At 46.8% G+C, this 268238-nt stretch overlaps 1 protein-coding gene, 3 non-coding genes and 1 pseudogene across 4 annotated transcripts; 3 read left to right on the top strand and 2 right to left on the bottom strand.

The window, feature by feature from the left end:
• The first annotated feature begins 25409 nt into the window (after nt 1–25409).
• On the top strand, nt 25410–25516 carry LOC117053535. The gene has a single exon (XR_004427406.1). It is a non-coding gene; the product is annotated as a U6 spliceosomal RNA (small nuclear RNA).
• A 5072-nt stretch (nt 25517–30588) lies between these two features.
• On the bottom strand, nt 30589–31022 carry LOC117052957 (annotated as a pseudogene).
• A 62408-nt stretch (nt 31023–93430) lies between these two features.
• On the top strand, nt 93431–245439 carry SLC4A11 (solute carrier family 4 member 11). The gene is made up of 20 exons (XM_033161020.1): nt 93431–93660; nt 135438–135488; nt 148908–149060; nt 168202–168245; nt 171335–171566; nt 173416–173497; nt 195591–195714; nt 199185–199391; nt 203367–203451; nt 215796–215921; nt 218189–218302; nt 218844–218976; nt 220043–220116; nt 223346–223562; nt 224496–224602; nt 227171–227339; nt 232172–232345; nt 238098–238293; nt 243757–243926; nt 245171–245439. The coding sequence occupies exons 1-20, from the start codon at nt 93621–93623 to the stop codon at nt 245232–245234; spliced, it is 2562 nt and encodes an 853-aa protein (XP_033016911.1). The 5' UTR covers nt 93431–93620; the 3' UTR covers nt 245235–245439.
• TRNAK-CUU lies at nt 137126–137197 on the top strand. The gene has a single exon. It is a non-coding gene; the product is annotated as a tRNA-Lys (tRNA).
• TRNAR-UCG lies at nt 240466–240538 on the bottom strand. The gene has a single exon. It is a non-coding gene; the product is annotated as a tRNA-Arg (tRNA).
• Nucleotides 245440–268238: the final 22799 nt, after the last annotated feature.

Here is a 268238-nt window from a genome sequence, read left to right as displayed (position 1 = left end):
CCCAATTGGTCATGAGGTTGAGGCTGAGACAGGAGAAGATGATAGAATATATAGAATTAGCCAAAATGACGGGAAGATTAAGAAACGGCTCAAAACAAGAGGTTAAATTAAGAATGGAATGTCTTTAGAGAGCATATAAAACAGTACTGTGAAAATCTAAATGCTTTGACGGGTCCGGACTGAATCTTGCGGGACAATAAAGCTTTTTTTAAAAGAGCCAACCACTGCCTCTCAGTCTAAGCTACCTCACAGGGTTGTCGTATACCTGCAGGGTGGTTCACATATCACTTGCTTTTGTAAAAAATGCAATAGAGGAACGCTCAGCTTCTGATTTCTTTTTGATTCTTAAACCAAAGTTTAAAAGCTTCTTTAAAAAGAAGATGATGAAGCCAGCATAGGGATACAGAGCTGTGTTTTATATTAGCAAAACAGCAGACTCCTGTGGATCGGATCAAAGTTTTGATCTATCCCAGAATCCTGCAGCAACTAGAGGTTTCTGGGAAGGTTATGACGGCAAGGGCCCTTCCTCTTTGTTTGTCTGCAGCAATTGATACTCAGAAGTAGTACCTTCTGAATGCTACCTGTAAGGTAGTAAAAGGATTTTGGGAAATGATATATAATGAGGGGTTTTTTTTGGGGGGGGGGTTGTTTAAAATAACCTTTGCTTAAAAAAAAAAAACCTTGAAGCCTCCTTTTTAGGAATTCTAGGTGCTGAAATCCCAAGGGAGCAGAAAAGACTTTTTATGTATGCGACCACGGCTGCACGGATGTTACTGGCCCAGAGATGGGAAGAAGATGAAGTCCCTACCAGAGAAGAATGGCAGATGAAGTTGATGGGCTATACTGAAATGGCTAAAATGACCGGAAGAGTCAGAAATCAGGAAGACCAAAATTTTAATAAGGAATGGGGAAAATGTATAACTTATCTTAAAGACCATTGTAAAAATCGTTAGTAGGTTTGGAATATCACTGGTAGTTTAAGGGTGAATTCTGGACACAATGGAGATGTAAAAAATTTGGATCATCACAGAAGATGCGGGAGGAAATGATTAATAATTGGACCCACAAAGGGGAGGTATGGAACTCCAGGATATTCCTTGGGATCTCGTTTTTATGATTAATGTTTGCTGTAAAATTTTAATTTGAAAAACCAAATAAATAAATAATAAAAATAAAAATATATTCAGAAGCAGCAGACTGCTCCTGAACACACAAGTTCTGTTAGCTATGGAACTACACTATTTGTAAAGTGCAAACCATCTAACTTGGATGGGGAAAGATAGAAATATCATCTGCAGCAGATCCCTGACAGCCTCCAAGGATGCAACACATCCAGGCTGCTTGCCCAATTAACATAAACGGACCCTCCAATCCATTTCAGGGCATCCACATCTATAATTTTTTGTTTCTTCCTTCTGTTGCCTTCCTTGCTTTACTCATCCGGCTTCCCATCTGCCACCTACTGGTGGTTGCAGAGAAAACTCAAGTCCCGGTGAATGGATAGATCCATCTGGATTCTGCAGGGTCTTCTATACTTTGGGCATTCTTGCTGCAGAGAATTGTAGAGTTGGAAGAGACCACGAGAGTCATCTGGCCCAACCCCCTGCAATGCAGGAATCTTTTGCCCAACGTGGGGCTCGAACTCACAACCCTGAGATTAAGAGTCCCATGCTCTACCGCCTGAGCTATCCAACACTCCGTGGGAATCTGAGGCTTGAGCCACACTATGGATATTCTGTGTTTGTATTCTGCATTGTAGACTTGTGTAAGCTTTTCTCCCTATTCCATGGGGTTGCTAGTGGACAAAATCAAACCTTGATTGCAATCCAATGAATGTACATTGGCCAGGATTTGGTCCGGTGTGCGCTGATGTTGATGGGAACGGCAGAGGAACACGCACAAATTTCCACGCTGCAATCCTTTAACTCTTAGAATGCTCCCCTTTAGCTCATTTTTTAAAAGCTCTGGAGAAAGCATGTTGCAGACTATGCCTTTACCTGAGAGTACAAATCACTGGACGGGGGGTGGGGACGGAAACTCATCTGCCCCAGCTGCAACAAAACATGTCTCTCCTGCATTGGTCTCTACAGCCACAGCAGCGGTATGACATCACTCACAAAGGCACACTCCTCCATTGTCTCCCGAGACAACTTGGGAGGGTGAAAGGCTCAGCAAGTCATATAATTAATGCCACCGGTGTTGCTATGGTAACCCAATGCACCTGGTATCTTATCTCTGAACATCCAGATGTGGGGTGTGTGCTCCTCAAGACATGAGCCCAGGCATGGTGTAATTTAACCCATTTTTCACAGTACACCAACACCCCAGCTCTACCCTAGAGAACCACCCTACGTCAAAGTTCATATTGTGGGGCTACGTGGACCAACGGTCTGACTCAAAACAAGGTAGTTTTACCTGCTCACTGGCTTTTAACCTATTTCATACACCATTCACACGCCTCCCTGCAGCAGAGCTCTGGTAAACACACCCTCGGGAATACTGACGCACCATGGAGCTGTCAGCTACAGAGACGTCAAACTCAGTCCCAGGCCATGTGGTTCAGGCAAGGAGCACCTTGAGGCCAAATGGCACCCTGTGTGGCTCAGCTGCTACAACAGCACAGCTTCCAGCTTGCTTTACTTTCCCCAAGCTGAGCAGAATCTCACCCTGTGTCCTCATGCTCTCTTGCCTTCCAGCTAGGGTGTCTGTCCTCTCGCATTTGCTGTCCTCAGCCAACATGCGCTGTGCTCAGAAAAGAGTCTATCGTCAGGGATGAGAGGACAGTGACGGTGTCCCGGCTCCTGCCCAAGGCACACTGACAGAGGCTGTTACTTAGAAGGAAGAAAAAATATATTTCCTAGAATCACAAGAGGGACATCCAGTCCAACCCCCTGCAATGCAGGAATCCCAGCTAGATCATCCATGACAGATAGCCACCCAACCAACCTCTGCTTAAAAACCTCCAGTGGAGTCAACACCTTTCATGGGAGTCCATTTCACCGTTGAACAGCTCGTACCGTCAGAAAGTTCTTCCTGTTATTTAGTCAGAATCTCCTCCTTGTAACTTGAAGTTAGTTTGTGTCCTTCCCTGCAAAGCAGGAGAAAACAAGCTTGCTCCCTCTCCCATGTGACAGCCCTTAAGATATCTGAAGATGGCTATCCTATTTCCTCTCACTCTCCTCTTTTCCAGGCTAAACATACCCAGCTCCTTCAACTGTTCCTCATAAGGCTTGGTTTCCAGATCCTTGATCATCTTGGTCACCCTCCTCTGCACACACTGCAGCTTGTCAATATACTGCTTAAATTGTGGCTCTCAGAACTGAACACAGGACTCCGGGTATGGTCTGACCTAGGCAGAAAACAGCACGACTATTGTTTCCCTTGATCAGGACGCTGGACTTCTGTTGATGCAGCCTGGAATAGCATTTTTATTCAGAAGAGTAAGGGTGCAGTCTCAGCAGCAGAGACTGTGCTCAGGGTCACAGTGCAGGAAATCAGAAGCACCACAAGAAGTTCAGAACTCGATGAATGCCACAAGGATGTCCCAACAAGTTTGCACAACGTCCTGCCGAGCTTTCAAAGACAAGGAGTGGCACACACCCTCACGAGATGCTTTGCCCTGTGGGAATGTTGGGATTGCAAATGCACGGCAGGGCAGGTCTGCTCCCATCTGCAAAGGCAACTCCAAGCGAAAAGGCTGCCCCATCCTCCTGTTCAGCCGCTGCTGCCCCCTGTTCAGCCTCCCTTTTCGGTTGATCGCAGCCTTCCTTCCCCAGCTCTCACCAAAGGTCTTCTCTTCACAGGAAGATCAGAGAACTGACACCCCTGAGTATTAGTTACTGGGAACCACATGCTGTTGTGCTCATGTCTTGCTTGAGGGTCTTCCCAGAGCCATCTCGCCGACCCATGAGAGAAATTTGCACGTGACAGAGGTGTAAGATTATGCATGCTGAGGAGAAAGCAGAGAATTAGGTATTTCTCCTCTTCTTGCAATACCGCAGCTCAGCAACATCCAAGGAAGCTGAATGCTGGAAGATTCGGGACACACAAAAGGAAGTGCTTCTTTCACGCAGCACACAGTTAAAGCTGTCGAAATTGCTCCCACAGGTGGTAGAAATTGCCACCAACTTGGATGGGTTTAGACATGTTCATTATTTTTATTATTATTCATTGAATTGGTAGACCACCCTTCATCTGCAGATCTCAGGGTGGTTCACAGCATAAAAATGCAAAAGGAAAAACACAAAAATACATTCATGGAATACAAAATGTATTAAGTAGTGGGTGGACAAAGCAGACGACACAGTGATTCTCCAAGCAGCTTTCTTTATTCTCAGGCTGGAACAGAACTCCACTGAAGGGCTCAGCCAGCCTGCTTATATAGTACTCAGTAACATGCAACAGTAACAACTCTCTCTAGCTACCCAATCCATGAACGGCACTCTCAATCCTTCATTTGCATGTTGTGGAGCTGAGTGAGAACTGCAGCCATGGTGGGAAGAGTGAAACTATATACAGTACACAACACCCCTAGTGGCCTAGGGTGAGAACTTCAATACATAACAAAATGCAACAGATATTCCGTGGTTTCTTTTAGACAATCTATCCACTATTAGACTTTGTTCTACATCCACTGTTGGAGGGTCTAGGCCTCTGAAGACCAGCTGCAGAGGAGCCCAAGTGAAGAGAGTCGCTGTTACACTCAGGTCCAGTTTATATAACACCAGTCCTGAAAGACCTACATTGGCTCCCAGTACGTTTCCAAGCACAATTCAAAGTGTTGGTGCTGAACATTAAAGCCCTAAATGGCCTCCGTCCAGTATACTTGAAGGAGCGTCTCCACCCCCATTGTTCAGCCCAGACACTGAGGTCCAGATCCGAGGGCCTTCTGGCGGTTCCCTCGCTGCAAGAAGTGAGGTTACAGAGAACCAGGCAGAGGGCCTTCTCTGTAGTGGCACCCGCCCTGTGGAACGCCCTCCCATCAGATGTCAAGGAAATAAACAAGTATCTGACTTTTAGCAGACATCTGAAGGCGGCTCTGTTTAGGGAAGTTTTTAATGTATGAAGTTTTATTCTAGTTTCAGTCCTCTGTTGGGAGCCGCTCAGAGTGGCTGGGGAAACCCAGCCAGATGGGCGGGGTATAAATAATAATTTTATTACTACTACTACTACTACTACTACTACTACTACTACAGTCTTCGCATTGAGGTGTATCATTGGCCATGGTGAGAAAAGGCTTCTGGACTGGGTGGGCCATTGGCCTGTTACAAAAGTGCTCTTCTCATGTTCTTATGAACTAGACAGCCCTTGGATTGGTTGCGGCAAGGCTGTTCTCAAAGCCAGGTTGACTCAGTGTGGTGTAGTGGTTAAGAGCGCTAGACTCGTAATCTGGTGAACCGGGTTCGCGTATCCGTTCCTCCACATGCAGCCACATGCAGTGTGACTTGGGATAGTCACACTTCTCAGCCCCACTCACCTCACAGAGTGTTTGTTGTTGGGGAGGAAGGGAAAGGAGAATGTTAGCCGCTTGGAGACTCCTTTGGGTAGTGAAAAGTGGGATATCAAATCCAAACGCTCCTCCTCCTCCTTCTTCTGACACACCTCTGCCTCATTGCTGAGGCTCACATTCTCTAGAGCAGCAAGTGTCCTATGAGAATAGGCAGTTTCCATGGCAGGCCTATTGCCAGCTCTGGAAAGTCCTCAGCGGATTTGACTTAACCCAGTTTCTCATTAGGAAACTTGCCTAATTAAGACCAGGCCCCTTCCTAATAATCAACATGGGCTTTATGGAGGGGAGACGACTTCATAGCAATGTCTTTCTTGATACATAAGGTCCGTATAATTAAAACTATGGTTTCCCCCAGTAATGATGTATGGAAGTGAGAGCTGGACCCTAAAGAAGGCTGATCGCCGAAGAATTGATAGTTTTGAATTATGGGCCTGGAGGAGATCAAACCTATCCATTCTGAAAAAATCAGCCCTGAGTGCTCACTGGAAGGACAGATCCTGAAGCTGAGGCTCCAATCCTTTGGCCACCTCATGAGAAGAGAAGACTCCCTGGAAAAGACCCTGATGTTGGGAAAGATGGAGGGCACAAGGAGAAGGGGACGACAGAGGATGAGATGGTTGGACAGTGTTCTCGAAGCGACCAACATGAGTCTGACCAAACTGCGGGAAGCAGTGGAAGACAGGAGTGCCTGGCGTGCTCTGGTCCATGGGGTCACGAAAAGTCGGACACGACTAAACAACTAAACAACAACAACACCCAGAGAACTCTGCCCCTGTTAGGATATAGCAAATAGCTGGAGTCTACCTCTCCTCCTTGCAAAAAACAAAACAAAAACATCGCAGACAGATGTTTCCTTTTGCACATCTGCAATTCCCAACCAAATAATTTGCCTGTTTTTTACTCCCAAATTTGAACTGTGGTATGGGAGGAAAGAAAGTGTGACTAGTGAAGAGCTCTTCGAACAGAGCATGCGAGTCTTAATCTCAGGGTTGTGGGTTTGAGCCCCACATTGGGTGAAGGATTCCTGCATTGCAGGGGGTTGGACTAGATGACCGCCGTGCTCCCTTTCAATGGTACAATTTTATGATTCTAAGTGCTGCGAGAAAGGTTGCCGCCTTTGTGAACAAGCCTAACTTGGTAGGCAGAGTCTAGCTCAGGGTTCCCCAAACTTGGTCTCCAGCTGTTTTGTTTGTTTGTACTACAACTCCCATCATCCCTAGCTAGCAGGACCAGTGGTCAGGGATGATGGGAACTGTAGTCGAAAAACAACTAAACTCTGCCTACCAAGTTAGGCTCATTCCTTTTTCTACTCTCGCCTCTACTAGCTCAATAGATCCGGAAACTGCTGGCACCCTTGCCTCACCTCTCATTTCTGGAACAGGATACTCAGTTGCTAAGCTCGAAGCATCCCAGACCAATGTTTGCTCCTCTTGCACGATCTTGGCACTGATCTTGCAAAGCTGTCAGGCAGAAAGGAAAGGTCTTGTTGTAAGTGCCAGACTGTCAAGAGGCATAATCTTCTCTCTGCCTCCTCCTTCTAAGCAAACAGTCTTCACCCGGACCAAGCCCTTCCGCCTACTTAGCTACAAAACTCCAGCTATCATCTCCAAGCGATGACCATTAGCAATTTCTTAAGAGGCAGCAGGCCTTTCTCAGAGGCTGAACATCTCCTTGGCTCCAACCCACAGGGCCACGGAGAGGATATTTCTCCGTATGATTTCTGGAAAAGGCCACATGCGGTGGTCCAGAAATTCAACTGTGGCGACTCTCCTGCTGCGTGTCGTTGGTTGTGGGGTGGTTCTCAGAAATGCAGAGGATGCCACAGTGTTGAAGGAAAGATGGGCAGGTAAATTGTGTGTGTGTGTTTGTGTGTGTGTGTGTGTTGTGCATGGCGGAATTTGCAGCTTTATAGATCACACCTGCCTGCAGGATGTTTCAAAACGATTCCTCGCCTCTTATATGCTCATTCAAATGCGTCAATCTGCTAAAGTGGAAACCCAGCCAGATGGGTGGGGTACAAATAATAAATTGTTGTTGTTGTTGTTGTTACACATTTGTAAGAAATCAGTCTTTTAATCACTTTGGAACCCCCTGCCCATTGACTTCTGGCAGGCTTCTTCACTGTACTCTTTTTGGCAATATTTTTGCTAAAAAAAAATTTGTTTGGAGAAGCCCAGCCAGACATGTAGAATGCGGCTGTAAGTTTTCATCTGTTTTCAGTTCACTGCTGGTTTTATCAAGCCAAAGACCTTGAAGAAGACGGATGTTTTTTGACCCAGCAGGGCTCTCCTTTTGTTTCCAGTAGGTCTGATCAAGTCGTTCTTGAGCCGCAGAAAAGACTTCTGGATCAGTTTTGCTTACTGACCCTGAGCACCCAAGAGACCTGCATACCCTCCAACATTTCTCCAATGAAAATAGGGATGCCCTGTTCCATTATTATTATTATTATTATTATTATTATTATTATTATTATTATTAATTGTGTCCCTGAAGGACCAGGTGCTTAGCCTGTGAGTCATTTTAGACTCACAGCTGTCCATGGAGGCGCAGGTCAGTTCTGTGTCCAGGGCAGCTGTCTACCAGCTCCATCTGGTACGCAGGCTGAGACCCTACCTGCCCATGGACTATCTTGCCAGAGTGGTGCATGCTCTGGTTTTCTCCTGCTTGGATTACTGAAATGCGCTTACATGGGGCTACATTTGAAGGTGACCTGGAAACTACAACTAATCCAGAATGTGGCAGCTAGACTGGTGACTGGGAGCGGCCGCCGAGACCATATAACACCAGTCCTGAAAGATCTACATTGGTTCCCAGTATGTTTCCAAGCACCATTCAAAGTGTTGGTGCTGACCTTTAAAGCCCTAAATGGCCTCAGCCCAGTATAGCATCTCCACTCCCATCGTTCTGCCCAGACACTGAGGTCCAGCTCCGAAGGCCTTCTGGCAGTTCCCTCCCTGCGAGAAGTGAGGTTACAGGGAACCAGGCCTTCTTGGTAGTGGCGCCCGCCCTGTGGAACGCCCTCCCATCAGATGTCAAAGAGATAAACAACTATCCGACTTTTAGAAGACATCTGAAGGCAGCCCTGTTTAGGGTGGTTTTTAATGCTTTATTGCTTTATTATTAATAATAAAAATGTTCTCTTGGGAGCCGCCCAGAGTGGCTGGGGAAACCCAGCCAGATGGGTGGGGCATAAATAATAAATTTTATTCTTCTTCTTATTATTATTATTATTTATACCCTGCCCATCTACCTAGGTTGGCCCAGCCACTGTCGGCAGCTTCCAACGTATATAAAAACATAATAAAACAGTAAACATTCAAAAACCTCCCTATACAGAGTTGCCTTCAGATGGCTTGGGGGGTCAAACCCTTCAACATGTCTTGATAAAAATAGGAACATCCGGGACTGTCCCTGGAAAATAGGAACACTTGGAAGGTCCACTCCGGACCTGCTTTTGCAGGTGATAGAATTCTGCCCCCGGCACCATACCCGGCGACACAAGAGGCCAACTAATGAACAAGCAAAGTCAGTCCTTGTCTCCTGCCTGCGATCCCTCGACGCTTCTGACCTGTGCGCATTCGTTGGCATGGAATCAGCTCCGAGTTCTGCCTCTCATTAAATAAGAGAAACGTTTCATGCAACCCGTTAACGAAGTCGCAGCAAGGTCGGACAATGGCCGGCTTCTTCCTTTTCACGCCTCTCAGACACCCCCATTCCCCAGCTGCTCGCAGTTCGGAAGGCAGGCAAAATTAGCCTCTCTTGAGTTTCCATGGCAAGTAATAAACCATGTTATCTGGACATCGCCTTCTTTTTCGTTTCATACAAATCTTCAACGCTGGGGCAATGATGGCATGGCTTTGCTTTGGAGCCTTGGAAATGGATTCCGAAAGCAAGACTCAGCCGTTGCCACTAAGCAATTCATTAGCCTTCCTCTGAGGTATCTTTTATCTCCTTTGGCTGTTTCCAATCCTGTGCGCAGGCAGGAATAAAAATGAAAACCAGCCCCGAAAGATCCAAATTGATTTCAGGACACGTTGGGCTCAGGGCAGATAACACTGCCTGCCACGAGAATTTGGGGGCAGTTTTCTAGAGAAATGCTTTAGGGAGAAGCTGACTGTGTCAGGGAGTGTTGCTTTCTGCCCACAGATAAAGTTTCCGAAAAGACTGGGTGAATCATAGAGTTGGAAGGAACCCCCAAGACAACCCTCTGCAAATGCAGAAATCACAGCTAAAGAATCCCTGACAGGTGGCCATCCAACCTCTGCGTAAAAATCTCCAAGGAATGAGAGCCCAGCCCTCTACCTCCCAAGGAAGTCTGTTCCACGGTCAAACAGGAAGGTCTTGCTGATATTAAGTCGGAATCTCCTTTCTTGTAACTTGAATCCATTGGTTTGTTGGGTCCTGCCTCCAGAGCAGGAGAAAACAAGGCTGTTTGAGAGCTGAACTGGCTCTCTTGGAGGGTGGTGGACTCTCCTTCCTTGGAGGTTTTAAAGCACAGCTTGGATGGCCACCTGTTGTGGATGCTTTAGTTGAGATTCCTGCATTTCCAGGGGGGCTGGACTAGATGATCCTTGGGGATACCTTCCAACTCAATGATTCTATGGTCTTTAAAGCCCTAAATGGCCTCGGCCCAGTATACCTGAAGGAGCGTCTCCACCCCCCCCCCATCGTTCAGCCCGGACACTAAGGTCCAGCTCCGAGGGCCTTCTGGTGGTTTCCTCACTGTGAGAAGCAAAGTTACAGGGAACCAGGCAGAGGGCCTTCTCGGTAGTGGCGCCCGCCCTGTGGAACGCCCTCCCACCAGATGTCAAGGAAATAAACAACTTTTTAAGAAGACATCTGAAGGCAGCCCTATTTAGGGAAGTTTTTAATGTTTGATGTTATATTCTGTTTTTAATCTGTTGGGAGCCACCAGAGTGGCTGGGCAAACCCAGCCAGATGGGCAGGGTATAAATAATAAATTCTTCTTCTTCTTCTTCTTCTCCTCCTCCTCCTCCTTCTTCTCCTTTTGTGCATCTGAGGAAGTGGGCTGGAGTTCAGAAAAGCCTTGCCCAGTAATAGGTTTATTAGTCTTTAGAATGCCACGAGGCTCTCTTGTCTCTGTGTCATCCTTGGCCAACTCAGGACAGCTCCCTGGCACAGCAGGCTGGCTTTGAAGATGGCACTTGCATCTGGGATGTGTTCCTGGGCGAGTTACAAGCTCATGCTCTGCCGGCGGATGGCACGATGCCCGCTGTCTGTCTGGGATATTGCCGTCCATTTTTAATGAAGCCCCGAGTGGAGCCTGCTTCCTCTCGCTTTGATTTAATTCATTTCTCGAAAAGGGGGAGAGATTTACTCCAGTTACTCGATTCCTGCGATAATTAATTTCCATTCAAGTCAGAGTTAAAGTAATCGCACCCAGACAGCTGCCGGAGTCCGGTCGTGCTCACCAAAAAGGAGGCTTGCTCGTCGACACTCCTTGGCTTGGCCATTTGGATGCCTTCCCAATTTCTGAATGGAGGTTCTTTTAAGAGAGATGTTGACATCCTTTTTAGCCGGTTGCCGTGGAAACAGCATCAGCACCCGTGCTGTCATTCCCTCCCCACCGCCGCCACCTTTGCCACCCTCAAGGCTCTCAACCAAATTGTTTCCAGCAGCTCACAAACCAATGGCTGATTAGCTGAAGCCTTGCCAAAAAAGAAAACTTTGCAGGGTGCTGAAAGGAACAAATATATATTTTTTCAACAACAAGGAAATGGAATCTGTGTACCCTCACCCTTTGAAGCTTTCGATAAGGGCTGCTTCACGCACAGTAGATCCTGGGTTGGTTCTGAGAGGATCCCCTGAGAGATCCGTAGCTAGTCCAAGCTCTTGGTTGGGTGCACATGTGTAGGAAGCACATTTCAAAAAGGCCAGGCACAGGCAAGAACTTAGGAAGAGCACTGCAACATCAGCTCAACGGACCAACTATTCCAGCTTCAATGCACAGCATCTTCAGATAGGGCTGAGAGATGCTCCATTGGAAAGCCTGGAGAGACCAGGGCAGACAACACTGCACTAGATGAACCAATGGTCTGATTCAGTATAATAATAATTTTATTATTTATACCCTGCCCATCTGGCTGGGTTGCCCCCCGGCCACTCTAGGGGAGCTTCCAACACATATAATAATAATTTATTATTTATACCCCGCCCATCTGGCTGTGGGAATGTTCAGGGATGCAGGAGAGGATATATTGTTTGATTATATCCTTTCCAACTTGTGTTAACAAGTTCTACAATTTAGCAGAGTAACATTCCCCTTTTTAAACTTGCACAGCGGATGTGTTTGCTCAGGCTCGCTAAAGCCTCTAAAATACGTTTTGTTGGTAATTTCCCCTTCAGTCCCTCATAAAAAGATAGACACAACACAGTCTTCTGTAAAAGTATAAAGAGAGTTTACTCACACATTCTGTTCACAATTGGATCCCAGAAGGCAGACTTAAATTACAAAAGTAATATACACCTGGAATTTATCCCATAATGTTGCTTCTTCGATGAATGTGGTCAGAGAGAGAGAGAGAGAGATGGCTGACCTGTCCTGCTCTTTTGTTACCTGCACAGGTGAGGCCACGCCCACCTCTAGCCACATGCAGAGGAAGTCTGTCCCAGCCTAGGAGAAACAGGAAGTTCTGACTGGCTGGTCCAGACATCCCCTTTTATGTCCACTCTAGGGATGTTGTACTTGACTGCTCTTGTGTTTCACATCCCACAGATACTCATGCCATTGGGACAGACCCTTTCTGCGAAGACTCTGCGTTGGTCAGCTTGCACTGATCTACACACACAAAACAAATTCACGCACAGGCATCTATAGTTATATGCCTGCTTAGAAGCAAATCCCACAGAGTTCAATGGAACTTACTCCCAGGTAGGTGTGCGTGCAACCGGTACCTGAGACGCACAGCCCTTCCAGCGTTTGAGACTGGCCAACCTGGAGACGTTCTGAGAATGCATTTGAAGTAGATCCCGAGAGAGCTTCCATGTAACTCTATATGGAGATTAACTCTTATTGGATCTGGTTTCCTGTTGCTATTGCAAGTTTATACTTTCAGCCCTGTATCCTATTGCGTTCAGTCCAAAGACAAATCAAATTACAGCGAGTCAGGGCTGTCTCTCTCGAAAGAACAACAAACTCTTCCAAATTTAGGTATGGTTAATGGAAGCCTGTCTTGAGGGGAAAGAGAATTAAAGCAGGAGGGGGAGTGGGGGGGCACAAGGTTAATGAGCTCATTAAAAAGAGCCATGGAGCTTGAGACCTGCTCAGAAAACATGGGGGAGGGGCGAGAAAAAGATGAGTGGTTCTCAAATTCTACATGTTCTATTCCGGGTGGGTTTACATTTCATTCTCCGTGAGTGGCAAAAAAGTTGGGGTTAAATAATAATATGCAGGAATATGCAGTTGTCCCATACAGGAATCGAACCTGAAACCTTGGCATTATCAGCACCTCGCTCCAACCAATTGAGCTACCGTCATGTGAAACCATTATAGTAAGTCCCCCAAAGCTATTATGCCTCCCAGCTGTTCCATTCTGTTGCCCTCCAGATGTTGCTGAGCTCCAGCTGCCACCTCTCCGGCCATTTCCCTTGCTGGCTGGGGCTAACACCTGGAAGCCCCAAAAGGTTCACCGATACCAGCCGTAGTGTACCGTGTAGATCTCAGGAGCGAACATGGCTTCCTCCATCAAGCCCTGGGTTTGGGGGGGGAGCATGCAGGCAGTACGGAATAGAGTTCAGGGCAAACTCTCAGCTAAAGGAGGTGGAAAGAGGAGACTGTGGAGCTTCAGGAAAGAAACCTTGCAAAATGTTTTAGGGGGAGGAGAGGGCGGCTGCTTGACGGGTCGGCAGTTGCCGGCAGAGTAAATGGCGCGGCAGAAAGCAGGATGTGCAGATTAATCCATGCGGACACATCCTTGCTTGAACCCACGAGCGCCTCCGTGAATTTCTCTCTGGAGAGAAGCTTATCCTCAGCAGTAAGGTGAAAAGGGATTCGCCTTGCTCATTCCAGCGCATTATTTTATAGGATTTGTAGGCTTGAGAAAACTGGGAAGGGAGCATGGAGTCTGCATTAATGCACAGTTCTCCTTTCTTTGGTTTGCTTGTTGCAAGTCAAGGCTGGGGGTCTCTTTTTTTATCGTGTAATTTAGAAATTTCAGTCATTGCAACGACATAAGAAATACATATATGGGTCTAGATTTGTATTCTGTCTGTCTGTCTATCTATCTATCTGCAGGTGAAACTCAAAAAATTAGAATATCGTGGAAAGGTTCATTTCTTTCAGTAATTCAACTTAAAAAGTGAAACTAATGTACGAGATAGACTCATGACATGCAAAGCGAGATACGTCAAGCCTTTATTTGTTATAATTGTGATGATTATAGCGTACAGCTGATGAGAACCCCAGATTAACAATCTCAACTTTGGGGTTTTCATCAGCTGTGTGCCATAATCATCAAAATTATAACAAAAAAAGGCTTGACGTATCTCGCTTTGCATGTCATGGGTCTATTTCATATGTTAAACTCCAGTAGCTAATGAAGACAATTGCTTACCTAAATGAACTTTTCCACGATATTCTAATTTTTCGAGTTTCACCTGTATCATAGATGTAAATACCATTATTACCAATACTATAATGCAATAATTATATAATATTATTCATTTACCACATAGGAAAACTGCTGTACTCATCAATATTTATCTTGTATCTCTTTCTTCACATATTCGATTGAGGGATTCCATTTGTCTGATTCCTCCTCCCTCTTGTTTACCACCCCTCAGTCTTATTCATCCTGTAATTTTATACTTTACCGCTCCCGTTCAAATCTTTGCCAGCCATTCTTTCGCTGTTGATGCTGACCCATTTTCCCATTTTTGTGCAACTGACAGGCGAGCAGTGACTGTTATCTTCCCTGTTAGCTCCTAGTCCTGAGGCTTAACCCTTTCGCTCAAATAGCCCCATAAATGGGGGTCACGGAGAGTCGGACACAACTAAACAACAACAACAACAAAGGGCAAAGAAGAAGATGTGATCAGTGAGATGGTTCTAATCACTTTCTCTCCCAAATCCAGGCCTGTTTTTGGCCCTCAAAACCCTCTATCTAGCTGGGATAGCTTCGTTGGTATAGCACAAAATCTTAATTTCCTATGCCCTTTAAAATGGGGTTTGAGTTGGGTTGGGGGGTTATTGGGTTGTTCTTATTCTGACTATATATTTTGTGGTTTTATACTTTAATTGTGAACTGCCCTGAGACCTCCAGATATAGGGCGGTATGTAAATTCAATAAATAATATTAATAATAATCATCTTAGGGTTGTGGGTTTGAGCCCCACTTTGAGCAAAAGATTCCTGCACTGCAGGCGGTTGGACGACCCTCGTGGTCCCTTCCAACTCCACAAATTCCATGGTTCTATGAATCCCTGGATAGAGGTTAGATAGCAACAAAGACGAGCAACAAAGACGTTAGGTTGGCCTCAACTAGGGCCAGGGCCTTTCTCAATATTGGCCCCGACTTGGTGGAACAGCCTATCACGGGAGACCAGGGCCCTGCGGGATTTGGCATCTTTCCGCAGGGCCTGCAAGACGGAGCTGTTCCACCTGGCCTTTGGGTTGGTTTCTGTTTAATATTTATGCTTCATCTTTTATTGGTGGGTTATTTTGAAATTGAGACCTGCAGTTTTAATTGAATTTTAAATTTGTATTTTAATCTGTTATTTTAAATTGATTGTTTTTATGTTTTTTGTTGTGATTTTAATTGATGTTAGCCGCCCTGAGCCCGGTTCTCTGGCTGGGAAGGGCGGGGTATAAATAAAATTATTATTATTTATTATTATTATTATAGGTTTGTGTGTCTAGAAACTAACCTACTGTACAAAGGCAAAAATTACACTCTTTGATCGACCAGCTTTGGTCTCTGCCGATGTCCAACACTGTCACTGTCCAGAATTGAATGAGGCTCTTGAATGAGGCTCTGTACACCTGCAATGGGTGCAGGTGGCGCTGTGGGTTAAACCACAGAGCCTCGGGCTTGCTGATCAGAAGGTTGGCAGTTCGAATCCCCGCAACGGGTGAGCTCCCGTTGTTCGGTCCCAGCTCTTGTCAACCTAGCAGTTCAAAAGCACGTCAAAGTGCAAGTAGATAAATAGGTACCACTCCGGAGGGAAGGTAAACGGCGTTTCCGTGTGCTGCTCTGGTTTGCCAGAAGAGCTTAGTCATGCTGGCCACATGACCTGGAAGCTGTACGCTGGCTTCCTTGGCCAATAACGTGAGATGAGTGCCACAACCCCAGAGTCATCCGCGACTGGACCTAATGGTCAGGGGTCCCTTTACCTTTACCTTTACACCTGCAATGGGCACTGGGTTCAGTTAGATTACACTCAGGCCTCTTCTAACTCTACAATTCTATTATTTGAATGCTGACGCATTTAACTTTTTATGGCACATGTTTATAACCCGAAACAGAAGCTCTTGCAAATGCTCAAGGTGTTTACAGACCTGCATGTTGTACTGCCTGTCAAGATTCCTCCCTCTGGTACCAGTCCTCTTGAGTGTGCAAATCACTGTATCCTTTTGTTGCCAAGGCGACAGCAGCATCCTCTTTAGGAACCAGAAGCAGCCTTGCTCCCCTTGCTTTATCTTGTGGGTTCCTCCTGTGTGACTCTCGTTAATCTACTTCCATCTTCTGGGGATGTTACTAGTAATTTTTCATTGCTTCCTGCTCCAGGGAGGCTTCTGGCCATTCTTCTTACTCAGAAGTTTGCAAAATGTCCCATTTCAGGAAAAGAGGAATTAAACTCCTTCCATGTGTGGTTTTTGAAGTAATTATTTCAATCGTGTGGGTTTATTTCCCTTCTCTCTCTCTCTCTTCCTCTTTCCCTCCCCCAAAAGAAAAAGGAGAGAACCATTCATGGGGAACTCCCATTAAAATGAAAGCTGAAATCATTAGCTCTTTTTTTTTTTTTTTTTGAAATGCAAATAAAACTCAGTCCAGGAGAAAAATCTCCTGTGACCAGTTATGACTTCCTGTGACTCCTGTGACTTCCGTTTCAGTGTATCTTAAGAAGTGTGCATGCACACGAAAGCTCATACCAAGAACAAACTTAGTTGGTCTCTAAGGTGCTACTGCAAGGAATTTTTTCTTTTGTTTTGTTTTGACTATGGCAGACCAACACGGCTACCTACCTGTAACTGCAGTTATGGCTGGAGAGAATTGTACGGCAGATGGCCAATGATGAGGCCCAGCCGACTAATTCTATTTTTCTCCTCATTATCCTCCCTGCCACAGGGGGGCAACACTGAGGAAGCTCGCAGTCAATGCCACCCCTTGTCCTGGTTGCAATTCAAAAGGCAAGGAGGCAGGTGGGTTGCTGGCATAAGAAACTGATGGGGCATTGCCCTGTTTGCTCAAATGCACCAGCGCTCACTGCATGTTCCCTTGCACAGTTACGCAGAAGATGGAGCAAGCTTTTCTGCGGCGCCAGAGGGTTGGACTCTATCCAGTGGATTCAAATTACAAGAAAGGAGGCTGTGACTTAACCTCAGGAAGAACTTTCTGATCGTAAGAGCGGCTCGACGGTGGCACTGTCTCCCTTCGAAGGTGACGGACTCTCCATCCTTGGAGGTTTTCAAGCGGAGGTTGGATGGCCATCTGTCATGGATGCTTTAGCTGTGGTTCCTGAATTGCGGAAGGTTACAGCAGATGACCCTTGGCGTACCTTCCAACTCTGGGGTTCTATGATTCTACACTCCTACCCTAAAACTCATGATTTGGTTCCTACTATGCTATAAGAAAAACTGCTCCCTTTCCCTTATGGGGTATTCCGGAGCCTGTATAGAATCCTTAAGTGGGTTCCCTATCGGTAGGAGAAAACAGAGGCCAACCAGGGTATATTGAGAAGCAAAGCAGCTAGTAAGCCTGATCTTTGTTGAAGGAACTGTTGCAACAGGGTCCCCCCTCACCACACGCAGGAGGGAGGAGAGCCCTGAACAATGGTAGCCCAAGACCACCCCCAAAACATCATGCAGACATCACAGAAGGAGTCCAGTGCTGTCAAGTATCCCGTTTTCCCCGGGATTCTCCCTTATTTTAAGCAGTTTCCCACTGCTCTCCCTTATTTTTTATTTCCCTTAAATTTCCCGTTTTTAATGGAAGCAGCTCCTCCCCTGCTGGCCAGGGACTGGGTGGGAAGACCTCGCCTACTTGGAGAGAAAAGCCTCAGCCCTCAAAGCAAGTGGGAGCCGTTTCCCGTGCTTACAGGGGGGTGTATTCCTCCCCCTGCATCAGCCCCTATCCGTTGCTGCCGAGCCCCTCAGCCGGCCAGTAGGGTTAGCTGGCGGGCGGAGCCTGGCTGCCTTTGAGCAGCTGCTGCTTCCTGTCCTGTTTTGATGGGATCAGACAAGAAGATGATGGGGCTCCATTGCGCGGAGCATATGGCTGCCCTCCTCTTTACTGGCTGCCCTCCTCTATGCTCCGCTCCGAGCCTGAGCCCGCTGGGAGTTTACATTGCTGCTCCGCCCACTTTTGCTTCTGGCTCCGCCCACCACTGACATGTGACTGTTCCCGGGATAGGTGAGACTGCTGATCCCTTATTTTCAAATCCGAAACTTGACAGCTATGAGAAGGACGCGGTCTGCAGCAGAAATCCTGCCTCCAAGGTTACCTGATAATGGTCACTGATTGCATTACCTGGGCAGCCTGGCCCTTCTTTTGTGATGGTTAATACTTCAGTTCCTGAATCCAGGTCACAGGCTCACCCTATTCATACACAAATACGTCCTCAAGACAGGATTTGCAAGCAAAAAGACAATGGGAAGGCTTTGCTAATTTGCCTCCCCGACTGCAGAGGAATATTTGAGGTCATTGGGAGAGTCAAAATGGCCTCAAGATTGCTCTCCCATACTGTTTCAGACACATGGTTCATGTATTTAGATATGTGTGCATTTATGAACATTTATTCTATATTTGAGACCTTAAAATTCTTATAACATACTGCACCATACTTTCTTAGACATTTGATGTTAATAATACCCGGGCTTTCCATTGGCTTGGCTGCTTATCGTTTGCAGATTCTCTCCTCACAACTATATTCTTTTCACACAGATCTATATTCTTGTCTCCAACAAGACATAAGCCGATCCCTGTTGCAGGATCAGGCCAATGACCCATCTAGTCCAGCATCCTGTTCTCACAGATGCCTGGGGGAACCCTGCAAGCAAGACTTGAACGAAACAGCTCACCTGCTATTCCCTGCAACTTGAGGTAAAGAGTCACGAAAATAAATGGATTGTTGCCTCAAGTTAAGTCTCTTCCTGAAAACGTCCCACTTTTGCTGAAATGTTTACGCTGCTTGCCTTTTAGCAACTGAAGGACCCAAGATGGCTCACAGCACAAATGAAAGCAGAGACAACAGAAAACATGGAATAAATATAAGTGGGTTTTTTAAAACAGTTTAATCAGTAATTGTATCAGAAACAGCACTGAAAACACTTAAAAGCAGTTAAAAGCACCATAAATAAAATGAATCCCAATCAAGGATTGCTAAATAGAAGGCTGATTCCTCCCTGTTGACTTTCCTGGAATAGCAAAGACCTCCATCCAGTCGCCTGTCATCATCTGGAGCCAGAAGCCCTGGCAGGGTGTGTAGCAGGATCCAGTTGCCTCGAGAACAATCCCCACACCTGACAGGCAGGCCTGGAAAGCTGTGCAAACAAGCCGAGGGGAGGAACGGGAAAGCCTTTGTGAAGGACAAGTTGGGCAGAAAAAGGGAGGTTTGCATGGCTTCTAAAGCGCCAGCTCATTCACAAAGTGAATCGAAACTGCAACGTGTTTCTGCTCAGAATCTAAGAAGGTGCAAAGCCTAGGAACATGTCTGGGATCCAGGACTGGCTGCACCAACTCCTATCTCCGCAACGAAAGGTCAAAATAGGGTTTAACGTGGGTCCAGACCATAGAATCATAGAGTTGGAAGAGACCACAAGGGCCATTCAGTCCAACCCCCTGCCAAGCAGGAAACACCATCAAAGCATTCCTGACAGATGGCTGTCAAGCCTCCGCTTAAAGACCTCCAAAGAAGGAGACTCCACCACACTCCTTGGCAGCAAATTCCACTATCGAACAGTTCTTACTGTCAGGAAGTTCTTCCTAATGTTTAGGTGGAATCTTCTTTCTTATAGTTTGAATCCATTGCCCTGTGTCCGCTTCTCTGGAGCAGCAGAAAACAACCTTTCTCCCTCCTCTATATGACATCCTTTTATATATTTGAACATGGCTATCATATCACCCCTTAACCTTCTCTTCTCCAGGCTAAACATACCCAGCTCCCTAAGCCGTTCCTCATAAGGCATCGTTTCCAGGCCTTTGACCATTTTGGTTGCCCTCCTCTGGACACGTTCCAGCTTGTCAGTATCCTTCTTGAACTGTGGTGCCCAGAACTGGACACAGTATTCCAGGTGAGGTCTGGCCAGAGCGGAATACAGTGGTACTATTACTTCCCTTGATCTAGATGCTATACTCCTATTGATGCAGCCCAGAATTGCATTGGCTTTTTTAGCTGCTGCATCACACTGTTGACTCATGTCAAGTTTGTGGTCTACCAAGACTCCTAGATCCTTTTCACATGTACTGCTGGACCAGAGAGCTGTCAGGAGAAGACCTGGAATGACAACTTGGAGAGACTACCTAGACCAGAGCAAGCTGGGTGATGCTCCCTGGCCTACGTGAGGAGGAATTCTGGCCAGGTGTGCTGGGCGCACTGTCACCCATCCTGTATTTGTGCCTTTCATCCCCCCCAAGTGTAGTACTTTACATTTCTCCTTGTTAAAATTCATATTGTTTACCACTAGAAGGACTGTACCATTACAGGTAGGTAGCCATGTTGGTCTGCCGTAGTCAAAACAAAATAAAATAAAAAATTCCTTCCAGTAGCACCTTAGAGACCAACTAAGTTTGTTCTTGGTATGAGCTTTTGTGTGCATGCACACTTCTTCAGATATATGAGTGTGTGGGAATATGTTTTATAGGTGCCTTTGCACCTGTTTATTTATGTTTATTTATGTTTACTTTGTAATATCCTTCCGCCCTTGGAAGGAAGGGTAAAAAGGATCCGACAGGCAGCTCACTGCATGGATCCTTCCGCAGTTAAAAAAAGGCGCTCTAGTTTTAAATAAGGTAACGGTCATTAGTCTGCTTCCCGCCTAAACTTAGCACAGTAACAGGATTGTAATTGGTTGATATGCTTGTTATGACGTTGGTTGACCCTTCAATAAATAGCGGCCGCTCCCTGTTGTGGTGTGGAGAAAGCGCGAGGCAAGCCGAGTAAGATCATTGTTGTGTGGCAATCATAGAGAGAAAGAGAAACTGAAACCAACCACGCAGGGTAGCGGAAGGCTTCTTCACCGGACTGCAGTCTCCGTTGTATTTATTTCATTTTCGTTTTAAAACCTTTTATTTGGCCGTCTAGTTTTTGGCCATTGTTTAGTTTAGTTCTTCTTCTTCTCCGGAACCTTTTGGAACTCACAGACGCTCGCAGAGAACTTCCGAGGCAGCTAACAACTTTCTGAACTCACAAGCTAAACCTTCAGATCGTAGCCAGCGGACCCTTTTCACGGCGCGGTGGGAGCGGGACTTCAGCATTACCGGCCGTCCCATCCGTAGGCTACCCCCACATGAGTGTGCCCCAGGCTCTGAGATCTTCCGGGGAGGCTCTTCTCTGGGTCCTGCCACTCTCCCAGGCATCATTGATATGGACATGGGAGAGGGCCTTTCTAGTGGCTGCTCCCAGACTGGAACTCCCTCCCTAGAGAAGCCAGACTAATTCCCTCCTTGTCCTTCTGTCAGCAGTTGAAGACTTTCTTGTTCCAACAGGCTTCTGGCAACTGATTGTGTTTGTTTGTTTTTTAAAGGAGAGGGTTTTAAATAGTGCTGTGCTGTTTTTTATTATCTGCACTTTAATAGATCTGCTTTGATTCTATTAGAGTTGGATTTTTTTTTTTTAACAATTGCCTCTTACATGTTTCTAGCTTTTCGTTGTTTTGATTTGTGCAAGCTGCCTTGAGTCCCAGTTGAGAAAAGGGCAGGATCAATCAATCTTTCTAAGGGTTGTTGCTGAGCTTGGGACATGACACCAATGTATGGAGCAGCAGTCTTTGAACTTTTTTGGGGCCTGGGGGGGGGGGGGGCGGGGAGTACACCTGAAAATCTAAAGGATTTTCTTGGGCACCACCAAATGCCCATTTCACAGAAGAAAAGCTTGCGGCGCTCAGATCCCAATCTCCCAACAATAACAGGCAAAGCAGCTGTTTCCCACCCAGAACTAACAAAACACAGAGCGAAAAAAGCAGGCACCACCTTCTCGGAAACAGGCAAAGCACCTCTCCCAAACCCAACCTCATTCTGTGGTGGGCAAAGTGTTCAGAAAAATGACAAGAAAAGATCTGCAGGCTTGTGCAGGAAGAGATTTAGTTTTAGTGGAGATTTCTGCATTCCAGGGGGGTTGGACTAGATGACCCTTGGGGTCCCTTCCAACTCTACAATTCCACAATTCAATTAATAATAATAATAATAATAATAATAATAATAATAATAATAATACCCCGCACATCTGGCTGGGTTTCCCCATCCACTCTGGACGGCTCCCAGATGGGCTATGGAGTTTTCTCGCACAAGACGTAGTGATGGCCACCAGCCTGGATGGATTTAAAAGAGGATTGCAATAGCTCATGAAAGAGAGGGGTCACCTAATCCAATTCCTGCAGTGCAGGAATGTTCCACCCAACATGGGACTCGAACCCACAACCCTGAGATATTTTTTTTAATTGAAGATTTTCTTGGTTTACAAAGTATGTGTAATGTCTCTAATATTTTTCCATAAAACATTTTTACAGATCAATTTTAGTTGTTGAGATATTAGGGAGAGGGGGTGGGATGGGTGGGAGGGTGGGGTGGGGAGAGGATATTTCTATTTTCCTTAACATATGTAGGATTTGGTATCAGCGTCGCTTGTGTTGGTTCTCTGTTGTTTGCTTGTGTTTCTTTGAACCTCACCAAGATGCTGGAGAGGATGCACCTCTACGGGCACATACTTCCATATGTGGTGGGAGTGCCCCAAAATCCAAACATTCTGGACAACAACCATACACGAAATATGCAAAATAACCAAACAAGTGCTAGAACCCACCCCCGAACTGGCTCTACTAAACATCTTCCAAGACAATAATGCCCACTTACAACACAAGGAACTCATAATCCATCTACTCTTAGCAACCAGAAACATCATAACCAGACACTGGAAAGACCTGTCAGGAGTCAACATGGACCAATGGTACCAAGTAGTATGGGAAACAGCCCTACTAGAAAAATTAACCAGCAACCTAAAACTAGCATGGGGACAAACAGAAGAAGACACCTTCACCCCGTATGGTCCCCCTTCATCGCACACACAGCCCAACAAGACAATGACAAAGACAAAAATCTACCGACAGCATACAAATCAATATGGCTAACCTGATCCAAAACACCCACCCACCCCACTCACAAAGGAAAACAACCCTGAGATTAAGAGCCTCATGCTCTGCCGACTGAGCAATCAGGCACATTCCTTATCCCAACGCCATCAGTGCTGATCACCTTTCCAGGGAACAACAAGCTGTTTTATCTGCTGTCTGCTTCTTCTTCTTTTTTAAATTTTAAAATAGAGGTTTAGATCTTGATGATTACCTCTTATAATTCCACAATGCAGAGAGCTGGAGCCAGACTGAATCAAAGAATGGGGTGCGGGGAGGGGGAATATAAAGGCATTTAATTAAAGGGATGAAAGGTCTTTGCTCGCATATATAAATAATAACATGCTGCAAAGCCCAGAGCAGGTCGCTTTGCAGGATAATGGCAAGATTTGCAAAGACTTCCAGATATAATATTTAGAAGATAGACGACGTACCATGTTCTCTAGTCTGCTTTATTCTGCATCGATCATTGTTTAAGAAACGGCTCACACTGAACGGCCTTGGAACATCACCAAGGTCTTTGAATGTTCCAGTTTCACAGTCTTTTGTTGTACAATTGTCCGTCAAAAGGAGACAAGCATCATGTTTGATCTGAAGTACCATGATAAGTATTTTTCCTTCCTTCCTTCCTTTTATGTTTTACAAAGTCCCAATCTGTAAGGAATGTTGAATGTGCAGAAGGGAGAAGAAGAGGAGTTTGGATTTGATATCCCGCTTTTCACTACCCGAAGGAGTCTCAAAGCGGCTAACATTCTCCTTTCCCTTCCTCCCCCACAACAAACACTCTGTGGGGTGAGTGGGGCTGAGAGACTTCAAAAAAGTGTGACTAGCCCAAGTTCAGCCATCAGCTGCATGTGGAGGAGAGGATACGCGAACCCAGTTCACCAGATTACAAGTCTACCGCTCTTAACCACTCCACCAAACTGGCCCTCAAGAGGTTTACTCTCCAGCTGCATGCAGGTAGGTGCTGTCTGTGCTTTGTTCTTCACCAAACTCCCACCGGACTTTTTCTTATTCTTATTATAAACACATGTTTGTAGGCAGCCTTACCAAAATATCGACAGCAAGAATGAGGCGCGTTTTTATTAACGTTGATTCCAGCCAGAGAATTAAGCATACACTTATTAGGGAAGCGTAGGGAACAAACTGGGTTAAGCCAAAAGAAAGTCCTCCTTCATGCAGGGCATAGTTAAATTATGGAACTCCCTGCCACAGGAAGCAGCAATGGCCACCAATCTGGATGACTTTAAAAGAGGGTTAGACAAATTCATGGAGGAGGAGAGGGCTATCAAGAACCAGGAGCTTTTCTTTTGGGTATTATAGGGACAGAACTACCTAAAACATATGGAAACTGATTCATGTATGCTTCTACAGCAGCAAAAATGTTACTTGCCCAAAAATGGAAAGAAGCAGAAGTCCCAGTAAAGGAAGTATGGATACAAAAACTTATGGAATATGCAAAAATGGTGAAACTTCCCAGAAGAATAAGAAATCAAAATAACAAATGGAAATGGTTTATTGAATATTTACAGATAAATTATAAACAGGTAGAAACACTGGCAGGATTATTGTCACAACCTGCAGTTCTATAAGAGTATATATTTAAAGACGATGAATAAATGAGCAAATTAAGCCAACTTGGATATGCAGAAGGTATTAAAAACGAATTTAAGGAACCGCAGAAAGAGGGGGGGGGTGGAAGTCAAGTTTTGAAATGTCAAAATGATTGTGAAATTAGTGAAATGTATAAAATTTGTGAAATGTATAAACTTGAAAAGAATGAACGAACGGATGGATAAATGAATAAATAAATGGCTTCTAGCCAGGATGGCTTTGCTTTGTCTCCATAGTCAGAGGCAGCAATGACAGAAACCACAGGAGGGGAGAGTTGCTCTTGTGTTTTTGGTCATAAGTGTGGCCGCTGTGAAAACAAAATTCTGGACCAGTTGATCCACCCAAGGAAGGGTATGGCTTCGCAAGAGTCCCAAGAGTCCAGAAAAGACTGGAAGGTCAAATTTGGCTCTTAGAATCAAAGAGTTGGAAGGGACAATGAGGATCATTCTAATCTGACTCCCTTGCGATGCAGGAATCTTTTGCCCAATGTGGGTCTTGAACCCACGACCCTGAAATTGAGTCTTATGTTCAGGGCCAGATTTAGGTTTGACGAGGCCCTAAGCTACTGAAGCTCATGGGCCCCTTTATATGTCCAGCTGTCCTTTGTCAACAACAAATTGTCGCTGTTTTTTTGTGTTGAACATATGCTATATGGTAATTTATGGACCTAATAGGTATCTAAAGCCATTTGCACACAACAAAATATGTATTTTATCAAAGTAATTGTTGAACTGAAATATAATTAAGAAGAAGTATATTAATAGTGTGCTCGCTTCGGCAGCACATATACTAAAATTAGAATGATACAGAGAAGATTAGCATGGTCTCTGCGCAAGGATGACACGCAAATTCGTGAAGCGTTCCATATTTTTGGGATGCGGGTGGCGCTGTGGGTTAAACCACAGAGCCTAGGGCTTGCTAATCAGAAAGTCGGTGGTTCGAATCCCTGTGATGGGGTGAGCTCCCGTTGCTCGGTCCCAGCTCCTGCCCACCTAGCAGTTTGAAAGCATGTCAAAAGTGCAAGTAGATAAATAGGTAGCGCTCCAGCAGGAAGGTAAACAGCGTTTCTGTGTGCTGCTGTGGCTGTGTGCTGCTGGCCACATGACACGGAAGCTGTATGCCGGCTCCCTCGGCCAGTAACGAGAGATGAGCACCGCAACCCCCGAGTCGGACACGACTGGACCTAATGGTCAGGGGTCCCTTTATCTTTATATTAATAGTGAAATACAATGTTTTATGGGTTGTTTTTAAAAGTCTGGAACAGATGAATCTGTTTTGCATTACTTTCTATGGGAAAGCGTGCCTTGGTTTTGGAACGCTTTGGTTTTGGAACAGATTAAGTTTTGATTAAGTTTTGGTTTTGGAACGGATTAAGTTTGAGAACCAAGGTCCCACTGTATATAGAAATGAGCAAACCAGCGATATTTTAGGGAGCAGGCTAGCAGGCGGAGCCCATTACTTCCATCATAGGAGCCTACACAACACAAAACACTGTTGCTGTATGTAGGTTTTATTTTATTTGTTTTTTATCTTATATTTTGGAAATGTACTTCCAGTTTTTTCCCCTTTAAATTTTTTGGGGCCCCCAAGAGGGCGGGGCCCTAAGCTATAGCTTGTTTAGCTAAAAGGTTTGGCACCCTTTCTCATTCCTTTGCAAAGAAGCCAGCCATTGCTTGTTTTTGTAGGGAATTGCTCAGAAAAGGGACTTGCAATCGATGGAGGTTGCTCAGAGCATGGGCTTGATTGATCGGGACGACGATCGACCGACAGATGCTGACGCTGACCCAACAGTTTATTGGAAGTGTCACTTGACCTTGCAACCTGGACTGTGTGTTTACTGTCACAGGGGATATGCAGCAAGGGAAAAGGTTTGGGGAACAATTAATTTATTAAGGGTTGTTAATAAATCCTGTAAGCAGTCTTGCGTGGGCTGCTGTTCAGCATCAACTCTTAAAGGTTCCAGAAGCAAAAAATTCACAATATCGATTCCATTCCTCTCCTACCCAGCCCCAAAACAGTGATGGCATGTTTTCTTGGAACCAATTTCTGAATCTTTATTATTATTATTATTATTATTATTATTATTATTATTATTATTATTATTAAAATTGAGTCAAAAGAGGGTGGTTGCTTGCTACTACATGTCAACATTTATACCCTTAAGACCATTGGATTTTGAGATCAAAGTCGTGCAGGTGAGTCAAATCACTTAAATAACACAGGTGGGGTGCAGAGAAAAGGAATTAGGAATGGAAACTGAACAAAAGCAGTGTACAGTCAAACCTCGGTTCCCAAACGCCTCCGTTATCGTATGTTTCTGCTCCCGAACGCCGAAAACTCGGAAGTAAGTATTGCGGTTTTCGAATGCTTTTCAGAAGCCGAACGTCCGACACGGCTTCTTCTTGAGTGCAAGAAGCTCTTGCAACCAATCGGAAGCCACGCCTCGGTTGGCGAATGGGCTTCCGGAATGGATTACATTCGACAACGGAGGTTTGACTGTATAATTTTGGGAGGAATTGTAAACAGGGAAGCTTCGTCTTTCTTACTTGAGGCCTTGTATGTAGCAAGGAAACATTCAACCAAACACAGAGGAAAACTCCCTCAGAACTACTCAGCCAATCAAGGCAACGAGGCATAGAGATCATGCTACTCTTGCTGCTAAGCAACACTCCCCCCCCCACCTGGTTAGCTGACTTAGCAATAACAGAATTAACCCTCAAGTTACAAACTGAATGATCCTTGCTGTTGCACACCCAGCAACGCATGCATCCTGTCCTCTGTTTTGGTAGCATCATGCGCTGCGGGGCAGGGAAGGAAGCACGGAAAAACAAAAAGTTTGTTTAAACTTTCCAAGTTCATTTCTTTGTTAAACTGACATTGGAAACACAACGTAAAGCTTGCGCACACTTGCAATATGTTATGTAATGGGCACAAAAGCATCGCAGTTACGTGACTCGAGCCCATTCTTTCCGCTGCGGTCTGTGTGCTCTTTGAGTTACTGCGCAAGCAAGATCGAGTGTCTAGGTCAGCTCTATTGTTGCTCGCAAGACAATGCCTTGCCTGATCACAGTAGGGTTAGTCTCCTGTCCTCCAAGCTCCCTCCTCCAAAACCCAGCGCCGAGAGCCGCTTGTAAAAGTGCAATGCTCCGGAAAGAGCAGATTGAGGTTTGCAGCCAAGGCCAGCCAGTCAGAATTTCTGAAGGACGTGGCAGGTCCCACGAAGCAATCAAACGAGTGCAAATTTGGAAAGGCCTGCTATTTCCCACCTGCGAATGTGCTGGCATTTATTTGATGTGCCAAGGCATTCATCTGATAGGTGTGATTTCACAAAGAAGGAAGCAGAGACAAAGGCAGAGGGCAAGTCCTTGCCTGGGATATAACGTTACAGGTTTTGGATGAGGAACAAGAACAACATAGAAGGGGCAAAGTGATGCTGTTCCTGTGCGCATTTTGCAGCATGTTCTAAAGCAGAGCTTCTCAGCTCTCTGGTGTGGTGGGACGGCAGTTATTCCCACCCCAATGTTCCACAGAAAGGCACCATATCAGAGCCCTGAAGTGTCCCACCCAACATGGACTGTGGAGGAATCACGATGAATGGTCAGCTGGTGGTTTGTGAACCAATACCATTCGGTGGACCACCACTTTTGAGTAGCTGTTGGCACCTGTCTGTCTTGAGAGACAATGGGGTGCATCTCTAGGGATGAAGTCAAACCGCTGCGTTAGCGTTAGCCTGGGGCGCAAGCCTGGGCAGTGTGGATGGAGGTCCTGGGCTGCCCAGAAGACAATACCCTCCTCTCGGTCACACTGATGGGGTACAAAGGAAAGCAGAGCAAGACGTTTTGACACCAGCTGGGCTTCAGGAGTTGTCGGGATAACCAGTCGTCTGAGAGCCTGCTCCGGCTGGTTATGAAGGTTCGCTGGTTATGAGGGTTGAAGGTCGTGAGGAGTTTCGGGAGTTGCAGAAGGTCTGAAGAGGATAGGATAGGCAGCAAGAAGCAAAGCAAAAGGTGTGGCCGGAGAAGCAAAAAGAAGGCCAAATAAAACAGACTGCAGTCGGTGGTTTCAAGTGCACTCAATGCGAGCAAGCTCTCTGTCTCTCTGTCGCTCTGTCGCCGAGCTAGCAGGGGCTATTTATTGGCAAATTATACAGCGTCATAAAACAAGCATCAACCAATAATAATACAGCAATAACGAGTGTTTCCGGGCGGGAAACCAGCCTTGTGACCGTTACCAGGAGGCTTCCTGGCGCGCTTTTGGGGAGGCGCGGAGGGATCCAGGCTCCAATCTCCGGCCGGATCTTCTTTCCTTCTGCGCAGTAGCGCGGAAGGATTTGCAAAGCGGCGATCGCGCGGGAAAACCCAAAACGTATTCCCACAAGGAGTTGCCGGAAGGAGGCGTGCAAGGCACCATCCAACTGCCTCGGGGACTCCACTCCAGATTCGTGTAGCGTTTACTCCTCAGCCTTTTCTTCTGCTGAAGATGTCCTGCAAGGCAGGGAAGGCTTAGGGTGAGAGTTTTCCTTCACCTAGATGGGCTACCTCCCCAGGTTGATATTGTGGTGTACTGGTTAAGAGCGGTAGACTCATAATCTGGTGAACCGGGTTCACGTCTCCGCTCCTCCGCATGCAGCTGCTGGGTGACCTTGGGCTAGTCACACTTCTTTGAAGTCTCTCAGCCCCACTCACCTCACAGAGCGTTTGTTGTGGGGGAGGAAGGGAAAGGAGACTGTTAGCTGATTTGAGACTCCTTCAGGTAGTGATAAAGTGGGATATTGAATCCAAACTCTTCTTCTTCTTCTTCCCCATCTACCTCACTTCCCTCTTCCGGGTCGGCGGAGCACCGGAAACAGCTTGTGCGCATGCGCAAGTGTAATTTCCGGTGCACATCCAGGTCTGAGGAGGCCCGTGCACATGCGCACAAGCTATTTTTGGTGCTCCGCTGACCCGGAAGTAGGCAGCTGTGCCGCTAAGAGCGGGGGGGGGGGTTTGCCGTGGGCCGGATAATTGAGTCCCGCGAGCCATATATGGCCCATGGACCGTAGTTTGGAGACGTCTGGTCAAAACTATGGAACTTGCTTCTGCAGGGTCTTTGCTCTGCTTTCCTTTGGACCTCATCAGTGAAGCCTGGGTGGGTGGGTGGTCTTGTCATCTGGGCAGCCCAGGACCTCCATAGACACTGCCCAGGCTTGTGCCCCGAGGAGGTCTCTTAGGTGCAGCTAATGCAGCGAAAACAACATGGGAAGCGGCAGTTACGAGTTATCGGTCTCTGGTGCTGCGATTCTCCGGCGATTTGACTTCACCCACGGAGGCGCACTCCGTTGTCTCTCAAGCCAGAAGGATGCCAACAACTTACCTCACAACTATGGGAACTACTTTCACGGCCTGTTCATTTCAACCACTGGTTTTGCTGTGGATGCAGGCCTGAGCCCCACCACCCTTAAAAAAAAAAAAAAACAGCCGCATTGCTAGGTTTTTAGTAGCATCCTGCTGAACACACAAAGTTACCGCAGGCGAGCCTTTTCCTGATAAGGGGATAAAGGAGAGTGGGGAACTGGCCCCAGGAAGTGCGCATCTATCAGGCACAGGACCAGGCCTAGTAGGAAAGTTGGCAACCTTAGGCCTACATTATTTCCCGCTCGGTTTGCAAATTTGGGCACACTCACTCAGCACCGACCTTCTTCTTCTTCTTCTTCTTCTTCTTCTTCTTCTTCTTCTTCTTCTTCTTCTTCTTCTTCTTCTTCGTATAGCATTAGCCAACCACGGGTGCCTGCCCCAACAGGAGGAGGAAAAAGAAAAGGAGCATTTTAGGGATCCTTATCTGCATTCATGTCACCATCAACTGATTCTGCCCCAATCTGAATGATATTTGTAGAGACCACCACAATTTCATCTCTGCACTGTAATTTAATACTAAGACACTGTTAGGAGTGGAAAACAAAAAACCTTCAAACATCATAGCCAACCAGGCCACGTCTGCCTATGATTTCGCCCATGTAAAACCACATTAGCACATCAGTAGCTACGAAGCCGTTCCTCAGAGCTTCCTTGACAGTGAGCTGTTTGATGCGGCCAGATTGCATGCTCTTCAGCAATCCTTTCATGCCATCAATGGCCTTAGGAATTTCAGCAGGAGTTGGGGGAACCAATTCAACCTTTAGCATAGTACCAAAAAGTGGCTAGGCGAGGCTTTGAGTAAGGGATAGCAGCAGAGACAAGCTTGGGCCCTTGGGTGGGTGGTGGTGATGGCCGTCACCAGCTTCTGCGCAGCCTGCGCCATCCCGAGAGCGAGCGGCGGACGGAGAAGGACCGGAGAGGAATGAGGAGGAGGAGGAACAGCGGACAAGCAGGAGCCGCTCGAAAGAAGCCCCCTGAAGGTCACAGCCAGCAGCACCGGCCTTTTGAAGGTATTTCTCCGAATTCAGAACTGTGGCTGCACAGGTCAAGAGGCCTGCTCTACATCTTGCGGACTTGGGAGAGGGGAAAACCAGACTCTGCAATGGCTGGCTTCTTGCAAAAACTTCTGCATTAATTCTCAACCTCCCCTTCTTCTCTTCAAAGCAAAGGCATGCAAATAACTCTCTCACTATATATAAGGGTCTGGTGACTTCTATTTCAATGTATCTGAAGAAGTGTGCATGCAACTTAGTTGGTCTCTAAGGTGCTACTGGAAGGATTTTTTTTTTTGTTATGCAAATAACTGTTTGTGAAGACTTGGGAGTTGCAATCCTCTAGAACCCAGCCTGGGTGCATGCATTTAACCCGGAGACCAGCTCCCCTGAAGACCCACACACCCCTTTCCTCTTGCAACACAAGACCCCATCCTAGGATCATAGCTGTTTTCCTGTGTCTCTGCATATGTACTGTGTGTGTGTGTGTGTGTTATTCTCCCCTTCACACGTCATCGGCTGCAAGCTGAAATTGTGCGTGCACCGTTTCCCCAGAATGAAGTGCAGGACTTTGAAGGTGCCCCCACAAAAACCTATTTCTGTTGCATCATTTCCTGTCCCCAAGGCTTTTAAAGTGCGGAGGAGAAAAATCGGCCTGCTCTTGCCATTTCCACACTCTGCAAAAGAGTGCACTGCACTCTGGGCAAAATGAAGCCGGATCCAGAGAGGACCAGGAGCGAGAGCTACCTCTTGCCCATATTAGAAGGTAAGCATTTCTTTATTTTAGGCCTGCAAGCAGCGAAGAGCCACTGTTCAAACAGGTGTGGTAAAGAGATGCATGCATAAAAAGACTATTGTATGTTGAGAGCTCAGAGAGTTGTTGCAGCAGGCCTGGATAGACGGAGACACAAATGAGAGAAGCAGGCCCTTTGGGAAAAGTCTTCTCATTCCTCTAGATCAGCGGTTCTCAAACTTTTTATTTTTTGTTCCCACCGACCTTGGTTCTATAAATTCACCCCCAACCCTAAGGAGGAGAATAACACAACAGAATTCAGAACAGTAACGGTCAATTGCACGTTCTGTTCAAAACCCAGCCCAAACTCCTTCCTCTTTTAATTTTAATATTTTGAAATTTACAAACAATTGTCAAACGACCAAAACAGAAATAAATTTCCAAAACTTTCCACGGACGTCTTCTCTGTTAATCCAATTTGATTAAATCTCCATTACAGCCATAGTTCAACGTTAATCTACAAGTCCTACTATTCCAGTATTACTATTGATTTTAATTGTTTGCAATGATTTTTAAAGTAAATTATATATATTTCCCCATTCCTGATTAATATTTTGGTCTTCCTGGTTTCTAATTCTTCCGGTCATTTCAGCAAAATCCATCAGTTTAATCTGCCATTCTTCTCTGCTAGGGATTATATCTTCTTTCCATCTCTTGGGCTAGTAACATCCCAGCAGCATGCTTTCTGTTTTGGTGGTTTGACAATTGTTTGTAAATTTCAAAATCTGAAAATTTAATAACAACAACAACCAGCCAAAACTATTTAGTTTAATTAATTCAACAACAACAACAACAATTTTTTTATTCATACCCTGCCAATCATACTGGGTTTCCCCAGCCATTCTGGGCGATTCACACTTTGAAAAACAACCCCTAAAACAGCAATTTAACATGAATTTTACTATCTAACGAGACCATTGATCCACAAAATGAAAGCAATAATCAATGTACTGTACTATAAAAGGGGGTGGTGCTGTGGGTTAAACGACAGAGCCTAGGGCTTGCTGATCAGAAGGTCGGCGGTTCGAATCCCTGCAACAGGGTGAGCTCCTGTTGCTCAGTCCCAGCTCCTGCCAACCTAGCAGTTCGAAAATACATCCAAGTGCAAGTAGATAAATAGGTAACGCTCCAGCGGGAAGTTAAACGGCGTTTCCGTGCGCTGCCGGCTCCCTCAGCCAGTAAAGTGAGATGAGCGCCGCAACCCCAGAGTCGGACATGACTGGACCTAATGGTCAGGGGTCCCTTTACCTTTACCTTTTACTATAAAAGAAATAAAACAATATTGTAGATGATAATTTTTTAAAAAAAATTCCCCTTAGCTGCACTGTTGATAGTCATTGTTTGGATGGGGGGCTTTTGTCCATTTCCGCAGTCAATCAATCAATCAATCAATCAATCAGTCGATGAACTGGGTTTCACACAGTCACAAAACCAAATTAACCGAAAAATCCTCAAAAACAAAAACACAAAATAAATAGCAAAAGCACCAAACTTAATGCGTTCCAGAACTCCGTTGGGCTTCCAAAATGTTTGAAAACCAAGGTGCAGCTTCTGATTGGTGCAGGCACCCCGGAAACAATAGCCAACAGCCGCATCAGACGTCCGGCTTCCGAAAAATGTTCAAAAACACTTACTTCCGGGTTTTTGGCGTTTGAGAACCAAGGTACCACTGTATAAGAAAATGAATAGCTATTACCAATAATTGGCTATCTTGTGGATTGTGATGACTTAGATCAGAAAATACAAGCAAACATCTACAAAGGGAATAGTTCAGGAAGCGGCAAGAGCAGTAAAATTTAAGTATCCAGCGAGGAAGGTGTTGTGCTCTGCTTAATTTCCACTCGTGTCTGTTGTAGCCTCCAGCAGAAAGCCTGTAACTTTCTATACCACGAATATGTTCCTGTTTATTTATCTGTTTTGTGTCCCGCTTTCGTCATGCTTTATAGTGCAAGAGCGCCACTCCGGACGGCGATAATGCGGTAACATTCGGGAAGCATTGCAGAACAACCAGTAAAGCAGGATGTCGTGCCGACGGTCCAGTATGAATCCACAACAATTTTGTTCTTTTTCCGTGTTTGCCGCTACTGGGGGAAAAAAATGCCCAAAGGGGCATCATTTGCTATTGAAACTGAGAGTCCCTGCTTTGCGTTATGAGTTTGGGGAGAGGTAGGCTGTATGCTGAGGCCCTTCTAATTCCTGGAATAGTCAGGCTAGTTTCTTGGTGAGGTATTGGCTCTAAGTATGGGTCATTAAGGTAACAAAGGAAGTGGCTGTGTGCCAGATGACAGGCAGGTGAGTCTCCCTCCCTCAGCTGGCTGGTAGTTAGAAAGACAGTCCAGAGTTGGCAGTTTTGAGTTTAAGTGCGCTAGAAGCTAGAGGAACAAGCAGGCTGGAACCTGAGAGGGAGAGACATGCTTGATTTCTGCTCGATTGGGGTGTGAATGCCATGAACCCTTCCATTGAAGGCTCAGGTTGTAGATAGGTGTCTATACAATCGAGTCGTGCAAAAATCAGGAGTTTCTGCACCACATTTAACACATATCAAGTGTAATGGGCAGTTAGTGATTTTGCTGTTTTACGTTATTTGATTCATAGATTGCAGTTTTGTTACATCTTTGTTTTGTATTAATGAGACGTTCCCTTCTGCGGGGGCTTACGTACCAAAAAATGATGTATAAATAAGTCATAATGAGGACTGTCCTCCCTTAGAGGTTTCTAAGCAGAGGTTGGATGGCCATCTGTCATGGATGATCTAGCTGAGATTCCTGGGCTAGATTACCCTCACGGTCCCTTCCAACTCTACGATTCTGTGATTTTATAATGCGACAATTAAAGGGCAAATCCTGACCGTGAAAAACCACTCAGGGCCGGGCCAGTGAGCGGGTGTGGCCTTCCACCATGTAGAATGGACTGTTGGGTTGCATTCAGCCAGTTCCTCACTTAGTGCTTTGCAAACCACCTGAATGTCCCAAACAAACAAGCCCTGTAAGGTTGTTATTGTTGTTCAGTCGTTCAGTCGTGTCCGACTCTTCGTGACCCCGTGGACCAGAGCACGCCAGGCACGCCTATCCTTCACTGCCTCTCGCAGTTTGGCCAAACTCATGCCAGTCGCTTCGAGAACACTGTCCAACCATCTCATCCTCTGTCGTCCCCTTCTCCTTGTGCCCTCCATCTTTCCCAACATCAGGGTCTTTTCTAGGGAGTCTTCTCTTCTCATGAGGTGGCCAAAGTACTGGAGCCTCAACTTCAGGATCTGTCCTTCTAGTGAGCATTCAGGGCTGATTTCTTTAAGAATGGATAGTTTTGATTTTCTTGCAGTCCATGGGACTCTCAAGAGTCTCCTCCAGCACCATAATTCAAAAGCATCAATTCTTCGGCAATCAGCCTTCTTTAAGGTCCAGCTCTCACTTCCATACATTACTACTGGGAAAAGCCGCTTCTGGCAAACCAGAGCAGCACACGGGAACGCCCTTTACCTTCCCACCGTAGCGGGACCTATTTATCTACTTGCACTTTGACATGCATTCAAACTGCTAGGTTGGCAGGAGCAGGGACCGAGCAACGGGAGCTCATCCCGCCGCGGGGATTTGAACCGCCGACCTTCTGATCGGCAAGCCCTAGTCTCTGTGGTTTAGACCACAGTGCCACCCGCGCCCCTCCTGTAAGGTAAGTTAGGAGCATATTGCCAAACCTCAGATCCCATCCCGCGTATAATCCCGGAGGATACAGTTGGGAGTGGTTCACTGTCCCTTTGCTCACCATTGCTGGTGCAATTTAAAGCATTTTAACACCGCAGACTCTGGGGTGTCAAAATGCAGTTCTTGTGTAACGTTCCGTTCTGTCCGGGGAGCAAACGTTCCATCACTTCCCTTCCCTCCCCACTCCTCTTCTTTCTATAGCGTAGGAGACATCGGGAGAAAAATGGAGTTAGCGAGGATTCTCTGCCACCCGAGCTGGAATGATGGAAAGCGCGAAAGTAAACAAATTTGGAACAAAACCGTTCCAAAGTGCCACCGATGATTGAGAGCGAGTGTGGTTTAAAAACAGAGCTCGTTCGCTGAAGTGGGCAGGCTGTCGTGGCAAAATGCCACATCAAATCGGTCTGTTGGTTTAAAGCGCTAGAAAGTTTGTTATCGTTAAACACGAAACAGCAGAGAGTTTATGTTTTGTAAGTGGGGAATCTCAAGTGGGGAGGAGAGAAGCAGGGCTCTCCCCGACAGGTGACTCCCACAACCGGCATTCAAAGAGTTGTTGTTGTTTAGTTGTGTCCGACACTTCGCGACCCCCATGGACCAGACCCTCCAAACATCCCTATTTTCCAGGGACCGTCCCGGATTTACAGAAGTCATCCTGGTTTCTGATATGATGTGGGGTAGCTCAGTGGGTTAGAGCATGGTGCTGATAATGCCAAGGTTGCAGGTTCGATCCCCGTACGGCACAGCTGCATATTCCTGCACTGCAGGGGGGTCAGGCTAGATGATCCACAGGGTCTCTTCCAACTGTATTCCTCGCAACAGTGATCTGTGTGTTGTGAGTTGACGATTTGCATAGCTGGCCATATTGATGACTCCCCCCATCCCCTTAGCAGGCCAGTGCTAAAAGCTCTCCAGTACCTGGTAAAAGGATTTTTGTACGCCACCACGGCAGCAAGAGTACTCTATGCAAAGAAATGGAAAACACAACAAAGGAGGAATGAGTACTCAAGGGAGGAATGAGGCACTCAGAAATGGCGGAATTCATGGTTAGAATAATGAATCAAAAAGATGAAATATATGTGGAAGAATGGAGACCCTTTTCAGTCTAGATAGGACCACAATACAGCCAAATAAAATTTCAAATGGGTTTTGACTGATGAGCAATGGAAAGAAAATAGGAAAACATTGTAATGTAGGGTTTAGGACAGGGATCAGCAAACTTTTTCAGCAGGGGGCCAGTCCACTGTCCCTCAGACCTTGTGGGGGGCCAGACTATATTTTAGGGGGAAAATAAGGAACGAAATCCTATGCCCCACAAATAACCCAGAGATGCATTTTAAATAAAAGCACACATTCTGCTCATGTAAAAACACCAGGCAGGCCCCACAAATAACCCAGAGATGCATTTTAAATAAAAGCACACATTCTGCTCATGTAAAAACAGGCTGATTCCCAGACTGTCCGCGGGCTGGATTAAGAAGGCAATTGGGCCAGATCCGGCCCCCGGGCCTTGGTTTGCCTACCCATGGTTTGTGAATAGGTAAGGTTAGGAGGTTGGACTGGCAGCAGGCAGGAGAGAGAATGAGACCCTCGTGGAGGTAAGGATGAGAAGTCGCCAAGATAAATAGATTTTGATGTAAATTGTATGTTGTATGATCTGAATGTAAGTCAATGTTAAAAAATAAACACATTTTCAAAGAAAAGAAAAGACACTCCAGTAGTACAGGGGCTTTTCTGGGCATTGAGATATGACATTTGTAAAGGTAGCTCCACTGGAACACTGCTGAGTGTCAAACTGCTAACTTTTGGGAGATTTGCACCTGCAGTTTAACTACCGGTGGCTTTTCCCTTAATGTACTTTGAAAATACTTTTGATTAAAAGCCTGGCTCGAGAGAGAAGCAACTGTAAGGCCTGCCAAACCTTTGATCAACCCTGTTAATTTATCAAGCCCAGAAAGTGTGGGGCGGGGGTGGCGAGACACGGGACTTGCCATTTAAGCATTGCTAGCAACGCACAGCAGATTGTACTGCGTAAGGCGAAAACCGATAGCTGAACTCCCTCCAGCTTTTGTGACTCAAGGAGCTAATGGAATTATTTTCTTGGGTTGTCGATAAGATGCGACTGTGATGGATGGTGCATGCTGCCACCTCACTTATAGAGCGCCCCGTATTATCTCTGAGGGCCGTGCACACTGGATTACGTCGTTTTAATTCCCGATGAATTAATCATAGATAAATGTTCCCTTTTGGGTTTTATGCATTCAATAACAAGCTCAGACTAGGAGTATATGCAGAGCATAAATTTTCAGTACATGATAATGTGGGGTGTAATCCACTGGGAGCAGTCAAATACAACATCCCTTGTTTTCCTAGAGTGGACTTGCAAGGGGATGTTTGGTCCAGCCAGTCGAAACTTCCTGTTTCCTCCTGGGCTGGAGCATCCTTTGTTGCATGTGACTAGAGGTGGGCGTGACCTTACCTGTCCAGGTAACAAAAAGGACAAGTCACGCAGCACTCTCTCTCTCTTTGACTTCCTTCTTCGCTGGACCAGTTTTTTTAGCTAGGGACTACTATGCTAGCTTTCAGATAGCATAAGCACTGGAAATATACCCCCATATGGGGTAGATCCACATGTACGTATTTGTAACTAAGTCTGCCTTCAGGGATCCAGCTGTGAACTGATGTGAGTAAACTTCTTTTATTGACTTTAAGTACGATTGTTGTGTCTTTGTTCTTTTAAGAGGGATTCAAGGGAATTTACCAGGAACTATACAATTCAATCTGAGACAGACTGAATTGTATAATAGTGAGAGGCCTACACGAGCCTGCAACCAGCTATCTGCTGTGCATGAAAAGGGGAATGTAAACTCTGCTAAGTAAAGGAACTTGCTAGCACAAGTTAGGAAGGATATTAATAAACAATATATCCTCTCCTGCCACCCTGATCATTCCCACAGATAATTTGGTTCCCCCTCTTTATTAGGTTAAAGTGTAGAGCATGGGGGGACATCAGTTGCACACTGAGGATTGAATATTTGGTTGATGAATGGGCAAGTTGGAGCTGGGAAATTTGCACAAGGGTACGCCATTTGCCACATCCTCGTGCTAATTTGGGGAGAATGCCAGTATCCTTTTCCTGGATAGGAATGGGGCAATCTAAATGCAGGTGACTAGATTTGCAGCCTTCTGAGAGAATATGGGTCCCTGTGAGAATATGTGCATGGATCAAGCATTGTTCATAGGAATAGTGAAATGCACATTCTGGAAACTGCACAAGCTGCTCTGCTGTGAGTCAGGCCATTGGTCCACCTTGCCCAGTAGCATCTGCCCTGACTGGCAGCAGCTCTCCAGAGTGTCAGGAAGAGAGAAGTGTTCTTTTTTGGAGTGAAGGCTGATTTTCAGACAGCATGCCCTTGTTCTATTAGTGCAAGGATTTCTGCTTGAGCAATGGAATGTTTGTCCCCTCTCCTCCCGCCCCCATGTGCCCTCTGCCCAAATCTGCTGTGGAGGATTGGGGGAGCCCCAGAACAGATTTAGGGAGCAGGCGCACAGGGGGAGGAGAGGGGAAAACAGTTATGTTCCATAAGCAGAAATCCATATGCTGATGGAGTGTGCATGTATTTGTAAGCAGACCTTGCAACTTGGGTGAATTAGTCTGGAATAATCACTCATAGTTTCTGAAGTTCAAAGGCTTTATTCATGCAGGAACCATTTACAGTATGAGTTGAGATGAGAGAGAGAAAATAGCACATACATTGTCTGGAGAGAATAACAAACAAAATGTCATTTGGTGAGTTTGCATATCTGCACCCTGTTTCTAATTCACCTAAACAGCAGGTTCTGCTAACACCAGTCCTAACTCCGTGTTTTATATAGAAGCACACTTGGTATTTTCACCTATCCTGTAACCATCTTGGGAGGAGTGGTGCTTATTATTGATTAAAGTTGTAGTCTTGACAAATTACTTTCCCCAATGAATTGGAAACCATCAGTCAGGCACTTGCACTTGAGAAAGCTTCATCTTTAAGTCTTTAGTTATTATAAGACCACTTCCGAGTGATCTGTTTTCTTAAGCATTCATTCTGATTTGTTTATGACATTGCACCAAGCAAATGTTGTCCCAGAATTTCCAGTGCATTTCCCTGTGACTTTGCTTTGTGCAAAGAGTCCAGTGTTGGAGGGGAGAGAGGAGTGAGGTTGTTGCAGTAGAGTGCTTCCATTTAAACAGCTGGCATGGAACAGAAGAATCCCATCAAACAGAAGAGGCATCTAGTATTTGTGCTAGTTTGCCATCAACTTTATATAGAACTTGAAAGCCTCGTTATCACTCCATTCACTGTCCAGAGCAAGGAGGGTTCCTCAGTTACTTTGGCACTCTTGCAGGTGATGTCATTGCTCTGTATTATTTATTTATTTTAAGCCATGGACCCTTGTTCACCCTCCTTTACAGCATGGCTTGTACCGTTAACAAGACGTCTATACTGTATCACAATTACTGTTAATGGTGGTGTTAAGGGCTAAGATGGTTTTGTCACTTATCAGAAATAACAGCCAAAAATAATTGGGTGCTAATAGTCCTTTAACAGCTGCTTTAAATTAGCACCTCTCCTTTGCAGGTTGTAAGGTGTTTCTCCCCCCCCCTCCCTTTTTAAATGACACTTTTGATCATGCGTAAGTTTTATGAGGTGAAAATGACCCGCACCATAAACATTTCTCTTTTAATACATGCTTTTTCCGCCTAATGAAAAGCACTTATGAGTAAGCACTGTCGTGGGCGAGACCGAGATCTCAAGCTCTCACTGTTATGTCGGGGATCTTAAGAATTCATTATGTGAGCAGAAGGGGAGCGGTTTTGAGCTGAAAAAACCACAGACATGATAACTGTCCATCCCCCCCCCCCATGCATGCTACTATATAATGCTTTTAAACTGTGCGATGCAGCAGCAAAAAAAATCTAATGCTGTTCTAGGTTGCATCAACAGAAGTCTAGTGTCCAGATCAAGGGAAATAATAGTCCCACTCTATTCTGCCTTAGTGAGACCACACCTGGAATACTGTGTCCAATTCTGGGCACCACAATTTAAGAAGGATGTTGACAAGCTGGAAGATGTGCAAAGGAGGGCAACCAAGATGATCAAGGTTCTGGAAACCAAGCCTTATGAGGAGCGGCTGAAAAAGAGGAGACTGAGAGGAAATAATAATAATAATAATAATAATAATAATAATAATAATAATAATAATAATAATTTATACCCCGCCCTTCCCCGCCGAAGCGGGCTCAGGGCGGCTAACACCAATAAAATCACAACAAAAACATAAAACAATTAATTAAAATACAGATTAAAATACAATTTAAAATTTAATTTAGACTGCATCCTCATTTTTAAGTAGCCCACCAATCACACCAAATTATGAAACATCAGGGTTAAACTGAAACTAACCCAAAGGCCAGGTGGAGCAGCTCTGTCTTGCAGGCCCTGCGGAAAGATGCCAAATCCCGCAGGGCCCTGGTCTCTTGTGCCAGACCGTTCCACCAAGTCGGGGCCAGTACTGAGAAGGCCCTGGCCCTAGTTGAAGCCAACCTAGCATCCTTGTGGCCCGGGACCTCCAACAAATTATTATTTGAGGACCTTAAGGTCCTACCTGGGACATACCAGGAGAACCATCTTCTAATATCTAAAGTGCCGTCACAGGGAAGATGGAGCAAGCTTGTTTTTACCTGCTCTGGAGGGTAGGACTCGAACCAATGGCTTCAAGTTACGAGGAAGGAGATTCCAACTAAATATCAGGAGGAACTTCCTGACAGAAAGAGCTGTTCGTCAGTGGAACGGACTCCCTCTGGAGGTGGTGGACTTCATGGGGGGCTTTTAAGCAGAGGTTGGATGGCCATCTGTCATGGGCGGTGTCGGATTTACGTATAAGCTAAACAAGCTATAGCTTAGGGCCCCACTCTCTTGGGGGCCCCCAAAAAAAACCAAAGGAAAAGAAACTTGGGTGTACATTTCCAAAATATAAGATAAGTTCAACAATTACTTTGATAAAATACATATTTTGTTATGTGCAAATGGCTTTAGATACCTATTAGGTCCATAAATTACCATATAGCATATATTCAACACAAAAAAACAGTGACAATTTGTTGTTGACAAAGGACAGCTGGACATATAAAGGGCCCCATTACCTTCAGTAGCTGAGGGCCTCATCAGACCTAAATCCGGCCCTGGTCATGGATGTTTTAGCTGAGAGTCCTGCATTGCAGGGGGTTGGACTAGATGAACCCTGGGGTTCCCCTCCAACTCTACAATTCTACGATGGGAAAATCAGTGGTTAAGGTCTAACCCGCTTTGTGGATTCAAGCAGCAAAGAGATCGTTTAAAGCAGAGCTGACTCACCTGGACCCAGGGGAGGACTTTGTTAATATAGCGCCCTGAGCAAAGACAAAATTTCCCCCTCCCCAGATACTTCTTATAATTTTAACAATAATTCATTTTGCTCCAGTTGCTTTTTATGGATATTTTCATTAGTTACCTGTATAAATATATAGGTTATTGCTATTGTTGTATAAATATAGGTGGTTGTTGTTTTGCGCCCCCTCGATTTGGTGCCTTGTGTGGGGGAGAACTGCTCTCACTGCCCTAAATCTGGACTGTCTTCATCCCTGCGGCCACTTTTCATAACTAGCTTGTTAGTCTTCGTTGTAAGGAATATTCCCCGGGCAATTGCTATGTAAACCGATAGCATCTGCTGCCTCAGCGGGTGAGGGAGAATGAAAAACCACTTTCTCTTCTCCATTTAGTCGCTGTTCTTGTTCTGGTGTTTTTCATTTGCCGGCGTTTGTGAAGCGTGTCGCCATCCTAACGCACGTCGCAATAAAAGATGCGCCAGGCCGTACTAATTGCAAGTGCTGCGTAAAAACTAAGCGGGATTCGGGGCTGGGGGGGGGGTTCTGTTTAGGGGGAAAGGTGCGCAAGGGCAGAACGTGACAGAGGAGTGCAAAATTATTCGTGGCGTGGGGAAAGTGGATAGGAATAATAATGGAACTCAGGGGGAGACCCAGCGGAGCTGAATGTCGGAAAACTCTGGACAGTCAAAAGAAAGTACTTTTTCACACTGTTGGCATCCGTCTGTCTCGAGCGTCAATGGAGTTCACCTTCAGGGGTGAAGTCAAACAGCTGTGTTAGCAGCACTGAAGTGACTTCCCTGGGGTGCAAGCCTGGACAGTGTACATGGGGGGCCTGGGCTGCCCAGACACCAAGACTCCCCCCTTGACCTCACTGATGTGGTCCAAAGGATTCTATGATTCTATGGAGGTCTTTAAGCGGAGGCTTGACAGCCATCTGTCAGGAATGCTTTGATGGTGTTTCCTGCTTGGCAGGGGGTTGGACTGGATGGCCCTTGTGGTCTCTTCCAACTCAAGGATTCTAGGATTCTATGAAAGCAGAGCAATATTTTTGGCACCATCTTGGCTGCAGGAGTTGCCGGAAGGAGACATACAAGGTGCGACCCAACCGTCTTACGGACTTGTGTAGGATTTATTCCTTGGCACTTTCTTATCCCGAAGATATCCCGCATGGCAGAAGAGGTTTAGGGTCAGAGTTTTCTTTTGCCAATTTCCTCTCTTTTTTGGCTCCTGTCGTTGTTTAAAACCCAACCGGGACACCATTTGCCTAGCCCCGCAAAGCTGGAAGAGGTTTGTTGGTGAGCATTTGCGAACAGCGGACAGGCACGCGATGGGATTTCTCTTTTGTGTTCCTCGCCTCTTTTGCGAAACCTTTTGGCTTCCCTCAGAATTCCTACAGGTGCATTCCTGTGAGCAATGCCTTCCAAATTGGCTCCAGTTATCCCTTCAGGCGAAAAGCACCTCCTATTTTGAATCATTCTCCATCTCTTTCTCTCCACCCCCCCCCCCCCGCCAATAAAACAAATATCCCTCTGCCTTTAATCAGTGGCTGGAGGCAAGACTATATATCCAGACGACTCAAGGGGATTTATGCAGGACGTTGTTCCACTGGGACAAAATACAGCAGGCTCTTTTCTTTTGCCCTGCTATTGCCTGTGGTTCTGAAACCTTACCAGAGCAGGCCCAAGGCAGGAAAGAAAGAAAGAAAGAAAGAAAGAAAGAAAGAAAGAAAGAAAGAAAGACAATTTGTAAATTCCTTTTTTGCGTCCACATAACTACGCAACTAACAAAAGAGAATCACCACATCTTGGTCGTCACAAGCTCCTGCAAGAACGAAACTTTAACCGTATTGACACAGTTCAGTAGATCATTTCACAAGCACAATAGAGAGTGCAGAGGTGATCTTTCATTGTCTTCTGTTTTTTTTTTTTTTTACGTAGTCTTCAAACGGTTGGCAACTGTTGTAAAAGGAAAAGTGATTTGACTTCCCTTGAGCAGCTCTAATCTGATTAGTTAATTTTTCTGCTAACGCAGTTTTATTGTATTTTTAAAGTTTTGTTGGAAGCCGCCCAGAGTGGCTGGGGAAACACAGCCAGATGGGCGGGGTATAAATAATTAAAGAAAGAAAGAAAGAAAGAAAAATTGATATTGTTATTATCCAAACTCTTACGTCTCATGCGTCTGAAGTAAGACCCTTCGCCCTCCGCCAGGATCGAGCGATTTCTATCCTAGCAGCTACAAGTGAAAAGCTTAATAGGTCTTTATGCGTAATCCATCTTGGAGGTTTTTCTTCCCATAACCCGAGCAATGCTGGCATGGTAACATTTGTCCTGAAAACGAGGCTCATTTCTCCAAAAAAAACCATAGCTGAAAATTTGACTACAATGTCGGGGTTTGGGTGCTGGAGCTCCTCGTGCACGGCCTTGGACTGGTTATGCACGAGGTACCAGTTGCGGGGAAAGCGGCCAGCGTTCCGCGTGCTTTTGAGCACGGTCGCCGGCCAAGCCTCACAGTCTGAAGGATGATGAGTAAGCCAATTGAAGACTCTGATAGTGTGTGAGTTCCTAATTGCCTTCTTTAATGAAAAGTTGCCTCGTGAAATAAAATATATACCCTGACTCTGAATAGACGGACCAGTTTAAAGAAATAAAATTTTTACTTTACTCCCCCCTTTAACCCCAAAGGAAGACAGACACCGGTTGTATCTTTAGTGGCTTCGGCAGAACCCGCGTAGGCTCGTCCCCTAAGCTAAGTTCTCCTAAGCTTAAAGACCCTGCGCGCCCAATCTTCCGCGAGGCTAACTAAATAAACTAAAACCGAAATATCTTCCGCGGGCCTAACCCTAGGCTAACCTAAAAGAACCTAACTAAGGCTAAACCGAATAATCTTCCGCGATCTAACTCTAACTAAAGAAAAACCCATCCAACCCGTCCAGCCCGCTCCTAGCCCCTTAAACTAAACTTGACTTCAACTAAAACCCAACTAAAAGAACATAAACGAACTTCTCTCTCACCTAAGCGGGGTGCCTCTGCCTTTTATTAGGGAACAAACGTGACATCATCATTAGTACTTTAACCAATAAAATCACTGTTGCTGCCCTCCAAAAGGGCGGGAAGCAAGTTTAACGCTCATTAACAACTTTGAACATGACCGGATCTACAAAATAAAGGCGGATTAATCTTGTAAGTGAATCACACTATTCATTCATGCTTTCACTTTCACTTTTGCGCGCAATTATACCAAAAGTAGACCTTGAAAAACCCATAAAATAACCAATTAATTATGAATCCATGGCGGATCCGTGAAACGTATTCCGACATATCATCTTTCTTTTTTTGTTTTAAATTAAATTAATTTTGTTTTAGTTATATAAAAAAAGAAGGTTAGAGATATCATAAGCATTTATCTGACATAAACATTACCATTTGCTTCGATATAAACCTTGACATGAAAAGGCAAAGCGTCAACAGTGCTGACAGTGTCCACATCAAGACTGTGATATAAACACCAGCAACACTATCAACATCCACCCCTTTCATAGGAGGAAATACTTGTACAATAATGTAGCAATAAAGTCATGAAAATAACAAACCACTAGCCGAACATAAAAAATGATCGATCCGATACACTGTAAACCTTCTAGGCATATATAAATACTTCAATATGTAGTGTAACACAACAAATCACCTTATAAGCATGTATACTTTCGCGTGCAGCGTAAAACAACAAATTACTCCCCAAACACAAGAGAGGACCTGATGCAGGTCCAAAATTAAAAATAACGGATAACGACTGCCCAAACATAAGAGAGGTCCCGATCCGGGACCCAAAATTAAAGTATAACTAGAGCTGGGGCTACATAGCCTACCCAGACCCCTCCCCCATTTTTTTTAATTTTTATTTGGAAACTAAGGAAAATGGATAAGGAAACATAAAAGGGTTGTGGCTCTGAGGCTACAGAATCGAGGGAACTTTAGATTCTGGACTTACCACAGCGACCACAGGTAACGGGGAACTAGGGTCCGATTCCAGAGAGGGGATTTAAGGCACCTAAGTACAAGTGGTTTTTCGCCACAAGAGGGGATTTAAGCTACCTACATAAAGGTGTCCCAGCCAAGATGAGGATTTAAACCATCTACGCAAGGGTTTCCAGCGAAACGAGATGGGAATTAGACCAACTACATAACAGGAAACAAGGTGAAGGGAAAAGCTGGGAACCTGGTTTACTGCCAAAAGGTAGCATATAAAGGGGGATTTTTCAAAGAAAATAGGGGTACCAAGAGGGTAGGACACCACCAGACTTGACATATATATCTTGAACAAATCCGAGAATGACCAATACTTTGACCAAAGGAAATATTTTCAAATAAGGCATATAAGTGTTACCACATTTTGAACTACAACTTTTGCAAGCACAACGAGGAGATTTAGGATCATTGAAATAAAACATATATGCATGAATATGTCCATGACTAGAACTGCACAAAGACGATGCTTTGACCTTACATAAACATTTCCATATCATCAAAGTTGTGACGCTCTAAATGGAAACCATTTCAGAAAAGCTTTGCATATATAAACATCCATATCATTAATTATCAAGCTATAAGGAAAACACATGTAACATGCGAGGCGGATATTTCAAGAAGCATACAAAGGCAAATATGCAGTTTTTACAAGTACAATATAAAGTACAAGACAGGTTTAGAACTGCAAAATGGTGTTGGAGAGGAGGATGAAGACGATGAATGAGTTGCCGGTCGTCTTCTTCTCCGACTACACATGACCATGTAGAAGAAATAGTTCTGGAACTCAGGAAAAGTTCATGGAGCTCAGGAAAGTACTGAAACATTGAGCTCTGAAGAACCAACGATACCTGTAGAAGAAAGGAGGTTAAGCAAGCAAATCAAGGTGATCTGCTAGTGAATGCAGGTATGGGAATAACTGGAACAAATCTAGGCAGCCAGGAACCAAGGGGCTGCCCAGAGGCAAACAAAAGGCCTAGGCAGTAGGAGGGTAAGGCAAACTGCCCAGAACTCAACTGGTGCTGTTAGTTGAGCACTTTTGAAGAATTGCTGCATTTGACAGGAAGTTGAGAAGTTAGCGAATAGCTAACAACCAGAGTTAGACATCACGGCTTGTGATGAAAAGGGAGTATCGAATTTCACGCAAAGTTTGTCCAGCGTGTTTCTTGAGTGAAGAATGGAGTTGAGCACACAAACAGGTGTGGGAAATAGGGGTTCTTTCCGCAGAAGTAGGGACAGTCCTTCGCTGAGAGGATTAAGCAACAAGGGGTTGTCGTTGAAGATGCAGGCTGGCAAGTACCACGCAGGGTTACATGACTTGATCTTCAGGTGAAGAGTTCCTTGCGGAAGACAGTACTTCTGAGCACAAGGAGGAACCGCCTGAAGAGCCTGTAGTAGAGTTCTTGGTTGATGCAGGAAAAGATACTCCAGAAGAATACCTGGGGAGATGCGGAGCATATTTGCAATCAGGTAGAGAGCAACAGAAAGCAGGTGAAAAGGGTTTGCGGTTTTGGTTGGAAACAGGTATGCTGCAAGAAGTGATGGCAGCAATCTGTAGGCACGGTGAGTACCATTCAAAATCAGCCAACAGAATGCCCATGCAAAAGACAGCACGGAACATAGCAAGGAGCGTCCCACGGTTGACGATTGGATCACTGAGACAAAGGAAAGTTTCAACGGCGTGAGAGCGCTTGAAGATGCTGCTGAACAGAACTTGTAGACAGGAGAATTCACCTTACCAAGCAGTGAAACTTTCCAGGGGGACTTTGCAATAGGCTTTCTGCAAAGGACAGTTCTAAGACTATCAAGGGAACGCTCTAAGATCAATGACTGTGGAGCTTTATCCATGAGGTACTGACGGAGAGTAAAGGGTTGCATGCGATCCTGGTGTAGTAGCTCTTTGATTAGGGCCTCTGCTGCAGCGAGCTTTTCTGACGTCAGCGCCCATTGGTCGACCCATACAGGGGGTCCTTCCTTCCATGTGAGTGGAAGAGCATGTACTGGCGCTGATGCAAAGGCCCACATCAAAAATGCGTATGGACAACAGTTCTTGCTTTAGACAATAAGTCTCTACCCCAAAGGGTGATAGGCACATCCATGACAAGTGGACGGAGCTGCACCATGGAGCCTGAGTCTGACTGGAAGGTAATCGGATGCACGCTCTGGTGGGCGGGTTCGAAACCTCCGACTCCGAAGACTTCCTGGGTGACAGTCGTTGCCCACTGGTCAGGCCAATCTTTTCTGGCGATCACTGTAACATCTGCGCCTGTATCAAGAAGACCCTTGATCTTTCGTCCACCCATTTCTAAGACGAGATGAGGGCGTTCTTCTGTAATCTTGATTAGCGCCATTGCTGTCTGAGGAGGCAAAGAGTCTACAGGAGCTGTAGGCGTAGAAGTAAGCAAATAGAGTCTGGCAATTTCCAAACCTTTTGTTAGGACACAAGGAACAGTTGAAAATCCCGGAATCAGCAACTGCGATGAATCTGTGATTCGAACTAGGCCTGCAGTCAATGTGACTGTGGCAGGGAGGCGATCCATCCTAGGCAGGATAAGGCAAATTGAGGTGTCTGGGAATGGACCACGAATGGATGTTGGCAATTGCTGAGCAAACCATGGATTTGAAAAGTAACAGTCCTCTGTTAAGAAGAGTGGTATACCTGGGACAGAAGATTCTTCTTGTTCTTCGTTGGCAGTGTCTGAAGATATCTTTTTGGCTTCGGGTTTTTTGCACTGCTGAAGTTGGCAACTCTGAAGCTGCTTGGCGTTGAGTTGGCAAACTTGAGGTTCTTCCGTTGGTAAGAGTTGCTGATGCTGTTGAACCTGTTGGCATTCAGTCAGTTGTGCATCAAACTGGCAGGATGGAACTTCTTCTTTGACACGAGGCAGTAGAAGTTGTTGTTCCTGATAGTTGTTTGGTTGTGGCGGGCTGAGCTTAAAAGCTGGAGGTGACACAAAGGTGTGGACATTGTTAACTGGAGTGATGTTTAAGCTTCCACAAGAGGGAGCTGGCTCACTCACTTGCATTCTTTGGCCACATGGAAAGTGATCATCAGCTGGGTTGCAACTTGAACACTGCTGTTTCATCAAGGGCAAATGTCCTTCAATGACAGATTGACCTTGATTTGAAGATGAATAAAGCTCAGGTGCTGCGAGGTTGACCTCAGTAGGATGTTTTCTCAACGTTGAAGGCAATTCTGCGATCAGAGGCTTGACTGTGATTGCTTGCTGTGAAGCAGGGGTGACATCAGCTGGAACTGAAGGGCGGTCAGCAGAAGGTGAACTGAATGCTGTGTTCGCTACTGGAACCCTTTGAATAGGTAAGGCAGATGATGAAACCTCTGGAACCTGAATGCTTGATGAGGTCACATCTTTTCTCTGGACATCTGGAGAGTAGATATCTCTCTGGATCACTCTTTTTTCCTGATGACCTGGATAAGGAGTAGCGTTGTTCACCTTTCTGGGATGGTTGACCTTCATGATGTTCTTGAACTTGCACCCTATTGTTTTACCGGGGCCGGGGCGCGGCCCGCAGAACCGTTTCCCTGAACTGGAGATGAGGTAGGTGATGTGTTTTGTGGATTCAAACGACAATCATTCGCCCAATGAAATCCTTTCTGACAGATGGGACATCTCTCTGGCGGCTTGGCAGAAGGCCTTGGCGTTGTTGTGCACTGCGACCGGAAATGCCCATCGCCTCCACACCCATAGCACTTCTTGACTGGCGTAGAGCTGTCTTGACGTGGCATCTGTACCGCAGCTGCCAAGAGCTGTGCTTTGTAGGAGTGGGTACCGACATTCTGGCAGACGCGTAGCATCTCAGTCAATGTGGCATCTGGACGAGCTGCAACTGCTGTTAGGGCATTCTTGCAGTCATCATTGGCATTTTCAAAGGCAAGTTGTTTTGTCAGCATGTTTCTGGCATGACGATCTTCTATCTGGCGTTCCACTGCAACAATCAGGCGATCCACGAAGTCCCCATAAGGTTCTTTTGGACCTTGCCTAACTGCAGCGAATCCTGATACTGAGCTAGCATCTGTGCGATTGGGTAGTCTGCGCCAAGCTTTGACTACAATGTCTGCTATGGTGACAAGTGCAGCATCAGGTATGGCTAGCTGTTGATTGAGATTGGAGTAATGTCCTGATCCTGTGAGCATATCTTCTGTGGCAAGTGGCGTTGCACGTCTGGCTGCTACTTCTTTCCACTCTTGCAGGCACAGAAGAGCATCTGTAGGCGACAGGAAGGTGCGAAGAATCAACTTCCAATCAGATGGCAGAAGTCTACTAGTGGACAGTCCTTCAAGTAAACTTCTAGTATAAGGAGCTTGAAGTCCATTTTCGCGTATGGCTTTTCGCAGTTCACGTAGTGTTTCAAAAGGAATGGCTTGATATCTTGCAGGTTGTCCTCCATTAGCACGAATCACTGGAAAGATGTGCATTGGATCAGCACTAAAGTCTATTTGTCCCAAAGCTGCTTCCAAAGCTTGGGTTCTGCAGATGGGCTGCATTGCTGTTGGATCTGTAGGTGGCATCAGTGAGTTTAAATCTTCTTGATGCTTTCCAAATGATGAGCCACTAGATGGTGCTAAAGAGTCTTTGACATCTGGATGCCTTGAAGATGGCTGACTATGAAGACAAGATGGCTGACTTGAAGTTGGATGAAGACAAGATGGCTGACTTGAAGTTGGATGAAGACAAGATGGCTGACTTGAAGTTGGATGAAGACAAGATGGCTGACTTGAAGTTGGAGCATAAGGTTGTTGGCTCTGTACTGCAAGTCCTGGCATCTGGATCATCATTGTTTGGCTTTGCTCTTGTCTTGGAATCTGCATTGGCATTGGAGGTGCTGAAGGGTTGGTAAATTGCTGTTGTGCTGCTTGCATTGAAGCTTGGATTGCTGTTGATTGGAAATCAGCTTGCTGCAAAACTGGAGCTGCTGGCTTGAGCGCGGCCTGCAGGGCAGCAGGGTTTGCTGGCAAAAAGGCTGCTTGCTGCTGCTGCTGCTGGATCGCTGGCAAAAGCGCGGCTTGCGATGGAGGAAGCGGGACCGTTGCTTGGAGCGAGGTCCGCGGCTGCTGCTGACTTGAAATCGCTGGCTGGTAAAAGGCCTGCGATGACTGCTGAGCGACTGGCGGTGGGGCAGTCCGCGGCGGGGCTTGAAAGGCCGACGGCGTCTGCTGCACCGGCACAGGCGGCAATGAATCTGGCAATGACAAATTGGACAAGGGCGAGTGCGTGTACGACAACGGGGCCTGAACTGGCTGCTGCGAGGGGGCCGAAAATGGCACAACCGCAAGCGGCAGCACAGGGGCACTATTAAAAGCAGTATTTCCTAAATTCACTGTTCCATTAAGCAAAACATTTCTTGGAGCGATTTGTTGAAAGCAGTTTCTTACTTTGCTCCATACTAATTGTACAGGAATTCCGATTTTCGGGTTGGCCATAAATTCTAACCCGATCCTTTCCCATGAAGCTAAATCTTTCGTTCCTTCCTTAGGGACCCAGGGACAAATTTCCCCAATGGTTTTAACTAAAAGCTCTACTTCTGATTCAGAGACAGGGTGACCATTTCTTTTCAAAAGGTACAATAAATCTTCACAAAATTTTACTTGAGCAGTTGAGAGTGAGGAGCCCATTTTTTTTATTTTAAACACTTTTCAAAACTTTTCCTCCCCCACCCGTAGGCTTCTACTAGGGGACACCGGTTCTACCCGTAGGCTTTAACCGAAAAACCTGGCACCCGTAGGCTTTAGCCAGAAAACCTCCACCCCCACCCGTGGGCTTCTACTAGGGGCTACCGGCCCTACCCGTAGGCTTTGACCGAAAAACCTGGCACCCGTAGGCTTTAGCCAGAAAACCTTTCCCTCCCACCCGTAGGCTTTTTCGGGAGACACCGGCCCTACCCGTAGGCTTTGACCGAAAACCCTGGCACCCGTAGGCTTTTGCCAGACCCTGGCACCCGTAGGCTTTTGCCAGAACCCTTCCCACCCGTAGGCTTTAGGGAAGACCTTATCCTGCCCGTAGGCTTACACTAAACTCCTTGCCGCTCTACCCGGGGACCCCTTGGGGCAAAATACACGCGCGCAATTTCTATTTACAGTACTTTGGGCAAGCGGTGGATTCGCGCTACTGCAGCGAAATCCTGGATAAACCGGGCCGTTATACCTCACCTCTCAATGTCTGTTTCCGAGCCACTTCCGATATGTTGCCTTTAACCGGAGTCTTCGTGGAAGCGATTTTTGACTACGCTTTGCCTCACACGGGGCACCACTTGTCGGGGTTTGGGTGCTGGAGCTCCTCGTGCACGGCCTTGGACTGGTTATGCACGAGGTACCAGTTGCGGGGAAAGCGGCCAGCGTTCCGCGTGCTTTTGAGCACGGTCGCCGGCCAAGCCTCACAGTCTGAAGGATGATGAGTAAGCCAATTGAAGACTCTGATAGTGTGTGAGTTCCTAATTGCCTTCTTTAATGAAAAGTTGCCTCGTGAAATAAAATATATACCCTGACTCTGAATAGACGGACCAGTTTAAAGAAATAAAATTTTTACTTTACTCCCCCCTTTAACCCCAAAGGAAGACAGACACCGGTTGTATCTTTAGTGGCTTCGGCAGAACCCGCGTAGGCTCGTCCCCTAAGCTAAGTTCTCCTAAGCTTAAAGACCCTGCGCGCCCAATCTTCCGCGAGGCTAACTAAATAAACTAAAACCGAAATATCTTCCGCGGGCCTAACCCTAGGCTAACCTAAAAGAACCTAACTAAGGCTAAACCGAATAATCTTCCGCGATCTAACTCTAACTAAAGAAAAACCCATCCAACCCGTCCAGCCCGCTCCTAGCCCCTTAAACTAAACTTGACTTCAACTAAAACCCAACTAAAAGAACATAAACGAACTTCTCTCTCACCTAAGCGGGGTGCCTCTGCCTTTTATTAGGGAACAAACGTGACATCATCATTAGTACTTTAACCAATAAAATCACTGTTGCTGCCCTCCAAAAGGGCGGGAAGCAAGTTTAACGCTCATTAACAACTTTGAACATGACCGGATCTACAAAATAAAGGCGGATTAATCTTGTAAGTGAATCACACTATTCATTCATGCTTTCACTTTCACTTTTGCGCGCAATTATACCAAAAGTAGACCTTGAAAAACCCATAAAATAACCAATTAATTATGAATCCATGGCGGATCCGTGAAACGTATTCCGACACTACAACTCCACCGCGTACGGAAATGAGACATTTGATCCACACATACCCTCCAGCAGTTGAGATCTACATTATTACTCATGTGCAACAATCTTAAAGGCACACATGAAGAAGTTTAACGAGTTTTCCATCGTTTTAGCCAAAACCAATATTAAAGGTCCGTTTTTCCATAGAACGCTCTGTTGTTCATGAGTAATTTCAACTTCTGAGTCCGTCCCCCGATAACTGATCACCGTGTTCAGTGGGAAATGTTAAATGCCCATTTCTGGCATAGATTTATACATTACTGAAACTATACCTTTAGATGATGCTTTAGATGATGAGGAAATCAGCCCAAGGTGGTTTGTTGAGGCAAAGAACAAAATGGCGCCCTCGTCCATTCTGCGCCTACTGGACTGGTCACATTCGTACCATATTTAAAACACTACAATATCACTTTAAACCGTTATGGCTTCCCCCAAGGACTCCTGGGAACTGTGTGATTGTGTGACTGCAGTACATTGTCTATTGCTATGATTTTATGCATCAACGGTCTCGTTAGAGAGTAAACTTCATGTTCATTTGCTGTTTTAGGGGTTGTTTTTAAAAGTCTGGAACGGATGAATCCATTTTGCACGACTTTCTATGGGAAAGCGCGCCTTGGTTTTGGAACGCTTTGGTTTTGGAACGGACTTCCGGAAACGGATTAAGTTTGAGAGCCAAGGTATCACTGTATTCAACAGAAAATGTAATAATAATTATATCAAAAAAGAAAGAAATTAAACTGCAGCACGACAGAACCCAGGAGATGAATGCGGCGGCCTTCACCTCTGATATCTGAACTTGCCACCGTCCAGCTCCCCTTGCTGGTGGGACATGTTAAATGCCAGGAAAGCAATGGGCTTTTTCTTTTGGCTCTCCCTTGGGGAACGTGGCGCCTTGTGTCGCAATGCTTTGGCGCCTAATAGAGCTGTTTTTGTCTAAGAAGGCTTTCCCCGAGGTAAGTCCCCGTCATCAGTGTAACATTAATTGCACATTTGATGCTGTTGTTTAGTCGTATCCGACTCTTCGTGACCCCATGGACCAGAGCACGCCAGGCACGCTTGTCCAGGAGCGGGGCTGGGGGGCCTGCCACCTCGGGTACCACCCTGGGGGGGTGACACTTGGGGCAGGGCCCCCATCCCTGCGATTGGCTCCTCCCTTGGCCTGCCGCCGGCGCCTGCTTTCCTGCTTTCCCCATACAATTCTATGATTCCATGAATCTGTGATTCATTGCTGTGCCCACTTTTGCCCCTGGGCTCACCCAATACTTGCATGCGGCCCCCGCAAGGTGGCCCTCAGGCTGCGACGACGTTTCTGCTGCCCTGATCTAGATAGGAAGCGAAACAGCCAAGTGTCGTGCTGCCGCTTTGAAGACTCAGGGTTGCCGTGGGCCCAGCGGAACAGACTTTTCAATGGGATTTGCCTTCCCCCTCTTCCCCCTTCAGTCTCCTGTGCATCCTTAAAACCTGCAGGTTCTTTGGGGGCACACGTGTGTGTGGGATTTCGGGAAGAAATGGGGGAAATCCTGTTTTGTGAGTGGAACCCATGCCAAACTGGATGCGGCTTGTTGGATGCAATTTATTATGGCACCGACTTCCGTGGACAGGAGTCGATTTCGCCAGATGCTGACTGTTGACCGAGGTCGAAAGCAAACTCTTGGAACTGTGCCCAGGCCAAAAGCCAGCTAATCCAAGATCCAGGAAAAGGCGTCCGGGTGTGTCTGTAGGGGTTGGACAGGATTAATAGTGAGCACAACAATTGCTGTTTAGGGTTGTGCTGTGTCCAAACACATATCTAGAAAGGGCAGGTAGAGCGCTGAACCCGTGCTACTGAAAACATTGTTTTCCTTTTAAATTGCTTTTGTATTGGAGTGGTTAAATAATAGTGTACATTGTGAACCTGCTGAACAATGACTCTATTCAGCTCTTGCCTTCTCTCTCTCGTAAGGTAGCAGTGTTTATGTGAAATCAGCCCTCATGGCAAAGGGACAACTTTGGGGCTACGCTGCAGATTGAACGGAGAAAGTCAGGGTGCTATCTGTAGCGAAAGCACGTTTTGCCAGTGCTGGTGGGATTGTAACCCCCCCCCCCCCCGAAAAGTGGGAAGGGGTGTAGAGAGGGATGGATGCATTTGTCAACTTGGGTAACTCGTTTTTCCAATTTTAATTCCAGTTCTCCACATTTTCTCATCCAACTGTGGTTATTTATTTATCTTAAATTCACAGACATTTTAGTGCATGCTAATGTACGTTTCTCCAAATGTAATCACTTTTGCAAGCAATTTCCCTCAATATAATATGTTTCCCCCCCCCCCCGGTGTTATTTTGACTGCTATTTGAGAAATGCCTTAGTGCATCTGCAGCAGCACAACTGGATGCCTTCGTCTGCCCCAGCTGCAAGAAAACATGTCTCTCCCATATCAGTCTCTATGGTCACAGCAGGCTCTGCAACCATCCAACTCCTTGACCTCACTCTTATCGACATCTGGGGCAGGTGAAGGCGTCCGGATGTACCACTGCAGATGCACCATGGCGTTTCTTCTCTCTGTGTTCCTCCTAGCAGTCATTCTTCCTCTGGTCATTGTTGCGGTTACACGACTTGGCTGCCTGTCTCCAGACACTGCGGTCACCTGCAAGAATGCTCATTAAATAGCAATTTTGTTGTTTAGTCGTTTAGTCGTGTCCAGCTCTTCGTGACCCCATGGACCAGAGCACACCAGACACTCCTGTCTTCCACTGCCTCCCGCAGTTTGGTCAGACTCATGTTGGTAGCGTTGAGAACACTGTCCAACCATCTCATCCTCTGTCGTCCCCTTCTCCTTGTGCCCTCCATCTTTCCCAACATCAGGGTCTTTTCCAGGGAGTCTTCTCTTCTCATGAGGTGGCCAAAGTACTGGAGCCTCAACTTCAGGATCTGTCCTTCCAGTGAGCACTCAGGGCTGATTTCCTTCAGAATGGATAGGTTTTGGCACTCCGCCAAATTTTGTGGCACAGTTTTTCAATCAAATGCTGTATATATTAGAGGGTAGTGTGCTTTTAAATGTGTATGCTGTAGAAACCAACATGCAAAATGCATTGTATTGGGTATTGCTTAAATACATGCATGTCCGGTACAATTGCATTCTGAAATAAATACATGAGGAGAAATTTGCACTAAAATGCTGGCAATTTTTTATGAGTGCGTTAAGAAAAAGTTGCAAACCCGGTGAAGAAATGCAGAGAGCTGAACTAAACCGAAAAAACAGCAACAGAGACTGACAGATTCATTCATCCCTACTGATAGTTCCTTCTCTGCTCATTCTGCATAGCACACAGAATGTCAGCTTTTAAAAAATTGCTTATATAGAGGAAGAGGTTGGTTTTCCTTTCCTTTTTCCTTTTTTTAAAAAGAAAGAGTTCTTTTGTATTGCTTTTCCACTTAAGTTGCACCAATCCAAGATGTACAGCACATCATAGCTGTCAACTTTCCCCTTTTCTTGCGAGGAATCCTATTCGGAATAAGGGAATTTCCCTTTAAAAAAAGGGGGAAAGTTGACAGCTATGCAGCGCATAAATCTTGTCAAAGGAGGTTTCGTAATGTTGATCATAAGGAAGGACACCCTGTACGGGGCTCTCTGCTGGCTCTTTGCACTTTCATTGTTCTCGCAGGAGCGGGGGAATAATTTCTGACCACAGAAAGGAAATGAATGCCGCCGGGTTTGTGCCCTTTCTTGTTTTGATGAAAATGCACTGCCTTGCAGGGAGGCTTCCTTCTTTAACGATAGCCGAAGATGCCTTCGCAGTAGGCACAATTGGTGTGTTTTAATATACAGCAGTCTGGGGAGTGATTTTGGCATGCAAATGACAATAGCGCTGCACAGCTAGCAAAGCCGGGCAGGGAAAGAATCTCTTGTGCTGCTGGATTATTGGCCTGGTTTTTTTAAAATGGTGATGGCCCTTTTCATAAAAATATCATGATGCTATTAATTGAAGGGAAGGAATTAAGGTGGCACCTTGGTTCTCAAACTTAATTCGTTCCAGAAGTCCGTTCCAAAACCAAAGCGTTCTAAAACCAAGACACATTTTCCTATAGAAAGTAATGCAAAATGGATTAATCCGTTCCAGACTTTTAAAAAACAACCCCCAAAACAGCAATTTAACATGAATTTTACTATCTAGGGAGACCACTGATCCATAAAATGAAAGCAATAAACTGTACTGTAGTCACACAATCCATCAATCAGTAGCTGAACTGGGTTCCACACAGTCACAAAAAAAGAGAGCCACAAAAACAGAAATGCAAAATAAATAGCAAAAACAGACAGAGCTCAGCGTAACACTCAAAACAGAAGTGTGGCACTCAAATCGGAAGCATAACACTCAAAACGGAGCACGTTTGGCTTCTGAAAAAAGTTCGCAAACTGGAACACTTACTTCTGGGTTTGCAGTGTTTGGGTTCCAAGTTGTTTGTGTACCAAGACATTTGAGAACCAAGGTACAATTGTAAAGAATCGTAGAATTGTAAAGTTGGAAGGGACCATCCATGAGGGTTCTCTAGTCCAACCCCTTGCAGTGCAGGAATCTTTTGGCCAACATGGGAGCTTCAGCCCACAACCTTGAAATTAAGAGTCTTGTGCTCTACTGACTGAGCCATTCCAAGCTCCATACCTGGTATCTCCAGGTAGGACTGGGAGAGTCAAAAGCTTGAAACGATGGAGAGCTGCTCCCAGTCCATTTAGTGAGTTAGATGGACCAGTGGCCTGACTCCCTTAAAATAGCTGTGCTTCATTATCCCAGTGACAGGGAATGATGACATTCTGGTTGGCATCAGTCTATCTCAGGAGACAATGGAGGAGTGCACCTTTAGGGGTGAAGTCAAGCTGCTGGAACTTGCGGCGCCTGCTGTGGCTGTAGAGACCGATGTGGGAGAGAAGTGTTTTGTTGCAGCTGGGACAGAGGAAGGCATTGTGCTGCTGCAAATGCATCACAACGTTTCTTCTCTCTACGCTCCCTCCAGTGGTCATTAGGGAAGCGGGTGGCGCTGTGGTCTAAACCACTGAGCCTCTTGGGCTTGCCGATCAGAAGGTTGGTGGTTCAAATCCCCAGGATGGGGTGAGCTCCCGTTGCTCTGTCCCAGCTCCTGCCAACCTAGCAGTTTGAAAGCACTCCAGGGCAAGTAGATAAATAGGTACTGCTCCGGCGGGAAGGTAAACGGCGTTTCCGTGCGCTCTAGTTTCCGTCACGGTGTCCCTTTGCACCAGAAGCGGTTTAGTCATGCTGGCCACATGACATGGAAAGCTGTCTGCGGACAAACACCGGCTCCCTGGGCCTGAAAAGCGAGATTAGCTCTGTACCCCATAGTCGCCTTTGACTGGGCTTAACCGTCCAGGGGTCCTATACTAGTGGTCATTTCTCCTCTGGTCACTGCTATGTATACACAGTCTGACTTTGCAAATGATGCTGTGCCCATAACCTTGGTATGGACCTTCTCACCATTTGCTTATGGCTTTGGGTCCTGCCTATTATTATTATTATTATTATTATTAGTTATATACTGCTTACATGCAGAAATGGCTCTTGGGAATTTACAAATATGAAATCAACAGGATATTGGACTGCATGGGCCAGTCGCTTTTCTCGTGTTCTTACACATATTAATTCTCATTACCTTCCCGGAACCATGGGACAAATCTGATTTGGTGGGCACTATGACAACTATTCTCTACGCCCCCTCCCTCAACTCAAAATAATAATGCCACGCAATCTTTACTTCTGTCCTCTGTCTCCCAACATGCCACAACTGCAGCCACTTTCTAACTTCCTGGATTGCTTCCAATAAATATATCCCCCCCCCACAACAGTTCTGTTAGAAAAGAGCATTGTGAGCTTTGGGTGTTTCCAGAAGGAAACTGTAAGCACGCCTTGCACAATGCAACCAGGAATTACTTGGAATTTTAATCTGGGTAAGGAATGCATTCCTATTTCTGGCTGCGTCGCCTTTTGTTTTGTATTAGTGTTGCCAAGTCTTGTTTCACTGGCATGCAGGATGTTCCTCACCTGAAACTACCCAGGGCAGTCAAGATATCAGGCCATGATAGTTCTCGAGAACTGTAAGAGAGACAAATGCACACACATATTTTGTTACAGGAAGTCTTAGCCGTGTATGGCTAAGTCAACAGTGACGTGAGTCAACAGTGTGATGCAGCAGCTAAAAAAGCCAATGCAATTCTGGGCTGCATCAATAGGAGTATAGCATCTAGATCAAGGGAAGTAATAGTACCACTATATTCCGCTCTGGTCAGACCTCACCTGGAATACTGTGTCCAGGTCAAAGGCCTGGAAACTATGCCTTATGAGGAATGGCTTAGGGAGCTGGGTATGTTTAGCCTGGAGAAGAGAAGGTTAAGGGGTGATAGGATAGCCATGTTCAAATATATAAAAGGATGTCATATAGAGGAGGGAGAAAGGTTGTTTTCTGCTGCTCCAGAGAAGCGGACACGGGGCAATGGATTCAAACTACAAGAAAGAAGATTCCACCTAAACATTAGGAAGAACTTCCTGACAATTGGGATAGCTCTGTTGGTAGTGCAGGGCACTCTTGTCCTCAGGGTTGCAGGTTTGAGCCCCACATTGGGCAAAAATATTCTTGGGCTAGAAGCTAGATGATAATAATAATAATAATAATAATAATTTATTTATTTATACTCCGCCCATCTGGCTGGGTTTCCCCAGCCACTCTGGGCCGCTTTCAACTGAATATTAAAAACAACACAGCATCAAGCATTAAAAACTTCCCTAAAGTTTTTAGGCCAGTGTGGTGAGCCAGTGTGGTATGGTTAAGAGCGGTAGACTCATAATCTGGTGAACCGGGTTCGCGTCTCCGCTCCTCCACATGCAGCTGCTGGATGACCTTGGGCTAGTCACACTTCTCTGAAGTCTCTCATCCCCACTCACCTCACAGAGTGTTTGTTGTGGGGGAGGAAGGGAAAAGAGATTGTTAGCCGCTTTGAGACTCCTTCGGGTAGTGATAAAGCGGGATATCAATTCCAAACTCTTCTTCTTCTTCTAAACAGGGCTGCATTCAGTTGTCTTTTAAAAGTAAAGTAGTTGCTTATTGCCTTGACATCTGCTGGGAGGGTGTTCCACAGGGTGGGCGCCACTACCAAGAAGGCCCGCTGCCTGGAACCACCAGAAGGCCCTCGGCGCTGGATCTCAGTGTTCGGGCTAGATGATGGGGGTGGAGATGCTCTTTTAAGTATACAGGACCAAGGCTGTTTAGAGCTTTAAAGGTCAGCAGCAGATGGTCACCTGTCATGGATGCTTTCACTGATATTCTTCGTTGCAGGAGGTTGGACTAGATGATCCTTGGGGTCCCTTCCAACTCTACAATTCTGTGATTCTGATCTCCATCATTTCCCACGGACGCAGGCAAAAGCTGGAGGCAGGCAAGGCTGGCCAAATGTTTCTGGACCACGGACAGCTCCCAATGAGCAAGAAGCTCTGATGAAGGCTGGGAGTTGACTGAGACAGAGGCATAACACTCCAGATACCACCTCTTCTAGGCTGCAACTCTTTGTACAGAGCTTCTGCACAGGGGTCAGCAAACTTTTTCAGCAGGGGGCCGGTCCACTGTCCCTCAGACCATGTGGGGGGCTGGACTATATTTTGGGAAAAAAATATGAACGAATTCCTATGCCCCACAAATAAACCAGAGATACATTTTACATAAAAGCACACATTCTGCTCATGTAAAAACACACTGATTCCTGGACTGTCTGCGGGCCGGATTTAAAAGGCGATTGGGTTGCATTCGGCCCCCGGGCCTTAGTTTGGGGACCTCTGCCTTAAAGGGTCTACTCTTTGAACTGAAGACTCCTCCTTCGTTCCATCGCCTCCCTGCTTACACAGGGCAGATACCAGGAAATTTGGAGGGAAAAAAATCTGACCGATGGATGGCATGATCAGAGTATCCTTGGATTACGTTTGCCCAAGAATGCTACTCGCCGCAAAATGGAAAGAAAGCAGATGTCCCAGCAAAGGAAGGATGGACGAAGAGACTTACGGAATATGCAGAAATGGCAAAACTCACCGGAAGAATAAGAAAGAGAACAAACTTTATATATAAAAAAGAATAGAAATGGTTTATCGAATATTTACAGATAAATTGCAAACAGGTAAAAACATTGGCAGGATTATTGTAATAACCTGCAGTTTTGTAAGAGTTTATATTTAGATAATTAAATGAGCGGATTAAATGAATTTGGATATGCAGAAGATAATAAAAAAAAATAAGGAACCGCAGAAAGACTGGGAAGGAAGTCAAACTTTGAAACGTTAAAATGATTGTTAAATTAATGAAATGTATAAATTTGAAAAGTATAGATAAAAACTTTTTTTTAAAAGGCATTTGCCCATATTTCATAGAATTGCAGAGTTGGTAGGGACCCTGAGGGTCATCTAGTCCAACCCCCTGCAATGCAAGAATATCGGCGAAAGCATCCATGACAGGTGGCCATCCAACCTCTGCTTAAAATAACAAGATCTCATTAAATCTACACATCATTCCTTTGGAGTTCATAAAGATGACAAGTAGGAAGAGAACAGAGCGTTGGTGGATTTGTGTCTCCTACTTTTCTGGCTGTTAACTAAAGGATGAAAGACGGCGGCTGTTATTTTCGGGACTACAGAGAAGGAGAATGTAGACATTAACTAGTGATAAACGCCTCTGGCAAGAGAGAAATACCTCATTAAGGACTTCTTTTTTTAGGCGAGGGGTGAGAAATGGGCTTTATTGGTACATACCTTGGATCATTGCAAGCCTACAAAATTAATCCTTGTGGATATTTCGGCATATCAGGGCAAATAAATAAATGAATCACAAAATGGAGGGCAAGCTTTGGAAGAATCCACCCTCCTAGCGGTGCAGGACATTTTCAAAGCTAAACAGGGACCGGTCCGGTTTCAAATTGGATGGGGGACCACGCGTTTAGATTCCTACATGGCGAGGGATTAGACTGGATGACCCTCAGGGGTCCCTTCCAGTTCTGTGACGCTATGCCAGGGGTGGGTGAGGTCAGAGACAAAAGGGGGGTGGACCAAGGAATGCAATGCTTACCTTTGTATAGGAGGAGGCTGGTTTTGACTAACACACCTCTCTCCATCCTCCGCAGAGGCCAGCAAGAGACAGAGTTTGACACATCCCAGTCTGGGGAGGAAAGCATTCAAGGGGTGTGTAAAAAAAAAAAGGCCAGCGAAGGGTGTATCTGGGAAGTGGGGGGGCAGCCTGGGGGTGGTCCCAGGGCCAGAGAGAGAGAGAGACATGTTGGGGGGTCCACATTTGCCCTCCAGGCCGGAGGACCCAGTATGCTCTAGGCTTGGATACCTTTTGGAGTCATCTGAGGTTCTATAGGTTCTTGGGAGTTTTCAAAATGTTTTTGTCAACATTGTGACAGCAAATACAGCATGCTTAGGAGGAAAGAAAAAATCCCAGCAATTCACGATCTGCTTTGGAGAGCCAGAAGAAAGGGGAGAGATGATTTCCTCAATAAAATCTCTCTCTCTCTCTCTCTCTCTCTCTCTCTCTCTCTCTCTCTCTCTCTCGTGTCAGCAGCTCCACTTAATAAATCACTGTCTCTATTCACTTCGTTGTCCTTGCGCGCAGCGTCAAAGTGTATAATTTTTATTGCTTAGCAACTTCACACCCTCCCCGGCTACTGCCCCATTCAGCGAAGTGCTCTTTATTTTAATTGTAATTTGCATCAATTTGTTTCATGTGAAGGCAGGTCAATGATTTCTGCCCCCGGCCCCCGCTGCTGAGAGCTCTCTTGGCTTGGCGCCGTTTAATCTTCAGGCATTTAATTGATTTCACCTCTGTAATGCACGAATCTTCTGCCCAACGTGGGACTCAAACCGACAATCCGGAGATGAAGAAGTTTCATTCTTTACCTTGAAATGCAAACATTTTATTTACTTATTTGCTGAATTTGTATTCAGTGGTACCCTGAGTTACGTACTTAATTCGTTCCGGGTTACAGTACGTAACCCGAAAAGGACGTAACCTGAACAATTGGTCGAAAAATCCCGAAAAACCCCTCAAAACTGAAAAAAATGTTCTGCGCATACGCAAATCACGCACGCGTTGGGTTGCGCTTCCGGGTTAGTGGAGTTTGTAACCCGAAAAGGATGCAACCCGGAGCGTACGTAACCCGAGGTACGACTGTACCACGCTTCATCTGAAGATCAGATAAAAAGTACAAAATGAAAACACAAAATACAGAACGAAACGAAAGCAAAACAAACCTGTAACACCCCGACACATTTAAAAGGCCGTAGATGCCGAACGGCTGGTTGAAGAGAAATGCTTTTGCCTGGCGCCTAAAAGTATGCAGTGAAAAATGGCGTCTTCCTTTAGGCTATTTTTGTGGGGATCATGGCAAGGAGGGCGATTTTATTTTATTTAATACTCACTGCCTGTTGTGGTGCCAAGATTGTTGAGGGATCTTGGGTACCAGATACATTAAATTAGGAATGTGCGTATTAATTCCATTCCAGCAACTAGCCTCAAATCTACTTTGACCCCTAAACATGTGGGGTTATTTCCTACCGCCACTCCCCAGACATCAGTAGGGCACTAGCTTCCTTGCCCCAAGACTTCAGGATGGGGCGAGGCATGATGAGGAAGACTCAAGTAAATAGCATCAGTGCAGAGTAACAACATGCAGGTTTGCTAATGACTGTTGTCACATAAGCACTTGGCGATGCTATTCAAAAGACGCCCATTTTAATAAATGGGGGCAGCAAGTTTGTCGTTTGCAGTTCAGGGCGTTCTCTTCTGCTGGAAGGGAGCCACACCTTGTTTCGATGATCTCTGAGCACAGTCGTGCCAAGTTCTTGCAGAGCTGCCTTCAGGTATCGTGTTTCGAAGTGTGTTCTAGCGCATGTGCGTTTGGTGGTTATCTTGATGCGCTGAGTGTCTTCGAGGACTCGCTGCAAGAGCCGCAGCTGTGAAAGGATGCTGACAAGCTGGAAGGTGTGCAGAGGAGGGCAACCAAGATGATTAAGGTCTGGAAACCAAGCCCGATGAGGAACGGTTGAAGGAGCTGGGTATGTTTAGCCTGAAAAAGAGGAGACTGAGAGGAGATATGAGAGCCATCTTCAAATATATCAGGGGCTGTCACATGGAAGAGGGAACAAGCTTGTTTTCTCCTGTTCTGGAGGGTAGGACTCGAACCAATAGCTTCAAGGTACAAGGAAGGACTAAACAGCTCAGAACCGCAATACCTCAAGGACTGTCTCTTTCCATAGGAACCTACCTGGTCCCTGAGATCATCTGAGGCCCTCCTTCGTGTGTCTCCTCAAGAGGTCAGGAGGGTGGCAACACGAGAACAGGGCCTTCTTTGCAGTGGCTCTGTGGAATGCTCTCCCCAGGGAAGTTCGCCTGGCGCCTTCATTATACACCTTTAGGCGCCAGGCCTTTGGTTGATCTGTTTGACATCCTATACCCTTTCAAAATGTGGCTCTTTTCCAGGGGGGAGGTGTCATTGGGTTGTTGTTTTTATTCTGATTATATATGTTGTGATCTTTTCCGTGAACTGCCCTGAGACCTCTGGGTATAGGGCGATATATAAACTCAATAAATAATAATAATAAACATCAGGAAGTACTTTCTGATGGTAGGAGCTGTTGGACAGTGGAACGGACTCCCTTGGGAAATGGTGGACTCTCCTTTGTTGGAGGTTTCTAAGCAGAAGTTGGATGGCCATCTGTCATGGATGCTTTAACTGAGATTCCTGCATTGCAAGGGGTTGGACTAGATGACGCTTGGAGTCCTTTTTCCTTTAGTAAATCCTTATATGTAGCCCAATTTTGTTCCATGTTTTTCTTTTTTACTGTTATCGCTTCTAAAGGGGAAATCCACCAGGGTGTCTTAGGTTCCAGTAATTCCTTGTATTTTACCCATACTCTATATATTGGTTTCCTCATGATGTGATTAAGAAATCCCCTGTGGACTTTTCATATCCTAAATAAGCATGCCACCCATAGCGGTTGTTAATCCCTTCCAAATCCAACAGGTCTCTTATCTTGTAATGTTATCCACTCTTTCAACCAATTTAAGCAGACTGAGTCATAGTACAAATTTAGGTCAGGTTGGAGTCCTTTCCAGCTCTACGAGACTATGATTCTAGTATTCCATGAAATGTGTCTGTTTACCAGGAATGCATTTCATGAGCCTCAGCAGGGCAGACACAGCACACTGGTTTCATGCTAGTTGCAGTCACTGCTTTCAGTTGCCTTCTCTGAACAATCCCAAGCCTTGGTTTTGACCGGTGAAGCCCCTTAGTTCCAGCACCTCTCTGGTGGGTGCCATTGCCATTCCAAGAGAACAGGAGAGGTGTTCATGGCGAGTTCCAGCACTTCTTCTTCTTTAGATAATAATATCTATATTCTACCCTTCACCAGAAGATCACAAGGCGGTTTACAGTGTAAAACCACAAAAATGCATGGCACAACATCAACGAGAAAAACCAACAACCCCCAGTCCCGAAAGGGTCTTCTGCTGCCTGTGTCATGCTGCTCTTTCCATTTCTGAATTAGCATGAAATCAGTTCAGCGCTCAATAGCTGGCATTCATCTTCCATAGGAGAAAAGCATATCTGATCAAATATGTTGCTTTTAAAAACTATATATATGAAACAAGATATGCAGATAACATTAAGTTATAAAAAGGCTTTGGGCAACAGGGACCTTGCTTGGCCCATGAGAGCTTTGATGGAAAAATCCTGTGTGGACCAGTTTTGTCGTGGTGAGACTTAAATGAAACCACAGGGTTTTTAATTTTTATTTCTGGAAGTTTCAGGTTTAGGGCGAGCTTGCACATAAGTGGGATTGTTCTGCATACATGGGAGCTTTTGATTCAGGAATGTCAAGCAGTTCGGAGTGCATTTAAATAGTTGCTCACTTAAAGCAGGTGGGTAGCCGTGCTGGTCTGCCATAGTCGAAACAAAATAGAAAATTCTTTCCAGTAGCACCTTAGAGACCAACTGAGTTTGTTCTTGGTATGAGCTTTCGTGTGCATGCACACGAAAGCTCATACCAAGAACAAACTCAGTTGGTCTCTAAGGTGCTACTGGAAAGAATTTTCTATTTTGTTTCACTTAAAGCAGTTGATGATGCTCAAACTATCGCTGCCATCACTCACTCCTCGGAACCACAAGCACTCTGCGCCCTTGCCTCTTGCAGAACACGATCTGAATGTATTATGTAGTCCAAGGAGCCGTGTGATTTGCTGGCAGTCTTGTGCTGTTGTTTATTTATATTTATTCAGTTTATATATTGCCCTTTATCCAAAGATCCCAGGGTGGTGTACAACATTAAAAACACATCGCAGAACTTCAGTGATAAAAACGTAATAAAAACATAATAAAAGGCATACTGAGAGACAGCATAATAATAATAATAATAATAATAATAATAATAATAATCTATATCTATATCTATATCTATATCTATAAACGTTCCCATTGTGTGCACGGCGGACACCGATGTTCTCCGTAACCGCTGGACCAAAGCGCATCAAATTAGGACAAAGTGTAACTTGACCATCAAGGAAGGATTTGGCATCATAAAAATTAAAAAAAAGAAACCACACCTGTCATGCCTAAAATATAGAATAAAGGCAAAAAAATGGCGCGCCTATTATACCTCACCAGTAAAAGGAATGAAGACTCCAACAGCATCCAATAGAAAGGCGGATCGCCCGTCGACATCATCAAACCTGGCCAGAGCAACAATGCCTGTGCCCTCACCTAAAATGGCCGCCGCAGCTTTGCATGCGCCGAGGAGAAAAAAAACACAGAGCAGGAGGCATGCCTGAGAGGTCGCACTGAGTAAGACTGGCTCTGAGGGGATTGTGTTGCTGGGGTGCGTGATTTGGGGACTGGGTAATTTTGGGACTGGGGTGGGGGAGAATACTCTTTAAGGTTGCCAGTGCCCTCACCAAAAATGGCTGCCGCAGCTTCGCATGTAAAATGCATCTCTGGGTTATTTGTGGGGCATAGGAATTAGTTCACCCCCCCAAAAAAAAATATAGTCCGGCCTACCACATGGTCTGTGTGACAGTGGACCAGCCCACGGCTGAAAAAGGTTGCTGACCCCTGCTCTAAATGGACAGGGAAGAATGAAAACAGGAGCTTCCAGAATACTCTCGGGGTCAGGAAAATTTTAAAAAGCAAAAAAAAAACAAAAAAAAAAAAAAAACCACAGCAACGTGTGGCCGGGCCAGCTAGTAGTAGTAGTAGTAATAATAATAATAATAATAATAATAATAATAATAATAATAATAATAATAGCAGCCATCATAGTAACAGTCCATTTCTGCACACTTTCAAAGGTCGTAGATTATTTAATAGTCCTGGGCAAAGAGGAATGTTTTTGCCTGGGACCTAAGGGCGTGTAATGATGGTGCCAGGCGAGTCTCTCTGGGAAGAGCGTTCCACAACCGGGGGGCCACCACAGAAAAGGCCCAGCTCTTTAAAGAAGTTGTAGACCAGCCCTGTTCGTAGTAGAAGCCGTGGTAGAAGCTGACAAAGCGGTGTAGGACAGAGCTGAAGCTCGTACTGTGGTGTGTGTGTGTGTGTGTGTGTGTGTGTGTGAGAGAGAGAGCGAGAGAGAGCGCGAGAGAGAGCGAGAGAGAGAGAGAGACTAATGTGGCTCTCTAGATGTTGCTGGACTCCAACTCCCATCACCCCTAACTTGCATGGGCTAGTAGCCAAGGATGATGGGAGTTGTAGTCCAGCCACGTGGGGAGGCTCAGAGGTGAGCCACCCCTGCAATAAAGGACGAAGGAGGCGAAATCGGGGTCTCAATCCAAGTTTGCTGGATCAGGCCTGTGGCCCGTGTAGTCCAGCATCCTGTTCTCACAGTGGTTGACTAAGATGCCTGTGAGAAGACAGCAAGCAGGATCCGAGCACGAGACAAATACTCTCCCTTCCTGTGGTCCCCAGCAACTGGTGTGTTTGGAAACATTGCTTCCTCCAGCTGTGGAGGCAGAGCGATAGCCGTCATGGCAAGCATCTTCTCGGTGGATTGTGGCCTGTGCCATTGAGTGGAAAGGGAGAGAGAGAGGGGGGGGTGCCTGTCTGGTTCTTTCGCATTGTGCCCTCAAGTATCGGGTGCCGGGTGTGAGCAAAGCATAGAAACGGCACAATATTCATTCCCATTCGGGTTGGCTGGCAACAGTTACGTTACAAAAGCTTATTTCGTTTAAAAACAATTGGTACCAGATCTTAAGTCATAAATGCCATCGGTGTGCAGCACCAGAGCAGGACTTCAACATTGTTGTTTATGAAGGCAATGCATGCGTAGCTCTGATGCACATTCTTCACATGAAATACGTCGTGTGGAATGAGATTAATCGAGAGCCTACTGTGCTGTTCTTTCAACTTGAGTTGGGGAAGCAAAACCTTCTGATTCTCTCCCCCCCTTAAAAAAAAAAGCTTTCCGACAACCCCCCCCCCCCCGGTTCAGTGTTGTTTGAGGCTGGCCTGTACCAAGTGTTCCCCTGTGTTCTGCATGCTGCTTCCGACCTGTCAGCAGCTGTTATGGCTGTGACAGAGAGATAAAGGGCGATGTTCTGAAGTATGAAGGTTCCTCAAAACCACATCCCAGGCTCTCGCAATTCTTGTTTTCAACGCTCAGAAGTAGAATTCAGCAGAGCTCGCGCACGGCTCTGAGTTGCACATGAGCGGCAGATCTGCTTTGCGGGCATCGGCTGAGGATGTGGACGGTTCTTGGGTGCTCAGTCCATCTTTCGGCATGGAAGATGGCTTTGCAAGTTAGTCTGACTCTCGCTGTTCGGGGCACACTCTCTCGCCGCCAGTTGCAACCGTCATGCGCCGTGGGTCCCAGCGCTCCGTGACACGATGTTCGTGACAATATCGGGTAAAGTGAAATCCCTCCCATTTTTCAGTATTTGTGTGTGAGTGTGTGTGTGTGTGAGAGAGAAGTGATTTGAACGAAAAAATAGTGACATGCTTTTCGTTCTGAAAAAACACACGAAACCAATGTTTGTGTGTGTTTCAGTAACTGTGTGAACTGGGGCATGCATGCCTCTGTTTCCCCCTCTGGTTGTGGTATTCAACAACAGAGTGCTCTTGTGTTGTGGCTTCCAGTTGCAATTAAGGCTGTTTTCAAGCTTCCTTTTTGCTGCTGCTGAATATGCGCCGTGCCTCTGCACTTTATGTTTAAGAGCAGGAAATCTTGGACTGGGAGCATTTTATTATCCCTCCGGTGCATTTGAGCGTTTTAAAAATAACTACCCTCCTTATCTAGCAAAGGATGCCTCCGGCAATTGCAGGAATGCATTCCCTCGATTTGAGTCATAGCGAAATAGCAGGGAGGGGAAGAGAAAGGAGATGCTGACAAGGAGACCCTGGATGGCAAAGCCTTAAATTCAGCTCTTGCACAGCAGAACTGGCCAATATGGCTTTGGATAAGATGTACGTTTTTCTCCTCCGGTGAGAGCTGCTTTCTGAGCCTCTTCTGGATCCTCTGCTGATGTATTCTGCCTTGAACGAAGGAAGCTTTATATAACCCACTAGAGGTGGGGCACTTTCATTGCTCCTTTCATTCTTTGCACCCCGGAAAGCAGAAGTTCTGTGCTGCAGCAGCCCATGTTTGCGACCCTCCTGCTGCCGTTTCCCCAAATCATGTAGCAAACCTGGAAGCCCGGGTTATTACAGGTGCGTACATTTCCTTGAGAGCATCTGGTCCGAGGAGGAACTCTCTTTTCAATCATCTGCTTCACCTGTTCCCACCAAAAGCCGAAGCACACCATTTCCGAACTGAACGTTACTTGGATCTAAAACACACACACACCTCAAAACTTTGGGGAAATGTCTAAATTCTAGATTTAGTGAAATCTGCTATGACAGGATGTAGTGATGGTTAACAACAACAACAACAACAACAACAACAACAACAACAACAACAACAACTTATTATTTATACCCTGCCCATCTGGCTAGGTTTCCCCAGCCACTCTGGGTGGCTTCCAACAAAAGATTTAAAATACATTAAAACATCAGTCATTAAAAACTTCCCTAAACACTTTAAAAGCAGATTTGACAAATTCATGGGGCATCTGGATGTCCCTGGCTACTCGCTGTGATGTTTGTGTTCTCCCTCCGTCGTCAGAAACTGTGCTTTCGAGCCAGTTGCTGCGAATGCTGAGTAAGGAATGATGCAGGATTCCTGCAGGCACCTGGTTGGCCACTGTGAGAACAGGATGCTGGACTAGATGGGCCATTGGCCTGATCCAGCAGTCTCTTCATGCGTTCTAAAATTTCAGAGGACTGCTCCATTCGAAATTGGGGGACTGTCTCCTCTCCTCTCTTCCTCCCCTCACTGGTTGGTACTAGGAAGTAAATTGTCGTGCATTGCCACAATTCAGATCAGAAATGGAAGCGAAACCGACCCAAGATATTTCCCTGCTCAGGCCCCGTTGAAATGAATAGGAGCTGGACTATGAATGTGGCTTGTGCAAAGTCACTTGGCAGCTGAATCAACGGGGCAGGGTGGTTGGGGGGCATGTGCCCGGCTTAGAATCATAGAATTGTGGAGTTGTAAGGGGCCACGAGGGTCATCTAGTTCAGCCCCCTGGAATGCAGGAATCTTTTCGCCCAGCGTGGGGCTCGAACCCATGGCCCTGAGGTTAAGAGTCTTATGCTCAGCCAACTGAGCTATCCTGCTGGATCTGTTTTGCTTTCTAGCAGAGCCCTGAGATCCAGATACCAAGTCAGGTGCAGATACTGGGAAGTAAAGAATTCTGAGCCCAGGAATTTGGTTCAAAACTGATCTGAGCTTGCAGTCCTTCAGCACAAAACACCCACATCTGGTGAACCCCTGCCACCCAGCTTCCTCGACCTCAGCGGTAAACATTTTATTTTATTCCATTTTGCATTTGAGAGATGGGGAATCGTTTTGTCACTCCCGTTGTTAAACAACTGGGAGGCAGAAATCCTTGCAGATCTACTTCAAATCGCACAGAGATCTCTCTAGCACCTGCCCACCCCTGTGTGAACAGTGCACCCTTTCGTTATTATGTTGTATCATTTGTTTGTTTCTTGCATTCATATCCCACCTTTTCCTCCCAAGGAGCTCAAGGTGGCCTTCATGGTTCTTCCCTTCCTCATTTAATCTCCACAACAACCCTGTGAGGCAGGCTAGGCTGAGAGGCAGCGACTGGCCCAGCATCACCCATTGAGCTTCAAAGGCCAAGTCAGGATTCGAACCCTTGTCTCCCGGGTCCTAGTCTTACACTATAACCACTGCGACGCACTGGGGATTGTCCAAAAAGGGCTATTAGTAATTATTTTGGCCCTGTTTTGTGGATCAGATCCCCAAAGATAACATATCTTTGGGCCAGTTCCTATTTCTAATGCCCTGAAAAGACTTGGTTTATCTTTTACAAATATAAGAATGCAGAATCTGGATGGATGCAGATGCAGGAACATCAGTCTCTGCTTCTGTTTTCTTCTTCGGTCTGAACTCCGCTGCCTGAGGAATCCAAAGTTCAAGCTTGCAAAGCTTTTAGTCGGCTATGTAAGCAATTTATTTTTATCTTGCATCTGAAATATAAGGGCCTTTTGATTTTGTTAGCTTGGTTCGTAATACCGAAAGCAGAAAGGTAATTTGTCACTTCTAAAGAGGAACGAATGGTATTATGACTAGGGATAGAATAGGAATTAGCAAATCTAAATAATCCATGTGTCCTGAAGCGATATGTGAACCAAAATGCAACTATTCTTCAAAATCTGCACTTCTGTAACCATAAAAAAATGTGCATATTATGGGAATGTGTGCTTAAGAACGCATATATTAGTGAGAAAAACATAGGAAGATGCATTGTATTAGGGGAAATCACTTGCAAAATCTGCACGTTGGGCAAAATTGCAAAGAAAAATATGTGTGTTAGGATAAATGGTTGCTAAAGCACTGAGGAATCTCTGGGAGGGTTTTAAATAAAACATTCAGAAACCGATGTGGAAATGTGGCGAACGGAACCTATGCCTGAAAAATGAGAAACAAAAATGGACACTATAAACATTTGTGAATGAGGGTACGTTTCTGAGAAAGTGGACTCCGGTCAACAGAAACGTTTGCTGTAATTTCTTGTGCCTTTTAAGATGCTGCAAGATTCTTGACTGGTTTGGCAGCTGTAGACCAGCAAAGCTGCCTTTCTGGAAATTGGGGGAGAGCTAAGTTCCCTTCTGGGGCGAGATGCAGTTGCACTGCTAGATAAGGAATATGCAGACAGCCTTGACGCTGGTAATCTTTGCTACATCATGTTGTGCGGAGGCCTGATTATCGTCTTCCAAAGGAACTACTCTATTCCAAACTTAAAAATGGAAAGCGTAATGCTGGTGGTCAGCAAAAGAGGTTTAAAGACTCTCTCAAGGCAAATCTTTAAGAATGCAGCATAAACACCGACAATTGGGAAACACTGGCCTGCGAGCGCTCCAATTGGAGAACAGCCTTTACCAAAGGTGTCATGGGCTTTGAAGATGCTCGAACTCGGGATGCAAGGGAGAAACGTGCTAAGAGGAAGACACGCTTGGCAAACCCTCACCGTGATCAACTCCCGCCCGAAAACCTATGTCCCCACTGTAGAAGGACAAGTGCAGCCCCGTCTTATCCATAGGGGTTACTGGCGCGGCGCTAGGGCGCCGGCCTCCCCAGGGGTGCCCCTGCAGAAGAAGAAGAAGAAGAGTTTGGATTTGATATCCCGCTTTTCACTACCCGAAGGAGTCTCAAAACGGCTAACATTCTCCTTTCCCTTCCTCCCCCACAACAAACACTCTGTGAGGTGAGTGGGGCTGAGAGACTTCAGAGAAGTGTGACTAGCCCAAGGTCACCCAGCAGCTGCATGTGGAGGAGTGGAGACACGAACCCGGTTCCCCAGATTACGAGTCTACCACTCTTAACCACTACACCACACTGGCTCTCAAGGGGGCACACGGTATGCCGGCGGGCTCTCTCACTGCGAGCCCGCCGGCATACCGTGTGCCCCCTCCCCAACCCGCCCCTACCCCACGGGCAGGCGAACGGGTGCTCGCGCGCCATCGGAGCAGCCGCTGCCACCCATGCTGCTCCTGGGCGGGCTGTGAGCCGGCCGCCCTTGCCTCCCATCCCGCACGGGGAGCCCCAGCTGTAGCGCTGGAAGGGCGCGCAGAGCCCCGCGCCGCTCCAGCTCCACGCCCCTCATCCCCCGCTCGCCCCCCCTCCTCAGGGGCGGCCAGACCGGGAGGGAGGTGGCCCCAGAGGCGGAGAGGCGGCACGAGTGGATCCAGAATTGGCCTCCACAGTCACTTACGGACTCCCTTGTTCATGGAAGACAATCTTACTCAGCTACAAGTGATCGCCAAAGATGAAGAAAGGCAGACAGCATATGCAAGACCATTGAACCCCACATGGTATCTGAAACCCTCTTGTGGTCAAAGCTCTCCAATAGAAACAGGCATGCGGAGTAGTTGCGATGGAACTGGAGGCATCTTTGCCTGCCTGCCATGCCAGAAAGCTCTGTGTGCTCGGAGTCCCTCTTAACAGACGGTAGTGGCTGCCAGGGCACATGGCGTAATAAAATTTGGCTGGAGACGTGATGTTCTGCTGGGCTAATGACCTGTGAAAGTATGGAAGAGGAGCTCTGGTGGTTGTTAAGTGCTGCAACAGAGAAGGAAACCAAGGATGGGTACGGAAGGCAAGGCTGGAGCCGAGAGATTCTTGTTTCTGCTGACTGACTCCGCAGATCCCGTTCTGCAGCATTCCCCCGACAGTTGAATGGGACCCGTCCCGTGCGGTTCCAGCACCCGGGAGGTGGCTCCAGCCCTGGGGGTGTGCCGTGGGGTCAGGGCGTGTGGAAAGGGCTTCCTGATAAACCGGGGCCTTCGGCATCGGAGACAAGTCCGCAATTCAGCCATGTGGGGAAATAGCTGTGGGGGCTCCAACGCGGAGTGTCTGCTCTGAGATGTTCCAAGAACAGCTTGTTCAGGCCTTTAGTCTCTCCAAGGGGGACTGGAGGCAGCAGGAAAAGGCAAACAAAACTTATCGAAGGGGCTGGACAGGTGGCAAAGTTTGGGGCTTTTTTTAAATTTAGAGAGAAGGCAAGTAAGCGGGTTTCTGATAGAGGCGTGTGATGTGGAGAAACTAGATGTATTGGCTATATTTCTGTATTTATCTCTGTTTTGCTTTTTAAAAATTATGGGTTTGTTTTGTTTGTGCACTTCTTAAAGGTAAAAGTAAAGGGACCCCTGACTATTAGGTCCAGTCGCGGATGACTCTGGGGTTGCGGTGCTCATCTCGCGTTACTGGCCGAGGGAGCCGGTGTACAGCTTCCAGGTCATGTGGCCAGCATGACTAAACCACTTCTGGCGAACCAGAGCAGCGCACGGAAATGCCGTTTACCTTCCCGCTAGAGCGGTACCTATTTATCTACTTGCACTTTGACTTGCTTTCGAACTGCTAGGCCTAGGTGGGCAGGAGCTGGGACTGAACAACGGGAGCTCACCCTGTCACGGGGATTCAAACCGCCAACCTTTTGATCAGCAAGCCCTAGGCTCTGTGGTTTAACCCACAGCGCCATCCGCATCCCACTTGTGCAACACTTAGAAATTACTAGAATATTAAGCCGTCCAGAAATACTTTTAAATCAAAGAAACTCTTACCTTTAAAGCCAAAATAAAAATTGGGGGAAGCTTAAAACATCAATTTTTCTAAGACAAGGTGAAAATCCAGTCTATTCCTAAGGAAACAAAAAATCCCATATCCTAATTCTTCAGGCAACCCATTAGGTTTGGATTTTACTGCCTTTTGAACTCATTGGAGTTACTCAAAATGTAACAGGGCAGACAGAAGGACGACACGCACATATTGTATAGAACACAGGCAACACTTGACACTTAACACTTGGTATTTTCTCCAATCATTAAGAAGATATTGGCAGAACGAGACCATTGCAGCAGCAGAAGTCAGTTTGTTAAAAAGCACCTTACGAAAAGAAAGTTTTGCACCTCCTCCAAAATGGGAAGAGAGAGAGCTTCCTTGTGAAGACACTCCTGTAGCTGTGGAAAGCCTTTCCTTGAAGAAGAAGAAGAGTTTGGATTTGATATCCCGCTTTATCACTACCCGAAGGAGTCTCAAAGCGGCTCACATTCTCCTTTCCCTTCCTCCCCCACAACAAACACCCTGTGAGGTGAGTGGGGCTGAGAGACTTCAGAGAAGTGTGACTAGCCCAAGGTCACCCAGCAGCTGCATGTAGAGGAGCGGAGACGCGAACCCGGTTCCTCAGATTACGAGTCTACCGCTCTTAACCACTACACCACACTGGCTCCTTGGTACCCGATAACAGAATAATCAATACAGGAAGAGAGTGCCTTAAAGCATGGACAGAGTGCCTTCTCCCCACACACAGATTGACCACAGCAGGGGGTCCATTGCCCACCAGCTCACCCATTAATCCTAGCTTACCCACTCTTGAACTCGCTCCAGCCTTTCGTTACTTTACTGGCTGCGTACAAACCATGCCTTTAATGCACATTTTTATAACATAAATTCCCCCAAAGAATCCTGCGAGCTGTACTTCATGCTTCATAAAGCTACAATTCCCAACACCCTGAACAAACTACGGTTCCCAGGATCCTTGGGGCCATTTTCTGGCCTGACTCTTCCTTCCTGGTGCTGACTAAAGCTTCATGTGCCCACCATGCATTCAAAGCACCTGCCCCCCTAGAATCTGGGGAAGTGTAGCTTGCCACGCGCAGAGCTACAGTTCCTTAACAGACGACAGCTCCCGGGTTTCTTTGGGTGAAGTCGCATACTTTAAATGCTCGGCGTATATGAAGCCTACATGTGCGCAGGATGAGTCACAGGCCGGGGTGAGGTGGAAGACTCAGAAGTGCCTGCCAAGCTCATGGGCTCGTGTGTCACCTCTTTGTCCTCCTGGCACAAGCGATCTCGTCATTCGCAGTTCCACGCAGAAACACAGTGCTCTGCGAGTGACTCAAGCGGTTGAAACGCCCTGGGATTTCTTGTCTGTGGAGTTGGGAGTGGGGCTGCTCTGAATTGTAATGTGTTCTCCTGCAAAGTGTTGGAGAATGCTGTTGGAAACTGAAATGGGAGTGGACGTTGCCTCGGTTTTTACGTTCGTCTTGAGGTCAGGAATGGAAATCACGCAAGCAGATATTTTCACTGGTTTTTTTTCAGTCCACGATCCTTACATCAATAATTACACTGTGCCGTGTGCCGACGTTTCCATTCCACTGAAATGCATTGACATCAATTGCAATTATTGAAATCGTTTCGGCCAGAACAGATAGCAAGACGAATAACGTATGTTTTCGCAGAAGTCGAACCGCAGCACGGTGGAAAGAGCGTCGATTGCAAATTAAAAAGGACGGGGCAGAAACTGCTGCCTCCTTGCATCCCAGTTCCTGGATGCGTTAGGAACTTAAGGGCTGTTTGGCAGACAGCGGAGCTGACGCGGCAAATCCATCTGCTGCAAAATTCTAAGTCATATTTTTTGGTGTGTCTTCTTTAGCCAAGCATACGAAGGGAAGCTGAAACACCCTCAAAATTTCTCAAGGGGTTTTGCATATTCCTAGCTGAGAAGCGGTTTTCGACGCCACAAATTGTCATGCATTTGCATTGTGCAAAGCGCAGAGAGCACGCCACAAGGCGGTCATGGTACATGCACCCAGCACCGTGTGACACTTGCCAGTGTGTGTACAGGGCATGGTAGATGTTCCCCGTAATTGCTAAGCGTGACAACTCTCTGTGACAGCTGTTTTCTAATTGTGCTTCTCATGCACAGGAGTTGAGGCGGCTGTGTAAGATGGAAAACCATGTCCGCTTATTCGTTCCATATCCATAATGCAATCAATTATGCAAATGATACTCTGTTGTTGTTGTTGTTTATATCCCGTTTCTCCCCAGACTGGGACTCAAAGTGGCTTACACAAATTAGAACCACATTGATGAAATAGGAAACGCTTTTTAAAAAAGAAGAAGTTAAAAAGTAATTCAACCTGTTTGATTATGTCCTCACTCCCTTTGCATTGCATTTCCTCTGCATTGAAATGAATGCCGTGGAATGACTTATTGACGACATAATTTACATAGCTCAATTTGTAAATTATGTAACTTGCGTAATTTGGACACAGTGGATGGCGAGACAAATAATGTACGTTTTGGTGGAATACCAGCTGCAGTGGAATGGAAACAGTGCGGCCTGAGACTTATACAGGGTGGAATGGAAAATGACACTTTCTTACATCCCAAAGGTGTATTATTATTATTATTATTATTATTATTAATAATAATAATAATAATAACTTTATTTATATACCACCTTTCTTTCCAAGGAGCTCAAAGCAGTGTACACTGTTCTCTCCTCATTATATGTTCACAACAACCCTGTGAGGTAGGCTAGGCTGAGAGGCAGCGGCTGGCCCCCAAGGTCCCCCCAGTTAGCTTCATCGGGCTGAGTGGGGATTCGAACCCTGCTCTCCCAGGTCCTATTCCGACCCTCTTAACTGCGGCGTTGCAGATTGTGTTCCATTCACTGTTTGTATTGGGAGGGTTCTCCTCGTGGGAAAACAGAGCTCGTAAATACTGACAGATTTTATTCTCTCCTTTTCTCTTAAGTTCGAGATGTGTGAAAGAAGTTCAAGATGTTCTGGCTTTTGTCTGGGAGGGATACCCTCTTGCTGTGAAAAAGGGCTTGCGTCCCACATTAGCTCTTTTAGGGAAGGAGCGTGCAGCCAGCGTTTACTCACAACAATAAAACAAAACAGCCACTCTCGGCTCTGAATCCATTTTGGCACAAAAGCACCATTAAGGACATTTTTTTGGCATGTGTATGCAGCCGGCTGGCTCAGAAACTGCAATTCTGGCTGCCTTTTGGGAAGGCAGATCTAGCCAATAAATTCCAGAATTAGCAGTAAACAGCCCCATTTCCTAGGAAACTCTGGCATGAGGTCAGAGGGGAAATCCCTGCTTGTTCGGCCCCAGCAGATCCTCCACAGTTGTGCTGGACCATGTGTGGAAGGCTCCATGTTGAACATTGGAAAAGATGGAGAGCAGGGGACCCTTTCCTGCAGGAATGGGCAAGAGCCACATCGTTCGGAGTCGCTAATGATGGGGGGGAGGGTCTTAATTTTGCATATTTACAAATGGGTTCTGAACTGGTGGTGACGGACCAGGAATAAGACCTTGGAGATATCTTGAGGAACATGTCAACCCACTGGGAGCAGCTCTGAACAAGGCAAGTTCGGTGCTAGGGATCATTATAAAAGGAACTGCAAATAAAGGTGCCAGAATCCTAATGTAGTGATACAAATCTGTAGTGCAACCACATTTGGAATACTGTCTGCAGTTCTGGTCACCTCACCTGTGCTGGAAACCACAGGAGGGGAGAGGGCTCTTGTGCTCGGATCCTGGTTGCAGGCTTCCCATAATGGGCATCTGGTTGTTGTTGTTGTTGTTGTTTTTTAAAAAAAGGTAAAGGACCCCATGATGGTTAAGTCCTGTCAAAGGCGACTATGGGGTTGCAGCACTCATATCGCTTTCAAGCCAAGGGAGCTGGTGTTTGTCCACAGACAGCTTTCTGGGTCATGTGGCCAGCAGGACTAAACCGCTTCTGGTGCAATGGAGCACCGTGACGGAAACCAGAGCGCACAGAAACGCCGTTTACCTTCCCGCCGCAGCAGTACCTATTTATCTACTTGCACTGCCATGCTTTCAAACTGCTAGGTTGGCAGGAGCTGGGGCAGAGCAACAGGAGCTCACTCTGTTGTGGGGATTTGAACCGCTGACCTTCTGATCGGCAAGCCCAAGAAGCACAGCGCCACCTGCCTCTGGTTAACCACTGGGAGAACAGGGTGCTAGATGAGATGGGCCCCTTTTGGCCTGATCCATAACGCTTGCTGATGACATCATGAAAGATGGGCCTTTCATTGGGCGATAATTATTATGGACCAAGTAGAACCTCCACCATTAAAGGGAGTGTATCTCTTTGTTGATGGTTGCGGGGGACAAACACATCGACCGTCGCCTTCATGCCCAGCTTGGAAATTTCCTAGGTGACCTTCTGATGCTGCCGAACCCCAACTCCCATCAGTGACCACCAGCATGGCCCATGGTCAGCGAGGATGGAAGTTGTAGTACAACAACATCTAGAGAGCACTGTGTTGGCAGACCTACTTTTGGAGGCAGAATTGTAGAATTGGTAGGGAGTAAAACACTGCTGAAGGAATCCCAAAGGTCCTCTAATCCGCCCTGTTGTTGATGCAAGGTGAACGATGTTCATCTGATCCAGCAGAGTTGGTTAGCATCCATGTCTTTCTCGAGACAATGGAGGAGTGTGCCTTCGGGGTGAAGTCAAACTGCTGGAACTTACAGCACCTGCTGTGGCTGTAGAGACTGATGCAGGAGAGACATGTTTTGTTGCAGTTGGGGCAGATGAAGGCTTCCGGTTGTGCTGCTGCAGATGCACCAGGGCGTTTATTCTCTCTGCTCTCCTCCCAGTGGTCATTCCTCCTCTGCTCACTGCTATGGCTGCATGACTTGACTGTCTGCCTCCAGGCACTGCGGTTGTCTGCTCGTCCGCCACATGACGCGGTTGATGTTGCCAGCCTTCATGTCACATTTGCAGACTTCTTTTTGGCACACAGTTGGTCTGCCAATGGGCCTTGTGCCTAAGATCAGCTGTCTGTGTCATGGGCCAGGAGTCGGCTTCACCTGTTGAGCAACAGCCTGAAGGAGCAGAAGGCGAAGCCACCCCGCCTGCTGCTGATCAGCCTTCTTGCTCCTGGTGAGAACCAGCTGGCTCTGGCTTTCTTAAGCAGGGTTTCCAGCCTCAGTCAGTTGCTGCAAACAACATTTGTCGTTCCTGACCAGACCTTGCTGTTTCTTGCTTCTCGTGGCCTTGGACCCTCGGCTTTCTTGACCCTGGGATCACCTGACTACGTGAACTGTGATACTCCTGACCTTAGGACTGGACTCGAGCTTGTCTATGGACTCTGCTTCCAGACCAGTACCCCCTGAGACTCGGCTGGTTGGCTGCCTTCTCCCTCCAGTGAGCTCTGCTGTGGCTGGAAGCACAGGGCTACGACACTCTGTAGGGCACTTGGGGATTCCTGCCATCTTCCATTCTGCAGATATGGCCAAGCCAACGTAGACGTCGCTGAGACAAGAGTGTGAACATGCTGGGAACGTAGTCTTGGGAGAGCACATCTTCGCTGGGGACTCTGTCCTGCCATGTGATTCCCAGAACCTTCCTGACACAGCGCAGGCGGAAGACGTTGAGGCATCGCTTCTGGCGGTTGCAAGTTGCCCACGGCTTACTTCCATAAAGCGGCAAACCTGGTAGACCTTCATCTTAGTATGGGACGTCAGCGTCACATTCTCCCATACCCTTTTGGGGATCCAGCAAATCGGTTACTACCGTACTTTTCTGTGTACAAACTGAGTATGAGCAATTGTCAATGACTGTCAGTCTTGGTAGTGATTTTCGTCATGCCCCCCCCAAAAAAGCTCAACAACTCTGGGCCATCTCTCCCCCACTCACTGTTCTTAAATTTGAGTCCCCCCAAATAGCATTAGTCTTGTACACGGGGGCGTGTTATACAGGTGAAACTCGAAAAATGAGAATATTGTGGAAAGGTTCATTTCTTTCAGTAATTCAACTTAAGAGGTGAAACTACCGTATATACCCGAGTATAAGGCGACCCAAATATAAGCCGAGGCACCTAATTTCCCTACAAAAACCTGGGAAAGCTTATTGACTCAAGTATAAGCCGGTTCACCTTTGCCGCTGTGGTAGAGGAGGAGGAACGAGCAGCCCGAAAGCAGCCCTTTAGGCTGCTCCTTCCTCTTCCTCCTTTGCTGCTGTGGAGCTCACCCCGTCGCAGGGTTTCGAACCGCCATTCTTCTGATCAGCAAGCCCTAGGACTCTGTGGTTTAACCCACAGCGCAATGTTCCCTTGTGTTATACAGAGGAGGCTGGGACCGCCTGCCTCACTTGAGTATAAGCCGAGGGCAGCTTTTTCAGCACAAAAAATGTGCTGAAAAACTAGGCTTATACTCAAGTATATACGGTAATATATGAGATAGACTCGTGACATGCAAAGCGAGATACGTCAAGCCTTTATTTGTTATAATTGTGATGTTTATGGCGTACAGCTGATGAGAACCCCAAATTAACAATCTCAACTTTGGGGTTCTCATCAGCTGTGCGCCATAATCATCACAATTACAGCAAACAAAGGCTTGACCAATCTCGCTTTGCGTGTCATGAGTCTATCTCGTATATCAAACTCCAGTAGCTAATGAAAACAATTGCTTACATGAATGGACTTTTCCACGATATTCTCATTTTTCGAGTTTCACCTGTACATGGAAAAATACTGTATAATCCTTCTGCTCCTCAGCCAGAGCTAATTGACTCGTGTGACTTGCTTGCTCATTCATTCTCCCTGTATTTTGTCGCTCTCTCGATTGTGCAACCACCAGGAGCTGTCCAGGGCAGCACTTCTGCAGGGGAGAAAAAGACAGGGCTGCTTGCTTGCTGGAGCAGCTGCTGTAACCTTAATTGCCTGCGTTCTGTCACCTACCTGAGGCTGCTAGCTAGGAAAGCCATAGGAAAGGAGCTTTGCTTTCCAAAGCAACTGCTTTTGGTCTTGCTGTTCTGGGCCTGACTCTACCTTTTTCTGCTGAAGTGTCAGAGACCCGGGAGACAGGCAGGAATACCTGCCCCCTGCCCCCTTGCCCTGTCTTTCTATACGGTATATTCTCCAAAACGTACAATAGATAGTCTGCTGCAATGTGGCATTGCCACGCAGACGCCTGGAAACGGATTCTAAGTTTTTGCACCGGTGAATTTGCTCCCGTGAGCCAGTGGTTGCAATCGCAAATCAGACCCAAGTCAGACCAAAAACAAAATGAATTTGAAAGATTTGCTTAAATCACAGCACAGGAATAATGGAGATAAACACACCCAGCGATATCTGAAATACAAGGAGAGAAAATAATGCGTGAATGAAACAGAAGAGAGCGATTTGTAAAGGGAAAGCATTGTTAGACTAGCAAATAAAATTGTTGGGTTTTAAAAAAATAAAAAAATGTTATTATGCCCTGATTCAAGACCTCCAGAAAAACCCCTTCCATCAGTTCCAACTAGTTAAAGGTTTACTAAACTGCTTTACCACAGTTTAACCTGAAGATTAAGGTGCGGAGTTGGATTATAGCCTGTGTGGACGAATGAGGAAAGTTGAGAAAGATGAAATGGTTGAACAGGATCCCAAATGGCACAAATTGGAAATTAGTTCAGGAAAAAATAGAGGAGAAGTGTTTAAAGTTGAAAAAAGTGAAGCCTAAGGCTCACAAAGGAATAAACAGAAATGAAAATGAAAATGAATTTAGGGGAAGCAAAAACCCTGCAAATATCGCATCTATTTCAGAACTGTTCATCCTGGCTCAGGAAAAATGCCCAAGGTCAGCTTCTGGAACTGAGTGAGTTTCTTATATTCTGAGTCACTTTTCTCTCTCGCCCCATTCCCCCCACTAAAATTCACTTCTGTATTGGCAAATGACGCATCTAGGGCAGCCCCCTCCTAGAACCAGGTGTTTTGCTTTATATGATTTTAAATCATTTTCGGGGAGTGACATATTCCCAAGCTTTATCTGGGCGAAGGAGTCTCCCCAAGGCCGCTCTGAGCTGCTAATGAGCCTTCTATCTTCACCCGGGGTGCGTGATCTCAGCTTGACTAAAGCCTCGCCAAGCTTTTCTGCTTCCAGGCAGATGGAGAGACATTTGTGCCTTTGAAGGAGGCAGCTCTGCCTGCTTAAAACCGTGAACCACAGCACTCTGGAGCAATGTTCCTACTTAGTTCCTGGCGATTCTCTTCTACCCTGCAAGCGGACACGTCTCCGAAAAAGAGCGGAGTAACAGGATCATGGGATTGGGAAACAGCGGTCTATTGGAGATGCCATCAGGCAACTCTGTGTGCAGATTGGCTCAGAGGTTGATCATCTACTGTGCTTGCAGAAGGTATTGGGTTCAATCCCAGGCATCTCCAGGTGGGCCTGGGAAAAGGCTTTCTGGGTGAAACCCTGGAGAGGGCTTCTGTCAGTCAGAGTAGGTGGTATTGGGCTAGATGGGCCCAATGGTTTCACTCCCTATAAGGCAGTTTCTTATCCTGATTTCTGGGCCTGCCTTTCCGTCTTGCTTCTAGACTGGAGAGAGACGAACAGCCTAATTTGAGCTCAACAGACAACAGCCCAGGGAAGAGCAGCCACATCAACCTCGATGCACCCTAATTTTGCCTGCTTGCTCGTTTCATTTATTCGTAGAAAACTGTACTGCTTAATATAATAAAGTCTCTCCAAGCACTTTTATGTTAAAGTGCTTTTTTAAAAATAAAATAAAAATAAAATAAAATACAGCAAACGTTTCCTGAAAACTAGATCAAAACAAAGCAAAACTGCGTGTCGCCCGTAAAACTGAGCCCTGTACATACCGGAACAACTGCCTCACGTAATGTGCGCGAGAAATGTCAGCCTTTATGTCCCCGTCTAATTTAATTCCGTGGGATCAGTGTTGGGTTTCCTTCGCGTTGTTTACCCTGAGGCTTTGAGCTCTGTGTGAGCTGGCGGTCGGGCCGGCCATTCTCCTCTCCCAGGCTCCCAACGCTTGTTGACATTTGTCTAATGCTCTTTTTCGATGAAAAGGTATGTTTGGTGTGGCATGAGAAGAACCTGGCCGCTGGACCAGACCAAAAGCCTGTCTGGTCCAGCGTTGGATTCTCACAGGGGCCGACCAGAGGCTGATGGGGGAAGCCTGCAAGGGGCACAGGGACAGGACAAGAGCACTCTTCCCACTGTGGTTTCCCAGCAACTGGCATTCGGAGGCACGCAGTCTCTGATCCCGGAGACGGCATGCAGTTAACGTGATCGGTAGCCATTGTCTGAGATGGTTGCCATCGCTACCTCTGCTGGGAGCAAATTCCGTAGTTCAACTATGCTCCATACTTCCTTTATTCTTTCCCCAGGTCTCCCATCATTCAGCTGTAAGGAATGACCCCGTTGGATCTTAATAGCATGGCAGAAAAGCTCTCCGTAATATCCAGGCATAGTTTTATGTATGAAGCCCCCTGCCCTGGCCACATCCTTCTGCCCAGGCTGCAACCCTCAAGGTCCTTGTTCCTCACTTCACACTTCCCTCCTGGCAGGAATGCATTCTTCAGCTGGAATGTGCCCTTCTGTCAGATAGAGATTGTCTCCAAACCATCCCGTTCTCACCATTTTATTATTCTGGGAATTGTGATGATATCTCTTGCTTGCCTGGAAGGAGATAAGTGCTTGTGTGCGTCGGGGTAAAACCTTTGTGTGCAGGATGGAATATAGCCTGCAGCCACGGTTCCCAGGTTTCTCCCTACCCCCTGCCCTGGGCCGCTTGAAAATTGCTGACGGCCTTGGCGGAACACTTAATTATTCTTTTATTTTTCCCTGCCTGTCGCGCAGCAAGTGCAATGCGCTGTGCTGGATGCTGCATGGTTTAAAATCGCACCTTAATGGCTTCTTTCGTTTCTTATGTATTGCATTTTATCCATAGGATTCAAGTGGCAATGCAATGTAAGGTGCAAGATAAAAATGCAGTTAGCAATCGGTAGGGATATTTAACGCGATGGAGATGGTGCCGCCTCCCCGTCTTCAACCACAAATGCGTAGATTTTCCATGCAGCACCTGAATGAAGTTTGCGGACCACGTGGGGACCCCCTGTCTCATGTACAAGCCACATCCATTGAGCCTCCCACTTCCAGCGCCCCACCTACCCCCACCAAGCGCACACTAAGGCTGCAAGCTTTAATTAACTGCTAGATTAATCACCGAGAATTGCTCCCTCTATGTGTGTTTTTAATTGCAGAGTGAACCTTGCCTCGCCATTGATAGGCAGAGTTGGGATTGTTAAGCAGTTACCCCTTTCAATCTGCATAAACTCTTTATATGTTTATATATTATTTTGCATATATATTTTCCAAACACCACATAACATCTCTTCCTGTCATATACAATGTTTTGGCTATAAGCCTAGGACTTCCATCAACTCCGTCTTGTGATTTTCAATCTTCATCACTTACTCCTGCATTTCATTATATTCACTATTACTTTTAATAGTCCATAACTAATCATCCTTATCATATGTTTTCCCTGCGATATTTCCTACAGTCCTCCTTACAAAACTTCTTGCAGTCCTACTAGCTGTTTACAGTTGGTTTTCAAATAGTCCACGTTTTTCCTCCAATCTTCTAAGAACCCCTGATCCCGCCGGTCTCGAATTCTCCCTGTCATCTTATCCAATTCTGTGTAGTCCATTAATTTCATCTGCCACTCCTCTTTTGTTGGTAATTCTTCTTCCTTCCATTTCTGTGCCAATAGTACTCTTGCAGCCATTGTCACATATAAAAACAAGTTATTATCTTGTCTATTCATATCCTCGCCAATCAGTTGTTCAATAGCCAGTTCTAACTGTAGCTTCTTGTCCCACATAGAGATTTCTCAGGAGACGGATGAGGTGATCCGGCACTCCCATTTCTTTAAGAACTTGCCATAGTTTGATGTGGTCAAGACAGTCAAATGCTTTTGCGTAGTCAATGAAGCAGAAGTAGATGTTTTTATGGAACTCTCTAGCTTTCTCCATAATCCAGCGCATGTTTGCAATTTGGTCTCTGGTTCCTCTGCCCCTTCGAAATCCAGCTTGCACTTCTGGGAGTTCTCGGTCCACATACTGCTTAAGCCTGCCTTGTAGAATTTTAAGCATAACCTTGCTCGCGTGTAAAATGAGCGCAGTTGTGCGGTAGTTGGAGCATTCTTTGGCACTGCCCTTCTTTGGGATTGGGATGTAGACTGATCTTCTCCAGTCCTCTGGCCACTGCTGCGTTTTCCAAACTTGCTGGCATATTGAGTGTAGCACCTTAACAGCATCATCCTTTAAAATTTTAAATAATTCAGCTGGAATATCATCACTTCCACTGGCCTTGTTATTAGCAGTGCTTTCTATGGCCCATTTGACATTTATACATTTTAGCTGATTTCACTGGTGTGATATACCATCTGTACATCATTTTGCATCACATTTTCTTTTAAGGCATTGCATGCTGTAAATTTTATTCCTTCTTTCCATGGTTTCTCCCAATCTTTTAGCTGTATATTATACCCAAAATCTTTCAGATGCCATTCCAACAGCAATTTATACATTTTAGACAATACTTTACAATTATTATTTAATATTTCCATTTCAAATTTTGATTTATTATAACCAAATCCATTTCCCTTTAAATCCTCTTTAAACATTTCATTAATTTGGCGATAGTGCAACCAATCCTTCACATATTCTTTTACCTCTTCATAAGGTTTCATAAGGTGGAAAAAGAAAAAGGGAAATTGGAAAATGCAATCTGCATAAACTCATTTTATTTCCCTTATGCTAACATAGTTGGGAGGGCGGGAAAGCAAATTAAAGATGTGCGGTTTTGGGCAGGCATCCTTGTTCCCTAAACCACCTGCCAGTTTTGCATTTCAGGGTGAGAGATGCGAACGACTTCCTTCTAGCAGTCCAAAACCAGAGGCAACTGAGTCTGACAATGATCAGACGAAAACTGGAGCCAACACAATCTCTTAAATCTAGATCTCCTACTATACTTGTTGGCTTTGCCCCCCCCCCCTTTCCATTTGCTGATGCTGCTTTGTTGTGTTACTAATTATAGGAAATTATATTCTAGGTTCCTCAACATGACAAAGCACACTTATCAGGAAGTAAAACCCTTCTGAACTCAGTGTGACCTCGTTCCGGGTAGATGGGTTGAAGACCGGGTTGCAGATTATCTCCTGGTCGAAAAGCAACAACTCCCTTCCTCCAGCCTTCTTACAAAGGCGTCTTCAAAAGATTAGGATAGTTCTTCTTTACTTAATCTATTTCCCCCATCCCACCCACCTCTCTCCCCCCTTTCTTCCTAATGTCTCTACAAACGAAACTGATGTGTAAAAATGCCGCATGGAAAAATACAAGAGGGACATTGCATATACCTTTGTAAAACAAGAAAATCCTTAATAATAATAATAGGATACAAAATCAAATCACTTAACTAGTAAATGGTTGACTAAAATCCGCAAGTGCTCAGGTTTAGTTTAGTACTGCCTTTGTATGGCTTTTGATGTTATAATTTGATGTGTTTTTTTATTGCTTGTATCAGTTGCAATAACTCTTGTTGTTGTGGAAAGAAAGAAAAATCAGGTCATAAAAAGTGTTGGAAGGGACCCTGAGGATCATCTAGGCCAAGGTTTCCCAGACTTGGCTCTCCAGCTGTTTTTGGACTACAACTCCCATCATCCCCAGCTAGCAGGACCAGTGGTCAGGGATGATGGGAATGGTAGTCCAAAAACAGCTGGAGACCCAAGTTTGGGAAACCCTGAATTCTAGTGAGGAACGGCTTAGGGAGCTGGGTATGTTTAGCCTGGAGAAGAGAAGGTTAAGGGGTGATATGATAGCCACGTTCAAATATATAAAAGGATGTCATATAGAGGAGGGAGAAAGGTTGTTTTCTGCTGCTCCAGAGAAGCGGACACGGAGCAATGGATTCAAACTACAAGAAAGAAGATTCCACCTAAACATTAGGAAGAACTTCCTGACAGTAAGAGCTGTTCGACAGTGGAATTTGCTGCCAAGGAGTGTGGTGGAGTCTCCTTCTTTGGAGGTCTTTAAGCGGAGGCTTGACAGCCATCTGTCGGGAATGCTTTGATGGTGTTTCCTGCTTGGCAGAGGGTTGGACTGGATGGCCCTTGTGGTCTCTTCCAACTCTAGGATTCTATGATTCTAGTCCAACCCCCTGCAATTCAGGAATATGCAGCTGCCCCATACAGGAATCGAACCTGCAACCTTGGCATTATCAGCACCTTGCTCTAACCAGCTGAGCTATTGCTCACCACATCTTTGTCCTTTGTGTATAAAGAAAGAAGAGAAGCTAATGATAAAGGGAAATTTTTAACCGTTATACTGTGGGATCCTTCCCAGAGTTGCAGCGATAGCCTTATCTCCCTCCTGGAATTGGCCTAATCCTCTTCTAAAGCTATCCAAATCGGTGTCTGTCAGTGGATATTGGTTAGGAAGCATGGGTTCTATGCTTTGTTGTTGTTCAGTCGTTCAGTCGTGTCCGACTCTTCGTGACCCCATGGACCAGAGCACGCCAGGCACGCCTATCCTCCACTGCCTCTCGCAGTTTGGCCAAACTCATGTTAGTAGCTTCAAGAACACTGTCCAACCATCTCATCCTCTGTCGTCCCCTTCTCCTTGTGCCCTCCATCTTTCCCAACATCAGGGTCTTTTCTAGGGAGTCTTCTCTTCTCATGAGGTGGCCAAAGTACTGGAGCCTCAACTTCAGGATCTGTCCTTCTAGTGAGCACTCAGGGCTGATTTCTTTGAGAATGGATAGATTTGATCTTCTTGCAGTCCATGGGACTCTCAAGAGTCTCCTCCAGCACCATAATTCAAAAGCATCAATTCTTCGGCGATCAGCCTTCTTGATGGTCCAGCTCTCACTTCCGTACATTACTACTGGGAAAACCATAGCTTTAACTATACGTATAACTATATACGTATAGAACTATACGGTTCTATGCTAGCTCACCATATTGGACGCAACATCCCTCTGAATGCCAATTGCTGCGCATCCCAGGTGGACTGTGTGTACCTTCTCCCATGTCCTGCTTGCAGGCTTCCATCCCATAGTCATCTGGTTGGCCGTGACGGGAAACGGGAGAGTGGGCTAGAATGACCCAGCTGCACCCTTTTAATATTTTTATGTTAAATCTTCACAGCAAATAAAAAAGAACAACAGAAACCTAACACATCACAAACTATCCATTATCCAGGTCATTCCCCGCCGGTATTTAAAATAAAATTTAGATGCTATAGCCAGAGCCTTGTTGCGGTTAATAAGTAGAAATTATATCTGTTGCTGATCTGACCCATGTCCGGGGCCCTTATCTAGCCAGGGAAGAAATGCACTTCTATGTTCTGAGAAAACTTGGAGAACAAAAGGAAGGTTGTGTGGGGTGTTATCTTAAGTGGTTCTCAGCCCCTAGGTGAGGCAAAAGGTATTTCGCAGGTGCAAGCACTTCCCAACACAGGGATGGGATGAGAAATTTGCAGGCATGGGACTTCCTTCGGGGCTCTCGCAGAAGCGCTGCTCGGGGTCCCTGTGTCGCAATGGCTAACCTCTGATCTTGCCAAACCCGCTAGGGGAGAGACTGCAATCTGCATGTTAAGGGTGTGTGTGGGACAGGGAGTTGCTCCAGGCCCTCGGAGAAGAATGCGGCGGAGGGGCCGTTGGCACGTCGCCAAGGATGCTCTCTGGCTATGTGAGCAGAAACAGGCCTCTGCACAAAGCCGGAAAGGGGCAGAGGTCCATAAATTATTATTATTATTATTTTAAAAAATCGATGCTTCCATGCACAAATAGTTTGCAACACAGGTGTTTTGTGGCACACTGTCACATTTGGCATCCTTCTGTTTTGGGAGAAAATGGAGGAGTGTGCCTTTGGGGGTGAGGTCAAGCTGTTGGCAGGCTGCAGCAGAGACCGGTGCAGGAGAAACATGTTTCGTTGCAGCTGGGGCAAAGGAAGGCGTCTGGTTGTGCTGCTGCAGATGCACCAGGGTGTTTCTTCTCCCAGCAGTCATTCCTCCTCTGGTCCTAGAAATGGGCCGTATAAATGGCAAAACGAGAAGCGCCCTAGCTCAAGAGGAGCACATCTCTTTGCATGCAGAAGCTCCTGGGTCCAACCCTTGGGTTAGGAACATCTCCAGCCTCATGCCCTGGAGAGCCGCTGCCGGCCAGTGTAGCCAATACTGTGCTAGATGGAATAGCGGTCTGACTTTTAGATAGATAGATAGATAGATAGATAGATAGATTTATTTATTGTCATTGTCCGTATATACACAGTATACACAACAACGAAAAATAAGGCAGCGTCCTGTCTAAGGGATCAGAGAGAGAAAAGCCTTCGATGTTTACAGGTCCTGGTGGCTGCATACCGCTTTGAGTTTCCTAGTACTGCCTGCAGGTGTTGAGGATTGGACCTGGGACCTTTTGATTTATGCCAGATTAGCTCAGTTGGTTAGAGCACGGTGCCGTTAACGCCAAGGTCGTGGGTTCAATAGCCATACAGACCGCCATACAGACCACCTGCATATTCTTCCTACATGATCTTCAAGGTTCCTTTCAAACCTGCCTGTCAGTTTCCCACGGGCACCCGGTTGGCCACTGTGAGAACAGGATGCTGGAGCTTTGATCCTGCAAGGGGCTTCTGATATTCTTTAGACAGTACATCTCTTCTTTTCACGGTCCCACTGTTGGTTTGTGTCTTGCTTTTATACTTGGCTCTGCCCCGCCAAATACATTGGTCAGTTTGTGCCACCTCTCAGGTGCCCTTTTTTCTCACACTGCTGGACCTGGTGCTCAGTTCCCCAACACAGATGCCAACCTCCCCCCCCCCCTCAACCCATTGAAGAGCTGCTGCTGCTGCACTTGGGTCCATCCTGTGGACATCCCATAACGCGCGCCTGGTTGGCCGCCATGAGAAGATGCTGGACTAGATGTGCCGCCGACCTTATCCTGCATGATTCTTAGAATCATAGAATCTTAAGAGTTGGAAGGGACCACCAGAGTCATCTAGACCAACCTCCTGCAAAGGCAGGAACCTTTCGCCCAATGTGGGGCTGGAACCCGCAACCCTGAAATTACGAGTCTAATCATGCTCTGCTGACTGAGCTATCCAGCTAAGACTTCACATACCTACTGTAATCCACAAAAGCTTTTACAGCAATATATTTTGATAGTCCTTATAAAGTACCACAAGACTTGTTTGGGCTGCAGTCACTGGACTCTGTCTGCAGTGATGGCTGCTGCCCATTGGGACTGGAAAGGTGGGGGGAAGGACCACAGCAGGCGGAGCGAGCGTGAATGAGAGGCGGAGCCAGAGCTCAATGAGAGGCGGAGCCAGCTAATGCTAGTTAATACCCCTATGCCCCTGCTCTTTGGCAAGGGGCCACCACTCTTCCACTCACACAAGGCAATTCCATTTCCAGAGGGAAATAAGGAACCCAAGAGTCCTCCCAGGCTGAACCAGTTCTTCAAAGGCAACACGGAGGAGGTTGATTCCAGCCGGCAGCGCCACCCCCTGGACTGGTTGTAAGTAAGTACCAAAGCAGGCAGGGACTGGCAGGTGGGCTGAGGTTTGTTGGGCAACTGGTTGCCCTGATAACTTTACAAGGACCCTACTGGTTGCAGTGGTGAACCTCTGATCTCTGCAAACTGAATGTGCATTTTGGGAAGCTATGCCACATACTTGGGAAGGTCAAAAGCTGCTTTAAAAAAAATCACCCCAATTCCTTCCTTCCTTCCTTCCTTCCATCTTTCCTTCCTTTCTGTCTGTTGCAGAGTTTTTCTTTTAAGAGCAGTTGAGAGTCTGAACTGGAGAGGGTTTTGAAAGAGTCTCCAGGTCTGTTCTCCTCCTAGGAAATTCTTTCCAGTAGCACCTTAGAGACCAACTGAGTTTGTTCTTGGTATGAGCTTTCGTGTGCATGCACACTTCTTCAGCTTTTGTGTGCATGCACACTTCTACATGCACACGAAACTCATACCAAGAACAAACTCAGTTGGTCTCTAAGGTGCTACTGGAAAGAATTTTCTATTTTGTTTCAACTATGGCAGACCAACACGGCTACCCACCTGTAACTCCTCTTAGGAGGCAGCTTGGGATCTGTTGGGTGCTGCGCTTTGTTGCAAAGAGAGTACTGGGTGGGTTGGATTTTGGTATCTATCTATGTATCTGTCCGTCTATCTGTCTATTTATCTCTCTCTCTCATTTCATTTGCATCCCACCCTTGCTCCTAGTGAAGCCCAGGGTGGTAAACAGAGTAAGGTGGTAGCTCATAAAACTCTTAACTTTGGGGTCATGAATTCCAACCCCACAGATCCCTGAATTGCAGGGGGTTGGACTAGATGACTGTCGTGGAACCTTCCAACTCTACAATTCTATGAATTCCCAGCATCCAGCAAGGCCAACCAGGGATAAGAGGGTGAGAGCTGTGATCTGCAAGCATTTGGAGGGCCCTGGGGTCCCCTTTCCCTCTATAAGGCAGCTAAGCTCCTGTTGGTGGAGTACAGCTCATCTCCCTCCCTCCTAATAATGCTGAAATCCAAAAACATCCAACGGAAGCTGAATGTTGTGTGACACAAGGAAGTGCTTTCCCACCCATTGCATAGTTGAATTATGGAACTCACACCTGCTTTCTTGGCGTTTTTGTAAAAAAATAGCTCAACAACAACTTTGGGGTTTGTAAAAAAAAAAAAAAGCCCAACAACTTCGGGGTGTCCTGGCAACCCTGAAACTGCTTCGAGGTTTCCACACTTAAGCGGCATAAACGATAGCTAAATAATAAGGGAAAATAAGCGTGCTCCAGAGAGATCCGAATTCCAAAGGGAAGCTGAAACAGGCGAGATATGCAGGGGTCCTTCCTCCTTATCCGTGCAAAACGAATTATTAATTTAATTTGTGTACCACCCGTAGGCATAGGAGCCAACTCCTAGGGGCCGGGCTCCTTTCTTTCCCCCCTAAAATATTTGAGGGAGTGGGTCCCCCCAAAGTTGATAGGCATTACCATTCAAGTGGTGTTTGCGCGTGATCTTGTGATCGATTATGTTGGGTGGGGCTTACATGGGTGTAGCCAGGATTTATGATGGGGAGGCAGGCTTTATGGTAGGGGGAGCAGAACCTCAGTTACTTAAGTATTTTTTATTGATTTCTATTGATTTGGGGGGCATCTGCCTCCACTGCCCCCCCTTGGCTACGCCCATGGCCCCCTCCCCAACATTTTATTCGTCGGAACTCTGCCCAAGGCGACTCTAGATCCCCCTCCTCACGCCGGGGCGCAGCCTTCCTGCGCGAAGAGGCGCTGGGTTCTCCTCGAGGGCTGCTGCGCGCAATTGCGCTTCCTTTTGGAAAGCGCCCCTAGGGGGCCCAAACGCGCGCCAGGGTGCGGGCGCAGCGGAAGGTCGCCGAGGCCTCTCCTCCCTCCTCCTCCCACGCCTCCTGGGGGAGCCTCGCCGCGGGAAGCGCGCTAGGACCGGCGCGGGAGGGAGGGAGGTGTGTCACTCGGCGTGGCTGCCGCTGCCGCTTCTGCTGCGCCTTCGCCGCCGCCTCCTCCTGCTCCTCCTCGGCCGTCCCTTCCCCTTTCCACCCGCTTTCAACCCGGGCCGATGCGCGGGCGCTTTCAGTTCGGGTTGCTCTGCTCCTTCCGACGGCGGCGAGGCGGCAGGCGTGGCGCGCCTCGGCGATGGTGTGAAGCGCAGCCCCGAAGCAGCGGCGGCGATGGCAACGGCGAGGCGCGTCTTCCACCTCCAGCCATGCGGTGAGCGCCTGCTTTTGCCGGGGCGGGCGGAGGCAGGAAGGAGCTCGGGCAGCCGCAGCAGCCGGCGAAGGTGCCCCTCGCCCAGCGGGGTCACGGGCCAGCTGTTGCAGCTCGCTTGCAAGTTGCAGCTCCTCCCCGGAGCGCCTTTTGCAACTGCGCGCTCCGTCCTGTTTCTGGGGACAAACACTCCCAGCGCTTCCTAAAAAAAGAGGGCTGACTGTTCTCTCTTTCTCTCCCCCCCCCCCCCGCTTCCGCAACTTTGGGAAGACTTCATCACCCCCTGAAAAGCCCCCAAAACCGTCTCCCAGAGCACGACAGCAAGCCGTTTGGCTTTTGCACGGCTTGCTTCCGTGCTCTGCAAAGTTTTGCAAACGAGCGAAAGAGGCGAGCTCGCTTTGCGCACGCAGAAGGGGAAGAAAAAGGGAAGCGGCCCTTTTTTGACAGGAGGATGGAGGGGAATTTAAACAAAAGGGAGGGCAGGTCTCGCTGCGCGTAAACAACTCCCGAGCAAGAAGGCAGATCCTGTACTGGCCCGTGTCAAGGTGTTTTTTTGCGGCTGGGGGAAGGGGCGCATACAAAAATTAAAGGGTTTGGAGAAGTCGGGTGGGGGGCGCTTCTTGGCCAGCCGCAAGTCCCCAAAGATCTGCGGAGTGCGCAGCGAGCTCTCCTTTTTGCTCCTAGCTTAAGGGAACAAGAGGTTTGAAGCCTTTGTCAAATACTGGGTTTTAAAGCTATTGTTAGTAAAAAGGGTGTGCTGTTTTGGCAACATCCAGCGGTATTTTCTGTACTTGAGTTTTTTAAAGACAAAACAAAACAAAACAAAACAAAACATAATGGGCTTCAATTGCTGCAATTGCTCTTGTTGAAATAAGGTAGTTGATGGTCTTCGAGTTATTTGCAAGTGAAAGAGAGGCAGTGGATGTTGTGCAATTCAGTTTGTTTTTGGTTTTTAAAGCGGTTATCAGCACTTCCTTGAGTCTTTTGTTTTGTTTTTTTGAGGTTGCTGGGTTTCCCCCCCTCCCTCCCCGCTCGCCTCCCTTTCCTTAGAAGCAAAGTGACTCCGGGTGGGGGGGGGGGACTTCTCCAGCGTTAGACCATTGGAGTGAACGGGTCGATTCTTATCCCTACTTCTGCAGGATGCACAAATCCCATTCATTCCCTTTTCTGGCTTTCTGGTTGCTTTGCTCCTCAGCAAAAGGAGCTGTAGGTGGCAGAGCAGTTCAGCTCATTGGGGACTCACAAATCTTGACCGCTGCAAGCATTTCCTGTAAGGTGTCCAGTCCGGGGATGTGTGTTGCTGACCAATATATGGGTTGCAAAAGGTTCCATTGATTCTGGGAGGCCCTTTCCAAAAAATGCACCTGTTCTCTTTTTATAGCTATATTCTTTGCCTCTTGTTACTAGAATTACCTGTCCTGGGGTAGTCACAATATCAGAACCCTAAGTGGACTTCTGAGGTTATCCTGCTAAGTATTGGACAAGTGATTGTGTTGATGATGGTCAACACTAATTATCAAATAGCCTTTGATGTTTGCAGCTTCTCGTGCTTCATGTGAAACTATCAGCTTCTCCAGATTGTTGTATTCTGCAGCTGCTAAACCAGATGAGTCTCAAAGCCTTGCTGAGCTGGGGATTTCCCCTGCATGTGAAGACAGGCTCCGTTGGTGTGAGTGGATGAGAACAGTAGTGGGTCCAGTGGTCAGGAAGGCGGTTTTTGCACTTGCTGTAGAGGGAAGTGAGGGGCAGGTGGGGCTCGTACACCTGGGAAGGAAGCCCATCTAGGAGAAGGAAAGCTGTGGTCCTAAACCTCCACTGTCTTGTGGGATAGCTTCCGGAGAAGAAAAGACTAAGGCAGAGCTTTCCAAACTTTTCATGTTGGTGACACACTTTTTAGACATGCATCATTTTGCGACACAGTGGGGAGCGTCCGTGTGACACACCTACACAGTGCCGCTGGTGCACTAATGTGCCGTGAGACAGTTTGGAATGCTCTGGGCTAAGAAGTACAGAGGTACTTTGCTTCTTGAATGGCTTAGTTGTTGAACAAATCAGTAAGTGTTCCGGTTTGCGAATGTGTTTTGGAAGCCAAACGTCCGGCGTGGCTTCCACTTGAGTGTAGGAAGCTCCCGCAGCCAATTGGAAGCCGCTCCTTGGTTTTCGAACAGTTTTGGGAGTGAACAGGCTCCCAGAACATATTAAGTTCGAGAACCAAGGTACCACTGTAAACCCGACACAAATCCAGAGTGGGGTCCCTAAGACAGTTGGATGGCACCTTGTACTCCTCCTTCTGGCAACTCCTGCAGGTAAGTTGGTGCATCTTGCTCTTCTTTCCTTTGAACCACAGCAGTGATGCCGAGAGGGGGGTCTTGTCACCTGGGCAGCCCAGGACCTCCATACACACTGCCCAGGCTTGCGCCCCCCCTGGGGGTGGTCACTTTGAAAGCTGCAAACACAGTAGTTTGACTTCACCCCCAGAAGCACACTCCATTGTCACTCGAGACAGAAGTTTGCCAACAAAATTCTTCAACATGTCCTTGTTGCAATAACATCCATACCATATATCTAAAGCCCTATTGTACTATTGCAACAGTCATCTCTTCCCCCAAAGAATCCTGGGAACTGTGCTGATAGTTGTTAGGCAGGCCCTATTTCCCAGAGTTCCCTGGGAAGGAAGGACCGATTGTTAAATGACTCTGAGAATTGCAGCTCAAGCATCTGAGGCCCTTCTTTGTGTTTTTTCTCCGTGTGAGGCCCGGAGGGCAGCAAAATGAGAAGGGGCCTTTTCTGCATTGGCTCCCGGCTTGTGGGAAGCTCTCTCCAGGGAGGCTCGCCTGGCACCTGCATTCCATATCTTTAGGAGCCAAGCAAAACCATTCTTCTTCTGCTAGTCTTTAACAATCTATGGCTTTTAAAACTGTATGTGTATGTGTGTGGGTTGTTGGTATTATGGTATGTATTTTTGTGTTTTTATATTGTAAGTCACCCTGTGATCTTCAGATGAAGAACAGTACTGTATTTGTTGTTGTTGTTGTTGAATTGTTCAGTCGTGTCCGACTCTTCGTGACCCCATGGACCAGAGCATGCCAGGCACCCCTATCCTCCACTGCCTCCCGCAGTTTGGCCAAACTCATGCCAGTCGCTTCGAGAACACTGTCCAACCATCTCATCCTCTGTCGTCCCCTTCTCCTTGTGCCCTCCATCTTTCCCAACATCAGGGTCTTTTCTAGGGAGTCTTCTCTTCTCATGAGGTGGCCAAAGTACTGGAGCCTCAATTTCAGGATCTGTCCTTCCAGGGAGCACTCAGGGCTGATTTCTTTAAGGATGGATAAGTTTGATCTTTTTGCAGTCCATGGGACTCTCAAGGGTCTCCTCCAGCACCATAATTCAAAAGCATCAATTCTTCGGTGATCAGTCTTCTTTATGGTCCAGCCATAAAGAAGACCATGGCTCTCTTCAAAACCAATGAATAATATTTCGTCAAACGGAATGGCAGGTGGAAGCTGAGAAAGACCTAGAGTGCTCTCTTGGGTTTCTCCCTTGGTTTCTGATAAAAATGGTTTGGCTATGAAGCTGGGGTTTTAAACGAGAGCTCGGATTTGTGTTTGCACAATAAACTGTGGTTTCTTACTTTCCGTAATTAACCACGAACGAGCAGCCTGCTGGTGGTGTACGATGCTCAGTCCCCCTGGCTTTGCTCTTCTCCTAGAGAGACCAAGAGGAACAAATGCTGAAACCACAGTGGGACCAGCAGCAAGCCACGGTTTATGGGACTCCCTGGGCGTTGTGGCCTGTTGGGGAGCAGCAAACCACTACCAAGTATTTAACCATAACTGGAAGCCAAGGTTAGTTGTGGATTATGGGTTTGTTCTTCCTGCTTGCATTAGAGGAGAAGGAATGCAAGAGTCCTTGGGCAGTGTCAGTTCTCTGCTTTTTCACAGTAAACCATGACAAGCCAGAAACCATCACTTTCCGTAATGCCTGATTGCAGCCTTTATTTTGCAACGTCTGTGAGAGGTGCCTATCCTAGAAAAGTGAGAGCTGGCAAACTTGGTGCAGTACCTCCAAGCTGCAGAGCAGCTTTGCGCGGTTTGTTCGGCTGTCTGTACCTGCACTCGAGAGGAGTTTTAACTGTTGAGCACTTATCCCCGTCTGCCCCGCCAATCCTGTAGTCTCTGCGGGAGTGTTTTGGTCTCTTGAAGGCCAAGCAAATTGCCTAGATCCGTGGTACAAAATGAGTAAATCTCATACCTGTCCACGCTTCAGGGAATATCTTTTCTAACATGCACAGGACGTACTGTTCTGTGCTGATGGAGAGCTGTAAATATCCAGTTTTACATGAGCAGTCATCACTTCTTAAAGTGAAGCGTCTTGCTTGTAGGCGTTACTGCAAAATCACAGCGCGTAGGATACATTAAGCAGCTCATATGGATGGAGTTTGGTTGGCAGTGGGGCTGTAAGGCCTTGACCTTTCTCTTCTCCTTCCTCCATCCTTGTAGCACTTTCAATTATGTACAGGAATGATAATTTGGGGAAGGGCCATAGCTCAGTCAAAGAACCTTAGAGTTGGAAGGGACCCTGAGGGTCATCTAGGCCAACCCCCTGCAATGCAGGAATCTCAACACGCAGTTGGTCCCCCCCATCCAATTTGAAAGCATGCCGGACCCTGAATAGCTTTGCAAATGTGGCAGCAGACTATCCTGAGCTTAGATATTCCAATTGTCAGACTCAGGCCTCATCTGCGTTGAACATTTAAAGCAGTATCATATCACTTTAAGTAGTACTGGCTTCCCCCCAGAGAATCCTGGGAAGCGTAGTTTGTTAAGGGCGTGGAGAGTTTTTAGGAAACCCATTTCCCCCTCGCAGAGCCACACTTCCCAGAGTTCTCAGGGAAGAGGGATTGATTGTCAAACCACATTGGGGATTGTAGTTTGGGAGGGGAATAGGGGCCTCCTAACATGGCTCAGCACCCTGAAAAAACTACAGTTCCCAGGATTTTTTTTAGGGGGGAGGAGCCATGACTGTTTAAAGTGGGGGTGAGAGTGCTTTCGATGTATATTGCAGTATAAGGAAGTTTCGTATGTTCCTTTGTTGTTGTTGAGTCGTTCAGTCGTGTCCGACTCTTCGTGACCCCATGGACCAGAACACGCCAGGCACCCCTATCTTTCCCTGCTTCCCGCACTTTAACTATACGGACCTTTGTCAGCAGATGACGTCTTTGCTTTTTAAGATGCTGTCTAGGTTTGTCATTGCTTTTCTCCCAAGAAGCAGGCGTCTTCTAATTTCGTGACTGCTGTCACCATCTGCAGTGATCATGGAGCCCAAGAAAGTGAAATCTCTCACTGCCTCCATTTCTTCCCCTTCTATTTGCCAGGAGGTGATGGGACCAGTGGCCATGATCTTAAGTATTTTTGATGTTGAGCTTCAGACCATATTTTGCACTCTCCTCTTTCACACTCATTAAAAGGTTCTTTAATTCCTCCTCACTTTCTGCCATCAAGGTTGTGTCATCAGCATATCTGAGGTTGTTGATATTTTTTCCGGCAATCTTAATTCCGGTTTGGGATTCATCCAGCCCAGCCTTTCTGCATATAAGTTAAATAAGCAGGTATGTTCCTTAGTGGATGATTATTCATCTTTTGCAAAACATGTCTGAAGGTTCTGTTCTGCTTTTATCTCGGCCTTTTCCTTCAGAATAAACCTGCCTGGAATATGATTCTTGTTGCAGATTGTCACTTACTTATAAGGAAGGGATGCATTTGTCCACACAAACCTACCTGTAGGGGAGTCTGGTAAATCTTTGCTCCGGCATATCTGCCCCCCACTCACGACAAGATTGGGCAGGAGAATGTTGCCACCTGCCATATCACCTCTGGGGTTTTTTTTTTGAGTGCTTTCGTTTGTGGCAATCATATTTGTGGCTTGGTAGTTGTCAGTAATTTAAAAATGCAATGCCTTGGACTTCTAGGGCGGCCAGATTAATTGGGTAAGTGGGCCTTTAAGATGCCATTAGAGTTTATCTCCTGTTCTGAAGCCATCTATGGCTTTGCAAGGCGTAGAAATGACAGAAATAGAGTCCAGGCAAACTGCTTGATGTACAATCTTATGCAAGGTTCTCAACTGACACTTTGTTTGAGGACAGTTTGCATAATGAACTGTTGGGTAACATGCCCGACCCCATCGCATGCCAGTAAACACATTATCTGACTTGTGTTTTGATTTTGTGTCTCTCCCCAGCCCGCCCGCCCTCAAATACAGCACAAGATCCTTGCATACTTTTGCATATTGCAGAACTGTCTCATTCTTGTCACTTGCAAAAATGATGTGTGAGGCTGTTCCTTAACATCCATATGCCTGGAGGGCAAAGGATCTGCAGCTTCAGATGTTTCTGTGCCACAGGGACAGATCTATACTTGCCTGCTTTCTTTCCCCCTGGTTTCCTTTCCTTTCAAAACGGCAAAACAAAAGTTGCAAATGCTTGAAATCTCCCTGTTGGGCCGTCCAGTTAAGTCCAATAACTTCAAGTAGAGTTGGCACTGGCTATAATATACGGCAAATGGCAATTTTCAAAACGAGCGTCTCTGTTATCCAAGGAACACCTTTTTTTAAAAAAAGAGGGCAATTTCCTTGTAAGGGATTCTGTTGCAGAGGGGGAAAACAACAACAGCCCGGGTCCTTGTCTTGCTATTGTCGTAAATAACACATCATTCCAGAGAAGTTTTCCGCCCTTCAATTAGATGGATCACAAAGGCGTGGCCCAAACATAGTTTGGCTGCTTATTACACAAGCTGGGGGGATGAACGTCTGGTTAGCTAACTTGACCTTTTTCAGAGCTTCAGTTTTCCGTCTGTGAAATGGGAACAACCGGCTCCCAAATACAAGTTGCAAGAGAGCGGTGGGTCTTCTGTTAGCTGGAGATTCGTTTTTATTTGATTTTCCAGTACAAAATTATAAAACATTCAAATACATATCCACATACAGAGATTTTATTAATTTTTATTCATTTTCCATTCTATAATATTTAAACACATCATCATTATCCATTTTACTTCTTTAGCTCTTAAGAGCCTGTCGGCACCCCTCCTTTCCGCCTCATGGTTTTCAAAGTTAACCTTTATCTCATAGCATTTATACGTTTTCCAATTTACATTACACTTTAAAATGTCACGTTTTTAAATAAATATAAAAAGGGAAGAGCAGTTGTCATTACAAGTCTTTTTACAACCCTGCTAGTGTGGTTAACTGCTAGCAATAGTCCTCCAGATATTGTGTACATTTGCTCCAATCTTTTCGGAATGCTTGGTCACGCTGGTTTCGGATTATTCCCGTCAGCTTCGCCAAATCCGCAAAGTCCATCATCTTCGTCTGCCACTCTTCTTTCGTTGGGACTTCTTGTTGCTTCCATTTTTGGGCTAAAACAATTCTTGCTGCAGTTGTTGCATACATAAACAGTTTTTTAAAAAAATCTCCCTTTGGTATCTCTTTCCCCATTATACCCAGTAAAAATGCTCCTGGTTTTTTAACAAAAGTATTTTTATACGTTTTCTTTAACTCAGATTCCTCTGACGTAAGACTAAAATTGATTGCATTGACATGGGTTTATCTGTATAGCTTCATGTTAGTGCTGGCTATGTTTTATTCTAAAGTTCCTTTAGATGTTTTAATTCCGTATGGATAAATGTATCTTTTCTGACTGACGGTCGAATAAGAAGAAGAAGAAGAAGAAGAGTTTGGATTTGATATCCCGCTTTTCACTACCCGAAGGAGTCTCAAAGCGGCTAACATTCTCCTTTCCCTTCCTCCCTCACAACAAACACTCTGTGAGGTGAGTGGGGCTGAGAGACTTCAGAGAAGTGTGACCAGCCCAAGGTCACCCAGCAGCTGCATGTGGAGGAGCGGAGACACGAACCCGGTTCACCAGATTACGAGTCTACCGCTCTTAACCACTACTCCTCCGAATCTCGGGACTTCCCCCCAGAGACCCATTTTAAACATTTTAAACTGCATCTTCTTCCAAACTCTTAACTATTATATCAATCCGTATTTTCCATGGTAATTGTTACACTACAAATGAAATCAAAATCCTGGCAATGTTTCCATCTGCTTACGGTGGTCTCTTAAATAACTTAGAAATTTCCCCCATCCTTTTGTAAAGTTTTTGTCCTCTTGGTTCCTGAGTTTTCCGCTCAGCTTGGCCACCAGCCATAGCCCATCAGCTTGGCTTGCCATTCCTCTCTGGTAGGAAGCCCCTTGCAGATATTTTGGACTCCCAGCCAGCGTGGCTGTTGTGCCTGAGGCTTCTGGGAACTGTAGCCCAAAACATTTAGGCAGGAGGGAAAGGCAATGTTCTTTGTCAAGGTGGGCAATGCGCGGCATGTTGTGGCATCATTCCCTCGTTGGCTGTTCCTGCTGCGCTTGGAACAGGACGGTCTGGATTTCTGCCTGCAGCTAAGTGCCGTCCAGGATGGAACCATTTGCTTTTCTTTGGGAGGGTGTGGGAGCATCTGAGAAGTAGAAGAAGAGTTTGGATTTGATATCCCGCTTTATCAGTACCCGAAGGAGTCTCAAAGCGGCTAACAATCTCCTTTCCCTTCCTCCCCCTCAACACAGGCTCTGTGAGGTGAGTGGGGCTGAGAGTTTTCAGAGAAGTGTGACTAGCCCAAGGTCACCCAGCAGCTGCATGTGGAGGAGCGGAGACACGAACCTGGTTCACCAGATTACGAGTCTACCGCTCTTAACCACTACACCACTCTGGCTCTTGTGCCGATTGCCTCAAGATTTCGTTGCGGGCACCATGTAAACAAACAGACGCGCTCACGTGAGCGCCGTGCTGCAGTGCAGGGAGAATGAGTTGCCAGAACAAGGATGCTCAGGAGCTGTGAGGCACTAGCTGGGATATTGCAAAATAAGGAATGTTGTCCAACTGGGCACGGGCTGCCCCAAAGTGGACCGCGAGGCCCACGAGTGAATTGTGGGGGCCCTGTGTGCGAGTTGCCAAGCCGGAAGTGGCACCCCCTGGTGTCTTAGGCTCCTCACCTGTTGAGGGTGCTTTGAGAAGACATGTTGCAAGTGCCGGAGGAAAGGGGTTTTCTCTTCCAGATCATGGGTTTGAACTGCAAAGCGACATGCTTATATCAGTCGCCGCCCTGTTAAAAAATGGCCGGAAGTTTGTTGCTTCTGGGAGACACTCCTAAGAATCTTCTTAAACTTGTCCTCCCTCCCCGATGTTTCTGTGCTGCAGCTTCTAGTGTCCCTGAAACTTTGGCCGATGGGAGTTGGCATCTTAACGACATCTGGAGAGCCATGTGTTTTCTACCCCAGCTCTAGAACATCTTCAGGGCATTATTGCTTCAGCTGACTTTCAGTGGGCAGGATATTTGGTGCGAAAAGGGGGGGCAGGGTATGTGGGTTTAAAACATACATTACTGTAGCGGGGTTCTATGTGGCATGCTTTCGGAAAATAACAGTGCAAAGCTTTTAATAAACAGATGGAAGGAGCCTACAAAAGAGAGGTGTCGTAATTTAAGTAGAAGCTCCAGAACTGGTAAGCAACAAGGCTTGTGCTTTTAGAAGCTGATGTGTCTATAAAGGGAGAGATTGAAATTTAAAGGGTGGTTTCAGCAGGGTGTCTTGGCTCCCGAAGACATCCCGCAAGGCTCAGGTGTTACTCAAAGTTGGCCCATTGAAATTAATGCGCCTAGCCCAATTATGGTCATTGAATATGGTCTACTCTGAGTAAAAGCTAGTTGACTACCACCCATGGTTCTCAAGGACCCATGGTTGGTCCTGCAGAAATTCCAGCTCACATACAGAAAGTGGAGAAGTTATCAAAAGACCTAAGAGAATAAGTTTTAAAGATTGAAATCGTATTGCATTTGCTTATTTCCTATAATACAGAAATTTAATATTCCTATAATATTTCAATACGAAGCTTTGAAACCCTGCGTCACAGTTTGCAGCAAACCATGGTTTCCTGTTTTGTCTAAACCCAGTCAGCCAAAACTTGCCTCCAAACTGTGGACGGCATCATCTGGCTAAACAATTCTGCTAGTGTGAAGACTTAGAGCTGTGGAATTTCCCTATCCTATACGCCTTCTTGCCCCATAAATTTGTTTGGGCCCCTCCCTCCAAATCCCTTTGGAGGGGATTTAGAGGAGGGAGACATAGGGAAAGGAGAGGGCAGAAATGCTAGTGGAATCAGCTTTGTTTTTCAGTCTTGGATTGCTAGATTCGGGATGGAATGGCAAACTTTTTTGTCGCATACTAAGGTTATGCCAAATCCCTGTGTCTAATTGGAGGAAGGCATGCAGAACCTCAGCTTGTGTCTGCTTGTTCTCCCCCACGTTATGTCTTAACAGCCTCTCCATATGTTGAGAAGACACGGCGTCATGGTGTTCCTACGCAATCGGCTTTCTTGTCTAAAGCACTCCGTTTGCGACAGAAATGTGTAGCTTTGGGGATTCTTTCACAAAACAATTTCAGGATGTTTCATTTTCAAGTCCATGCCTTGGTGCATTTTCCCACTGCGTCCCCAGTGTGATCTGCCCAAGCCAGTCCCTTCGCCCTTTCTGCAGAAGAATTTCCAAAATCACCTGCTTAAGGTCATGCTAAGCTAGGGATATGGGACGTGGGTGGCGCTGTGGTCCAAACCACAGAGCCTAGAGCTTGCTGATCGAAAGGTCGGTGGTTCAAATCCCCGCGACAGGGTGATCTCCCGTTGCTCAGTCCCAGCTCCTGCCCACCTAGCAGTTCGAAAGCACGTCAAAGTGCAAGTAGATAAATAGGTACTGCTCTGGCGGGAAGGTAAACGGCATTTACGTGCGCTGCTCTGGTTCGCCAGAAGCGGCTTAGTCACGCTGGCCACATGACCCGGAAGCTGTACGCCGGCTCCCTTGGCTAATAAAGCGAGATGAGCACCGCAACCACAGAGTCGTCCGCGACCAGGGTCAGCGCGTTCATTAAGGCGAACTAGGCAATTGCCTAGGGTGCCAAAATGGAGGGGGCGCTGGCCAGGCTTGGGCGGGGGGCGGGGACGGGACGGGCTAGCATCAGCTTCTCCGCTGTAGTGGAAAGGTGCTGCTTGCCTCTCCACCACCCCCACCTCCCGCTAAAGCAGGCTTTGGCGGGGGGCGGGCGAGCAGCAGCTTCTCTGCTACAGCGGAGAAACTGCTGCTTGCCTCTCCACCACCCCCACCTCCCGCTAAAGCAGGCTTTGGGCGGGGGCGGCGGGGGCACCAGAAGGTGGTCTGCCTAGGGCGCAAGAAACCCTAGCACCGGTCCTGTCCACGACTGAACCTAATGGTCAGGAGTCCCTTTATCTTTAAGCTAGGGGTGGGGAACCTGCCGCTCTCCAGATGTTGTTGTATTCCATCTCCCACCGGCCCCCGTCTGGCATAGCCAGTGGTCAGGGATGATGGGAGTTGGGGTCCGACAATATCCCGAGCACAATGGGGGAGTGGGTTTAGGCAGTGGATCTTGCCTTACCTCCCTCACCCTCTCCAGGTTGGGTTTCACAAATGGGCCTGGTGTCAACGATGTCGTGAGCCCACGCTCTGTGCTTTGCAAGCCCGAGCAATCGGCTAATAAGGTGCCTGCAAACCTCCTACTTGCTTTACCTGCTCCACACCTGATGTCGCATTTAAAATGTAGTATGGCTGGTGGACTTGGCTTGACCAGATAGGGGGACATGAGAGGCCTAATTTGGCTCTCAGACCAGAGGTTCCCCACCGCCAATCTAAGGCCGTCCAACATGTCCTCAGCGCTGCACAACACGAAAGAAATTAAGTCCCTGCCGAAATCAGGTATCATCCTTGAGCTGTCACTCATACTGTGTCACAGGAGCCTGCCGGCAGTAAGTCACACTGATCACAGTTGCAGTTAACTCTTTATTAGCAAAAACACAAGCTTCTCAGACTTGGCTGAGTGTCAGGCTTAATGAGCACAGTAAGTTATCTTGGGTAGGTCTTGCCCGCATGAAGCAATTGCTGAGAATGAAGGTCCCGACCATAGCTGTCAACTTTTCCCTTTTTTAAAAGGGAAATTCCCTTATTCCCTTATTCCGTATAGGATTCCTCGCAAGAAAAGGGAAAAGTTGACAGCTATGGTTCCGACATCCCCACAGCCATCTACACCCCCTCCTCTCCAGGGCTTTCCCCAAGCAATCTGAGACTATGGCTGTGTGAAAGTAACTACTCCACCCTCTTCATGCCTCTTCTGGTTCTGGGAAACCAGGAGGGAGGGGAGCTTGTTGCAGCAGGAAGGGGAGACACCTGTGACTCTGCGCCAGCCTGACTCACCTCTGCTTCTTGGCCTGTCTCGTCCCTTCCTCCTGCTTCACCTTCTGCCTCCGATTCTGGTCTTCTCTCTTCTACAGACTCTCCCAGCTCACGAAGATCCAACACCTCCTCTTCCCAGCCATCTCCTTTTGACCACTCCTCATCCCACCACCATCCGGGGCTCTCAGCCTTCTTCCCTTGGGGGTTCCCTAGCTGGTTCCTCCTGCCCTTCTTCTGCATCCAACCAGTCCATGAAGTGCTGTGGCTGGGAGCTCTGACCATTGAAGGCTTTGAACAGCAACTGAAGCCAGAATCTGTGCAAAGCAGCAGAGAGACATTTTTAATTTGTGTCATTGCTGTGCCATGCTGCTCTGGTGGAGAGCATTGGTTGTGTGTTTGTGTGTTTGTTTGTGTAGAGTTTTCCGCATGCAGGAGCGATTTAGCTCTTACATCCAGAATCCTTTCAAAACTAGATAGAGGGAAGAAGGTGAAAGTAAGCAGCCCCCCCCCCAAACGCATCACCTCAGCATTTCAGAAGCCATTCTCTGGAAATGCTGGAGATCTTACTCCCATTGCACAGAGCAATGTGAGCACACTGTCAGCAAACACATCGTCCAAGTTGTTCCTGGAAGAGGCTGGAGCGTTGCTGCTGCTGCTACTTGAATATTGAAACCGACCTTATCGATTCCTGGCACGGGAAGACGGGATTTGGCCTTTTCCTGCTCGGCTTTTGCTGTTTTGCATATCCTCCTCGCTTTCCAACGTGGCTTAGAGAAACGGCACATGCAGCTGCTGGTGGCAAAGCACAGAGGAGCATCATTCATGCTGGCCGCTTGTTCCCGTTGCAACTTAGCGTTGCTATGGGAGGAAAACAGGGCAGTGCATGTATTTGTGGCCCCCAACTGCTTTCTGCAGAATGCGTTTATTCCCTTGGACTTCTGTCCAGCCCTGGCATGTATATTCTAGAACGGGGGTGGCCAACTCCTAAGAGACTGCGATCTACTCACAGAGTTAAAAACTAAAAACTGGCAGTGATCGACCCCCTTTTTGGGGTTCGGGTCAAAGTTGTTGAGCTTTTTTTAGGAAGAAGGAAGGCCCATTATTTTTTTTGGGGGGGGTTTGAGTTTTTTCAGGGAGGAGGTAAAATGTTGAGAGCCAGTGTGGTGTAGTAGCTCCACAGGCCCTGCCAGCACATGCTCAGCAGTTCGGTATGATGAGGATTGTTGTCCGAAGGAGCTGGAGGGCACCAGGATGGTGAAGGATGGCTAGTAGCAGAAGGCGTTTACTCCTACAAACTCCTGCTGTCCAAAAGCCAATTGAAATGTGACTTTGCTGTTGGACTCTTGATGACAAGCAAATAAAAGTGGAGATGCAGCTGAGAGTAATTGGGAAGACACATAGAGTTAGGGTGAAAGCAAAGATGAAGAGGAAAGATAGCTGTATAGGGAGCTACTCCTCTGAGTTCTCCAGAACTCTTCCTCACCCTAAGCAAATAAGATTTCTTGGTACCGTATTCATCTGCATTGCTCCCAACCTGAAGATGGAGGGTGGGAAGGGGTACCCCTGAGCGTCATCTAGTCCAACCCCCTGCAATGCATTTCAGGGGGTAAGACTATATGGCTCTTGTTGTTGTTGTGTTGTTGTTGTTGTTCAGTCGTTTAGTCTTGTCCGACTCTTCGTGACCCCATGGACCAGAGCACGCCAGACACTTCTGTCTTCCACTGCCTCCCGCAGTTTGGTCAGACTCACGTTGGTAGCTTCAAGAACACTGTCCAACCATCTCATCCTCTGTCATCCCCTTCTCCTTGTGCCCTCCATCTTTCCCAACATCAGGGTCTTTTCTAGGGAGTCTTCCCTTCTCATGAGGTGGCCAAAGTACTGGAGCCTCAGCTTCAGGATCTGTCCTTCCAGTGAGCACTCAGGGCTGATTTCTTTAAGGATGGATAGGTTTGATCTTTTTGCAGTCCATGGGACCCTCAAGAGTCTCCTCCAGCACCATCATTCAAAAGCATCAATTCTTTGGCGATCAGTCTTCTTTATGGTCCAGCCATAAAGAAGACCATGGCTCTTGTAGGCCCTTTCAACTCTATAATTCTATGATTCTGCGATTCAAAGCAATTCCCATGTTGGCATCCACTGCAGGGGAAATTAAGGAATCATCTTCCAGATGAACCATAACCCCCAAATTCCCAGTTTCCTTCCTTCCCGTTTCCAGCAAAATGTGCAGGCACCATTCTTTTCTTTTGGTGTGTGTGTGTGAAATGAATCTTGCTTCCCTCTTTACAGTGTTGCGTGTCGCTCCTGCCTCCGGAGGAATTCCTCCCATAGCTTCCTAGTAAGCACCACATTTGATTGGCTTCGGAAATGCTTCCGTTTCAGGTGCCTCCATCTCTCGAACGTGAGAACTCTGCTGGATCTGGGCAAGGAAGGTCCATCAGGACGGACTTCCAGCTCCCACTAGTCTCAGCCTGCAACATCAATAGTTGTGGGGTCACCCAGCAACTTCCAAAGGACTACAGATGCCCCCTCTCAGGTCTAGTCTAACACCCTGCTTCACACAGCGCCCACCCAGATGTTCCCAGATGTTCCTTCAAGCAGGCCATGCGGACATCCCGTCCTCCCCGGTTGCCTATTCCCCAGCAAGTGACACCTACAGATACCCTGCCACTGAATCTGGAGTTTCCATTTAGCTATTGGAATAGCTGCTGGCAAAACTTCCTAGTCTAGTTCAACAGGGTCTGAAAGTGAAGGATTGAGGACTAACACTGTCAAATCTGGACACCCCACACCCCCACCTTGTAGAGAAGCGGTTCCCAAAATTGGCCGCTACTGCCCCCTGGGGGGGATTACCGGTGTGTGTGTGTGTGCGCTAAGAGGTGGTAGGGGGCCGCTGGAAGTGTAAAGTGACTCTGACTTTGAAAAGCTGGTGTCCCTGGACCAATTTTGTTTAATTAATTAAACATGCTTTAATTGGGTTTTGAATAAATGTGCAATTCTTCGCCACTGTTTGGAATTTCATGGCATTATTACGGGGCACTGGAGATGGGGTTATGGGTGTCTCCGCGGACGTTGATTTAAGTGGGGTTGCTTATCTTCTGCTTGTGCCTGTAAGTATAAAAATATCAGCCTCTTTCACCCCGACCCAAAATTGCCAGCTTGTCTACACCCTACCTCTGCTGGGCTGAGTGATGGAGAGAGGCTGATGGTTTTGCCTAAGGCCGGGGCATAATTAAGCTCCCAAGTTCGGATTTCTTGTAAATTTCTTGCGGAAGGAGCAATGGAATGCGGCGGGTTACTTTTTCAACCTGAAGTTCCAGTTTCGGAAGTGTTTGCGCGGTTATGCATCCAGTTTGGGAAAACAGAAAAGCCCATAAATAAACCAATCAGGGTTAGAGACGACTTGTTAATCCTTCTGCACCTAATAGCCAGCCTTGGGAAAAGTGCTCAGGACTGCCTAGTAATTATAGTGTTGCCTTTTTCAAGGTTTACATCCTCCCCCCCCCCCAAAAGAAAACATCGAATAGCTATCCATCTATATGGGAAAGGAGTATAGAGTTTAAGTAAACACAGAACCCTCTGGTGGGGGAAGATGGCGGCGCAAGCACTTGCAGCGGCTCGGCACTCCAAAGACCGGTATTCAGTGATTAGTGTTTTACTTTTTTAATAAATCTTATCTGGTAGTCTAGTAAGGAATGCTACGCCATGGGGAAGTAAGCTGGAATTCCTCTCTGGTTTATGCTTCTAATGCAGATATGTGAGATACACACGCATATAGACATATATGACCTATTTAGTCTGGTAATGGGGGGTTCATGTCTCTTCCACACCCCCATTATGCCCTGCTTTACTTTTTTCTGGAATAACATTAAAACCACCACTGACTCCTTCCGATCAGTGATTTTCTTTGGGACTTAATTCCCTATTATTCAGCTTTTGGGTCCCAAGACTCCACTCTCCAGTATAGAGTTCCTTGAGCATGTGCAAAGTGCCTTGCCACCTCTGTAAACTAGGCGCAGTCGTATCTTGGTTTTGGAACATCTTAGTTCCCGAACGTTTTGGCTCCCGAACGCCGCAAACCCAGAAGTGACTGTTCCGGTTTGCAAACTATTTTTGGAAGCCGAACGTCCGACAGGGCTTCCACGGCTTCTGGCTGGCTGCAGGAAGCTGCGCTTTGGTTTTCGAATGTTTTGGAAGTCAAACGGACTTTTGGAATGGATTCTGTTTGACTCCCAAGGTATGACTGTACAACCCTGCTGCGTAAATCGGCGATAAAGGGGAAAGAGGTTGTTGGGCATAGGAACTAAAGGAGCTGCCTTTTAACCAAGCCATAGAATTATTGAATTGGACAGGACCCTGAGAATCATTTAGTCCAACCCCCTGCAATGCAGGAATATGCAGCTGTCCCATACGGGGATCGAACCTGCAACCTTGCCATTATCAGCACCATACGCTAACCTGCTGAGCTGCCCTGTGAGTCACACTCTTGGTCCATCGAGCTCAGGATTATGAACAACAGCTGGCAGCAGCTCTTTGGGGTTTTAGACAGTAGCCTTTCGCAGTCCTGTCTGGAGGTACTGGGAGTTGTTTTCATTTTTTATTTTTAATTAAATTTGCATACCGCCCTTCATCCATAGATCTCAGGGCTGTGTACAACATAAATTTCAAGCTGATCCTAGGACCATCTGCAGGCAAAGCAGATCTACTACTGAGACACAATTATTATTATTATTATTATTATTATTATTATTATTATTATTATTATATAAAACCATAGAATTATAGAGTTGAAAAAGACCACGGGGGTCATCTAGTCCAACCCCCTGCCATTCAGGAATCTTTTGCCCAACATGGGGCTCAAACCCACAACCCTGAGATTAATAATCTAATGATTTACCAATTTATTACAACTGCTGTTATATTTGTGGCCTCTCCTTCCATGGAGTTTTTTTAAGCAGAGGCTGGATGGCCATCTGTCATGGATGCTCTAGTTTAGGTTCCTACATTGCAGAGGGTTGGACTAGATGACCCTGGGGGGTCCCCCTTCCAACTCTACAATTCTACGATCCTATGATTCATTTCTATTCTACAATCTCCCAGACCGGGAGTCCAAGCGGTTTACACAAATTAAAACAACGCGGTTAAAAGGCAGAAGGCTGAAAACGTATTTTAAATAGTACTTAAACTGTAATAGGACTAAAGCAATAGAAAAACAGATCTATTAAAGCAGTGCAGCACTATTTAAAATGCCGTTCCTTAAAATAAAAAAAGAAAACAGACCCCCAAACCTGTCTGGAATAAAACAGTCTCTACCTGCCAGCAAAAGGAGAGCAAGGATGAAGCCAATCTAGCTGCCCTAGGAAGGAAGTTCCAAAGTCTGGGAGCAACCACTAAGAAGGCCCCGTAAATGCCTTATACCAGGGCATCTCATTGTCCTGTCCAGCTCATTATTGACTGCACAGACTGGCAGCCACACTCCTGGGTTTCAGGTAGGGACCATTCTCAGCCACACCTGGAGAATCTGATAGCAGGACAGAACCTGGGACCTTTCCCACAAAAAAAGCAGGTACTCTCCCACCGTGGCCGCATTCAAAGCACTTTTATACCACTCTAACAATTGTGGGGGGTCCTGGAGGCTGTAGTTTGTGGAGGATCCTGAGAATCGCAGCTCTGTGAGAGGTCAGCACCCTACGCAAACTACAGCTCCCAGGATCCTTTGCAAGGCGGGGAACGAAAACCGTGGCTGTTAAAGCGACGCAGGAGTGCTTTAAATGCACAGAGTGGGCGTGACCCGAGTTGCTGCGTGGTTGTGTGAACCGAGGCAGGCTGCAGCCCCAGCTCCTTCCTCCTCCGCTGCTGGACCCGTTTTTGCAACCTTCCCCTTTGCTTTACTGCCTCCCGGTGGCTCATAGCTTCCCCCTCGGATCTGAGAGAGGCCGTGCCTTGCACACAAGGAGGTTTCGCGCTGCTGACCTCTTCTGCGCTATCCTCTCTTCCCCAGGCGCGGATTATAAACGTGGCCAGGCAGAACTGCTTTCTGCCCTTGAGCCGCATCCTTGCCCACCCCCCCTCCTCTCTTCACCCCCTTCCTTATACTGCTGCCGCCCTCTCCCCTTCCAGCATTTTGCAAGGCTTTTTAAAGGAAAAAAAAAACAAAGCCAGCTTTGCCGGGTATCCAACATAAAAGCGCAGGCTGAAATGTGCAGGGTCGCTTTAATTGTTCAGTTCTCTCCTCCCCCCCCCACCCCCTTTCTTCCTATAGACCAGGCAGAGGCTGAAAAATGTTGAGATCCAGCAAAGTGCAGAGGCAGGCAGTACCGTATAGGGAAGGAGGGAAGGGTCCAGGTTCCTGGACTGACCTGCTGTGCCACGGAATGCAAATTTGCGAGGAATTAGCTTCGCGAATCCTCCCGGCACCTTTCCGCTTTGGCAGCTGTTTTCTAAAGACCTCTGTAGACGAGGCATCACCATTCCCTCCCTCTCTCTCTCTCTCAACTGGATTTGAGGCTTGCCTTTCTGCAATCTGACGGGTCCGTTCTCTTTTTCCCACCCATCTGCTGCTCTCCAATTGGAATCGAGTTGTGGGGGGGGGGGGAGGAGGAGGAGGAGGAGGAGGAGAGATGCCCAGGTTTGATTGATATTGATATTGAAGCCACGGCTGGGACCACGAGCTACTCCCTTGCCTGGCCACCTGGGTGCAAACTGTCACCAGAGGAACAAGTGTTGCTCGCTGGAGCCTTTAAGGGGGAAGGAGATCGGCAAAGGGGGAAGGAGACCAGTCCTGCCTTTTGACTCTGCAGCATCTCCCCTTAAAGTTGCAGCCTAGGTAAGTTCTCTCTCTCTGATCTCTCTGTGAATAAACACACCATCTCCTGCCTCCGATTTGGGCGCCGCTGTTGCCGGGCGTTGCGTCCCCTTCAACAGGTGATTCCGCGAACTCTTAATCCGGCAGCTTTTTAAATATTTAATTGCAGAGAGTAAGGCGATACTTTTGTTGTTTTCCTTACGAGCCGTTCTGCCTTAATAATGAGACATCTGGGTCGATTCCTATCCGGACGCTGAACGAAAAGGAAATGTATCAGGGTTATTAAAACAAGGTTGCTTGTGTTTGCTGCCTAGGGAAATAAACCAAGGTGTGTGTGTGTGTGTGTGTTCTCAACTAATACATCCTAACAAGCACAGATTTTTGCACACTATTGATCCTGTCCAGGGTGCCGTGTAAAATAAAGGGAGGAGGGTGGAACCCATCACCATCTATCATGGCATGAACTGATCGGCCAACTGTATGTAAAGTGCCAGTCCAATGCTGAAATATTTGCTCCCGGTGGCTTTACAGCTGTAATTAATCTGCAGAGGGTATGTATGAGATGAATGAAAATTCAAAACCGGCTAGCCATTTGGGGTCTCCCTCTCCTCCCCGGAAAGGTACGACTTGTGTTTTGATGGGCAAGGATGGGTGCCCTTACCTGAAGAATCTGCCTTACCTGCATTTCCAGCATAGACATTCAGAGTTCTTTCTCGAGATCCGTGGCATGGGAGTTTATCTGTTTGTTCATAGGTGTGTGTGTGTGTGTGTGTGTGTGTGTGTGTGTGTTCACGTTTATCTGACCCGATGGATTGATGGATAGATTTTGGGTTTCACCCTGGCTGCCACTCCCCACTTCCCTGGTGGCGTTAAAAGTTCCTGTAGTACCGAGATCTTCCTCCTCACGCTTCTGTCTGTACACAGCTTGCCGATATTAGGAGACACCTTCTCTGGAAATAATGTCCATCCCTCTCCCAGTTTTACGAAGTACAGTGGGAAGACTCTGGTTGTCTAGTCTCTGATGCTCTCTGCTTATTTAGCTCATGCACGGCATCACGGTCAGATTGATTCTTTCCCAAATCCCTGCTAATACACCTTCGTTTTGTGGCTTAATAGTTTCCGCTGAGTTGAAATGGCAAGAAGTTTGGGTAAAGGTGTCTTCTCCTTGTTGTTATTTATCTCGCTTTCTGTATTATTACTTTCTTCTGCCTCACACACATCTGGGGACATGAATTTCTTATCTCAAATGGTCTTGCAACACCACCCTCTTCTTGTTCTTTTTTTGGTCCAAAATTCAGTATGTTTTGGATTGGTTGGTGTTCCCTTGGCTATTACAGATGAAGATCAACATCTGCCTTGAATTCTGTCGTTACTTTAGTTTTAAGTGACAGACAACCTGTTGCTGCAGGCACAGCTGTACCCTATCTTGGAATCAAGTGTGGAGGGATTTTGGTTTTTTTTTCAACCTGTTGTGGCAGGTCCTTGTGCTTTTATTCATTTATTGGGTGGGCGGTGGGAATTCTACACATTTCTTCATCAGACCTGGCTCCAGGGAAATGAAAAGTGCCCCTTCAACAGGGTGGCTTGTAGGACGGCTATACTGTGAATAATCTGTATCGTCACGTTACCCCTGAGTGGTCCTGAGGGGTTTGGATAACACAATTTCTGCTGTTGCTCACCGTTTAAATGTAGCGTGTTAAATTAGTTACCCCCTTAGGACCTGAATGATCTCAGATTGCTAATGCACATCTTAACAGTTTCCAGTAGCTTATGTGCAGACGAAGATCCTACCAGATTGTGGCCCGTGCAAAATTTACGTAGCACTTAAAAATCTGCAAGCTGCTGTACCCTCCGTATTTAATCCTAGTCGGCGCATGTTGTTATTCCCATTTCATGGACAGGGTACTGTGAGGCTGAGACGACCCAGCCGAGGAGCCTCTACCACCCAGATTCTTCCTCCTGAGGATTTTATCCCCCGGGCTTCCACAGCCTAGCCTTTGAGTCAACAGAAGACATGGGATTAGTTTGCCCATCTCTCTGATTTTATGACAATTGCATAGGATGCCTGTCTAGGATCGCAGTGTGAACACCGCGGTAGCGAAAGGTGTGCAGAGGTTGTGTGGCGCAGATGACCCCTTTTCTTTTTAAAATTAACCCTGTTTGGAAGCCTGAAGGCTAGAGCCCTTAAAAAACAACAACAGCAGAACACACAGAGCTGAGATACCTAAGAATCTCAGGTGATCCTTCAAGGACAATGCAGTATCAACTTGCCAGGTACTTTTAAAAGCTTGGCGTTTGAATTTTTATGTAGCAGAGCCTGTGGCTCCGGGGATGTCGCTGGACTCTTTATTATTGAATATGACTTTATTCGATACAAGTCATTCCATTTTAAAGTTTTTGTATTGGATCTGATTATTATAAGGCATATGTTCTTCGTTGTATATTTTGTAGCGGTATATCGCCTTAGGCGTAGCGAGAAAGGCCGTATACAAATGAAAAGTGAAACCAAACGAAGCGCTTCATTCCCACGAACTCCACTGGTCAGGGATGATGGGAACTGCATATTCAGGGTGGCAGAGACACCCTCCCTGATAGGAATATTATACTTCAGATCAGAATGCATTGCAGGGATTCAGCCCGTCTTGCAATCTGTCCTCCACAAATGCCTACCAGTGTGGTGTAGCGGTTAAGAGCGGTAGACTCGTAATCTGGGGAACCGGGTTGGCTTCCCCGCTCCTCCACATGCAGCTGCTGGGTGACCTTGGGCTAGTCACACTTCTTTGAAGTCTCTCAGCCCCACTTACCTCACAGAGTGTTTGTTGTGGGGGAGGAAGGGGAAGGAGAATGTTAGCCCCTTTGAGACTCCTTTGGGTAGTGATAAAGCGGGATATCAAATCCAAACTCTTCTACCAGGTGATTTTTGCTGCCTTGTTCCCCGTCAGAAACCATGGACCTGCTTTTCTGAGTTTCCATTAGTAGACTTGATACCCGGTAAAATTCCCTTTAAAAGCGGAGGAAAGGAGGCCAGTGCGTTCCCACGGTCTTGACACTCGCCTGTCCTGTTAGTTTTGTCCCTGTCCCTTCCCGATCAAACTCGCAATTGTGAAAACTCACTATTGTCCGCTGCCAAAAGAGAGAGAGAGAGAGAGAGAGAGAGGAGCAGTTGGCATGGTGGCCTTTCTCTGTGTCCCTGTAGTTCCTTCCTCCAGAGTTGTTGTCATTGGGGGTCGGCCTTTGCTTCTCGGTGACACCTGTAAGGGAAAGCCAGCCAAGATAGGGAGGATGAGAGAGGAGAGAGCGAAATGAAAATTTTAAAAACAAGCGTAGCTGCTTCCTGGTTGCTTTCGACAGCTGCCGAGTCCGCTCAGTGGCGGGGAGATGTCGTCGTCCCCTTTGGACTTTTCTCAGGGAGGGAGGCAGGCTTGCACGGCCATCCCTTGGGTGGGCTCAACGGAGCCAGTGTGCGGACACCTTTGCCTGGGCTCGCTTGGTTGTTGTTGTTGTGGCGCCTGTCACTAGCATGGCTGGAGCCAAGCAGCAGCTCCTACGAAGCCGGTTTCAGCAGCAACCTTGGATAGGGTTGCAAGGCAATCGGAAGGAGCTGCTGCTTCCACTCCAGACACACGGGGTGTGTGTGTGGCGGTGGGTGGATGTTTTTGCCTACGAAGCACTCAGCCGCTGGAGAATCCTCTCCCGTCTCTGCATTATACCTGTTTCTGTGCTCTCTGCCTTTAAAAATTTGTTCTGCAGGTGCTGTGTTCTGCGCACAGCCTCCCGGTATATGCATATGTGTGTGTGTGTGTGTGTGTGTGTGTGAGAGAGAGAGAGAGAGAGAGAGATCCTTCCTATGCTCCTGTTAACAGAGGGGAAACTGAGGCTGAGATGGGGCATTGCTCAAGGTGTGTGGCAGGATGGCTTGAACCCGAGCCCAAAGCTGTGTTTCGGCAGGCCAGGCCAATTGTGTGCGGTTGTTGTTGTTGTTGTTGTTGTTGTTGTTGTTGTTATTTTGAGTGGCTTGATAGTTTTGCAGCTTTGTTTTTTTAAAACTTTATTTAATTTCGTGCCTTACATAGTCAAAGAATTACATAAAAAGTTACATAAACAAGACATACATCATGCATCGTATTTACCTTCACTTCACTTCCCTTTCCCCCCTCCCTCACTGATTTCCCTCCCCCCCTGCTGTTGCTTCTCAACCTTCCCATTACAGCAATTATATCGTTCCTCGTTCTGTCTGCATGCCCCTATATCTGTTTTATTTCTTCTTTATCCCATTTATTTGCGTCTTTACATTTCTGCCAAGAGATCGGCTTTTTTGATATGCAATTTGATATAATCCTTAAATGACTTCCAGTTTCTCTCTCTCTCCATTTCACTTATCCCTTTTAATTCCTCATATTTTGATGCCGAATTATAATATGTCAACATTTTTAGTTGCCGATCCTCTTTATTCGTTACTCTTTGTGATTTCCAATTTTTTGCTATTAGTAGCCTTGCTGAAACTGTAGCATACATGATTATAGTTCTGTCTTTTACCTGGATATCCCTGCCCACCATACCTAAGAGGAATGTCTCCGCATTTTTCTTGAAAGGATACTTAATAATTTTCTTCAGTTCTTTATATATCATCTCCCAGAACACTTGGATTTGCAGCTTTGTGAGGGAGATCTCTCGTCTGGCTCAGTACTGTCTGCACTGAGACTGGCAGCTGCTCTTCAGAATTTCAAATGGGGGGTTTCTCCCAGCCTTGCCTGGGGGTTGAACCAGAGACCTTTCCTACCAAATGCCCTGCCCATGACCTATGGCCCTTTGTTCAGAGCCAAATGCTCTCCTGCCTAAACTGAGCCTAGAAGCGCTGATGTTCCTCTTTCTGGCTCACCCCTAGAAGTGTAACAAAACCGATTTTGCCTCACATCATGTGCAGAGTGTTCCCCCCTCTTTACTGAACAACTGCAGCTTTGATCAGGTTGGTATTCCCTGTCACAGAATGTGTTTTTTTTTTTTAATTGCAGTCAGTGTAAAAGAAAGGGGGGGATAATAAGGCTGCTGTTCCCTCCTCCTCTCAAACCTTCTTGCAATGAATTGATCTCTAGTATATATTTCCTTCTCCAGAAGTTGCCTTAAAGGTAAAGGGACCCCTGACTATTAGGTCCAGTCGTGTCCGACTCTGGGGTTGCAGAGCTCATCTCGCGTTACTGGCCGAGGGAGCCTGCGTACAGCTTCCGGGTCATGTGGCTAGCAGGACAAAGCCGCTTCTGGCGAACCAGAGCAGCGCACGGAAACACCGTTTACCTTCCTGCCAGAGCGGTTGTTGTTCAGTCGTTCAGTCGTGTCCGACTCTTCGTGACCCCATGGACCAGAGCACGCCAGGCACGCCTATCCTTCACTGCCTCCTGCAGTTTGGCCAAACTCATGCCAGTCGCTTCGAGAAGACTGTCCAACCATCTCATCCTTTGTCGTCCCCTCCTCCTTGTGCCCTCCATCTTTCCCAACATCAGGGTCTTTTCTAGGGAGTCTTCTCTTCTCATGAGGTGGCCAAAGTACTGGAGCCTCAACTTCAGGATCTGTCCTTCTAGTGAGCACTCAGGGCTGATTTCTTTGAGAATGGATAGGTTTGATCTTCTTGCAGTCCATGGGACTCTCAAGAGTCTCCTCCAGCACCATAATTCAAAAGCATCAATTCTTCGGCGATCAGCCTTCTTTATGGTCCAGCTCTCACTTCCGTACCTTACTACTGGGAAAACCATAGCTTTAACTATACGGACCTTTGTCGGCAAAGTGATGTCTCTGCTTTTTAAGCTGCTGTCTAGGTTTGTCATTGCTTTTCTCCCAAGAAGCAGGCGTCTTCTAATTTCGTGACTGCTGTCACCATCTGCAGTGATCATGGAACCCAAGAAAGTGAAATCTCTCACTGCCTCCATTTCTTCCCCTTCTATTTGCCAGGAGGTGATGGGACCAGTGGCCATGATCTTAGTTTTTTTGATGTTGAGCTTCGGAGTGGTACCTATTTATCTACTTGCACTTTGACGTGCTTTCGAACTGCTGGGTGGGCAGGAGCTGGGACCGAGCAACGGGAACTCACCCCGTTGCGGGGATTCGAACCGCCGACCTTCGGATCAGCAAGCCCTAGGCTCTGTGGTTTAACCCACAGCGCCACCCGCGTCCCTAGAAGTTGCCTTATTAATTAATTAAAAGGATCTATAACCCACCCTTTACCCGAAGGCCCCAGGATAAGAATGGGTGCAGCCTGAACCAAAATCCAGCAATCATATTATATATTCCACATTTGAATTCTATTCCACACGTGATGCCACATTTGAACATATGTCTTAGAATCAACAATCTTGTTTGGACATATGGGCCGCCTCCGCGAATATCTGTGTTTAAATCAGGATTCGTAGACCGTTCTTACTGTAAACGGGAGAGCGCATTTCTTTCTGTTACATTTGCAATAAAAATAAGGGTTAAAGATAATGTTAAAAGAGTGTAAAAGCAAAAGACAGACTTCCAGTTGAAATCATGGAAACATAGAATTTGTGGAGTTGGAAGGGACCCCGAGGGACATCTAGTCCAACCCTCTGATTTTATTCTATTTCTGTGCCGCTTTTTATTCAGATAAATCCCAAAGCAGCTTACAGACAAAAGATAAAAATAACATAATGGAAATCTTCAGTCGGTAGAGCATGAGGCTCTCAGGGTCGTGGGTTCGAGGCCCACATTGGGCAAAAGAATCTTGCATTGCAGGGGGTTGGACTAGATGACCCCCGAGGTCCCTTCCATCTCTACAGATCTTTGATTCCTTTCGTGTGCTCGATGCTGTTTGGGTGCCATTTGAGCCCCGTCCTTTCTTGCCATCATCCAGAAGGAGGCAACTCACCTGGAATCACTCCTTCCTTCCATTTCCAACTGGACTCAAGTCTAAGATGGTTCCAATTTCCACTTTCTGCAGCCTGTTCCTCTTTGCACCAGACAGCCGTGGGCCACCTGTTCCCTCTCACTTTTCAAAACGGCATTTTCTTCTTCCACGAACACCTGGGCCTTTACATTTCCGCTTGCCCTTTTCACGCACAGACTTTGTCACTCCGTCCCGGCGCTTTTATTTAAACTCGCGGCAATTGGCTTTTCTGCCGAGTCTTCGCCAACAGGCGTGCAGGAGCTATTTTCTGCTCTTCCCGTTGGCTCTCCGGCTCTCGTGGGCTCCATTTGCAGACGCACACAGCAGCTGCTACAGCCGGGATCCTGCCGGGCTGCGAGCCTCCTCTGTGGCAAAGGGGAAACATAAAGCAAATGGAACGCTGCTTTCTAATGGGTCCAGCTGGCGGCTTTTGAACTGCGCGCTCTTCCTTAGGGATGCTTGCACGCAGTTTCGAAAGCGAGATGGAGATTGCTTGGCTGCATCTGTAAAACCATATCCAGTAGCAGAGGATATCTAACTTAAGTTTCAGGTGCCTTGTGGTCCTCCGTTCATTTTTTGTTTCACACACTGCACTGCCCATTTCCCATTACAGTGGTACCTCTGGTTAAGTACTTAGGTAATTCGTTCTGGAGGTCCGTTCTTCACCTGAAACTGTTCTTAACCTGAAGCACCACTTTAGCTAATGGGGCCTCCCGCTGCCGCTGCGCCGCCAGAGCACGATTTCTGTTCTTATCCTGAAGCAAAGTTCTTAACCTGAAGTGTTATTTCTGGGTTGGCGGAGTATGTAACCTGAAGCATATGCAACCTGAAGCCTATGTAACCCGAGGTACCACTGTATTAGAGAAACGTGGAGGGGTGATTTTCTTTGGAATTCAGTTGGTGAATCTGAACCATACCAGAATATTCTGCATCATCATTGAAGTTGAATCCTGACAAGACAGAAGTACTGTTTTGGGGAGACAGGGGGCGGGTATGGGGGACTCCCTGGTCCTGAACGGGGTAACTGTGCCCCTGAAGGACCAGGTGTGCAGCCTGGGAGTCATTTTGGACTCACAGCTGTCCATGGAGGCGCAGGTTAATTCTGTGTCCAGGGTGGCTGTCTACCAGCTCCATCTGGTACGCAGGCTGAGACCCTACCTGCCCGCAGACTGTCTCGCCAGAGTGGTGCATGCTCTGGTTATCTTCCGCTTGGACTACTGCAATGCACTCTACGTGGGGCTACCTTTGAAGGTGAACCGGAAACTACAACTAATCCAGAATGCGGCAGCTAGACTGGTGACTGGGAGCGGCCGCCGAGATCACATAACACCGGTCTTGAAAGACCTACATTGGCTCCCAGTACATTTCCGAGCGCAATTCAAAGTGTTGGTGCTGACCTTGAAAGCCCTAAACGGCCTCGGTCCAGTATACCTGAAGGAGCGTCTCCACCCCCATTGTTCTGCCCGGACACTGAGGTCCAGCTCCGAGGGCCTTCTGGCGGTTCCCTCGCTGCGAGAAGCGAGGTTACAGAGAACCAGGCAGAGCCTTCTCGGTGGTGGCGCCCTCCCTGTGGAATGCCCTCCCATCAGATGTCAAGGAAATAAACAACTACCTGACTTTTAGAAGACCTCTGAAGGCAGCCCTGTTTAGGAAAGTTTTTAATATTTGATGTTTTATCGTGTTTTTAATATTATGTTGGGAGCCGCCCAGAGTGGGCAGGATATATATAATAAATTTGTTGTTGTTGTTGTTGTTGTTGTTACATCTGCTGCCATCTGTCTGGAGTGATGGCTGAAGTTGACCTCTTGCTGGTGGCGCCAGCAGGGAAACCATGGGATTCCGTGGTTTGTAGCAGTTCGTTCTTGAGGCTTCAGTTTCCTGCAATATGCAAAACAAAAACAAAATAAAAAATTCTTTCCAGTAGCACCTTAGAGACCAACTAAGTTTGTTCTTGGTATGAGCTTTCGTGTGCATGCACACTTCTTCAGATACACGAAAGCTCATATAAACAACAAACTTAGTTGGTCTCTAAGGTGCTACTGGAAAGAATTTTTTATTTTGTTTTGGCTATGGCAGACCAACACGGCTGCAGTTACAGGTGGGTAGCCGTGTTGGTTTGCCATAGTAAAATAATAATAATAATAATAATAATAATAATAATAATAATAATAATATCTTAGTGACTTTTGCCAGCCTCGAGGTGCCTATTTATTTCATTTATCTATTTTGACACCGTATATTCCGCTCAACACGGAAGTGAGACTAGGACTTTGGGTTTGCATTTGTATTGAACCATTTCCGGCGTATTGAACCACTTCCGGCGAGGTCGCTGCCGCGGGCGGTCGTGGGTCGTCTCGGCTCCGTCTTGGTCCGAGACGAACCAGTCCAGCCCGGGGGTTGGAGCCCCGCTACCGCTAAGCGGGGCTCCGGTGAGGCGCGGGAAGAGCGTCCCGCGCCTCGGGCTCCCCGGCAGGCCCGCTAAGCTCTGCGCCCTTCCCTCGCTCCCCCTGTAAAGGGGGAGTGGGGGTGAAGGGAATGCGAGCTGGGCCATTAGGGGAAATGCCCCAACCGGGCGGAGAAGCGGCATGCACTGGACGCGACGAGCGACAACGTTCTCCCTGCAGAAGTTAAAAGGATTTGAAGCCCGGCGATTGTGAGTACTTAATTGCACTAATTTGTGGACTTAACAACTTAATGACCCGGGAGATTATAGGCAAAGGAAGCCTGCCTCTTTCACTTCGGAGATAAGAAAATAACGCTTCACTGATAGACTGTTGCTACAATGATGGATACAAAGTTTTGACTTTTTGCTAAGTGAGACAATTGAGATTTCCCTTCGGGGAAGGAGGATGGAAAATATCTCCCTTTAAAATTGTGGTTCTTACGCCCCGGTTTCGGGAAAAATGGCGATGAAACTTTGAGATGGAGAGGAAAATTACTGGTATTAAGATGGAGGAACACTGAAATAGAAACTGAAATTCGATACCTATGCCCGTCTCCACCATGTTGGGTTTTGTCTTTGAACTTGTTTTGAACTCTGGACTAACAGAGGAGGAAAAGATCATTTTCCTGAATCTGGAACTACTTAATGAGAAATTGAGGGTCTTGAGTGTGGGCATGAAAAAAGATGTGTTGCCTACGGAGGAGACCTTCCAGGTGTTGGACTCTATTGAAGAAAGCCTTGGCAAAGAGCTGAAGGGGATGATAGACGAACTGTCTGAGATGGCATGGCGGCTTCGACAAGAACCGTCCCTTGGGGGTGGCAGACCCGGGACGGGGAAAATTGCTATATCCAACCCCCGAGGTGAGAGCTCGGGAGTGAGGGACCAAAAATTTAGATACCTACAGATGGAAGAAGAATACAATATTAAATTGGAGAAGCTGGAAGAAGATCGATTGTGTACCCGGATGCTCGAGGCAAGGATTGCTATGGACTTTGTTTGGATCTATGGACTTTTGAGAAAAAAGGACACTCTGAGAGGTGGTTCCAGTGCAAGGCGGAGAAAGATAGTGGACAGAGGGGGGATAGGGTGAAATGTATTAAGGGTAAAATATAATTGACTGGTTATGGAACTGAAATCAGGGGGGTTAAGATATTAAGATCTTTTTGTTTTAAGAAGCAAGGGGATATTTGGAATTTTTTTTTGTTATTAGCAGCAGTTTAATGGGAAAAAGAAGTTAGTTTTGATAAGATATAAGACTAAGATTTTAAGAATGTATTGTTATTAACTACTATGAAGTTCACAATTTGATATGATTTTGCTCAAGAGAAGAGGTAAGATATAATCGTAAATGGAAGATAAGAAGAAGTGAGATATAACCGTAATGTGAAAACAAGATTTTAAGAGATTTGTTTAGATTTTTGCTTTATAGAATTTAATTTTTTTTTTGAGAGATGAAGTTATTAAAATAGTTTTTTGTATTTGGAACCGAAGGAGAAAAGGCAGGGGAAGTCACCGTAAAAGATTCGAAATAAGAATTTTTTTTTTTTTTATGAATTTGGATAAGGAAAAGAATCTTGTTATGTATATGTTTGTGTTAGTATTTGTTTTATATTAATGTGGGTGGGTGATGGCTTAGGTTGATGTGGGTGTGGGATTCTTTGTTATGAAAAATACCAATAAATTCTTTATAAAAAAAAAATGTATTGAACCATTAGTTGGCTATTTTTAGGTGAGAATTAAGTTGGGCATTTGTTGTTCCCCTGCAACAGTTCCCGGGTGATGTTCGCAATTGGTTTTTCCCCCCTGGAATATTGTGGAATTTGTTAGGATGCTTTCACGTTCCTCTTCTGCATATTTGGGCCCACTGCGAAAATACACATATGTATTTGGATTGTAAACGTAAAGGCTAAATGTTAGGAAATGAACTTGCATTCATTTGCTGCCTGTTTATTCAAGTCCAGTAGTGTCCTGCCCCTACAGCTTCCCTCTACTTCTATATTTGTGTCCTTCTCCTACCGTGTTCAAAATTTGTTTCCTACCCCCCCGTGCAGTTGGCATTTCCGCAGGCAGAGATCCCTCCAGTGTGACAGGGCTCAGCAACCTTTTTCAGCAGGGGGCCGGTCCACTGTCCCTCAGACCTTGGGGGGGGGGGCGGCGGACTATATTTTGGAGGAAAAAAACATGAACAAATTCCTATGCCCCACAAATAACCCAGAGATGCATTTTAAATAAAAGCACACATTCTACTCGTGTAAAAACACACTGATTTCTGGACCGTCCACGGGCCGCATTTAGAAGGTGATTTGGCCGGATTTGGCCCCCGGGCCTTAGATTGCCTACCCATGCTCCAGTCCGTCCCTCATTGGGCAGGATTGCTGAAGCATTTCTTCCAAATCCTTTTCATTTCCTCTGTGCCCACAGAGCGTAGCAGTATTCAAATCTTTCCTTCCTCTTTGCATATTAGATTGTTCTCTTTCTCTCTCTCTCTCTTTGCAGCTTTCTCTCTTCATAAAATTCCTCTTCTCTTCTCCCTGGAGGGAATTTGGGCACTTTCTGGTCTCTGCTTCTGGGACACGTTAGCTTATTGCTAGGCCCTGGCCTCCACATGCCCCCCTTGCCAATCCCCTTCCACCTGAACTCCTGTTTGACCCTTCCTAACTTGGTGCTAACCACTGAGCCTTGCCGATCAGAAGGTCGGAAGGTTCGAATCCCCGCTATGGGGTGAGCTCCCATTCCTCGGTCCCTGCTCCTGCCAACCTAGCAGTTCGAAAGCATGTCAAGTGCAAGTAGATAAATAGGTACCGCTCCAGTGGGAAGGTAAACAGCGTTTCTGTGCGCTGTTCTGGTTCGCCAGAAGCGGCTTAATCATGCTGGCCACATGACCCGGAAGCTGTCTGCGGACAAACGCTGGCTCCCTCGGCCTATAGAGCGAGATGAGTGCGCAACCCCAGAGTTGTCCGTAACTGGACCTAATGGTTAGGGGTTGTTGTTGTTCAGCCGTTCAGTTGTGTCCGACTCTTCGTGACCCCATGGACCAGAACACGCCAGGCACCCTTATCTTTCACTGCCTCCCATAGTTTGGCCAAACTCATGCTACTTGCTTTGAGAACACTGTCCAACCATCTCATCTTCTGTCGTCCCCTTCTCAGGGTCTTTTCCAGGGAGTCTTCTCATGAGGTGGCCAAAGTATTGGAGCCTCAACTTCAGGGTCTGCCCTTCCAGTGAACACTCAGGGCTGATTTCTTTAAGGATGGATAGGTTTGAACTTTTTGTAGTCCATGGGACTCTCAGGGGTTTCCTCCAGCACCAGTATTCAAAAGCATCAATTCTTCGGCGATCAGCCTTCTTTATGGTCCAGTTCTCACTTCCATACATTACTACTGGGAAAACCATAGCTTTAACTATACGGACCTTTTTCGGCAAGGTGATGTCTCTGCTTTTTAAGATGCTGTCTAGGTTTGTCAGGGGTACTTTTACCTTTTTAACTTGGCTACAGCCCTCTCTTCTTTGAGTTTTGTATTATCCTTTGAAGCTGTGTACACCTGGGTACCAAAGGCCATTTGAGTCCTCACTATTACTGTGACAAAGCAATGAGGTCTCTTGCTTGGTTAAACTGGAACGGTTCTTTGCAGAAGGATCATAAAGAACTGGAAAGTACCTAGGCAGTCATAGGACTCATAGAATTGTAGAGTTGGAAGGGCCCCCCAAGGATCATCCATTCCAGCCCGCTGCAATGCAGGAATCTCAGCTAAAGCATCCATGACAGTTGGCCGTCCAACCTCTGCTTAAAAACCTCCAAGGAAGGAGCACATAACCTCCTGAGGGAGGCTCTTCCATTAGCTCTTACTGCCAGAAAGTTCTTCCTGATGTGTATTTGGAATCTCCTTTCTTGTAACTTGAATCCGTTGTTTTGGGTCCTACTCCCTGGAGCAGGAGAAAACAAGCTTGCTCCATCTTCCATGTGACAGCCCTTGAGATATTTGAAGATGTCTCTCATATCTCCTCCCCGTCTCCTCTTTTCCGGCTAAATATGCCCAATTCCTTTAACTCAGGCACGTCCAACAGATAGATCATGATCTACCGGTAAATCACTGGACTGTGTGTTAGATCACTGGTAGATCACCCTCTCCCTCCCCCCCAGAGAAACTCAACCACTTTGGCAGTGGCGGAGGAAGCCTCTTCGGTACCCGGGGCGGCGATCGGAGGCATCCCTGGGGGCAGGGCGTTAATGTGACGTCACGACACACCGTCACTGCGGCTCCGCCCCGGCCGCGGGGAGAAAAGCCGTTTAACAAAAAAGAAAAGCAAAGGCAAGCACCCTTGTGATATCCCTCCTCCTCGCTGGCCACCCCAGCCGCGGGGAGAAAAGCCGTTTAACAAAAAAGCAAAGCAAAGGCAAGCACCCTTGTGATATCCTTCCTCCTCGCTGGCCGCCCCAGCCGCGGGGATTAAAGCCGTTTAACAAAAAAGCAAAGCAAAGGCAAGCACCCTTGTGACATCCCTCCTCCTCGCTGGCCGCCCCAGCCGCGGGGAGAAAAGCCGTTTTAACAAAAAAGAAAAGCAAAGGCAAGCAGCCTGCTTGCCTTGCCTTTTCTTTTCTTTAAAGGGCTTTTCTCCCCGCGGCCAGGCGGAGCTGCCCGCAGGGGCGAGGAGGGCCAGCGAGGATGGGGGGGTGTAACCCTTGTGACATCTCTCCTCCTCGCTGGCCGCCCTGGCTGCGGGGAGAAAAGCCCTTTATTTTTATTTTTTTAAAGGAAAGCAGGCGCCGGCGGCTAGCTAAGCCAACCAGCCACTGCGCCCCGCCGCCAATCGCTGGGGGTGGTGCCCCCCACCCCAAGTGGCACCCCCACCCCTGGGCGCTGCTCAGGGCGGCCCACCCCCCGCCCCCCCTCGCTACACCCCTGAACCTTGGCTCACCTTAAAAAAGCATAACATCTATGCCAGTTTCCTCCTCCCTAAAAAAAGCTCAACAATTTTGACCTGAACCTGAATCGCAGTCTCTCGTGAGTTGGACACCCCGGCTTTAGCTGTTCCTCAAGTCTTGGTTTCCAGATCCTTGACATTCCAGCTTGTCAACATCCTTCTTAAACGGTGGTGCCCAGAACAGGACCCAGATGTGGTCTTAACTAGCTCAACCCCAGCTCATTGCAGGAGCTGCAGTATGGGATGCCCGGCCTTTCCTTCCATTGCCTGGGATGCTGTCATGGTTGCCTTGTGTGCCTGCAGCCAAAAGGTTGTGTAGGTCCCAGCGGCGGAGGAAGCCTTTTGGTGCCCGGGGCGGCAGCGCGGAGGCACCCCCCTGGGGGCAGGTGCGTCATGACGTCACGACGTCAGGCGGCTGCTGCGACTGGGTGAGCTGCCGAGCACGGACAGGGCAGCCCCATGAGCCGCCGCTCGGTTGGCGGCTCGTTCGGTCACCGCGGGAGCAGCAGCCCCAGCCCCGGATGGACTGGGCATGCCCGGAAACCCGGGCATGCGCAGTTCATTCGGCCCGGCGCTGCTGCTCCCGTGGCAACCGAGCGAGCGGCAGGTTGTGGGGCTGCCCCGCCCGTCCGTAAAGCAGTACAGGCGGGTGCCGGGCGGCGGGGCTCGTTTTGGGGAGGGGCCGCTGAGTGTCAATCCCCCTCCCCTGGAACCCGGGGCGCCCCGCCCCCTACGCCCCGCCCTTCCTACACTACTGGTAGGACTTAGAAAACAGAAACGGAACAAATGGAGAAATGAGAAGCACACATGCAGAGAGAGGCACACACGACCAGAAACAATCTGATGCTGGCATACTCTTTAAAAAACAACAACACACCAGCACATCTATATCCAAAAACAGCAAGCAGGAGCTGGGTTTCTCTTTTTTGTTTGAGATTGGCGCGAGTCCAGTTACCCAGGTGCCCGGCAAGTTTTGTAACTGATGTGGGTCCACTTGTGACCACGTGGAGATTTCTGGATGTCATGTTGGTGACTGACTCTCCAGCTTTCTTAAGCAGGTGAGCAGAATACCTTTTAATATCCCACCGTCTCCTGCCCGCTCAGTTAACCACGGCAACAACCCTGTGAGGCAGGTTAAGAGACTGTGACTGACTCCAAGGTCACCCTTCATGGCTGAGTGGGGATTTGAACCCTGATCTCCCAGGTCCTAATCTGACACCCTAACCCCACTGGCTTCATACTGCCTGAGGAAGCCTCCCCAGTGTGCTTAAGGATAGGGCCGGCCGTCTGCCTTAATGTCCTTGGAAGAACGACAGGCTGGAAGCGTGATGAATCATAACAAGAAAGAGGGAAATTAAAACCCTCGTTGCTCCTGCGGGATGGAGAGAGGATTCCCCTCTGCTGGTTCCCCTGCTATTTTTTAAAAAAACGGAGGCGGCTTCTTTCAGCAAAGCAATCCCTTAAGTGCCTGCAGAGAGTGTTTCTGGCAGGGGGTCTACTGTAGCCGGTGCCTGGCTGGGTTGAGAAATGAGGGGGCTCGGAGGCTGAGCTGCGAAACCTCCCTTTCACCCTTCACCCTTGCCTGTGAAATCAGCGTATTGAAAAATAACACAACTTTTGAGCTGTCTGCCCCCCAAATGGCAACGATACCTTCCGTTTTGGCGACTGTAACCCTGGCTTATATAGTGAGTGAGTTTCTAACCCTGCCTGTAGGGTGGTCCTACTAAAGGACCAAAACCGATTGGGGCCGTTTTCGGCTGGAGGAGCCAGCAGCCTAGATTCGACCTAGATGCAACCCCCCCCCATGACTGCCTCCGAAATCTCATTTTGAGACGCAGGGCTTGGCAAGATCAATAAACGAGCCACATTAGGGGGTTAAGCAACCAATTGCAGAAATTTAGACCTATCCTGCTTCTTGACCCCTGGGGTTGCTGTTGGATTGTCGAAGGCAGGCACCAAGCTGGATCCCTTTTCAGAGACGGCTCCGCCGTGGATGTTTTTGCCCTCTGTCCATGGGGGGTAGGAGGGAGGGAGGGAGACTGACAGGCAGACACCCCCAGGTCTTCCTGACTAGGTGCTGTTGTTCCGCTTCCTCTTCGTTTTCATGGGCGGGTGTTTTTCCTCCTTAGCTGTGGCTCTGAGTGATGCCGCACAATATGAGGGAGGCCTGACCTACTTAGCGAGCTTGTACAGCATTTCTTATTTCTCATTAGCGAGGCTTCTCCTTCCCTGTTTCTGTCAATCTCTTCAGCCGCAAAAGAAGCAAAACTGGGTTAGGGCTTGAAGTTTGACAAAGGTGTGTTGGCAACCGAGATGTGTTTGGCGCTGGGAAGGAGGGGGCAGCTTCCTGATACATTTTTTTCCAGCAGAAACCAGAACAGAATTAATGATCATTCACACGAGCTTAGCTTCTCTGCTGAGGAAATACAGTGGTGTCTTGACCCAAGCAAAGTTGTTGGCATTTTCCCATTCTTAAGATCTGTGACAAAGTTTATGAGTAGTTCATAAAGTGAGTAGTTCAAAGGGTTGGTGCTGACCTTTAAAGCCCTAAATCAGGGGTAGGCAACCTAAGGCCCATGGGCCACAAGAGGCCCACGGGGGTCATTTAACCGGCCCATGAGCTGCCCCTGGACTGAACCGCCTGCTCAGTGAGTCCCTGCGCGCTGCGCTAAACCAGTGCGGTGTGGGGACTTGCTTCCGCGCCGGTGGAGATCGCGTCTGTGCGGGCGCCAGAAATCGCATGCGTGCACGCAATCTGGCCCACAGAGGGATCTCCACTGGAGTGAACCGGCCCAGGCGAGGTAAACCTTGCTGACTCCTGCCCTAAATGGCCTTAGTCCAGTATACCTGAAGGAGCGTCTACACACTCATCATTCAGCCTGGACACTGAGGTCCAGCTCCGAGGGCCTTCTGGCGGTTCCCTCATTGTGAGAAGCAAAGTTACAGGGAACCAGGCAGAGGGCCTTCTCAGTAGTGGCACCCTTCCCGTGGAACACCCTCCCATCAGATGTCAAGGAAGTAAACAACTACCGTATTTTCCGCCGTATAAGACGACTGGGCGTATAAGACAACCTCCAACTTTTCAAGTTAAAATAAAGAGTTTGAGATATACTCGACTGCAGATTCTCCACCTGGCATATAAGACGACCCCCGACTTTTGAGAAGATTTTCCTGGATTAAAAAGTAGTCTTATACGCCAGAATATACAGTATCTGACTTGTAGAAGACATCTGAAGGCAGCCCTGTACAGGGAAAATTTTAATGCTTGATGTGTTGTTCAATGTTAGAAACTAGCCAAGCGCCGGGTGCATTTTGCTACTGGCGTGGGTCAGTTGCGACTACGTGGAGATTTCTGGGAGCCAGGTTGGCCACCAGGGTTTAAAAACCTCTGCCTTAGGTCCACAGTTAATCCCATTTCCACTGTGTGTGTTTCTCCTTCTTGCATACTGGGACAAGTTGTAAGAGCCACTCAGTCAAGCAATGTAGCTGAGATCGTATAATCCTAGCGTTGCAATGGACTCCCAAGAACCGCGTAGTCCAACCCCCCCGGCGAATAGACATTCTGTTGTGGCGACTGCGACCCCAGGTTCAAGGTGCCATTTGGCTTCTATATGTGAGTTTCTAACACTGGTTTTATTGTGTTTTTAATGTTTTGTGGGGAGCCACCCAGAGTGTCTGGGGCAACCCAGTCAGATGGGTGGCATATAAATAATCAGGGGACGGGGGTGGCACTGTGCTCTTAAACCACTGAGCCTCTTGGGCTTGCCGATCAGAAGGTCAGTGGTTCGAATCCTCGCGATGGAGTGAGCTCTGTCCCAGCTTCTGCCAACCTCGCATTTCAAAAGCATACCAGTGCAAGTACCCCTGGGATGGGAAAGTAAACGGCATTTGCGTGCGCTCTGGTTTCTGTCACGGTGTTACATTGCGCCACAAGCGGTTTAGTACCCCATAGCCGCCTTTGACTGGACTTAATGGTCAGGGGTCCCTTTACCCTTTACCTTTATGATCAGTGAAAGGAACTGTGAGTCACAGTGCATAAAATACCACAGGGCGTGGAAATCCATGTAAAAGGGTCAAATTGACAAAGACACACAACTTATAAAACTATTCCCCCTGCTAAACTCCACCTTCCCACCCTCCTGGTGGTACGATATAACCGGCCAAATGATCAAACCTATCCATTCTGAAGGAAATCAGCCCTGGGTGCTCACTGGAAGGACAGATCCTAAAGCTGAGGCTCCAATACTTTGGCCACCTCATGAGAAGAGACTCCCTGGGAAAGACCCTGATGCTGGGAAAGATGGAGGGCACAAGGAGAAGGGGACGACAGAAGACGAGATGGTTGGACAGTGTTCTTGAAGTGACCAACATGAGTCTGACCAAACTGCGGGAGGCAGTGGAAGACAGGAGTGCCTGGCGCGCTCTGGTCCATGGGGTCACGAAGAGTCGGACATGACTAAACAACTAAACAACAACAATAAAAAGACATGATGGGTAGAAGCAGCAGCATGGAACTGGGGAGGCATTGCCTTCAGGTTGCCCCCAAGTTAGAAATGCCTCTGTGAAGTATTCAGGGAATGCAAGGTTGTCTTTTTAAGTTGGGGGTATAGCAGAGCTCAGGAGACTGGAATTTGCAGGTTTGGTTATGTTTTTAATATCAAGGAAGCTGGCTGGCAAGACACTGAGCCCCATTTTCTGAGGAATTTAATAACGGAATGTTGTTGGATGCAAATGTTCAAATGTGAACAGGAGGGGGGGAAATCTATGAAATGAAAAGAGGAGAAAAAGAAAGAGAGGCAATATCCCTTCTTGTCTCTCAGCTGCATTTGACCCCTTCAACTTGATGAGGCCGGAGTTTCAAGACGTTCCTTTGTAGCATCCCTTATTAAGGAATGTTTTTGCAGTTCCAGGAGGGCACGGGTAATATTCCCTGTGTCAGAACGGCTCAACACAGAAGCACTGCAGAACATGCACGCACATGAGCTAATAATGTTCTGACCATTATTATTATTATTATTATTTAAAAAAAAAACATTGATCTGACAAGCTTGCCCCTGTGTCTTGTTCTGTTTTCTTGTGCTTCCCCCAGATTCCGTTATTTGCACATCAATATGTCTTGAGTGTCTCGGGGACATTTCTGAAAACGCTGCTGTTTAAAGGCGCAGGGCTAGCCCCGCAAATTGCTCTGTTCTTCTAGATCCTGTATCTCTTTATCGAACATTTCGTGCATGGGGTCCCCTTCTTATTGAATGCTTCATGCATGGGGTCCACAGGATTTTACCATGCGCCGCAATCGACAGCGCCGTAAGGAAAACGCCTAGAGACACGTTGATCACTTCATACGGAGACGCTACATTTGAAAAACATAGAACCACTTGATATTTTACTAACTAACACAAATTCACACATTAACTGATGAAGGCGTTCATTCCGAAACAGGGCTCTGTCCTGGGTTCTTTCTTTGAATCGACTCTCGACTCTGGCTCCACGACTTTTTGAATACTTTTTGGATACGGACTTATAAATCATTTGTTGTTGAGTCAAACTTCTTTATGTTCTACATTGTAACGAATTTTTGTATGTGACTTTAAAGCTGTTTTTCTGTTAGAATTTACAAGCCTGTAACTCTTACCAGAATATGTACCTTTATTTGATTGCAACTCATGAGTAGGATTTATTCCTAGTATTGAAATTTCTGGCCAGAGTTCTTGGTGTGTGTGTGTTTTTTGGGTCCATTGCGGCCGCATTCTGTGACAAGAAGAAAGGACTGCGTCTAGACGCAGGAGGAGGAGCGTCAACACCTGCATGCTCAGTTCCGCAAAGCAGATACTTGTTCGAATTCCGAGCCCTGGGGCCTAATGGCTTCCAACTTTGATAACAGGCTGTGCGCACTTGCAATGTTAAACCAGACCTCTCCAAAGTGGTGCTGTCCAGGTAATAATATGATAGTATTATTTGTCCCCTGCCAACTGAATGGGTTGCCCCAGCTACTCTGCGGGGCTTCCAACAGATAAAAAAAATAGTCATGGCTGTCTTCTAAAACATGGGATGCGGGTGGCACTGTGGTCTAAACCACTGAGCCTAGGACTTGTCGATCAGAAGGTCGGCGGTTCGAATCCCTGCGGCGGGGTGAGCTCCCGTTGCTCTGTCCCAGCTCCTGCCAACCTAGCAGTTTGAAAGCACACCAGTGCAAGTAGATAAATAGGTACTGTTGCGGCGGGAAGGTAAACCGCCTTTCCGTGCGCTCCGGTTTCCGTCGCGGTGTTCCGTTGTGCCAGAAGCGGTTTAGTCCTGCTGGCCACATGACCCAGAAAGCTGTCTGTGGACAAATGCTGGCTCCCTTGGCCACTGGCGGAGGGGTGGGGGGAGCGCACCGCCCCTGGAACCATTGGGGAAGGGGGTATCAAAGTGGCTGCCCCCAGACACGCACCCCGCACCGGGGGCTGCGCCCCTGCGGGCGGCACACCATGCTCCTAGGACGCATTCCATGCCCCTGCATGCAGCGCGCCACGCCCCCGGGAAGCGCGCCAGCCATGCCCCTGCCTGATCTGGAGCATGCAGCTTCGCCACTGCCCTTGGCTTGAAAGTGAGATGAGCACCACAACCCCATAGTCGCCTCTGACTGGACTTAACTGCCCAGAGGTCCTTTACCTTTAAAAAAACTTGTATGTAGAACTTCTATCTCGTTTCCATCTGGCAGAGGGCTTCGCATAGGGCGGGCACCACTACCAAGAAGGCCCTCTGCCTGGTTTGCTAGACTACAACTCCCACTATCCCGGAGTCCCTCAGCGTCTGGAGGGTCACGGGCTCCCCATCCCTGCCTTAAGAGGCGAGGGTTCGGTTTTTTATATACGAGCACCTGGTGGAAAGTGAGGGATGTGGTGCCTGTAAACAAAGGCAGAGATGAGCCTCTGGGCGACCCTGGGATTATGTAACGGTGAGAGAGAGTAGCCTCTTTGCTGCCTCCTGGCAAACCTTGTGTGCCGTTTCACATTGCATTAGCCTCTTGTGTGATCTGCCCCGAAGATTTGTGCCCTTCCTCTTCCCCGGTGCCTGCTCTCTTTCCGAATCTCATTGTGCTTGTCCGCCACCCCTGTCGTGGCGAGATTCCCAGCAGCCCATTTGGCCTGGAAATGAAGACGAAAGTTCAGGACGGATCCAGATAGGATTGCTTCAACTTGCACATGGAACGTTTTAAGAGTTGCCATTTCGGCAAAAACACGTCGTCTTTATTCTAGTCTTACTTTTTCACGAAGCGCGTAGTCAAAGGAAGGCTGCTTTATAGCATGTATTTAGGCACCAGGCAAAACTTTATACTGTCTGTGGGCTTTTAGAAGTGGGTGAGATGTTTTTAATGCATTTCTTTTCCCTCTTGGGTTTAATGTATCTCTGTGGGAGGTTTTGCCTGTCTGGTCGGTTGGCTGTAAGTCGCTTTGTGTTGCCCTGGGAGAGATAAAGTGAATACTGTGGTATCTCGGTTCTCAAACGCCTTGGAACTCAAACAACTTGGAACGCAAACACTGCAAACCCGGAAGTAGCTGTTCCGGTTTGTGAACTTTTTTTGGAGGCCGGACATGCACTATTTTGAGTGTTACGCTTCAGATTTGAGTGCCACACTTCCGTTTTGAGTGTTAACGCTGAGCTCTGTCTGTTTTTGCTATTTATTTTGCGTTTTTCTTTTTGCGGCTCTCTCTCTTTTTGTTTTTGTTACAGGTGGGTAGCCATGTTGGTCTGCCATAGTCAAAACAAAATCAAAAATTCTTTCCAGTAGCACCTTAGAGACCAACTGAGTTTGTTCCTGGTATGAGCTTTTGTGTGCATGCACACTTCAGTGTATCTGAAGAAGTGTGCATGCACACGAAAGCTCATACCAGGAACAAACTCAGTTGGTCTCTAAGGTGCTACTGGAAAGAATTTTTGATTTTTGATTTGTTTTTGTGACTTGTGCGGAAGAACCCAGTTCAGCTACTGATGGATTGATTGATTGTGTGACTGCAGTACATTGTTTATTGCTTTCATTTTATGAATCAGTGGTCTCATTAGATAGTAGAATTCATGTTAAATTGCTGTTTTAGGGGTTGTTTTTAAAAGTCTGGAACAGATTAATCCATTTTGCATTGCTATGTATGGAAAAGTGCGCCTTGGTTTTGCAATGCTTTGGTTTTGGAATGGACTTCCGGAACGGATTAGGTTTGAGAACCAAGGTAGCTCTGTATTAATAAATAATAATAATAATAATAATGAATACTAATAAATAAAGGCTAATGGAAACAAGCGATTGCAAATATGCCTACGTTTTCATGTGATAAATCCATGTAACGGAGACATTCCGGAAGAAAAGTGAAGCATGCCGAAGAGTAAATGTCCATTCGCTTAAAAAGAAACCCATGAATTGTCTGAGCTGCCATCTTAATTCGTATTTCTCTCATTTCCCCTCTTAGAAAGTCCACCGGCAGCGATGTCCAGGAACGGCTACTTCTTCGAAGAAACAGGCAAGTAGAATCCTACCTTACGAGTAGCAAACTCATCTTCTGCTAATGTACCCCAAATGGCATGATGCAGCCCAGGGGGCGGGCAGGGGGGTATGGCTCCCCTGGCACCATGAAGAGCAACACTCTGCGCTGCAACACCTTGTTGCAGAGCCCACATGTTTGTTTGCATTTGATCTCTTTGCTTCTCTGTTCTCCCTTCAAAGCAGCAGTTCCCAAATGTTTCCTGGAGGAAGGAGGCTTGCTTCCTTCATCCAGAACTTAGCAATCAGAAATCTTATCATTTCTTGTGGCGTCCTACGGGGAGTTAATCTTGTCCTATTCACCATTTATATGAAAGCACCGGGGGACTTTCTCAGGCTGTGATGCATAACTCTCATCTCTCCGTGCCATCTGAATCGGGAGAAGGCAACTCAGGGGTTTGACCATTGCCTGGAGGTGGCAATGAGATGGATTGGGGCCAGTAAATAGAAACTGGCATGATGGAGGGTGCTCTGTGTTACGAGCTCTTGGGTCCAGGAAGCAAGTAGATTTCCTTTTCTGGGGAATGTGGCCCTCCGCCTGGAGGGATCATAGAATTGTAGAGTTGGAAGGGACACCCAAAAGCCATCTAGGCCAGGGGTCAGCAAATGTTTTCAGCAGGGGGCCGGCCGACTGTCTTTCAGACCTTGTGGGGGGTCGGACTACAGTGGTCCCTCGACTTACGAAATACTCGACATCCGAATTTTTTGACTTACGAACGAAAAAAGTGGCCGCATGCCAACTAATTTTCCGACATCCGAATGGAAATCCGTTGGCATTTTAGATGCGGTTTATTCGACTTACGAATTTTAGATGCGGTTTCCTCGACTTATGAATTTTTCTTTTTAAAACTGCTTCAATGCATTCCTATGGGGAAATCGCTTTTTCGACTTACGAACTTTTCGACCTACGAATGTGCTTTCGGAACGGATTAAATTCGTAAGTCGAGGGACCACTGTAGATTTTTTGGGGGGGGGAATGATGCAAGAGCCCCACGAGCCCCAGTGGCTGCTTACCTGTGTCTTGTGAGTGGCAGGGGCTGGTGGCGGCGGGACGATGAGCAGCGTGTGAAAGGGCTCTGGAGAGGGGCTGCTTAAAATGGCGGCTGTTCAAGCGCTGCTGCTGCTGGCACCAAGAAAGCCCAGCCCCCTTCCTCCTCTAGGCAGGGCGGGGAGAAGCCAGGAGGAGGGAGGGAGGAGGCGCTGGCGCCGCCACCGTATGAGGGAGAGGGAAAGAACGTGTGCACTGGCGATCCACGTGGCGATTCCCGGACCGTCTGCGGGCCAGATCCAGAAGGCAATTGGGCCTGATCCGGCCCGCGGCCCTTAGTTTGCTTACGCATGATCTAGTCCAACCCCCTGCAATGCAGGGATCTCAGCTCAAGAATCCCTGGCAGATGGCCACCCAACCTCTGCTTAAAAACTTCCAAGGAAGGAGAGTCCACAACCTTGCGAGGTCGTCCATTCCACTGCCAGACAGCTCAAGAAAGTTACCGCTACTTTGAGTCTCCTTTCTTGTCAAATGACTCCATTGGTTCGGGTCCTCCCCTGTGGAGCAGGAGAAAACATGGTTGCTCCATCTTCCGATATCTGAAGATGGCTATGCTGTTTCTGTCTCCTGTGGGTTAGCTCAGTTGGTGGAGCACGAGACTCTTAATCTCGGGGTCGTGGGTTCGATCCCCACATTGCACATTCCAACTCTACAATTCTACGATTCCTCTTCTCCAGCTCTCAACTGTCCTTCGTAAGGCTTGGTTTCATCATCTTGGTCACCCTCCTCTGCAAGTAACATGGCTTAATGGTCCTGAGCGATTTGCAACCCTCCCTGGTTACATGGGTAGCAGAGGAGTTGCCTTGCTTAGTGAACTCTCTGTCTTGGCGAACTCCAGGGATTGACTCATTGGTTTTGCTGGCAATCCGGAGCTGCAGTCTTGCTCCAGGGCACTGAGGTCCCCAGACATCTCCGGTTGTTGTCTCTGCTTCCTCTGTCTCTCCCCCCCCCCAGCCTTTTTGAATTGCGTCCCCCCCCCCATTACTTTTGTCATTGCGTTTGGTATGTCTGCCTTGTTTATAACTCTACAAATTCTTTGCCTGACTGTGGAATTAACCCAAATGCTTTACTGAAGCAAATCCATTCAAGATGGGATTATTTCCTTGCTGTTTTGCCTGTCTGCCTGTTTTACCAAATGAACACACACAAACAGGCAGGCTCTCCTTTCTAGGGCAGATGCATATTGCTCTCTGCATGCATGATTATTTAACCAGAGGGGATGCGGAGCAGAACTGTGGCATTGCAAGCATTGCTGTGAAAAAGGTAAAGGCACCCCTGACGATTAGGTCCAGTCGCGGACGACTCTGGGGTTGTGGCGTTCATCTTGCTTTATTGGCCGAGGGAGCCGGCGTACAGCTTCCGGGTCATGTGAACTGCATGACTAAGCCGCTTCTGGCGAAACCAGAGCAGCGCATGGAAACGCCGTTTACCTTCCCGCCAGAGTGGTACCTATTTATCTACTTGCACTTGACGTGTTTTCGAACTGCTAGGTGGGCAGGAGCAGGGACCGAGCAACAGGAGCTCACCCCGTCACGGGGATTCGAACCGCCGACCTTCTGATCGACAAGCCCTAGGCTCTGTGGTTTGGACCACAGCACCACCCGCGTCCCATATCCCTAGCTTACCATGACCTTAAGACTAATGGTGATTTTGGAAATTCTTCTGCAGAAAGGGCGAAAGGACTGGCTTGAGCAACGGGAGCTCACCCCGTCGCGGGGATTTGAACTGCCAGCCTTCTGATTGGCAAGCTGTAGGCTCTGTGGTTTAGGCCACAGCGCCACTCGTGTCCCAATGGCATTGCAAGCATTGCTGTAGGATGGCGCAAAGGACAAGGGTCCGAGGAAACCGAAAAGAGCAGAAAGCAATGCGTGCCCACAGTTTTGCCGTTTCGCCTGTCCCACCCACTGCCGTTTGCCGTCTCACCTGTAGTTAAGGCTTCATGCCATCGCGGCATCTCAAAACCCCACAGAATGCTTTTCATTCCTTCCCACTTGCAGCCAAAGACTTAAGGAAACCAGATGGAGAAGGCTACAGTTTATAGTGTATTCTGGGGTCTCTGGTAGGGCCAGCAGGAAAAGTCTGAGACTCTCTGGCTTGTTTATATTGGGGGTGGTGAAGAGGGGGGGGGGTGTAAAGGAATGTTGATACTGGGAATACTTCGCGGAAAGTCTTGCCAATTCTGTCTGATTTGTATTTAAAGCATCTGGGGGGGCCCTCCCCACCCGCTGCCAAACTGACAAGTTTAGAAAAGGGAAAGGGTGAACGGGGGGGGGGGGAGGCGCTGGCTAGAAAATGCTGAGGATGAAGCCTTCTGATTTTGTGTGCAAATTCGCTCTTTCGTATGAGAGCGAGATTATAGATTAAAGCAGCGCTCCAGGACTGTAGGGAATAGTGCCGGGGGCTCGCTTTGTGACAAATCTCGAGTGATCTGTGCGACTTAAAAGTTTCTGCGGTTCTTCAAGCTGTGTGACCCACAAACAATTATTTTCAGGATTATAGAAGAGAGAGAGAGAGCATTGATGCAGTTCAGGCGTTTCAAGCGGCTTTTCCAGAACATAATTTTCTTTTTAAAAAATTATTTGGTTTTTCAAATTAAATTTTTACAGAGATGTATCACACATAAATCATAAAAACAAGATTCCAAGGAATACCCTGGAGTTCCATCCTCCCCTTTGTGGGTCTAATTATTAAATCACTTCTTCCCGCATCTTTTACGATGATCCAAATCTTTACATCTCCAAAATTCCACCTTAAACTACAAGTGATATTCCAACCCTGCTAATGATTATAACTGTTTACAATGCTCTTTAAGATAAGTCATACATTTCCCCCATTCCTTATTAAAATTTTGGACTTCCTGATTTCTGCCTCTTGCGGTCATTTTAGCAATTTCAGCATAGTCCATCAACTTCATCTGCCATTTTTCTCTGGTAGGGACTTCATCTTCTTCCCATCTCTGGACCAGTAACATCCGTGCAGCTGTGGTCACATACATAAATATTGGTGAAACATGAATTTCAACATATAGAATCATAGAAGTTGAAAGGGACCACAATGGTCATCTAGTCCAATCCCCCTGCAGTGCAGGAATCTTCTGCCCAACGTGGGGCTCGAACCCATAACCCTGAGCAGTGCTGTTTTTCTAGAGAAAGAGGTGCCAGAGCTCACCATGAACGACTCCTATAATGGCAACGTTGCGTATCTGAGAGATGCCAGAATTGAGTTCCAGTGAGTTCCGGCTGGAAAAAAAGCCCCGACCCTGAGATTTAAGAGACTCCTGCTCTCTTGAGCTGTCCCAGCTCACAAGGTTACTGCGTAGGACCTAGGCTGCAACTCCTTGTCTTGAACTGAATGATAAATACTTAAAATGGCAAGGATAGCAATTTTATTAATGAGAAGAGATGGTAGAATTATTATAATATTTATTTATAGCCTGCCTCCCCCCCCCCCCGCCACCCTCGACCAGGGATTTAAGGCGGCTAAAATAGAAACAGCTAAAAACATAAGTGAGGGAAGAGCAATCATTAAAACACAATTAAACATATCTATCTATCTATCTATCTATCTATCTATCTATCTATCGTCCTGGTGCTGGTGTTTCAGAAGGAAACCAAATTGAGCTCCGAAATCAAAAGTTAAAACGAGGTGCAAGTTGCGGGCGCAGGCATTGAGTTTGTTGGCTTTTAAATTCATATTGAAGGCTCTTTACTTATTGGGCGGAATTAGGAGAAGGGCCCGGGCGTCGAATAGACACAGTTTGGACTTTGGCAAATGTGGGGCTGGGCAGCTGTTTCTCAACTGAAGGCTGCCAGTGTCTCTCTCGGGGGTCTGCATGCCAGAGATAAGAAGGGCCATAGCCAACTTTTCTCGCAGGAAACTTTCAGGATTTGCACGTGTTGGCTTTTCCCAGGTGCAAAAATAAATCTTACCTGTGCACAGCAGAGTATTGTCTGTACCGCCTCCTCTCCATCCTTCATCCAGGCAAGCAAGAGTTTGCCAGAGTGCAAGGACCCTTTTTCCAGCCAATAGCGAGGAGGGTGTAACTGGGGAGGCATGTGGCTTGGGGAGAGTCCTGAGGGTCACATCCAGCCCCCAGGAGGCCTGAGGACTTTCTGTCTTTTTAAAAAATAATAATTAAATTTTATGATTTACCATTTAGAATATTCATTTAAACATCCTTAAAATATCAACGACTTCCCTTCTTCTCCTTCCATGCTTCATTTTGTACAGTTTTCCCCCCATATATTCAGTAAACATTTTCCATTCTTCTCTAAACGTATGTTCTTCTTGTTCTCTTACATTAAGAAGAAGAGTTTGGATTTGATATCCCGCTTTTCACTACCCGAAGGAGTCTCAAAGCGGCTAACATTCTCCTTTCCCTTCCTCCCCCACAACAAACACTCTGTGAGGTGAGTGGGGCTGAGAGACTTCAGAGAAGTGTGACTAGCCCAGCAGCTGCATGTGGAGGAGCGGAGACACGAACCCGGTTCCCCAGATTACAAGTCTACCACTCTTAACCACTACACCACACTGGCTCTTAAGTCCACAAGCTTCCGTCAGTTTAAGTTACCATTCTTCTTTTGTTGGGACCGCGCTCATTCGCCATTTTGGGGCTAACAAAACACGGCCCGCAGTGTTTTTTTTTTGACATCTGGGAATTTCCATCTGAATTATCCCCAAAGGAAAGGACTCTGGGTTGTTGGTTTTTTGTTGTTGTTGGTTTTTTGGAAAACTACTTTTAAACACTTTTTTCAATTCGTTATGGATCATTTCCCAATACTCTTTTACCTTTTTACAGATCCACTACATATGAAAGAACGTTCCCTCCATCTCTTTGCATCTCCAGCACTTGTCTGATTCAGTCTTATACAACTTAGCAAGCCTACTACTCCGAGTCTTCTCTCTCTCTTTCCCCCCTTCATTTTATTGCACACATGTGATTTGTTTGTATGGTGGTGCAGAAAGAGGGTGCTTCAACCCTTTCTCTCTTACCCTAACAGCGCTCTGAATCCGTGCTTATCTAGAACCTGCAGAGTTGGTGCAGCAGCGGGGTAGAGTTCAGTGGGAAAGCAGTTGCCGCAAGTCGGATTAGGCATGTCTCTTCCTGCCTCCCCCTTCCTCCTCCTCCTCCTCCTCCTTCTGTGGTGTAGTGGTTAAGAGCAGTAGACTCGCAATTTGGTGAACCGGGTTCGCGTCTCCGCTCCTCCACATGCAGCTGCTGAGTGACCTTGGGCTAGTCACACTTCTCTGAAGTCTCTCAGCCCCACTCACCTCACAGAGTGTTTGTTGTGGGGGAGGAAGGGAAAGGAGAACGTGAGCCGCTTTGAGACTCTTTCAGGTAGTGATAAAGCGGGATATCAAATCCAAACTCTTCTTCTTCTTCTTCTTCTTCTTCTTCTTCTTCTTCTTCTTCTTCTTCTTCGATCACTTGTAGCCAAGTAACGTTGTCTTCCATAAACACGGTTTTAACAGTGGGTTCGTAAGCAACTCTGGAGGCCAATTCTGGATCCACACGTCCTTCCACAGTGGGGGCATAGGTTTCCGGACGGAGTTGATCATGGTGAGGGTTTGCACCATTTGCCGATCGCCGTGGGACTTTTGGGGTTTGGGTTTAGGGTGGGTTTTTGGAAGACACTTGTGCGTGAATTTGTTTTATGTGTGTAGATCAGTGCATGCTGACCAACACACAGTCTTCACAGTAAGAGTCTATTCCGATGGCATGAGTATCACGACGACTAGTAGATTCTCATCTGCTGCAGCCTTCACAGCCGTTGTAATGTACCACTTGTTATCCTCCTGCTCTGCCATTGAGAACTTTCTCAATCATTCTTTGTCTAGCTCCTTCCCTTTGACCTCACCGCCTTGGGTGCATAGCTGTCAATCCTCCCTGCTGTTCCCCACTGCTATAATAAGGGAATTTCCTGCAAAAAAGGGGAAAGGTTGACAGCTATGCTTGGGTGACACTGCTGGGAGCATGAGATTCCCAACGGCTTTGCTCACAAGGGTCATAGGAACGTGCAAGCCCACTCGCTACGACAAGGTGATGATCCCTTGCAGCGCACTCTCCTCTCCCAAGGTGTTTTGCAGGATTCTGAAACGAAAGAACCTCCCCGAATTCCAAGGGATTTCGATGCATTCTTCTGCCTCCCTTCTGCGCCTTGTAGATTCTTGCAGAAAGGTAGGAAATGTCAGTCACCGGCCTTTGGGCGGTGGCCAGTGTTGATAAGCGCAGAATTCTTTTTTGCAGCCGAAGCAAGCACAATCTGATTGATGGTAAAACCTAATAGAAATGGGTAAGTTACAGGTGGGTAGCCGTGCTGGTCTGCCATAGTCGAAACAAAATAGAAAATTCTTTCCAGTAGCACCTTAGAGACCAACTGAGTTTGTTCTTGGTATGAGCTTTCGTGTGCATGCACACTTCTTCAGATACACTGAAACAGAAGTCACCAGATCCTTAAATATAGTGAGGGAGTGGGGAGGGGTATTACTCAGAAGGGTGGTGGGAATGGGTGATCAGCTGGTAGGTGTGGAAAACCTGTTGACGACTCTTAACGGCTGCAATTAGTCTTGCAGGGAAAGGCAAGGGGTGAGATGGCTAAAGATAGCTTTGTTAAGTATAATGAGATAAGAATCCAATGTCTTTGTTCAGACCAGGTTTCTCCATGGTTCTAAGTTTGGTGATTAGAAATGGGTAAAGCAGAGAACCGAGACACTGAGCACCCCTGAAGTCTAAGATGGTGCTTTAAAAAAAGGGAGACAGTAAGACTCGTTCCGCTTAGCAGTTTTAGCACATGGTGGTCCGTTGCTCAAAAGAAAATTTGCACAGAATCATTGTGTTGTTGTTTTTTTGTTTTACGAACAGCTCAGAAGCAATCTTGGTTCTCAAGTGGCAGTGTTTAATAATAGGTGAAATCTGGCTCAGATGTCCGCCTACAGTAGACTTTCGGGTATCTCTTGCCAATAGTCCCACAAATCTTGTTGAATGCACTCTCGTAGCACTGATGCAGACCTGCTCTCTTGCCCTTGAAGCTCAAAGAAAAAATTATGTATGATTTTGTTTTTCTTTGTCAGCTCCTTTGAGACACACGTGAAAAGCAGGGTGTGATTTTTTAAAAATAAATAAAAGCGTCTGCAAAAACCATTTATGACACCTACCCTGTGCTGCTTGTTGGTTAATCGAAAAATAATCCCTCTGTCTAAGTTCAACTGTTGTTGTTTAGTCATGTCCGACTCTTTGTGACCCCATGGACCAGAGCACGCCAGGCACTCCTGTCTTCCACTGCCTCCTGCAGTTTCGTCAGACTCATGTTGGTAGCTTCGAGAACACTGTCCAACCATCTCGTCCTCTGTCATCTTTTCCAGGGAGTCTTCTCTTCTCATGAGGTGGCCAAAGTATTGGAGCCTCAGCTTCAGGATCTGTCCTTCCAGTGAGCACTCAGGGCTGATTTCTTTGAGAATGGATAGGTTTGATCTTCTTGCAGTCCATGGGACTCTCAAGAGTCTCCTACAGCACCATAATTCAAAAGCATCAATTCTTCGGCGATCAGCCTTCTTGATGGTCCAGCTCTCACTTCCGTACATTACTACTGGGAAAACCATAGCTTTAACTATACGGACCTTTGTCGGCAAGGTGGTGTCTCTGCTTTTTAAGATACTGTCTAGGTTTGTCATTGCTTTTCTCCCAAGAAGCAGGCGTCTGTTGAGCTTCAGACCATATTTTGCACTCCTCTTTCACCCTCATTAAAAGGTTCTTTAATTCCTCCTCACTTTCTGCCATCAAGGTTGTGTCATCAGCGTATCTGAGGTTGTTGATATTTCTTCTGGCAATCTTAACCCTGGTTTGGGATTCTTCCAGTCCAGCCTTTTGCATGATGAATTTGGCATATAAGTTAAATAAGCTCAACTGTTATTAGATTGGAATTTCATAGCAGTGATTGACTGGTTTCTGTCTGTTCCCCCCAATCTCTTTAAAACACGTGGGCAACCTGATGTCTTTGGCCTAATTCCAAAAACCCCCTAATTTCAAAATCTCTTTGCAAACAATTCAGTTCAGATCTCTGGCAAGAATCAAGTTATACCTGCCTGCTATGCACAGAGAGAAAGGCAACGGGGTGGCTGAAAGAGAAAAGGGGTGTCTCCACCTATTTTCTTTTCTGGTGCCCCACCCACAATCCGCATGCAGCCCCCTAACGGATTACTTATGGAATCATAGAATTGTAGACTTGGAAGAGACCCTGAGGATCATCTAGTCCACCCCCTGCAAGACAGGAAAACGATGCTGCCCCGTACAGGGGCCGAACCTGCAACCTTGGCGTTACCAGCACCACTCTCTAACCAACTGAGCCAGAGGTTTTCAACCTTTTTGGGTCCACTGCTCCCTTGACCAACTGCATTCTTTCTGCGGCTCCCCTGTGGGGCTCAGGAGCCCAGTTAGGTCACCCCTTGCCTGTGGAGCTGGCAGGCTCTCATGTTTTTTGAAACCCGTCCTTGTGGAGTCGTCCCTCAGCCTCCTCTCCCCTCTTCTTGAGAGTCCTCTGGGAAGCCGCTGCTGCCACCCCGGTCTCTGAGCTGCACCCCCTGCCCCAAGGAGAGGTGCCCCCTCACACTGCCCCACAGGGGCCTGGGAAGCACCCCATGGCCAGCCCCAGAGTCACCATTCGCCTGCGGAGCTTGTAGCCAGGGCTGCTGCAACAAACACTTTTGCAAGCCTTTGGGAGGCAGAGACGTGAGAGGGCATCAGAGGAGGCAGGGAAGGAAAGAGGGACAGAGGACAGTATTGCCTGCAGCACCCCTGACCATAATTCAAGGCACCCCAGGGTACCACGGCACACTGGTTGAAAACCACTGAACTGAGCTATCCAGGAGGTAAAGGTAAAGGGACCCCTGACCATTAGGTCCAGTCGCGGATGACTCTGGGGTTGCGGCGCTCATCTCGCATTAATAGCCGAGGGAGCCGACGTACAGCTTCCGGGTCATGTGACCAGCATAACTAAGCCGCTTCTGGTGAACCAGAGCAGCGCACGGAAACGGTGTTTACTTTCCCGCCGGAGCGGTACCTATTTATCTACTTGCACTTTGACGTGCTTTCAAACTGCTAGGTGGGCAGGAGCAGGGACCAAGCAACGGGAACTCATCCTGTCGCGGGGATTCGAACCGCCAACCTTCTGATCAGCAAGCCCTAGGCTCTTTGGTTTAACCCACAGCGCCACCTGCGTCCCTGAGCTATCCAGGAACACAGCCCTTAATAGCAAAAAGGTTGCCTTCCCTAGTTTTAAAAAAAGGTGTCACCTTTTGATGCTGTGCACTGCCTTGCTATTTCATGCTACGGCGGCATAAAAATATTTCTCTAAATAAATCACATTTTTCTGATATTACCTTTTGCACCCCACCTTTCCTCCAAGGAGGTCAGCTACACGGTGGTAGTTCATGTGTTTCCACCCATGTTTTGCCCTCCAACAACCAAAGAACAAACAGATCCTCACATTGTTTAAAAACTAGGTGACGCTTGAATCATTAGCTCTCTTTCCCCAGGAGTGATTGTTTATGAAAAAGCCCGCAAACCTCCTATTATCAGAGCAATTGCATGTTGCAAATCTGCTTGGGCTGCTAATCATTTAGAGCCAGTTCACTGCGGCATGTCTACATCAAGCCAATAATTTGTGCTTGCAAGAGGTTAAAGAAAGCGAGCAAAAGAGAAACGCTTCTAATTAATTTAATGTGGCTGGTGCGATGCTTCACCCCCAGTTTCGTTTTTGCAATCAAAGCCCTGTGTGTCCGTATCTCAAAAATTCCTGGTAGTTCTCATTCCGGGTGGTTTGGGATGCTGTGGCACTGTGCGTGCTCTTAAGAAGAGCTGCCTGTTTTGCATTAGACCAAATACCCATCTCCTCCAATCGCCAGTGAGATGCACATATACGAGTGAAGTTTCCCCCCCTCACCTGCCTTTCAAAGCCATCTCAGCTGGAGGCTCTCTCCATCTCCTTTTTGCAGCAGCAAATTCCGTTTGCTGAACATGCATGATGTAATAGGAGCGAGTGGGAAATGTTGAAACGAAACCTTTCTGGCGACCGGCGCTGAGCAGCCAAGTTGTCTAAGGACGTGTTCAGAATCCAGCCTGGAGATGGCAGCCTTAAAAGGATGCTTGCTCTCTTGGTGTGGCATGGATTGTCGGAACGCACAGAAACCAGATTTCCTCGAGGGTTGATGAATTTTAACAGGGAAAAATGTAAAGTACTACACTTGGGCAAAAAACCGAAAGGCACAAATACAGGATGGGTGACACCTGGATTGAGAGCAGTACATGTGAAAAGGATCTAGGAGTCTTGGTAGACCATAAACTTGACATGGAGTCAACAGTGTGATGCAGCAGCTAAAAAAGCCAATGCAATTGTGGGCTGCATCAATAGGAGTATAGCGTCTAGATCAAGGGAAGTAATAGTACCACTGTATTCCGCTCTGGTCAGACCTCACCTGGAATACTGTGTCCAGTTCTGGGCACCACAGTTCAAGAAGGATACTGACAAGCTGGAACGTGTCCAGAAGAGGGCAACCAAAATGGTCAAAGGCCTGAAAACGATGCCTTATGAGGAACGGCTTAGGGAGCTGGGTATGTTTAGCCTGGAGAAGAGAAGGTTAAGGGGTGACATGATAGCCATGTTCAAATATATAAAAGGATGTCATGTAGAGGAGGGAGAAAGGTTGTTTTCTGCTGCTCCAGAGAAGCGGACACGGGGCAATGGATTCAAACTACAAGAAAGAAGATTCCACCTAAACATTAGGAAGAATTTCCTGACAGTAAGAGCTGTCCGACAGTGGGATTTGCTGCCAAGGAGTGTGGTGGAGTCTCCTTCTTTGGAGGTCTTTAAGCGGAGGCTTGACAGCCATCTGTCAGGAATGCTTTGATGGTGTTTCCTGCTTGGCAGGGGGTTGGACTGGATGGCCCTTGGGGTCTCTTCCAACTCTAGGATTCTAGGATTCCTGCTTAAACGTAGTAGCTAGGCTTCGGGGAGGAAGACAGGTCTGAGTCTGTGCAGTGGAAGGCGGCGAGGGAAATGTAAGCTGCTGCCCTGGGTTCCAAGATGGAAGAAAAGTGATGTGCATATGGAAATACAGTGGTACCTTGGTTCTTGAACGGCTTAGTTAACAGACAAATTGGTTCCCAAACGACAAAAACCCGGAAGTAAGTGTTCCGATTTGTGTGTGTTTTTTGGAAGCTGAATGTCCGACGCGGTTTCCGCTTGAGTGTAGGAAGCTCCTGCAGCCAATCGGAAGCCACGCCTTGGTTTCAAACGGTTTCGGGAGTCGAACGTACTTCCGGAACGGATTAAGTCCGAGAACCAAGGTTCCACTGTAAATAAATGATTTGTGTGAAGGAAGTTCCAGGTTCAGTTCAGCTCAGAAGGATGAAGGTAGCAGGTGATGTGGAAGATGCTAGAAGACTTGGAGAGGCACTGGCAGAGTGCTCTCAAGGCTGGGCTGGACACCCAGATAGCCTGACCTAGAATCATAGAGTAGGCAGGGACCCTGAGGATCATCTAGTCCACCCCCTTGCAATGCAGGAATAGGCAGCTGTCTCTTACAGGGATCGAACCTGCAACCTTGGCATTGTCAGCAGCATGCTTTAACCAACTGAGCTTGCTATAACTGTCCTGTATTCCGTTGATCTCTTGTGCAAGGGCAAGGGCTGTAGCAAAATGGTAGGGCATCTGCTCTGCATGCAGAAGGCCCCTGGTTCAATCCCTGCCATTTCCAGGTACGGCTGGGGGAAAGACTAGAAACCCCAGAGAGCTGCTGCCAGCCAGTGTAGGCAGTTCTGAGCTAGAAGGACCCACGGCCTGATTCTGTATAGGGCACCTTCCAATGCTCCAACTCCCTTTATAGTGTGCAATTTATTGCATCTTCCTCTTGGACTTAAAAGCCTGGAACAAGATTTCATTAAAATGTGGAGGTTCCTCTGCTTTCTCTCTTCTTTAAGTTTCTAACCCTCTTGACTTCAAGGAGCAATTGCAAAAGGCAAGCTTCGGTCAGCCTTTAAGTTGCACGAAGCCGATTTATTGCAAAGTAAAGGCAGGTGGGAACGAGCCAGGACAGAATTCTCATTCGAGCCCCGAATGCACCTCTCCTCCCAGCTCTGGTACCTTTTTCTTATTTCTCCCTCCTAAGTCTGAAATTCCTTTGACCCGCTCAGAGAATATGCTTGGAACGTGCCTGGTGGGAAGAACATGGTCGCGCTGAGAGCAAAAATGGCTGCTTTGTTCTGCCTTTGCAAAAACTCCTTGATAAGACTTTGCTTTGATTCCCTGAGATGTGTGGCGGAGAGTGATCAATAAAACAGACCCTCTCTTGTTGCAGGCTACCTTAAGTGTGATACGGACGATGGCTGTGAGAACAAAGAAGAAGTCGGGGGCGAAGAACTTTTTGACACCGTAAATTCCTCGATCGTCTCCGGGGACAGCATCAGGTTCTTTGTGAATGTCAACTTGGATGTACAGCAGAATGTTACAGGTAAGGATGCCGCCTGCTTCTTACCTGAGACCATCTTGGCGTCTCTCTCTCATAAATTCCCATCTGGTTGTAATAATTGTTTTCCATGGCCTGGTTTTCACATCACCTTTTAAATTGCACCTAACCTGAATGATGGCTTAAAGGTGGATACCATTGTGTTGGTGATGGGGAGAAAATCATCCTTCCTTCACTCCTTCTCTGGTCCTGCTGCTACTGGCAACTACAGGTGAAACTCGAAAAATTAGAATATCATGGAAAAGTCCATTTATGTAAGCAATTGTTTTCATTAGCTACTGGAGTTTAATATGTGAGATAGACTCATGACATGCAAAGCGAGATATGTCAAGCCTTTGTTTGTTATAATTGTGATGATTATGGCGTATAGCTGATGAAAACCCCAAAGCTGAAATTGTTAATTTGGGGTTCTCATCAGCTGTACGGCATAATCATCACAATTATAACAAATAAAGGCTTGACATATCTCGCTTTGCATGTCATGAGTCTATCTCATATATTAGTTTCACCTTTTAAGTTGAATTACTGAAAGAAACGAACCTTTCCACGATATTCTAATTTTTCGAGTTTCACCTGTAAACCATGGTTTGATTGTACCTCTTCTCCCCGTGCACCAGCAGGCTGTGTGTTCACCCTTAAACCATAGTTCAGCTAAACCATGGTTTACAGTGTTGTGCGAACGAGAATGGGGCCGTTTCTCATTTTGCACAAGGCGGTCGTCTTGGCACATGTTAGATAGAGGACTCGATTGTGTGATGGCGCATGAGTGTTCAAAATGGGAAGACCCTTCGGCGTGTGTTTATTGAACTCAAAACAGGAATTGGCCTCACTTCTTTAGGTGTGACCATGTGACCAATACAAGTTGCACCAGGACTGGGTGGACTGGCCTAAGCAGAGGGAGAGACGGGGTAAAAAGGTTGCCCTTAACTAAAATATCCTTTTCCTGGCATGCTTGGAAAATACTTCCATCTTCCCGGAGAGAGATTTGTAAAAAGCTGGGAAAGCCCCTAAAGTGTTAAGACTTAACAGAACAACCTGCTCCCACAAAAAACACCTAAGGCTACAGGTGGGTGTCCGTGGCATCCTGTTGGAGTCAATTTTGAAGACACAGGCTACTTTCTATTTGCAGAAGAATTGGAAGGTTTTTTAAAATTTGAAACTCTGTTTGCGTGCGCGTTTGTGTCATGTTTCTATATGCAGCGAGGCTTATATTGGTACAGTTGATCGCATCAGGAGGAGAACAAAGCACAGGCACAACAGAGGCGCAAAGAGTCGTCTGCAACATTTTTACAACACATAATTTCCTCCATAACGTCCCGCTTGTCTTCGCCTCCATCTGCGCTGTTTGCTGACTGTGTTAGCACAACAGCAGGTGCCTGAGCTTCTGGGAAATCTCGTTCCATGCCAGGGGTTGTCAAACATTTTTGGGCCTACGGATACATTTCCAGATGGGAGAAACTGTTGAGAGAATTGCACACACACAAACACACACACTTGCAGCCAAGCACACACCACAACCTCTTCAGTTGCCTGCAACAGAATGCTGCCTTCAAGCTTAATTTCGGCAAGAGGAAAGGCAGGACAAGGGGACCCTGTGGGCACCAGGGAAGGCGTCTGCAGATGTGCCCTTGGGCACCCCATTGGTAACCCCCTGTAAAGCCCATTTGAACCCCTGCTGCCAGTCAGCTAGATGGCCCAATGGCCTGGTTCAGTATAAAGCACTTCCTTTGTTCTTAAAATTGAAAGAAAAGGCTGTAGCTGTCAAGAGCAGGTCAGCAAAGAATCACACTGCATCAGTGAAGTTAACTGTTTACTCACGGAAACAAGGTTGACGCAGGAGGTCAGGCCTAGTGAGCTCAGCAACTCGAATTGGTAGATCTTGCCCCCGTTGTGGAGACTGAAGATCCCACAGTTCCCTAAGTCTCCTCCCTTCCCGGGTCCTTCCCAAGCAATCTGAGATTATGCCGCCATGCCTGAATTTGCTCCTCCCGCTTCATACCTCTTCTGGTTCTGGGAGACCATTGGGGAGGGGAGCTGGTTGCAGCAGGAGTGGGAGACTCCCTGGATTCTTCAGCCTCATCTCTGACTCTTGCCCCCTCCCCCCCCCACTCTCCAACCTTTGCTTTCGCCTCTGATTCTGGACTGCTCCCTGCCACAGACTCTCCCAGCTCACGAAACCCTGCTGCCTCTTCTGACACCCCTTCCTCCCATTCTGCTCCCTCTTCTCCCTCCGACCACACGTTGTCGACCCACCACTAATCCCCTGGCTCTGAGCTTTCTTCCCCTGGCAATTCCCAGCGGATGCCTCCCTCCCACTCCTCTGCATTCAGCCAGTTCATGACAGTAGCTCAGCTGGAAAACTGCTGCCAGTCAGTGTAAGCCACACTGAGTTAAATGGACCAGTGCTCTGATTTGGCATAAAGCAATTTCGTATGTTTCTGTGACCCTGTGTAGCACACCTCTCTCTCTCTCTCTCTCTCTCTCTCTCTCTCTCTTTCTCCCTTTCTCCCTTTCTCTCTCTCTGGCTAGGCTGCCCTTCTCCGTCTAGGGAGAAATCACCTCTTTGACTCATCTGCATTAGCTTCTGCTAGGTTTCTCTCCCACAAACTGCCATGTATTCCTTTCCACCCTTCTCCTTGCGACACGAGGCGCTTTCTTCTCTCTGCACCTTGAGATACGCCGACGCTGACAGTACAATAAGCCCGACGGCCCCGACGGGTTGGGTGGGGAGGTGGATGAAGGGCGAGGCGAGGCGAAATTAGGGGCAGCTAAATTTAGCACCTTCCCGCCGGGGTGTGCATGGAGGAATGCCAGAATGTCGGCTTGCTCATTGTGCCCCCGCTGCGTCCGTGTCTTGCTATTCTGTTTACGCGATCGATTGTGCCATTATTCGCCTCTCTGCTATTTGAAAAATCCTGCCCTTGTGAATTAGCATTGTTTGACTGCAGAGGAAAAAAACCCCTCGCCGGAATGAATAGAGGATGCCGGGCCCTTGCTCTTAGCCTTCCCCGGCTGGTCTAAGGCCGTTTCCCCTGCTGCTTTCGGAAGCTCCAAGTTACGTGACTCGCATCGCCTGCTAAACCCAAACATGCACCGTATAATGCTTGGCCCGCAGCTGTGAGGCGTCTGTCCTGCAGTGCAGAGAAGAGTCCGGCTGCCGGGTCAGGCCAAAGGCCCATCCAATCCAGCGGCCGGCCAAATGCCGTGATGGGAAGACTCTGAGCAGGAGCGGAGAACTGCCTGGAACGGCCTGCCTCTTAACATTGAGCAGGAACCTTTGCTATGCTGTTTTACGACTTCTAAGAACGTCGCTCCATGCTGGGAAGGCTACCCAGACACATCGTTTAGTTATATATACACTCGTTGTTGTTTTTTTAAAAAAATTTCTACTGATTTCTACCTGTGCATCATAGATGATTGCCTAGACGCAGATGGCGCTGTGGGTTAAACCACAGAGCCTAGGGCTTGCTGATCAGAAGGTCAGCGGTTCAAATCCCCGCGACGGGGTGAGCTCCTGTTGCTCGGTCCCAGCTCCTGCCCACCTAGCAGTTCGAAAGCACGTCAAAGTGCAAGTAGATAAATAGGTACCGCTCCGGCGGGAAGGTAAACGGCGTTACCGTGCACTGCTCTGGCTCGCCAGCAGCGGCTTTGTCAAGCTGGCCACATGATCTGGAAGCTGTGTGCCGGCTCCCTCGGCCAGTAATGTGAGATGAGTGCCGCAACTCCAGAGTTGGACATATCATTGTTTAAACACCATTTGAATGGCAATGCCCATCAATTTGGGGGAGGCTTGGCCCCCACCAATATTTTATTGGGGCTGAAAGGACCTCAGTCCCTACGAGTTGGCTCATATGCTCTAAAATAACATGCCAGCTTTCCTGTTACTCTTCTTCCTAAACTCTGGTGGGCTCTTAGGGCTGCTGGTAAGGGCCATTCCATATTTTGTCTTGGTCTTGTGGATCCAGGGATCTTAGTGGACCCCAAGCTTAGCACAAGTCAACGAAAGCAAAAGCAATAAAAGCTAATGCTATTCTAGACTGCATCAACAGGGTCAAAGGAAGTACCTCTCTATTCTTTCTTGGTCAGACCACACCACTATTGTTTCCAGTTCTGGGTACCACCATTTAAGAAGGATGTGGACAAGCTGGGAGATGTACAGAGGAGGCAAACCAAGATGATCAAGGGCCTGGAAACCGAGCCTGATGAGGAATGGTTGAGGGAATTGGGTATGGGTGGTGCTGTGGGTTAAACCACAGAGCCTAGGGCTTGCTGATCAGAAGGTCAGCGGTTCAAATCCCCGCGACGGGGTGAGCTCCTGTTGCTCGGTCCCAGCTCCTGCCCACCTAGCAGTTCGAAAGCATGTCAAAAGTGCAAGTAGATAAATAGGTAACACTCTGGTGGGAAGGTAAACGGTGTTTCCATGCGCTGCTCTGGTTCGCCAGAAGCGGCTTAGTCATGCTGGCCACATGACCCAGAAGCTGTACACCGGCTTCCTCGGCCAATAAAGTGAGATGAGCGCTGCAACCCCAGAGTCGGTCATGACTGGACCTAATGGTCAGGGGTCCCTTTACCTTTACTTTAACCAGGAAAAGAGGAGACCAAGAGGAGATATGATAGGCATCTCAAGCGTTGTCACTTGAGAGAGGGAACAAACTTTTTTTCTCCCACTCTGGAGGGTAGAACTCGAACCGAAGGCTTCAAGTTACAAGAAAGGAGATTTTGACTAAACATCAGCAAGAACTTCCTGGTGGTAAGAAGCTGTTCGAGAGTCGAACGGACTGTCTTGCTCCCTGGACCAAAGACTTGGTTTGGGCTTCATTATTTGATGGAAGGGAGAAATTCCTATTTGAAGTTTTGGTATCGCTTTGAGAGCAGTTTCTTGGAAACGGTTTGCACGGAGGCACTGCACGTCTCAGAGACTCGCTTCGAACAACAAAGTGTTAAATAAAATTTGAAGCCCTCCGCTCTCTATGACTCATGCAACCTCAGTCTTCAGAAGGCTGTTAAAATATAAATTTCTCTGGGCGTTAGTGCTTCCTAGAAATTGCGCGACACGCTTAGTTTCTAAAGTATCTCTTCCAAATCATTATGCACTGTAGAAGAGCAATTTAAAAATGCAATGCATTCGAATTTAATCTAAGCACACAGGCTGTTCAAATATTATTGTTATTGCCCATTAGACTGCTGCTGCCACATTCTGAAATTAATGATTAATTGAACTCCACAGCTGCACACAAATGTGCCCCAGTTTCCTGCAAAAACTGGCAATTTTGGTTGAGGTAGGAAGGTTGAGGCCTGTTAAGGGTCGTTGGCTGATTTCTCCCTTGGCTATATTGGTCCATCGATGTCCCAGCCAATCAGGGAACATGTCAAAGTACTACACAGCCAATCAGATTTGATCCGCAAGATGATGCAACTAACAGCAATGGAGGGCAATTGCAATAATTAAACGTTTTCACTAGGAGTGCTGAAACATTGCCAGAGACAGACATTCTTTTTTTGGCGTGATTGACACCGTTTGTCAAAACGAAACGAAACACCTTGCTCTGCCAATCTTTAAATGTTAAATTTCAATCTCTGTTCAGGTGGCATGCCTAGTCTTTGCTCAGTGCTTAGTTCTCGTGTCTGAGAGGTGGTTTTGGTTATATTGCAGCAACCTGGCACCTAGCTACCCTCAGGCTGAATATTTTTAAATAACGAAATAAATGAAAACATAAGAAGGGTCCCCATCTGGGCCAGTATAGATGCGTCATCTGGGAATGCCAACAGCAGGATTCGAACACAAGAGCCCTCTCCCATCCTGTGGTTTCCAGCAACTGATATTCATAAGCATCACGAGCCATCAGAGCTAGTAGCCATTGATAGGCCGCCTCCTCCTCCTCCCCCCCAAACTGGGAGGGGAATAATAAATTATGATTATCATAATTATTATTATTTGTACCCTGCCCATCTGGCTGGGTTTCCGCAGCCACTCTGGGCGGCTTCCAACAAAGATTAAAATACATTAAAATGTCACACATTAAAAACTTCCCTAAACAGGGCTGCCGTCAGATGTTTTCTAAATGCCAGGTAGTTGTTTATCTCTTTGACACCTGACGGGAGGGTGCCACCACCAAGAAGGCCCTCTTCCTGGTTCCCTGTAACCTCACTTCTCGCAGTGAGGGAACCATCAGAAGGCTGTCAGAGGTGGACCTCAGTGTCTGGGCTGAACGCTCCTTCAGGTATACTGGGAACTCCTTTTCCATCTACCACTGCCTCTTCTTCAGTTGACAGAGACCATGCTTGTATATTCCTTTTTCCCTTTTTTACTATTTATATTTTATTGAGATTATTATATTATTTAAAAAATATTTTTTTATTAATTTTCCATTTAAACATTGATAATCACATCATTATTATCCTCATTACTTCTTTGGCTCTTTAGAGCCTATTGACTTCCTTCCCTCCCACCTAATGGCTTTCAAAAGTAATCTTTGTATCACAGCATTTTATATATTTTCCAGTTCTAATGTAACTCATTGCAAGATACCTCAAAATTTAAATAAATATAGAAAGGCAAGAAATTTCTCATTACAAGCCTTTGGGTAACCCTGCTAGTGTTGTTACTTGCTTACAATGATCTTTCAAAAAAAAAAATCCTCCCAGTAGCACCTTAGAGACCAACTACTGTATATTCTGGCGTATAAGACTACTTTTTAATCTTAAATCTTCTCAAAAGTTGGGGGTCGTCTTATATGCCGGGTGGAGAATCTGTGGTAGAGTATATCTCAAACTCTATATTTTAACTGGAAAAGTTGGGGGTCGTCTTATACGCCCATTCGTCTTATACGCCGGAATATACGGTAAGTTTGTTCTTGGTATGAGTTTGTTCTTGGTATCTGAAGAAGTGTGCATGCACACCAAGGCCCGCCAATGAGGTTCGTAGTTGGCCCGGGATCTGAACCCGGGTCTCCCAGGTCCTGGTCAAACACTCGTAACCACAATTAGCATTTGTAGTTGAGGCTGGAAACCGACTGACAGAAAATGCAGCAAGGCCCGAATTCAGGTTATATGCTTGGGCCCGTCTGGTGCCACTCAGCAACCCGGCTGCCGAATTTTGCACCAGCCAAAGTTTCCGCAACTGTCTCGAAATGCAGCCCCAAGCGTCGTGCAGTGCAGTAGTCTAACCTAGATTGCTAAAACGGCGTCAATACAGGAAGCCCAGCGTTGCCAACCCCATACCCTCCAACATTTCTCCAATTAAAATAGGTGTGAAGTGGGACATTCTGGGGTCAAATCACATGGCTTCTGTAAATCCAAGGCTGTCCCTGGAAAACAGGAGCACTTGGAGGATCTGCAACACTCCCTTTGGTCTGTGACCTTTCTGGCTTCGCTACTGGTCTTGAACATGACGGCAATTATTGCAAAGGCAGAATTTCTGGTGGTTTAAGGGGGGGGTGTAGCTTGCTGTGGCTGCACTCATTTCCTCTTCCAACCCCCTAAGCCACCGACTAGATGGACAGCTGACCTGATGATCCCCCTGCCCCATTGATAGGTCAGTCCGCTCTCGTAAATGGCATTCAACTCCTCTTTTAATAGACCACCGGGAACAGACATTTTATACCCTTTAAAACTATGCTCTGAGCTCTCTGGGAGTTCTTAACTCTTAACAGGCTCATCTGAGCCATGCGATCGAAATCAACAACCCCTTACTGTTCATATTGCTATTTATTAGGTTTAGAAAACATCCCCGGAGCCTCAAGGCGTTTGGATGCATGTACATGATGGAAGTGTAATAAATCTCATACTTGTGCTGTCATAGGCTTGCTTTTAAAACTGCCAATGTGCTAAACTTCAGCATAATTTCTCCTGGAGGAGGGAAAAAAGGACAGGGCTTGCAAAATTTATTGAAGGTAGTCAGATTGGAAGTCTGTCTTGTAGAATTCAGGGCTGTGCTATGTTTTTAAATGGTTCCCCCTATCCCACCTCAAAATCATAGAATCACAGAATTGGAAGGGACCCTGAAGATCGTCTAGTAGTCCAATCCCCTGCAATGCGGTTGTCCAAGACGGGGATCGAACCAGCTACCTTGGCGTGGTCAGCGCCACGCTCTCGACAACTGAGCTATCCAGGCTGACATTGGGGCATTTTGTATACAGTGGCACCTTGGTTCTCACACTTAATCCGTTCCAGAATTCTGTTCCAAAACCAAGGCACACTTTCCTATAGAAGGTAATGCAAAACGTATTAATCCGTTCCAGACACTTAAAAAACAACAACCCTTAAAACAGCAATTTAACATGAATTTTACTCTCTAACGAGACCATTGATCCATAAAATGAAAGCAATAAACAATGTACTGCAGTCACACAATCCATCAGGAGCTGAACTGGGTTCCACACAGTCACAAAAACAAAACAAAAAAGAGCCACAAAAACGCAAAATAAATAGCAAAAACAGATAGACCTCAGCCTAACACTCAAAACGGAAGTGTGGCACTCAAAATGGAGCGCGTTTGGTTTCCGAAATAAAGTTCGCAAACCGGAACACTTACTTCCAGGTTTGCAGTGTTTGGGTTCCAAGTTGTTTGAGTACCAAGGTGTTTGAGAACCAAGGTACCACTGTATTGGAAAAGAACTGTGCCAGTGTGGTGTAGTGGTTAAGAGCGATGGACTCGTAATCTGGGGAACCGGGTTTGCGTCTCCGCTCCTCCACATGCAGCTGCTGGGTGACCTTGGGCTAGTCACACTTCTTTGAAGTCTCTCAGCCCCACTCACCTCACAGAGTGTTTGTTGTGGGGGAGGAAGGGAAAGGAGAATGTTAGCCGCTTTGAGACTCCTTCGGGTAGTGATAAAGCGGGATATCAAATCCAAACTCTTCTCTTCTTCTGTACCCTACACATGGCAGGTCTTGGTGTGTGTGGGGGGGTAAGGATAAAAGCATTCAGAAATATGACCTGAGTCTGCCTCTCAGGTTTCTGGGACCACTTCCATGTCTTCAGAGCAAAGGCGTATTCGTAGAGCCACGTTAAATTTTATGTGCCCATGAAGTTACTAGTCCTTAGGAAGGTATCTGTCGAGTCTGCAGGTTTGTGATAGCTTCATTGGTGGAAGGAAGTAGCTCTGTGTATAGTAACTACTACAACATTCCAGCAGAATGGAAAATACGGGGAATTAGATCTGAGCATTGCGTGGCAATCTCCCTCCCCTCCCCGTGGAAGTAATGACACAGACACATTATGCTGGGAAGCGGGACAAAGAGGGCGAGTTTCCCGCCCGCCGCTAGTTTAAAGGGACTAAGACACGCCCCCTCAGGCCGACCGGATTGGTCGGCCTGGGGGAGGCGCTGGAATAATCTACCAATCGCGCAGGGGCTGGATTCAGCCCCTACGCGCGTGATCGGGTCGTGACGGCCGCAAATCCACCTCCTGTTGATGCGGAAGTCCTGTTGATGCGGAATCTGAATATCTTACAAAGATTGGAGTCCTTGCAAAACCTATTGGCAAGAAAAATCTTGGGCCTCCCTAATGGGACAATGGCGGCTCAACTGAGAATGGAACTGGGCCTATCATTCATCATAGCAAGAGCCCACATCAGGATAATTACCTTCTACAAATCGCATGCTGAAACTCCAAATTCTCTATTAGGCAAACAAGCCTTCTTAGCCTTCACCAGCAGCAGCACCTGGTCAAGAGGCATGGAGTCCATCTGTCATCGCTATTCCCTTCCAAACTTCGCAGCCCTATCCTCATGGGACAAGGACAAAATTCGCGACTGGATTCTTGCTAGGGACGCTGCCCTTGATCAAGAACTATCTAATGCGGCCAGACTCTCCACGTGGTTCCCTCGTGTGAAGGCAGTTAGATCTCTGGCCCACTATCTGAGTGATCTGCTGGATCCTACGCTGAGAAGGGCCTTTACACTGGCTCGATTTCATGCCATTCCCACAGCATTCCTACAGGGTGTATTTTCCAATACCCCTCTGGATCTTCGACTCTGCCCATGCAACAAGGGAAAGATAGAGGACTTTATTCACTTCTTCCTCTACTGCCCACTATATGCCTCAATAAGATCCAGGCTTCTCTCTCTAATCCCTCCGACTATCGCCAGGGACGATGACCGCATGAAATATCTACTTGCGGATGCCAACCCCTTGGTTTCACGTGGAGTGGCCATCTACGTATTACAGGCCCTGAAACTCAGGACCACCTTTTTGGCCAACTTCCCTTAGCCTTAGTCTTATGTATATTCCCAACATGGAGACTGTCGTCACGCCTGCTAGTGCTTTTTATTTTTATTTTATCTGTTTTAACCTGCTCGATTTTACTTCCAATTGTTTTAACTGTTGTATTCTCTGCATAATCGTGTCAGGCTACTGCCTGGTCTTTTACTATGTGCTATGGCCATAGGGCTAATGCAATAAATAAATTGAAATTGATGCAGAAGTGGCCTTGTTGCTCAAAGGTAGGAGAATTAACGCAGCTATTTAGAATCATTGAATTGTAGAGTTCGAAAGGACGCCAAGGGTCATCTAGTCCAACCCCCTGCAATGCAGGAATCTCAGCTGAAGCATCCAGGACAGATGGCCACCCAACCCTTGGAGCTTAAGCCTCTGAAGATAAAGGGTTGATTCACACATTGTGTCTTTCACATACAGGGTGTTTGCTGTGGATAATTCCTGTGCCCTGGACTTGCAAGTGTTTTTCATTGTCCTAGACAACCAGTGCCAGGAGGAAAACACAAGTTATTTGGTGGTGACCCCATTGCTCGTTCCACAGCACAATTTGATTGATTGATTGATTGATTGATTAATTGATTGATTGTATTTCTGCCCCACTGTTCAAAGGAATCCCAAAGCAGCTTACAAGCAATAAATAACAATAGCAAAATCGGGCACCACAAGTACAGCCCAAATCATATAAAGTAATAATAATCATATAAAATAATAATGAATCATATAAAATAATAATGAATCATATAAAATAATTGACAAATAATCAGTAAAACATTTATGAGTAATAATAATAATAATAATAATAATAATAATAATAATAATAATTTTATTATTTATACCCCACCCATCTGGCTAGGTTTCCCCAGCCACTTTGGGCGGCTTTCAACAAAAGATTAAAAATCCATTAAAACGCCAGTCATTAAAAACTTCCCTAAACAGGGCTGCCTTCAGATGTCTTCTAAACACTATCAACAAAGCGGCAACTAAAACAATGAACTAAGCATCGCAGTTGCAGCAAAATCCCTATTATACGATTATCGGATCAATATGGGCGTTTCTAGTCTGTAAAATAACATCAGCATTAACCAAATAGCCACTAGAAATATTTGTGTGCGTGCCCAGACACAGGGACACCTGAAATGTCCTCGCCTCGGCCACCTGCAGCTCATTGTACATCTCCTTTAGCAAAATGACAACCAGGGTCTGAGAGGCTTTCTGTGGGGAAACTGAAAGGCGAGCCCATTTCTGCTCCCAGACTCAAGATTGCGGAGTTAAATATTGGACGGTGCCAGCTGGGGAGGAGTGTAGCTCCATTAAAGAACACCTGCTGCGCGTGCAGAAGGTCACGGGTTCAAATCTCGACATCTCCAGGAAAGGCTGGGAGGGAGCCCTATCTGGAATCCTGGAGAGCTGCTGCCAGTCAGTGTAGGCAATACTGAGCAAAATGGGACCAAGGACAAGTCATTATTTAAAAAAAAAATCCCCGTCGGTGCTCATCCTTTCGCTAGCTGGATTATTTCCTAATGGCAAATGCTTCTCCGTGCATCTGTGGCGGAGGTCAAAAACAAGAAAGGAAAGCTTCTGGCAGTGGTTTTCTGTCTCTCTCTCTCTCTCTCTTCCCCCTTTTCCTAAATCATTATTGCTATTTTTTTGGTGGTAGCAATTTGGTGAAGAGCCAGTTGGAAGGCAGGATGTGGCTTTGTTTAGCTGTAATAATGGGGCAGCCTTTACACATTTTTTGCACACAAACACCAACTCTTAAAAAGGCTTGTCCCACCCTCGACACAATAGACCGTTCCGAGATACTGAATCGACAGTTTCCTGAAAAGCTCTCCAGACGCAAGGCAGGCACACCCGGGGGCAAACCACCGGGAAACTTAACCGGCAAGCGAGAGCTTCCGAAACACTGGGGGGGGGGGCGCGAGGGCAGGAGGTGGGTCCCTCTGCTAAGATAATTTTTTTTTTCCTTGAAAGGAGGGGTTGCGTGGGTGGATATAAGAAGGAGCCCACTCTGGCGGCGCCATGGAATTCCAGAGAGAGAGAGCCATCCAGAGACAAGTGGTCTGGGACTGCGCGGGTATCATTCTGCATACAATAGTTGCATTTCCTCACATTAATAGCAAAGCCCTTTTCATGTCGCCAGGCACAATGCCGGCCCCACGAGCTCCATCTGATAAATCCTATTTTAGAAACCCTGATGTCAGGGTGGGATGCCGGCCACTTCAGCGCTTCCTACTCCCGAGAATGGAAAATGGATGCACCGATTGTGTTCCCCGATAGGCTAGGCCTCTTGGCCTGTGCTTCCTGGTTGACAAGGGCAGTTTGAGAAGGGGGGAAAAGAATTTAAATGTTTCTTAGGAACTTTGCACGCCCGGCTTAAAGCCTTTGGGAACGCACGTGCGCAATTCTCGCGAGCGGTTTTGAGGGTTTTGTTTCAGATGGGCCAGGATAAACCCCGATTGAGCAAGGGGAAAGTCAAAATGGTCTGTCTTCCGTAGAGTTTGCGGAAGAGGCTGCTGTGTATATGGGGAGGCCAGGCACTGCCCGGGTATAGAGATTCCTTCCAGTGCTCAAATAAGGCAAGCTCTGGTCTCAGGGTGCCCGTGTGTCCTACTTTGCAGAGGACAGTCCTCTCTTTGAATGGCTGCCAGGGGGACAGTCCTCTGCCGGAAGCCATCCCCTCCTGCAATATCTGCCCAGGACAAGTCTGGCTTTAACTGACCATGATGGAAATTGCTCATCTATTGCAAGCATCTTGGCACCAGACTGGGCAGGGATGCGGGGAACCTGGGTACCGTATTCCTTTTCTGTGGTGAGAGAGATGGGTTGCATTTCTTTTTAAATTGCAATTACAGCGGTACCTTGGTTCTCAAACGCCTTGGTACTCAAACAACTTGGAAGTAAGTTTGCGAACTCTTTTCGGAAGCCGGACGTGCTCCGTTTTGAGTGCTAACGCTTCCGATTTGAGTGCCAGGCTTCCGTTTTGAGTGTTGCGCTGAGGTCTGTCTGTTTTTGCTGTTTCGCTGGAAATCACAGGATCTGGGAAATCAGCCCAGAGTGCTCACTAGAAGGACAGATCCTAAAGTTGAGGCTCCAGTACTTTGGCCACCTCATGAGAAGAGAAGACTCCCTGGGAAAGACCCTGATGTTGGGAAAGATGGAGGGCACAAGGAGAAGGGGACGACAGAGGATGAGATGGTTGGACAGTGTTCTTGAAGCAACTGGCATGAGTTTGGCCAAACTGCGGGAGACAGTGGAGGATAGGGGTGCCTGGCGTGCTCTGGTCCATGGGGTCACAAAGAGTCGGACACGACTGAATGACTGAACAACAACAACAACAAGCTTCAGAGGACGAGATGGTTGGACAGTGTTCTCGAAGCGACTAGCATGCGTTTGGCCAAACTGCGGGAGGCAGTGGAGGATAGGCGTGCCTGGCGTGCTCTGGTCCATGGGGTCACAAAGAGTCGGACACAACTGAACGACTGAACAACAACAACAACAACAACAAACAGGATCTGGGAGTGCTCTTGTGCTTGCCAGTCTCCCACAGGCATCTGGTTGACCACGGCGAGAACAAGATCCTGGACTAGATGGTCCCTAGGCCTGATCCGGCAGGCCCTCCTTGCGTTTTCTAGCACTGCCTGGCAGGTCCACCCCAAACAGTCTTAAGTTTAATTGCCCCTGAGCCTCGCATACACTTCAAAATACAGGTGCTCGGTGCACATTGGAGCATGGGATGTTTTTCACTTCCCCGTCTGACGGAATGAGCAAGTTATTGTGGGGTGCGATGAAACCTGCGGCTTCCAGGGGCTTGGAAATCTCAGCCACGCCTGCTCTGCCGCTGGGTGAGAAGTGAAATAGCCGCAGCTCAGGGGATGCAACGGGTTCCTTCGGTGAGAAAGCGAAAGGGGCTGCTATTTTTGAGAACTGTGCGATGGCGACACAGCCGTCCCTTCGGCACGCACGCAAAGGAAAGAGCTCAGCCAGGCTCAGCGAGGGACCCAAAAGGGCGATGGAAACCTTATTGGATTTTCACACCTCCTTCAACATAACATGGGCTTCCAGACACCTGCTTATAAGCTCTCCGGGGTTTGGCAGAGGTTGTGATTTCTTGGGATCCCGTTGGTTTCTCTCCCTTGCCACGTGAAGCCACATGTTGCCGACATCTGCAGCACCACCCCAGGTTTCGGTCGCATCCCTGAAATTAAGAAAATACATATATTAAGGAATAATAACGAAGTGGTCTTAAACGCTCAAAAAAGACAAAAGAGAAAAACTCAACGCAGGCCAGTTTTTTGTTTTCCCTCAGATTTAGGTGTGAGCTATTTTCCTATTTTTAAGTGTGATTCCAATTAGGTATTTGTGTTTTCTTCCTGCAAATAGGAACAGATGACTAATCCTGACCTAGGAGAGAGAGATCCTGGGTAGAAATCTCTTAACAGCTCGCTCGGCTCCAGTAATGAGAGCTGCTTTTGAAGTATTAAAACAGGCGAAGGAAAAAAAGTGACGGCGTCAGTTGTATAATGTCAGCAGAGCTAAGCAGCTCTTTGCTGCCTCTCAAGTGTTTTAGAGTACCGTATATCTTGCACCCCTTAAATCACCTGGTGCCCTCCAGGTATTTTGGACCAGAGCTCCCTCTCATCATCCTGGCTATCGGCTGTGTATGTTGACTGATTGGATTTGGAGTCCAGAACAGCTGGAGGGCACCATGTTGGGGAAGCCGGCTTTAGCAATCTTCAGCACAGCCCTGTAAGTCGGGGCAGGCTGCATTAGGAATACAGTGATACCTTGGGTTGCGGACACGATCCGTTCCGGGGTGTCGTTCGCACCCCGAAAAGTCTGCAACCCGAGCGGCGGTATTGCGCATGTGCGGACGCGCGACATCATGCTTCTGCGCATGCGTGAACTGCGCAGACCACTTCCGGATTTGCCGTGTTCGTAACCTGCGCTGTTCGCAACCCGCAGCAACACGAGGTACGACTATATGTGTTTAGGTTCCCCGGGACATTTGCTGTTTCGCCTTGGTGGGGAAGAAGGTGTTTGTGATGCAGAGGCTGTGATAAGAGGACAGCTCAAACAGCCTTTCTCCATTCTCATTCATGCTGACCTATGCAGTTGTCCCGTGTGTGATGATCATCCCCAGTTCTGGCATTGAAACATCCCAGCCAGGAAGAGGTCTTCGCAATCTGGGACCTTCCTGGCAGCCTGGTCTAGTTCCTCGTAGAACTGGTCCTTGGTTTGTACATCAGAGCACATACTGGGTGCATAGATGCTCAAGATGTTGACCAGACCAGAGCTGGTTGCGAGGTGGAGGGAAAGCAACCATTCTAAGCCCTTGGTTGGTGGTTCTTTCGCAGGCAGAAGGAAGCTCCTCACTGCGCAGCCTACATTGTGCATGACTCTGCTGTGCCTTCACAGTTGGAGACATCAGTGTTCCTGAATACCAGTTGCTGGAAGCCACAGGAGGGGAGAGGCCTCTTTTGAGAGCCAGCATGGTGTAGTGGTTAAGAGCGGTGGACTCGTAATCTGGTGAACCGGGTTCGTGTCTCCTCTCCTCCACATGCAGCTGCTGTGTGACCTTGGGCTAGTCACACTTCTCTGAAATCTCTCAGCCCCACTCACCTCACAGAGTGTTTGTTGTGGGGGAGGAAGGGAAAGGAGAAGGTTAGCCGCTTTGAGACTCCTTCGGGTACTGATAAAGCGGGATATCAAATCCAAACTCCTCTTCTTCTTTGTGCACAGATTCTGCTTTTGGGGTTTCCTGATGAGGCATCTGGTTGGCCACTGTGAGAACAGGATGCTGGACTAGATGGGCCATTGGCCGGAGGATGACAATAACAATAACAATAACAACAACAATAATAATAATAATAATAATTTATTCATTCATTCATTCCCCACACATCTGGCTGGGTTTCCCCAGCAACTCTGGGTGGCTCCCAACAGAATACTAAAACAGAATAAAACATAAAACATTAAAAACTTCCCTAAACAGGGCTGCCTTCAGATGTCTTCTAAAAGTCTGGTAGTTGTTTTTCTTTGACATCTGGTGGGAGGGCGTTCCACAGGGCGGGCGCCACTACCGAGAAGGCTCTCTGCCTGCTTCCCTGTATCTTGACTTCTCGCAGTGAGGGAACCGCCAGAAGGCCCTCAGCACTGGACCTCAGTGACCGGGCAGAACGATGGGGGTGGAGATGCTCCTTCAGGTATACTGGGATGATGCCGTTTAGGGCTTTAAAGGTCAGCACCGACACTTTGAATTGTGCTTGGAAACGTACTGGGAGCCACTGCAGGTCTTTCAGGACTGGTGTTATGTGGTTTTGGCGGCCACAGCAGGACTCTTCCTCCATTCTTATGGCATAGGCAAGAAGTCTGACCACCTGACTCTGCATAAGGCATCTTTCCAATGTTCCCCATTCATCTCACCCTAATTTTAAATCTTCTCCTCCCAGCTTGCCCATTGATGAATTAAAGAAGCAAGTCTTTTTAACCATCTGAAACTTGGGTCGCAAAGGCATTTGTACCCCCCACCACCGCCCAAGTCCTTCATAAATTTCATGCCCAAGTCAGCATATAATTACACTAATGGCGTGGGCATTCTGCCACTCAGGTTTTGGGAAGGCAGATTCTGATTCGTCAGCAAAGCCATGCTAGATTCCTCTTGCATTGCATCTAATTATTTGCATATTTTTATTGGATTTCTCCGCATCAGTTTTTTTTTATAAAGACAATAGGGATTGGGGAATGTATGTTCTTTTCTGAAGGAAGACGAGACAAGAATGTGGTTAGCAGTTCTGCTCCTGTCAGCATATTTGATTCAATATTTCTTCGGCAAGTGGCAGGCATTTTTGCTGCAAGGCTGATGAATAGCCGGTTGCAATCCCTAGGAATTTAATGCACGTCACGAGAGGCTGGTGGGGTTTTTTAAGAAACTGTATTTATGAAACAATAAGAAACGCATGAGGTCGGTCAGGGGCATCTGTATTGAGCCGGAATGGCTGGCATGCTATCGTTCTTAAAACGGGGGCAAAACGTATTATTACCACTTCACACGGGGAAGCTGTGAATTCCTGTCCGTCTTCATAGATCATAGAAACGTAGAGTTGGAAGAGGTCTCCAAGGGTCATCCAGCCCAGCTCCCTGCAATCTGCTATATTAGTAGTTCTGCAATGCTTCCTCATAGAGTTACTGCATCATGCAGAGCCTATAGTGCAAAAGTATATATAGTCAGGAATGGGTGGGGATTGAAACCCTGAAACTTGTGCTATAAGGAGTTGAAGGATTTCAGCAGCGAGTAAGAGGCATGTCCTGATTGGAAACAAATCATTGTGTCTGCCCCAAAACCTTCGCAGGTGGAGTGTTGTTGTTTAGGGAAGCTTTTAATGTGTGATATTTTAATGTATTTTGATTTTTGTTGGAAGCCGCCCAGAGTGGCGGGGAAATCCAGCCAGATGGGCGGGGTATTAATAATAATAATAATAATAATAATAATAATAATAATAATAATAATAATAATAGGAATTTATATACCGCCCTATACCCAGAGATCTCAGGGTGGTTCACAGAAAAGATCATAATACAGAAAATCAAAATAAAAACAATAACCCAATAACACAGAGAGACCCCCCAAAAGAGCCACATTTTAAACGGGTTGTTGTTGTTGTTGTTGTTGTTGTTGTTGTTGAGTCGTTCAGTCATTTCCGACTCTTCGTGACCCCATGGACCAGAGCACGCCAGGCACGCCTATCCTTCACTGCCTCTCGCAGTTTGGCCAAACTCATTTTAGTAGCTTTAAGAACACTGTCCAACCATCTCCTCCTCTGCCGTCCCCTTCTCCTTGTGCCCTCCATCTTTTCCAACATCAGGGTCTTTTCTAGGGAGTCTTCTCTTCTCATGAGGTGTCCAAAGTACTGGAGCCTCAACTTCAGGATCTGTCCTTCTAGTGAGCACTCAGGGCTGATTTCTTTAAGAATGGATAGGTTTGATCTTCTTGCAGTCCATGGGACTCTCAAGAGTCTCCTCCAGCACCATAATTCAAAAGCATCAATTCTTCGGCGATCAGCCTTCTTTATGGTCCACCCTCCTGCACACCCATAACTCCGCCGCTGCTGAGGGTCCTGCAATACAGGAATCTCAACGAAAGCATCCAGAACAATTGGCCACCCAACCTCTGCTTAAAAACCTCCGAGGAAGGAGAATCCACCACCTGCCGAGGGAGTCCGTTCCACGGTCAAACTGCTGTTACGGTCAGAAAGTTCTTCCTGATGTTTAGTCGGGATCTCCTTTCTTGTAACGCGAAGCCACTGGTTCGAGTTCTGCCCTCCAGAGCAAGAGAAAAACAAGCTTGTTCCATCTTCCAGGATATGTTTGAAGATGGTTTTCAGTCTCCTCTTTTCCGGGCTAAACATCCCCAGCTCCTGTGATCATTCGGCTTGGTTTCTAGCCCCTTGGTCATCTCGGTCGCCCTCCTCTGCACACGTTCCAGCTTGTCAATATCCTCCTCAAATTGTGGTGCCCAGAACTGGTCACAGTATTCCAGGTGTGCTCCAACCCAGTGGTGGTGGAGGTCCTGATCAGCTCTCCACCAAGCTGTTATTAACCATGGGATGCAAGGTTTCATATTCCTGGTTAGCAGCGGGTTGGAGTAAACCAGATTTGGGGGCGCAGCGCAGTGGGGAAAATGTTAGAGCCTCCTGCCCCATAGCTCAACCCAAACGGAAGCTGCTTCCACAGAAAGAAAATTGCACCAAGAGCTCTCAAACGCCATAACGAGTAGTCTGGCCCAATAACTGGCCTTTCTGAGATGAAATGGGATGAACATTTAAATACGAAAACATGGGTCACAAAGCTGGGGTTTTTCCCTAGGTGTGTTGCGAACCTGCAATTGCAACTTTTTCCTTTTCTTTTCCAGCAGAAAGCGAAGGTGCTGGGTGCGTTTTATTACACACATCAAGAAAAGTAGGTACAATTGTGTTTATTTATTGTTGTCTTTTAAGAATAGCTTGCCTTTAACACACTCTCAGTGCAGAAAGTTGCTTAGCCTTTGTCCAGCCATTCCCTTTTCCGTAGAGTAGAAGAAATGTGTGTTTCTTGCTGTCTCTAAAAATCCCTAAAGTTTGATGTTCTTCTGAAATAATAATGATTTTCACTCTCCTTAGTGCAGTACTTCTCCTGTTGATGATGCTGGTGATGGTAATAATAATAATAGTAATAATAATAATAATAATAATAATACAATTTTATTATTTATATGTCACCTGCCTGACAAGGTATTCCTGCCTTACAAGAGGCCCCCAGACCCAGGGGTCAATTGTGGGCTCTTCCAGTTGCCTTTCCCCCCTTGCCATCAAGATTCTCCCCTCCCCAGGTTTGCTTTGCATCTTTCTTGAGAGTTTCTGCCCGCCTGGAATATGCCTTTGAACTCTGGCAACGCACCTGAGAAAGATAAGAGAGGGGGTGTGCGTGGGTGTGCAGAAAATAGCCTACTGCACAAAGGTGGCATTTGCTCCACCCACTTTCCCCTCTGGCCCCACCCACCGCTGGCATGCGGCCTCTGAGAAGTTGCCCAGAAACAAATGTGGCCCCTGAGCTCAAAAACATTCACTGCCTCTGCCTTTCCGGAGAGCATATTTGTGCAGAAGGTTCTCAGTTCCAGCTTGGAAAGGCTTCAGCTCCCATCAGCCACAGCCAGCATGCCCAGTGAGCAGGAATGATGGGAGTTGTAGTCTCACGGCATCCTGAAGACCACAGGCTCCCCATTTCTTTAGGTAGGCAACATTGAGGTGGAGGAGCCCAATGGTCTGTGCCAGAACAAAGCACCCTCTTCCGCTTCCAGCACAACCACGCTTCCTGACATGTGAATTATAACTCGATTGCCCCCACCAGAGGCCCCCCCCCCGTGCCCCATCCTGGCTGGCTTAGGCAGGTTTATGCCAGTATTTATTTACGACTTGGTATAGCTATAGTAACATTTGCCCCCTGCCAACGAACGGTGCGGCGATGACTGCATAATTACCGCAAAGGAAAGTTAGATTTCCTGTTTCACAAATGCCGGTGCCAGCTCCACAGCCTGGCAAATTAAAGCAGGCTTCCTAAAGCTTTAATCTTTTTCTGCCGACATTCTTCCGCTGCAGCCCACTCCCTCGAAGGGGGCGATGCCTTTGATGTATATTCCTGCCTGTTAACCTATCCCAGGCTCTTCCTTCCGCACTCGGCGGCTGCGGCAGCTTATGCGCAAGGAACGCACGAAATCCCATAAGGCGCTTATCTGCTTGCTGGGCGGAGAGGAAGGCACCTCCGAAACCCAGAAGGTGTTGCTCTTTGTGCCCGAGGCGGGAAGCTGGCCGGGCAAACTGTCGGCAGCGCTGGCGGGGGATTCCTGCTCCATCCTAGGTAGTGGGCATCCAGAATGGAAGGGGGAGACCAGGTTGCTTTTCGGAGTCTGCCCTCTTTGTCGCCTTGCGCCTCTGCTGGGAGACGGAACTTTGTCCGCTCACATTAAGAAGTTGGTGAACTGAGGCCGAAGGAGAGTGACTTGCGCAGAAGCTCTTGAGTCTCGTTTAAAATAAAAATACAAATCCACTTCCTCCTATCTGGGTTGAGATGCTCAAGACCACAGCCTGGCTGCATATTCCTTGAATGAAACTAGCATGCACCTGACTGTTTCAAAGTGATATTTGCATAAATCAGGCACGTCCAACAGGTAGATCGTGATCTACCGGTAGATCACTGGAGGTCTGTGGTAGATCACTGGTAGATCACCGGCTCCCCCCCAAAGAAGCTCAACAACTTTGGCTCCCCTAAAAAAGCTCAACATTTTTGCCCTGCACCCCCCCAAAACGTGGCTTTCCTCCTCTCGAAAAGAAGCTCAACAACTTCGACCTGAACCCCAAAAAAACAGGGCTCAACTACCTTGACTTGAATCCCCCAAAAGAGGGTAGATCACTGCCAGTTTTAAACTCTGTGAGTAGATCGCAGTCTCTTGGGAGTTGGCCACCCCTGGCATAAATCATTGGCAAGAAGCAAGGATATGCAAGTTATAAAATTATTTTTTAAAAAGAATATCCTCTTCTCTCTTTCCCAGCTGCTTTTGCCATGGTCTGGGGAAGGCTGCTAGGGCATTAGGCAAGAAGGGAAAAGCTCTTGCCTGATAAACTAGCAGAAAGTCTCTCTTACCTTGGATAAGGAAACCACATTTTTTCCTGAGCTTCTGCTTGTTACCCTGCGGGCAGACCTTTGGGAAAAACCACTTCCGCATTGAACGGAGGTGGATTTGCGGGCGTCACGACCCGACCACGCGAGTAGGGGGTGAGCTCAGCCCCTGCGCGATTGGCAAAATTCCCCCCCCCACGCCTCCCGCAGGCCGACCAATCCGGTCGGCTTGGGGGCATGTCTTAGTCCCTTTAAGATAGAGACGGGCGGGAAACTCGCCCTCTTTGTCCCGCTTCCCAGCCGCGTAGGTTCACCCGCCCGCCCACCCCTTTTTAGATTTAGCTTCGACCTTGCTATGGACTTCGGTTGGTCGCCTTGGTTGGCTGGGGGGCCTGGTAGGACTTTTCCCCACTTGGACTAGCCAAAGGGTTTTTGTCACCTACCTCGTTGCAATCGTCACAACTCTTGGTTTGGCGGTTAGGCATTGGGAAATTTCCATATGAAGTGAGGAGGGGAGGAAGCGTCATCAACTGCCCCTCAACTGAAGGGTATTCCGGTAAAGGGTTCTGGGGGGCGTGGCCCTGTCCGAAGCCCGGGGAGCTGAGGGCCTAAGGCACGCCCCTAACGGTGATCACAGGGGGAGTGCCAGCCGATGTACATCACTGGGGTTCCTTACTGGTGGTTAACCCTTCCCTGACTCCCAGCACACGGGTTGGGGTCAGATATAGCTGATAGGGTCCAATGCCTGAGCCAATACCGCTCAACATCCGTAACCAATAAAGTTGTGGCCTTTACGCCCATTAAAATTTACATGATATTTCTGTGTCATTATTTCCACGGGGAGGGGAGGGACATTGCCACGCAAGGGTTTCTAAGGCGCCACCTTTTCGTTGCAGTACCTAAAGTTAAAGAATTTCGAGGAAGAAGTCCGAGCTCACCGCGACCTCGACGGGTTCCTGGCCAGAGCCAGCATCATCCTGGACGAGACGGCAACCTCCCTGGACGACGTCCTGCGGGAGATGCTGAAACACTTTGCGGAGGACTCTGACAACGCGGAGCCCAGCTGCAACTTTGAAAAAATCATGAGCACTTTATTCACCGATTCGGGGGCCCCCAGAGAAGGGAATGGTGAGATACCTGCTAGTTCTTCCTATTTGCTTGAGCTGGAGAGGTTGAGCCACTCTGGGCAGCTTCCAAAAAAATATTAAATACAAGAAGAAGAAGAAGAGTTTGGATTTGATATCCCGCTTTTCACTACCCAAAGGAGTCTCAAAGCGACTAACATACAATAGTCCTTCAGATATTAAAAGGTTCCCTAAACAGGGCTGCCTTCAGAGGTCTTCTAAAAGTCGGATAGTTGTTTATTTCCTTGACATCTGATGGGAGGGCGTTCCACAAGGCGGGTGCCGCCACCGAGAATACCCTCTGCCTGGTTCCCTGTAGCTTTGCTTCTCGCAGTGAGGGAACCAGCAGAAGGCCCTCGGAGATGGACCTCAGGGTCCGGGCAGAACGATGGGGGTGGAGACACTCCTTCAGGTATACCACACCGAGGCCGTTTAGGGCTTTCAAGGCCGGCACCAACACTTTGAATTGTGCTCGGAAACGTACTGGGAGCCAATGCAGGTCTTTCAAGACCAGTCTTACATGGTCTCGGCGGCCTCTCCCAGTCACCAGTTATTGTACGTTTCAAACAATGACCTGCATGACTCCTTACCTGTAAAATAATGTACCTACCATTATTGCATAAGCACCTGGTGACTTTCTGTGGTTTTGTGTCATTGTTGTCGTTGTTTTAAAGCTACCGCGTATATGAAAACAGTTGAAAAAATCGCATGTGCATGATAGTATACAGGTGAAACTCGAAAAATTAGAATATAATGGAAAAGTCCATTTTTGTAAGCAATTGTTTTCATTAGCTACTGGAGTTTAATATATGAGATAGACTCATGACATGCGAAGCGAGATATGTCAAGCCTTTGTTTGTTGTAATTGTGATGATTATGGCGCACAGCTGATGAAAACCCCAAAGTTGAAATTGTTAATTTGGGGTTCTCATCAGCTGTACACCATAATCATCACAATTACAACAAATAAAGGCTTGACATATCTCGCTTTGCACGTCATGAGTAGAAGAAGAAGAAGAGAAGAGTTTGGATTTGATATCCCGCTTTTCACTACCTGAAGGAGTCTCAAAGCGGCTAACATTCTCCTTTGCCTTCCTTCCCCACAACAAACACACTGTGAGGTGAGTGGGGCTGAGAGACTTCAGAGAAGTGTGACTAGCCCAAGGTCACCCAGCAGCTGCATGTGGAGGAGCGGAGACACGAACCCGGGTCACCAGATTACGAGTCTGCCGCTCTATCTCATATATTAGTTTCACCTTTTAAGTTGAATTACTGAAAGAAATGAACCTTTCCACGATATTCTAATTTTTCGAGTTTCACCTGTACATAATATATTGCAGATGGAACCTCTCTGATACGTAGCGGGATGGTATATACACACTCATTTGTCACTAAGTTAGCCTCCAGCATTTCCCCCCTGCTTTTGTCTCCCATAACACCGTTTGTGTCTTCGGTTCAAGCCATGCTTGGCCGGAACGTTTCGTTTCCCAATTAAGCACGAAGTTGCAAAATGGAACGAGCATGGACAATAACCCGATCCTACCCTCTCGGAAAAACCTACCAAGCCACATTAGCCATTGTTCCTCTTTCCTTTTCAACTCGAGAGAAGGTGAAACTTCACACTTCAAAGCTGAAATGGGTTTTTCAAGGATGGTGTTTCATTGAGATCTCTTTTTTTTTTAAATGCTTCTTATCTTTTTATACCAAGACCATTGAGCAGCTGAGAGCAACCGGGCCTGTTAAAAAGCTCAGACAATAGTTTGCGGCTGAATGAAGATGTAATTCCATATATGATAGTCCTTGAATATAATTCGAAATGTATTTAATTTCCTCTCCCCCCCCTTTTTCCGCAGTTCACCTCTTGTCAGATACAATTCAGGGCGTCACAGCGACAGTCACTGGGGTACAGTATCAACAATCATGGCTTTGTATCATGTAAGTACAGTACGTTTCTGTTGAAACTTGTCAGAGCATCTCTGTCCAAACTGTTTTGCGGGCGCTATATATTTTTTTGCTCTTATCGCAAGGCTCCATCTTCTTTATCTCCTCCCTGCGCACAAGTTTCCCGAGGGAAAGCGCTATAGCTCAGCCTCGAAGCATCTGCTTTTGCACACAGAAGCCCCCAAACTGAATCCTCGGCTTCTCTAGGTAGGAATGTCTCCAGCCTCATACCCTGGAGAGCTGCTGCCGGCTAGCGTAGACAGAACTGAACTAAATGGGCCACTTGTCTGACTTGGTATACAACAGCTTCCTGTCATCGATCTACAGCGAAATTATATGCTGGGGGGAGGTGTTTGTTTGCCCCAGAACATCGGTATCACCTTAACTTACTGCGTTCCATCATACCTCTCCTCCCTTTCGACTGTTGTCCATAGACTGGCCTTCACCAAAGCGAGGTTCAACGTTTTTCCCTCCAACGTCCTGAGACATAGATTCTCAAAGGGCCAAGCCTCCGCCATGTGCGAATGTGATAAGGAGACACTGGAGTCTCTCCAGCACATTATGTTCGCTTGCCCCTTGTTCAACGTGCCACGGGCAAATTTGTTGGGATCGATCATACAGAAACTAGAGGGCACCCCACCAGAATTCCACCTCGCCCAAATCTTGCAGGATAAGGATACTCATACGACCCTGAAAGTGGCAAGGTTCCTGGTCGCTGTCCTTACCCAAAAGCGACGCCAAGGAGCACTACAAGCTAGCTAAGGCTTAGTATGCCATTCTATTTTATTGTATTTTATTGTTACTGTGGTGTTTTAGCGGCTGTTGTTCCCACTTGCACAAGTTGTTATCTATGTGTTTTTTACGTGTATGGGCCTATGGCCGGAAATAAAATTCTATTCTATTCTATTCAGCTTCCTGTGTCTAGGGGGTTGGGGTTAGTTTAGAACAGGCCACCCCTACAGATCGATTCAAATCCAGTGTTTTTGCAAGCAGAATTGTGGCGAAAAGGACTACTCCACTAGGAAATCTTGTCGTAGAATCATGGAAGTTGGAAGGGGCCCTGAGTGTCATCTAGTCCAACCCCCTGAAATGCAGGAATTTCAGCTAAAGCATCCATGGCAGATGACCATCCAACCTCTGCTTAAAAACCTCCAAGGAAGCAGAGTCCGTCACCCTCCATCCTACAGTTAAACAGCTCTTACTGTCAGAAAATTATTCCTGGTGGTTAGTAGGAATCTCCTTTCTTGTAACTTGAAGCCGTTGGATCGAGTCCTGCCCTCCAGAGCAGGAGAAAACGAGTTTACTTTCAACCCATCCTTCCCCACAGAATCTCACGAACGTCTCTTTGCTTTATAATACTAATACTAATACTAATAATTTATTATTTCCACCCCGCCCATCTGGCTGGGTTTCCCCAGCCACTCTGGGCTGTTTTCAACAGAACATTAAAAACAGAAAATTCTTTCCAGTAGCACCTTAGAGACCAACTGAGTTTGTTCTTGGTATGAGCTTTCGTGTGCATGCACTCTGAAGAAGTGTGCATGCACATGAAAGCTCATACCAAGAACAAACTCAGTTGGTCTCTAAGGTGCTACTGGAAATAATTTTCTATTTTGTTTCGACTATGGCAGACCAACACGGCTACCCACCTGTAATTAAAAACAGAATAAAACTTCAGACAATAAAACTTCCCTAAACAGGGCTGCCTTCAGATGCCTTCTAAAAGTCAGGTAGTTGTTTATTTCCTTGACATCTGATGGGAGGGCGTTACACAGGGTGGGCGCCACCACCGGAGAAGGCCCTCTGCCTGGTTCCCTGTAACTTGAGTTTTCGCAGTGAGGGAACCGCCAGAAGGCCCTTGGCGCTGGACCTCGGTGTCCCGGCTGAACGATGGGAGTGGAGATGCTCCTTCAGGTATACTGGGCCATTCTTTATCTCCCATAACTTAACACCATGCCCCCCAACTGCTGGGATAACCCCTCTGTAGAAATTGAGCCATTGGGGGCTGGTTTGTTTGGAGAAATGGGACACTGCCCGCCAACCTGCCCTTCTCACTTAAATCCAATCCAGGGGGTCGCACTTGCTATCAGATTCCTTCTCCTTAAGCCTCAGAATTCACAGAACCATGAACTGCGGAGATGAAAGGAACCATGAGGGTCATCTGGTCCAACCACCTGCAGTGCAGGAATCTTTTTGCCCAACGTGGGACTCGAACCCATGACCCTGAGATTAAGAGTCTCCTGCTCTACCAACGGAGCTGGTTAGTTGGCTGTTCCTGTCTTCCAACCTACCAGTCCCAAAAGGCGCCACCGACTGCCGGCTTTACTCTCCCTCTTACACCTGGGGAGGTTGTGCCACCCCACCGTATAATTATAAAAGAGAGTAAACTGGGACAAAAGCCTGGAACATTTCTGCCTGATAAGGTGTGTTGGAAAAGGGCCATAACTTGGCAGAAGAGCACCTGCATTCGATATCCCAACGTCTCTAGACAAGGCTGAGAAATGATCCTTTCCGAAACCCTGGAGAGTTATTGCCCATCTGCACAGAACAGGAACCCTCAAACCTCACAGTTAAAGCAAACCTTTTAAAAATTAAAACAAAATAAAATAAAAAATTCCTTCCAGTAGCACCTTAGAGACCAAATAAGTTTGTTCTTGGTATGAGCTTTTGTGTTCAGATACCTGAAGAAGTGTGCATGCACACAAAAGCTCATACCAAGAACAAACTTAGTTCGTCTCTAAGGTGCTACTAGAGGAATTTTTTATTTTATTTTGTTTTGACTATGGCAGACCAACACGGCTACCTACCTGTAACTTTTAAAAATTGCTAGGGGTCTTGGCAGACCACGTGCCAAACTTTTGTCTTGTTTTCTTTTATCAAAACCAGTTCCGTTCAATGGAAATTGTGGGCCCTCAGCCAACCGGCTAAGAAATGCCCACTTCTTTTCCTTTAAAAGGGGTGTTATTTGGGGAAAATAATTAGCAAGCTGTGCCCGCTCCGTTGCAGACATCATTGGCCTTGCCAACCTTCTTTGTAAATCTGGCACTAATTTTATCAGCTTTGGTTATTATGATCAGGGGTTGAGTCCATGGTCAAGTCAGTCAGTCAACTGTCTTGACTTTTTCCGCAACTGAGGAGTGCTCACAAACAACCCTTTGAAAACCTCTGTTCCGAATGTTGCTGTACTAGGTGGACCAATGGCTGGCCTTTGTAGAAGGGAGCGTCTTGTGTTTGCAAGACCATCTGATTGGGAGAATTTCCTTGCAAACCGGGTATGAGGTTCCTTTAACCAGGGTAGCCTTAATGCAAAAAAATTAAATAAATAGTCCCTTCCTGATGGTTAAGCAAGAAACCAAAACAAAACCAGAACCCACACAGGAACACAATTCTTAATTTTCCATTCATTGATTTTTGGCAGCTAAAAGTTGTTCACGTTTTGGTGACTGGGAAAGGAAATGAGGCACATTTAACTGTAAATGTATAATTTGTGTGTTTGTGTGATGTTGTGACTTTTGTACCAATGGTCCTTGGTGAAGGTTTAATGCTGGAGGAATTAATTATTCCCCGAGCACCTTTTAAATTTGCTTTGTGCATCCTTTCCTTGTGGTTGAAATGACATAGGCTTTGTAAATATATGTCTTTTTTAAAGCACGTTCGAGTTAATAAAAACTCTGACCTTTCAAGCTCTCGCAGACATAGGTGTTTTTTTCCCCCTTGGAGAAAAAGAAAAGTCATTAAAAAAATAATTTGGTTGGTGTTTGGCTGGTTGATCCCCCTGAATGCTCTATTGTGAGGACAAAGAGTGTGTCTAGGTCAATTTGTTTCTAATAGAATCTGAGCTCGCTTGCCTTTTCCAGGAAAGATGGGCCGGGCTGAGATTCTCAGGGTTTTGAGTCGGAGAAGAGCAGCAGAATGGATGTTCTTATTTGATAGAATTATTATTAAGCGAATTTACAGCCCACCCTTCATTGCAAGAGGTCCCAGGGCAAGGGACAGCACTCACATTACGTGAAACAATCCATCATAAACTAGAAAATTTAGAATGAAGAATCAGAGCCGTTTATAAACTACAGAGCGGGCTACTCTCTGTCAATCAACAAATGCACTCGAACACTGCAAACACCTTGTTGTTGTTGTTGTTCAGTCGTTCAGTCGTGTCCGACTCTTTGTGACCCCATGGACCAGAGCACGCCAGGCACGCCTATCCTTCACTGCCTCTCGCAGTTTGGCCAAACTCATGTTAGTAGCTTCGAGAACACTGTCCAACCATCTCATCCTCTGCTGTCCCCTTCTCCTTGTGCCCTCCATCTTTCCCAACATCAGGGTCTTTTCTAGGGAGTCTTCTCTTCTCATGAGGTGGCCAAAGTACTGGAGCCTCAACTTCAGGATCTGTCCTTCCAGTGAGCACTCAGGGCTGATTTCTTTAAGGATGGATAAGTCTGATATTTTTGCAGTCCATGGGACTCTCAAGAGTCTCCTCCAGCACCACAATTCAAAAGCATCAAGTCTTCGGCGATCAGCCTTCTGTACAGACCAGAATTCCCCAACCAGCTTTGTACAGTGGTACCTCAGTTGTCAAACGTAATCCATTCCAGAAGACCGTTAGACTTCTGAAATGTTCGACAACCGAGATGCAAAGGGCGGACGGCAAATTCAATGGAGAAAAAAGAAAAACACGCAATAGAAGCCGTTCGACTTCTGAGGCGCGTTCGGAAACGGAAGCAATTCCAGGTTTTTGGCGTTCGGAAACCAAAACGTACGGCTTCCGAGACACTCAAAAACTGAGGTACCACTGTAGATGTTTTGGACTACAACTCCCATGATTCCCAGTGTGCTGACTGGGGATTATAGGAGTTGTAGTCCAGCAACAGCTGGGGACCCAAGTTTTTGAAACGCTGCTCTTGATGTTGGGCATGGTGGCCTTGAATCATAGAATCAGGATTCCCCTCACAGGAATTGAACCTGCAACCTTGGCATTATCAGCACCATGCTCTAACCAGCTGGGTTATCCAGCTGGCTTTAAATTTCAAGTCTGGATTACTGCAACACACCCTATGTAGGGATATATGTAGCTGCTGCAGAACAAAACATCTAAATTGTTGACTGGGTTATCCCAATTTCTCTACTGAAGGCATTGCAGTAGAGTTTTGTCAGTGTGGTTTAAGATGGTCACAAAACAGAAAAATTAATTGGGTTTTTAGACAGAGTGATATTTTATTAGTTGTCGTCTGCAGATTTGTGTCTTAAGAATGTTATAAGATTCAGCTTCATTAGTTTCTCATTATGAGCTTTGCAAAATCTGGCATTTTCTTTGGCGCTGAACATTATCAGTGTGATGTGTACAATGCACTATTGAATTAGAGAAAGAAGAATGTTTTTAAGATGAATATGAAGGAGGGGGGAGAGAGACCAGGACATGTGTTATCGGTAAACACTCTGACGTGATGTGTGAAATCTCTGCTTTGAGGATGGAGACCCAAGGTCTCTCTTTGGGTAAACGCATGATGAGACCCTTCCCATGTGTTAATAGAGGTTGTCTTCAACCAGGCACTATGAATCACAGGTGAGCAGGTACATTTTGCCTGAAAAACAGCAACCCCAAACACCCACACACCTCTCCTAAAATGTTCCAACCAGTGCGGCTGTTTACCCACAATTCTTATCTCTCAGACATCTAATTATGTTTATGTCAAGTCTTTGGAAGGGAAGATTCCCACGCTAGGAATAAGCATTAAAAAAAATTCAGCCCTGAAAGTCTTGGCTGGGTAGGAAAACATGAACGCCTGACGACGACATTACAACAATGTTATACGGCAGGCCTGGGGAACCTTAGGTCCTAAGGCCAGATGTGGCCCCCCAGATCTATTTGTCTGGCCCTCAGGACTCTCTCCAAACTTCACCCCGTTCCCAGCAACACCCCCAACTTGCTCAGTTTGGCACCCTCCTTAAGTATTTTTTGCTTAGCTGAAATGTCTCCTCCAGTTCTGATAATGCATCTCGCTTCCTTGGATGGAGGATTGAGTGGGTTGCGTAGCAACTAGCCTACTGCACAAAGGGGAGATCTGCATTTGTTTTTCGGCCCACTGCTACCTCTGGCCACCACTGGAACATGGCCCCCAGCAGAAGGTCGAAAAGGTCCCCCCATCCCTTCTACAAGGCAACCGTCCTCATATAAAGTTCTCTCTCTCCCGGGAGGCGTTTGCTGGTGAGATTCACAATGCACCTCTTTGCGTTCCTGCTCTCTTGCCATATTTTGATGTGGGAGAGTTTCTTAGGGAGCAAAGGTTCTGGTTAATTAAACGCATGTGGCAAGCTGCCGTCAATTCCGATGTTCCCTTCTTCGGAAGGCAGGCAGCCGCGAGGAGTGAGTAACACAGAGCATCTGAGTCATGCATCCTTCCGTGGCAGCCTTCGTCAACCTAGTGCCCTCTAGACATTTTGGACTACAACTCCCAAAATGTTGGTAGTCCGACACATCTGGAGGGCACTGGGTTGAGGAAGGCTGCCCTATAGTAACCAGGGCCCAAGAAACTGGTTTATATCCAAATGTTTCTGCTAGTATGGTTAGTTTTCTACACACACACACACACACACACACACACACACAGAGAGAGAGAGAGAGAGAGAGAGAGCTTTTGTATAACTTATATTAATCAGAGTAACCACATGTACTTTTGCTGGACAGCGGCGGATACATTAATTGTAGTGATGACTCTTAAGAAACTATTTCCCTCATATCCTTCCCCCACTGTCCATGTTTTAGAAAAGCTTTAAATAGCACAGTGAGTTTTGTTTTGTTTTGTTTTGTTTTGGACAATGTGTTATTGCGCCTTTATATATGTGTATATTTATATATTTTAGAAACATTATAAATACAGGGTATAAGCAGCAAAGATGTTAAGGCACTTGCGGTTTGTCAAATGAAACAAAAACTCGCTTCTATTTTTAAGACCTTGCGGCCGGAAGTGTCTCGAATGTGTTGCGTCCCAACCGTGGGCATTCAGACAAACGCATCACCCCTTGTTGCTCTTCTGCGGGCGATACTTCGGACTCTGATCTGCTCTGTTTGAAAACGCGTTTTGTTATCGCCTCTGCTGTCGACAAAGGGCAGCTTGAGACCGAAAGAGGCCAACACAGTGCCTAGTGAGAGGGTGGTATTAATTGATTAGGTAAAGGTAAAGGTACCCCTGACCGTTAGATCCAGTCGCGGACGACTCTGGGGTTGCGCGCTCATCTTGCTCTGTAGGCCGAGGGAGCCGCCGTTTGTCCGCAGACAGCTTCCGGGTCATGCGGCCAGCATGACAAACCACTTCTGGCGAACCAGAGCAGCGCACAGAAACGCCATTTACCTTCCTGCCGGAGCGGTACATATTTATCTACTTGCACTTTGATGTGCTTTTGAACTGCTAGGTGGGCAGGAGCTGGGACCGAACAATGGGAGCTCACCCTGTCGCAGGGATTTGAACTGCTGACATTCTGATTGGCAAGCCCTAGGCTCAGTGGTTTAGACCACAGCGCCACCTGCGTTAATTGATTAGAACATGCAAATGAGCAGAGGATGTCTTCTCTTGTGGCGTGAAAAATCAGAGCCACCCAAAAGGGAATCCATTAAAGTCTGACCCTCGCACCAGCAGCAGCTGAAGCACACAGACGCAAAATAAACTTTGCCCCAAAGCTTTTCGTCCTAAGCCCATCTTCTGTGAAATGCTGCAGCTGGCACAGATTTCTTCGGAGAACAGTCTTGATAGTATCTGCAAAAGCTGTATTGCCAATATAGATGACTTCAGCTTAGCGCTCTCTCTCTCTCTCTCTCTCTCTCTCTCTCTCTCTCTCTCTCTCTCTCTCTCTCTTTATCTCTCTCTCTCTGTGGTATTGCCCTCCGCTTGAAATGTACAGTCGATGTTCTTTCAGAATATTCCCCTGAATTATGGCATAAAGATGCACTATGTGGGAAATTGTCCAAGAAATCGCAGTTTAATTTTTCGCTGTGAAGTGGCACATCCTGCGTATATTGAGCATTCGTCCTGAGATTTCTTTGCTTCGGAGATTGGAAGACGTCGTTGGTTTCCTTGTTTGCAGGGAGGTTGGATGGAATTGTGTTACCACGCACTTTCCTCGTGACCCTCGTTATTGCAAAAAGTCCAACAATTTTGGGAAGTGGGTTTCAGCACGGGCAGAAACCACCTTCTTGACTGTTGGACCCATGATTGGTCTCACCTGCTCAATCTGCCAGAGCCTGTCTTCCCACATTCCAATATATTTAATATGTGTTTCTCTTGATTATGGCCCACTTGGATTATTTAAAGCGGTATCTTGCCATTTTAAATAGTCATGGCTTTCCCCAAAGATTCCTGGGTTGTGTAATTTGTTAAGAGTGCTGAGAGTTGTTAGGATATACCTGTTTCCCCCTCCCCCCCCAAGCTGCAATTCCTGGTGTTCCCTGGGAAGAGAGGACTGTTAAGCCAGTCTGAGCATAACCGCATCTGCAGGGGCATTTCCCCATCCACCTTCAGGTGTCACAATTTGATGGGTGTGATATTTTCTGCCTCCATGCATGGAGGAATTTCCATCTCCGGTACTCGGAGACTTATTGAGCTTAGAGGGCGGCAGTTGTCATCTTGACAGCTCCTGGGAACTTGTCTGCAGAGATCGTTGGGGCTCCACACGAACCTGCTTGCTCAGAGTGTTAGGGGGCTATTGAGTGTGTGCATGGAAATAGGCAAAAATCAGCTCTGTGTCCTTCAATCAACCGAGACCTTCCACTTTCTTGGGTTCCATGATCGCTGCAGATGGTGACAGCAGTCACGAATTTAGAAGACGCCTGCTTCTTGGGAGAAAAGCAATGACAAACCTAGACAGCATCTTAAAAAGCAGACACATCACCTTGCCGACAAAGGTCCATATAGTTAAAGCTATGGTTTTCCCAGTAGTAATGTACGGAAATGAGAGCTGGATCATAAAGAAGGCTGATCGCCGAAGAATTGATGCTTTTGAATTATGGTGCTGGAGGAGACTCTTGAGAGTCCCATGGACTGCAAGAAGATCAAACTTATCCATCCTTAAAGAAATCAGCCCCGAGTGCTCACTAGAAGGACAGATCCTGAAGTTGAGGCTCCAATACTTTGGCCACCTCATGAGAAGAGAAGACTCCCTGGAAAAGACCCTGATGCTGGGAAAGATGGAGGGCACAAGGAGAAGGGGGCGACAGAGGATAAGATGGTTGGACAGTGTTCTCGAAGCTACTAACATGAGTTTGGCCAAACTGCAGGAGGCAGTGAAGGATAGGCCTGCTCTGGTCCATGGGGGTCACTCACGAAGAGTCGGACACGACTGAACGACTGAACAACAACAAACATGAGCTTCCTTTTGGCTATAACTTACAGAATCCTAGAATTGTAGGGTTGGAAGAGGCACCCAAAGGTCAACTAGTCATTGCAGAAATCACAGCTAAAGCATCCCTGACAGATGGCCATTCAACCTCTGTTTGCAAACCTCCCAGTGAAGGTCCACCACTTCTGAGGTTGCCTGTTCCTCTGTCAAACAGCTCTTCCCATCAGAAAGAATCTCCTTTCCTGTGATTTGAATCCATTGGTTCAGGTCCTCCCATCTGGAGCAGCGGAAAACAAGATTGCTGCATCTTCACATAGGACAGCCCTCCAGGTATTTGAAGATGGCAATCCTATCACCTTTCAGTCTTCTCCTGGCTAAACATTCCCAGGTCCTTCAACTGTTTGTCCCCTTGAGCTTTTAATTTGTCTCCGGTATTTGTACCAAATCACAAATCTGAGCAAGAAGGGATAGCAGCTTTATAAGCAACAAGCAGGGTGGCTGTAACTCGGTGTTTCTCAAAGTTAGGTCCCCAGCTATGGTTGGACTACAACTCCCATCATCCCTGACCACCGGTCCTGCTGGCTATGGATGATGGGAGTTGTAGTCCAACAACAGGTGGAGACCCAAGTTTGAGAAACACTGTTGTAACTCCTTTGGGAGTGGTCAGCTGGATTCTCCTCGCTTTTTTTTGTATGTTTGTTTAGGGTTGCACTGTTCATGATTCCTCACAGGTGCTGGCTGGGGCTGATGGGAGTTGTAGTCTTGAGCACCTGGGTGGGACCAGGTTGGGGGCGGCTGGCTTATGCAGAGTGGAGAGCTGCAATATCCACTGCTGCTTGCTGGAGACCAGATTTGCAAAGCTGAGGTTCTGAGAACCTTAGCACCCCACATAGAGCTTGTGGCTGAGTAACCCACTCAGTTGATTTCTTGCTTTCTGCAGCAGACAGACAACAGCGAAGGCTTCTGTTTGTGCAATCGCAGCCCACGCTTTGCCCTGTAATAGGCGACAGTCCAGAATGCGCTCGTCTGCTTTATTATTATTATTATTCAGAAAACCCTGCCCAAAGCCAACTGGTGCGATGAACAGAGCTGCTTCCTTCTGTCACAGCTATTAGGCATTTGAAGGGCAGCGAAATCTTCCTCCTAATTCAATAAAGCCACATAGCTGCTGAGCGGGGAGGCAAAAATAGCCTTCGACCGAAACGTGGGCATTGGATTATTCCTCTAATCTGCAAACGAAGCCGTCCTCGCGGGAATCCGAAATGATCAGCGACACACAAACAGGCAACAGGTTTCCCCTTTTCCGAACAAGTATCGGAATCGTCCGAGCTCAGCGGCCTCAGCAGGTTTGCGGAGCAGGAAGATCTGAAGCTGGCAAGTGGCCACCCGGTTCCCTTAATGCGAACAATTCGTCTTCATATGACACATTTTCCCTCCCCCGAGCTTTGAGATGTGCCGAGGAGCGCTGAATTATTTCTGCAAGTGATTTAAAAGTAATTTTCTCCCTAGACTTGAGGCCACATTTCTTCTGGGGCTTGAATTACTGTGGCGAATCCAGGTCATTATCATGCAGTATTTTAAAAAGGAACATGCATTTTACATCTAAGGTGCCTAAAGTGCCACAATTAATTAGAAGTTGTGCCCTGGAATTACGCAGCCGAGTGTTATTGATTTTCTTTTAGTTTTTTACACCCACCCTTAAAGTTTTTTTTTTTAAACAGTAGCTTATTTTCTGATTTTTAACTTTTATTTTTATGAATTTATATTTTATTTTATTTTTATGTTGCAAATCGCCCTGAGATGTACGGATGAAGGGCAGTATACAGATCTAATGGCGCAGCAGCAGGAACAACAACAAATAATTTGCTGAGGTCGCTGGATATCTTCCTTTTTCTCTTCTCATCTCTGTCCTGCCCTGCCAAACTAAGCATGCAGAACTTTGTTCTGAGGCAGTGATAGAGAGCCTGTGGTCTTCCAGATGTTTTTGGACTACAAATCCCAGCATCCCTGACCATTAGTCACGCTGACTCTGACAGACGGGAGTCCACTTCCACTTCTCTGCCTTTTGGCCACTCCCAGGCCAAATGTTGCTGAACCCCGTGCAGTTTGCTCAGGGTATCGATTCTCACTCTTTGCGTGCCTAGGAACCGCCTTGGCCTCCAGAACAGGACTGCATAAGAAGACTTCTGCTGAAGCAGAACAAGAATCCCTTTAGTTCAATTCCGTTTAAAACAGTAGCCAATAAAGTGCTTCCAGGAGGGCAGGGCAGGAAGACTACAGCCCTCTCACATCGCATGCCCTCAGCATTTCGTATTCGCAGCTATACTGCCTTTGCATCTGGAGGATCTACTTAGCTTTTGTTGATGGCCTTGCCCTCTGTGGCTCTTTCTGCTCCCCTTTCTGAGCCATCTAAAGTCCTGGTCCTCACCACATCTTGTGGCAGCGAGTTCTGTAAAATAATCCTGCACTGAGTCCAATATTTTATCACGGCACGTTCCATAATTCCATACCCCGCAACTGTCCCGTTTCGAGCGGGGACGACCCGGATCCCAGCTTCTGTTTGGACCCCAGAATGTCCCGTTTAAGACTGCCACCCTCGTGCGAGTCAGCAGGGTCGTGCCAGAGCATGCCGACGAGCGCCAGAGCGTCCTCTCGGATCGCTTTGGCGCGACCGTCAAAGGTTCGTGCAAAAACACCTCACCGTTGGCACAATCTTTTCACGGTCACCTTCCAGGAAGGCACTTTGGCCGCAGTGGCAGAGGAGAAGGTAGGCGAAGATTGGGGGGGTGAGTCATTGGGGAGGCGGGCAAGGTGTGGGAACGTTTATATAACAGAGTTGCAGAGTTGAACGTTCCTTATTTAAACCTGCACAGCGGCAAACGGCTTGCTGACTCCTTTGAGTATTTCGTCCTTTCTTGATTGTCAGTCCCTTTATCCCCCCAAAAATATACACATGAATCCGATGAATAACCAAAGTAAAGTAATTTACTGACAGATTCATTCATGTACATATTTAGGCTACAAAACAAAAGATATAAACTATATAAACTCTTATTAGTCTCTTAACACATCTTTAAGCAGCAGCAACCTAACCGACCAGCAGACCAAAACTAACGGACACAAAGTTGGTCCCCCCTTAGAATGTTGGACTTGACTGACACCATCCCACACAAGGGAGCGGTTGTGCTGGTCCCGAATTGCCCTCCCAAAATGTTGGGAGGGTATGTAATTATGCAGCAGCATCACATAAATGCAGACAATCATTCCCGGGTCCGTCCGTCGTCCCGTCCCCCCCCGGTCACTGACTCTGGACTAAGCAAACCGGGCCTCGCTTGGATCAGGTCCAACGCAATATGGTTTCAGTCTGTGGTTGTTGTTTTCTACTCTCGGCATGAGGAAGTTGTTTTTTTGTGGTTCAGGTATGTGTTGTTCCCTTTGTTTCCATGTGTTCGGATGACATTTTGGCAGGACAATGAATGACGCCACTGCGTCATTGTTGGGGATTGTTGTCTCTTGTAAAAGCCCACTAGGAAATCTGCACACTCTTGAGAATCCTGTTTGGGGCTTTTGGCTCTAGCAGTAGCTGTGGATACTTTTATTTTCAGATGTTGTTTCCCTGTTCTTGCCCATGATATTTTTTTTAAGCACCTGCATCCCTTTGTCCCGATCCGCTGAGCCTCCTAGCCCAGCCCTTCCAGCGATATCCTGGCTAGCTTGGTCATCTGAAAAAGAACCATGAGAATTGGAGACTATTGGAGGGCCCCAGGTTCCTCACCTGTGCCTTAGAGGCTATATTTTAATGGTAGGCGAGCCACTGTTCTGTTTGGTAATGCCTGCCTCTTGGGGAGGGTCTGCTCTGCAGTTTGCCTCAGGCCACTTTGGGCCTTCAGATTTGCTGAGGAAATACTGTGTGGACTCGTCTTACACAACCTCAAGACGAAGGTAGGTAGGTAGGTTTATTTCGGCCATGTGGCCCATATCACATCATAAAACACATTCATCATAATACACACAGAGTAAAACAGTTTAACAAACTTAAACAATACAGTACGAAAACAATTTTAAAACAACCCATTTGCACCCTTCCATCTAAATCACACTGAGATCTGAGTAGTCCAACTGAACTAGTTTTTTTAAAATTAAAATAAAAATCTGTTAAAAATTAATTTATCAGCTATTTTATCGCCCCAATAATAGGTCTTAATTATTTTCTGCATTGTCATAAATCGGAAGAGAACCATTCCTCTTCTTTGTAAATAGCACATTAGTCAAAAACCTAGCAACCATATGGGTTCTATTTGGTTCCTCATCATTTAATAAGTAGATTAATTTAGCATCCTGAGTTCCATCTTGGGTTTTCTTCAAAAGTGGAACCAAAAATTTGGACCGAGCTGCCGAATGAATTGGACAGCAAAAAAATATATGCTGTAAGGATTCTGTGGAACCAGTATTACAGTCGCAAAGGAGGGAGATTTGACCATTGGAAAGTCTATTGCTCAAAACATTGGATGGGAAAACATTAAATCTGGCTTTTAAGAAGGCATACCTATACCTCACAACAGAGAGATTGGTTAAGTAGTGTGGTAGTTTCTTTGGTGGTAATAGGCCTAAGTTAGATGGTGAGCAAGTTCCGTGACTTGTCAGAGAGGTAAGCTGAAAATCAGTCTCCTCTAACTTTTGAGAAAAAGCTCTTTTGGCTGAGACTAAGTCCAGTTCCAGGAGATCGGATGGGGATAACCCAATGTCCACGAGTTTATTATGGATAGCTTTCAACCAAGGACTAGAGAAGCCATCTCTCCAAAGACATTGGATCAGGTGGAGATTAGGAAGTCTATGCCACAATGATAGCCAGTAGCTTAAAATACGTTTCCATAAAATGGTTCCTAGTGATGGTACATTTAATTCTAGTCGTATAGCTGAATTGCTTACGCATCTGGGTAATTTTAACAACCTTCTCAAAAACTGATTTTGGATTGTCTCCAGAAGGGTTAGGTTAACAAAGGGTCCCCATAGAGGAATCGCGTACAAGCAGGATTTAGACAGCACCAATCTACTACTGATCATGCGGTGGTTCTATATCATTTAATCCGTAAGTACTCTTCCCCAAATAGAGGCCAACTTTGTGCGGCCTTTATTGACCTGAAGGCTGCTTTTGATAGCATCCCTAGAGAACTACTATGGGAAAAACTGGCCAGATGGGGAATTGATAGAAGGCTTTTGTGGCTAATAACTCAACTGCATAACGGGTCAGCTGCCAGGGTTAGACTTACCCCTGCTGGCGACCTATCAAACTCTGTTCCTATTAACAGGGGAGTGCGTCAGGGATGCATACTTGCTCCTTTTCTTTTTAACCTTTTTATCTGTGATATGAGAATTCCCCTGATAGAATCTCAAGAAAATATTCATGCCCCTCATCTTGCTCAATATCGTTGCCCCCTTTTACTGTATGCCGATGATGCGGTGATTTTATCCTTTTCAAGAATTGGTTTAAGGAGAGCTCTAAAGATTTTTGGTCTATATTGTAAGTCTAATTCCCTTACAATAAACCATGTTAAATCTAAAGTTCTAATTTTCTCAAATAGCCGAAGAACATATAATTGGAAAATAGATGGGATAACCATTGAGCAGGTTTTTAAATTTCAGTATTTGGGTGTTTATTTACAGTATAATATGGGCTGGAAAACACATGTTACTTATACAACCTCAAGACGAATTTGTCAAAGTGACCTCCCCGGGGCGCAAGACCGGGAAGTTTGTCTGGACGTCCTGGGCTGCGCAAACAACAAGATGCTTGGTGGTCCAAGGAAAGGAAAGCAAGACGTTTGGCACCAGCTGGGCTGCAGGAGTTACCGAAAAGAGGTGGACAAGGCCGTGGGATTGCTACGGATAGTAGGAAAGGATATACTGAATAAGTATTCTCCTTCCTTCACTCACGCAAATTCCTCTCAATATAGCTGGAAGCTCGTTTGCAGATTCATTTGAATATATTAGTTAAGATTATTTCCTGGTGTCCCCTTTAATCCATTGTTCCTCAACCTTGGGTCCCCAGATGTTTTTTGCCTACAACTCCCATCATCCATAGCTAGCAGGACCAGTGGTCATGGATGATGGGAGTTGTAGGCCAAAAACATCTGGGGACCCAAGGTTGGGGAACACTGCTTTAATCCCTCTCAAAAGAATAAAAGACACCAGAGTCTTTCTGTGTAAAGTAACAAAAAAGTTTGCTCACATTTCAGTTTATGATTTGATCCCTGAAAGGCAGGCTTTACTTGGTAGTTACATCAAGAAACAGTGTGAGTTTGTCTCATAGGGAGACTCAACTCATGTGCTGCTGGCTGAGAGCCAGCAGACAGCAAAATTACATTACCGTGTTTCTCATAAAATAAGACGGGCCTATAAAATAAGCCATGGGAGGATTTTCAAGCGTTCATAAAATATAAGACATACCCCGAAAATAAGCCGTAGTGCTGGGCAGTTCTGGAGGGCGCCAAGGAATAGGAAGAGGTCTGTCGTGTTGGCGCCCAGAACCGGATGTTGCTGCTGCTTCAGCCCCGAGCCAGCGGGATCCAGCAGCTGCAGCCGCCACAGCGCGCGCTGTGTGAAGCCCCGTGCCAGCGGGATCCAACAGAAGCTGCAGCGCGCGCAGCGTGGAGTCCCGAGCCAGCGGGATCCAGCCGCAGCGCGCGCCGCGTGGAGCCCCGAGCTAGCGGGATCCAGTCGCAGCGCGCGCTCTGTGAAGCCCCGTGCCAGCGGGATATAGCAGAAGCTGCAGCGTGCGCAGCGTGGAGTCCTGAGCCAGCGGGATCCAGCCGCAGCGCGCGCCGTGTGGAGCCCCGAGCTAGCGGGATCCAGTCGCAGCGCGCGCCGTGTGGAGCCCCGAGCCAGCGGGATATACCGTAGCAGAAGCTGCAGCGCGCGCAGCGTGGAGCCCCGAGCCTGCGGGATCCAGCAGTGCTCTGTACGGTAGCAATTTGAATCCTCCTCCTCCTGCCGCGGCTCAGGGCGATCCGCGCGGCGCTGCTGGGCACTTTGTCAGCACTTCAGCAACAGCCAGTTCCGGGGGCCGAGCCACGGCAGGAAGAGGAGGAGGCTTGCCAGGTCAGCGCCCAGCTGCGCCGCGCCCCGAGCATCCGGGAGCCAGCAGGAGGAGGAGGCGGTGGCCTGCCGGGTCGGCGCCCAGCAGGGCCACGCGCCCTGAGCCAGCTGAACCCAGCAGCAGCAATGCTGGCCACGGCAGGAGAAGGCAGGCGCCCAGAACCATATAGTACTTAATAAAAAAAATAAGACACCCCCGAAAATAAGCCATAGGCTTATTTTCTTGAGTAAAATAAATATAAGACGGTGTCTTATTTTATGAGAAACACGGTAATAGAACAAAATGGCTGCAGGAGAGCAGCATGGCAGCAAGGGATAGGACAACAACAACAGTAGTATCAAGACAGCAAGAATCAAGACTGATTAAGAGACTGAGAACATGACTGTGTGATTTGGCTCTTATATGGTGTCAGCCAGAGTCACGCCCATCTCCCAGGTCACACGCAGGGGGAGGAAGCTCCAGACCAGTGGAACAGGAAGTTACAATGACTGGGTGTCCCCCTGCTTGTGCCCACGATAGGGAAATAAGGAATGTTGCATTTGACTGCACCAATGGATTCCATCCCACAAAGGCATCATCCAACTGTCTCAGGGACTCTACTCCAGATTTATGTAGGGTTTCCTCCTTAGCCCTTTCCTCTCCCGGAGATATCCTGCAAGGCAGCATAGCTTTAGGGTGAGAGTTTTCCTTCTCCTAGCTGGGCTACCTTCCCAGGTGTACAAGACCCATCAGCCCCTCACTTCCTTCTACATCCTTCTTGACCATTGGACCCACTTGGTCTTTTCCGCTCCATCTGCCGGAGCCTGTCTTTACATGCAAGGGCTCCCTCACTGAGGGTTTCAGACCCATTGGCTACCCTCACGACAGGTTTCCAGGAGCCACAGATGAGAGCTGAGTGCACAGTGGGGACCAAAGGTGGACAGACTACCCCAGAAGGAGCATGACGTGTCCCCCACCAGATGTACTACCCCTGCCCTGACACCCCAAACACCCCCAACATGAGTGCACAGGGAAAAGGACATGTGAAGGGGCCCCTCATTGAGTCAAACATAAAGCAAGTGAGGTATGCTTAAACACAATCATAAAACTCGTTCAAAAATCTTTCATTTTTATTCCCTCCGCCTCTCCCAAGCTTCCAGAATTTTAACGTTTACGGGTTAAAAAGGGTTGCTCACTGAACACACAGAACAAAATGCCAAATTGCAAATAGTACATTAGCTCCTCACCTCTCGGTTCACTCGCCGGCTCTGCTGATGAATATGTATGAGAGTAAAATGATCTGCGAAGCTAGATGACTTAACACCCAAAGAGTCCTAGAAACTGAACAGCCTATTTATCTGGAGCATTCCGTTGCAATAAATACGAATTTGCACAAGAGGGTGTGAGTGCAATTAACTGTAAGCACATTGACGACTCCAGGGAATTGAAATTAGCTTCTTGGAGCAAATCATATTCAGGTTCTGTTTGTTTAGCTCAATGGAGGGATGTCATAGAAGGTTTTCCACCTGCGCTGACGCATCGATGTCTCCAAGCTTTCAAATGAGTTTATACAAGCCATTTTATGTAGTACTTATTTGTCACCTAGCGTGGAGCTGTAGCCAATCCCAGTTCTTGCTCTTTCTTTCACTAGCACATAAATTGCATTTTTGCACGTGTGATCTCGCTCTGACTGACAAATCATCCTAGACAAATCGGCTGGTTCTGCAGGAAGGCGCAGAGAATGCTTTGCATTATCGTGGGGAAGCAGTTTGTCAATGCACTTCAGCCAACCAGGGAACGCAGAGCAAGATCTCGGAAATTGCAAGGATGAATGGGCAACAGGAGGCGGAAGGCCTTCATGGTAGAACCAGCAACTTGAATTGAGCTCAGAAATGAACAGGTGACCTATGCAGGTCAACTAGGAGCAAAGTGGTTTGACCTTTTCACAGGAATGGGAGAGAAATACCATTCCATTCCCTTGTAAGGGCGAACCCACCTAATTTGTGCTTCCTGAAATAATGAACCCGAAACACAGGCATCCTTCGGAAATTGCACGTTGCTGAATTTTCCAGTGCTCTTCTCCAGCCGAATAGTGTGCATGAAAATGCACTGCATTAGGAGGGGAAATTCCATTTAAAAAAACAACAACCCAGGAGAAATTCACATGCTGGTGAATTTTCACTCTTTAAAAAAAAAAGATCACAAACTGATGCGGAAAACTGAACTTAAGAGAGAGCCAGTGCGGTGTAGTGGTTAAGAGCGGTAGACTCGTAATCTGGGGAACCAGGTTCGCGTCTCCGCTCCTCCACATGCAGCTGCTGGGTGACCTTGGCCTAGTCACACTTCTCTGAAGTCTCTCAGCCCCACTCACCTCACAGAGTGTTTGTTGTGGGGGAGGAAGGGAAAGGAGAATGTTAGCCGCTTTGAGACTCCTTCGGGTAGTGATAAAGCAGGATATCAAATCCAAACTCTTCTTCTTCTTCTTAAAGTTGGAAAAATGAGAAACTGGGAGAAACATTGGGCAGATCCCCTCTCTGCTCATCCCATCATAGGCAATAGGTTGATGGCAACATTGTGTACAAGTTTAGAACACAGGACAAGCCTGCTGGCTCAAGCCAATGAAACATCTGAAGGCAGCCCTGTTTAGGGACGTTTTAAATGTTTAATGTTGTATTGTGTTCTTAATATTTGATTGGGAGCTGCCCAGAGTGGCTGGGGAAACCCAGCCAGATGGGCAGGGTATAAATATTATATTATATTATATTATATTATATTATATTATATTATATTATATTATATTATATTATATTATATCTGGTCCAGCATCCTATTCTCACAGTGAGACCACTCAGAAATGACACTTGGAAACCTGAAAGAAGGACCCCTGAGCCCGGGAGAACTCTCTCTTCCTGAAGTTGAGGTTTTCGGTTGCTTTTCATTATTGGAAAGCACTTTCCCAATTTTTGTGATTCAGTTTAACCCATAAACGATCCTCATAGCCCCAGAACGTCTGGTTTTATCAATAATAATTAAAGCGTTGGAGAAGAGTCTTGCACCTTTCTCCCTGCAAGAAAGAGGCCCCAGGACATCACATCCTAACCTTGTTGGCACCGTTCTGCATGGGAAGCCCCCTTCCCATGTGTATTTTTTGTTGGCGAGGAGGTATCCAGACTAGGAGAGGCTTGGCATTTCTCTTGGGAGGCCGGGTCATTTAGAAAGTCCGGTTCAGAAAGAAAGAAGGCTGCAGAGACAGGCCGTGCGAGAGAAATGGAATATCTTGCATGCCTGAGAAACTCTATAACCGTCCTCAGCAACATAATGGAAATGAGCTTGCCTTTGTTACGGTTCGCGGGCGGCTTCAATTTGCATAACTTAACTATCAAGGTGTCGATCAGAAAGGGGCCTCCTTCAGCATTCGGAAACTCCCATATGGATTCACTTACGTGCTAACTAATGGCACCTGGGTGGAAGGAATTAATTCAGCCCTGGCAGGCTCTTGTCCGAGACCCAGGGAATCTCGCTCTGAGCAATTCTACTCAGGATGTTTATGGAGGTGTTGATAAAGAAAAATGTGTGCGGGGAAAAGGAAGAGCAGGTTTGGGTCCAGATCTTGGTGAGGCCCCATCCAACTCCTTTAATCAGCGGCCATTCTTTGAAATGCATCACATTTGAGGAAAGGCTGCATGTGTTTTCAGACTGAGGGTGGGGGGCAGGCGAGGGGAGTTGGCTTTTGAGAGATGTTGTATCCGCCCAGAGTGGCTGGGGACGCTCGGCCGGATGGGTGGGATTCTGTCTTGGGCCCAGTCTTATTCAACATCTTCATCAATGACTTGGATGATGGGCTTGAGGGCATCCTGATCAAGTTTGCAGATGACACCAAATTGGGAGGGGTGGCTAATACCCCAGAGGACAGGATCACACTTCAAAATGACCTTAACAGACTAGAGAACTGGGCCAAAGCAAACAAGATGAATTTTAACAGGGAGAAATGCAAAGTACTACACTTGGGCAAAAAAAAATGAAAGGCACAAATACAGGATGGGTGACACCTGGCTTGAGAGCAGTACATGTGAAAAGGATCTAGGAGTCTTGGTAGACCATAAACTTGACATGAGTCAACAGTGTGATGCAGCAGCTAAAAAAGCCAATGCAATTCTGGGCTGCATCAATAGGTGTATAGCGTCTAGATCAAGGGAAGTAATAGTACCACTGTATTCTGCTCTGGTCAGACCTCACCTGGAATACTGTGTCCAGTTCTGGGCACCAAAGTTCAAGAAGGATACTGACAAGCTGGAACGTGTCCAGAGGAGGGCAACCAAAATGGTCAAAGGCCTGGAAACGATGCCTTATGAGGAACGGCTTAGGGAGCTGGGTATGTTTAGCCTGGAGAATAGAAGGTTAAGGGGTGATGTGATAGCCGTGTTCAACTATATAAAAGGATGTCATATAGAGGAGGGTGAAAGGTTGTTTTCTGCTGCTCCAGAGAAGCGGACACGGGGCAATGGATTCAAACTACAAGAAAGAAGATTCCACCTAAACGTTAGGAAGAACTTCTTGACAGTAAGAGCTGTTGGACAGTGGGATTTGCTACCAAGGAGTGTGGTGGAGTCTCCTTCTTTGGAGGTCTTTAAGCAGAGGCTTGACAGCCACCTGTTAGGAATGCTTTGATGGTGTTTCCTGCTTGGCAGGGGGTTGGACTGGATGGCCCTTGTGGTCTCTTCCAACTCTAGGATTCTATGATTCTATTCTAAGTAATATATTATTATTATTATTATTATTATTATTATTATTATTATTATTATTATTATTATCATCATCATCATCATCATCATTACTCTGGACCTTACGAAGAAGGGATGGGGGGGGGGGTCCACGAAATGGTCTTACGCCTTAGTTGCTCAGTTTATTTTCATGGATAGAACAGGCATATATATTTGTTTGCTTGCTTATTAAATGGATAGATGGGCACCTGGCACTTAATGCATCGTTGCTACCCGAGCATTATTTCGCTCAAATGACAAAATCCGTCATTTAAAACCTTGCAGAAATCTTTAAAAAGAACAAAAAACTTGAAAAGGTGGGGAACCTTGGGCCTGTCAGATGTTGCTGAACTATAACTCCCTTGGAAAGTTCAGGAAATCAAATAGAAAGGTTGCAAGGACTCAGGCCAGGACGGCAATAAACAGTGGTTTCCTCTATTTGTTGTTTGAAGTATGAAACAAATTCCAGTTGCAATGATTTTTAACTCCAGGACACACTCGGTACACTTTGACAATAAAACTAAGGAACGACAGCTGATGACGAATAAACGAAACAGGGCCTTGTTCTGGAGTTAAAAATCATTGCAACTGGAATTTGTTTCATACTTTAAACAACAAAAACCTTTCTATTTGATTTCCTGAAGTATAACTCCCAGCATCCCTAACAAGCCAGGGATGATGGGAGCTGCAGTTCAGCCGCATCCAAAGGGCCATTGGATTTAACACATCATCCTCATCGGCATCTGCACATCTTTTGTGCCTCAAAGTTACTAGTCCACATGCGTTCCTCCATTGGGCGTCTGTGATAGCAGAGTCCTACTGCCCTTCCTTTTAAGAACCTGGTTTCCTTCTTTGAAGGCAACGGGTCTGCCGCCCTCTGCATTGCTTCGACTACTGATAATATTCCTATCTTGTTTGGCAGTTGCACTATAAAATCCCTTCAGCGTCGCCATGTTTGCATCAGCCGCCTCGAAAGGCCTCAGAACTGGGGGGAGAACTCCTGCGAAGTGCGATTCGTCATTCTGGTCCTTGCTCCTCCGAAAATGGTAGGGTTGAGCTCCTCCTCCATTTTATTTTTGGAATCCTGCTAAAACAGAAGGCTGGAAATCGTTTTTCTTTAAATCAGGGTTTTTAAAAAATATATCCTGTGCCTTTCCCCTTATCCTTTGATATACCATTATAATAGAATATAAGAATATGTATGGTATTTTTTATGTAAAAAAAAAAAGCTGCAAGCAACTTGGGATCTGAACATCAAAATCCCACAAACGAAAGAGAATTGTGTCTACTAGTTATATCACAAACATGGACAAGTCATAAGTGACCAAACTTAGATACTCATTGGGAGGGAAATCAAATCAACCTAAATATAACTAAACTGAACATGTTTCCACCTAATAATAATAATAATAATAATAATATATTATTTATACCCTGCCCATGTGGCTGGTTTCCCCCAGCCACTCTGGGACGCTTCCAACGAAAGAATAAAAATACATATAAATACCGTATTTTCTGGCATATAAGATGACTGAGCGTATAAGACGACCACCGACTTTTCCAGTTAAAATATAGAGTTTGAGATATACTCGACCGCAGATTCTCCAAACGGCGTATAAGACGACCCCTGACTTTTGAGAAGATTTTCCTGGATTAAAAAGTAGTCTTATACGCCAGAATATACAGTACATTATTATGGTTGAAACACGTTTGGCATAGTTATTTGGGCCAATCTGACTATTTCAAATGAGCATTCATGATATAAAGTTGCTTTATGTACTTAGCTCATGCTATCCTATTTTGTGGAATTTTGATATTCAGATGCCAATTTAGGCTTTTATGCCTGTTTGTGTCGGGACGTATTTTCTTTTTGATGGGCTGGGTTTGTGCATAATACGTATCTGTTTTCCCAAAACAGCAACAGGGAACTTCCCATATGTTGCTAGACTACAATTCCCATCATCCCTGGCTGTCGGCCATGCTAGCTGTGGCTGGTGGCAGTTGGAGTCCAAAAACATCTGCAGGGCCCCAGGCTTCTCATCCTTCTTCTAAAAAGTCCAAGACCAACACGAACCATTCCATAAACCCATTGAAGTGGGATTTTGTTAAAATAACCCCTAAATACGGAATACAGTGCAATGCAACAGAGTACAGCGTAGGAGCTAAGTAGTTTGGGATCAAGTTCTCTTTCTTCCATGTAAACTTGCATTTTCATTGAGATCATGGGATCAGGTCTTCCTGGCTCTTTTACAGCCTTTTCTGTAGTGGCCTCCTGCCTTGGCATTGGCTCCCTACTCCCACCCCAACATAAGACAACCACCAATCTTGACTGGTTTTGGATTAAAGACCCACCTATATTTGGGATGTGGGTGGTGCTGTGGGTTAAACCACAGAGCCTAGGGCTTGCCGATCAGAAGGTTGGCGGTTCGAATCCCCGCGGCGGGGTGAGCTCCCGTTGTTCGGTCCCAGCTCCTGCCCACCTAGCAGTTCGAAAGTACATCATGGTGCAAGTAGATTAATAGGTACCACTCCAGCGGGAAGGTAAACGGCGTTTCCATGCGCTGCTCTGGTTTGCCATGACCCGGAAGCTGTACGCCGGCTCCCTTGGCCAGTAACGCGAGATGAGCGCCATAACCCCAGAGTCGTCCGCGACTGGACCTAATGGTCAGGGGTCCCTTTACCTTTACCTTTATATTTGCCCAAATGTTTGCTGGTGGCTGATAACTAGTTTTCGGTACAGTGGTACCTCGGTTTACAAACTTAATCCGTTCCGGAATAATAATAATAATAATAATAATAATAATAATAATAATAATAATAATAAGAAGAAGAAGAAGAAGAAGAAGAAGAAGAAGAAGAAGTTATTATTTATACCCCGCCCATCTGGCTGAGTTTCCCCAGCCACTCTGGGCAGCTTCCAACAGAATGCTAAAATACAATAATCTATTAAACATGAAAAGCTTCCCTAAACATGGCTGCTTTCAGATGTCTCCTAAAAGTCTGGTAGTTGGTTTTCTCTTAAGTCCGTTCTTAAACCGAATCCGTTCTTAAACCGAGGCGCGTTTTCTCTAACAAGGCCTCCCGCCACCGGTGCCCTTCCACCATTCGGATTCCATTCTTAGACTGAGGTAAAGTTTGCAAACCGGGACACTACTTCCAATTTTTTTTGGGAGTTTGTAAAGCCAATAGTTCATAAACAGAGCTGTTCTTAAACCGAGGTACCACTGTATTGGTTTTAGCAGCTGTCTGTTTTGTGGTTCTAATGTGCTTTTAAGTCAACTGGATTCTATTATCTACAAACCGACATGGAATTTTATGCCACCCTTCGTCAAGGAAAGACATGTGCTAAATTAATGAAATAGTAAAGCAGTACTCCTGATTTCCAGCTAGATGTGAGGACCACACATTAGATGGTGCCAGACGAATTTGTGGAAGAGAAATCTTGTCAACTGCCGCCCCTCATTATGGATATGTGGAACCTACAGGTTCAGGGGGAGTCTGGAGTAGATGGGGCATTGGTCTGATTTATCAGAGAAAATTACTTCTCCCAGACCTGATTCTGTCTACTGTGCCCTTAAAGGCTGTGGGTATATAGTGTAACAATCGGTGTGTCTCAACCTCTTGCAAACTTCTCTTGGTTTGACTGCAGCTGGGTTTTCCCAGTATTTGATGTCCGATGTTCCCGAAGATTGATTCTGCGAACCGCCCTGAGTTTTTATGATGAAGTGAATAATAATAGTGTTTCATTAAGGTCAGGTTTTCGCAGATTGTGCTTAAGCAACACATCCAAAATTAGCTGAGGTATAACATAAAACTCACCATACATGGTGGACTTGTAAAGAGGTAAAGGCTTTCTGGGAAATGATATGTAATGAGTTAAAGAAAATGTTTAAAAACACTTTTGTTTAAAAACCAGAAGCCTTTTTACTGGGTATAGTGGGTGAAGAGATACCAAGAAAAGATAAAAAGACTGTTCATTGACACAACAACAGCGGCAAGAACCCTTTTAGCCCCAAAATGGAAGCAACAAAAAGTGCCAGTGAAAAAAGAATGGCAGATGAAGATGGTGGACTTTGCGGAACTGGCAAAGCTGACAGGGAAAATCTGAAACCAGCACGACCGAGTATTCCAAAAAGACTGGAGTAGATTTATACAATATTTGAAAGAGCATTGAAAGCAATTAACAACACTAGTTGGGTTATCTGAAGACTTGTGATGTGAATTTTTTACCTTTCTATATTTATTTAAACTTTGAGTTATTTTGTGACGAGTCTTACTGGAATTGGAAAATATATAAAATGCTGTGATATAAAGGTTAACTTTGAAAGCCAAGAGGTGGGAGGGAAGGAAGTCAATAGGCTCTAAAGAGGTAAAGTGGATAATAATGATGTGATTATGTTTAAATGGAAAATCAATAAAAATTAATTTTTTAAAAAAGGTATAACATAAAACTCAAGCTGTGGTGTAGGTAACCCAAACCACTCATGGATGCCTTGTTCCTCCCCCCCCCCCTCAGAAAAGTACCAAAACTGCAACTGAAGTGGGCCGGACGTTTGCCACAATGTTCTCAGATATAACCTTCCGGCAGAAGCTTCTAGAAACGAAAACGGAGGAAGAGTTCAAGGAGGCTTTGGTTCACCAACGTCATCTGCTGACTGTCGTGAACCAGAGGCCATCGGCAATGGCTGACGGGCACATGGTACACAACCACAAGCCCCTCAAGGTACGTGTGACGAAGGTCCACTGTTCCAGGTGGACCTTATAAAGCCAAATCATCTTGAGATGAATACCAGATGCTCGTCCGAGGAGACCAAAGTTGCTTAAATCCTGACAGGGAGTTGGGCATCCCCTCAGAGTCACAGTCCAGGTCTCTCATCCTGGGTCGACAGAGCTCATCCAGCCCTCAAAGTCCCATAGGTCCATCATATGAAGAGAAGTCCCACCAGAAAAAGTTCAGGACTTCTCTGCTGAGTGAAAAGTAAGTTAAGCACAGAGGTGGGCATGATAGAGGTATATAGAATTATACACAGTTGTGGGGTTGGGCCAAGCAAAAGCTACGGTTAGGCAAAGAATCATAGACACCGAGAGACTACAGGACTGCTCAAGGTGCCTCGACTATAAAATTGGAGAAATCGAGATATATATAGCCACACCGGCAGCATATCTCTTCTTTCTCATATCCAAAAACGCAAGAAGGGCTTTTACACTCGCCAGAAGCTCGGCTCTGCCCTTGCCGGTCCTGGAAGGATCCTACAAGAAAGTCCCATATTCTCAGAGACTTTGTGCCTGTTCATTGGGGGAAATAGGAAGCCCAGAGCACTTATTTTTTAGATATCCCTTCTATGAAGAGGCACGTAGTGAGACCATTGATCCCCTGCTGGTGAGGCTCGTTGACCTCCCGGAAAAGCAAAAATACGACCTTTTCCTGTTAGGTAAAGATCAGAAGACGACCCGGATGGTCGCCAGATTCTGTGTACAGATCTGTAGGAGCAGACCACCCCCCGATTCAAACTAGTTCATTAAGAAAATCCCCAAACTCGGTCCCATGCGCGATTCTGGGTCATTTCCCTGCGGTAGCTTATCTTAAAGTTTTTAAGTGTCTATACGCTTATCGCATTTATAAATTTTAATTTAACCGCTGTACAATGTTTCAAATGTTTGTTTTCCTTCCGGGATTGTACCCCCAAGTGTGTTTTATAAGCTGGTCTCCGACCGTAATAAATTATCTATCTATCTTATGCACAGTTGGTCAAAAGAAGTATAACCACCCCCTTGCTAAATTGGTCACAACACTCTGAGCGGCTTCCAACAAAAATCAAATACATTAAAATATCACACATTAAAAGCTTCCCTAAACAGGGCTGCCTTCAGATATCCTCTAAATATCTGGTAGTTGTCTATCTCATTGACCTCTAATGGGAGGGTGTTCCACAGGTCGGGCGCCACTACCAAGAAGGCCCTCTGCCTGGTTCCCTGTAGCTTTGCTTCTCACAGTGAGGGAACCGACAGAAGGCCCTCGGCGTTGGATCTCAGTGTCCGGGCTGAATGATGGGGGTGGAGACGCTCCTTCAGGTATACAGGACCGAGGCCATTTAGGGCTTTCAAGGTCAGCACCAACACTTTGAATTGTGCTCAGAAACGTACTGGAAAAGTAAGAGGAAGAAAGAAAGAATCTTAAAAATAGCCCTATTAAACTCTGCTCAAATCATTCTGCACTTTAAACCCACCCTCTCCCTGCCACCAGCCCTGTTGACAATTGTGTTTCAAAACAAAGGAGCAAAAATGAATTTTCTGCCTGGAGGGAGAAGAGGGGCAGAGGTTAGAAATCCCTGATGCTGCAACGGGTTGTCTAGCAAGCAGAGAGACGTGGTGGGGATGAGGCAGGGAGAGGCTGGAAGGGACAGACAGGGGGCCAAGCAGCGAGGGGGCAGGCGAGGGTCACTGAAGACTGGCAGCAAATGCCACAGCATATTCCCAGTACCCTTGCTGGGTTTTTGGTTTTGGAAGCTGGTGTTGACAGATGCACTTTGCATGGCCTTTTGTTTCCAAGTTGCCGCGTACAGACCCAGGAAAAGGCTATCTTCTGACCACTAGGAGTGGGAAAGAAATGCAATCCTGTTCCCATTTAAAGACGAATTTTCCCCATTCGCACTTGCCCATACGATATGTGCACCTAAACACAGCTGTCCTTCAAAATCTGCACTCCTCCGAATTTTACGTTGCAGTTCTGGGGACTGTAATTTACTCCTCAGTTCCCAGCAACCTTAAAAAACTACAGTTCCCAAGATTCTTTTTTTAGGGGGGGGGAGGAGCTGTGTGTTTTAAAGATGTGACCTCAAGCATGGTTTTTTGTATTGGAAACGGTGAAATTAAGAAAAGGAAACAGACAAATCCGGTGTCATTTGGTACTGTTTTATGGAACCTGCAAAGAAATTAATTTTATGACTCCTCAAATGCATGGGTAATTGCGGCTAACCTTGGTTAGTTAAATTATTTCCCATATTGTTACCAGATCCACGTTTATTTATTTGTACTACAGTGCAGTCCCATCAAACATGGGGGTTCTGTTCCAGAGGCCCAACGCATACAGTCGTTCCTCGGATCCCAAACGCCTTCGTACTCGGACGTTTTGGCTCCCAAACGCCGCAAACCCGGAAGTGAGTGTTCCGGTTTGTGAACATTCTTTGGAATCCAAATATCCGACGGGGCTTCCGATTGGCTGCAGGAGCTTCCTGGAGCCAATCAGAAGCCGCGCTTTGGCTTCCGAACGTTTTGGAAGTCGAACGGAGTTCCGGAACGGATTCTGTTCGACTGCCAAGATACAACTGTATATGCAAAACCTTATATAGTGAACATTTATCTGACTGCTGGTTGGGAAGAGGGGGGGGAGCCCTGCATAAAGGCCCTCCCCGTATCTCGGCTGCCTCCTCTCCTCCCAGTTTCAAGAGAGTGTAGCAGATTGCTTTCCATCCTCTCCAGGGTTGTGGTGGCAGGGAGGAGAGAGTGTGGGGTGGCAACCCAGCCCCATTGGCTGTGATAACCAGTGGGAGACATAATGAAGCCGTTTGACAAATATGGCACACACAATAGAAGCCAAGTTCCCTTTTCTTGCCCCTTTGGGCAGTGCTGAGACGGGATAGCTGCTTTGCCAATCCACGTGCATTCAGAGGCGTAGGAAAGGTCAGGTGGTACCCGGTGCGGAAAATTTCTTGTCACCCCTCCCCGCATTGATTTTTTTTTTTTTGCCTGCAAAAATAGTTTTATGTTATTTCATATTTTCTTACAAAGGAATGTGGATTATGGGCCTCTGATAACAAGGAGGCAACTGTGGACAGATACTTAAACCTACAGGATGGGTTGTGTTTTGGCTCCAGTGAATTGCAATTTCAGCCTTCACGACATATGAAAACGGCCAAGTAAACAGTTATTTTCGTGGAGGAGGGTCAAGATATTAACTGACATGCATGAAATTTCAGATATAGCTATATAATCCCTAGTGCAGTAAGATAAGAAGAGAAGGTTATGGGGTGATATGATAGCCATGTTCAAATATATAAAAGGATGTCATATAGAGGAGGGAGAAAGGTTGTTTTCTGCTGCTCCAGAGAAGCGGACACGGGGCAATGGGGCAATGGCAAACGGGGCAATGGATTCAAACTACAAGACAGTGAGAGCTGTTCGGCAGTGGAATTTGCTGCCAAGGAGTGTGGTGGAGTCTCCTTCTTTGGAGGTCTTTAAGCGGAGGCTTGACAGCCATCTGTCAGGAATGCTTTGATGGTGTTTCCTGCTTGGCAGGGGGTTGGACTGGATGGCCCTTGGGGTCTCTTCCAACTGTAGGATTCTAAGACCTTTGGAGCAGGCATTTTTTTAAAAAAGATTTTTATGAACCGCCCTAGTAGGGCAGTAATCGTTCCTTTTTGACACCCCCTCCATGATGGAACACGGGGCGGACCACCCCCGCCTCCCTTCCTACGCCCCTGCGTGCATTGCCTCGTTTGCACTTTGGGGGGTTGGACTAGATGACCCTCGGGGGCCCCTTCTACCTCTACGATTCTGTGATTTAGCAGCTCCTCTGGGTAGCCTTTAAAGGAAAGCCGTTGGTTTTAAAGGTCTCGTGGCAGGAGGCTCGAGCCTCCCTCTCCTCTCTCAACAATAGATGAGCATTTGAACTGACATAACATTTCCTTCCTTTCCCCAGCTCCACGAGTTCTTCAACGTTGGCAAGGGAATTTTTGATGACATCGCACGAAGGTTTCCAGTGTATGCTCTGGACTTTACTGACGGTAGGTGAACCATTGTTTATGACAATGCTGGCCTGACTGGGGTCCTTATAGCACCATGTCCTGTTTACAGAGCACACTTTTCTTTTGTGGGGGGCAGGGAGATATTGCATCTGAAAGACAATCGCACATTGGACCAGGAAGGATCCCGACTCTTGGGTTTATAGATTATTCCCGATGTCTTCAGCCAAGGCTGGTGCTTTAGATAAATTCCTTGATCCAGTAAGGCTAATCCACATGTAGAAACACATTTTCATTCATAAGCAAGGAAAATCCACCAGAACTAGGGTTCTCATCCTTGTTTTGGCAAAATCGTATTGCTGGCGCTTTTTAAATGACTGCCTGAGATTTCTGTAAGCTGAATGACGAGTAAAGTCTCCATAGAGTAGAGATTGGCAATTCTGTCGATTTCATTTTCTCATTAAGTTTGGTTTTCCTTGGAGTTTTTCTTTTTAAAGTCATTAAAAAAAAACCAGCGTTTTAGCGCATATTTTACCCATTACAGTATACAGTACACAATTTTTACGCTATTTTGTCTAATCGCATTTTTGCAAAGCATTCCCCCCCCCTAAAGATTGCATTTTTTTAGTGTTGTTTTTGTTGCTTCAAGGGAAAAAAAATGATATGAAAAGGATAATACCCTGAATGCTAAGATCCAAGGTTGGGGCATTTACGCTTTTGCGAGAAGACCCCAGCAGAGATTTAAAGTCACAAAATATGCAGCAGAACAAATTTGGAAATATAGGCTGTTAGACCCTTAAGATACACCTTTTCAAGTGCGTTCCAAAGTTTCCTTTGGAAAAAGACCACACATTTGGTAAGTTTAAAATGGTTTACTTACAAACTCTCCAAAGGTCATATTCATGTGTCTTTCCATGCAGCATTCAGAAAAAGTTGCACAGGCAGTAAAACTTAGCTTAGTTACAAAGTGGTGAGAGTTTCTAAATTGTTGGTATATGAACTTGAGAGTGGCTTGTGAGAGCTGGCCAAGCTGGCTGGAGCTGGTGGGGGGGGGGGTTGAGCAATATTGGGAGAGGCCCAGATTCCTAGCACCTAAGGGAGATGGAACGATGGTCTGACTCTGTATAAAGGCAGTTTTGTATGAGAGGCTTCACATTTGCGGCCTGTACCCTTCCATGTACCACCCATCCCCTTCCCTGATTGCCTGAGAGTCCTGCGGGGCTGCTGTTTTCTACCTAAATAGCTCTGTGGGAATTGCAGAGAAAAGCAATCGTTGCATGCTCTGGACCAGGGGTCTGCAACCTTTAAGACAAAAAGAGCCACTTGGACCCGTTTCCGAAGGGGGAAAAAAAACTGGGAGCCGCAAAACCATTGCGAGATTTAAAACAAATATAACACTGCAGAGGAAAAACCCTTATTATTATTATTATTATTATTATTATCATTATTATTATTATTATTATTAGCCAATGCAAAGAATAGAAAAGGAAGTATTATATTTATTATTATTAGGACGACGTTAAATATTATTTTGTGCACATTTAAAGCAGCAGGGAGCCTGCAAGTACTATCTGGCTTCAGGGCAAAGCCTTGTTTAAGCTGCCTGGAAAGGCTGACAATCTTTTGATCTCTCCTCTCAAACCAGCTGAGCTGGGGATCTCTGGGCGTTGCTTCTACCCCCCCCCAAAAGCGCACGATCTCTTCTCTCTCCTCAAACCAGCTGAGCTGGGGATCTCTGGGCCATGCTTCTACCCCCCCAAAAGCGCACGATCTCTTCTCTCCCCTCAAACCAGCTGAGCTGGGGATCTCTGGGCGATGCTTCTACCCCCCCCCCAAAAAAAGCGCACGATCTCTTCCCTACCCTCCCCCCCCCAAAGCACACCATTTCCGCGCTCTAGGCAGCCGCCCCGGAGCCGCGGCAGAGCTGTCAAAGAGCCGCATGCGGCTCCGGAGCCGCAGGTTGCTGACCCCCCGCTATTGCTTGTGTGTGTGTGTGTGTGTGTGTGTGTGTGTATCAGTGACGTGATTCCCCATAAATTTGGGTACGATTCCTAGGCAGAAGCAATTACTGGCCTTGTCTGACTATCGACAATTTCATCTGCAGTTCTCCATTTATCACGTGAAGGAGCCTGTTCTAGAAATGCCAAGAGCTGATCCTGGCATAAATGCCTGCAATACTTTCTCTCTTTTCCTTTTATTTATTGCACGCGCATCCCTCTCTTTTGGGGGGAAGCTCAGAGCAGATTACGCGGGGCTCCAGGCAGTCTCCCGCCTCCTCGCTGTGACTAAGCTGAGGCTCGCTGAGCTCCGATAACAGCCATGCAACAGCCGTAGGTGAGTTTTGAAACAGCTTTGCAGGGTTGGTGAAGCCCACCCTCTGGCCTACTGCCTGCGGTCATCCATGCAGCCGGTACTGCAGCTGTTCACATGGGGCTAACTGTGCCCCAGTCGAAACCTCCATGTTCCTTATACAGTACATGATCATGTTTAAATAATAATAATAATAATAATAATAATAATAATAATAATAATAATAGGGCAGCTGTATGTAAACAAAGAGTGACAATACAGGGGGACAGCGCCAGGGGGAGGAAAGCAGGCAGGCATTTTGCAGGATTATAGGAGGCAGTTCCTTGGCAAAGGATGTTTGCCGATCAGCGTTTTCAGCGGGGAACTCTGCCTTGCACCCGGTTGCTGCAGGACTTGCTGTCGCCGCCGACCAGCTGATTGGCAGCGACAGCAAGCCCTCCCTTGCCAATTGGGAGCACGCTTTAACATTTCTGGCTGTTGCTTGGGAGGCATATTTTTCCCTGCCCCATGCCTGACGTCCCCGCCCCCCAATTAGTGCGCAGTCAACTTGTGTGTGACCGTGTTTGCGTGCATGCCGGCAAATAAATTAATTAATGGAAGCATACCAGGAAATGGCGGGAGAAAGGTAGAGAGTCCTTGTGGCTCGTGAGAAGACACACACACACCCCGAGCCTGAAGAGGACATCAGTGAGGGCAGAGAAGGGACTAGGGGCTCGGCGGGGCTTTGTTTAGGCTGCTCAGCCTCTCCGCCTAACAGCCGGCTTGCGTGGTAGCGCAACAGCTGGAGTTTTCCAGCACCTCCTTTAGCCTCCTGCCAGCCCCAGAGCTTCGACTCTCGATGTTTTGGTCTGGATTGGAGAGAGAGCGTGAGAGCAGGGGGGAATAGGCATTTAGAGGCTTTTTAGAGGATGCCCCCCCCCACTTTGCGCGATTTCACTTATGAGTGTGGGGGCCCAGAATGTAACCTGCGCGTTAGTGGGAGGAGGCCTGTATAAGATGGGGTGTTGGGCACATGGGCATGGTTGGGGGAAACAGGCCCATGGGTCAAATTGGGCCCCATGTTGGGCTTAATCAGGCCCATGGGCCAGAAGCTCCCCACCTTTGCTGGATAGTTCTGGTTGGCCTGATGTGGCCCACAGGCTTCCCATGGTGCGGTCATGCTAGCTGTTGACTTTGGGCCTGTAGAGAACTTTAGCCACAAAGAGGCTGTTAATTCCTTGAATATCCATGTGGGTTAGCACTAAGCTGCGGTTTCTCGACTGAGAGTGTATATTTGGGGCTTCAGTGACACACACCTGCCCTATGAAATCCAAGTTCTTGGGAATACTGTTTGAAGGTGTGTAGCTCCTCTGTGGCACATCTCTTCCCGGGTCTGCCACCATGGGCTCAATTCCACAGTCAAGCCCCTCTTGGCAACTGCTTTTTCTGCATTCTTGTTGCTACACAGAGGAGTAAAGGGAAAGAAAATGCCAGGGACCACAGTAAGCAAGGTGGCCTTCTGGGTCCCCCCTCTATCATGTTAGCATCCTGCAGCCAGGATAGCTCAGTTGGTAGAGCATGAGACTCTTGATCTCAGCGTCATGGGTTTGAGCCCCACGTTGGGCGAAAGATTCCTGCATTGCAGGGGGTTGGACTAGATGACCCTGGTGGTCCCTTCCAACTCTACAATTCTATTATATTTGCTGTGAAGTGGGAATTTCGCTTGCCCTTGGGACATACTTTGGGATGGGTGGGAAATTCGGTTAGCATTTTAATGTGAACCTCCCTCATCCTCGCTTTTCAAAACAGTACGCGAAAGGGAACACGGCTGTCCCTCAAAATTTGCACTTCTCCAAATTTTCCAGCTCTCTAACCAAACATGGTTTACAAAAACGTGCATATTAGGGTGACGTGTGGATAAAAACGCATGGCACTGGCGAAAATAACATATGGAAATGCATTGCATCAGGGAAGTCGCTTGCAGGGCTGTACACCAGGAGGAATTTGCTTTAAAATGCTGGTGCACAAATATGGAGAACTGAACATGAGATTGGAAAAATTAGAAACAGGGGGAAATGAAATTGAGAGATTTTCCCTGCCCCTAGAAAAGCTGCACGGCACAATATCTCGATATGCCGCGAACTGAAATGAAAGAGCGCAGCCTGCTTTTAAGTGTACATGTTCGATAGCAAAACATTGAATTGCTACAGAAAGTAGTTTTGGGCTGCTGACAAGCCTCGCCTTACGCTGTGAGGTTGAACCTGTTGTTCTTTTTATTACAGTAGGTCAGGCACACCATTCTTTGCCTGGGTCCATGCAAATGCAGCTTATTAAAAACTGCATTATGCTGCAGCCTGAGCATTTTGGCAGTGATGCTGCCTTCATGCAAGTGAGATCAGCAAACCATGAAAGGGTTGGTTTAGCTTAGCATTGGCATCCGAACCCCCTCTAGCCAACCGCGGTTACCAAGCCAAGAGCAAAACTGTGGTTTAAAGCTGTCTAGCAATCATGGTTTGTTGTTAAGGCGAAACAAACCAAAACTCCAGGTTTGAGAACCACACTAAGCAAACTCGTAGAATTGTAGGCTTGGAAAGGACCCCTGCAATGCGTGGCTTCTGCAGATTGACCAATCGTGCTGCAGGTAGCTCTGCCTACCCACAACATAAATTCTGGCTACGTCCATGTTCAGGCCTGCCTTAAACCACGAGCCAGGGTTTCTTGACCAACATTTGCTTCCATTCCACTCCATAACACATCCAAATTCTCTCCCCTCACCAAAGCATCTAAGTAACCCTATGCCATATGTGCGGAAATTTCCCAGGAATGTCCACCGGAAATGGTGTCTGGGCGGAATTTCCGAAAATTGGTAAAATGTCCATTGTTTTTTTGGGTGAATTCCCTATTTTTATTTTTTTTAAACAGTTCAAAAATGTTTTTTTAGGGGTGGAGATTTTGCAAAAGAAAGAAAAAAAGCAGGCAAGCAGTTTTGCCCCCCAAAAAGCTCAACAACTTTTTGAAATATGGCAACTCTAAGTAACAAAAAAAGTGTAAATAAAGACTTTCTGAGGTCTGAAGCTCAGGCACGCAGCTGCAGTTATCTGGATGCAATTTTGCCCTTCTTTTCCTTTCGCTGCTCATCTTCCCCAACTCTAAATATTACTATTTCTGAGTTTCGAACTGTAGAAATAATAGGCACTTTCAGTTTTACCGCTCTAGGCTTTTTGTGGCTTTGTTAATCTCTTGAGTGGCTTCCTGTACAATGGCGGGCATCGCAGACTCTGAACACAGCAAGCATGTACTTCATTTGCCGTGCTAACTCGGCATCGCCTTTGCAGCCACAAATGTAACTTCTTGTTTTTTGTTTCACTCCTATTGCGTCGTGCCTACTCCCCTTGGACAACTTTGTAATTCTGCAAACTGGAATAAATATGCTTCATTTACATGCTTTTAAATATAGTTGTACCTTGGAAGTCGAACGGAATCCGTTCCAGAATTCCATTCGGCTTCCAAAACATTCGAAAACCAAATCACGGCTTCTGATTGGCTGCAGGAAGTTCCTGCGGCCAATCAGAAGCCGCGGAAGCCCCGTCGGATTTTCGGGTTCCAAAAGAACGTTCACAATCACTTTGTGGTTTGTGGCATTTGGGAGCCAAAACTTCCAAGTTCCAGGGTGTTCGGGATCCAAGGTTTGTCTGCACACACACACATTCAGACTTCCTCAACCTCGGCCCTCCAGATGTTTTTTGGCCTACAACTCCCATGATCCCTAGCTAGAAGGACCAGTGGTCAGGGATGGTGGGAATTGTAGTCTCAAAACATCTGGAGGGCTGAGGTTGGGGAAGCCTCTATCAAACCATAGCCAAAATTACCATATTCAACGCAGCTACCCTATATTTTTTGTATCTGATTTTTGTTGGAAGCCGCCCAGAGTGGCTGGGGAAATCCAGCCAGATGGGCGGGGTACAAATAATAAATATTATTATTATTATTATTATTATTATTATTATTATTATTATTATTTTCTATAAACAACATCTAATGGATCAATGTTACATTACATCTTACTTTTTCAGCAGTGAAAACTCCCTCGACAACACTAATTAATTTTTTGCTTCATTTAACTAATGGAGACCATGGACTTTCAAACTGTTTGTGCCTTTGTGTGCCTTCCCTTTATCTTATTCCGTAATTTAAAGACTTCCTTTGCCATACCATATTTTGTGACGCCACTCTCATTCCATGGGCGCTTCTGATCCATTTAGCAGCTAACAGCATTTTTACAGCTCTTAATAGATTTCCTTAAGAGTAAAATCAGATGTTTTGGACCGACACCGTTGTGCAGATATTGTAGCAGAACTTGTAATGGATTTAAAGGTATGGTATAATGAACCACATCTTCTGATAAATTTAACATTTTCTCCCAATAAGTTCTAATTTCATCACAACTCCACCAAACATGTAGTTAACTTTATTTCTTCTGCCTTTCCAACAATGAGCACTAAGGCTGCATACCTTTTAATCTGATTGGAGAATTTAAATTATGGGGATTTCCCCCCCCCAGCCCCCTCCAGGTACTAAGGAAGATGAAATTCCCTCAAAGATTCAGGAATGATTTATTTAGAGGCCAGAAGGATGGAGCAGAGAACAAAATCACCCATCTGATTTTGCAGATACCTGCCCAGATTTTTATTTATTCCTTTGCAGATTAAATATCCCACTAGTCATGTACAGCTTTCAACTCTTGTAAAATTCCTAAAAGTGAGAGCCGGTAGCTCAAACATGAGAAATGTGTGTGTTGTAAAAGTGTCGTAAGTCCACTGTGGTATCTGAAGAAACAAGCCAGATATACGTTCTAATCAAGTTTAACATAACAGCTTATAAAGTTTCCCAAGTAAGAATTCTCTTCATTTTCCCTGCAAGGCTAGTCTCAGATTAGCCTCTCTGGGAAATTGTAAAGAAGTCTCTACTCCACGTTCCCCAACCTTTCTGCCAGTAGAAATGGGGCTTTTGAGCCGAGCTCTTACTCTAGATCAGGGTTTGCCCAGTTGGGTCTCCGGCTGTTATTGGACCACAACTCCCATCAGCCCTAGCTAGAAGAAGCAGTTGTCGGGGGATGATGGGAATTGTAGTCCAAAAACAGCTGGACAACCAATTTTGGGCAACCCTGTGCTGTATCTCATGTTGTCGTCCCAAGAGAGGTGCCCCTACAAAGTATGCAGGACCCCGGGAAAAGATCCAATGCTTTGAGTCACTACCATTTTGCTTCATGGCCAAAAGGACTAAAAAAAAAATGTGCAGTGTGCACAGCAAGAGAATTCTGATGCTTGCTTTTAGAAATGGGAAAATCACTCAGCGCAATGTGCCCCCAGCCGCGCATATCGTTATATTTCTTTGTTTGGAGTGTGCAGTTTCCCAAGAAGGTCTGATTAAGGTCTTCCCAGATAGCATGCGCCTACTCCGGGGGATGTGTAGTTGGCATTTAATTCCTTGTGGGATGTAGAGGAGGCTGCACGGTGAGCTGGGTATGTTTTCGCCTGGAGGAGAGACGATTAAGGGGGAACCCGATTGAATTCTTCAAATACCCGAGGAGCTGTCAGGCAGAAGGCAGAGCACACTTGCTTCCCTGCTGCTCCTGTGTACGTGACTAGAACTAATGGGTGGAGATTGCAAGGAGGACGGTCTTGGTTAAGCCTTAAGAGAAAAGAGCTGTCGGACAATAGAACAACCTGCCTCTGGAAGTGGAACCTTTTCAGCAGAGCAGCAGTGCCAGCTTTGCCCCGTGACCATGGGTGCCCAGGGCCATGGGTGCCATGCAGCATGCATGGCCCTAGTGCCGAAATTTGTGGGTGCCCAGCCACTTCATGGAGAATTTTGTGGGTGCTCCGGCACCCAGGGCCCGAGGGAGCCAGCACCTATGAAGCAGAGGGTGGATGGCCACCTGTCAAGGATGTTATTGTTGCATCCTGCACTCATTTAGTAGAAGATTGGACCAGAAGCTCTTCAGGCTCCCTTGCAACACCATGATTATTCCCCGACGAGTGGGTGCTGCTGGGGTTGCCATGTGGCCTCTTTTTCTTGGACACATCCTCTTTTTTCATAGGTATGTAGAATGAGAGTCGCCATTCATAGTTAAAAATAAAGGCAAAGGTAAAGGGACCCCTGACCGTTAAGTCCAGTCGCGGACGACTCTGGGATTGCAGCACTCATCTTGCTCTATAGGCCGAGGGAGCCGGCGTACAGCTTCTGGGTCATGATGCCAGCATGACTAAGCCGCTTCTGGCGAACCAGAGCAGTGCACAGAAACGCTACCTTCCCGCCAGAGCGGTACCTATTTATCTACTTGCACTGTGTGCTTTCGAGCTGCTAGGTTGACAGGAGCAGGGACAGAGCAACGGGAGCTCACCCCATCGTGGGGATTCAAACCGCCAACCTTCTGATCGCCAAGCCCTAGGCTCTGTGGTTTAACTCAAAGTTAAAAGTAGAAGTCGTCAAATGTGCCGTCTTTTTTGCTCTTCAAAATATGCATCTCCCTTTGCCCAACCTCGCTGGCATTCTCTCTCTTCATTCTGGCCACAGTTGTCTAGCAGTTCTTCGGCTGTTTCTCTCTCTGTTTTTAACAAGGTGGGATGAGAACAGGGTTCTTGGTCTCCTGCTACTTTCTTACAGTGTGAATGAGTCCCTTGGGGCTAGAGTTTTAGAGCAGATTGTGTGGAGCCCATTGCGGCCAAAGTCATTTCCCTAAGTGAGGGCGAACCATGTTTGTGGTCAGCAAACCCTTGCACTTCAGAGTGGTGAGATCACCGGGAGCGGAGACTTGCAGTGGTGGATGCTGCCGTCTCTTCCCTGCCAAAGGCTAGCCTTGAATTTGTCACTTTCTGCCTTGTTTTCTTCACACGGGTGTCGTGTCACCTAATTAGAGTTTTGTGTTTTTGCAGTTCTGCAAGGAGCGCGATTGGCAAGGGCTGCAAAACAGTGAGCATCCGTCTGCACAGATCTTTCCTCTTTCCATTATATTGCAGCTGTTCAACATGCGTATTTGGGGACGGGCGGGCGATCCATTTCGGTTTGCTTTTAAAGGCGAAACTTCACAATTCTCACTCGCAAGAACCAGGATGCCGCCATTTATCGAAATTCGCACTTCTCTGAATTTTCCAAGGCGGTTCTCCAACCGAGCGATGCATACAGAAATGCATACATTGGGATAAAGTTTGCGTTTAAAAAACACACACGTGCTGATGAATTTTCATGGGGACTTTTTTAAAAAAGGCAAATAGATATGGAAACGTGGAGAACTGAACTTTAAATAAGAAACGGAGAGAAACCAAAACTAACAGATTTGCTCTTTCTCGTTTGTGGGAGCTGCATTTAGAGATGGAGCGCTTGCCTGGTAGTCATAGGTGGCAATAATAATAATAATAATAATAATAATAATAATAATTTATTATTTATACCCCACCCAACAAAATATTAAAAACACAATGAAACATCAAACATTAAAAGCTTCCCTAAACAGGGCTGCCTTCAGATGTTTTCTAAAAGTCTGGTAGTTGTTGTTCTCTTTGACATCTGGTGGGAGGGTGTTCCACAGGGCGGGTGCCACCACCGAGAAGGCCCTGCAGGTGTGAGCAGAACTAGTGGAGGGGAGTCGGGGTGCTCCATCTCTGTGTGGAACGCAGCAATAGAAACCAGAGAGTCTGGAAGAGGAGGAAAGCCCCATACCTAGTACAGAAGAGCGGTGAGCTGCTACAAGAGGCATGGCGCTCCCCACCCCATCCGCTGCCAGCCCACAGCAGGCTAGTTGGAAAAGTGATTCTCTACAGGCTAGTAACTTCTCTGCACCTACTTGCAAGGCTGGACAAATAGTCTGGCTCAGCATACGGCTATGTTCCATGAATTCATAAATATTTTTTAAAAAAAATTTCCGAAGGCAACATTTACCTCCCCCGGGGATAATGCTTGTTTGTCAGTGTGTTCAAGCTGGAAGCTCCAGTCTCAAGGGCTCACACAAACACATCTATTGAGCATAGTCTAAAATAACACCCAGACACTCGGTATGTAAAGAATACGATGCCGTGTGCATTCAGCTGTGTGCAAATACAGATTGCCAAATTTGTGGTGAAAACTGAACGCTTTGATTAAAAGTGTGTGTGTGTGTGTGTGTGTGTCCCCTCTTCCCAGGAGCAAACGTGTCTCCTCCTCTCTGTAAGTTATAATAGCCAGGAGGAATAGAAGCTATCGAGCCACTGGAATCCCCTGGGTGTTCTGTTTATTTTCTCAAATTTAGCTTCCTCGCCTGGGAGTAAATCTTATCTTCAGCAAGGAGTGTGTGTGTGTGTGTGTGTGTGCATTGCAGAGCCTTATTCAGCTGTTTCGCAGGCAGTCTTTGGCCAAGTGAGAGGAAATCCTTCATTCTGACCCTCTGCCCTTTGTTATATTCAGGAAAAGCAGGCAGATTCTGGTTCAGCTGCTGCTAGTTATTTCCCTGCTAGTTTCAGTCCTCACCTTATACATGAGTGTACAAGCCAGGGTTTCATTTATCCGCAGGAATCAGTCGCCCACCAGCCTCCCCAAAGGAGCCTCTGTGATGTTTTAGCACGGGTCTATGTTTGATTTCCCTTTGTCTGTTTTGGAGGATTTTAAAAATAAAATAATTGACTCGCGTCCAGGGAAGTAAATGCCAGCACTTGAAGCAAGCCAGAAAAGCTGCTTTTGAGGTGCCGTTTTGCTGCGTGTTTTTCCTTTTCGACATTTCATCATACATTCTGCTAAGACTCCTACAGTGCTATGTAAATCCCTGGAGGCTGGCTGCCAGGGCGACGGGGTGTGCAGGATTTGGTTTGCATCGGGTTTCCCCCTAAGGGCTTCTTGGTCTCTTCCTGCCACCCCATGCCACGTTATAATTGGAAACATTTGCTAAAGATTTTGCAGTGGGTGCAAACCCAACATGCAAAAGAGGGTGGCTGTGCAGTGATGGATTTTGCTTTGAGCCAGGAATTTAACATGACCTGGTATAAAGTGAAACAGTGGTTTTTTTGGGGGGGGGCAGAATTACCCAGTTAGAGGCAAGGAGACGGGGTGGGGGGGTGCTCGAAAGGTGCAAATGACTTCCGGACTTTGAAAAGCTGTTTCATCAGTTTCTTTGAACAAATTGAACCAACTAGTTTTAACTGGATTTTGAATAAGTGTGCAATGAATTGTTACCGATTTGAATTTTAATGCATTACTATCTTCGTGCAAACCACTATTCTGAATACAGTGGTACCTTGGTTGTCGAACTTAATCCATTCCGGGAGTCCATTTGATTCCTGAAACGGTTCGAAAACCAAGGCGCGACTTCTGATTGGCTGCAGGATGTTCGGCTTCCAAAAAACGTGTGCAAACTGGAACACTCATGGGTTTGCGGCGTTTGGGAGCCAAAACGTCTGAGTACCAAGGTGTTCAGGATCCAAGGTACGACTGTGTTGCACGAATAATGCTTTTTATAGGGTAAAGACTACAGTGGTACCTCAACTTACGAATTACTCGACATACGAATTTTTCAACTTACGAATGGACATCCGTTGGCGGTTTTAGTTGCGGTTTACTCGACTTACGAATTTTTCTGAATTTTTCGTTTCCAATGCATTCCTATGGGGAAATCGCTTTTTTCGACTTACAGATTTTTCGACCTACGAATGTGCATTCGGAACGGATTAAATTCGTAAGTCGAGGTACCACTGTAATGCTTTTTTATAGGGTAGGGGGCACCAGGGATGCATTTATGGAACTAAGGGGCAGTGGCCCCGAAAATGTTTGGGAACCACTGCTAGTGAAGCATAGCAGCAGATTCACTCAGGGAAGTCTCCAAACCAGCAGTGGCTGGTCCAGCAGGGCAAATGGTCCCAGCCAAACCCCACTTACAAGGGATGACTCTTGCTGTCAGTGCCCTCCTTATTAGAATCATAAGAGTTGGAAGAGACCGCAAGGATCGTCCAGTCCTTTCCCCTGCAGTGTGGGTCTGCCCTTTTGGTTACAGCTTTGGCGCTGAGCGCGCTTCGATCCATGCTGAGTCCCTCACCCCACCCTTTCCTCACTTTGCTCTTTGGGGTTTGTTTTAGGCATCATTGGCAACAACAAAGCCATAGGCAAATACATCACCACCATGATCTTTCTGTACTTCGCCTGCCTCCTGCCTTCCATCGCTTTTGGCTCCCTCAATGACGAAAACACGGACGGGGTCATTGGTGAGTCTTCCCTCCTTCCTAACCCTAACTTTCCCTCCATCTGGTACGCCGGCTGAGACCCTCCCTGCCCGCAGACTGTCTCGCCAGAGTGGTGCATGCTCTAGTTATCTCTCGCTTGGAGTACTGCAATGCGCTCTACGTGGGGCTACCTTTGAAGGTGACCCAGAAACTGCAACTAATCCAGAACGTGGCAGCTAGACTGGTGACTGGGAGCAGCCACAAGGACCACATAACCCCGGTTCTGAGAGATCTACATTGGCTCCCAGTACGTTTCTGAGCACAATTCACTCGGTCCTGTATACCTGAAGGAGTGTCTCCACCCCCATTGTTCAGCCCGGACACTGAGGTCCAGCTCCGAGGGCCTTCTGGCAGTTCCATCATTGTGAGAAGTGAGGTTACAGGGAACTAGGCAGAGGGCCTTCTCGGTGGTGGCGCCCGCCCTGTGGAACGCCCTTCCATCAGAGTTCAAGGAAATAAGCAGCTATCCTATTTTTAAAAGACATCTGAAGGCAGCCCTGTTTAGGGGAGTTTTAAATATTTAATGCTGTATTGTTTTTAACACTTGGTTGGGAGCTGCCCAGAGTGGCTGGGGAAACTCAGCCAGATGGGTGGGGTACAAATAAATAAATTATTATTAGTAGTAGTAGTAGTAGTAGTAGTAGTAGTAGTAGTATTCCTGCCCCATCCCTCACTCGCCCCCCTTGGAAGCTCCGGTTCTCACCCTTGGGGGAAGATCTGTTCTGTGTGATCACAACCGAATAAACCACTGTTGTCTAAACAAAAGAAGCCCTTTCAAAGATGATTTTTATTCTCTCCCCAAAATAAGCTTACTGCTTAGATTAGACTAGTAGTTCACACACACACTAGGCCTGGGTGATGTATCGGTATATCGGCCAGAACTAGTTTGAGGGCCAGTAGAGTGCATGGTGCCTTCACCCAGTAGTATATCAGAAGTAAAGCCCATTGGCTTGCTCTAATGAAAAACACAAATGGAGCAAATTTGCAGGTTCGCTATAGCTTTGCATAACGCATGTTTCATTTCAGCATTTATAGTCTGCTTTTCCCGTTCACGGTGGCTTGCAAAAACTGAAAGCAAATGCATGATAATAAATCATTATTATTATTATTATTATTATTGGAAAATACTCAGCGCAATCGAAAAAGGACTAAAAGTCAACAGTGCCTTAAAAGAGCTCACTGGAGTAAAACTGCCTTGACTGCTTGTCTGAAAGCAAGCCGTGTTTATTAATGTTATTTATTCTGGCTTTGCTAATCAGAAGGAGGGGTATCAAAGACTTTCCCCCAACCCCTGGGAATTAGACCCAGACCCAGCCCTGCCGGTTCCTGAGATTTCCATGCTCATTGTTTGCATGTGCCAAAATTTTTATTGATTTTTAACATAACACAAACAAAAACACTACACAAAAACTACATACAAAAAAGAGAAACAATAAAAAACAACATGACCAAACAAAAAACAAAAATACCTATTTAAACCTATCTAATCTTCTATATAACATTGTAGGTTGACTTCCTCTCGTCCTCTCTGGCTGCTTTCCTTGTAAATCATCTTCAGTAATTTCCTTACCTTTTTATATTCTAACTTAAAACTCTAATCAACTTATCTTATTTTAATTACCTTATCATTACTTCCTCTATTACTAAATCTAATCTAACTTCTATATCTGTAGCCTACCTATTTCTACCTGTCTGCATTTAAATACTTATTTTAGCATATTTTTTCAAATATACTTTAAATTTAGTCCAATCTTTCTCCATCTGGTTTCGGAGTTTCCCGGTCAGTTCAGTGAGCTCCATATAGTCCAAGCATGTGGTTCTTCACTGTCAAATGGACTGTAAGCTTTCTTGAAAGCTGAAAATCTGATGTTGGTGCTTAACACTGCATCCAGTTCCACCGTTCTTTGTTGGGATTCTTTTTTTAAAGATATATGCAGCGCAGGCACCGAGGCTGCAGTGCGAAGGAGAAGACTGTTACAAGGAGGAGGAGGGACTTTGTAACTGTTTTGCTTTCACACCAAAAAAGATGCAGGCATCCCCGCAACTCCAGCCCAAACCCTGCGTCCGGTGTGACAGTCCACGCTCCCACAGCTCCGCTCCTAGCTAATGCTTGGAGCATGTCCGTTGCACCAGTGTGCATAGTGCATTGTGCTCTTTGCACCACCAGTGGTGCCGTCATTTAACGCAAGCTTGTTTCGACAGCCACCTGGTTCTTGCAAATTCACCCTTCTCTCCCCCTAACTTTTCAGATGTGCAGAAAACCATCGTTGGCCAGTGCATTGGTGGCCTGCTCTATGCGCTGTTCTCAGGCCAGCCGCTTGTGGTGCTGTTGACGACAGCTCCTTTAGCGCTCTACATCAACGGTGAGTTTGTCGCGCCAGCTGCTTGCGTTGCTTCTGAAGGCAGCCCCGTTTAGGGAAGTTTTTAATGTTTGATGTTTTAGCGTGTTTTTTAATATTCTCTTGGGAGCTAGAGTGGCTAGAGAAGCCCAGCCAGCAGATGGGTGGAGAATAAAAGATATTATTATTATTATTATTATTATTATTATTATTATTATTATTGCATTTTTACAATATGTATAAACAAATCAAGCCCCTTGTGGCACTACAGTTCTGCAGCATGATTTAATAACTATATTTGTGCACATACCTTCTTTGTGCAACTTCATGCGTTGTTGCATGCAATTGTTTATGTGCTGGTTACTTTAGGCGGAGAATTTTACGTGTATGTAATAATAATAATTATTGACTATATACTACCCATTTTCCAAGGATCACAGAGTGGTTTACAATATAAAAACACAGAAACCTAATTCATGCACGCGGCTGGTTGTTACATTTGGATAGCTCAGGCTGCCGTTGGTACATTTCTGTCTTTGTGTGATGATGCTCTTTTCGCTTTCAGTGATCAAAGGGATCTGCACTGACTACAACTTGGAATTCCGCGCTTTCTACGCCTGGGTGGGACTCTGGAACAGTTTCTTCCTCATGCTCTACTCCCTTTTCAATTTCAGTCTTGTAATGAAGCTCTTTAAAAGGTAACTCCTCACATTATCTCCACCACTTTGGTAGGCGAGAAATTGCCACCATAGGATCATAGACTTGGAAGGGACCCTGAGGATTATCTAATCCAGAGCTTTCCAAACTGTGTTTCGTGACACTTCAGTGTGTAGGTATATCACACGAACGCTCCCCGTGCTCCTCCCGGGGCTGGAAAGGGGTTCGTTTAACCTCCGGTTTGCTAGTAAAACTGAATCACTGCATCACGAAAGGATGCATGCCTGAAAAGTCTGTCACCAACATGAAAAGTTTGGAGAGCTCTGCTCTAGTCCAGTCCCCTGCAATGCAGGAATATGCAGCTGTCCCCTATAGGGATTGAACCGGGAAATAATGAAATAAATCAAATTCAGACCTGGAAATGGCTGGAGAGAGCTGGAGAGTCCTTGTGGCTCGTGAGAAGACACTCCTTGGAGCCTGAAGAGGATGTCAGTGAGGGCAGATGAAGCCCTAGAGAGACCAGAGGCACAACAGGGCTTTGTTTAGGCTGCTCAGCCAACCTACCTAACAGCTGACATGCGGGATAGCGAAGCAGCTGCCACCGCTTTCCCTCACATCCTCCAGTCAGCCCCAGAGCTTCAGTCCTAGTTAGGAATATTTTTGAATACATTATTTTTGGTCAGGGTTGGAGAGGGAGCAGCAGAGGGGGTATTCAAAGCGTGTTTAGGGGGTGCTCCCCACTTAACACACTTTCACATGTGTATGCAGGGGCTCGGAACGTGACTCCCTGCGTAAGTGGGGAGTCACCTGCATATGCCAGGGGAAGGTGCATAGAAAAATGTGTGCACTGCATTAGAAGGAATATTCACTAAAATGCTGGTGCATTTTCATGAACACGTTGGTGTTTTTTTTAATAAAAAAAAGATGGTGTCTGATATGGAAATCTGGAGCACTGCACTGATTGGAAACATGAAGAACTCAGAGAAAATGAAACTGTCTGATTTGCCACCCCCCACCCCAGACCATCCTTAAAAGATATTTTAAAACCCTGATGCAAATAAGACCTTGTAACTCACATGCAATGACCCACATGGAATTTCTTCGCAGGTCGACGGAAGAAATCATTGCACTTTTTATCTCCATCACATTTGTCCTTGATGCTCTCAAGGGCATAACAAAAGGTAAGCCAGGCAGCAGGCAACTCTCTTTGTTGTTGGTTGTGGAAGCCGCAAGGAGTTGTGTTGTTGCAGCCTTCAGTTCTTTTGCTGTTGTTGTTTAGTCGTTCAGTCATGTCTGACTCTTCGTGACCCCATGGACCTGAGCACGCCAGGCACTCCTGTCTTTCACTGCCTCCCGCAGTTTGGCCAGACTCATGTTAGTAGCTTCGAGAACACTGTCCAACCATCTCATCCTCTGTCGCCCCCTTCTCCTTGTGCCCTCCATCTTTCCCAACATCAGGGTCTTTTCTAGGGAGTCTTCTCTTCTCATGAGGTGGCCAAAGTACTGGAGCCTCAACTTCAGGATCTGTCCTTCTAGTGAGCACTCAGGGCTGATCTCCTTGAGAATGGATAGGTTTGATCTTCTTGCAGTCCATGGGACTCTCAAGAGTCTCCTCCAGCACCATAATTCAAAAGCATCGATTCTTCGGCGATCAGCCTTCTTTAAGGTCCAGCTCTCCCTTCCGTACATTACTACTGGGAAAACCATAGCTTTAACTATACGGACCTTTGTCGGCAAGGTGATGTCTTTGCTTTTTAAGATGCTGTCTAGGTTTGTCATTGCTTTTCCTCCCAAGAAGCAGCCGTCTTCTAATTTCGTGACTGCTGTCACCATCTGCAGTGATTCTGTTCTTTAGTCATGCAAAAAAGACTTTGTAGAGCGAGGTGTGGAAAGTGTTTGGAACTGAGGGCCTTCATTTGTGCCTTGTTTTTGTGCCGTGGTTCCAAAGGGTAGAATCGGCACAGATCATACCGCGGATCTGCTGAATGGTTGGACTCTTAACCTAAAAAAGCAAGTTCTATTTGGAGGCCTCTCATAGCGGTTGCTGGTTGAGAGGCTGAGGCCCAGAACATTTGGAGGTGTGCCAGGCCGGCAAAAAGCTGCCTCTGGACACATTCACGCCATAAATTTAAAGCTCTGTGACACCACTTTAAACAGTGGTGGTTTCCCCCAAAGAATCTTGGGAGCTGTAGTCTGTTAAGGGTGCTGAGAGTTGTTAGGAGACCCCCCTGTTCCACTCACAGAGCTACAGTTCCCAGAGCTCCCTGTGAAAAGGGATGGATCATCAAATCAATCTGGGAGCTGTAGTTTTGGGAGGGGAAATGGGGGTCTCCTCCCAACTGCCAGCACCCTTAACAAGCTACAACTCGTTGGGTGGAAACCATGACCGCTTAAAGTGAGGTGAAAGTGCTTCAGATATAAGGCATGAATGCACCCTTTGCATGTTCACATTTTCCTCTGAAAATGAGAAATGAGTTATCTTCCTCTGCCTCTGTGGTCTGCAGATGTACGGAATAACCAGAATCTCTAGCCCTCATTAACCCCCGATTGTTTTTTTCGGAACTCGCTTGCTGGGGGCTTGGAGGGGGGAGGCCGTGTCCTTTTCCATCCCTGTGTATGACCCATTTCCTTCCAACGGGAAGATCAGTTGAATATCTCTCTTAATATCTAAAGCTCCGCTGGTCCAGCGGCTATGCAGGAAAGGGGCGGGGGAGGTTTCTCTCCCCCTCCCTTTTTAAAATCTCATCACATTCAAGCCTCACATTCTTCTCACCAGCTTAATGACACTTTGTTTTCCAAAGTTGTGGCTCAGACACCTAAGCTGCACTCCTGTTTGATCTTGACTTCTGCACTTTGCAGGAAACAGCCAGGCAGCAGCTGAAGCAAACAACATCAGAGGGACCTTAAATAACTCCCCGAAGCCGGGACAGCTCTGCTTTAGTCAGGAGACGCCTTTTGTGTTATTTAAAGGGCAATCTCTTAATCAATTTTCGTGCAGAGAGGGATCCCTTCAGCTTGCCCTCCTGGGCCGCATCAGCCGAAAGTTGCTAAATAAGCAGCAGTTGAATATTAAATACTAAATTCCTAATTACGCGGCAGGCTTGGGGAGATAACCTTCCAGTCAGTTATCATGAACCGAGAAATGGGAGCAGGAGACAGAGCGTGTGCTTAGAATAGTTGGGAGGGACCACAAGGGTCATCTAGTCCAACCCCACCGTAATTCAGAAATTTTTCACCCCACATGGGGCTCAAACCCGCAACCTGGAGATTAAGAGTCTCAGTCCCTACCGACTGAGCTATCTCCCATGCTTGTAGTGCCAGAGATCAGCAGTGGGGGGAGGGGGTGTTTTTCAGCCTGAGGGCCACCTTCCTTGTAAGCAACCTATGAGGGGCCACTTGGCAGTGGGGTGGGTGGGGCCAGGAGCAGAAGTGGGCGTGGCAATGGGCGTGGCTCTTACTCTTGCCCATATAGGAATGTGTGAATAAGTTCTGCTGATGTCCATGGAAGCTCCAAGTGAGCACGGTTAGGAATGGAGGTGCAAATCTTGGAAGAAAAGGTTGCAAAAAGGGCCGAGGGCTGTGGCCTTGGGTTCCCTCGAGCATTCCAGCAGGCAGCCACAAGTTCCCCACTTTATTATCATTATTTTGTTATTTTGTTATTATGTATTTATTAAATTTCTATGCCACACTTCATCCAATGATCACAGGCTGGTTTACAGTATAAAGACACAAAAACCATACCATAATAACAAACAAAAACCTTCCCCACCACAGAATTTAAAAGGCCATAGATTGGCTAACTCGCCAAAAACCTGGGAGAAGAAGGATGTTTTTGCCCGGCGCTTAAAGTAAATAATTGATTGTATTTTTTTGCCGCTTTTCGGTGAAACGAATTGCAAAGCAGCTCACAAACAATAAATGACAGTAACATGATGGGACATCATAGATCATCACACATGCAACACAAATCATATAGGAGAAATTAGGATGTCACCATTTTATGGACGAAACAAAATATAAAATCAAAAAATCCTTCCGGTAGCACCTTAGAGACCAACTAAGTTTGTTCTCGGTATGAGCTTTCGTGTGCATGCACACTTCTTCAGATACCCGAGGTGCAGGCCTCCCTTTGCACCTCGGTTTTCGAACATTTTGGAAGTCGAACGGTCTTCCGGAACAGATTACGTTAGAAAACCAAGAAAGATTGTGGAACAAGAAACAAGTTCTCCTTGTCCTTGTCCCTGTCCCAGCCCCACCTATGGATGCCACAGGCCTGGCTTCTATTAAAATTAAAATGCACTCATTTTTTTAAAATGCACTCATTTTAGAATGCTCTAAAATGAGCATTCTATTTTAGAATGCTTCTATTAAAATGCACTCATTTTTCTTCTCTCTCTCTCTCTCTTTTAGTTTTTACAAAGTACTACCATTTCCCGAGAGTGCACAGCACACCGATTGATAACACCACCTTCTTCTTGAACATGTCAGCTGAGCGCTCGGCGCTGGGGAACCAGACGGACGCCCCGCCTGCCGCTACGCCGTATGGGCGAGAGACGGCCGTTCTTAGTCTGATGCTGATGCTGGGAACCCTCTGGCTCGGCCACACGCTGTATCAGTTCAAGAAAAGGTACGTCAAAGGTGATGGGGAGCCCGTGGCCCTCTGGGTGTTGCTTCCACCCAACTCCCACCGGCCCCAGTCGGCATTGTTGTATTGGGCGAAATGCCCTTCTTCTGAGCTACGCCAGTAAAACTCAGAGACTAGAGGACTCGCATGACCAGTGATGAGGAATTATGGGAGCTGCAGAGCAGCAAAAATAAAAATGGAATAGCAAAGCCAGACGTAGTACCAATACTTGGTGGGTTGCAAACATCTCAGAACCCTGTACATTAGATTGAAGGGGAAGGGCTGTGGCTCAATGATAAAATGTTGTTTTGTACGTTGTGTATCGTCCTGAGATCTATAGAAGAAGGGCAGTATACAAATTGAATACCTAAACATGCAGAAGTTCTCAAGTTCAATCCCTGGCATCTCCAGGTCTTTTTTTTTTTTTAAACCGTATTTTTCGCTCCATAAGACACACTTTTTCCTTCCTAAAAACCCAGCCAGATGGGCGGAATATAAATAAATTTTATTATTATTATTATATTACAGTCGTTCCTCGGGTTACATCCGCTTTGGGTTACGTTTCTTCGGGTTATGTACTCCGGTATCCCGGAAGTGTTTTTCACTGCCCACACGGTCCACGCATGCACAGAAACATTCTGCGCAAAGCACCAAATTGCACTTTCACACATGCACGATATCGCCGTTTAGGTTATGTACTTTTCAGGTTATGAATGGCACCCCGGAACCAATTAATTACGTAACCCAAGGTACCACTGTATCAGCAGCAGCAGCAACAGCACCATGCTCCAACCCACTAAGCTATCCAGCTGGGTCTGCTCTGAGTAGGACCAGTATTGTATACCACCCGCCATGCTGGCATTTTAATCCCCCGAAGCAGAAATGCTGTATTCCTTTGCCCTGACTTGAGTATTTTTTATATATATATCCTTGCAGCCCTTATTTGCACGCCAGAGTCCGCGAAATCCTGTCCGACTGTGCCTTGCCCATTTCTGTCCTAACCTTTTCCGCCGTTGGGTCATATTTCTTCAAGGAAATAACAAGTAAGTCTTTGGCCTCCTTGGTTTGCTTAGCAGAGGGGAAGGCAGCCGGGAGGTTTTTGGGATCGCAAACATGCCTGAGGAAGGTATAGCTCAGAACGTGACTCCCAAACCCCAGGGGTTCCCCGCCTGACCCCCCCACGACCCAAATAATCACCTCCCAAGTTCACAGTCGGTGTTAATTCATGCAGAGAGCTAATCAGACGAGGTGGTATCAGCCGGGTTTGTTTTGTTCCTGCGAGTTATTCCAGCCTGTAATTTAATTTCAGCGTAATTAAAATGCCGCTTTTTTTTTCATTGTTTATTATTATTATTAAAGACCTGGTCCTCCATATGATTCTGGCAAGGGAACAAACGGCTCGCCTAATTGCCCAAGGCAGGAAGACTTGTCAGCAAACATACAGATGTGCTGGTGATGGGTTTGACCTGTGAGCTTTTCTCTCCGTCTGGCACTTAATATTTTCCTAATTGAAACGTGCTGACGGCCTGGGACATCTGCTAGGACTATCAGATGCACAAGGAAACCTGAAAAATTATCCAAGGTCCCTCTTGGCCAAGCGGGTCACCTTTTCCACATCAGGAAGGCAGGAATCGCCTGCCCCAGCGATGACGCGCATGGGAAATGTGAGGAAATGAATGGAGGAGAATTAAGAAAGGTTCCTCTCGCGCGTGCCCCCCCTCACCCCCCCAGGTGACCATCATTCCATTCATTCGGAACTGGAAAGTGGGCAGCTTTCAGTTGCGTGTGTGCATGGCTGCGCCCTGACTTCCTTAATGGCAATTGCTCCCTTGCCACCTGTCAGAAAGCAAACCAATGCGGGGCATTTTGTGGAAATCCCCATTGCGCAGCTTCAGATGCGCCTCAGCTGCTGAGATGGGAACTGGCCCAAGCGCTGGAGGGATGAAAGATTTAACTCTGGTGTTTTGCCTGAAGCCATTGGCCGCCTTCTGAGTGTAGCCGCTCTGGTTTCCAGCCACGCAAACACACAAACGCCATCGCACACCCAATAAAAACAACAGCTGCCAGCTGTTCTTCGTGCTGCGTACGGAGAACGGGGAAGACTGACGTTGCAATTTCTGGTCAACTGGAATGGTCAACAGTCTTCTTCTTCAACTTTGGGTCGCCATCGGCTGTTGTGACTACGACACCCATCATCCCTAGCTCTCTTAGGCAAAGGGTTGGGGATGATGGGAGTTGTAGTCAAACAGCATTTGGAGAACACTGAACCAGAGGACATGCTTCTTCAACCCTTGCTGGTCCAGGACTGCTTTGGCTGTGTAGCTTAAAAGAATGGGGGGGGTGGATATTGTAGGTCCTGGTGGGGTTTAGGGGAGGGTAAGGAAGAATGCCAGAGTCAGTGGGACTGCTAAGGAATTCCAGGGATCTTGAATAGATCTTGGCTAAGGGTCACAATTACATGGGGAGAAGTCGTTTTCAGAGCAAATTGCAATTTTCTGCAGCTATACGTCTACTGTAAAATGATAACGGGACCAGCTTCTGTCGGGACCGGAGTCCAAATTGCAGGTGTCCCATGACCCATAGCATTGCATCAAACGGGGGACATTTATTATTATTATTATTATTATTATTATTATTATTATTATTATTATTATTATTATTTTATACCCCGCCCATCTGGCTGGGTTTCCCCAGCCACTCTGGGAGGCTCCCAACAGAATATTAAAAACACGATAAAACATCAAACATTAAAAACTCCCCTAAATGTGGCATGGCTGGTGGCCCGAATTTGTGCATGATAGGCAGGTCAAACCACGCTTGGGATTCCAGAATGGTTCGTCCCAAAGGAGAACGCTTGGACCACCCACCTCCAGTGCCGCAAAACTGACCAAGTGACTTTGCAAGGATGCATTTCACATTACAGAAGTCTGCGGCTAGTTCCCTGCTGCCTACTCATCTAAAATCGCCTCCGTCCCAACAGGGTTCCATGGACCCTTGGTTCAGGTTCTTCCAAAATTAGCACTTCCCATCCCCAGCTGTATACCTGGGCCCTTCCTGGTGACCCATTGAATCCTTGCCCCTAGTTGCTCAGGAATTTTAAAGAAACTTCCACCACCCCCCAAAAAAAGAAAAAGATCAGGGCAGTTTTGCAAGGTCCCGTCCGCCATCTTGTTCCAAAATGGTATCCATTGTTTGTGATATTGCAAATGTGTTCAAATGTACAGCAAACAAACAACTTTCCAAACAAATGTGGTAGATCCATCCTGATTTGTTTGCACAAATTTTGAACGGGCGTGTTCGCTCTTTTTATTACCCCAAAGGGCACACTCTTCCATTGGCAGACAGGTGGCAACTAATTTGCAACTATTACGTTTATTGAACATTCGTTCTTCATGTTGCGTATGACGTTGCCCAACGTCATTGTTTATCCCACACTTTCCAGTGCATTTTCCCCTTTCCCCCCAAATTATTTTTTATTAATTTTCCAAATGGGTTTCTTGCAAAAGAGCAGCGAGTCCGCTTTCTTTCCGCAGCCCAAGTTTGCCCGCAGAACCACGGCAGTCGGGAAGCAGCTTCTGAAAAAGCCTTTACTGCCTGTTTGTGTCTTTCAGTGTCGAAGTTTAATTACAACCCATCGGAGAGCTTGTTCGTGTTGGCCCCCCTCCTAGACCTCTCCATTGGCTCCGTTATGAGCGCGATGGGCCTGGGGTTCCTGCTCTCCATGCTTTTCTTCATTGAGCAAAATATAGTGGCATCACTCACAAACGCCCCGGAAAACAGGTATTTTTGTGTGTGTGTGTCTGTTTTGTGTTAACCTGTTCTGTTATAATTCTTCCACTTCAAGCAAGTTTAAGGTGGCAGCCGGAAGGGGGCAGGGGCAGGGAACATGCTGGGAGGCCTCACATCAAGTTCTGCTTCCTTCACTATGAGGACTAGACATAGACACTTAGAATTCCACCATCTTTGCTTTTATTATAAAGAAATCTCGCTCCTTACTTATTCACACAACTTTCGCCCTGCGTAATTTCATTTGACTCTAAGCAGTTTACGAGGAATGCAACACAACGGGGCAAGAGGCAGGTTTAGTTTACAGTCATAGAATCGTAGAGTTGGAAGGATCATCCAGTCCAACCCCCTGCAATGCAGGAGAATGCAGCTGTCCCAGACGGGGATCAAACCTGCAACCTTAGCTTTATCAGCACCGCGCTCTAACCAATTGAGCTAGCCAGGCTAAGCTGGAAAGAGAGTGAAGAAAAGCGGCTAAAGCAAAACTCAGCAAATCCAATTAAAATGCTCACTTTTTAAGTTTTATTTTGCCTCTAAATCCGACCAGAAGTGCACAGTGTCTAAGCACAGGTCAATATTTTGGGTTCCAGCTCAGTGGCACGGGCAAATAACAGCTTAGAAATCACGCTGAAAATGTTGCCTGAGTTACTGCAGATCTCCAGCACTGGTGCTCAGATTTGAAAGATGCAGAAATCCGGAAGTTTTTCCAGGTGGTTGCCGTAATTCAGCCTTCCCCGGTATGGTGCCCCCCTCCGGGGTGCAGGTGTTCATCTGATGCACCTCTCCAGCCCCTACAGTCTGTCTGTCTGTGTGCCTGCAGAATCATCCTGCTCTGGTCCCCCAGATGCCAGGCAGCATTGACCGAAGGCTGTAATAATAATAATTATTATTATTATTTATTTGTACCCCGCCCATCTGGCTGGGTCTCCCCAGCCACTCTGGGCGGCCTCCAACAGATATTAAAATACATTTAAAATGACAGATTAAAAACTTCCCTAAACAGGGCTGCCTTCAGGTATTTAAGAGACTGGCATATCCAGAATCCCTTCCAGCCAGAGATAGAGACCAGCGAGTCTGGCTGCCAGATCGATCAGGCCAGTGGCCCAACTAGTCCAGCATCCTGTTCCCACGGTGGCCAACCGGGTGCCCCCAATGGGAGGCTTCCCAACCTCCTCTCCAGTATACAAGGCAGCGCAGCCCTCAAAGGGATCTGTGCCGCGGAGTTGCTCTCCCACGCTGCTGCTGCTGCTGCTGCTGCCGTCACCGTCGCTTCATTCCCCCGGCGCTTGTGTTCCCCTCTGTGCTGCCCGGCAGGCGGGTGAGCTCAAAGTAGGCCAAGAAATAGAACGTGCTCTTGCTTTTATCTAGCGGAGAGCCCTGATTTATGCACAGGCTCTGCAGCGCTTGAGAATTCCCTGTGATGTTTCTGAGCTAACTAGAACCAAGCGGAGCATCAAATTCTGGCTGCTGTTATTTCTTCCTCCTCCTATCCGACAGGAGGCTTTCTGAATTTTTTCTTTCTGTATTGGCAGAGAGAGAGAGAGAGAGAGTCTATGAGCACCAGAATTCTCCAGAATGCAAGGCTCTCTCACACTGAGAGCCAGTGTGGTGTAGTGGTTGAGAGCGGTAGACTTGTAATCTGGGGAACCGGGTTCGCGTCTCCGCTCCTCCACATGCAGCTGCTGGGTGACTTTGGGCTAGTCCCACTTCTCTGAAGTCTCTCAGGAAGAACCTGAACCAAGGGTCCATGGAACCCTGTTGGGACGGAGGCGATTTTAGATGAGTAGGCAGCAGGGAACTAGCCGCAGACTTCTGTAATGTGAAATGCATCCTTGCAAAGTCACTTGGTCAGTTTTGCGGCACTGGAGGTGGGTGGTCCAAGCGTTCTCCTTTGGGACGAACCATTCTGGAATCCCAAGCGTGGTTTGACCTGCCTATCATGCACAAATTCGGGCCACCAGCCATGCCACATTTAGGGGAGTTTTTAATGTTTGATGTTTTATCGTGTTTTTAATATTCTGTTGGGAGCCTCCCAGAGTGGCTGGGGAAACCCAGCCAGATGGGCGGGGTATAAAATAATAATAATAATAATAATAATAATAATAATAATAATAATAATAATAATAATAATAATATTTGTTCCCCACCCGAAGCCAGGCTCAGAGCAGCTAACATCATACAAATAACATAGTATACAAAAAAACAGGCATCAATTAATTAAAATATATCTTAAAATTAATTCAGGCAAATTAAAATCAGGACAAATGGCACTTATCAGGTTAAGATTGAGAGCGGTTAATACTTGCCAGGGCCAACTGTTTCCACTGATCATACAAGGACCTGTGAATAGGTTGGGAAGGCCGCCTTCATGCTTGTTCTTATACAAAGGGAAATGGGTCAGACTGCCCCCTGGCCAAAGGCCTGGCAGAACAGCTCCGTCTTGCAGGCCCTGCGGGAAGATGTCAGATCCCACAGGGCCCTAGTCTCTTGTAGGAGAGCGTTCCACCAGGCCGGGGCCACGGCCGAAAAGGCCCTGGCTCTGGTCAAGGCCCTGTCTAATTTCCTTGGGGCCCGGGATCTTCAAAGTGTTGTTGTTTGCAGACCGTAAGGTCCTACCAGAGGAGGCGGCCTCTGGTGCACACTTTGCACCTCTGCAAATATCCCCACACTCCTCTACTACCTATTTGCAGCTTTTCACATGTGCATCAAAGACCTAAGATATATTGGCGGGGGGCTCCCAGGTCTTAGTTCTGACTTCCCATTGCCCTGTTCTGGCCCTCTCCCCACAAAGGGCTATGTGTCCCCAATTTCTGGGAACAGAAGGCCCTGTGCCCTTAGAAGACGGATCTGGATAGTCATCCAGAAAAATGCACACAGCTTGGTCTAGTACAGGCACCTGATTTCACAATTCCCAAGGAAGCAGCTCTGCTGGTCATATGCCTCTTACCTGGTCAATGGCTTAGCCCAAGACCCTGTTTTTTTTTCCAGCCCAGAGCTCCATCTTGGACTTGGCTCTGGGTGTCCACGTTCGCCTCTCCATCGCTTGAAGCTTGCCGTCACCATTCATGAACTGCAGCCAATTTCAAGTCGCCTGTAGTTAAGGATGAGGACTTCTGAAACTGTCCTGAGCCCAAGGCTCCTCGCTGGTCTGTCAGCTGCAGCATCATTCATTCATTCATTCATTCATTCCACTTGTGTCCCACAGTTCCTTCAAGTTACTCAAGGTGGAGTACATGCTTTCGCCCTCCCAATTAATCTCCACAACCACCCTGTGGGGTAGATTAGACTGAGAGACAGGGTCTGACCCCAAGGCCACCCAGTGGGCTTCCTGGCAAAGGGTGGATTTGAACCCTGGTCTTCCAAGCCGTAGCCTGACACTCAGACATGGAGGAAGAAAAAATGGTTGTTAGACTCCAACTCCCATTAGCCACAGCCAACATGGCCAAGAGTCAAGGATGTTGGGTATTGTAGTCCAACAAAATCTGGAGGGCATCAGGCTGGCTAGCCCTGCTCTGACCACTGCACCACCCTCCCTCTTACCAATATCCCCTGCCTCTAGCCATTTCCCGGTCTCTCCCTTGATGATGTGGGTGTTTTTTTCTAAATGTAAATAGATGCAGCCTTCAGATTCAAATCCTGACAGGGTTTTGTCTTGGCATTATAAGCAGCCAGGCAGTCCTTTCTGACCTGTGGTCTGGGCTTTGTGTTAAGAGAGATGCTTGGGGCAATAGTATTAAATGCGAACAAGGTCTTTGTGGGCCCAATGCAGACGAGGCCAAGAGCAAGTTTAGCTCAGTTGGTAGAGCATGAGGCTCTTAATCTCAGGGTTGTGGGTTTGAGCCCCATATGGGGCAAAAGTTTCCTAAATTGCAGAGGGTTGGAGTAGACTGTTACCCGTAGATATCATGGTGGTTCGTAACATAAAATCACAATATAAAAAACACAAAATAATAAAAAGAAGAGCAGAAACAAACCATTAATCCCCACGTCCACAACACATTTAAAAGGGCATTAGATGTCAATCATCTAAAGGCCTGGTGGAAGAGGAACTTTTTTGCCTGGCGCCTAAAGTTGTATAATGAAGGCGCCAGGCGAACGTCCCTGGGGAGAGCATTCCACAGACAGGGAGCCACTGCAGAGAAGGCCCTGTTCTCATGTTGACACTCTAAATCTCTCGAGGAGGGGTCACGCGAAGGAGGGCCTCAGAAGATGATCTCAGGGTCTGGATAGGTTCATGTGGAAAGAGGCAGTCCTTGAGGGATTGCGGTCCTCAGCCACTTAAGTCTGTATAGGTCAAAACCAGCACTTTGAATTGGGCCCGGAAACTAATAGGCAGCCAGTGCAGTTGGGCCAGGATTGGTGTAAGATGCTCTAACTGTCTTGCCCCAACAAAATAAGAAATAAAAAAAATCCTTCCAGTAGCACCTTAGAGACCAACTAAGTCTGTTCTTGGTATGAGCTTTCATGTGCATGCACAATTCTTCAGATATCCGTGCATGCACACGAAAGCTCATACCAAGAACAAACTTAGTTGGTCTCTAAGGTGCTACTGGAAGGAATTTTTTTTATTTTTTATTTTGTTTTGACTATGGCAGACCAACATGGCTACCTACCTGTAACCGTCTTGCCCCAGTGAGCAACCTGGCCATTATGACTTTCTGTGATTTTCTTAAGTCTCTGTTTCTCAAGTGCATAATGCTCTGTGTGACCCAAGAGGCTTGCTGTGCATGGAGGGGGGGGGGGCTGTTCTGGCTCGGGTCTGTTTGCTGCCACCTCCCGGCTAGCATGCATGCATTTGCAACTATACTAACAAGAGTTTATTTCAGGTTAGTGAAGGGAACAGCTTATCACTGGGACCTCCTCCTCGTGGCTCTGATCAACACAGGGCTCTCCATCTTTGCGCTGCCGTGGATCCACGCGGCGTTTCCCCACTCGCCGATGCACGTCCGAGCCCTGGCCTACGTGGAGGAGAGAGTGGAGAACGGGCACATCTACGAAACGTAAGTCGGGGTGAACGTCTGTTTGTTTGTTTGCTTGCTTATTTGCAGGCCAGGGCAATAGACAGTTTGTGAAATATAAGATAATGAATTATAACCAGTGTTTTTTTCTGGGGGGACGGGGGATGCAGGGGTACGTGTACCCCTAAACATTTTGTGTGGCCCCGACTGACCGACAGAGGGACCAACATGCCAGCTGTCTCTGCAATAGCAGCATGGACTGGAGCTCCCTCATTCTCCCCGCCAGTGCTGGGGGGGGGGGGTTCTGGGGTGGCCACAGTGGAGGCCACGGCATAGTGGAGCCAACCAGCAAGCGCTCGCCCCTCCTTGCTCAAGCTGAACCCGCCGTCGCCAGGGGCTTTCCTGTCCTCTCTGTGCCGCCACTGCCTTGAGTCCCTCGTCCAGGAGTTGGTAGGGAGGGGGGAGGGGGAGCAGCCAAAATGGAAGTAACTCTTAAACAATTTTTTTAGAAAAAAGCACTGGTTATAATAATAAAGTAGTGATGTATGGGAGTGAGAGCTGCACCATAAAGAGGGCTGATAAGCCGAAGAATTGATGCTTTTGAATTATGGTGCTGGAGGAGACTCTGTGAGAGTCTGCAAGAAGATCAAACTTATCCATTCTGAAGGAAATCAGCCCTGAGTGCTCACTGGAAGGACAGATCCTGAAGCTGAGGCTCCAAGACTTTGGCCACCTCATGAGAAGAGAAGACTCCCTGGAAAAGGCCCTTATGTTGGGAAAGATGGAGGGCACAAGGAGAAGGGGACGACAGAGGATGAGATGGTTGGACAGTGTTCCAACATGAGTTTGACCAAACTGTGGGAGGCAGTGGAAGACAGGAGTGCCTGGTGTGCTCTGGTCCATGGGGTCACGAAGAGTCGGAAACGACTAACAACAACATAATAATAAAAAAATAAGAGCAGCCCGCTGGATCAGGCCCATGGCTCATCTATTCCAGCATCCTGTTCTCACAGTGGCCAACCAGATGCAGCAAGCAGGATCTGAACACAAGAGTCCCCTCCCATTCAGAAGCATTGCTACCTTCAACTGTAGAGTCAGATCACAGCCATCATGGCTAGTAGCCGTTGTCTGATCTCCTTTCAAAGCCATCTGAGCTGGTGGGCAGCTGGAGGAGGGAGATCCATAATCCTTGCACTGCATGAAGAAGTCCTTTCTTTGACCCATCCTGAATCTTCAAGAATTCAACATCATTGGGTGCCCCCCAATTCTAGTCTGATGGTGATAATTTACATGCCACCCATCTGTGTTGCCCCAGCCACTCTGGGCATCTTCCAACAAATTGAAAACATCAAACATTTTTTTGAAAAAAAATCCCTCCCGCTTTTTAAGGCTCTACAGCCATGCAGACCACCAGCACCTTTTCTAATTCCCATGATGGATAGAGGGACAACGCATTAAACCGCAACACAGAATCTCAGGACCGTCTTCTGTGCCCGTGATCGGATGAAAGCTCTCCTTTTTATTTTAAGAAATGCTTTGGCCACTGGAGGGCGCCCTGCAGTTAGGAACATCTATGTTGGATGCATAATCTCTTCATTTTGTTGTTGTTGTTGTTCAGTCATTCCGTCGTGTCCGACTCTTCGTGACCCCATGGACCAGAGCACTCCAGGCACACCTATCCTACACTGCCTCCCGCAGTTTGGCCAAACTCATGTTAGTAGCTTCGAGAACACTGTCCAACCATCTCGTCCTCTGTCGTCCCCTTCTCCTTGTGCCCTCCATCTTTCCCAACATCAGGGTCTCTTCCAGGGAGTCTTCTCTTCTCATGAGGTGGCCAAAGTACTCTTCATTTTAGTTGGCTGTAAAGAGGGATTCTGCTCAAATACAGCTGCAACACGTGGCTAATGAATGCGCTAAATATATTATTATTAGTAGTAGAATGTCATCCAAAATTTACAATTTCCAAATAATATATTTGTTGTTGTTGTTCAGTCGTGTCCGACTCTGCGTGACCCCGTGGACCAGAGCACGCCAGGCACCCCACAGTTTGGTCAGACTCATGTTGGTCACTTCGAGAACACTGTCCAACCATCTCATCCTCTGTCGTCCCCTTCTCCTTGTGCAATCTTTCCCAACATTGGGGTCTTTTCCAGAGCGTCTTCTCTTCTCATGAGGTGGCCAAAGTATTGGAGCCTCAGCTTCAGGATCTGTCCTTCCAGTGAGCACTCAGGGCTGATTTCCTTCAGAATGGATAGGTTTGATCTTCTTGCAGTCCATAATATATTTATCAGTCCATAGTCAAAGAGTAGTCAACGTAATTGAGTTGCTGGCGAGGAACACCACAATGCAGGCATGATGGCTTTCAATGTCCAAGAAGTATTTTAGTGGGTACTCCAACGTGACGAATTCAATAGCCATCAGCAAACAAGCAGAACAGTAAATCCAGATTGGATCAACTGTTTCGAAGAAGAATCTTCGTCAGCTGATGATTACATACAATGGAGGACAACAAAAATAATACTGAGCAACCTGCCTATTAAATAATGAATAAATAATAAATAAGGAATACATACCTTATAATTTTTAGTTAAAGGTGGGTAGCCGTGTTGGTCTGCCATAGTCGAAACAAAATAGAAAATTCTTTCCAGTAGCACCTTAGAGACCAACTGAGTTTGTTCTTGGTATGAGCTTTCGTGCATGCACACGAAAGCTCATACCAAGAACAAACTCAGTTGGTCTCTTAAGGTGCTACTGGAAAGAATTTTCTATTTTGTTATAATTTTTAGAATATCCATACAGGTAAATATAATATTTGTGGATCAGAGCTCACTAACCAGTGTAGCTAACTGACGCTGATAAAGCCAAAACGAGATTCAGTTCTCATTGAAAGGTGAACCCCCCGAACCTGCAATATCTGAAAATTCACAAACCAAAACAGACCCATCTTTTGACATTCTCTCTTCCCTGAATTTTGCAGTTCGGTTCTCCAGCCTGGTCTTGTGTATAAAAACGCATGGGCCAGGGTAAAGCATTCATAAGAATGCCTACATTAGCAAAAGTTAAGGCAAAAATTGCTGCACTCAGGGGAATATGTTTTGCAAACAAATGTGTATTAGGATAAGTTTGCAAGAAAGGCTGGTGAATTTTCTCAGGGACTTTAAACAGACAAACAAAATGGTTGTGGAAATGTGGAGAGCTGAACTTAATAAGAGGAAAAAGACGTGGAGGTAGACAGATTTGATCACCCCTACCCCTAAGCGGGATGCGGGGGGCGCTGTGGTCTAAACCACAGAGGCTAGGGCTTGCCGATCAGAACATCTGTATGTGTCACCCTCTGCTGATGCTGCTTAAAAACTCGACGTTCTCCCTGGCTGAGAACATGCTCTATAAACGTCTTGCCCAATTTGCCGCTGGCCGGACCTGGAGTTTGCAAGAGGGATGCTAGGCACATGTGAGCTCACTTTAAATTCCAAAAAGGTTGTCCCCAACTTGCTATTTGATCTTGGGAGTTTTGCCGGTGTTGTCGCCCGTAATCCACATCAGGGCTGAAGTTACTAACACCCCCCCCCTTAGAAATTACGCTTTGCGCAGCTTCATTTGGCGCTATAAACAGGATGAACCTTCGTCAGGACGCCTCGCCCCCTCGAGGTGATGGGATTTCTGTTTCTGCTGAGATGCCCTTCGATTTTTTTGCTTTCCTTTGGTTATTTGGATGCCACAGAAACGAAGGAAATCAATGCCCTCCTCGTGAGATCTGGTGGCTGCTGCTTGGAGAGGATCAAAAGGCCGGAAAGGGGGATTTCAACCGTTTGAAGAGATTTTGTGTAGCGTGCCGCAAAGGCTAAATTAGCTCTGAATGTGGGAACGAGAATAAGAGAACGATGGAGCTGTGTGTGTTCATTGCTAAAGAAAACACATTAATTGTGCGTCTAGAGAAGCAGGGTCTCTGGCCCGTATAAATTATGCACTTTCAACAAATCCTGTCACTTGCTCGCCAAGGGAGCAAAATGCTGTGTGGCACACATCCCTGAATACCGGAAAGCCCATTTAACTTTGGAGATTTCTTCAGACATTGCACAAATAAGAATTTCCATCAATAAGGGCTAGAAACTTGATTTTTTATTTAAAAAATCAAGGTATTTTCAGGATGCTGATTTTTTTTTTCTTACTGCAACTCCAGATCCCAACCTTGCACAGAACCCTTCCATTTCCATAGAATTATGGGTGAACATAGAAATCTCCATTGGCGCCTTTTCAGACCCCTGGTTTCTCTATCTCAGTATTGTTGCTACTTCCTTTGGCCTTGCAGGATTTCCAGGTCAGGGACTGACTCCTGCCACTGAGGCATGGCACCTCCAAGGCGCTCACTTATATAGCAAAAAAAGAAGAAGTAGGTAAATTCCCCAGGTGTGGTCCAGAATCCCGACTCTAGTATGACGCATGGGACTCGTTCACATATGCATGCAGATCGCTTGCTTCTTCTGTTTACCCAAGGGCTCAGCTGCTTGCATGTGAATCAACGGGAGATAGCTGAGTGAGCCAGAGTGCCGTGCTGATAACGCCAGGGTTGCAGGTTCGATTCACGTATGGGACAGCTGCAGATTACTGCATTGCAATGGGTTGGACTGGATGGTCCTCAGGGTCCCTTCCAACTCTACAATTCTGATTCTATGACTCCTGCTAAGTAACAATTGCAGCCGGAATAGCGGGAGCGATGCAACGTTCAGTCTGCAGTGGTTGCTCTTTGATGGCTCCTCCTCTCGTGTAAATCATCTCTCGGCACCCAGGCATCAAGTGTGCCCAGGGTCTTTGTGGTTCTTTGTTGTTATTTGCTGATATTTAATTTTACTGTTCACTATTAGACTCTAATGGATTGTTGAATTTTGCTTTATTTGATAACAAGTTGTTTATTTTAAAGTTTTTGTGACTTTTTGTGTTGGATCAGATTGTTATTATTAACATTTCACAATTTATCATGTTTTTATATGTGTTGGAAGCCATCCAGAGCGGCTGGGGCAACCCAGCCATACCCAGCCAGATGGGCGGGGTATAAATAAATAAAAATACAGTGGTACCTCGGTTTTCGAACGTAATCTGTTCCGGAAGACCGTTCGACTTCTGAAACGTTCGAAAACCATGGAGCAAAGGGCGGTTTGCAAATTCAATAGAGATCATTGAAAAAAACTCAGCGGAAGCCGTTTGACTTCCAAGGCACGTTTGAAAATGGAATCATTTACTTCCGGGTTTTCGGCGTTTGAAAACTGAAATGTTCGACTTCCAAGACGTTCAAAAACCGAGGTACCACCGTATTATTGTTACTATTGTTATTGTTATTGTTATTATTTAAAGGTAAAGGGACCCCTGACTATTAGGTTCAGTCGCGGACGAATCTGCGGTTGCGGCGCTCATCTTGCTTTACTGGCCAAGGGAGCCGGCGTACAGCTTCCGGGTCATGTGGCCAGCATGACAAAGCCGCTTCTGGCGAACCAGAGCAGCGCACGTAAACGCCGTTTACCTTCCTGCCGGAGTGGTACCTATTTATCTACTTGCACTTTGACATGCTTTCGAACTGTTAGGTGGGCAGGAGCAGGGACCGAGCAATGGGAGCTCACCCCGTCGTGGGGATTCGAATCGCCGACCTTCCGATCAGCAAGCCTTAGGCTCTGTGGTTTAACCCACAGCGCCACCCGCGTCCCATATATTTGCTCCCTAAAACACTTGCACGCATCCTTGCGCGATGGGCTCTCTTGCTGCTCAGTAACGCGTCCTGCTTCTGTGCTTCCTCCCCGGCTAGGATTGTGAGTGTGAAGGAGACCCGGCTGACCACCCTGGTAGCCAACTTCTTGGTGGGCCTCTCGCTGCTGCTCCTGCCTTTCCCGCTGCAGCTGATCCCGAAGCCCGTCCTCTACGGCCTGTTCCTCTACATCGCCCTGACCTCCATCGACGGGAACCAGCTCTTTGAGAGGGTCGCCCTCCTGCTGAAAGAGCAGGTAAGCGCACCGGGGGGAGCACGGGGAGGGGCACTGACTTTGCAAGCTGCGCAGGATAAGGAGCTGAGGCCCCGGCGGACCTCCTCGCCTCCGTTTCCTGAGGAAGCTCATAATCACGAGTTGATTGCCGCAGCTTGAAAAACACAGCCGTTAAAGAGCCTCTTGATTGCTTTTTATGATCTCCCCCTGCTCCTGCCACCGCCTCTGCCGCCTCACGCCCTGTTTGTTGTCTTGGCTCTGCTCCGGCAGCAAAAAAAAACACCCTACGGACGAAATGCCGCCGGGACGGTTGCCAGCAAGAACATCCCAGTCATCCGGTCCGGGGGGGAAATGGCAACTTTCACCTCCTGGCACCAGAAGCGGCCTTGGTCTTGCCCTCTGCTTATGCAACGGCATAGCAGCCTCTGTTTAGCCTTTTCAAAAGAAAAAGGGCCCCCTCCCACACTGCGGTCGCGGCAGCAGGGGCGCCGTTTCCGAAGCGAGCAAGACCCTCTCCGCAGGGGCAGGGCACCGACTCGGATCGAGTGGGCTCCCCGCCCCCCAATGCTGAGCCAAAATCCAATGGGAAATGGCTTTTAGCAAGGCTCTCGCTTGCAGTTGTATGTGGTTAGCCCCCGTTAATCCCACCATTTTGTGGAGGAAGGAGAGGCCCTAGAATATGGCCGAAGGGGGCAGCGCGTTCAGGCCTAAGGCTGAGGTGTGTCAACGTGGTTGACTGTTTCAGGTGGAACATCTTTCTTGGAAATGTGTCAGCTGGGGAGCTTTCCAAAATGCTTCCCTGCACCACCAATGGACACGTGTATGCTCTGTGCAGAAAACATTATTATTATTATTATTATTATTATTATTATTATTATTATTATTATTATTATTATTATTAAACGGCTCAGGACCACAATACCCCAAGGGCCGCCTCTTTCTATATGAACCTACCCGGACCCTGAGATCATCCTCTGAGGCCCTTCTTCATGTGCCTCCTCCACGATTGGTCCAGAGGGTGACAGCACGAGAACGAGGCCTTTTCTGCAGTGGCTCCCCATCATGGGATGCTCTTCCCAGAAGGGCTCACCTGGCACCTTCATTATACACCTTTAGTTGCCAGGTGAAAAGGTTCCTCTTTAAACAGCCCTTTGGTTGATTGACACCCAGTGCCCTTTTAATATGTGTGTGGGAGTAGCGATGATTGGGTTGTTTTCCTTTTTATTTTGATGATGTATTTTGTGGTTTTATATTGTGATTTGATCTTGTGAACCGCCCTGAGACCTGCAGGTATAGGGCTGTCTAATAATAATAATAATAATAATAATAATAATAATAATAATAAACTTATTAGGAGCTTGAAGCAACTTAAAGGTAAAAGGTAAAGGGACCCCTGACCATTAGGTCCAGTCGCGGACGACTCTGAGGTTGCGGCGCTCATCTCGCTTTACTGGCCGAGAGAACTGGCGTACAGCTTCCGGGTCCATGTGGCCAGCATGACTAAGCCGCTTCTGGCGAACCAGAGCAGCACACGGAAACACCATTTGCCTTCCCGCCAGAGCGGTACCTACAGGTGAAACTCGAAAAATTAGAATATCGTGGAAAGGTTCATTTCTTTCAGCAATTCAGCTTAAAAGGTGAAACTAATATATGAGATAGACTCAAGACATGCAAAGCAAGATATGTCAAGCCTTTATTTGTTATAACTGTGATGATTATGGCGTACAGCTGATGTGAACCCCAAATTCACAATCTCAGCTTTGGGGCTTGACATATCTCGCTTCACATGTCATGAGTCTATCTCATATATTAAACTCCAGTAGCTAATGAAAACAATTGCTTACATAAATTCACTTTTCCACCATATTCTAATTTTTCGAGTTTCACCTGTATTTATCTACTTCAAGAAAAAGAAGAGGAGTTTGGATTTGATATCCCGCTTTTCACTACCCGAAGGAGTCTCAAAGCGGCTAACATACTCCTTTCCCTTCCTCCCCCACAACAAACACTCTGTGAGGTGAGTGGGGCTGAGAGACTTCAAAGAAGTGTGACTAGCCCAAGGTGACCCAGCAGCTGCATGTGGAGGAGGGGGAAGCGAACCCGGTTCCCCAGATTACGAGTCTACTGCTCTTAACTACTGCACCACACTGGCTCTCTTAAAAATCAGCAACTTCCTTCGCAGATAACAAACGCCAACCACGAAGGGACTCGAACCCTCAATCTCCTGATCCGAAGTCAGACGCCTTATCCATTAGGCCACGTGGTCAACCACTTTGGCGTGCTTTTGAACTGCTAGGTTGGCAGGATGAAGCAACACGGAACAGCAAATAAATACCACATACATTAAAAGGAGCATAAAAAGAAACAGAGAAAAATCCAAAGCACATTTGTATTTTTAAAAGGCAGGATCAAAACGTCCCAGCCACCGAAGGAGGCCACAGATAAATTACCCTTGAGCCTGGCAGTCCATCTGCAGCTAGGGAATTTTCTTTTGTTTTCTTTCCTCTCCCCTTCTCCTGTTTCCTAACGCAGGAAGGTTAACCAGTGCCCTGTTTGTGTGTCCCCGAGGCAATTCCTGTGCTTCCGATTGCCACCTCTGGCACTGGGTTATATACTGCTCCCTCCCTGCAGCAACAGAAGGGTGCTTGTCTGGTGCAGCCATGAGTTCTGGGCGCTGCGGTGCGGGTGTCACAAACCACTCCCTCGGCAGCTGGAAGGACTTGGGCCTCCCGAACTCCTAATGGTTTCACTCCCTCTTCAAAGCCCCCTCCAGCTTTCCTTGATAGTACTTGTTGACCGCAGGATTTGTGCCTGTATTTACCGTATTTTTCGCTCCATAGGACGCTCCAGACCATAGGGCACACCTCGTTTTTAGAGGAGGAAACAAGAAAAAATATATTTTTCTGGTTTTCTTCCTCTAAAACCCATGGTTTTTTTTTTTTTTTTTTTGAGAATCAGCTCAAAGTTTTGCAGCTTTTTTTGCAAAGGGAAAAGCCCTGCTTTTTTGAGGATCAGTTCAGATTTGTGCAGCTTTTGCAAAGGGGGAAAAGCATTGCTTTTTTTGCAAAGGGAAAAGCCCTGCTTTTTTCAGGATCAGCTCAGATTTTTGAGGATCAGCTCAGATTTGTGCAGCTTTTGCAAAGGGGGAAAAGCATTGCTTACAAACCAGTAAGCACCAGTAGAAACCAGTACAGACCAGTAAGCACCAGTAGAAACCAGTACGTACCAGCAAGTAATAGGAAGCAAGAGGAAAGTGAACCAGTACAAACCAGTAAGCACCAGTACAAACCAGTACAGACCAGTAAGCACCAGTAGAAACCAGTACGCACCAGCAAGTAATAGGAAGCAAGAGGAAAGTGAACCAGTACAAACCAGTAAGCACTAGTACAAACCAGTACAGTCCAGTAAGCACCAGCAGGAACCAGTACGCACCAGCAAGTAATAGGAAGCAAGAGGAAAGCAAACCAGTACAAACTAGTAAACACCAGTAGGTAATAGGAAGCAAGAAGAAAGCAAACCAGTAAGCACCAGCAAGTAATAGAAAGCAAGAGGAAAAGTAACAGAAAGCCCCAAATGGCTGAAAAACTCAATTTCCCAGGATCCTCAGCCCTCCCAAAGGAACTACTGTGCAAGGAGCCTGGGCCTGGGCAGGGCAGGAAGGGAGCTAGCTCTCTTATCTCCCTCCCCGATCTCCTGCAATCAGCTGTTGAGCGGGTTCCTTTCAACACTCTCTTTCATTCTTGTTAGCCTTTAGCTCTTTCTAAAACAGAAAAAGCAGGATCTGCCTTTAGCCCCTGGGCAATTTGGCTCCAGGGACCATGCATTCGCTCCGTAAGACGCACAGACATTTCCCCTTACTTTTTAGGAGGAAAAAAAGTGTGTCTTACGGAGCGAAAAATACGGTAGCTGCCGTTGGAGTTGACTTCCCATGTTGGGCTGGTGTCCAAAGCATCCCCGCCACAGGAAAAGACAGTCCCAGCAGGCTTTGGGAGCGGGGGCATTGAAAAATCCACAGGCAGCACCCTGATCTGAAGGCGTTCGGTAGCATGGAAGGAAGCAGCTGGGGAGCAGGAAGATTTTATCTGCTTCCACAGCAGAGGCGCCCGCAGGACCAGGCTGGCAGAACATATCAAGCAGCTGGTGATTTATTCCTAACACATGGAAGCCCAGCTGCGGCTTGGGAGCAATGCTCCGGCCAGGCCAGGCCGCCCCCTCTTTCCCTGCTTGCTGCAAAGAGCTGCATGTCAGCAGAAGAGGAGGCGATCGCAGCATCTATCTCCATTCGCCTGCATTCGTTCTAGCCATCTCTGCAGGCCGTTTTAATTGGGGGCTCGTCCGGACTTGCCCTTGCCACTGAATCGGAGCAAACAGCAACTGGGTTTTCTCCGGACTGAAGTTTGTTCCGCTTCATCCCAAAAGAGAGGGCAGAAGTGGCACGGCAGCAGCAAACAGCTCAGAGAAACCCGTGCTATCTAGGCATGAGACTGGCACAAGTCTGGATGAGCCCTGTTTGTGTGCAGGGTTTCTCACCACCCCTCTTTCCCAGCTGAATTATAATAATTTTATTCAGAGCCTAGGGCTTGCCGATCAGAAGGTCGGTGATTCGAATCCCTGCCATGGGGTGAGCTCCCGTTGCTCGGTCCCTGCTCCTGCCCACCTAGCAGTTCGAAAACATGTCAAAGTGCAAATAGATAAATAGGTACTGCTCCAGCGGGAAGATAAACAGCGTTTCTGTGCGCTGCTCTGGTTTGCCAGAAGCGGCTTAGTCATGCTGGCCACATGACCCGGAAACTGTACGCCGGCTCCCTAGGCCAGTAAAGCGAGATGAGCGCCACAACCCTAGAGCCGTCCGCGACTGGAGCTAATGGTCAGGGGTCCCTTTACCTCTACCTGGGCTGTTTTGCCATGATCCTCATTCTGTTAATCGGCAATGTCCAACCGGTCAACCGCGATCAACAGGTAGATGACAAGGGTTCTTTAGGTCGATTGCAGTAGTAAAAAAAGAGATTGCATGCTAATTACAGAGCGATCTTGATGTGTCCTGCCCCCGGCGCTCTGCCCCATTGTATCTGCCGGCGCCCTTGCATTTTGTGTTTTCTCACTGTGTCTGCGGCGTGAGGGCTGCGGACTGATGGATAAGCGCTTGAATGCTTTGTTGTTGTTGTTGTTCAGTCGTTCAGTCGTGTCCGACTCTTCGTGACCCTATGGATCAGAGCACGCCAGGCACCCCTATCCTCCACTGCCTCCCGCAGTTTGGCCAAACTCATGCCAGTCGCATGAGAAAACTTGTATACTTGTTTGTGTAACATTATTCTTGTTTATAAAACCCAATAAAAAAAGTTTTATTTTTTAAATGGCACAGCCCTGAAAGGCCAGGAAATCCCCTCACAGATTTTCTCCTGGAAGCAGCTCCTCTGGTGAAGGATGGGGGGTGGGCGGATTGTGGCAGCCTCAGTCTCTCGCTAACACCCTTGTCGTTTCCAGACGGCCTACCCTCCGACGCATTACATCCGCCGGGTGCCCCAGAGAAAGATCCACTACTTCACGGGTCTGCAGGTCCTCCAGCTCCTCATCCTTTGTGGATTTGGGATGTCTCCCCTGCCCTACATGAAGATGATCTTCCCCCTCATCATGATCGGAATGGTCCCTATCAGGTACGCTCTGGAGATGTGCTCCTTGTCCAAGAGGGCTTTGGGCTTGGATGGGGCCTCTTTTATCCTGCCGGTAGTGAAGTGTAGTGGTTAGAGCAGTGGTGGCCAAACTCTTCCCTCCAGCTGTTTTTGGACTACAACTCCCATCATCCCTAGCTAACAGGACCAGTGGTCAGGGATGATGGGAACTGTAGTCCCGAAACAGCTGGAGGGCCGAGTTTGGCCATCACTGGGACAGAGAGTCAGGCTATAAGAGCCAGGCGCAACCAGGGTTGAAATGCGTGCTCAGCCATGAAATCCGCTTTGGGGGTCGGACGGGACGGTAGACCAGCTGCTACCTCTTTCAGCCTGACCTTCTGCGCAGGGATGTTGTGAGGAGCAAAATGGAAGCGGGGCAGGGAAGCATGTAAGCGACCGTACGCTCATTCAAGGAAAGGTGGGGTGTAAATATTTGGCTGGCATCGGTCTGTCTCGGGAGACAGCAGAGGAGTGCGCCTTCGGGGGTGAAGTCAAGCCGTTGGAACTTGCAGCGCCTGCTGTGACATGTTTTGTTGCAGTTGGGGCAGATGAAGGCGTCCAGTTGTGCTGCTGCAGATGCACCATGGCTTTTCTGCTCTCTGCGCTCCTCCCAGCAGTCATTCCTCCTCTGCTCACTGCTGTGGATGCACAACTTGACTCTCTGCCTCCAGGCACTGCGGTCGTCTGCAAGGGATTCCCACATGACAGGATTGATGTTGCAGACATCTTCGTAACACAGAGCTGGCCTGCCAACAGGCTTGGTGCCAGAAGCCACAGAGATCACCTTGGATATTATTATTATATTATATTATTATTATATTATTATTATATTATATTATATTATATTATATTATATTATATTATATTATATTATATTATATATGTTGCTGTTATGATGTATCCTGCATTTCTCGTTGCAAATTACCGGTATCCTGGGGCCTTTCTGCATGTGCAGCAGATTCTCTTCCTGGGTCGTAAGGGAAAGACAGCAGCTCAGAGATGGAGCATCTGCTTTCCACGCAGAAAAGTCCCGAGTTTGACTCCCCAGGTAGCTCTGGGAGAGATTCCCTGCCCTGAATTCCCAGAGGGTCACTGCCAGCCAGTGTAGGAGGTGCTGAGCTCGTTGGACCACTGGTGTGTCTCAGTGCAAGGCGCTTTTCTCTGCAGAGCCACGTGGAAAGTCTTCTGCTTAGGGCAGAATCTAACGGTGTCCCCCTTCTTCCACCCAGGTATAACTTGCTTCCAAGGATCATTGAAGCGAAATACTTAGACGCAATGGATGCTGAGCACTAGGGGAGGAAGCAGCCTTCTTTCCCTTGCATCAGCCAGCAGGCTTCTCTCTTTTTCAAACGGAAAGGAAGCTGGCGTCTGGCTGGGCGACACGTCGGAAGTTTGGTTTGGTTCCCCGAACCTCTCGTGACTTGATTTTTGTACTCCTGCACAACTGACTACCCAAAGGCATGTTGCTAGAGACCAACCAAGTGCCCAGATTTCAGGGGTGGGGTGGGGTTGGGTGGGGGACCAGCACGCTCTTTGAAGCTGGAGTGGCAAGTGTGCTTTACAGAAACCCCAAACACAAAAAGTTTGGCATTGTGTCCCCCTTCTTCTTTGTTTTAGGGAAGGGCAGTGCCGTTTTTATATACATTTTTGACACACACACACACACACACACACACACACACCCTGTACTGTGCTGCTCTGCGAGAGGAACATTAGGATGCTCCTTTTTAACCTGACAGAATTAAAGTGTCCTCTGGGCAGTTTCCCCCGCTTCTTAATAATACAGCCTCTTATGCCAGGAGTCCCGGAGATCAGTAGGCGACTGACTCGGTCAAGAGCCTCCAGAAGACCAACGTGGAGCAGGGCTGGGACAGATTTTGCTCCAGTTCTGTATCACATTCTGTCTGGGGGGCATCAGGGGGGGCACCTGCATGCCCATTGATGCAGAGACAGCTCCCTGCTTTCGAGCGGAAACCCAGAGGCAGCTGCGGATTAGCCAAACCCTCTTGCAGACGGTCCCGACTTGGAACAGCAGATTTGCACGATGGCGATTGAACCAGGCACTGAAACTTTTGGCAGAATCCCTCTTCCCTTCCCCTATGTGTACAGTACTACTTATGTGTACATATATACATAGCTAATCTAGATTTGTGTATATATTTTGCATATAAATGTCCTGGGTTATTGATGCCTGTCCCCGTCCCGTCCCCCATTCCCACCAGAGAGTGAAAGGGTTCTTGTGCAATCAGTGTTAACGTGTACTGTATCTTGCCATCAACTTGAATTCTCTCCTTCCTCTTCTTTTCTCCTTCGCGCTTCCTGCCTCTCCTCCGTTTAATCCTAGCCCTTTGGCTCCATCAGTTTTGATTTGCTCTTGGTGTTTAATTTTAATGTACAGTACATAGTGAACATTGGGGTCCTGGGCAGGGTCGGGTTCCGGGTTTGGGTTTATCCTCCCCCCCCCCCAAGGCTGTGTTTCTGCTGCTTGTCTCTGCCCTGTTCCAGTTTTGTAGCTAACCTCCTCATTCCCCCCCTGCAAAACATGACATTATATTTCTGGAAAATCCGAATGCTCCTGATGTCTGCTTTATACACTGCGGGGCCTAATTATAATTTGTGTGTGCGTGTTCTGTGTTCCAGCCTGTTGGTGCCACCTCCTTTTTATTTTAAGTACTGCAAAAAAAGAATCAAAAATCCATATTGTATTAGGCATATGTGTCAAGCTCCCCTGTTATCTATACTTCCCAATGTTCCTCTTCCGTGCAAGGTAAGATTTTATTTTTTAAAAAACACCACCCTTTTTGAAAGAAAGAGAGCTAAAGACTTTGCAGAAGGCTAGATGTGGCGTACAGTGACAGGGTTGTTCCTGAACCCAAGCCGCTAGCTGGAGAGAATTGGTGTCTGTAGATAGTTTGATAGTTCAGAGTCAAGGATGTTCCCACCAGGTGAGGTATAGATACTGTTTTATGTTTCAGTGGTTTATCCTCTCTCTCTCTCTCTTTCTCTCTCTCTCTCTCTCTCTCTCCCTCCCTCCCTCCCTCCCTCCCTCCCTCCTTACATGTAGAAAACCAGATATCAGGGAAAAGGATTCTCCCCTACTTTTCTACCTAACATGGAAATCCTCTGAGTAATGTAGCATTTCCCCACTTTCTGGGCCCAGGAACGGTGTTCAGATCACAACGGACAAGCACATATGTGCATAAATGCACACTCGTTGCAGCCCAGTGCAGTAGAACAGTTCTAAGTTTGTTGTTGTAATAAGGCCTGATCATCGCTTTCTGCTGGCATCTAGTAGCACCACTTAGCAAAGAAGTGCCATTGGGCTGCAGTGACCAATGCAGATGACCAAATACAAGAGCAGCATCTGGAAATTCAGAGAGGCTGTCCCTCTGGCCAACTGGGTGCTCACCGGAATATTCGGACTACAACTCCCAACTGCGCTGGCCGGGGCTGATGGGAGTTGCAGTCCAAGATGTCTTGAGGGCACCCGGTTGGCCAAGGCTGCGTAGGTTGGCCAAAGGACACAGTCCACCTTTGAAGAAGTGCAAAAGGGGGGCCTTTCGCCTTTGCGGGTGATGTATTCTCATCCTGAGCGTTCCAAAAGCATAAGAATATACAGGTGAAACTCGAAAAATTAGAATATCGTGGAAAAGTCCATTTATGTAAGCAATTGTTTTCATTAGCTCCTGGAGTTTAATATATGAGATAGACTCATGACATGCAAAGCGAGATATGTCAAGCCTTTGTTTCTTATAATTGTGATGATAATGGCACACAGCTGATGAAAACCCCAAAGTTGATTGTTAATTTGGGGTTCACATCAGCTGTACGCCATAATCATCACAATTATAACAAATAAAGGCTTGACATATCTCACTTTGCATGTCATGAGTCTATCTCATATATTAGTTTCACCTTTTAAGTTGACTTACTGAAAGAAATTAACCTTCCCACGATATTCTAATTTTTCGAGTTTCAGCTTTATCTCTAGAATTGCTCGTTTGGCCTGCATGCACCCAGCTAGCATCTTGGCTCTGCAAAGTCCTACCAGGCCTGATCTCCAAAGTCCTGTCCGAAATGTTGCAGTTTTTTTATTCTGTCCCAAGCTGCTTAATCACAGGGAATAATTACGGACACACCACATAGTCAGTCATGGGAGGGAACCTTAAGAAACCCACCTGTGTATGTATGTATAATGCAAGAAGCCAGATTTATTGTTCCATAGGAGGTTCTCAAACAACACTGTGCTCTCTCTGGTTTTATTTTTAACTAAGAACTCTCCTCTGCACTCAAGCTCCACTGCCTTGAATTCCTCTGCTAAGGCTGGTAGGACTTGTGGGCATATTCTGCAGGGGCTGCTCTTAACTCATTTCCGGGGTTGACACCGGTTCTCCTGCACTGAGAAAATTTGGGAGCTTGAAGGGAGCAATATTTGCAGGAGTGCTTCATGACTCCAGAAAGGCAAGGGGAGTTGTGTGTGGAGTAGCTGGGTTTTGTTTTGTTTTTTAGCATGTAAACAGATTTCAAAGTCAGCTCAAGACTGCTGCCAAAAATGGCAGGCATGTGTCAAGACCTTTCCCCACCACAACAGGTAGTAAAGCATGCCATAACTTCATTATTGCATGTTACAGGGCCAGGGCAAGGGAGCATAGCTAGATGTGAGGCTGCCATGTTTAGCCGAGTCTGTGGTCCTGCCCAAATGCATCTCTCTGACGGAGCCCGTTGTCCAACGTAATAGAACTGCACATTAGTCGTGCGATGGATATGAAACCTGCCTGTGAGTACAGAGAGTTCATTTGCAAAGGCCAGTTTTTCAGTTCTGCGGGGAAGCAAAGCAGGGTAAAAGCTCTCCTCTTAATTAGTATTTAAAAAACAAACAAAAAAAAACGCTAGCGTGTGGCACATATGATCTGTGGCTGGCTGTGGAAGTTGCTGCAGATAATAGAAACACTTAAATATATCCATGCACACAACCCAGGTTTCTTATCTTGCAGCTGACAGCAAGTGGATGTGCAGGGTTTGACGCAGACTGGGAAAATGCAAACAGAGAGTAACTTAAAGGAATGCAGATCTCATTTGCCGGCATGAGCATCCCTGATGTTCTCATGTGAACTTTTAAAAAAAAATGGTTTCAGCTTCTGTGAAGATTCTCTGTGCGCTTCCCATCCGCGGTCCTCAGGAAATACCCTGTGCACTGCATGGGGGCAGAGTCCTCTGAGGGTTCTAGATCTATGTACCCAGGGGTAGCATAGGGGTAGCCTGTATGCCGGGTGAAGTAGGCAGAACCTGTTGAGATTTAACAGCAAGAAATGTGCTTGGATACCTTTGTGAAAATGGTCCCCCCCTTGCCCAGGACTGCTCCTGCTTTTAAGATTTAATTGCACTTTGCCTACACACACACACACACACACACACACACACACACACACATTTCATAGTCTCTTTCCAGTTATCACCCAGAGCTTCAGAGCTTGCAAATCTGAGTGGCTTAGCACATTTTTAGGCCAGTAACTTCCACCCTCGCGTCTTGGTTTTGTACTTGAATAGGTAGCAGACCAGAAGCCAAGCTGTCTCAGAACATGTCTTACTTCAGAAGGTTTTCCCCGTCTGCACGCCCCTCAATCTTTCCCTCCTTTCCTGCTGCAAACGGTGTTGCTTTTTGGGGGGGTGTTTGTTTTTCATTTTATTATTCCATTTTCTGTTTCTTGTTTCTACTGACCTCCGCTTGGGTTACCAGGAAACAGACTTAGCGAAGGAAGAATGTCTGTCGTAGACAGAACAAATTCTGCACTTTAATAACCACTGCGAAGGTTTTAAGACGGTTAGAATGTACATACCTAATGCTTTTATTATAAGCTTTGTAGAGAAGATCACCTTTTTTTTTTTTTACTTTCTGTTCTTTCTTTGCATGAATCTTAGCCAAAGAAACGGGTGCGAGGAAGATATCTCTGTACGTGTTCCGCTCGTCAGGAGATAACTGTGAATGCCTTTTGTGATTATGGGCTGCTTTCGCCTCCCTTAACGCAAGCAGAGTTTGCAAAAAAAAAAAAACCAGGAGCGTTCTTAGGCCAGATTTGTCTTGATGCCAAAAACTCCCCTTGCCCAACCTCAGCTTGATTTTTTTTAATGCATTGGGTAAACTTTCCTCCTGAACTTGCTCCAAGCACAGTGAGATACGACCCCCTGGAAAATTATCAGATGCTAAATCTGGAGACGCACACTAGGGGACGGTTTTGTGAATCATACCTTCCTGTCTCAAGGACAGGGGAGCGTTGCACAATCTTTCCCACCCCCCAAGTTCTCTTCTCTTGTTATCTGCTGACCCATACATGCTCATCATGAGTACCATGAACAGACTTCTTTTTTAAAAATTGATTTCCCAGGAAGTGACTTCCAGAGGGAGAATTGTTAGGGGATGGGGAAATGGTCACATCTGATCATGTGACTTGAGTCCCAGGTGTTAGCCATGATGAGACAAGCCACCTCTGGTGGAAAATTGGTGATGGGCCCATCCATTTAAACAACCCGGAGACAATTGTCTGCAGAAAAACGTGTTAACGCTTCCCTTTTAAAGATCCATAAATAGTTGCACCTCGCGAGTAAGAGGGACTTTGAGCCAGCTAACCTGAGGCGAGCCGTGAGTGCTGTTTCGTAGCAGTAGACTCTCATATCAGCCTACCGAGACTCACCATCAAATCGGTTTCGCGTTAGCTCCTGTTTTGAAACTGATCTAGCCTCTAAATTCCTTTGTCTCTGTATCTGTATTCCCGTCCCCTGCCGCTGTCTAGAAACACACCAATTGGCAAGTCCGCCCACCTGTGTACGTTCATCGTTCTTGCTGCCTTCTGATGATTCCTCCTCATCCGTCTTGCAGCGAAAGAAACGTCACGTGTGGGGTTGCATATGTCTCTGCGCAAGCCATTTTGAGGGGAGTTACCCCCCCCCCTCCCCATAGTTTGCTATGCAGTTGTCCTCTGCTACGGTCATTCCTCTTCCCCGCCCTGCAAGACCCTGGTTTCCTCGCATTCCCACTTCTAGCTATTTCTAAAGCCAAAGTTGGAGGCAGCACCCCCTGTCCTGGTGCAGACATGCTTGTGCTCTCAAGAGTTCAGTGCTGCTGATTTTAATTCATCGGATGGTGCATCAGCCCAAGGATTTCCCTGGGGACCAGGTGCACATACCTGATCCCCAGAGGATGTGGCTGCCTGGCCCTGAGCTGCCATTGGCCACCAGCCCTCCCAGGTGAAACCGCAGCAAAAGATCGTTGGGTGCTGTGAAGAAACTGGTCTTTGCATCTCTGGGATGGCAGCAAGAGAGCCTCAGGTGGGCATCTTGAGATAAAAAGCATGACTGCCAAAAAAAAATAGATATATAAAGGGGTTGAGGAATCATCTTGGCCAGCAGTGGAGTCCTGCACATGTTCCTGGACTACAATTACCATCACCCACCCTGACTGCTGGCTGGGGCTGATGGGAACTGGAGTCTACCAATCTCTAGAGGGCCACAGGCTCCCCATCCCTCACCTTGGTGCTCAGCCTACTGTGAATCAGGTGTTCAATTCTTCAGCTCCATTTTCTGGTTATATTTTGGAAGGATTCTAGTTACCTTCCTCAGCCGGTCACTGTTTTATTGTGGCCTGGTAGGCTCTGCTGTATAGCTGACCAGGGTTTTAAGCCAGTATTTGAATGTATGCAGTTGTTAGGCCTTTCCTTTATTGCTCCTTTTTTTAAAAAAAAAATTTTTGACCAGCTCCATAAGCCCCTATCCTGGGCTTGCATCCGATTTGTTCCCTGCACCTGTAGCTGTTCTGTTTAGAGGAAATGTGTGTTTTCAGAAGCAGTGGCATATGTGCATTTGAATTATTGATTTCTACCAGCTCTCACCCCCGCCGCCTTGCTTCTATTCCATCGTGGGACGGTTTTCCAATTCATGAGCTTTTGTTCCATCAAAGGGAAATTTGGCAAAAAAACAGCCACGGCACATGCTTCACTGATCTGCACCCAGATTTGAAGTGCTAAGATCCCATGCCAGTGCTTGATATCCCCCCCCCCTGCAAACCAGCATGGTTTTGAGCCTTCTCGCCGAAAAAGTCTGCTTCCACTGTGTGTGCGCTTTTAAATCGATAACGGTGAGTCACGTGTATGCAAAATATTATAGAGTTGGAACGTGGCACTGCGATCCGTATCCCTGTTGGGCAGTTCCAGCAGAGATTAACTGTTTCGTGGCCTTTGTCACTGGCTTCCTTCCTGTGCCCTTTTCTCCAGCAACTGCTAAACGCCTGCGATTCATTCGGCCGCCATTTTCTGAATGTACCCATTGCGATTTGATTGCGTGTGCACAGCGACCGTTATTGCCCAATGCTCAGGTTCCTCGCGGCGCTACATCTCTTTGCCACATGACAGCGCCCAACATTCAGGATGTTCCCCAGGATGGGGGTGTCAGGGAGCAGCATAACTGAAGACACCCAAGTCCGCTCGTGGTTGCTCCATTGCACATGGAACAGTTGCACGAAACATCTCGGAGCAAATCCTTTGTGCGTGTCTGGACTCAAATGAAACGGGGATGGGGGGATCCTTCATTTCCCACAGTGCCCCCCCCCTACATTTGTCAGAGACGTGGGTTAATGTACAGAACCCAAGACAGGATGGGGGTATTTTGATATTCCTTACTTCACATTTTTCTTGAGCCAGTAGTCCTGCAAACCTTGCGCCCTGCTGTCGGGCCATCTAAGTGGAGATATTCTGCATAGACAATCTGAAACACAGTGGGAGATTTGGTTTGCCTCGCCCTTCTTTTGTCCCCCTGCCCCCCCCCAATTCTGACTTGGAATGTAGCCGGTTCATGTTAACTGCTGTACTTTGTAGCAAAAAGGGAAGGGGGTTCCTTTCCAAGTGGCCTGGGGGGGTCGGTTCTAAATGCTTATTTTTTAAAGTGACCAAATGCAAGGGTTTTGAATATAGAATACGAGAGAGAAGAGCCTATGTTTTATTTTGCACTCGCTCTGTTGGGATTGCAATGCATGCCTCTTAGCTAGTGTCGATGATTTCTTTTCTTTTCCGTGAATGGTTTTCTTTTGATAAAAGAATTGCTTCTTGGAAACAACAGAAATTCCTTTATTTGTATAAGGAACTTGGTTGTATTTTAATAAAATAATAATAATAAAAATCTCTATTTCTACTCTTTGTCTAAAGGTTCTCCTTCCTATAGTTAATTTGTGTGTGAGAGAGAGAGTGTGAGGGTCCCCCACCCCTAGGTAAACGTTGAGCATTGTAACCCTCCCCTTAATTGATGGCTGATGAGACATCAGGTGCCATTTATGAAAATCACAGGCATTTTCAAGTGTATCAATTGCTACATAGGGACATCCCCTCCTGTATCAGATAAAATACATCATTAGCATTTTTTCCCTACTGTGCTTTTACCACAATCTGTTCATTTAATATGGGAGAAGCCACTCTCTCAATCCTGACATGGTTGGTGATCATCCTTATCAGCCTTCCTCAACTGGCCACCCTCCAGATGATGTTGAGTTACAACTTCCATCCTCCCTTTCCATTGGAAAAGGTTCAGGTGAGGGCAACCCAAATGATCAAGGGGATGGGGCTTTTGAGTTGAGAGGAAAGATGAGTAGGAGGCAACAGGATAAAAGTATAAAATGATGGAGAAAGTGGACAAAGAAAGGTTTTTTACCCCTCTCTTGTAGGACCACAACTCATAGAATCTTTTTTTTTTTTTTGGCGTTTCCATCATTTATTTAGATTTAACAATTTCACAACAAATTTAAAAACCTTTCATAGGTACAAATACAAAGGAATAACAACAACCACAAAAGATAGAAAACAAACAAACAAACAAACAAAAACAACAAAAATAGAAACCACAAAAAGTTGAAAAGGAGAAAAGAAAAAAAAATAAAGGAAAAAGAGAAGGGAAAAAAAGAGTAAGACTAAGTGTATAGTCACGTAAGTAGCTTCTACCAATGCAAGAGAGACACAAGCAGAGGAAACAAAAAACAATAGTTAATTCTAATTACACATTATTCAACTTTTTTCCTTTCCTATATTCCTCCCTGCATTGCTACAATTCTACACAAATAATCTATACAAATAGTCTATACAGTGACTTCCACCTTCCATACAGTACTTTGCTTCAGATTCATCGTTCCGTCTGTTTTAAATCTTTTTACTATCTTTCATCTTTCTTAATTTTAATTCAAAATAACTCTTCCTACTTTCTTTCCTTTCTTCACAAATTTCTTTCACTCTAAACTTAACCAGATTGTCGATTTTGAACTCATAGAATCTTAGAGTTGGAAGGGACCCTGAGGGTCATCTAGTCCAACCCCCAGCAATGCAGGAATCTCAGCTAAAGCATCCATGGCAGATGGCCATCCAACTCAGACATCCAATGAAGCTGAATGTTGGAATAATAATAATAAATTATTATTTATATGCCGCCCATCTGACTGGGTTACCCCAGCCACTCTGGGTGGTATCCAGCAAAAAACGCCGAGCATTAAAAACTTCCCAATACAGGGATGACTTCAGATGTCTTCTAGAAGTCGAATAGTTGTTTATTTCCTTGACATGTGATGGGAGGGCGTTCCACAGGGCAGGTGCCACTATCGAGAAGGCCCTCTGTCTGGTTCCCTGTAACCTCGCTTCTTGCAGGGAGGGAACCACCAGAAGGCCCTCGGATCTGGACCTCATTGTCTGGGCTGAGTGATGGGGGTGGAGATGCTCCTTCAGACCAATGAGGACTGAGCTAGTTTAGTGGCCACAGGATGCTGGCTCCCTCAGAGTGGAAGGAAAGTTGGAAAATGGATGTCCCCATAGATGTCACTCTCTCTGCTACTGTTGGTGCTTGTTTAAATAGTGCCACACTGGACTATGGAAGTCCAGTTATAGTCATTCTTAAAATGGAAGGGTGAGGGTTGTTCAAAGAGAATGCAGTAATCCGCTAAACAAGAGGAGAGACTCTAGAATGGTTTTCGCTCAGACTGATGAATCAGCCCAGTAGTCCAATTAAACAGGCCCTTTTTTGGAGGGTTGCCAGAAAATCAATAGCTTGAATTCCAAAACCCAGATTGTCGCTACCAAATTGATCCCCCATTTCCCTGCATACATAAATAAATGCAGAGAAATGTGGGGGTAGCCTGCGGATGGGACGGCCGGTAATGCTGGAGTCCCGCTCCCACCGCGCCGTGAAAAGGGTCCGCTGGCTGCTATCTGAAGGTTTTTAGCTTGTGAGTTCGTTGATTGTAGTTGCCTCGAAAGTTTTCTGCGAGCGTCTGTTCCAAAAAGGTTCCGGAGAAGAAAAAGAACTAAACTAAATGGTGGCCAAAAACTAGGCGGCCAAATAAAAGGTTTTTAAAACGAAAATGAAATAAAACAACGGAGACTGCGTGGTTGGTTTCAGTTTCTCTTTCTATCTGTGCTTGCCATGCAACGATGTTCTTACTCTGCTTGCCTCGCACTTTCTCCACACCACAAACAGGGAGCGGCCGCTATTTATTAAAGGGTCAACCAACGTCATAACCAGCATAACAACCAATTACAGTCCTGTTACCGTGCTAAGTTTAGGCGGGAAGAAGACTAATGACCGTTACCTTATTTAAACTAAAACGGCTTTTTTTTTTTTAACCTGCGGAAGGATCCATGCAGTGAACTGCCCGTCGGATCCTTTTTTTACCCTTCCTTCCAAGGCGGAAGGATATTACAAAGTAAATATAAATAACCAGGTGCAAAAGCACCTGTGAAACATATTCCCACAGAGAAACTCAAATTTACCTTGGCTTGTGAGGCTAAAATGAGAGGGGTTCAAAGGTAGGAGAAGCTCTTGGGTTGGTATGTTTAGCATGGAAATGAGGAGATTGAGAGGAGATGTGACAGCCATATTCAAATATCTAAAGGGCTGCCACATGGAAGAAGGAACAAGCTTGTTTTCTCCTGCTCTGGACGGTAGGACTTGAGCCAATGGCTTCAAGTTACAAGAAAGGTGATTCCAACTAAACCTACAGAAAAACTTTCTGATAATAAGAGTCATTTGACGGTGGAAAGGTCCCCTTTGGGTGGATGTGGGCTCTCCTTCCTCGGACGTTTTTAAGCAGAGGTTGGATGTCCACCTGTCATTGATACTTTTGCTGAGATTCCTGCACTGCAGGGGGTTGGACTAGATGACCCTTGGGTCCCTTCCGACTCTACAATTCTAAGAGCTTGAGACCACAGAAAAGGGAACAGTATTGGGAAAGGCAAGAGTTGCTGTTACAGCAGACTAATCAAAATGGAACTGGGGAGTAGCGAGCAAATAATAATCCTTTCCAAATTGAAGGGAGGATGAACACTAGGCACACAAAAACATTTCACCCTCAACTTGCCTGATTTGTTGAGAGAAGCTGCCATCTACAGTTTATGAAGGAGAAAACAAAAGGCCTTTCTAATGAGTACTGAACCTGGTTTCTATTTCCTGGTAGGGCTGCCAACTTTTCTCTCCCCTCACCGCCATGCCTCTGCCTGCAAGAATTAAGCAGGTGACATTTCCTGGCCTGGAGATAACATGGGGGGGGGGGAAGCCTCACCTGCAAAGTTGCAGTGTATTGGACTGCTTTTAAAGACAAGAGGAGCAACTTGGCAATGAAAATGGATTCAGAATGAATGTAGGTGTGTGTTTTGAACAGCTCCAGAACCTGCAACAAGCTTCAAGTATGTGTGAATGTACACACACACACACAAACCCACATGCACAGGGCCAGATTAAGACCTTTAGAGGCCCTAAGCCCTTAAAAGATTTTTGTACCCCTGTAGAGATCTACCGTATTTTTCGCTCCATAAGACACACTTTTTCCTCCTAAAAAGTAAGGGGAAGTGTCTGTGCATCTTATGGAGCGAATGCATGGTCCCTGGAGCCAAATTGCCCTGGGGCCAAAAGCAGATCGTGCTCTTCTTTTTACAAAGAGAGAAGGGGGTGTTGAAAGGAAGCTGCTGAACAGCTGTTCAGCAAGTGATCGGGAGAGAGATAAGGCTCCCTTTCCAGCCGTGCCCCCTGGCCCAGGCCTCCATTGTTGAATGCAGAGGGAGGCTGTTTGTTTCCCCAGCAACATGGGACTCGCTGATTAGATTATCTGTCTGGAAACTGTAGAAATGGCTGTAGGACTAGAAGCTGCAGAAGTGTGAGTTGAACCCCATAAAAACAGGGCTTTTCCTCTTTGAAAAAGAAGCTGCACCACTTTCAGCTGATCCTCAAAAAACAGGGTTTTTCCTTTGCAAAAAAAGCTGCACCACTTTCAGCTGATCCTCAAAAAACAGGGCTTTTCCCTTTGCAAAAAAAAAAAAAAAAAGCTGCACCACTTTGGGCTGATCCTCAAAAAAAACCAGGGCTTTCCCCCTTTCCTCCTCTAAAAACTAGGTGTGAAAAATATGTCAATTCAAAATATAAACAATGATAAACAGTAAAATGGAATTATATTTCTCATTACAAAGAAACTAGGTAGAGGAGGGTTTCTGCCCTCCCTCTCTCATATTACCATAACTCGGGTTCATTCCTCGAAATTCATTGGCGACAGATTTGGGACAGGCAAAAGGAAATACTTCTTCACACAATAAACAATACACGTATGGAATCTGAGGCTACGAGAAGCCAAAGCTTTTGAAAATAAAACCAGCGCTCCAAACCTACACTTTGGCCCCCAAAGCTAAGACCCCCTGATGCCCCGACAAGCCTTGCCTCTGAAAGGCACACGCGCACACATGTTCATGGGGGCACATGGAGAACAGGGGTCTCCTGCTCTGATTTCGAACAGATGTGAGCTTGGAGCGAAGATTGCAGTGGGAGGTTAAAGATCTTACCAGTTAATGAGTTTTCTGAGCATTTGCATAGTAATCACAAGAGCGTGCAACTTTCTCATTAAAAATTGCTGAACGATACGAATGCTGCTGATGGATCTGTCGCACACTAAATCTACCGGCGGAAAGACGAACTGGGTTGAGATGTCGCCCAGGAAAACAACATGTGGCTCGCTTCTCATCCCCTCTGGGAATTATTTCAGAACTTCGTTGCACAGCCTCATAGTGGAGATGGTGTTTCTGGTTTTATTATTGTCGGTGGTGATGGTAGTATAATCACAGGACTGTAGAGTTGGAAGGGACCCTGAGGATCATCTAGTCCAACCCCCTGCAATGCAGGAATACGCAACTGTTCCATATGGGGATCGGACCTGGAACCTTGGCATGATCAGCACCACGGTCTAACCAACTGAGTAGCAGCCGTTCTAAGAGCAGTTCTGCAGAGTTTCTAACAGGAGAAGGGGCTGCGTGGGAGGCTACTTTACCTTAAAATATCCAAGTGATCCAGTGGGTGCTGGAGGAGGAGGAGGAGGAAGGGAGAGGAGACGAGAAAATAGCTTGTACAGTGTAACTTTCTTTCTCCACCCCTGCAGCTAGCTACTCACTCAGATGTTTAAAGGGCTTTGCAAGTCTCCCCGTGCGCCAATATCGGGCATTTAAAGTGGTGTCAGGGACTGGGCAGAGAAGGAATGGTGGAGACCACCTCCCAATTGTGACCCTTCCTGGGAGGAGGAAGAGGAAGACAGTATAGATTTATAACAGGGGTTTGAGGGATGTCACAGCTCAGAGGCAGATTAGGGGGAAAGTTGGGAAATAATGGGAGAGGAGGAGAAATAGGCAGAACCAGAGCGGCAGCTGGCAGACACAGTGTCATCAGAAAGCATCCCAGACCCTCCATCTCCCAGAACCCGGCGAGCCTTAAAAGTAGGAGAGCAAAGAGCTCAAAGGCAGAGGGCACTTAGTGGCACCCATAGAAGTGACGTGTGTGGAGATTCACTCGGGACAACGCCATAATCCAAAAGGCTGGGTTCTGTAGCCTATCTCTGAAAAGATTGAAATAAAATAGGACTGTAAGAAACTTTTCATTGCCTTTATACTTTCCTGGGCAACCAGCCGGGAGCCGCTGACAGCATCCTGACAAATGGGAGCATGGGAAGAAGAAGAAGAAGAAGAAGAAGAAGAAGAAGAAGAAGAAGAAGAAGAAGAAGAAGGGGGGGAGCTTGTATTGGATATCCCGCTTTATCACTACCCGAAGGAGTCTCAAAGCGGCTAACATTCTCCTTTCCCTTCCTCCCCCACAACATACACTCTGTGAGGTGACAGGTAACCAGCCGTGTTGGTCTGCCATAGTCAAAACAAAATAAAATAAAATAAATTCCTTCCAGTAGCACCTTAGAGACCAACTAAGTTTGTTCTTGGTATGAGCTTTCGTGTGCATGCACACTTCTTAAGATACCTGTGAGGTGAGTGGGGCTGAGAGACTTCAGAGAAGTGTGACTAGCCCAAGGTGACCCAGCAGCTGCATGTGGAGGAGCGGAGACGCGAACCCGGTTCACCAGATTACGAGTTTACTGCTCTTAACCACTACACCACACTGGAGACTAGCAAAGACATGCACAGCATTTGGATAACTGGGTGGGACAACGCACCTGCCAGTCATGTGAAGTTATAGCGATGTGATGTTCTAGACAGGTGGGCAGCCTCATCTTTGGTTGCTAACCAGGTAGGATTGGGGAAGCAAAAGCAGGTATATCCAGGGTGCCCTATGACTTTCTGCTATGCCGTGAGCTTTCTGACACCCAGGAAAGATGGGAGAAGAATTCCGTGCCGCTCAAAAGCTTGCTTCCAGCCCTTTCAACATCCGTTCTTTCAATAAAGGCATTGGATGGATTTACACATGGGGGGGGGGGCGCTGTCAGAAATTAAATCACCATAACAGAAGAAGAAAAATACTATGTAAAAATGGCATAGAAAAATTGCCTGCTCTCTGGCGCCATCTGGTGTTGCATGTTTATAATGCATTCAAAGCATTGGTGTTGGTTTTTTGTTTTTTTGTTTTTTGCTAATGTAGCTGAGTCCATTGTCTCCCTTACTCAGGAATAAATGCCATGAAAAAATTCCAACATGGCAGGCCAGTTGAGAAGAGATGATGTCCAAGGAAGATTAGCAAAGTGGGAGATCAAAGTCTAGCTAGGAAAAAAAAAACTAGCAGCTAGCAACTCCCAGCAGAAAAGTATCCTGGCTCCTTTGTTCTCCTGCACCACCACCCCCCCCCCAAATATATCTGGCTTTGTACCGTCATGTCTGTTGCAATCCTTTTCCTTGTTTGCACTGTGGGTTGAGCTCTATTCAGCAGCTTCTCGACTTGCGCTCGGAACAAGCTCTCCTTTTGCCACATCTGTCAAGCTGAGAGAAGCTTCAAAGGGCTATTCTTCTCCCTAACAAAAGGAGGGGGGAACTGGAGCCACGCTAGTTCTGTAGATGGCCCACAATTTAGAAGGAACATCCGTGCGCACGCTTTGGAAATCTCTGCTGCGAGAATGCAGTGCTTTTCGCACGCCATTGTGTACCTCCTGAGTGACGATGACACACAGCAGACACTAATGGGGTGGCATCAGAAAGGGGGCAACGCATAAGGATTTTTAATCTTGCAGAAGGAGCTAAAAATGGATGCAACACGGTGGGAAGGAGAGAGAAAAGCTCTTTTGCAGATATTACTTATTTATCTTGATGGAGTAGCCTCCTTTCCCCACTTTGAAACATGATTCCCTGTTTGCATGTTTAAGGCAGTACGTCTCCGTCGTCTTTGCCACCTCAGACCACTTGAAAATGGCTGGTTGCTGTTGGTGGTTTTTCATTCTGCTTCTTGTTCTTAGACAAGAAGCATATTCCTTAATATTAATAATAAGGTTTATAGAGAAAACTACAAAACTTAATATATCCCCCCCCCTTTTTAACCAAACCAAGACATTTATCTAGATACAATAAGAACACAAAAAAGGCGGAGAGAAAGAAATAGAGAAAGAAAAAGAAAGAAAGGAAAAAATAGTCAAAAAGAGGTTTGAAAAGAAAGAAAAATAAGATTCCGAAAATAAAGAACTTCCGGCTCTTCATCTGTCCGCTATATAAAAACAATATTCACTTTGTCCAATCCGATATAACACCCAAATAAGGCCACTTTCTATAAACAAGCATTATCTTCAGTCCTCAAGAGTCCACAAAGTCGAAGCGTATTCTTAACTCAAATTATAATCGTGCAACCGGCGTGATCGTAAAAAACCAGTGCTGTGCGTATTTTGAAAGTCAGAAAACATAAATCGCTTTCAGATCATCTGCTTTGCGCGCAGAAGGTCCCAGGTTCAGAGCTGCTGCAAGTCAGTGTAGGAAATACTGAGGTAGATGGATCCATGACTCGGATTCAGGGGCAGAGGGAGAGGGGTGTGATGGGGGCGGACCGCCCCGGGTGTCTTTGCTGAGGGGGGTGACATTTGACAGTCACGGGAGCGCGGCTCGCTGAATGTCCGCCATCGGCGGGCTCACTCCACCCCTGACTGCTCGAATTAAGGCTGTTCTTTGCTCCGATGTTCCTCTAGGCCAGGCATGTCCAACAGGTTGATTGCAATCTACCGGTAGATTACTGGGCGTGTGTGGTAGATCACCGGAAGATCAGTGGCTCCCACCCAAAGAAGCTAAAAAACTTTGGCTCCCCTAAAAAAAGCTCAACATCTTTGTCCTGCACCCCTAAAATGACCTGAAACACCAAAAATAGGGCTTTCCTTCCTAAAAAAAAGCAAAAAAAAAAGCTCCATGTCGCTTTCCTCTTCCCTAAAGAAGCTCAACAACTTTTACGTGAATGCGGAAATGGATAAAAAAAAAAAAACCCATCCAAACAATGACTTATCACCAGTTCAGGTAAGAAAAAAATAATAATTTTGATTTTCATCATCTACAATACCGTCTTATTTATTTTATAGTACAGTACATTGATTAGTGTTTTCACAGAGTCCAGTGTGGATTTTGTGGAATCTTCTGCAGTCTTCCCTTGTTCCTCTTACCGAGCTATGATTCCCAGAGTGGTTTAAGACTCAAATCCCCATGGATGGCGTGAGGGTTCCCTGTCTGGGTGGTTGCCGATGTGGGAAGCAGGTAGCCCACGGAGTCCCGGATGCGCTTGGATTTCCACAGGCCCATTTCAGGAGTCCCCTCCCCACTCCGCCCTCCTAATTCCCTCACATATCCTTTCTTGAAGTGGAGAGACCCAAGAAAGCAGAGCGATGTGCTCTAATGGCCTCCTGCCAGGCAAGGAACGGAGCGGAATAATTGAATTGCTGGCTTTACGCAGAAGAGGGACGTTCTGCCTTTTGTCCTTAACGTTTGGCCCGTCCGTTCCAAAAGTCATTTCTATAATCCTGTCCCCACACCTGAACGCACACACACACCCAAAATCCTTTTATGCCTCACCAGAAGCAAACAACAACCATCTCTCATCATGTCCGTTAGCATTAAGGCAGACTCGAGGGTTTCCTTCAGGATTTCTCTCTCACATAGAACAGTTGGAAGGGGTGCGAGAAAGGTGGGATATTCAAATGGAATCACGTGGAATTACGAGGATTATTCGCTGTCCAGGTAGATCCAGTGGAAGCTCGCCTTGGTGGGTGAAGCAAGTCCACGACCTGTTCACGTTCTTGGTTTTTTTATGTATACCTTACCTCCTGGTTTAATTCTGCATTTTTATGCTGTGAACCACCTTGAGCTCTTCAGATGAATGGCTGTATTACAAATTCAACAAGTAAATAAATAGGAAAAAACGGCTCCTGCAGTTCTGGGGTTTACCACTTGGGGGAGCTGTACACGGTTCCAGGGGCTCCCAACAAAGGAGTCTCTCTAGGACAGGCTTCCTCAACCTGGTCCCTCCAGATGTTTTTGGCCTACAACTCCCATGATCCCTAGCTAGCAGGACCCATGGTCTGGGATGATGGGAATTGTAGTCTCAAACATCTGGAGGACCGAGGTTGAGGAAGCCTGCTCTAGGAGATGCTGTGTGGGTGGCTGCTAGTTTAGATGGCTAGAAAAAGAAGAAAAGGAGATAAATTCATGGAGGAGAAACAGCTATGAATCATGACAGTGAGCTTCCATGTTCAGAGGCAGTGTATCTGAGTAATAGAGACTTGGGAGCAGGGCAGGAACCATGGTGACAGTTGCCATTTCCATGTCCAGTTTAAGAGCCTGGTTGGGAATAATATGCTGCAGAAAGTGGAGGATAGCTCAATTGGTAGACCACAAGACTCTTGATCTCAAGGTCATGGGTTCGAGCCCCACGTTAGACCAAAGATGCCTGCAATTGCCTAGGGTTGGGCCGGATGACCCTCGTGGTTCAAATCTAGAATTCTGTGACGCGATGAAAGGGAAATGTGACCGCGGCTTACGAGGGACGGAGTTCTAAGTCCTTTTTACAAATTAAACACTGGCTAATCACAGGGTCCCGGTGGTATTAGGCTAGAGGGACCCAAATGTGAAATGGCTGAACTTCTAACAAAAACGTGCTATTTGCCATAACAACGTAAGAATAGCCTGCTGGCCCAGATAGCTCCGTTGGTTCGAGCGTGGTGCTGACAATGCCAAGGTGGCAGGTTCAATCCCCATATGGAACAGTTGCGTATTCCTGCATTGCAGGGGGTTGGACTAGATGATCCTCAGGGTCCCTTCCAACTCTACAAGCCTGTGATCTGTAGCCAGCATCGAGTCCAGCATCCTGTTCTCACAGCAGCAAACCAGGTGCCTGTCAGAAACCTACAAGCACGAGAGCCCTCTCCCCTCTCGTGGTTTCCCGCAACGGGTATTCGGAAGCTGTGGAGACAGAGCATAGCCATTGTAGCTATTGACAACCCTCACATCGATGAATTTGTCCATCCTATTTTAAAGCCATTCAAGTTGGTGCCTACCACTGTCTCCTGTGGCAGGGAGTTCCACAAGTGCTGCATGAAGAAGTACAGTGGTACCTCGGGTTACAGACGCTTCAGGTTACAGACGCCGCTAACCCAGAAATAGTACCTCGGGTTAAGAACTTTGCTTCAGGATGAGAACAGAAATATCGTGTGGCGGCAGTGGGAGGCCCCATTAGCTAAAGTGGTACCTCAGGTTAAGAACAGTTTCAGGTTAAGAACGGACCTCCAGAACGAATTAAGTTCTTAACCCAAGGTACCACTGTACATTATTTTATTTGTCCCGAATCTTCCAACACTCAGTTTCATTGGGTACCAATAAGTTCTAGTGTTATATGAGAGAGAGAGAGAGAGAGAGAGAGAGAGAGAGAGAGAGAGAGATCGTTGCGCGACCAGACAGAGTCCCCCGAACCCCGGGGCAGCCCCTGAGGGAAATAACGACGCATGACAATGTTCTATGGGATTAAATTGGCCACAACTTTATTAAGATTCAGATGTTGGAAGACCTTGGCTCAGGCATTGGGCGTTTATCCTTCCTAGCCCCCCAGCCGGGGATCTTGGAAACTTCAGGGTTATCCAGCATGAGTGGGGAGTGGGCTAGTCTGGAGAACATATGTTCAAGCAGATAGCCCGCCCCCCTGTTCGCCGACACTGGAGGGGGAGGGCAGTGACGACCTCAGGGCGTATGGTCAATGCCTCCCCCTGAGACCCCTTTAACGGGAACCCTGTTATCGCCACCGCAATGGGGGCGGGGGTCACTGCCCCATGGCCCCCCCAATCTTGTAGATGACTAAAGGATTCCGCCCAAGGCCTGCAACCACCAAAGTTGTGACGAATTGCTACGGGAAAGGCAAAACCTGCCAATGCAGGGAAAGTCCTTTCCGGCCCTTCAACAGCGACCTTGACATAGCAGCGCCTGCGTGCCTGTGTGGCTGTGGAAAAAAGGTGGTTAAACCTGCAAAATAAGAGTCAATTGAGGGAGTGGAGGGTGGGGAAGCTCTGAATCCAACAGCCGCTTCCCAGGTATGACTCAAGTTCTATTGTGTGTACTGTATAATCCCTCCTTCTACCTGGCCAATGCCCCCCCACCCGGCAACACCTCCCCACCCAGGATTGGGCAGCTGCTAGAGTAGGTGGAGTCCACAGGTATCCAACCTGGGAAGGCGGTGCCAGACCCCAACTGCCAGGAGCTGCACCGTGATCCAATGGGGCTACTCGCGACCACGCAAAAGGCGCACCCCATTTGATGTGGGGGGGGAACGCTCATTTCTCTACCTACTTTCTCCATGCCATAGTTAATTTTTTTAAAAACTTCTATCTTGTTGCCTCTTGCTCGCCTAAGTTCATTTTCCATACCCAAGGTCTGGGAAGGTGGCCAATCTCATACCAAAAAGGACCTGTGAAATTGCAGGCTAATTAGCTTGACATCTGCTGTGGGGGGGAAACGAGTGGAAAGCATTGTCAAGAATAAAATTACCCAGTGTGTCTAAGAATGAGCCTCACTGACAAAGAATCAGCATGGCTCCGGCAACACTAAGTCCTGTCTAACCAGCCTTTCAGCGTTACACATGGTGTACTTGCATTGTCAAAAAAAATATCGTTTGATTAGGTTCTTTACGAGAAAGAAAACTCCTCCTGAGTAAGCTCAGCAGCCATGAGATTAAGAGGACAGGTTGTCTTATGGGTCAGACATAGAATCATAGAACGGAAGAATTGAAGAGTTGGAAGGGCCCCCAAGGGTCATCTAGCCCAACCCCTTGCAATGGAGGAAACTCAACTGAAGCATCCATGGCAGATGTCCATCCAACCTCTGCTTAAAAACCTCCAAGGAAGGAGAGTCCACAATCTCCTGAAGGAGACTGTTCCACTGTCTAGCACAGGGGTCGGCAACCTTTTTCAGCCGTGGGCCGGTCCACCGTCCCTCAGACCATGTGGTGGGCCGGACTATATTTTGAAAAAAATAATAAATGAATTCCTATGCCCCACAAATAACCCAGAGACGCATTTTAAATAAAAGGATACATTCTACTCATGTAAAAACACGCTGATTCCCGGACAGTCTGCGGGCCAGATTTAGAAGGCGATTGGGCCACATCCGGCCCCCGGGCCTTAGGTTGCCTACCCCTGGTCTAACAGCTCTTACTGTCAGAAAGTTTTTCCTGATATTTAGTCAGAATCTCCTTTCTCAATGAGGCTTGGAAGTCAGAAGTCACCAGTTTGAGCTTAGCCGCTTCTAGTGAACATGGTTGCTGCGTTATTTCAGTCTAAATACAGCAAAACGGTAGATGTGGACCAGAAACACAAGGAGCTCATATCCACACTCAACCACGAAACCGGCTAGGCGAGATTGAACCCGGCAAGGCTTTCCCCATCTCAGCCTAGCCTACCTTGCAAGGCCGTTGTGAGGATAAACTGGGATCTTTCGCCTGAGCATCTGGGCTATAATTAGACACGATCAACTAATAATCTCTCATTCCTCTGAACAGTCTGAGCGTCCTGCAAGCCAGATGGGAAGATGAATCATCTTGCGTATTTTTAAGAAGATTGCAAGGCACATGCTAATAAGTCAGGATATTTCTGGGCCCGCATCTTATCGTCAGCTTGCTCCATTCTGATTCCCGGGAGGAAAAGTTCTTGGCAAAGAGCCCATCCTCGCAGTAAACAGTGACTTTACTATTAACAGGTACCTCGTAGGATCGCACGGAGAAGATTGCCTACTCCTCCCTCGGCTTGGACAGCTTTTTGAGAGTGTTTGTGATTGTTCCTGTTCCTGTTCCTGTTGTTGTTGTTGCTGCTGCTGCTGCAGCTGTTTTTTGTGTACCGCCCTATACCTGCTGGTCTCAGGGCAGTTCACAAGATAAAATCACAATATAGAAACATAAAAGACAGAATAAAAACAATCACAATCTCCTGAATTGCAATACTACACTTGGGCAAAAAAAAATGAAAGGCACAAATACAGGATGGGTGACACCTGGCTTGAGAGCAGTACATGTGAAAAGGATCTAGGAGTCCATCAACTTGACATGAGTCAACAGTGTGATGCAGCAGCTAAAAAAGCCAATGCAATTCTGGGCTGCATCAATAGGAGTATAGCGTCTAGATCAAGGGAAGTAATAGTACCACTGGTCAGACCTCACCTGGAATACTGTGTCCAGTTCTGGGCACCACAGTTCAAGAAGGATACTGACAAGCTGGAACGTGTCCAGAGGAGGGCAACCAAAATGGTCAAAGGCCTGGAAACGATGCCTTATGAGGAATGGCTTAGGGAGCTGGGTATATTTAGCCTGGAGAAGAGAAGGTTAAGGGGTGATATGATAGCCATGTTCAAATATATAAAAGGATGTCATATAGAGGAGGGAGAAAGGTTGTTTTCTGCTGCTCCAGAGAAGCAAACACGGGGCAATGGATTCAAACTACAAGAAAGGAGATTCCACCTAAACATTAGGAAGAACTTCCTGACAGTGAGAGCTGTTCGGCAGTAGAATTTGCTACCAAGGAGTGTGGTGGAGTCTCCTTCTTTGGAGGTCTTTAAGCGGGGAGGCTTGACAGCCATCTGTCAGGAATGCTTTGATGGTGTTTCCTGCTTGTCAGGGGGTTGGACTGGATGGCCCTTGTGGTCTCTTCCAACTCTAGGATTCTATGATTCCAACTCTTCATTCGATGAATCCAATAATCCCCCTCCTCTCCCCTGTGATTCACACAGACCTGCACTTCTCGTAACCTGCCAGGTCAAACGCAGCCCTCCAGCCACGTATTATGATGGCTGGGACATCAGAAGCTGCCTTTCTACTGAACCAGGCATTGTTCCATCTAGCTATTGTCCGCACTGACTGGCAGAAGCTCTCCAGGGTTTTACACCTGCAGAGGCACCGACTTGCACAGAAAAAAGAAGGTAAAGGACCCCTGGATGGTTAAGATTGAGGTTGAATCCTGACAAGACAGAAGTACTGTTTTTGGGGGACAGGAGATGGGCAGGGGCGGAGGACTCCCTGGTCCCGGTACCTATTTATCTACTTGCACTGGTGTGCTTTCAAACTGCTAGGGTGGCAGGAGCTGGTACAGAGTGACAGGAACTCACCTCGTTGTGGGGATTCAAACTTCCGACCTACTGATTTGTAAGCCCAAGAGGCTCAGTGGTTTAGACTGGGGTGGGCAGGTGCGGTGACATGTCAGGAGGAGCCAGGGAGCAGAGCTGAACATGGCAGCAGCATAGCTTCAATGGCTGGTGGCTCCTACTTTCAGTGGCTCTCAGCTTCCTCCTCCTGCTGCCGCCGCTGCTACCAGGCCAGGTCTGCTTCCCCTGTCTTTCCCTGCATTCTGGATCCTATTGTTCTAGGACCAATCAGACTGCTACATTCTGAATCCTATTGTTCTAGGACCAACCAGACTGCCGCATTCTGAATCCTATTGTTCTAGGACCAACCAGACTGCTGCATTCTGAATCCTATTGTTCTAGGACCAATCAGACTGCTGCATTCTGGATCCTATTGTTCTAGGACCAATCAGACTGC

Source organism: Lacerta agilis, chromosome 9 (genome assembly GCF_009819535.1).
Source record: "Lacerta agilis isolate rLacAgi1 chromosome 9, rLacAgi1.pri, whole genome shotgun sequence".
Taxonomy (NCBI): Eukaryota; Metazoa; Chordata; class Lepidosauria; order Squamata; family Lacertidae; genus Lacerta; species Lacerta agilis.
This window is presented reverse-complemented; position numbering and strand designations above follow the sequence as displayed.

Bases quoted from the DNA above. Each gene is read 5' to 3' on its own strand.
- SLC4A11 (XM_033161020.1), top strand. From the start codon at position 93,621: ATGGCAACGGCGAGGCGCGTCTTCCACCTCCAGCCATGCG. The intron at 168,246-171,334 runs GTAGGTACAATT...TTTTCGTTGCAG, and splicing joins TATTACACACATCAAGAAAA to TACCTAAAGTTAAAGAATTT. The intron at 203,452-215,795 runs GTAGGTGAACCA...GGTTTGTTTTAG, and splicing joins TGCTCTGGACTTTACTGACG to GCATCATTGGCAACAACAAA.